General features: G+C 40.8%; 3 protein-coding genes and 1 long non-coding RNA gene across 7 annotated transcripts; all 4 read right to left on the bottom strand.

Annotated features, from left to right (window-relative positions):
- Positions 1–19,652: 19,652 nt before the first annotated feature.
- On the bottom strand, positions 19,653–36,281 carry SNRNP27 (small nuclear ribonucleoprotein U4/U6.U5 subunit 27). The gene is made up of 6 exons (XM_010593634.3): positions 36,148–36,281; positions 34,603–34,723; positions 33,882–33,994; positions 33,404–33,483; positions 26,554–26,618; positions 19,653–20,062 (listed from the first exon to the last, which is right to left on the bottom strand). Exons 1-6 carry the CDS (start codon positions 36,179–36,181, stop codon positions 20,008–20,010), a joined length of 468 nt encoding a protein of 155 aa, XP_010591936.3. The 5' UTR covers positions 36,182–36,281; the 3' UTR covers positions 19,653–20,007.
- Positions 36,282–57,753: 21,472 nt separating this feature from the next.
- On the bottom strand, positions 57,754–117,323 carry GMCL1 (germ cell-less 1, spermatogenesis associated). The gene is made up of 14 exons (XM_003413552.4): positions 116,895–117,323; positions 101,247–101,370; positions 100,399–100,495; positions 98,737–98,834; positions 96,476–96,588; positions 95,595–95,660; positions 85,383–85,467; positions 83,687–83,777; positions 82,456–82,593; positions 71,558–71,627; positions 68,567–68,642; positions 65,441–65,586; positions 64,450–64,537; positions 57,754–61,446 (listed from the first exon to the last, which is right to left on the bottom strand). Exons 1-14 carry the CDS (start codon positions 117,152–117,154, stop codon positions 61,318–61,320), a joined length of 1,581 nt encoding a protein of 526 aa, XP_003413600.1. The 5' UTR covers positions 117,155–117,323; the 3' UTR covers positions 57,754–61,317.
- Positions 112,631–116,885, bottom strand: LOC135227775 (uncharacterized). The gene is made up of 2 exons (XR_010317931.1): positions 114,180–116,885; positions 112,631–112,723 (listed from the first exon to the last, which is right to left on the bottom strand). It is a non-coding gene; the product is annotated as an uncharacterized LOC135227775 (long non-coding RNA).
- Positions 117,324–121,204: 3,881 nt separating the features above from the next.
- Positions 121,205–199,392, bottom strand: ANXA4 (annexin A4). Of its 4 annotated transcripts, none has more exons than XM_064268687.1 (13): positions 199,277–199,392; positions 159,302–159,356; positions 153,781–153,868; positions 151,575–151,669; positions 147,120–147,233; positions 145,996–146,086; positions 144,278–144,357; positions 141,656–141,712; positions 137,629–137,722; positions 129,459–129,554; positions 128,822–128,880; positions 127,344–127,466; positions 121,205–122,425 (listed from the first exon to the last, which is right to left on the bottom strand). In XM_064268687.1, exons 2-13 carry the CDS (start codon positions 159,308–159,310, stop codon positions 122,366–122,368), a joined length of 966 nt encoding a protein of 321 aa, XP_064124757.1. In that variant the 5' UTR covers positions 159,311–159,356; positions 199,277–199,392; the 3' UTR covers positions 121,205–122,365. The 4 variants fall into 4 exon arrangements, with proteins under 4 accessions (XP_064124757.1, XP_010591934.1, XP_064124758.1 ...); XM_010593632.3 differs by lacking the exon at positions 199,277–199,392 and adding an exon at positions 199,094–199,235; XM_064268688.1 differs by lacking the exon at positions 199,277–199,392 and adding an exon at positions 172,564–172,645.
- Positions 199,393–215,074: the final 15,682 nt, after the last annotated feature.

Here is a 215,074-nt window from a genome sequence, read left to right as displayed (position 1 = left end):
CTATTTTCTATTGGTGGAGCCTTCCGAAACCGCCCAACTACGATGATGTCACCTTTCTCCAGGCCCGGCGAGCCCTGAGTGGCTGGAGGTGAGAGACCTCCCTGGGTCTGGCAATGGTTTGGAGGGGCGAACCCGGGCGCTGGGCGCCGCTGACTCACCAGGCTGGTGGAGTCGGGCTCCACCCGGCCCCGCCTCGAACCTGTTGCCGGGCCTCGTCCCCGGGGAAAACTTCCGGCAGCTTGTCTGGGGTTCCCCGAGTGGAAGGCGCAGTGCGAGGCGCCTGGGCTCACAGCCCGGCTCGGGCTCGGGGCCGGGGTGCTGGGTCTGGCGGCCGCGGCCATGGAGGTGGCGGTTTCCCGAGACTTAGGTGGCCGAGGACCCCGCTGCAAATCTTCCTGACGGGAGAGCGGCGCCGGCAGCCTGGCGAGCGGCCGGTGGGTCCCTGGCCCCCGCGGCGCCACGTGGCTGTGGAGTTTGAGGGAAAAAGCCTGGCTCGGGTTAAATGCTCGCCGCCCAGCTTTTTTCTCTCCTCACAAAGCTGCGGTACACAGCACCCAAGCCTTCTCCAAAGGCAATTTTTTTTTTCTTCCGGGAAGTGATGGTATAATTAATTACTCCCTCATGCAAGTTGGTTTTAAAAAGTTCTTGTACCTACAAAATAACGTTGAACCCCGAGATTCTTTTAAATCTCTTTTTGGGTCTTTCCCTCCCTATTAATTCTAGATGAAACACTGAAGGGAATACTCCCTTTTGTGTGTTTGTGTGTGGCAGGGGCCAAACCCCTTGCTGTCCAGTCGATTCCCACTCATAGCAACCCTATAGGACAGGAGAATTGACCCCATAGGGTTCCCAAGCGGTGGCTGAACTGCTGACCTTTTGGTTAGACTTAACCACTCTGCCACCAGGGTACTAGGATGGCCAAGTGGTTAAGCATTGAACTTAACACTCAGCGGATCAATGGTGGTACCAATAATAGACACACTTAATAGGATGTTAAATGTACATAACTAAAAAGTACTATTTAAGGACTGTTCCCTAAGCTTATCAAGATTTCTAGGATGAAATCTATCTCTAGACCCAAGTTACCAGGTTAATATACTGACATCTCCAACTTAAAAAGTAGGAGTTTTTGGTAAGTTGAGAGTCCTGAAAACAGAAATCAGTAAAGCATGATCATATTTCAGAAAGCTTCTTAAAAAAGTTTATTATTGTTGCCAGTATATGATAATAGCTTACTATGTGTGAAGTGATTTACCTACATTATTTCTAATACTCAATATAACCCTATGAGTAAGATTGTGTTAATTATCAGTAAATTGCAGCTCAGAGAGGTTAAGTGAATGCTAGCCCTCCAGCAGGGGCTTCGGATCAGTTCCTTCGTTCAAACGCCTCCTGATAATTTGCATTTCTAGCAAGTTCCCTGCTGAGAATTTGCATTCCCCCCCAGATATACTGAATCAGAATCTACCTTTTAACAAATCTCCCCCCCCCCCGGTGATTCTTATGTATAACTTCTGGGGAATTTGTTAGAAATGTTCATTCTGGTTCCAAGCCCTGCAACCAGTCAGCCCCAGGGGGAACTGAACCTAAATCCCTCTCACCCAGAGCCCATGCAGCTGGTTGTACTAAAGACAAGACAGTTAAGAAACAGACAACCTGACTGAGTCACAAAACACCAACACTTAAACACTAGAGAAAGAGGAAGAAAAAGGTGAAAAGGTAATTACGATGAGAAATTTTTAACTTGTCGTTTTTAGTGGTTGACAAATCCATTACAGTTGAATAAACTCGACGGAATAAGTAGACAGATGTGTAGTAAATCACACCTCACAAAAGGGAAATACATTTTCTGGTTTTGATAGTTAACTGGATCTAAAAGCTGCCTTTTTTTATGAAAACAGTAAATAAACGCATACTGACGAAAAAAGGGTTTTCAAGAAAGCACAAAACAAAGTTGGAAATGAGTGAGAATTGAACAGTTTAAAGAGTTGTTTAACTGCATGCTTAATTGTAAAATATATTTAAAAATCAAGATGAAATGAATGCAATTCTACTCAAGTTCCAAAACTGACACTCTGATTTTCTTAACATTTTGGATTTTCTATACTTTTATATTTTTTCCCAATTTTATTATGGTCATTCAGCACATCTTTATTCTTTCTCTCTTACTCTCAACTCTTGATCTTAACCCAAGTCCTATTTCAATATTACTACCCTTCCCCTAGGAACCCTGGTGGCCCAGTAGTTAAAGCACTCGGCTGCTAACCAAATGGTCAGTGGTTTCCAAACCACCAGCCGCTCTGTGGAAGAAAGATGTGGCAGACTGCTTCTGGAAAGATTACAGCCTTGGAAAGTACAGCCAGTTCTCTCTGCCCTGTAGGGTCACTATGAGTCAGGATTGACTCAATGGCAGTGGGTTACTCTTCCCCTATGAATCCGTGGGTGGCACCCCAAGCCCACCCACAGTTGCCTTGGAAGACAGACCTAACAATCTGCTTCTGAAGCCTTGAAAACCTTATGGAGCAGTTCTACGCTGCACACATGGCATCATCATGAGTTGGAATCAACTTGAAGGCAACTAACAACCAGGGCTTCGAACTAATTCTTCCCAGTTAAGTAATGGCTGAGGAAGCTAAACTGGAATAAAACCTGATTTTTACAATTTGGGTGATCCGGAGTGATAACTGGAATGAGGGGAAAAAATGGTGGAAGCCCTGGAATGGGAGACTCGGAAGAGGCGTAGTAAGCCCTTTCAGGAGCCTGGTGCATGAGACTGGATTATTGGCAAGACTGTGGAGAGCAATGCGGCCAGCCACCATCTTTAAGCACCATCTCGGTTACCTGGTAGCAGAAGAAATGATCAACTAGCCACCAATGCCAACCAGGAATTAGTATCATGAACTTCAAAGGGTATTTGGTGCCATCTACTGGACGTGAAGCAATAAGTATAAAATATTTTAGGTTTTATACTTGAAAGATTTTAGATTTTTTTCCCTAAAATTTTACACAAATGTATATATTACAGTGGGAGCCTGGGTAGCACAGCGGTTAAGCGTCTGGCTCCTGACCAAAAGATCAGCAGTTCGAATCCATCCTTGGAAACCCTATGGGGCAGTTCTACTCTGTCCTATAGAACTGCTATTAGTTGGAATCGACTTGACTGCAATGGATGTTTTTTTTTTTTGGTTATATATAAAAATGACCAGTTGATTAAGAAAACCCAAAAGTACAAGTTTTGAAGAAAGAACTGAAGATCCTGAGAAATAAAAGTTATGACCTCCTAGCACTTAGTGCCTCAGAGGCATTACGTAAGCATTGACTGATGGGCACAACCCCCAAAATAAAAGTTGTGAATTCTAGAACATTTGAAACTGAATTTTATGACCAGAATTTTAAATAAAAAGCTGTATATATTGGCAGAAACATAGAAGATCCTGGATGGCACAAATGGCTAAGTGCTCAGCTACTAGCCAAAAAGGTCGGCTGCTTGAACACACCCAGAGACACCTCAAAAGACAGGCCTGGCGATCTGGTGTCCAAAAGTCAGCCTTGAAAACCCTAAGGAGCAGTTCTACTCTGCACACATGCGGTTATCACAGGTGGGAATATACTCAACAGCAACTAACAACAATAGCAGAAACATGGGCTGGCAAATAGCTTGTATCTTCAAGCACACATCAAGATAAACTAGTAGACTTGAGCAATACAGCGGAAAACGGGGAAGCACAAAGATATAAGATATTATGTTTGTCAGTTAATCTTCATTGCATCTCTCAGAAAGCTAAGACCCAGTTCCCTGCCTTTGAGGGGCAAAGGGTAGCATGCCAAAAGGTAAATGCCAAAGCTGAAATGAGCAGCATGTTCATTAAATGCTATAGAAATTGACAGAGATGCCTCTTCAGTGAGTACCTCAGATTGGCAGGGAAGAAAACTGTCGTATTATAATCCTTAAATGTCTAAAAAGTTAAAAAAAAAAAACCTATTAACTGATTTTTCACTTCCTGAGCACTATGACATTAAAATAAATTTTGTTTATAAGTTTTTGAGCAATTTATCTTGTTCCTCATAGTGTAAAAATCAGGACTGGAAGTTTCTGCTTCAATAACATCAGTAACCCTTCTTTGTGGTTACTTTGCAACACTCCAGTATCATTATATCTGATATCGTATTAAGTTTTAAAAATGGTGCCTTGCAAGAATTAGTCACTCCACAAATATCTGTGACTTTAAAAATAAGGCAAAGGCTAAACAAACTATGATATATCCATTCCACCAAACAGTTAAATAAAAGGAGAGGTGGCTTTACATATACTGACATGGGAAGATCTCCAGAGCACAGTACTGGTAAATAAATTTGTAAAATGATTCCTAAAGTGTGATATTGTTGTTGTGTTGTTAAATGTCATCAAGTCAGTTCTGACTCATAGCAACCTTATGTGTAACAGAACCAAACATTGCCCAGTCCTGCACAATGATATCCCTTGTTCCATGGCCTCTCTGGAATCCAGTTTGAATTTCTGTCAGTTCCCTGTCAACATATGGCTGCAGCCATTTTTGACTTATCTTCAACAAAATTTTGCTTGCATGTGATATTGATATTATTCAATAATTCTGCATACTTTTGAATCACCTTTCTTTGGAATGGGCACAAATATAGCTCTCTTCCAGTAGGTTGGCCAGGTAGTTGTCTTCCAGATTTCTTGGCATAGATGAGTTAAGTGCTTCCAGCATTGCATCTGTTTGTTGAAGCATCTCAATTAGTATTCTTTCAATTCCTGGAGCCTTGTTTTTTGCCAATGCCTTCAGTGCAGCTTGGACTTCTTCCTTCAATACCATCAGTTCTTAATCATATGCTACCTCCTGAAATGGATGAACGTTGACCAATTCTTTGTGGTACAGTAATTCTGTGTATTTCTTTCATCTTCTTTTGATGCTTCCCTGTCATTCAATTTTTTGGTTATAGAATCCTTCAATATTACAACTTGAAGCTTGAATTTTTTCTTCAATTCTTTCAGCTTGAGAAATGCTGAGCGTGTTCTTTGGATTTTCTAACTCCAGGTCTTTGTCTTGAGTCACACTTTGAAATCTTCAACTCTTTTACTTCATCATTTCTTCTGTTCACTTTTGCTACTCTACATTCAAGAGCAAGTTTCAGAGTCTCTTCTGACATCCACTTTGGTTTTTTCTTTCTTGTCTTTTTAATGACCTTTTGCTTCATGTATGATGTCCTTGATGTCATTCCACAACTGTTCTGGTCTTGGGTTATTAGTGTTCAATGAATGCATCAAATCTATTCTGAAGACGGCCTCTAAATTCAGGCAGGATATACTCAAGGTCGTATGGCTCTCGTGGACTTGTTTTAATTTTCTTCGGCTTCAGCTTGAACTTTCATATGAGCAATTGATAGTCTGTTCCGCAATCGGCCCCTGGCCTTGTTCTGACTGATGATATTGAGCTTCTCCATTGTCTCCTTCCACAGATGTAGTTGATTTGATTTCTGTGTATTCCATTTGGTTAGGTCCACATGCATAGCCATAATTTATGTTGAAAAAAGGTATTTCCGATGAATAAGTAGTTTGTCTTGCAAAATTCCATCATGTGATCTCTGGCATTGTTTCTATCACAAAGGCCATACTTTCCATACTGATCCTTCTTCTTTGTATTCCAATTTTTGCATTCCAGTCACCAATAATTATCAATGCATCTTGATTGCACGTTTGATCAGACTACATATATAAAAAGTATATTATTTGTGTAAAAAAAAACAGAAAATAAAACCCAAACTATGTGTTTTCCTCCTTTCCAATTGTGTTACATACAAACATGTATGGACAAAGGTCTGGAGGGGCACACTACAAAGTATTAACCGTGGAGAAGGGGCAATAGGACCAGAATTGTGGATGCTGGTCAAAGAGGACTTTTTGTTAGCAGCCTTTGAGTTGGCCTCCTATTTATGGTGACCCAATGCACAAAAGAACAGAATTCTGCTCAGTCTCATACCATCACCATGACTGGTTACAGATTGGACCATTTTGATGCAGAGGGTTTTCATTGGCTAATTTTCAGAAGTAGAGCGCCAAGCTTTTCTTGCTAGTCTGTCTGAGTCTGGAAGTTCCACTGAAATTTGTTTAGGATCACAGCAACACACAAGCGTCCATTGACGGACAGGTGGTGGCTATGCATGATGTGTACTGGCCGGGAATTATACCAGGGCCTCCCACATGGAAGGCAAGAATTGTTACCACTGAATCACCATTGCCCCCCACACTTAACCTTGTCATAATATATATATTTTTAATTTTACAGGAAAAATATATCCATTTTTTACTTGGTATGTAAAGGTTAAAATGAAAATTGAGGGAAATGGATGTGAAAAAAGGTTACTACAGAACTACATTCACGAATTCAACAGGTTTTTATTGAGTGTTTTCCTACATACCAGGCACTCTATGGTGGTGGGGCTACAGCTGTGAACAAAAGTCCCTGTCTCTCAGAGCTTCCTGTCTAGTGGAAGAGCCGGGCAGTAATAAATGAATATAGAGCACATCAGGCAATCTGAAGTGGTATGAAGAAAAGTAAAGCAGGGTTTGGCAAGATGTGGAGAAATTGGAACCCTCATACATTGCTGGTGGTTATGTAAAATGGTGCAGCCACTGTGGAGAACGGTTTGACGGTTCTCAAAAAGTTAAACAGTTACCATAAGATCCAATGATTCCACTCCTAGGTATATACCCAACAACCGAAATAAAAACGCAAAACCTGTATATGAATGTGCATAGCAACATTATTCATAATAGCCAAAAAGTGGAAACAACCCAAATGTCAACTGCTGAAATGGATAAAAAAAAAATGTGGTATATTCAACAACGGAATATTCTTTAGTATAAAATAAAGAGGTACTGATATGTGCTATGATGTGGCTGAATCTTGAAAACATTATACTAAGTAAAACAAACCAGATACAAAAAAAAGGCCACATATTATATGATTCCATGTATATGAAATGCATAGAACAGGCAAATCTACAGAGACAAAAAGTAGATTGGTGGTTGCCAGGGGCTGGAGGGAGGGAGGAATGGGGAGTGTCTGCTAATGGGCATGGGGTTTCTTTTGGGGGTGATGGAAATGTTCTAGAATTAGTGGCTTACATAGCTCTGTGAACATAGTAAAAACCACTGAATTGTATACTTTAAAAGCATGAATTTTACGTCTCTATTTAAAAACTATAAAAAAATAAATAAATAAAACAGGGTAAAGGACAGAGCCCCCGCGCGTCTGTCAGTTTGTCTTACTGTGGGGGCTCACGTGTTGCTGTGATGCTGGAAGCTATTCCACTGGTATTCAGATACCAGCAGGGTCACCCATTGAGAACAGGTTTAGCTGAGCTTCCAGACTACGAACGACTAGGAAGAAAGACCCAGCAGTGTACTTCTGAAAAGCATTAGCCAGTGAAAACCTTACAAATAGCAGTGGAACACTGTCTGATATAGTGCTGGAAGATGAGCCCCCCAGGTTGGCAGGCACTCAAAAGATGACTGGGGAAGAGCTGCCTCCTCAAGGTAGAGTTCACCTTAATGATGTGGATGGAGTAAAGCTTTCGGGACCTTCATTTGCTGATGTGGCACGACTCAAAATGAGAAGAAACAGCTGCAAACATCCATTAATAATCGGAACCTGGAATGTACAAAGTATGAACCTAGGAAAATTGGAAATCATCAAACATGAAATGGAACACATAAACATCGATATCCTAGGCATTAGTGAGCTGAAATGGTCTGTATTGGCCATTTTGAATCAGACAATCATATAGTCTACTATGCTCGGAGTGACAATTCGAAGAGGAATGGTGTTGCATTCATTGTCAAAAAGAACGTTTCAAGATCTATCCTGAAGTACACCGCTGTCAGTGATAGGATAATATCCATACGCCTACAAGGAAAACCAGTTAATACAACCATTATTCAAATTTACACACCAACCACTAGGGCCAAAGATGAAGAAATAGAAGATTTTTATCAGCTACTACAGTCTGAAATTGATCAAACATGCAATCAAGATGCACTGATAATTACTGGCAATTGGAATGCAAAAGTTGGAAACAAAGAAGAAGGGTCAGCAGTTGGAAAATATGGCCTTGGTGACAGAAACAATGCTGGAGATCGAATGACAGAATTTTGCAAGACCAACGACCTCTTCATTGTAAATACCTTTTTTCACCAACATAAACGGTGACTATACACATGAACCTCACCAGATGGAACACACAGGAATCAAACTGACTACATCTGTGGAAAGAAACGATAGAAAAGCTCAATATCATCAGTCAGAACAAGGCCAGGGGCCGACTGTGGAACAGACCATCAATTACTCATATGCAAGTTCAAGCTGAAACTGAAGAAAATCAGAGCAAGTCCACGAGAGCCAAAATATGACCTTGAATATATCCCACCTGAATTGAGAGACCATGCCAAGAATAGATTTGATGCATTGAACACCAGTGACTGAAGACCAGACGAGTTGTGGAATCACATCAAGGACATCATCCGTGAGGAAAGCAAGAGGTCATTGAAAAGACAGGAAAGAAAGAAAGAAAAGGCCAAGATGGATGTCAGAGGAGACTGTGAAACTTGCTCTTGACCGTTGAAGCTAAAGCAAAAGGAAGAATTGATGAAGTAAAAGAATTGAACAGAAGATTTCAAAGAGCATCTTGAGAAGACAAAGTAAAGTATTATAATGACATGTGCAAAGAGCTGGAGATAGAAAACCAAAAGGGAAGAACACGCTCGGCGTTTCTCAAGCTGAAAGAACTGAAGAAAAAATTCAAGCCTCATGTTGCAATAGTGAAGGATTCCATGGGGAAAATATTAAACGATGCAGGAAGCATCAAAAGAAGATGGAAGGAATACACAGAGTCATTATACCAAAAAGAACTAGTCGATGTTCAACCATTTCAAGAGGTGGCATATGATCAGGAACTGACAGTACTGAAAGAGGAAGTCCAAGCTGCTCCGAAAGCACTGGCAAAAACAAGGCTCCAGGAATTGATGGAATATCAATTGATGTTTCAACAAGCAGATGCAGCACTGGAGGTGCTTGCTCGTCTATGCCAAGAAATACGAAAGACAGCTTTCTGGCCAACTGACTGGAAGAGATCCATATTTATGCCTATTCCCAAGAAAGGTGATCCAACTGAATGTGGAAATGATAGAACAATATCATTAATATCACACGCAAGCAAAATTTTGCTGAAGATCATTCAAAAACAGCTGCAGCAGTATATCAACAGGGAACTGCCAGAAATTCAGGCTGGTTTCAGAAGAGGACTTGGAACCAGGGATATCATTGCTGATGTCAGGTGGATCCTGGCTGAAAGCAGAGAATACCAGAAGGATGTTTACCTGTGTTTTATTGACTATGCAAAGCCATTTGACTGTGTGGATCATAACAAACTATGGATAACATTGCAAAGAATGGGAATTCCAGAACACTTAATTATGCTCATGAGGAAACTTTACATAGATCAAGAGGCAGTTGTTCAGACAGAACAAGGTGATACTGATTGGTGTGTGTCAGGGTTGTATTTTTTCACCATACCTATTCAATCTGCATGCTTGAAGAAATAATACGAGAAGCTGGACTACATGAAGAAGAACGGGGCATCAGGATTGGAGGAAGACTCATTAACAACCCACATTATGCAGATGAAACAACCTTGCTTGCTGAAAGTACAGAGGACTTGAAGCACTTACTAGTGAAGATCAAAGACCACAGCCTTCAGTATGAATTGCACCTCAACATAAAGAAAACAAAAATCCTCATAACTGGACCAATGAGCAACATCATGATAAACAGAGAAAAGATTGAAGTTGTCAAGGATTTCATTTTACTTGGATCCACAATCAACAGCCATGGAAGCAGCAGTCAAGAAAACAAAAGACGCATTGCATTGGGTAAATCTGCTACAAAGGACCTCTTCAAAGTGTTGAAAAACAAAGATGTCACCTTGAAGACTAAGGTGAGCCTGACCCAAGCCATGGTATTTTCAATCACATCATATGCATGTGAAAGCTGGACGATGAATAAGGAAGACTGAAGAACTGACGCCTTTGAATGGTGGTGTTGGCGAAGAATATTACCATGGACTGCCAAAAGAACAAATCTGTCTTAGAAAAAGTACAACCAGAAAGCTCCTTAGGGGCAAGAATGGCGAGACTGCATCTTACATACTTTGGACTTGTTGTCAGCAGGAATCAGTCCCTGGAGAAGGACATCATGCTTGGCAGAGTACAGGGTCAGCGGAAAAGAGGAAGACCCTCAACGAGGTGGGTTGACACAATGTCTGGGAACAATGAGCTCAAGCATAACAACGATTGTAAGGATGGCTCAGGACTGGGCAGTGTTTTGTTCTGTTGTGCATAGGGTTGCTATGAGTTAGAACCGACTCGATGACACCTAACAACAACAAAGGACAGAGAGGAAAGGGGGTTTGCGCTTTTGGACTGTGTGGTCAGAATGGGCCTTGGTTTCAGTGGAGACCTGAACAAAGTAAAGGTGGTACCGTCTTTACTGTTCCTAAAGAGCAGCAAGGCGCTGGCCAGTTGGCTGAGTGCAGTGAGCAAGGGAGTGAGGCTATGGGGAGCTGGGGTCCAGACCATGTAGAGGCTTGCAGACCACAGTCAGGTCTGGACTTTGTTCTAACTCATGGACCACCACTGGAGCCAGGAGCAATGTGACCTGATGCACATTTCAAAAGGTTCACCTCTGCTGCTGGGTGGGAAATAAACCGAGCTAGCGAGAGTAGAAGGAGCGAGACCTATTAGGAGACTACAGCAACAGCTGAGGCAAGAGATGGTGGCTTAGATTAGGGTGGTAGTGGGAAAAGTAGTAGGATTCCAAATATACTTTGAGGTTAGAGCCAACAGGATTTGCAAATGAATCAGATGTGGGACATAAGATAAAGAGAGGAGTCAAGGACGACTTTAAGGATTTTGGTCTGAACAAAGGAGTAGATGGGGAGGCCATTTATTGAGAAAGGAAAACCTCAGAGAAGACCAGGCAGGGAAACGAGTTCAATTAATCATAAATGTGAGGTATCTGTTAATCTCCCGAAAATCCTGGTGGCGTAGTGGGTAAGTGCTACAGTTGCTAACCAAAAGGTTGGCAGTTCAAATCCACCAGGCGCTCCTTGGGAACTCTATGGGGCAGTTCTACCCTGTCCTACAGGATCACTAAGAGTCAGAATGGACTTGACAGCAACGGGTAGTAGGTAGACAGTAGCTCATCTCCTAGTGGCTGTTTTTGTCGTTGCCATTGATTCTGACTCACGGTCACCCCAGGTATGCAGAGTAAAACTACTCCACAGGGTTTTCAAGGCTGTGACCTTTCCAAAGCAGATCGCCAGAGCTGTCTTCTGAAGCACCTCTGGGTTAGAACCACTAACTTTTTGGATAGTAGTTGAGCACTTAACCATTTGCACCATCTAGGGACTCCTGGTGGATATACAAGCCTGGAGCTCAGTAAAATGGTCAGGCTGGGAGTATAAATTTGACAGGAATGGAGGAAGATGTTCAAAGCCTGAGGATTCATTCAAGGAGAGATGGGAGAGTCCAAGGACTGAGTCCTGGAGCACTCTATCATTTAGATACTTGAAAACAGAAGATTTGGCACAATTTATACACTCTGAGAGTGAGCAGCCTGTGAGAGCAAGAAGACAAGGATGCTTCATCTTTGTCATTCTTCCAGAATCAGAATCAGATGATCTGATGAACAGAAGTCCCTTCAAACCAAGACTTCTCTTAGGATCAGAGGTATCTTCTCTCTGGGTTTTCAAAGATTTCCTCTTCTTCTGTTTCCTCTGCTCATGGATGGTGAGCCTACTGACCTACCAGGAACTCTCATATTATTTATTTACAGAGTATGCTGCCTCCAGAGTCTCAAACAAACGCTTTGCTAACACCGCATTGATAAAAAGATAAGGCAAAAACATATAATTTGGATTGGGATATATTATTTTATCCCAGATTTATCTTCCCTTTTAAAACAACAATTGGGTCTGCTCTTCTCAGGTATGCACAAATATTGTCAGACAGTCCTGGTCATGAAGAATTTACAGATACACAGCAATTTTTTGGCAAAGAATCCAAGCAAAATAATCGAAATGCTTGGAGTAGTGACACTTGTGCAATGGGTACTTCAAGTCATGCAACTGATGTAGAATATTCAGATATTTAAGCCCTGAGGGCAAGAGGCAGCATAAATGCAGATAGTTTCCACCTTTATGGTGTAAATTTTGGCAACTTGCTCATCTCCTTTAAGCCTATTACCTCATCTGGGAAATGGTGATAATAGTACCCGCTCTATCTCATACAGATTATTTGAATCAAAGCACTGTATACACTGAACGATGCAATGCAATCATATTACTGTTTGTTATTTTCTTTACAGGGAACTAACTTGCCAAGAAGTTTTTAAACACAATAATTAGCTAAATTTTAGATGCCCTAAGGATTTAAAAATCTAGCCTAAGACAGTTGTGAAATCATGTATGTACAAAGACAGTCGTTGCAGGGCTGTTTCAAAGATGAGAAACAATGTCCATCAACAGGGAATTATTTCAAGAAATTATGGTCCATCCTACATTCGATTATAATATAGCTGTTAAAAAAGTAAGGTAATTTTATACATACTGATAAAAAACAATCTTAATATGTACTAGTAAGTGAAAAAAGGTGGCTAGATGCAGAATAGTGTATACTCCCGTTTGAATCATAAGATATATATATGTTTATATATGAAGTATCTCTAAAAGGATAAAATGAACTTGTCACTGAATATCCTCTATACTGTTTGAATTGTGTTCCAGGTTTTAGCCCTTAAATAAAAAATTAAATCTAGCCATAAAAGCCTCAAATACCAGCAAAATATGAAACAGTATGGGTAATGATTATTATTGTCAATATAAAAAAAAGCTTCCTTCAAATCAAAAAGAAAAAGCTTGAGGGGGCAGAGCCAAGATGACAAAGTAGTCAGATGCTTCCTGTGGTCCTTCTTACAACAGAGACCGGAAAAAACAAGTGAATCAATTATATATGATAATCTAGGAGCCCTGAACATCAAAGGCAAAGTTGAGGAATTGGACTGAGTGGCAGGGGGAAGGACAGATGGTCCAGAAGCAGCGAGGAACGGCCAGACCTGAGCTGGCGGGAACTCACACCCTGCAGGCCGGATCTGCTGGCACGAGTGTGATGAGGCAAGCAGTGGTATTCAGGATGCATTTTCCACATCAGGAGAGATCGAGCAGTGGAGAGTCTACTCACGCCTCCAGAACCAGTGAAAAGCGGTGTTCAATTGGTGAAAGATAAGTATATGAGTTTAACTTACCATGCGGATCAAAAAACACCCCTTTGGGAAAAACCTCTCTCCCATTTACCTGCCCTATTCCTGCTCTGCACTGGTCCAAGCTAGCTTCACAGATTGCCATGTCCCCTGGGCTGGAAATATGACCTGTCAAGTGCTCTAAGCCATTCTCCTGGCCTTGGAGAGAGAACAAATTAACAAACGGGAAAAAATAATCTGCCAGCTCCCCTAAGCCGGGAACTCAGGGCAGAAATAGCTCCTTTGCCTAGGCACAAGCATAAGGGCTCTAATGGACTTTGAATGCCTTTCACCCCTGCACAGATCTGTGTGGGCCCATGTCAACAGCAGAGGCCCTCATTAGCACAGTACAACGGTATATACCTGAAGTCAACCTCAACTGTGTCAGCTATATGGTGGAGTGGCAAGTTCGTGACATTTGACATCGCTCCACCTATTAAGCAGGGTCCTCACTTAACCACATCAGGGGCCTGAGGACTGGTGGCTCCACCCACACCACCTAGATACCAGCAACAAGGGTCCAGGGATAAGTGGTGCCTCCTAGTCCTTACGACAGCATTGCGTGCCCATTGTCTGGCTGCAAAACCCACCCACCTACGTGTCTAGGGAACAGGAACACGTTTTCCTCACAGACAGGGGCAGCTGTCAGCCCCCTGCCTTGCTCAGCACCTGACCCTCTACTACAACCAGATACCTGTGTCTACATCACTAAGGGAGAGAGCTTGCACCACACATGTGGTGACTGACTACCAGGACACCTGAGCTGAATCCATACAAGAAAAGTGAATGGACTCCTGGGCTCATATACCTAGTAACAGCTCTAAACACCTGGTGACAGGACGTTAGAGCTTCGAAGGTGCCAATAATCAAATAAGCTCACATGCGCAGCCTATTTGGGCATATCAACAAAAGAACTAGGACAGAGTAAGGAATCATAAAATAAATAAATACAAGAACTTACTGATGGCTCAGAGACAACAGTCAATATCAAATCACATAAAAAGGAAAAACCATGATGCCTTCAGCAAGCTCCCAAAACAAAAAATCAGGAAATCTTCTAGATGAAGAAAACTTCCTGGAATTACCAGAGGCAGAATACAAAAGATTAACACACAGAACTCTTCAAGCAATCAGGAAGGGGATCAGGCAAAATGCTGAACAACCCAAGGAGCACACAGACAAAGTAAAGGAGGAACTTAGGATGATTAGAGAAGAGCATAATGACAAATTTAACAGGCTGCAAGAATCCACAGAAAGACATCATACAGAAATCCAGAAGAGTATAAAATTTCATAATGAGACAACTCAATAGAAAGCCACAGGAGCAGAACTGAGGCAATGGAAGTCAGATTTAGTGAGACTGAAGGTAAAGCATTTGACACCAACATATTTGAGGAATAATCAGATAAAAGAATTAAAAAAAGAAACCCTAAGAATTTTGTGGGATTCTATCAGGAGGAATAACCTATAAGTGACTGGAGTACCGAAACAGGGAGGGATAACTCTTTTGTTGGTAGAAAACTTCCCTGATATTGAGAAAGATGAGAAGGTATCTATCCAAGATGCTCATCAAACTCCACACAAGGTAGATCCCAAAAGTCACCAAGACATTATAATTGAACTTGCCAAAACCAAAGGTAAAGGGAGAATTTTAAGAGCGGCTAAGGATAAATGACCAGTCATCTACAAAGGAGAGTCAATAAGACTAAGCTTGGACTACTCAGCAGAAACCATGCAAGCATGGCAATGGGATGACATATATAAAGCCTTGAAAGAAAAAAATTGCCAACCAGAATTACATACCCAGCAAAAATGTCTCTCAAGTAGATGGCGAAATTAAGATATTTCCAGATAAACAGAAGTTTAGGGAATTTGCAGAAACAAAACCTAAATCACAAGAAATACTAAAGGGAGTCCACCGGTGAGAAAATCAATAACATCCGATAATAGCCCAAGACTAGAACATAGGACAGAGCAACCAGATACCAACCCAGATAGAAAAATCACAAAAATAAATCGAAGCTAAAACACTGAAAACAGGGAAACAGAGATGTCATTAAGTAAAAGACGACAACATTAAAACAAAAAGGACGGCCTAAAAAATGTAGTCATAGATCTTTTATATGGAGAGGAAGTCAAGGTGATATAAAAAAATAAAAGATTGGTTTTAACTTAGAAAAATAAGAGTAAATAGCAAGGTAACCACAAAGGAAACTAACAATCCTACACTTCAAAATAAAAAACTAGAAAAACATGATGACTCAGCAAATATAAAATCAACAACAATGAAAAGGATGAAAAGAAAATACATAAAGAAAAATGACTCAGCACAGAAAATTCAGTGGAACAAAAACTGTGAACAAAAAAAAAAAGACATCGAAATGACTACACTAAACTCATACCTATCAATAATTATGCTGTATGTAAATGGACTAAATGCATTAATAAGGAGACAGAGTGGCAGAATGGATTAAAAAACATGATCTGTCTATATGCTGCCTACAAGAGACACATCTTAAAGACAAAAACAAAGACTCAAAGGATGGAAAAAAAATACATCACGCAAACAACAATCAAAAAAAGAGCAGGAGTGGCAATATTAATTTCTGACAAGACAGACTTTAAAGTAAAATCCACTACAAAAGACAAGGAAGGGCACTATATAATGATTAAAGGGTCAATACACCAGGAGGACATAACCATATTAAATACTTATACACCTGACGACAGGGCTCCAAAATACATAAAATCTAACAGCATTGAAAAGAAAGACAGGCAGCTCCACAATAATAGCAGGAGGCTTTAACACACCACTTTCGATGAAGGAGAGAACATCCAGAAAGAAGCTCAATAAAGACATGGAAGATCTAAATGCCACAATCAACCAACTTGACCTCACAGACATATACGGGACACACCACCCAACAGCAGCCAAGTATACTTTCTTTTCCAACGCACATGGAACACTCTCCAGAACAGACCACATATTAGGCCATAAAGCAAGCCTTAACAGAATCCAAAACATCTTTTCTGACAATAAAGCCATAAAAGTAGAAATCAATAACAGAAAAAGGAAAAAAAAACCATGGAAACTGAACACACCTTGTTCAAAAACTACTGAGTTGTAGAAGAAATTAAGGACAGAGTAAAGAAATTCACAGAATCAAATGAGAATGAAAACACATCCTACCAGAACTTTTGGGACACAGCGAAAGCAGGTCAATTGATAGCAATAAATGCCCACATCCAAAAAGAAGAAAGGGCCAAAATCAAAGCATTAACCCTACAACTTGAACAAATAGAGAGCAGCAAAAGAAACCCTCTGGCACCAGAGGAAAGCAAATGATAAAAATTAGAGCAGATAAAAGGACACAAACCACAATCAACAACACACAAATGCCAGAAGATAAGCTAGATAACTGGGATCTTCTAAAAATTGAACACTTATGCTCGTCAAAAGACCTCACCAAAAGAGGGAGAAGCTACAGACTGGGAAAAAATTTTTGGCTATTACGAATCAGACAAAGGTCTAATCTTTAAAATCTACAAGAAAATCTAACACTTCTACAACAAAAACCAAATAATTCAATTAAAAATGGGCAAAGGAAATGAACAGACACTTTACCAAAGAAGACATTCAAGCGGCCAACAGACGCATGAAGAAATGCTCTCGACCACTAGCCATTAAAGAAATGCAAAGCAAAACCATAATGAGATACCATCTTACCCCAGCATTGCTGGCACAAATCAGAAAAACAGGAAATAATAAATGTTGGAGAGGTTGTGGGGAGATTAGAACTCTTATGCACTGCTGGTGGGAATGCAAAATGATACAACCATTTCGGAAAATGATATGGCACTTCTTTAGAAAGCTAGAAATAGAAACACTGTATGATCCAGCAATCCCACTGCTAAGAATATATCCTAGAGAAATAAGAGTCGTCACATGAACAGACATATGCACACCCATGTTCACTGCAGCATTGTTCACAATAGTAAAAAGATGGAAACAACCTAGATGCCCATCAACAGATGAATGGATAAACAAACTAGTACATACACACAATGGAGTATTACGCAACAATAAAGGACAGCAATGAATCTGTGAAGCATCTCATAACATGGATGAATCTGAAGGGCATTATGCTGAGTGAAATAAGTCAATTACAAAAGGACAAATACTGTTTGAGACCACTACTGTAATGAAAAAGTTTATCCACAAAAAGAAACAACCTTTGATGGTTATGAGGGAGGGGAGGGTTAGGAAGGGAAAAACACTAAACAGATAATAGGTAAGTGGTAACTCTGGCGAAGGGTAAGACAGTTCACAATACTGGGGAAGCCAGCACAACCTGTACAAGGCAAGGTCATGGATGCTCCACAGATACATCCAAACTCCCTGAGGGACGGGAGCTGCTGGGCTGAGGGCTGTGGGGACCATAGTCTCGGAGAACATCTAGCTCAACTGGCATTAACGGTTTATAAAGAAAATGTTCTACATTCTACTTTGGTGAGTAGCATGTGGGGTCTTAAAAGCCTATAAGTGGACATCTAGGATACTCCACTGGCCTCACCCGTTCGGGAGCAAGGAAGAATGAAGAAAACTAAAGATACAAGAGAAAGGTTAGTCCAAAGCACTAATGGACCAAATCTACCACGCCCTCCACGAGACTGAGTCCAGTATAACTAGATGGTGCCTGGCTACCATCAATGGCAGCCCTGACAGACAGTCCCTGATGGAGTAGAAGAAAAGCGGGGTGCAGAACTCAAATTCTAGCAAAAAGACCAGACTTGATGGTCTGAGACTGGAGGGACCCCAGCAGATATGGCCCCCGGACTCTGTTATCCCAGAACTAAAACCATTCCCGAAGCCAACTCTTCAGACAAAAACTAGACCGGACTATAAGACAAAATGATACTGCTGAAGAGTGTGCTTCTTGGCTCAAGTAGACACATGAGACTAAATGGGCAGCTCCTGTTTGGAGGCAAGATGAGAAGGCAGAGGGGACAGGAGATGGCTGAATAGACACAGGAAATACAGGGTGGAGAGAAGGAGCGTGCTGTCACAGTGTAGAGAGAACAACTAGGGTCACATAAAATTGTGTATATAAGTTTTTGTATAAGAAACTGACTTGAATCGTAAACTTTCACTTAAAGCACAATTAAAAAAAAAAAAAAGCTTGCCAAAACACAAAGAGATCCAAGATTTGGACACAGCATTTCACAAAAGAAATACAAATGGCTAATACATTTTTTAAGTGTTCATCCTCCCAAGAAACTAAACAAATTAAAACCAGATACCATTATTTTAACCAGCAGATCAGAAAACTTTTTAAAAATCCTAACAGTAGTGGTGCATGTATATGAAATGAAAATGCTCATACTTTACTGGTGAGAGTCAGTTGCTACCTTTCGAGCCATATATACCAAAAGCCATAAAGCACGCACCCATTTTATCTCACTCAGCAATGCCATAGCCAAGGATTGAGCCTAAGGAAATAATGAAACAACTACAAAAAGACATGACAGGGATGACCGTTACAGGTTTAACTGTAATAGCAAGCTGTGAAAGGCAGTCCGATGTTCACCAGTACGGGATTAGTCAGTAAATGACGGTAAAACCAGGTCCTACTAAAAGCGAAATTTCCAAAGAATATTTAAGGGTATAAAAAAAAAGTTCAAAAGGTGGAGTGGCAGAATGGTTAAAAAAAAAAAAAAAAAAAGATCCAACTATATGCTGTTTACAAGACACTGAAAGTGAAAGGATGGAAAAAAATATTCCATGCAAATAATAACCAAAAGAGATCTGGGGTGGCAATCTTAATATCAGACAAAGTAGACTTCAAGACAAAATCTGTTAGAAGAGATAAAAATGGACAGTATATAGTGATAAAAGGGTCAATTCATCGAGAAGATTTAACAATCATAAAAAGATATGTACCCAACGTCGGAGAACCTAAATATATAAAGCAAACACTGATAGAACTGAAGGGAAAACTACATAGCACTACGGTAATAGCTTGCTACTTCAACGTACCATTTTCAGAATCGGACAGAACTTTGAACACTAGGCATGTATTGCTTTCATAATTGGGGGAAGACAACAAATTATATTTGGGGAGAGAAAAAAAAGCATAGAAGATTCAAAGATCCAAAGTTATATTTTTTCACTCTTTGTTTTCAAACTACTAAGAATCAAGATATTTAAATCTATTTATGAAAAAAGAAAATGTTTAGGGAGATTCTTTTACCTAGTAATAAAAATACATATCAAATACAAAAGGGTAGAAATATTGCTTTATTGGGGAAACTTACATCCAAATTATTTTTATGCTTTTTTAAAAAGTCCTACAAGTGTTCAAGGAGAAAACATATACAGCTTCCGCAGGAATAAGGAAACAAAATGGGGTTGATGACTGACCCAAATGATATTTCCTAAAAGAAAAAAAATGTAGTATTTAACCTTTCTTTTTTGAGGCAGGGCAAATGAACTACACAATTTATAAATAAGGTTTTCTTACTCTATAAGGAAGAAGAACTGAGATCCTGTTTTTGATGCATATTAAATACAAAATACAAAATCCTCTCTTTTGACCAAGATGAGGAAAAAAATCCTTCTTCACCACGTCAGTTCTCATGCAATGAAGTCCAAAGGTCTGTTGAATCCACCTTTTCGATTCATGTACTGCCTATAATGAAAAGAGGAGATTTATTATTTTAAAAAATTCTGACAACTTAACAACAAACAACCCAATCAAAACAGGGGCAAAGAACTTTAATAAATATTTCACCAAAGAGGATATTCAAATAGCCAACAAGCACATGAAAAGATGCTCAACATCATTAGCCATTAAAAAAAAAAAAAAAAAACCTAACCCACTGCTGTCAAGTCGATTCCAACTCATAGCGACCCTACAGGACAGAGTAGAACAGCCCCAGATGGTTTCCAAGGAGCAACTGGTGGATTCAGACTGCTGACCTTTTGCTTAGAAGCCACACTCTTACTCAGTTTACCACCAGGGTCCCCTTTAGCCATTAGGGAGATTCAAAACAAAACCACAAGGAGATATCACTTACCACTATTAGAACGGCAATGATTTAAAAACCAAAACAAAACAAAACACCCAACTTGGGAAATAAGAAGTGTTGGTGAAGTGTGGAGAACCTGGAACCTTCATCCACTGCTGGCTCAAATGTAAAATGGTATAGCCACTGTGGAAAACAGTCTGGCAATTCCCCAGTAAGTTGAACACAGAATTACCATATGACCCAGCAATCCCAATCCTAAGTATATACCCAGAAGGGAAGGCAGGAATGAAAACAGAAACCTGTTGGCCAATGTTCATTGCTGCACTTTTCACAATAGCCAAAAGGTGGACACAAACGAATGGACAAACAAAATGATACACACACACACACAAATGGAATATTTTGTAGCTATAATAAGAAAGTTCTGATGCATGCCACAACACAGATGAACCCTGAAAACATGCTGAGCAAAACAGGTCAGTCACCGAAGGACAAATACTGTATGACCTCACTTATATGAAATAAACAAATATATAGAAACCAAAGATCACTGACGGTTACTAGGGGTGGGAAGGAGGGAGAAAGGGGGAGTTGTTTGTTTTTTTCCTGGGGGGGGGGTGCATATCAGGTGTATGTTGATGGTGGTGAATGTTGTGAGGGGAACAGCAATGATGGTGGCACAGCATGAAAAATGTAATCAATGTCGCCGAGCTGTAAATGTGGAAGTTGTGTTGGCAAATGTTTTAATGTCTGTATTTTCTCACACACACAAAATTCTCCATTTCTCTTGGGAGTGTGATTAAAAGATTAAACCTATAAACCATCTTCAAAATGTAAAGTCTAGGATTCCCTGGGTGATATAAACAGTTAAGCGCTGGACTACTAACCGAAAGGTTGGCGGTTCAAAGCCACCCAGAGGTGCCTCAGAAGTAAGGCTTGGACATCTGCTTCCGAAAGGTCGCAGCACTGAAAACACTATGAGATACAACTATTGATCTCTACTTCTCCAGAGCAAAAGTGAAAGAAGGAAACCGAAGACTCAAAGAAGAAATGAGTCTAAAGGACGAACAGACTACACGAACCACGGCCTTATCTACCCTGAGACCAGAACTACACGGTACCTGGCTACTGACCATTCTGATCAGACAGAATGGGAGAAACATGTTGAACAAAACCTAAAAAGGCCAGACTTACTGGACCAGTTGAGACTAAAGGAACCCCCAAGACTATCTCCCTGACATACCCTTGAAACTCTGAACTAACAACACTCATGACAACACTACAGGACAGTGTAGAACTGCCCCTTGAGTTTCCAAGGAGCGGCTGGTGGATTCAAACTGCTGACCTTAAACACTGTGCCACCAGGGCTCCAAAACCACTCCCAGAGGTCACCTTTCAGCTAAATAACAGATCGGCTTATAAAATAAACAATATCACCTGTGTGTACTATGGTCCTTTAAAAAAAGCACCTATATGAAACCTAATGGTCAAGTTACCCTAAAGCAAAGAGGAGAAGGTTATGGGAGGCAGGGAAACTAGATTAATGGAAACAGACCAACCAGAGTGGAAATAATGAGAATGTTGACACATCATGAAAAATGTAACCAATTTCACTGAACAATATATACATAAACTGTTAGATGGAAATCTAATTTGCTGTGTAAACTTTCACCAAAAACACAATATCACTAAAAAAAAAAAAATTACCCTTATACCTACAAATACGACCCTGCTTAGAAGTAGGGGTCTCCTTGTCTTATGTTAATGAGGGCATACCAGTGAAGAGAGGCTCCTCAACCTAATCCCTTTTGAGCTATAAAATGAGCAGAAAAGACACAGAGACACACAGGGCGAAGGCACCATATGAAGACAGACACACAAGGCAGATGCTTCTACAAGCCCAGGGACTCCAAGGATTGCCAGCTACTAGAGACAGTGATGGTTCCCTGGTAGTATTCTCAACTTCCATGTAAGATAAGAGACCTGGGTTAAATTACCAGCCCATGCACCTCAAGCACGTCCATCAGTGGGGCTTTGGTTTTGTTATGATGCTGCATAGCTTCAGTGGAGCTAGCAGGCTAAGATAGATTAGAAAGACCTAACAATCTACTCAGGAAAATCAACCAAGAAAACCCTATGGATCACACGGTCTGATCCTGTTGTACATGGGGTCACAGGGCTGCTAACAACAAAAGAAGCTAAAATAGACAAAGACCTCCCCTAGAGCGACACCCTGAATTCAGACTTCTAAGCCTCCTGAACTGTGAGAAAATAAATTTCTGTTCTTTAAAAAAAAAGAAAACACTACACAGTGCAGTTCTACTTGGCATACAAGGGGTCACCACGAGTCAGAATCGACTCAACTGCAACTAACAACAACAAAAGTAAGAACTACTTATGGTTATTTAGTGCACACTAAAAAGAGACTATTTTGCTTTCAAAATAAGCCAAAGCCTCTCAGGTGTCTTTGAAACCCCAAAACACAAACAGCAGTAGGGACAGAAGTACACTTTTAAAATTGTTTGGAATGTAATTAATGTCACTAGATTATAGACATGAAGATGGAAGAAATGGCCAACGTTTTGTTATACGTATTTTACTACAATTGAAAAAAAAAAACTTCAAAAACTATTTGGTGAATTGTACATGTAAAAACTGAATTGGTGTATGTTCCGATATGCACATTCTCAACAACAAAAAATAAATTGCAAAAAAAAAAATGGGAAGGTTTTACAGATTTTTAAAGATTAAATTGAAAATCCATATTCATTTTGGGTAACACTAAATACCTAATTTAAGGAAATAGAAGCGTTCCAACATAGGCATATATCAAGCAAATTTGATTGCAAGGTGTAATGGTTCTTCCCAGAATACCTTATCTGAAGGTTATGTTACAAAGGACCATCGATAATGATTCTAATATCTTATCTCACATCATTCTCAAATTACATTCTCTATATTCTAAATCAATTGGAATACTAATCTTTTATCAGTGATAAGGGTGGAAGGGCAATGTTTGAACACGTTTTCACTTTTCCACTCATTAGGAATTCGGTGGGATTTTAAGTATGAATTAGTCTGTTCCAAATCTTTGGTACTAATAAAGTATATCTACATTTAGTCTACTATGCTGGGAATGACAACTTGAAGAGGAATGGTGTTGCATTCATCGCCAAAAAGAACATTTCAAGATCTATCCTGAAGTACAATGCTGTCAGTGACAGGATAACATCCATACGCTTACAACGTAGACCAGTTAATACGACTATTATTAAAATTTACGCACCAACCACTAAGGCCGAAGATGAAGAAACTGAAGATTTTTATCAGCTTCTGCAGTCTGAAATTGATTGAACATGCAACCAGGATTCATTAATAATTACTGGTGATTGGAATGCACAAGTGGGAAACAAACAAGGATCAGTAGTTGGAAAATATGGCCTTGGTGACAGAAACAATGCCAGAAATCGAATGAGAGAATTTTGCAAGACCAATGACTTCTTCACTGCAAACGCATTTTTTCACCAACATAAACGGTGACTATACACACGGACCTCACCATATGGAACACACAGGAATCAAACTGACTATATCTGTGGAAAGAAACGATGGAAAAGCTCAATATGATCAGTCAGAACAAGGCCAGGGGCCGACTGTGGAACAGACCATCAATTGCTCATATGCAAGTTCAAGCTGAAACCAAAGAAAATCAGAGCAAGTCCATGAGAGCCAAAGTATGACCTTAAGTATATCCCACCTGAATTCAGAAACCACCTCAAGAATAGATTTGACATGTTGAGCACTAATAACCGAAGACCAGAGAAGTTGTGGAATGAAATCAAGGACATCATATGTGAAGAAAGGAAAAGGTCACTGAGAAGACAGGAAAGAAAGAAAAGACCAAGATGGATGTTAGAGGAGACTCTGAAACTTGCTCTCAAAAATCAAGCAGCTAAAGCAAAAGGAAGAAATGATGAAGTAAAAGAGCTGAACAGAAGATTTCAAAGGGCGGCTCAAGAAAACAAAGTAAAATATTATAATGACGTGCAAAGAGCTGGAGATGGAAAAACACACTCAGCATTTCTCAAGCTGAAAGAACTGAAGAAAAAATTCAAACCTAGAGTTGCAATAGTGAAGGATTCTATGGGGAAAATATGAAATGACACAGGAAGCATCAAAAGATGGAAGGAATACACAGAGTCATTACACCAAAAAGAATTAGTTGACGTTCGACCATTTCAAGATGTCGCATACGATCAGGAACCGATGGTACTACATGAAGAAGTCCAAACTGCACTGAAAAAAAAAAACACTAGCAAAAAACAAGGCTCCAGGAATTGATGGAGTATCAATTGAGATGTTTCAACAAAGGCATGCGGTACTGGAAGTGCTCATTCGTCTATGCCAAGAAATTTGGAAGACAGCTACCTGGCCAACTGACTGGAAGAGATTCATATTTATACCTATTCCCAAGAAAGGTGATCCAACTGAATGTGGAAATTATAGAACAATATCATTAATATCACATGTAAGCAGAATTTTGCTAACGATCATTAAAAAGCAGCTGCAGCAGTATATCAACAGAAGACTGCCAGAAATTCAGGTCGATTTCTGAAGAGGATGTGGAACGAGGGATGTCATTGCTGATGTCAGATGGATCCTGGCTGAAAGCACAGAATACCAGAAGGATGTTTACCTGTCTTTTATTGACTATGCAAAACCATTCGACTGTGTGGATCGTAACAAATTATGGATAACACTGTGAAGACTGGGAATTCCAGAACGCTTAATTGTGCTCATGAGGAACCTGTACACAGATCAAGAGGCAGGTGTTCAGACAGAACAAGGGGATACTGACTGGTTTAAAGTCAGGAAAGGTGTGCATCAAGGTTGTATCCATTCACCGTACCTATTCAATCTGTATGCTGAGCAAATAATCTGAGAAGCTGGACTATATAAAGAAGAACGGGGCACAAGGATGGAGACAGGCTCATTAACAACCTGCGTTATGCAGATGACTCAACCTTGCTTGCTAAAAGGCAAGAGGACTTGAAGCACTTACTGATGAAGATCAAAGACCACAGCCTACAGTATGGATTAAACCTCAACAGAAAGAAAATAAAAATCCTCACAACTGGATCAATAAGCCACATCATGATAAACAGAAAAGATTGAAGTTGTCAAGGATTTTGTTTTACTTGGATCCACAATCAACATCCATGGAAGAAGTAGTCAAGAAATCAAAAGACGCATTGTACTGGGCAAATCTGCTGCAAAGGGCCTCTTTAAAGTGTTGAAACGCAAAGATGTCACCTTGATGACTAAGGTGTGCCTGACCGAAATCCATGGTATTTTCAACGGCATTATATGCATGTGAAAACGGGACAATGAATAAGGAAGACTGAAGAAGAACTGACACCTTTGAATTGTGGTGTTGGCGAAGAATACTGAATATACCATGGGCTGTCGAAAGAATGAACAACTCTGTCTTGGAAGATGTACAACCAGAATGCTCCTGACGAGACTGCATCTTACATACTCTGGACAAGTTGTCAAGAGGGATCAGTCCCTGGAGAAGGACATCATGCTTGGTAAAGTAGAGGGTCAGCAAAAAGGAGGAAGACCCTCAATGACATGGACTGACACAGCGGCTGCAACAATGGGCTCAAGTACAACAAAGATTATAAGGATAGCGCAGGACTGGGCAGTGTTTCGTTCTGTGGTACACAGGATCACTGAGTCGGAACTGACTCGGCGGCACCTAACAACAACACATTTAAAGAATGTTTATAGTTGAAATCCTTACATAATCATTCTAGGTAAATAATTCAGGAGGAATCGATTTTAAATCTACAGTTATAATAAATCAAAGCCTAAAGACTTGAGATTGTGCTGTTTTGAGGAAAGAACCATCTCATAACCCTAAAACATTTAAGTCAACTATTCTCTGTAACAGCTGAGTTCACATGTAACTTGGAAAGCAATTTTAACAGATCAGAATGCAAGCATGGAAGATAATCCTTCATTAAAATGAGAGACAGTGTGAAAACTGCTGTATTTCCTATAAACATGGTTATCCCATTATAAAATTCTTTCCCAAGTATGTAATTTATATCTTTAGTTCAAACATAATAAAGGGGGCTATGCATACCTGTACTTCCTCTTCTGAGACACATTTATGGCATAAGCATTTACAGAGCCATCCACCTTCTTCCCCTGGAGAAAAGCAATCATAAATATAAAAAACAGGAAGGATATTTTAAATAACTTAATCGGAGAGTTGGATCTTTGCAGACATGCTGCTAAATCCATTTAAGAATGAGGCTGCCCAATGAGGATGAAAGAATTTTCAAATTCCAATGATACCCAGAAACTCCCAAGTGTTAACAACTCTCTGCTCATACTTTTTTAAATTGTGATAAACACATATATAATAACACATTTGCCATGTCAATATTTTTTAGATGTACTAATTCAGGGACATGAATTACATCTATCATGTTGAGCAACCATCTCCACTTGCTCACATTTTTACAGTCACACATAAACAATTACAACATTCAAGCCAACAAACATCCGTGATCTATGTATTATGTACAAGGCATATCAGGGAGTAGGGTAACAGATGCTAACCTTTTTGCTCAAAATATTCTTTGAAATCAGATAAAAGGTATGGACATTATCTCCAGAAAAATTCACATTCCAAAAATTTAACTTATGACCTGTCATGGTTTGAACTGTGTCCCCCCAAAATATGTATCAATTTGGCTAGGCCATGATTCCCAGTGTTGTGTGATTGTCCACCATTTTGTCATCTGATGTGATTTTCTTATGTGTTGTAAATCCTACCTCTATTTTTATGAGGTTAATGAGGTGGGATTAGCGGCAGTTATATTAACGAGGTAGGACTCAATCTACAAGATTAGACTGTGTCTTAAGCCAATCTCTTGAGATATAAAAGAGAGAAAAGAACAGAAAGACCAGGGGATCTAATACCCCCAAGAAAGCAGAGCCAGGAGTTTACGTCCTTTGGGCCCAGGGCCCCTGAGCTGAAAAGCTCCTAGTCCAGGGGAAGACTGATGACAAGGAACTTCCTCCAGAGCCGACAGAGCTCTGAATTTGGACTTCTAGCCTACTAGACTGTGAGACATTAAACTTCTCTTTGTTAAAGCCACCCACTGGTGGTATGTTTGTTATAGCAGCACTAGATAACTAAAACCCTACCTGAGCACACAGCATTTTTGAGTCACGGCTAGTACAGTTGCTGTTCATTTAAGTCCCATTTCTTGCATAGGCCTTGCAATTTTGATTTTTAAACCAAGCATCCGAATATAGAATTACAGATGCTAATGGTGTCACTTAGGTATTGGCCTTTCTTAAAGTGGCTCTACCCCCTTTTCACTAATTTCTCTCCTTTTTGACCCAGCCAAGTTGACTCACTATGCCTACTTGCCTCCATGTTGTTTCTCAGGCTTGAATTGCCTTTACCCCATCCAATCTTCAGCTATCTGGTTCTTATCCATCATTTAAGGCCCAATTCAAATTATCCTGCTGCCATGAAGCGCTCTCTTCTCTAATGTTCGTAGAATGTTCACTGTGCTTTCCTCACGGTATCCTCCATTTTCTCCCCTGTATTATCACAGTGTATATAAACCATACCCACTCTGGCTGAGTTGATTCTGACTTACAGCAGCTCTACAGGACAGAACAGAACTGCCTCATAGGGTTTTTAAGGCTGTAAATCTTTATGGAAGCGGACTGCCACATCTTTCTCCTGTGGAGAAGCTGGTGGGTTCAAACTGCCAACCTTTTGGTTAGCAGCCAAGCACTGTGCCACCAGAGCTCCTATAGTGTATACTATATTTTTATGCAAATAATATACGCCTTCTATATTTGTCTGCCAACCACTCCCTTCCCCGTGAGGTATTTTTGTAAGCACAGTTATGCCAATTTTATTTTACATGTTGCTGTAAAAAAAAAAAAATCAGCATAGTGCACTTAAAAAATACCTCACAGTGGGGGGGAGGTGGGGGGAGGCAGTATTTGGCAAATAAACACAGAAGGCAAGTGTTACTTGCATAAAAATATAGTATACATGTTATTTCCCCTGTAAGACTGCAAGCTTGATAATAGGTGTTTTGGATTAAATTGTGTCCCCGCTAAATATGTGCTGGAATCCTAACCACTATACCTGTGGGTATAAATCTGTTTGGAAACAAGGTTTTCTTTGTTATGTTAATTAGACGACACTCAGTAGAGTGGGTTCTAAATCTATTCACTTTTGAGTTTAAAAAGAGTGGATTAGACAGATACACACACGGGGGAAGAAAGATGCCAGTGAGGATCGACAAGGAACCAAGAAACAGAATGCCCAGGGCTACCTCAAAAAATGAATTGATATAGCTGACGCCCTGATTTGGACTTTTAGCTTCCAAAACTGTGAGAAAATAAATTTCAGTTCTTTAAAGCCAGGCATATGTCTGAGAGTCACCTTTATATTCTCACATCCTAGGCTAGAGCAGTCATATGTGTTCAGAAAATGCTAAGTGTATGAACATCACCAGGTAACACCATGACACACACACACCTGTGGCCCCAACCTCCACTTCCCTCATTACTCATAGGGGTTTAAGGCCTAGGGCAGCACAGCCTATCTGTGCAGCGTATTTATTAGATAGCTGTGTCAGCGGACCAAAAGGATTCTGAACCACTGGCCTAAAGACATCCACAGGCAGCTACATATATGAAGTGGAACTAAAATAAATATATTTGGTCTCCTATTACGTTTCACATTTATCTTGAGGGGAAAATACTGGACAAATTACTTGAGATACATGATTTTGAACTCCCAAGGAAAAAGAGGAAGGCATGGCTTGGAAAGATTGGCTTTGGAAAAAAAGTAAATGATGTTTACCTTTTTACTAAGTCCAATTCCTAAAAGCTTACTGATCTTTGAAAACTATTTGCAGGGTTGAGTATTATTAATTCTACTCGCATTTACCTGCTGGAATGGAAAATTATCCATTCATAAACATAACCAAACTTTGAAATTTGTCTATACTCGTGTTAAAATGGAAGGTAAGATAAGCAACTACGCTGGCATATGAGAAGGTCCCACCATATACCGATGATGAAATATCATAGAACATATAGTACTGAAAAACACAAACGACCTGAGAGACTCTGTAACTGGTAGTATAGTCAAGAAAGTAACTGCGCTGGCTAAATTAACATCCTTGTAGATGTCATCAGAAAAACAAGTGACATCATCTGGTCTCACTAAACCCACTGCTGCTGAGCTGATTCCAAGTCAGTGACCCTGAGAAAGAGTGGAGCTGCCCCAAGAAAGAGCCGGGGGATTTGAACTGCTGACCTTTTGGTTAGCAGCCGAGCTCTTAGCCACTACACTCACAGGGCTCCTTGGTCTCACTGGTACTCCATAATTTTGATAGGATCTATGAATTCTAATTTCTCCCTTATAAACAAACATATTCGGCATAGACTACATTAAAAATAAAGCTGTGCCCCCAAAACTACTGCTCTGAGATAATCTTTAAACCTTAAATCATAAATATCTCCTGAAGTCTTCTTAAAACCAAACAACCATTTTGCTTAATGAGTAAAATATGCCTGTCTTAAGCATTATGTTCTTTTAAGAACTATCCACGTGGGATCAAATTGACAAGAGCAACTTGAAAGGTCAGACAGGAAGCTTAGAAGGCAGTGAGTTTATGTTAACAGGAGAGGAACAACTCAGAGAAGGCAGGTCAGAATGGCTGCACAACTGGAAGAATGTAACTGATGTTAATGAATTGTACATGAAGAAACTGTTGAACTGGTCTATGTTTTGCTGTATATTCTCAACAACAACAAAGTAAATAAATAAAAAAGTAAGGCTGCGGCCTAAGCTTTACACTGGATTCTCAGGAACTTCAAACATAACATTAAGCAACAGTAAAACTAAAAAGGACCTCCTTAAAGTGTTGAAGAGCAAAGATGTCACCCTGAAGACTAAGGTGCACCTGATCCAAGCCACGGTATTTTCAATTGCATCATATGCATGTGAAAGCTGGACAATGAATAAGGAAAATCAAAGAAGAGTTGACGCCTTTGAATTGTGTTGGTGAAAAATATTGAATATACCATGGACTGCCAAAAGAACGAATAAATTTGTCTTGGAAGAAGTACAACTAGAGTGCTCTTTGGAAGAAAGGGTGGCGAGACTGCGTCTTACATACTTTGGACATGTTGTCAGGAGGGATCAGTGCCTGGAGAAGGATATCATGCTTGGCAGAGCACAGGGTCAGCGGAAAAGGGGAAGACCCTCAACAAGGTGGATTGACACAGTGGCTGCAACAATGAGCGCCAAGCATAACAACAATTGTAAGGATCGCTCAGGACCGGGCAGTGTTTCGTTCTGTTGTGCATAGGGTCGCTACGAGTCAGAACTGACTCGACGGCACCTAACAACAACAAAACCAAAAAAAAAAAACAAACCAAGAAAATAATTCCAGTAAGTTCCCTCCCTGTTCTTCTAAAAATAATAAAATTATAGTTGCTTTGTTTACTTTGGAGATATTTTTATTTACTCAACATATACATTAACAAACTTCACACTCTTCAGAAAAGCAAATAAATATTCAAGAAAAAAAAAAGCTGATATATAAACTGCAATAGATTCCAAAAAGAGGCTCACATAACCATTTGTGAGGACAAGAGCTCATTAATTTTCCCACCTCAAAACAATCATGCCTCAGTACTCCTCTAAGGTTACATACACACTGTCACTAAAAAAAAAAAATATTGAGCCCTACACAATCACATTATTTCCAAAGAAACACAGCATGTGAGATCACCTCCACTCCATCAACAACTCAACAGAATACAAGATTAGGGAAAGTGGGTTATTTTTGACTGTGTTCTCAAATATCTCAACTTTCATTTGCAAAACTAAATGGAAAGGCTTAACGTGAGAAAGAGATTTTAAAAATACATTCTCTTTCTACACATACACACTCTCTCCTTCCGTTTCCTCTCTAAACCACCCTCTTCTTTCCTACGTCTTTTTCTCCTCCTATCTCCCCTCCTCTCGCCTCCCTCCCTATAGCCCCTCTTCTCCATCCTCCTTTCTACAATCCCTCCTTCCTCTTCCCCCTCCCTATTCTCTCTAGTACTAGGATAGCCAGCCCTCACTCTCTAATCTACCTCTCTTCTGAGCTGAGACATGTAAGTAGCTGCCCAATGCAGTCTTTATCTTCCCTCTCACAGCAGTTCCCTGTTCTGTAATTGTAATCTCTTTCCTGATTAACTGTTATCACCCAGAGTCCCCAGCCTGACACTTCAAAGTCATCCCTGAAGGCTCACTCCCACTCCCACCCCCACCACTACTAACTCTGCCTCCTAAATGGTTCTCAATATTCTGGCTCCTCCTCTCCATGCCCACTGCCCATTTCAGGCCTTCACCATCTTCTGCTTGCCTGACCAGCAGATTTCCCTGCCTCCAATTTAACTCTCTTCCATCTGTCCTCCATGCTGCCCCAGAGCCATCTTTCTAAAACACACATATAATCATGCCGTTCCCTTGCTTAAAAATCATTGCTTGCTGTCCTCAACACCTAAAGAATCAACTGTAAATTCCTTGGCTCGCCATCAAAAGCTTGCTGTGATTTGGGTCCTATCTCGATTTCTAGTTTCATCCATAGTCATTAGCCCATCAGTACCCTTTTACCAGTCACTGAATTTGAAATTCCCACAATACACTATGCTGTTTCACACATAACACATGGCCTTCTTCCCTCTACTTTAAATATCTTCCTCCTCTTTGCCTAATCACCCTACTTACCACCCTTTAAGATCTAACTCAAATATTATCCCTGGGAAGCACTTCCTGAATTCCAAAGGCAGTTCACTGCTTCTTCCTCTTGTACTCTCAAAGTTCTTCACACAGGTTGTTACTGTTTTATGCCCAAATAAACTTGTATCAATAGAAAAACTACAAATGATGTTAAAAGAATATGGAAAAATAGGCAAGTCACATGGATTCCACCAACTTTCTGTCAGTTCGTCATATGGTGGTGGTTAGTATGTCACTGTGATGCTGGAAGCTATGCTACCAGTTTTTCAAATAAAAGCAGAGTCACCCATGGTAGACAGGTTACATATGAGCTTCCATACTGAGACAGACTCGGAAGAAAGGCTTGGCAATCTACTTCTGGAAATTAGACAATAAAAATCCTATGGATTACAATAGAATACTGTCCAATATAGTGTTGAAAGATGAGTCTCCTAGGTTGAAAGGCACTGAAAATACACAGTGGCCGCAATAACAGATTCCAGCATACCAAGGATTCCGAACCGGACATTTCATTCTGTTGTACATGGGGTTGCCATGTGTCATGGATTGAACTGTGTCCCCCCAAAAATATGTATCAACTTGGTTAGGGCATGATTCCCAGTATTTTGTGGTTGTCCTCCACTTTGTAATTGTAATTTTATGTTGAGAGGATTAGGGTGGGATTGTAACACCACCCTTACTCAGGTCACCTCCCTGATCCAAGGTAAAGGGAGTTTTTCTGGGGTGTGGCCTGCACCACCTTTTCTCTCTCACGAGATAAAAGGAAAAGGACAAGCAGAGAGTTGGTGACCTCATGCCACCAAGAAAGTAGCACCAGGAGCAGAGCATGTCCTTTGGACACGAGGTCCCTGCACCTGAGAAGCTCCTTGACCATGAGAAGATTGTGGACAAGGACCTTCCTCCAGAGCCAACAGAGAGAAGGCCTTCCCCTAGTGCCGATGCCCTGAATTTGGACTTGTAACCTACTAGACTGTGAGGAAATAAATTTCTCTTTGTTAAAGCCATCCATTTGTGGTATTTCTGTTATGGCAGCACTAGATGACTAAGACACCATGAGTCAGAGCTGACTTGATAGCAACTAACAACAACAACATATGGATTAATTCAAATTGGAATGTTTAATTGGTTGTGTGTTTTACTTACTTACCTTTGTGGAATCAAAGGAGGCAAACCCCATTAACTTCATCATTTCTATTTCTTCCTCTGTTTTGCCCTCTAAGTCCTCCTCTGCAAAATATAAGTGATAATTAAAAAAAAAAAAAACTCTCCTGTTATTTTATACATGAAAGGTAACAGATGAACAGAGGAAAAAAAACCAATTAGCTAAAGACTTGAGTCTAATGAAAAAATTCCTCTTCAACTTAAACAGACTGCGACAATATCTAGTTATGAAGATGCTTCCAAAATAGAATATCGTCTTCCATGTTTTTAACTGTCCTTCCTATATTATATCAGGAGCACCACGGATAACCAGCAATCTGCTAAGGTGCAAATCTCAAAACCATACGCAATGAATACTATAAAAATCTTAATATTTAAATTACACTTTTATAATTTTATCACCTGACTGAAACTATCTAAGCAAGACTGTACTTTTCCAACAGTTACACATCTAATAACATTACCAGTAATCTGACGTTCTTTGCTCTTTGTTTCTTTTGTTTCTTTCTTTTCCTCATCTCTTCTTTCTTTCAGTCGAGAAGGCGAAGGGGATGTAGATCTATGTCGTCTTGGTGATCTAATATTTAATAACCAAAGATGTTAGAGAGAAAGATATACATGGCAGTTCTGTGCAGATCAGCAGAGATCAGCACATCAGTGGCTGAAAATAAAGGCTAAACAAAAGCTAGGCTCCAGAGAGCCAGGAGTCCATTCTCTACAGCAAAGGGAGGAGGGAGGTTCTGCCTAGGCCCTACTGATTAATAAAAATTAGAAAATACCATTTACTGCTTATTGTCACTTTCATTTGGTATAGTAAGAACTAAAAACAAAATTTTGGTTAGGCAGAAAAGGGAAACTAAAAAGTTTTTAACGATTACATATGAACACACAAAAAGCTGGCTAAATCATTATCACCAAAAATTAAAACAACTTACTATTTCTTACTATTGACTGGCTTTACATGTATTATTTCTCACTTACTTCTCAAGACAACTCTATGATATACAGAGTGTTATCAACCCCATCTTATGAAAGGGAATGTGAAGTTTAGAATAACGTGAGGTTAAGTTTCTCTCATTTCATGAAATTCAAAATTCCCTTACGAGTGGTAAAAACAAACTCAAGGGCACTGACAAGTTTCACTGGGACTTGGAGTAAAGCTTCTGGCTGATTTTCTGCAGTTACCTGGAGCGTCTTCTGTGTGGCGATCGAGAGCGGCTCCTCCTTCGATCTCTCTCCCGGGACCTAGACCTTTCTCGGCGTCTGCGTTCCCTCTCCCGGGATGTGGACCGGGACCGCCTTCGCTCTAATACGAACACATAAAGTTGCAGAGAGGAAAATCACCTCAAATATCTAGAGCTGCACCTATTCAGCAGAAATACAATGCGAGCCATTTCTAGTAATCACTTTAGGAAAGAAAAAAAAAAAGTGTAATTAATTTAACAATATATGTTATTTGACCCACTACGTCCATTTCAAGGAGCCCTGGTGGCATGGTAGCACAGTGGTTAACTACTCAGCTGCTAACCCAAAGGTTGGCAGTTCGAACCCACCAGTTGTTCCACTGGGAGATGTGGCAGTTTGCTTCCTTAAAGATTACACCCTGGGAAACCCTATGGGGCGGTTCTATTCATACTATAAGGTGGCTATGAGTCAGAACTGACTTCATGGCAATGGGTTTGGGTTTTTTATATTCATTTCAGGAGTACCAGGGTAGTGAAAATGGTTATATGCTCCACTACTAGTCAAAAGGCTGGTGGATGGAATACAACCAAAACACCTTGAAAGAATGGTCTGGCAATCCGCTTCGAAAAGGTCACATAGCCTTAAAAACCCTAGGGAGCAGTTATACTCTGTACACGTGGGTCGCTATGAGTCCTGGACGGCAACTACCACCACCATTCAACATAACTATAAGATTTCAACATATTAACAGTTAAGATTAAATACTTTTTAACATATCAATAATTAAGATTAAATACATTTCAGATGCTCAATAGCCACTTGTGGCTGGCAGCCTCATTTGACCTTTAAGAAAACCTTTATGAACTTATGGGGCTAGTCGAAGGTGTCAAAAACTAACCAGAGGCAGAACTGAGGATGTAAATTAGATCTCCAGGATTCTTTACACTGCACTGCCTTATTTGTGGGGGAAGGGGCCAGATGGCTTTAAGAGGTGAGCACCCTGGACACAAAATTCTAGATACTGATGCCCCTATTATAAACGAGGAAGAAAACACTAACCAAGCATCAAAGATGGCAGGCGCTACCACATACTGTTATGGAATATGACATTAATTCTCACATCAGATTTTTAAGATAGGTAGCCAAGAAACGGCATCGATTCCACGGCAACTGTTTCTTGTTTTGTTTTGAATATTTCCCCAATGTCTACTAGCAGAATTCGAACTCATAAAGATTGGGTGACCTGCCCACAGTCACTCAGAAATTAAGTGAAGGAATCGTGGTCTGACTCTAAATGCCTCAACCACCAATATAATAAGTTACTGTATGAGGCCGACAGAGCCAGCGAAATCCTATCTCAGAACGGAAAACGCCTTCCAACTGGAGGGTCCGGGCTAAGAGTCTAGGGCCCAGGACTTCGTTTCACCATCTAGCCTCAGTTTTTCACCTTCTTAGGAGAAAAGGGTTCGCCTCTCCGCTGCCTAATACTAAAAAAAGAAAAAACACGCACTTCTGACCGACCCTCCAAATTACTTCTGGACTCACCTCTACGCGGCGAACGGCTCCGGCTGCGACCCATTCGGAATCCTCCTACTTACACCGCCCCGGAAACTACTGTGCAAGAGCTTCCGGGTGCGCGGAAACCTCAGCTTTCTTGCGGCCGGCTGGAAAATGTAGAAATGACTCTCAAGGGTTCCGGATTTTAAAGAAGGGAAGATGTGTCTTGAGCCCGCTCAGAATTACTCGGCACCACTTTTTTTACTTGCCAGATGCCAGCACCTCCCAGCTCAGGAATTTGGGTGAGAATCAGGTCTTTGAACCGGCTCGTTCCGGTTTGAACCCTTACTAAGAATTTGCATTCTAACAAGGTCCCTGCAAAAGATATGCATTTCCACCCCCTACATATACCAAATCAGAATCCGTAGTTTAACAAGATCCTCAGGTGATTCTTACGTATAACTTCCCGGGAACTTGTTAGAAATGTAAAGACTTGAGTCTAACGAAAAAAGAATAGAGGTGTGATCTCCTTACCTCTGGCCCTCTTTCACAGTAGCTTCCTAAGTAATCTTCTGTCTCCACCGTGGCCCTTAAAATACGCCATTTGATGTTACTATGAGAAAACCCAGCCTATACTCTCCACCCTAACACAGTTCTCATTAGTTTTTTTTCTCCATTTTTCTTTCCAGTCTTAGTCTATATGTATGTTGTTGTCAGGTGCCGTCCAGTCGCTTCCGACTCATAGCGACCCCATACACAACAGAACGAAACACTGCCCGGTCCTGCGCCAATCTAAACAGTCGTTTTTATGCTTGAGCTCATTGTTGCAGCCACTGTGTCAGGCCACCTCGTTGAGGGTCTTCCTCTTTTCCGCTGTCCCTGTACTCTGCTAAGCATGATGTCCTTCTCCAGGGATTCATCCCTTCTGACAACATGTCCAAAGTATGTAAGACACAGTCTTGCCATCCTTGCTTCTAAGAAGCATTCTGGTTGTACTTCTTCTAAGACAGATTTCTTCGTTCTTTTGGCAGTCGTGGTATATTCAATGTTCTTCACGAACACCACAGTTCAAAGGCGTCAGTTCTTCTTCAGTCTTCCTTACTCATTGTCCAGCTTTCACATGCATGTGATGCGATTGAAAATACCATGGCTTGGGTAAGGCTCACCTTAGTCTTCAAGGTGACATCTTTGTTCTTCAACACTTTGAAGAGGTCCTTTGCAGCAGATTTACCCAGTGCAACACATCTTTTGATTTCTTGACTGCTGCTTCCATGGCTGTTGATTGTGGATCCAAGTAAAACGAAATCCTTGACAACTTCAATCTTTTCTCCGTTTATCATGATGTTGCTCATTGGTCCAGTTATGAGGATTTTTGTTTTCTTTATGTTGAGGTGTAACCCATACTGAAGGCTGTGGTCTTTGATCTTCATTAGTAAGTGCTTCAAGTCCTCTTCACTTTCAGCAAGCAAGGTTGTGTCATCTGCATAACACAGGTTGTTAATGAGTCTTCCTCCAATCTTGATGCCCTGTTCTTCTCCATATAGTCCAGCTTCTCATATTTGTTCAGCATACAGATTAAATGGGCATGGTGAAAGCATACAACCCTGACACACACCTTTCCTGACTTTAAACCAATCAGTATCTCCTTGTTCTGTCTGAACAACTGCCTCTTGATCTATGTAAAGGTTCCTCATGAGCACAATTAAGTGTTCTGGAATTCTCATTCTTCACAGTGTTATCCATAGTTTGTTATGATCCACACAGTCGAATGGTTTTGCATAGTCAATAAAAGACAGGTAAACATCCTTCTGGTATTCTCTGCTTTCAGCCAGGATCCATCTGACATCAGCAATGATATCCCTGGTTCCGTATCCTCTTCTGAAACCAGCCTGAATTTCTGGCAGTTCCCTGTTGATATGCTGCTGCAGCCGCTTTTGAATGATCTTCAGCAGAATTTTGCTTGTGTGTGATATTAATGATATTGTTCTATAATTTCCACATTCGGTTGGATCACCTTTCTTGGAAATAGGCATAAATATGGATCTCTTCCAATCAGTTGGCCAGGAAGCTGTCTTCCCTATTTCTTGGCATAGATGAGCGAGCACCTCCACTGCTGCATCTGTTTGTTGAAACATCTCAGTTGATATTCCATCAATTCCTGGAGCCTTGTTTTTCGCCAGTGCCTTCAGAGTAGCTTGGACTTCTTCCCTCAGTACCATCGGTTCCTGATCATATGCCACCTCTTGAAATGGTTGAATATTGACTAATTCTTTTTGGTATAATGACTCTATGTTTTCCTTCCATCTTCTTTTGATGCTTCCTGCATCATTTAATATTTTCCCCCATGGAATCCTTCACTATTGTAACTCGAGGCTTGGATTTTTTCGTCAGTTCTTTCACCTTGAGAAACGCCGAGCGTGTTCTTCCCTTTTGGTTTTCCATCTCCAGCTCTTTGCACGTGTCATTATAATACTTTATTTTGTCTTCTGAAGATGCCCTTTGAAATCTCTGTTCAGTTCTTTTACTTCATCAATTCTTCCTTTTGCTTTAGCTGCTCGACGCTCAAGAGCAAGTTTCACAGTCTCCTCTGACATCCACCTTGGTGTTTTCTTTCTTTCCTGTCTTTTCAGTGACCTCTTGCTTTCTTCATGGATGATGTCCCTGATGTCATTCTACAACTCGCCTGGTCTTTGGTCACTAGTGTTCAATGCGTCAAATCCATTCTTGACATGGTCTCTAAATTCAGGTGGGGTGTACTCAAGGTCATATTTTGGCTCTCATGGACTTGCTCTGATTTTCTTCAGTTTTAGCTTGAACTTGCACATGAGTAATTGATGGTCTGTTCCACAGTCAGCCCCTGGCCTTGTTCTGACTGATGATATTGAGCTTTTCTATCATTTCTTTCCACAGATGTAGTCAATTTGATTTCTGTGTGTTCCATCTGGTAAGGTTCATGTGTATAGTCACTGTTTATGTTGGTGAGAGAAGGTATTTGCAAGGAAGAAGTCGTTGGTCTTGCAAAATTCTATCATTCGATCTCCAGCATTGTTTCTATCACCAAGGCCATATTTTCCAACTGCTGATCCTTTTTCTTTGTTTCTAACTTTCGCATTCCAATCGCCAGTAATTATCAATGCATCTTGATTGCATGTTTGATCAATTTCAGACTGTAGCAGCTGATAAACATCTTCTATTTCTTCATCTTTGGCCCTAGTGGTTGGTGCGTAAATTTGAGTAATGGTTGTATTAACTGGTTTTCCTTGTAGGCGTATGGATATTATCCTATCACTGACAGCGGTGTACTTCAGGATAGATCTTGAAACATTCTTTTTGGTGATGAATGCAACACCATTCCTCTTCAAGTTGTCATTCCCAGCATAGTAGACTGTATGATTGTCTGATTCAAAATGGCCAATACCAGACCATTTCAGCTCACTAATGCCTAGGAGGATATCAGTGTTTATGTGTTCCATCTCATTTTTGATGATTTCCAGTTTTCCTAGGTTCACACTTTGTACATTCCAGGTTCCGATTATGAATGGATGTTTGCAGCTGTTTCTTCTCGTTTTGAGTTGTGCCACATCAACAAATGAAGGTCCCGAAAGCTTTACTCCATCCACGTCATTAAGGTGAACTCTACTTTGAGGAGGCAGCTCTTCCCCAGTCATCTTTTGAGTGCTTTCCAACCTGGGGGGCTCATCTTCCATCACTATATCAGACAATGTTCCACAGCTATTCATAAGGTTTTCACTGGCTAATGCTTTTCAGAAGTAGACTGCCGGGTCCTTCTTCCTAGTCGTTCGTGGTCTGGAAGCTCAGCTGAAACCTGTCCTCCATGGGTGACCCTGCTGGTATCTGAATACCGGTGGCATAGCTTCCAGCATCACAGCAACACACAAGCCCCCACAATACGACAAACTGACAGACATGTGGGGGGTCTATATGTATATGGTATTATGCATCAAACAAATTTTAAGTACAGCACATGCAGTTTGTATATTTTGACCTTTTCACGTAACATTCTCTCCCCTGTGAACAAGCTTTATGATGCTGCCCAGCTACTACCACTGACTGCTCTGACAGGGATCACAATAGACGGTCCCAGACAGAGCTGGAGAAAAATGTAGAACAAAATTCTAACTCACGCACACACAAAAAAGACCACACTCACTGGCCTGACAGAGACTGAAGAAACCTGGGAGTATTGACCCTGGATACCCTTATAGCTCAGTAATGAAGTCACTCCTGAAGTTTACCCTTCATCCAAAGATTAGATAGGCCCGTAAAACAAAAGAAGACTAAAAGGACACACCAGCCCAGCGGCAAGGACTAAAAGGCAGGAGGGGAGAGGAAAGCTGATAATAGGGAACCCAATGTCAAGAAGGGAGAGTGTTGACATGTTGTGGGGTTGTTAACCAATGTCATAAAAAAATATGTGTGCTGTTTAATGAGAAGTTAGTTCTGTAAAACTTCATTTAAAGTACAATTAAAAAAAGCATGGTATTTTCAATAACCTCATATGCATGTGAGAGATGAAGAATGAATAAGGAAGACTGAAGAAGAATTGATGCTTTGAATTATGATGTTGGCAAAGAATATTGAATATACCATGGGCTGCCAGAAGAATGAACAAATCTGTCTTGGAAGAAGTAGTCAGAGTACTCCTTAGAAGTGAGGACGGCAAGACTACGTTTCATGTACTTTGGACATGTTATCAGCAGGGTCCAGTATCTGGAGAAGGACATCATTGTTGGTAAAGTAGAGGGTTGGAGAAAAAGAGGAAGATCCTCTATGAGATAGATTGACACAGTGGGTACAACAATGGGTTCGAGCATAACAGAGATTGTGAAGATAGCACAGGACCAGGCAGTGTTTCATTCTGCTGTAAGTCGGAACCAGCTCTATGGCAGTGGATTTTTTGTTTTTTTGTAGAACACCTTAACTTGATCACTTGCCTCCCAATTTATCTGCCATTGTGGTTGTACATTTTAGTCCTATTTGTTTTTTATTTTAAAAAATTTTTATTGTGTGAAATACATATAACAAAATATGTGGCATTTCAAAAAATTTTATGCATACAATTCAGTGACATCAATCACATTCACCGTGTTGTGCAACGATCATCACTATCTGTTTCCAAATTTTTTCCATTACCCTTAAAAAACACTCTGTACCACTTAAGCAATATCTCCATTTCCCCCTCCCACCCCTCCCTGGTAACCACTAATAAACTGTGATTTCTATGAATTTGCCTATTCTGAGTATTTCACGTAAGTGGGATCATGGAATATTTGTCCTTTTGTATCTGCCTTATTTCACTCAACATAATGTTTTCAAGGTTCATCCATTTCACAGGATGTATCAAAACTTCACTTTTTTTTATGAATAATATTCCATTGTATTCCACATTTGTTTATCCATTCATCTCCTCCCCTCCCCTCCTCTCCTTTCCTTTTCCCTCCATCTCCTTTCTACCCTCCTGTCCCTTCCCTTTCCCTCCCCTCCCCTCCCCTGTCCTCTCCTCCTATAACTCCAGTGAGAGCATGGGTAGAAATTTTTAATTCTATCCTGCAAGTTTCTAAACTTTTCTGGATTCCATCTGTCAGTGTCTGTGAAGAAAGCTGGTCATTTGTTTATCCTTACTCCTGTGATATAGCCCTTTCGGGTTCCAACACAAAGTTGGGAAGGTTAATCAGTGTTTACCTTCACTGGCAGTCTGTTGAACTAGATTTTTGTTCTCTTATCCCCATGTGTCAATAAAAAGCTGTGTTTTGCTTCTCAGGCACCCCTCCTGGAATCAAAGGATGCCTCTATATGAAAAACAATGACACATGCTGACTTATCTGTCTGGATTTTCTTCCCCCAGATCTGGGCCCTGTAATTCACTGCCTTTGTGGTAGTTCAATGCCTTCATACATAAGCTTTTAAAAAATATTTTGTCCAGCTTTTCTCAGTGGGAGGGTTGGTCAGAATTAGTTCATCATTACTGGAAGAGGACCTCCCCTGTCCAGTGACTTTTTAATTCTGAGTTCCTATTTCTTGAAACTTTATCCATGGAAAATCAGATTGAGATTTGAATTAAAGGGTTCCTGAAGAGAGGATATATGGTGAATTAGTGGCAGAATTCTCACCTTCCATGCAGGAGATCTGGGTTTTATTCCCTGCCAATGCACCTTACGCACAGCCACCACCCATTTGTCAGTGGAGGCTTGCATGTTGCTATGATACTGAACAGGTTTCAGCAGAGCTTCCATACTAAGACAGGCTAGGAAGAAAAGCCTGGCAATCCACTTCCGAAAATCAGCCAATGAAAACCCTGTGGATCACAGTGGTCCGATCTGTTGTAAATGGAGTCACCATGAATTGGAGACTGACTCAGCAGTGGCTACCAACGGTAACAAAGAGGATATGTATTTGGTTCTGCCAGGAGCGTGGTATACCAGCAATCTGGAACACTTAATGCTTCTTGAAGTTTTTGTATCATCTGTGGTACTGGTTTTTTTTGTTTTTTTAGGTAGAGTTAACTAGACCTACAAATCCAAGTGAGGATGACTTGTGGGTACGAAGTCTCGGTGGAGATTTTCCCCTCCACCCAGCGCCAAGGAATTTTCCTTGCAGTTTCAGGAAGCTGGGTTTACTTCTATTTCGCCATTTCATTGAGGCTGTAGCTCTTGGATCTCTAACTGTTGTGGGTGAGATGAGAACTCCTATTAGATTGCTTATGCATGTTTCCTTTCCTATTTGCCATATCCAGTTTAGCTGTGAAATTAGAAGCTCAAGTTCACCAGACAAAACCTGCTGCTATCCCTCTGGTATCTCAGTTTCACTTAAGTTTTTGGCCTCTAAGTATTCCTTTCTTTCTTGCCGACTCATTGATCCATGATTTCGGTTGTATTTGATGAGAGGGCAGGACAATATATTCACTGACATTTGGCCAGAAATGCAAATTTGCTTCCATCTAAATGTTTTTTTTTTTTTTTTTTTTAACTTTATTTAAAGACCTCTTCTTAGCTTTAGCCTGGAGAGCAAATGCTGACCGAGTGTTTGTTCTGGTTCTTCCTTACAAACTTGGCATTTGTTGAAACAGATTATTATTTAGTCCAATTTTTATCTGTCTCATAATCAGTGTCACTTCCTTCTTAGTAGACTACCATTTTATGTTTTCAGTGCTGTAATTCCTGAATTTTCTCTATGTTTTCACAGACATTTAATGAAAAGTTGGGAGAGGCTACACTAGTTACCTTTGATTGGGATGGACATGAAGCTTGCTGTATATGCCTCGATCTGCTTCCTGATTTCACCCCAGGCCTGTGCCTGTTGCCTACTGTGCTGAGTCTTGCTTGGAGTTCCTCCAGGAACCCGTTGGGAATTACGATTGTAACAGCAACAGCTCTTTCTGTCTTCTGCCTCAGATTGTGCTTTATTTTGGGAGGACATACTTCTCAGTTTATACTTTACCAGTAATTTTGCCCCTAATAGCAGCAGTTACTTTCAGGTGCTGCCTGGGTGGAGGAAGATGAGGTAAGAGTGGGATTGTCCACCTCATGGAGCAGCACTCAAGAGAGAGAAAAGAATAGCTGCCTAATTCTTAGGTAGCTACTGACCTACATTGTTTAATGAGATGGTCACTACCAAATGTGGTTCTCAAGCGCTTGCAATGTGGCTAGTTCAAAGGAGATGTGTTGTAAGAGTAAATTTTAAACTAGACTTTTTTTCTCAGTTCATTTTTTTTTTTTTACATTGAATTTTTAAAATTTAGTATGAAACACTTAACCACTGGTGGTACAGTAGTTAAGTGTTTGGCTGCTAACCAAAAAGTCAGTAGTTCGAATTCACCTGCTGCTTCCTGGAAACCCTATGGGGCAATTCTACTCTGTCCTGTAGAGTCACTGTGAGTCGCATCGGCTTGAAAGCAATAGGTTTGGTTTTTTTTTTTTTTGGTTTTTAGTATGAAAGAAAAGATTATAAAATACCTCATTAATTTTAAATATTGATTATACTTTGAAATGATAATATTTTGGAAATATTGAGTTAAGTAAATATATAATTAAAATTAATTTTACTTGTTTCTTTTTACCTTTGCAAATATGGCTACTACAGAATTTTAAATTATTTATGTAGCTTCCATTATATTTCTATTGAAGCATTATAGCAACAGTGTGACAGGGAAGGTACAAAATGCCATTTGTTTTAGAACTTTCTAATGAGACAAACCTGGCATATGTTGAAAACAGGTAGATTATTATTTAGTCCAGTTTTTATCAGCCTTACAATCAGTATTACTTCCTCCTTACTAGGCTACCATTTTACGTTTTCAGTTCCGTAATTCTTGAGTTTTATCTCTGTTTTCACGGACATTTAATGAAAAGTTGGGAGAATTACACTAGTTAACTTTGATTTGGGATGGATATGAAACTTCTTTTATGTGTTTTGATCTGTAGTAGTCAATGCATAGTGGTCATTGTGTCTTCCCTATGAGTGAATATATAATACCAATGTAAATGGTTGAACGCTCTGGTCAACACATTTTGCTGTAGGATTTAGCAATGAGCTCTATGTTGACCCAGGGCGTTTTAGTGGAGTTGAGGAGTGATGGTTTTTGAAGTGGAGACAGAATTTGGAGCACTTTTTTTTTTTTTTTAAGTTTCTCAAAAATCTATACACAAATGATTTTGTGACATTGGTTGCAATTCTTGCAATGTGTCAGCACTCTCCCCCTTTCCCTTCCCACCCCAGTTCCATGTCCATTCATCCAGTTATCCTGTCCTTTCCTGCCTTTTCGTCTTTGCTTTTGGTGTTACACATTTGGTCTCTTAGACTTGCTAGAACTAAGAAGCACGTTCCTCACATGTGTATTGTTTGGTCTGTAGGCCTGTCTTATCTGTGGCTGAAATGTGGACTTCGGGAATGGCTTCCTGTTCTGGGTTAAAAGGTTGCCCAGGGGCCATAGTCTTGAGGGCTTCTCCAGTCTCTGTCAGAGCAGTAATAAGCTTGTTCTTTTTTTGTGAATTTGAATTTTGTTCTATGTTTTTCTCTCGCTGTGTCTGGGAGCCTCTATTGTGATCCCTGTCAAAGTGGTTGGTGGTGGTAGCCAGGCACCATCTAGTTTTTCTTGGCTCAGGCTGGTGGAGGCTGTGGTTCATGTGGTCCATTAGTCCTTTGGACAATTTTCCTCGTGTCTTTGATTTTCTTCATTCTCCTTTGCTCTGGATGGGATGGGACGAATAGATGTATCTTAGATGTTTGCTCACAAGCTTTTTTTTTTTTTTAATGAATGTTTATTGTGCTTTAAGTGAAAGTTTATAAATCAGGTCAGTCTCTCATACAAAAATTTACATACACCTTGCTATACACTTCTAATTGCTCTCCCTCTGATAAGATAGCATAGTACTTCTCGCTACTGTCTCTCCTCGTGTACATTTGGGTAGCTTCTGGCCACCTCTGCCCTCTCTTCTCCCCTCCAGACAGGAGATGCCAACATAGCCTCATGTGTCAATTTGATCCAAGAAGCTTGTTCTTCACCAGTCTCATTTTCCATCCCCTATTCCAGTCCAATCCCTGTCTGAAGAGTTGGCTTTGGGAATGGTTCCTGCCCTGGGGTAACAGAAGGTCTGGGGTCCATGGCCTCAGGGGTTCCTCCACTCCCAGCCTGACCATTAAGTCTGGCCTTTGCTCACAAACTTTTAAAACCCCAGATGCTACTCACCAAACTAGGATGTAGAACATTTTCTTTGTGGAATGAGCTATGTCAGTTGACCTAGATGTCCCCTAACACCATGGTCCCCAGCCCTCAGCCCCAATAACTTGGTCCCTCAAGGTGTTTGATTGTGTCTAGGAAGCTTCTGTGACTTTGCCTTGGTCAAGTTGTGCTGACTTCCCCTATATTGTGTATTGTCTTTTCTGTCACCAAAGTTAACTTGTTTACTATCTAGTTAGTGATTTCCCTTCTGTTACGGATTGAATTATGTCTTCCCAAAGATGTATGTGTCAATTTGGCTGGGCTGTGATTCCCAGTATTGTGTGGTTGTCCTCTATTTTGTGATTGTAATTTTATGTTAGAGAGGATTAGGGTGGAATCATAATTTTATGTTAAAAAGGATTAGGGTAGGATTGTAACACCTTTACCAGGTCACATCCCTCATCCAATGTAAAGGGAGTTTCCCTGGGGTGTGGCCTGCACCACCTTTTATCTGTCTCTCACGGAATTAAAGGAAAGGGAAGCTAGCAGAGAATGGGGACTTCATATCACCAAGAAAGAAGTGCCAGGAGCAGAGCTAGTCCTTTGGATCTGAGGTTCCTGCACAGAGATGCTCCCAGACCAGGGGCAGACTGATAAATCAGCAAGGACCTTCCTTCAGAGTGGACAGAGGAAAAGCCTTCCCCTGGAGCCGGTGCCCTGAATTTGGACTTCTAGCCTACTGGACTGTGAGAGGATAAACTTCTCTTTGTTAAAGTCATCCACTTGTGATATTTCTGTTATAGCAGCACTAGATGACTAAGACACCCTCCCTACTCTTCCCCTCCCTTGTAACCATCAAAGATTGTTTTATCCTGTGTGTAAACCTTTTCTTGGGTTTTTATAATAGTGTTTTCATACAATGTTTGTCCTTTTGTCATTTAGTTATTTCACTCAGCATAATGCCATCCAGATTCATCCATGTTTTGAGATGTTTCACAGATTTGCAATTGCTCTTTATTGTTGCATAGTATTCCATTGTGTATATGTACCATAATTTGTTTATCCATTCATCTATTGATGGACACTTAACGTTGTTTCCAACTTTTTGCTGTTGTGAATAATGCTGCAATGAACATGAGTGTGCCTATGTCTATTTGTGTGATGGCTCTTATTTCTCTAGGGTATATTCTTAGTGGTGGGACTGCTGGATCATATGGCATTTCTAGCTTTTTAAGGTGGCATCATATCATTTTTCATAGAGGTTGTACCATTTTACATTCCTACCAGCAGTGCAGAAGCATTTCAGTCTCATTGCAACCTCTCCACTATTTGTTAGTTTTTTTTATTAGTACTAGTATTGTTGGGGTGAGATAGTATCTCATTGTAGTTTTGATTTGCATTTCTCTACTGGTTCATGATCCTGAGCATTTCCTCATGTGTCTATTACTGTCTGACTGTTTTCTTTGGTGAAGTGCCTGTTCATATCTTTTGTCCATTTTTAATTGGATTATCTGTCTTTTTGTTGTTGAGGTATGGAAGTATTTTATAGATTTCAGAAATTAGACCCTCATTGAATATGTCGTAGCCAAAAATTTTTTCACAGTTCGTAGGTTCTCTTTTTACTCTTTTGGTGAAGTCTTTTCATGAGCATAAGTGTTTAATTTTTAGCAATTCCCAGTTATTATCTAGTTTATCTTCTGGTGTTTATGTATCATTAGTTATGGCTTGTATTCTATTTTTGACATGTATTAGGGCTCCTAGCATTGTCCCTATTTTTTCTTGCATGGTCTTTATTGTTTTAGGTTTTATATTTAGATCTCTGATCCATTTCGAGTTAGTTTTTGTGTGTGGTGTGAAGTGTGGTTACTGTTTCGTTTTTTTTACAGATGGACATTCAGTTTTGCCAACACCATTTCTTAAAAAAGACTGTCTTTTCCCCACTTAATGGACTTTGGTCCTTTGTCAAATATCAGCAGACCATAGGTGGATGGATTTACATCTGGGTTCTCAATTCTGTTCCAGCGGTCTATGTATCTGTTGTTGTACCAGTACCAGGCTCTTTTGACTACTGTGGCTATATAGTAGGTGCTGAGATAGGTAGTGTGAGGCCTCTTTGTTCTTTTTCTTCAATAATATTTCACTTATCTGGGGCCTATTTCTTTTCCATATAAAATTAGTGATTAATTTTTCCATCTCATTAAAGAATGCTGTTGGTATTTGGATTGGAATTGCATTATATCTGTAGATGGGTTTGAGCAGAATTGACATTTTCACACTGTTGAGTCTTCCTGACCATGAGCATGGTATGTTTTTGCATTTATGTAGATCTCTTTTGTGTTCTTATAGTAATGTTTTGTAGTATTCTTTGTATAGGACTTTTACATCCCTGGTTAGATTTATTCCTAAGTATTTTATCTTCTTTAGGGGCTATTAAAAATGACTCATTGCCGTCGAGTTGATTCCTACTCATAGCAACGCTGGTGGCATAGGTGGTTAAGTGCTACAGCAGCTACCAAAAGGTCGGCAGTTCATATCCACCAGGTGCTCCTTAGAAACCCTGTGGGACAGTTCTGCTCTGTCTTGTAGGGTTGCTATGAGTCAGAACTGACTTGTCGACAATGGGTTTTTGTAGTGGTTAAGTGCTACGGCTGTTAACCAAAAGATCGGTAGTTTGAATCCACCAGAAGCTCCTTGGAAACTTTATGGGGCAATTCTACTCTGTCCTATAGGGTCGCTATGAGTTGGAATCGACTTGACAGCAACAGTTTGTTTTTTTTTTTTTTTGGTTTATTATAAATTATATTGTTTTCTTGATTTCCTTTTCGAAGTTCTCTTTGTTAGGGTAGGGGAATCCAACTGATTTTTGTATGTTAATCTTATATCTTGCTACTCTGCTGAATATTTCTATTAGTTTCGGTAATTTTCTTGTGGAATCTTTGAAGTTCTCTGTATAGTATAAGAGCCCTTGTGGCACAGTGGTTAAGAGCTTGGCTGCTAACCAAAAGGTCACAGTTTTTTAATCCACTGGCTGCTCCTTGGGAACCCTATGGGGCAATTCTGTTCTGTCCCATAGGGTTACTATGAGTTGGAATTGACTCCACGGCAGGGGGTTTGGTTTTTTTTATTTTGGTTTATGTATAGTATCATATCATCTGCGAATAAGGGTAGTTTTACTTCTTCCTTTTCAATTTAGATGCCTTTTATTTCTTTTTCTTGCCTTATTGCTCTAGCTAGGACTTCCAGCACAATGTTAAGTAGGAGTGGTGATAAAGTACACCTTGTCCTGTTCTTGTTCTTAGGGGCAATGCTTTCAGCCTCTCACCATTGAGCGTGATGTTGGCTGTTGGTTTTGTATAGATCCCCTTTATTATGTCGAGGAATTTCTCTTCTATTCCAGTTTTATTGAGAGTTTTTATCAGGAATGCGTGTTAGACTTTATCATATGCCTTTTCTGTGCCAATTGAGATGATTATGTGATACTTTACTTTTTTAAAATTTATATTGTAGACTGCACTGATTGATTTTCTAATGTAGAACCATCCTTCTATACCTGGTATGAATCCCACTTGGTGTGGTATATTATTTTTTTGATATGATGCTGAATTCTATTGGCTAGAATTTTGTTGAGAATTTTTGCATCTCTATTCATGAGAGATTTGGTGTGTAGTTTTCTTTTTTTGTGGAGTCTTCGTCTGGGTTATGCTAGCTTTATAGAATGAATTTGTGAGCATTTCTTCCTTTTCTGTACTCTGAAATGGTTTAGTAATACTGGTGTGAGCTCTTCTCTGAATGTTTGGTAGAATTCTCCAGTGAAGCCGTCGGGGCCAGGGCTTTTTGTTGTTGACCTTGGGTATTTTTTTTAATCACCTCTTCAATCTCTTCTCTTGTTATGGGTCTGTTCAGATTTTCTATCTTAGTTTTTGTTAGTTTAGGTAGGTAGTGTGTTTCTAGAAATTTGTCCATTTCCTCTAAGTTCTCAAATTTGTTGAAGTACAGTTTTTCATAGTGTTCTGTTATGATCATTTTTATTTCAATTAGGTCTGTTGTAATGACCCCCACATCATTTCTTGTTTGGGTTATTTGCTTCCTCTCCTGTTTTTCTTTTGTCGGTTTGGCCAATGATTTGTCGATTTTGTTGATCTTTTCAAAGAAACAACTTTTGTTCTTGTTGATTGTTTCTATTGTTTTTCTATTCTCTATTAGATTTGTTTCTGCTCTAATCTTTATTATTTCCTTTCTTCTAGTGCATACAGACTTTCTTTGCTTCTATTTTTCTGTTTATTCAAGCTGTAGGGCTAATGTTTTGATTTTGGCCTGTTCTTTTTTGATGTGTGCGTTTTTTGCTATAAATTGACTACTGAGCACTGCCTTTGCTGTGTCCCAAACGTTTTGGTATAGTGTGTTTTCATTCTCATTTGATTCTAGTAATTTTTTTATTCCTTCTTTGATTTCTTCTATTACTCAGTGGTTTTCCAGCAAGATGTTATTCAGTTTCTGTGTATTTGATTTTTTTCCTTGCTCTTCCTGTTACTGATTTCTACTTTTATGGCATTGTGATTGGAAAGAATGCTCTGTATTATTTCAGTGTTTTGGATTTTATTAAGTGTTGCTTTGTGACCTAAAATGTGGTCTGTTCTGGAGTATGTTCCATGTGTGTTGGAAAAGAATGTGTATTTTGCTGCTGTTGGGTAGAGTGTTCTATATATGTTTATGAGGTCAAGTTCGCTGATTGTGGCCTTTAGATCTTCTGTATCTTTGTTGCATTTCATTCTAAATGTTCTGTCCTTTATCGAGAGTGGTGTGTTGAAGTCTCCTACTATTATTGTGGAACAGTCTATTTCTCTTTTCAGTGCTGTTAGTGTTTGTTTTATGTATTTTGGAGCCCTGTCGTTGGGTGTATAGATATTTATTAGGGTTATGTTTTCTTGGTAGATTGCCCCTTTAATCATTATATAATGTCCTCTCTTGTCTTTTATGGTTGGTTTTGCCTTAAAGTCTATCTTATCTAAGATTATTATTGCCACCTTTGCTCTTTTTTTGGTTACTCTTTGCTTGATATATATTTTTCCATCCTTTGATTTTTAATATATTTATGTGTTTGTGTCTAAGGGGTATCTCTTAAGACAGTATATTGATGGGTCATTTTTTTTTAATCCATTCTGCCACTCTCTGTCTTTTTGCAGGTGCATTTAAACCATTTACATACAGTGTGATTATCAATAGGTATGAGTTTATTGCTGTCATATTTTTGTGCTTTTTGTTGGTGGTGCTGACGTTTTCTTTGTTCCTCTTACTTTCCTGTGCTGAGTTCTTTTTGTTTGTGGGTTTTCTTCTTATTGTTATAGATTTTGTGTTTACTGAATCTTTATGTTTTTCTTCTTTTGTATTTTGATGAGTAGGTTTGTTGACTTTTTTTTGTGGTTACCGTGAAATTTACCCATGCCTTCCAAATTTTGAACCAGTCTTTTATTTTGAAAGTTCTATACCAACACTGTTTATTCCCCTTTTTGCTGTTTTAATGTCATCATTTACAGATTGTCATCTCTATTTTTCCTGTTTTAGGCTTTTAGCTTTGTTTTATTATTGAGACTTCTTTATCTAGGTTGATGTCTGTCTGATGCTGTCTTGTGTCCTAGATTCAGGTTGTTGTCTGATGTTCTTGGTTCTCTAGCCCAAGGACTCCCTTTAATATTTCTTGTAAGTTTGGTTCAGTTTTTACTAATTCCTTTAATTTCTGTTTATCTGGAAATGTCCTAATTTTGCCACTGTATTTGAGAGAGAGTTTTGTAGGGTATATTATTCTTGGTTGTCAGTTTCTTTCTTTCAAGGTTTTATGTATGTAATCCTACTGCCTTCTACAACCTTGTTTTTTGCTAGTGCCTTCAGTGCAGCTTAGCCCTCTTCCTTCAGCACCATTGGTTCCTGATCATATGCTACCTCTTGAAATGGTTGAATGTCGACTAATTCTTTTTGGTCTAATGACTGTGTATTCCTTCATTTTCTTTTGATGCTTCCTGCATTGTTTAATATTTTCCCCATGGAATCCTTCACTATTGCAACTCGAGGCTTGAATTTTTTCTTCAGTTCTTTCACCTTGAGAAATGTCGAGCGTGTTCTTCCCTTTTGGTTTTCTATCTCCAGCTCTTTGCACATGTCATTATAATACTTTACTTTGTCTTCTCAAGATGCTCTTTGAAATCTTCTGTTTAATTCTTTTACTTCATCAATTCTTCCTTTTGCTTTAGCTTCAACGGTCAAGAGCAAGTTTCAGAGTCTCCTCTGACATCCATCTTGGCCTTTTCTTTCTTTCTTTCCTGTCTTTTCAATGACCTCTTGCTTTCTTCATGTATGATGTCCTTGATGTCATTCCACAGCTCATCTCGTCTTCAGTCACTTGTGCTCAACGCGTCAAATCTATTCTTCAGATGGTCTCTAAATTCAGGTGGGATATACTCAAGGTCGTATTTTGGCTCTCGTGGACTTGCTCTGACTTTCTTGAGTTTCAGCCTGAACTTGTATATGAGCAATTGATGGCCTGTTCCACAGTTGGCCCCTGGCCTTGTTCTGACTGATGATATTGAGCTTTTCCATCGTCTCTGTCCACAGATGTAGTTGATTTGATTTCTGTGTGTTCAGTCTGGTGAGGTCCATGTGTATAGCCATAGTTTATGCTGGTGAAAGAAGGTATTTGCAATGAAGGAGTCGTTGGTCTTGCAAAATTCTATCATTGGATCTCCAGCATTGTTTCTATCACCAAGGCCATATTTTCCAACTACCGATCCTTCTTTGCTTCCAACTTTCACATTCCAATTGCCAGTAATTATCAATGCATCCCGATTGCATGTTTGATCAATTTCTGACTGCAGCAGGTGATAAAAATCTTGAATTTCGTCATATTTGGCCCTAGTGGTTGGTGCGTAAATTTGAATAATAGTTGTATTAACTGGTCTTCCTTGTAGGTGTATGGATATTATCCTATCATTGACAGTGTTGTACTTCAGGATAGATCTTGAAATGTTTCAACAAATGGATGCAGCCCTGGAGCTGGTTGCTCGTCTATGCCAAGAAATATGAATACAGCTTCCTGGCCAAGTGACTGGAAGAGATCTATCTATATTTATGCCTATTCCCAAGAAAGGTGATCCAACTGAATGCAGAAAATATAGAATAATATCATTAATATCATACGCAAGCAAAATTTTGTTGAAGATCCTTCAAAAATGGCTGCAGCAGTATATCAACAGGGAACTGCCAGAAATTCAGGCTGGTTTCAGAAGAGGACGTGGAACCAGGGATATCATTGCTGATGTCAGATGGATCCTGGCTGAAAGCAGAGAATACCAGAACGATGTTTACCTGTGTTTTATTGACTATGCAAAGGCATTTGACTCTGTGGATCATAACAAATTATGGATAACATTGAGTTGAATGAGAATTCCAGAACACTTAATTGTGCTCATGAGGAACCTTTACATAGATCAAGAGGCAGTTGTTCGGACAGAACAAGGGGATACTGAGTGGCTTAAAGTCAGGAAACGTGTGTGTCAGGGTTGTATTCTTTCACCATAGCTATTCAATCTGTATGCTGAGCAAATTATCCCAGAAGCTGGACATCAGGATTGGAGGAAGGCTCATTAACAACCTGCATTATGCAGATGACACAACCTTAACTGCTCAAAGTGAAAAGGACTTGAAGCACTTACTAATGAAGATCAAAGACCACAGCCTTCAGTATGGATTACACCTCAACATAAAGAAAACAAAAATCCTCACAACTGGACCAATGAGCAACATCATGATAAACACAGAAAAGACTGAAGTTGTCAAGGATTTCATTTTACGTGGATCCACAATCATCAGTCATGGAAGCAGCAGTCAAGAAATCGAATGATGCATTACATTGGGCAAATCTGCTGCAAAAGACCTCTTTAAAGTGTTGAAAAGTAAAGATGTCACCTTGAAGACTAAGGTAGACCTGACCCAAGCCATGGTATTTTCAATTGCATCATATGTATGTGAAAGCTGGACCATGAATAAGGAAGACCGAAGAAGAATTGACGCCTTTGAATTGTGGTGTTGGCGAAGAATATTGAATATACCATGGACTGCCGAAAGAATGAACAAATCTGTCTTAGAAGAAGTACAACCAGAATGCTCCTTAGAAGCAAGGATGGTGAGACTGTGTCTAATATACTTTGGACATGTTGTCAGGAGGGATCAGTCCCTGCAGAAGGACATCATGACTAGTAAAGTACAGGGTCAGTGGAAAAGAGGAAGACTCTCAGCAAGGTGGATCGACACAGTGGCTGTAGCAATGAGCTCAGGCATAACAACGATTGTAAGGATGGCGCAGGACTGGGCAGTATTTAGTTTTTTTGTGCATAGGGTCGCTATAAGTCGGAACCAACTTGACAGCACCTAACAACAACATTGCCTTTGTGCCTGCATGGTTTCTGCCAAGTGATCAGAGCTTAGTCTTATTGTTTCCCCTTCGTGTGTGACTTTTCAATTTTCTAAAGCTGTTCCCAGGATTCCTTGCCTTTGGTTTTGGAATGTGTAATTATGATATGTCTTGGTGACTTTTTTTGTGTGTCTATCCTACATGGGGTTTTTTGAGCTTCTTTGATGGTCAGCTTTTTGTCTTTCATGATATTTGGGAAGTTTTCTGCCAGCAAATCTTCAGCAATCTTTTCTGTGTTTTCCATCTTTCTCCCCGTTTTGGAACTCAGATCATGTGCAGATTTTTGCTCTTGATTGTGTTCACACAATTCTTAGGTTTTCTTCATTTTTTTTTCTCTGATTTTTCCTCAAAGTGGCATCCATGGGTTTGTCTTCAGTCTCACTGATTCTGTCTTCCATTGTTTCTGTTTTTTTCCTAAAACCTTCTATTGAGTTGTCCTTTTCTGAAATTTTATTATCTTTTGCGCTTCCAGTTGCTGTTTTTGTATGGTTTCTAATTATTTTGATGTTTTGTTCTTGTATTATTTTCCTGAATTTTTCTATTACTTGTCTGTGTTTTCTTTGCTTTTTGCTGTTTTTTTGTTGGTTTTGCCTGTGTTTTCCTAGATCTCTTTCCTAAGCTCTTGGAGAGCTCTAGATATTATTCCTTTGAATTTCATATGAGGTAGCTCCACTGCCTTGACTTCTAATGGAAGGTTATCTGATTCTTTATTTTTGTCATCTTGTTCTGCTTTTTTATGTGTTGATATTGTCTGCTCTCTCCAAGACATTATTATTTATTTATCGATTGTATGCTCATTTGTTTCATCCTGCTTTTTTGTTTTGTTTTGATATGTCAGAGTGGGTGGGCTGGGTGTGCTTTGCTGCTTGCTTATCTGTGGCATGGAGCTCTCACCACCTTGTCCGGGTGGGCAGGGCAGCAGCAGGCAGGGCAAGCGCTCTTTGCTGTACACTGGCTTGGCAAGGTGGCTGAGGGTGGACTGGGCAGGTGCTATCTGCCTCCTGATGTTGGTCGAGTGGTGTTGGAGCATTCACAGTCCCTTGTCAGATGGTCAGGAGTGTCGGACAGGGAATGGTATGAGCTTACTTCCCACCGTTCAACAGCTGGTCAAATGGCAAGAGGGGTGAGGTGGTGAGAGCCTGGTGTGTGGCAGGCTGGAGCACCAGGGATGTTCTAGCGATGGTGGCATGGCGGGGACCAGCAGGAACAAGGGGAAGGTCAGGTGTGGGGCAGAAGGGTGAGGGGTGGGAAAGTGTGTTTCTTTGGTTACTGGACTTTCTGTCTCCTTTGGGAACTCTGTGAAATTGCCTTCCCATACTCGCTGTCCAGGGTCATTGCCAGCTATGTTCCAAGATGGTGACACTGTGCCATGTTGGTGTCCTCCACTCCGTATATCTCCTTGTTCTCTGTTTTCTGTGCGTTTCTTCTTCCATTTGGTATTTAATCTAGCTCTTTATCCCTTCATTTGATGCTTAGTATTCAGGATTGATGTTTGTATCTGTTCTACTTGGTTTTTTGTCTTTGCTGCAGAAGGATGGTATGGTGCATCTGTCTAGGCCACCATGTTGGCTCTGCCTCCTGGAATACCTTTTTGAGATGCTTGGCTGATGCAGGGCAAGCTCTGCAGTGGATGGATGTAAATAGGTGACTGAAGGTTTTTTAAACATGGGAGAAACTTAAGTACATCTAAATACTGGTGGGAATGAGTCAGTATAGAGAAAAAAAGATTAAGATACAGACGCAATGGAAAATCCAAAGAAATAAATTCCCTAAAGGAACAGCCCAAATGGCTACTATTTCCATTGTCACTGAAGGGAAGTGGGAAAGGCTATGATAAAATCTGTTGCCGTCAGGTTGATTCTGACTTATAGCGACCCTATAGGATGGAGTAGAACTGCCCCATAGGGTTTCCAGGGAGTGGCTGGTGGATTCAAACTGCTGACCTTTTAGTTAGCAGCCAAACACTTAACCACTGTGCCACCATAGGATGAAACTGAGAGCCCTATAGTATGATAGCTATTTTATAAGTAAAAAAAAAAAAAGGGTGAAATAATCACTGACAATCAGGTAGACGTGGTGGGATTAGAGGCTTGGGTGCTACAGAAATGTTTGATAAAGCTCCTATGAAGAACGGGACAGAATGGACTAGGGAAACATAGGATTGCTGAGAAGGGCCAACCCAGTTGTGGCTGGAGACGATGAATTTATCTGACACCAGCCTGCACTGATGAGACATTTTCTCCTTCAGAACTCAGACAACTAGGTGTGGGCATGGTGAATGCAGGCATCTGTACTGATCCAGTGTTAGGGTTTTTCCAGGTGTACTGGGTTGAATAGTGTCCCTCCAAAATTCATGTCATCCCTGGAATCTCAGAATATGACCTTACTTGGAAATAGGGTCTTTGCCGAGAAAGGCAAGGAAAGATTCTTCCCTAGAGCCTTCAGAAAGAGCATGGCTCTGCAGACACCTTGATTTTGGACTTCTGACCTCCAGAACTGTGAATCAATTTCTTTTGTTTTAAACTACCCAGTTGTGATTTGTTACAGTGGCCCTAGGAAACACACCAGGTTAGTGCAGCAGATGAGATAGCAGAACAAGGGAAGTGAAAGTAATGGCAAAAAATGATTGAAGTATGAACCACATGCATTATTCTGGACAGCAGGAACTGGGGGAGGGACACAGGTAGGGGAAGGCAGAGGAATCAAGGGATTGTCAAAGAACAGGTCTAACTAGTGGTCAGAGGGTGGAGATGTCAGAGAAAGAATGCTTCCAGATGAGGGCAGTATCTTCAATGAGACCCCTTGAGCATAGGCTGAAGACAGCAGAGTGAAGGTGGCTGATGTGGAGGAGCCTAAGGAGTTAGATAGGTTGCCCAGGTGCTGAACATCACCCAGTGCCATAGATGTCAAAAATGAGAAATGACACAGGGGAAACGTGGCCCATAAAGCCCTTATTTCTGCTGTGGGGTTGCTAAACCCCACAGCAAACTTGGGAGCCTCCACACAGCTGAGCCTAACTGTTGTGGTTGTCCTTTTCCTAAGCAAAATCTGAGGTCTTCTAATGACTCTGGTGGGATCCCAATGGTGTTCGTCCTCATTTAAGATGTGGGATAGAAATTGGATTCTGTCAAGTGGCTCTTGGTAGATCATCCTGTATCTTCAGCACTCTTTATATGGAAGAAAATCCTCTATGCTTCTGAGGATGGCTTAAGGCTCCCTCATTTTGAAGTCCATTTTAAAGAACTTGGGGTGGTGTGGGGTGTGGCTAACACTTTTGCTCACACTTGCTTCTAATTTCCTCCCCAACCACAGAGAAATTTTCCAATATGGCATAGTGGTTAAGAGCTATGGCTGCTAACCAAAAGGTCAGCAGTTCGAATCCACCAGGCACTCCTTGGAAACCCAATGGGTTAGTCCTACTCTGTCCTGTAGGGTTGCTGTAAGTTGAAATTGACTCCATGGCAATGGTTTTTTTTTTTTTTTTTTTTGTATTTAAAACATACAGTGAAACCTGTAAGAACTGGAACTCAACGGGGCTGCCTTGTTTTCTGGGGTCTCACAAGTTTTCTGCCTTTGACAGGACTTTTCTCTCTCTCCTTTAGTGGAAAACATTTGAGTTTCCTTCTCTGACAGTTTTCCCACCTTATGCAGGTTCTGGTTTTGTGGGTTTTACCATATATATCTTACACAAGACCAACATTAACCATCTGTGATTCTCTTCAGGGAAATGTACTATTTCTAGCCTTAGATTTTATCTTTACTTGTCCTATTTCATATAAAATCACCAATCTTTGGTTTCAGAAGTATTCTACTTTATCATTACAGATGGATGCATACTGTTGGGTTGGTTGTCTCCCTAATTCGATGTAGTCAGTCATTAGTTAACAGTGATTGATGCTAGTTGAGGCTTTCTGTGCTTTATACCCCTCTACCTTGGGAAAAACATTCTCAGGTTGGGGAGGGAACTGTTCTATGCCCTCCTCCCCTGTTTTCAATGCCTCTGTTTTTAAGCAGCTGGTGATTGGGTCCATGTTGCATGAAATTATCACTCAGGCTTATCCTTTCAGATTGGTTGACAAGTCACCTGTGCTTGCCATTTGCACAAGTGACTGTTATCTTTTCTGTTTTTCACATGGGTTCATATTTAAGGGAATGTAACTTTTGACATAGTTTCAATATTAACAGTCCAATGATCTAGACCAACGCTGTCCGATAGAACTTTCTGCAATGATGGAAATATTTTATATCTGCAGTGTTCAATATGGTAGCACTTAAAATGTGGCTAGTGCAGGCTGAGGGAAGTGAATTTTCATTTATTTTTAATAGCCACAGTGACTCTTGGTAACCCTATTTTTGCATTTGATGTTGAAAACTGTTCATATGATGGTAACCTCACTGAAAAACTTGAAATGTGATAAAATGTTAGGTGCTAAACATTAGATTAAAAAAAGCTAGTGGTTACTACTATTAATTTAATCTTACATTTCAAGCCAAATCCATTTAAAAAAAAAAAAAGGTACATTCATCTCTCTTAATAATTTAGCATGACTTGTGATGGTTGTGTGTCAACGTGGCTGGGCCATGATTCTCAGTGGTTTGGCAGTTTTATAATGATGTAATCACCTACAAGATGAGATCTGATAAAATTTAATTACCTCTATGACGAGATCTGTTATGGGCAGCGAATCAGTGGAAAGGGAGTTTCCTTGGGGGTATGGCCTGTATCCAGTATATATGAACTTTCTGGCAAAGCTCGCTGGTTTTTGCTCTGCTGTGGACTCTGCCTTCGGCTCCACATCATCTGACCTCCAGTTCTTGGATTCATCAGCCTCCACAGCCCGTAAGCCAGCAGCCATCTGACCTGCTTGATCTTGGGTTCATCAGCCCCTGCAGCTACATGAGTCAGAAGTCTTCAGCCTGATGCCTGACCCACAGACTTGGAACTTTCCAGCCTCTACAACCATCCATTGTGAGCCATTTCCTTGATATAAATCTGTGTGTGTGTACGTGTACATACACGCATGCATGCATGTGCACGCGCACCACTGGTTTTGCTTCTCTAGAGAACCCAGCCTGAGGCAAGACTCTGGACCTCTTCTTTACTAATAGAAAAACAAAAATAATTTTTAATGGGGAAATACTGTTTTCTAGTCCTAGCAGTTAAAAATAAAAAGACCAAGAGAGGATATAAGTTAAGAGCTGTGCAAAAACAAAAGCTTTCATATTTGAGAGCTTGTATAATGATACTTCAAGCGGGTAATATTTAAAGTGAAAATATTCCTACGGAAAAAAGCCAAAAGTTTGCAAATACATAAAGTATTTGGTAAGAAAACAAAAGCACGTTTCTCCTATAATTGGAAATGCTAAATGACAATTATCCATTTCTCAGATGAGAACATCCCTGTTTGTGAGTTAAGAAAATAATTATCCTGTCTATGGATGACATAATCAACTTGGCCACGAAAGAACCAGTGGATAGGAACCATATGTAATTCCAATTAGGTTAGTTAATTTATATAAGTGAAATCAAATAGTTTAACTCATTCAAACCCACTGCTGTCAGTTCCGACTCATAGCGATCCTGTAGGACAGAGCAGAACTGCCCCATAGGGTTTCAAAGAGTGGCTGGTAGATTTGAACTACTGACTTTTGGTTAACAGCCAAATGCTTAACCACTGTACTACCAAGGCCCCAACTTATTAATACAGCCCTATTTTATCTTTACTCCCAATATTTGTAAAAATTATTCAAATAATTCAATTTACCATAAGTTTGGTATTTATATACAGGTTTATATATATAGGGTAAAGAACCTCTGATGCTGTGATGATAGACAATGACAGCATCTCATGAGAGATCTAACTGTAGTCAAATATAAAAATAAGAAAGCCTCTTGGTATAGCCATATCATTTTATTAGAACCATTTAAATTACAGGTCTATGGGGTAAAGTTGGAAGAGGCATTTGAAAGGTTCCTTTAACTTAATCTAAGAGGGTGAATTTGGAAAGGACAGAAGTAATTTATGGGCCTGTGGATATATTACTGGAGGAGGAAAACTATCCACAAATTCCAAAAGTTTAATTGGAAAAAAAAATCTAACTAGAAAGAAAAAAATTCTGATAATCTATTCCTCTGCGATTTTTTTGTCCATTTTGAGTTTATTTTTTCCAAAGTCTTATTTGTACAGATATATAAAAATGATTCGCATTTCTCTTCAACATACTAAAAATACACATTAGCCACAAAAAGTACTTATCCTGACTGAAAGGAAAACGAGCATGACTATTTTCAGAACAGCAGTAAACACAAGCCAACATATATAAATCATGACACGTGTGCATCTCATTTTTGAATAGAATAAGTTGTTTTTTACATTAATGCCTTATTACCCAGCTTCTATATTAGACCCTCCAACCTTATTTACATTTACTGTGAAATTTCTATCAGAATGTGTAACTCAAAAGGCACTCAATTCAGAGGTTAGAAAGTCCTGAGGTGAAGTAGGAAATAGGATTCTCAAATAAAATCTGAACATAAATAATTCTAAAGATCAGAGAATATGAAAATATTTAAAGTGTTTTAATATCTGGTACATAAATAATTCATGACCTAATAAAATTGTACAGAACATCAATGTACAAATTGAAAGAACATCTGTAACTGGCCATTCAAATGATTCGTTTAACATTCTTTGAGCCAAATAAAAATAAATTTATAGATGGATAACTGAGGTTCACTAACATTAGGTAAGGGTCAAAGTTTAAGCTAAAAATTAAGTTTGTATTTGGTTGCAGAGAAATGTGGAATTATAACAATTTTCTACTGATGCTAAATCAAAAATATGAGTCAACATCTTCATAACAAATGGTTTGAAAGATATTTTCTTGGCTTTAAAATGTTTTTTTGTATGTGCGTAGAAATGTAATGAGGGTAAGAATAGTCTTCTGTACTATCTGTTACAGTTCATAAGGCCTTTGTCATCATTAGTCTCCATAGATGTGATTATCAGTACAACCATTAAATTAAAGCTGGCCTCAAAAGTTTTCAAAGTGCTACTGGTTCCAACCGATGACATCCTTAGTGTTCTGCATTTTCTGCGTGACGATTATTTTCAGTTCTCTTTTCTGGTGATATATACAGGAAGTTGCAGCAGATATATAAAGGAAAGATCAGAAGTCTGCTGTCCAAGTTCATCACCACTTGTTCCTATAAAATAAATTCGTAGCTTTAATGCCAAGAGAACTAGATAGTAATATTTGAAAAATAAAATAAACCAAATTGTTGAACTGAGTGAACTGAAGGTGACAGATGTAATTAAGAGCTTGCATTCTGGAGTCTGAGAGCCACGGTTCAAGTCTCAAAACTCTCGCCCATAGCAATGCGACCTTGGGCAAGTCACTGACCTTGTGAACTACAGCTTCCACACTGCGAAATGGGACAAGGAAGAGTACCCACGTAATAGGATTACAGTGAAGATGAAAACAGACAGCACTCATAGAGGGCTGAGCACAGCCAGCAATATATTATGTACTCAATAATGGCAGTTATTTTTGTTACTGCAAACTTTCTGTCAATTACCTACACATCTATGAACAGATACAGTCTTCAGAAATATACACACTTCTTGGCTGGCTTCAAGTTCTAATGGCCCTCAGGCATACCAAATCATTGGGATGCAGGTGGGGAGTCATTATTACCACTGACGAGCTGGTTCCAACTTTTGTCCTAAGATTTCCCACTGTCCCTATGACCAATATTTTATTTCTTGGAATATAAGATACATTATCACATGAAAGCACTTCCAGGTTTGGTTATGTCAACACAGACAGACAGAAACCGATACTACAAGCGTTACCGTCACTCATGCAAACAACCCCGTTCCCATAACCTCACATCCCCTTTACTAGCATTTGGTGAATAGAGGAGATCCCCCAGGATAAGAGAAGTAGCACTGAAATTCACATTCCTACTTTCTGAATACCTGGATACACTGTCTGCAAAGATACGTATTAGATTCACTTTATTATATACATTTTGGAGAATATACTACTAATCATTGTTTAACCCTAGAGTTTAGACTTTACTGAGGCATGTACTCCTGCAGTAAAGTGGGACTAAAACTAGCATATCTGAGTGACTGAGGTAGGCTCAAGTGCACACAGCTTCTGGGTTGGGGACGTAGCAAGATAAACTGGGATAAAGAAGGGAGGGAATACAAATGACACACACAGACACGAAATCTCCATACAACCCCCAACAAGGAACCAAAACCCGTTGCTGTCGAGTCGATTCCAACTCATAGCGACCCTACAGGACAGTGTAGAACTGCCCTATAGAGTTTCCAGGGAGCGCCTGGTGGATTCGAACTGCCGACCTTTTGGTTAGCAGCTGCAGCACTTAACCACTATGCCACCAGGGTTTCCAAACAGGGAAAGCAGTGAACAAGGTGGATAAGATGATGGATCAGGCCAGGTGATCACCTAGGCTGATACGCCATTAACAGAGAGGAATGATGTTGAAGGAAGCATAATTGGTCTTCAGATGTTTGGGTCGCCCTGGCCTAGTAACGTCTGTATCAATAACCTGGGTGAAGGCATGTTTACTAAATTTATTGAGGATAAATGATTTGACAATACATATATCTTAAGACAAAAATCAACATTCAGTACCTGAACAAAAAAACACTCTTAGGACGATTAGTTAGTGCGAGACATTCTGGTATTTGAGTATAGTTAAGGTTGGGGTGGAGGAGGGTGACTCAGCCGGCTTTGGGAAAAGAAGCGAGCCATGTGCACATTGCTTGGGGGTGACTGGACACACCAATTCCCGAAATATTAAATTGCATTAAGCCCCACTCCCCACGCCCAAATTAAGCAGATCTAATCCTACCTTCATCAAACCTTTAACTCCCCGAGGGATCGACTTACATCTATATTTGCACTGAGTCATCTTTAGAGCAAAGCTTCACTTTCCTTATTTCACTAGGAAGTGGAAACTGTGTAGCCCATATGCATTGGCCTCAGAGAGCAACAGCACCTTCCTAGGCCTTCATTCTTTACCTTCAGACCATTATTTCTCCATCTTCATGTACAAATTCCTGACATTTATTCTATACTATACCTCTGTTGGAAACCCTGGTGATGTAGTGGTTAAGAGCTACAGCTGCTAACCAAAAGGTCAGCAGTTCGAATCCCCCAAGTGCTCCTTGGAAACCCTACAGGGCAGTTCTACTCTGTCCTATAAGGTTGCTATGAGTTGGAATCGACTCGATGGCAAGGGGTTTGGTTTTTTGGTTTATACCTCTGTTACTTCTCCACATTCTTATAGGTCTAAATTCCGGGATTCATAAATCCAACTCCCTACTAGAAATCTTCAATTCAAATTCAAACTCCCAGCTACTGGTTACTACCTATTCCTGCCTTCTGTGCCATTTACACTTTCACTCTTGTGATTTGGCTTTGACTTTTGGGGATCTGCTAGCTCCCTGTCATTAAGAAGCTCCAACAGTGGCTGAAGGACCCTTTGTAGGAATGCTGCAAAAGGGATTCTCATACAGGGTATGTGAGGTTAGAGCGTATCACTTCTAAGTTCCCCTGTAATGGTAAATTCTGAGGGGTATATTTAGTCTCTTCAGTCTGAGGAAAACTGCTAATTTCCTCTAATATTTACGTGAACGGGGGCACTGGTGGTTCAGTGGTAGAATTCTCAACTTCCACGTGGGAGACCTAGGTTCGATTCCCTCAGGCGCACCTACCACCTGTCATTGGAGGCTCATGTGTTGCTGTGATGCTGAACAGGTTTCAGTGGAACTTCCAGATGAAGACAGACTGGGAAGAAAGGCCTAGTGATCTACTACTGAAAATCATCCAGCGAAAACCCTATGGATCACAACGGTCCAATCCGCAACTGATCAGGGGGATGGTGCAGGACCCGGCAGTGTTTCGTTCCATCGTGTGTATGGTCACTGCCATGAGTCAGAAGCTTTCCTCTGCACCTCAGTCAAACTATGTTTTCTTTCTCTTTTGTCATAGTCAGTTGCTAGCGGGATGGGGTGAACATAGTATTTTCATCATTACCTTCAAAAAAATCCTCAAACCAACCTTTAAATCAAAATATCATTAATGTTAATTCTACTTAAGAATTTTCAAAAGAGGATTCAAAAGACAAATACTACAGTGGAGCAATTAACAGAAAAGTAATCAAACATACCTGGTCCTTCTCAAGTGTAAGTATTTGATATCCAGTTGTTCTACTACATATTAGTTTTCCACTACTATCAAAAGAGGCCAAACGCAATCTAGGATTAAAAAACAAAACAAAACTCAAATAAAAAATAAACATGTGAGTTTTAAACCACAGATTAATTCAAATAAGCCTTCTCTCACTTTAATAATTACTTTTTTTATCTTCCAGATTCTCTGTAAGTCTTTAAAACATCTTTCCAAGCTACAAACTAATTCTATTCGGATTTACAAGCCTGTGCTATTATAGATGCCTGAGATATAAACTTAATTTACAAATATATGACTTTTAAACAATCTGTGAAGTCCCTGGGTGGTGGAAGCAGTTAATGAACTTGGCTGTTAACTGAACGGTTGGAAGTTTGGGTCCCCCCAGAGGTACCTTGGAAGAATGGCCTGGTAATCTACTTCCAAAAAATCAGCCACTGAAAATCCCAGGGAGCAGTTTTACTCTGACACACATGGGGTTGCCAGGAATCGACATAATGGTACTTGGTTTAAATAATCTGTTCAATAAAATATCCTGCAAATTATCAGCTTACAGCATCCTCTCCAGAAAAAGACTGCCAGCTGAACTATCAGGCCAAGCTGGACATACCAAATCCTGTAGAAAGCTAAGAGTAACACCAGACATGTTCTCCTGGAAAAATACCTTGCCCTATTTCTACTCTGGACCTTTTATTTGCTAGAAATAGCAGAGGTGATAGCGTCAAGCCTAGTTATCAATCCTGTAGCATTCATATCCTAGCCTAGTCTTTCTGCCTGACATACTAGATCTTACGACTTTGATTGTTAATATATTCCATATGAAGAGACCTTACTATTTCCTAGCACCTTCACGTACACTGTATCTTACCAAAGTTCTACTAGGGTTGGTGTAAATTATCAAGATTTCATTTTGTTTTGTTTTTCTTCCCTCTGGAGTGAGAAGGAGTGGGGTGGGGGAAATCTCATCCTACCTAAATGCTATGCTCCTTCGAGGCTGTAAACTGACAGATCCGCTACATGGCTGATTCAGTGTGTTGCGTTTGAAAATGATGTATCGATTGGTGTAAGTTACAAGTAGGTCAAAGCCAAAGTTAAAACCTGTCCACCGCCAGCAGTACTAAGAAATACAAAAGAAAAAAAAAAGATTTAGTCTATATTAGCAAGTCAAATGTAAAAAGTTCATCTGAACAGTCTGTGTTTTCTTTAACTCATTCCACATAGTTCTCTCCTGGATCCCTCCTTTTTGTCAATGCCTTTCCCTTCAGACTGACCATACGGAATTATACGTCCAAGCCAGAAAAGCAGTCTTTCCGGTTATCCCTTTAGCTTCTTTCCCAGTAACACCTCTTCATCTTCCTAGTCTGTGTCGTTATCTCCCCACATTGTAATCCCATCGGATATAATATGGCTGTTCACTGCAACTCTAAGTAGGTATAGCTTAGGGAAGCAGGAGTCTAGGTGGAGGTGATAAGAGCCTATTAAAATCCACCTTGCTTTCAAAATACTCTAAAATAGTTTAAGTAATTAACCAACAGACACACAACTGGGTTATTTTAAATACTATCATATGGTTTATAAGTTTGTTTGTTTGTTTGTTTATTCTATCACCTAATAGTTACTGAGTGACTATTAGGTAAGGTGATGTACTGAAGTAAAGTTAGGACTTCAACTGTTTGGTTGACACCCTGAGTTACAACATTAATTCAACATTTAATGGATATTTATTGAGCATACATTTTGTGCCCGGCACTGCTCTAGACACTGGAGACACAGCACCAAACAAAACAATGTTTCTGCCCTCACAGGGTTTATATTCTAGCATGTGTATATGTCTGTCCGGTAGGAGAGGAGATGAGTGGTACACATGAGATGGGACGGAATAGAACAGCATAGAATGTTAGGAGAGAGCAACAGGTTAGAGGTGGGAGGCTTGCAGTTGGGGAGCCTGCTTGTTTAGATAGGTGGTCAGGGCAGGTCTCTCTGAGGAGATACTCTGAGTAGAGACCTGAGTGGACTGAAGAGGTAGAACAGGCAGCTGTCTAGGGAAAGAGTGTTTTTGACGCAGAGAACAAGTACAAAGGGCAGGAGGTAAAAACAGGCTTGACATATTTGAGGAAGAGCAAGAAGGGTTACGTGGCTGGGGCAGTGACAGAGGGGAACAGGGGTTAGAGATGAGTTTGGAAAGGCAGTTGGGGCCCAGATAATATAGGGCCCTGTAGTCCACGGTAAGGAAGAGTTTGGACTTTAACTGTGATGGGAAGCTAACAGAGGGTCTCAGGGAAGGAAGTGACATGATCCAACTTGCATTTTAAAAAGATCACTTTGGCTGATGTGTGGCAAACAGAATGCAGAGGAGCAGGAGTGAAAATAGGAAGAGCAGTAAGGAGGCTACTGCAATGGCTCAGGCAAGAGATAATGTAGCATGGACTTGGGTGGTAGGGTAGACATGCTAAGAATATACTTCGAAGAGCCTCGGGGAATTTCTTATGGACAGGAGTGGTATGAAAGGAAAGAGAGTCCAAAGTGAATCCAGAGCTTGAAGTCTATGCAGTGGATGAAAAGAGAGGCCATTTATGGATTTAAGAATACAGGGAAGGAGGAGCTTTGGGAATGAAAATCAAGAATTCAGCTTGGGACTTAAATTTGAGATGCCAAGGTTGGGGCCCTCATGGTGCTGTATTTAGGAGCTTGGCTGCTAACCAAAAGGTCTGCAGTTCAAATCTACCAGGGGTACCCTGGAAACCCTATGAGGTAGTTCTATTCTGTCCTATAGGGTCGCTGTGAGTTGGAATCAACTCAATGGCGACGGGTTTGGGTTTTTTTTGTGAGTCAGAACCAACTTGACAGCAACTGGCTTATTTTACTTTATTGGTAGCCAAGTGAAGATGCCAAGTGAGCAGCAGGATATATGAATGTGAAGCTCAGAAGAGGAACCAGAAGTGCAGATATAAATGTGGGAGTCATCAGTGTATAGATGGTATGGAAAGTCATGAGGCTACATGAGATCATTTAGGAGTGAGCATAGATAAGGAAGAAGTCCAAGAACTGAGCTCCTAGTCACACCAAACATTTATTGAGAAAGATGAGCAGGATCTAGCAAAGATTTAGGAGGAACAGCCAAGGAGGCAGAAAAAAACAGCAGAGCATGCTGTCCTGGAAGTGGAGACGATCTCTCAAGAAGGAGTTGAGTGAACAAATGTGTCACTATTGCCAACAATTTCCAGAAGAAGACTGAGCCCTGATGACTTGATTTGGCAGTGTGGAAGTCACCAGTGACAATGACACGATAGTTTCAGCAGAGTTGTGTAAGTGCTGGAGAAGATTCAAGAGAGCATCAGAAAAGAGGAAGTACAGGCAACAGATACAGACAACTCTTTTCAATGAGTTTTGCTCAAAAGAAGGATAGAGAAATGGAGTGGTAGCTAGAGGGGGATATGGGATCAAGGTATGGTTTAAGATGGGTGATGCTGCAGCATGTACACACTAAATGAGAATGACCCAGCAGAAGAGAAAAACTGATGATGCAGGAAAGGGAGGGATTAACTGTCAGAGCAAAGCGTTTCAATAGGTGAGAAGGGATGGGGTCCAGTACCAGGGGAGAGGAGGAATTAGGGTGGAAGCAGACAGCTGGTTCATTCTAACAGGAGGAAAGGCACTACACGGGGTACAGATGCAGGCAGACTGGGAGAACTGTTGGTAGGAGGATGTGCATGTTCTCCTCCTACTGCTTTTATTTTCCTAATGAAGTAGGAAGCAAGGCTACCAGGTAAGGCCTTTTGAGGAAAGAGGATATGAGGGTCACCTCAGATAACAGGAGGATAAATTCACCAGGGAGATGCAGGAGCATGACCACGCAGCACTAAAGACCTGCTGGAAGTTTTTAGTTACAACATTCAAGAGAAACCCATTGGGGTATGGTGGTTTTCTTTAGTTGCATTTACCTGTTTAGATGCAGGCATGGAGAACATGACACAGGAACTGTGTCAACAAGCTCTTTGAGGTGTGACAGGTGCTGTGATGGTTACTAGAAGTCCATTATGGGCAGACAATTTACAACAATTAGTAAGAGAATATCAAGAGTCACAACTCATACTTACTTCACCATCTTTGGCAAGCTTTCTTCCACACCTCATGCTATGTCCCTCTAGTTCTTCTTTATTGATTTCTTGAGGCCTAAAAACATGCATAAGACATGAAACCTCGTGGAAAATAAGGCAATTAGTCATTGAAAGAGAATTTTGAGTTAAAAACAGAAAAACTTGTTACTAGATTTGAAATAATTTTTTGGGGGGGGTGTAGATAAAAATTAAGAATGTCCGTTGCCTTTGCTAAACAAAAAAGATTTGAAGTCTTCCATGTTTGACCTATTGCCCCAATTTCTAGAATGCTTTTAATAGGGCTCAGCCAAACCAGAGAAGAGGGAAAAACAAAAACAATCCACACAAAAGGCTGCTCACTGGCAAAATAAAACACTCAAAAGTCTAATTGCTAAGTAAAATACATTAAAATGTTTTATTTCTATCAGGTGTATACCACCTACCATTGGTATCACCCACCATTTCATATTACTGTTTCACTGCAAGCCACTTTTCATGTGGTATAACTATAATGAAATCAATATTTAAGACAAAAGAGCTGTCAATTTTTGTCAATTAAACTTTACTTGGCCCCTTAATTTAAAAACCTTAAGCAGATAAGAGAAACAGCTATTTCAAGTTGTAATAATAAAATGACATTATCATCAGCTTGGTAATTACAAATTTGAAAGTAATGCAATGCATTCATTCCTGTATTAGTTCATTTACAGCATTTAGTAAGTGCTAATGGGACAAGTACAACAAATAGGGAAACAAGCACAATAAATAAAAGTACATGCAAATAAAACTAATAAAACCACGTCCTTGCCTTCCAAGAGCTCAGTCTAACAGGGAACTAGACATAAGCGATAATTACAACAATGTAGAGAGGGTTGTGATGTTAAGAACATGAAGAAAAGACACATTTACTGCTTGGCGCTAGAGAGGGATCATCACAGAGGGAGTAACATTTCAGCATGAATGGGGTTTGTTGGCGTGGGGCCGGGACTGAACTCTGTGCAGGGGGAAAGGTATTCCAGGCAGCAGGAACAGTAGGGAAAAAGGACGGAAGCACACAAGAATATCAAATGTACTAAGAGTTTTGTGCAGGTGGAGCATAAGATAAGCATGACAGGAGACAAAGCTGAAGGCATTTGGGGACAGACTGCTGAAGGGCCCTGTAGGCCATGCTAATAGAATGTTGCCAGGCATTTATTCTGTTACTCCTAAACTTTTCATTATGAAAATTTCCAAACATGTAGAAGTAGGGAGCCTAGTATGAGCCAAATTTTCTCACCATCTAGTTTCAATAACCTTGTTTTAGTTTTATTACCTCCACTTCTCTCCCTGCTGATTATTCTGAGGTGAATCCCAGACAGCACATCCTTTATAAATAGTTCAGTATGTATTTCTTAAAGACAGGGACTTCAAAAAAATCTTATCACGATATATATCCCACGTAAAAATAGTAAGAATTCCTTAATTATCATCAGAGATCCCTGGACATATTTAAGAGAGAAGTGACAATTATATTTCTGTTTTAGGAAGATGACGCTGTTGCTAGTGTGAAGAACCCTGAAGAAGGGACAGTATAGGACTATAAGCCAGTATCCGGGGGACAGACTGTCCTCCTCACTTTAGCAGCCCTGCAGCAGTGAGCAGATGCCCAGTGTTTGTGGAACAGACATTTCATCAGGGACAACAGAGTCATATACTCCTGAAGGCAAGGAAACCAGACACTTAATCCCAGCTCTCTCTCTCATTAACCTCAATAAGGACACTAGCCTTTATAGGTGAGGAAAATCGTGACTAATACAGAATGACATGAAAAAACCAAATATACAAAAGAGGCAAATTAGTAGGATGATTTATAGAATACTTTGTACATTATAGAAACCCTGGTGGCGTAGTGGTTAAGTGCTAAAGCTGCTAACCAAGAGGTCGGCAGTTCAAATCCACCAGGCGCTCCTTGGAAACTCTATGGGGCAGTTCTACTCTGTCCTATAGGGTCGCCATGAGTCAGAATCTACTTGACGGCAGTGGGGTTTTTTTTGTTGTTGTTGTTGGGTTGTACATTATAAAATGCTTCAAATCTGAATTCCATTAAATATTTTTGGTTTTTGATTTATTATTTCTATTTTAATAGTCTTACTGTATTTGTGCTGGATCAGTATGCTATGAACCCTTTTTGAAAAAAGATGGGGTATGAATTATAAATAAAGTAGAAACTAAAAACCTGAATAATAATTTCATAATCACTGTCATGAATTTATGTAGCACTTTCATATACTCACTGGATAAAAACTTATAACTAAGCATTATTTTTGGAAGTACTCTGGTGAATAAAAATGGGTTAAAAGAGACTGAGGGCAAAAAAATTAAACTTCTTACAGCTTCTTCCATATACTCACAAATGGATTTGTCTCTTCACCCTGCCTATTTCAAGGAGCGATTGTAAGGATAAATAAATGTGAAAGTACTTCCGTAAATGCCAAAGTACTACATATACACTCAATGGCAAGATAATTTTCTTTTGCTTAAAATGGAGAAAGTACATAAATATTTTATAGGGGGTTATGTACTTCTGGGGGAAGCATCTGTAAGCAGATGACTTTAAATTCATTTCAGACTCCAAGATCTTGAAAACCTCTTTATAACATTAATTAGAACCTGAAAATATTACCACAAATAAGAAAATTAGCTTTACTTATACATGAGTATGAAAATCATGATTTATGAAACAATATTCCACGTAATATTTAAATATGTTCAAAGAAAAATCATAACATGAGGTGAAATATAGTGTATAAATTATTCAATTTTACTAATATAGTCAATGATAACCCAAAAATGCCATTATAAGATTAAAAATTGATTACATGATCATTTCTCTACTTCAACAGCATTTGCGTTTTCAATACTGTTACTGATTTTTTAATCTAATAAATGCATTTCAGAATTCATAACAAAAAGTTTACTTAAAATAAACAACACACGATGGGATATACTTACCCCACCTCACTGTCCTGCTCTGCCCGGAGCATCGCAAACCATTGCTGTTTATACACAGAAGACAGCCATTCTAAAATTTAAAAAACAAATAAGTTAACAACATAAAGGATTTAAACATTTAAAGGTGATGGTAAAACTGTTACATTTTAAACTCAGTATAGCCATAAATAAAGCAGATAGCTTATATTTGACAAATATGCTATAACAATACGGCTCAATGATTTTTCAAGTGTTAGAAGTTATCTTGCTTTAATGCAAAGAGACCAAAGTTTCTTAGGGGTTACCAGGAGTGGGTGACAGGGAAACGGAGAGTTACTGCTTAAAGGGTACTGGGTTTCTGTTAAGAGTGAAGAAAAAAAAAATTAGAAATGGATAATGGTGATGGTTGCACAATATGGGGGATATAATTAATTTCCCTGAACTGTATACATAACAATGATTGAAATGGCAAAAAAAAAATTTTTTTTTAATTGTAATTGAGATGGTTTACAGAACAGGCTAGCGTCTCATTAAATAGTACACATATTGTTTTATGACACTGGTTAACAACCCCACAACATGTCAACACTTTCCCTTCTTGACCTCGGGTTCCCCATTATCAGCTTTCCTGTCCCCTCCTGCCTTCTCGTCCTTGCCCCTGGGCTAGTGTGCCCATTTAGTCTCATTTTGTTTTATGGGCCTGTCTAATCTTTAGGTGAAGGGTGAGCCTCAGGAGTGACATCATTACTGAGCTAAAACGGTATCCGGGGGCCATACTCTCGGGGTTTCTCCAGTCTGTCAGGCTAATAAATCTGGTCTTTTTTTGTGAGTTTGAATTTGTTCTACATTTTTCTCCTGCTCTGTCCAGGGCCCTCTATTGTGGTCCCTGTCAGAGCAGTCAGTGGTGGTAGCCGGGCACCATCTAGTTGTACTGGATTCTAAAATTTAAAAAACAAATAAGTTAACAACATAAAGGATTTAAACATTTAAAGGTGGTGGTAAAACTGTTACATTTTAAACTCAATATAGCCATAAATAAATCAGGTAGTCTAGTGGAGACTGAGATTGTTGTGGTCCATTAGTCCTTTAGACTTATCTTTCCCTTGTGTCTTTAGTTTTCTTCATTCTCCCTTGCTCCCAAAGAGGTGAGACCAGTGGAGTATCTTAGATGGCCGCTCACAGGCTTTTCAGCCCCAGACACTACTCACTCACCAAAGTAGAATGTAGAACATTTTCTTTATAAACCGTTACGTGAAATGGCAAATGTTTTGGTAAATATATTTTACTACAATTTTTTTTTTTTAAAAAAAGCTATCTTGCTTTGCCTTAAGCTGCATTTTATTTAGATTATATATATTTAAGTCATTAGTTACAATTATATTCTTGCTTTTAATAGTTTCCTTTTCACAGCTCAAATTAATTTTCATTTGTGAGAATCACACCTGAAGCAATAATATTTTCAGTTTTTAAAAAAGTTTTACCATACAACTGAATAATGGGTTGTTACTTCATTAAATTATTGAAAAATAATTAGTGTTTTGGGAAATAAAATCATCTCTAAATTTGCAGGCGAATCATGCATGCTCGAGAAATAATTTGTACACATTAGATTCTGATAACTATTATTAAAGAAATAAAGGATTTTAATTTAAATTATTCTAAATTAAATACAAATTTTACATTATAGATATTTTTCCTTTAATAATAAGCATTTTTTTCCACAAGTCTGTGTTAACTGGAATTTTAAATATTTCAGATGAAAGTACAGTTTTATCAAATATAAAAGTAGAATGAACTACTTTCCCCCATTAGCATAGGGCTAATTAATTTTTTTGCTCATTTATTCCCAACTAGAAAGGGCAGTGTCTCTATTTTTAAGTTCTTAAATGATTTTTCAAAGGTACTTAGCGATCTTTCTATACTTAAAAAATCAAAAAGCCAAACCCGTTGCCACTGAGTGGAATTCCAACACATAGTGACCTTACAGGACAGAGTAGAACTTCCCCATAGGGTTTCCAAGGCTGTAAATCTTTATGGAAGCAGATTGCCGCATTTTTCTCTCACATGGAGCAGCTGGTGGGTTTGAACCACTGACCTTTTTGTTAGCAGCTGAGTGCTTAACCACTGTACCACCAGTGCTCCTTCTCTACCTAGGGAGGGGTGAAAACCCTGAAAATCTGGGTTTTCACTTGATAAGTTTCTACTTAAGAGTATCCAGATGACTTACACTAATTTATGGTATCTTTAGAACTCTTTATAAAAATAGTTTGAGCATTTCTTTCAGAATCCCCCCAAAATAATATTCTTGTTATTACATCTGCTAAATGTCTAGGCCACAGGCAATTTATCTTCAACAGGTAAAGACTAGTAGCAAATTTTACATATGACTCAGTACACATACACATGCTATAGATCTTATTTCCGTTCTTATTTTCTTTTAAAAGCTAATCCCCATGCATTAAATTGATGTCTCAACCCACCACTGGGTTATATCCATAGCTTGAAAATTCACTGATCTAGAGGTAGGACATGACTTTTATGACTCATTTATAAAACTGGAATAAAAGGGTTACACATACATATTCTCAAATACCATTCTGACTCACAGCACGCTACAGGACAGAGTAGAACTGCCCCACAGGGTTTGCAAGGCTATAAGTCTTTATGGAAGTGGACTGCCACATCTCTCTCCCACAGAGCAGCTGTTGGGTTCGAACCACTGAGTGCTAGCATCTGAGTGCTTTAACCACTGTGCCACAGGGCTCCTTCTCATGTAAGCTATCCCATGTTTTAAAATGACTTAAAAGTTATTAAGTTTCAACAACCTTTGTATAATCTCCTTTAAAACAAAAAGCATTTTAACACATTAAAGTAATGAGTATGTATTTTTCTCTCTCCTGTCTTGCCTTAATCTACAAGAGTAAAAAGTGGAACTAGAAATCTTTTCGGTCAGTGATAGCTCAGATTCTAGAATCTACACCTCAGAAGAAGCACCTCAAAACTAAGTCAACTGAACACTAACTCAAATGCAATGTTGATAGCTGTTACAGGTGCGGGGAGGAATCTGTGGTAAAATGTTTGGAAAATATGGTATAAAAATAAGTGCAACAGGTTCTTTTTAATATAAAGTTTTTAATATGTTTATGTATAGTCATATCTCTAAAAGGCAGATATACTAGGTAGAGTTTGCCAGAATCCTTCTTGGCATAGAGGTAGTGTTCTGCAGAAAAACTCTGAAAAGGTGCCTTCGAGAAATTTCCACTGAGTGAAAATAAGTTTAAGCACTTATTTTAAATTTTATAAGAACGAAGTCCATAATAAAGACCGAAAATGGGCACTTCAAGGTGGTAGTTGTCAGTGCCACAGACCAGCAGCTGTACATCTAGTCTACAGCCGAACTGAACATAAACATATTTTCCCAAATCCTATATGGCAGAAAACACCGAGCATTTCTGAGCAGAATAACTGAGATGAGTTAAAAGAAATTTAATTATTGCCCTTGTCTTATACAAAGGATATAAGGAAGCAGACCTACAAATTCATACCATTTGCGAATCTAATGTCTTAGATTTACAAACTAAAAACAGAAAGATACTTTCTTAACTTGCCAAGTATTTTACTGTTTAAGTGAAAGGAAAAGTTATCTTCAGGTATACACATAAAAACAAATCCATATACAGCCACAAAAGCCTGTAGCAAAAAATTAAGACTATAAATTGGACTGTCATATGAAACACTTAAGGAGCCCTGGTGGCGCAACAGTTAAGGGCTTGGCTGCTAACGGAAAGGTTGGCAGTTCCAACTCACCCAACGGCTCTGCAGGAGAAAGACCTGGCGATCTGTTGCCATAAAGACTATAGCCTAGAAAGTGCTATGGGGCAGCTCTACTCTGTTACATGGGGTCACTGTGAGTCGGAATTGATTCGGTGGCACTAAACAACAACATGAAACACATAAGATGTAAATCATGAAAGTGAAGAACAAAAAGTCTATATTCAAAAATTCTTATGTGAATAAATGAGTATTTTGAACTGGGCATCCAGATATAAATCATTAATAAAAATTATGGATAAGTTTGACTCCAAGATACTCATGTTTAACAACCTAAGAGTCTAGTTCCTAAAGACAATTTTATTACACAGGTAGTCCCCGACTTACACAACAGGGTTCTGTTCTAACTATTCTGTTTTAATGTAAGTTGTATACCTCTTTTTTTTTAGGGTTCATTATTATTGTCTTTTATTATCAGTATCTTTATAAATCATAACACTGAGTATCTGTGAGTGAACATCTGAGCATAACAGCGAATTACGTACAGCCACACTACGTGTAGTATATATTACCAACAATAAGATGCACCAAAAAGAAAAAAACCCGGACAGTCCTAAGTGTGGTTCATCATAACTCGAATATGTAGTGAGTCGGAGACTACCTGTATTGAGCGATTTAAAGCTATTTTCTGAATAAAATTAATTACAGGGCTTTATATACTTCTTCATTTTAGGCAACTGATTTACAAAACTCAAACTGCTTTAACAATTATCTCACCTCAATTTACAAAAACAACACGCATAAGGTTTCCCAGTTATTACTACAACAGTAATTTCTGATATAAAATTTCAAGAACACCCATTTTCTTGGCCACAATGCAAACGAAGGGATAATACACCTACTGTACTTCCCTGTTCTCAAAAGTCAAAAAATTAAGCATATTCAAGAATGTTGACTAAAAAGTTATTGTTGAGTTTCTACAATTGGGTATTTAAACTTGAAGAGATTAAATACAGTGGAATTCTTTTAAGTAACCAGTAGGATGTAGTGAAAATATGGTACAACTTGGGGTTGCACCTGAGCTCTGCTTCTCACTAGCTGTGTGGCCCAGGGCCAAGTTATACTTCATAGAAATGGGGACAATTTGCCTTATAAATTCTTCTATAATACTACATAACAGACGTTAAATGGATAATCTGGCATATTACCTGGGCGACTGTGAAGAATCTACACGTATTTTTTACTTTTCCCTCCCTTTAAAGTTTTTATTTTAGAGGCTAGAACCAAAACTTATCTGATAACAGTAAAAGCACTATTAGGCTCTATGTAGTTGATATGCGTTGGAATACAATTTCAGTTCACATAAACATTTGCTGAGTGTCTACAACTTATCAAGGTCTATCGTATGTACTGGAGGTAAAAAGATGAAAAATATATGACCCTGGCTCCTAAGAAGCTCACGGTCCAACAAGGGTCACAGATATATTCTGTACTAAAATAATCTAGCAAGAGATGGCAATGTCTTAAACAAGGAAGTGGTAGTGGGCAGGGGAAGGAGGTAATTTTGAGAATCATCTATATATATAAAAAAAAAAAAAAAACCCAAAAATACAGGACTTAATGACTGAATATGGAGGTAAAGATTTATGAGGGGTGTAAGATGATTTCCAGGATTTTGCAGTGTGAGGCTGGGATATTAATGATGTTGATGACTGATGTAGGGAAGACAGGAAGAAACGCTGGCAGGATTTAGGGTAGAGGGGAAATGTAAGTATTGTTTTGAACAGGTGAACTGAAGCAATTTGTAGATGGCTAGCCAGCAGATGGACAGCCAAGCATGAAACAGAGGAGCGGTCAGAACTGGCATCTTTTAATAAATCTTATGAATGCAGGAGATCTCTGGGACGTTATATAGAATGAAAAGATCAATGGAGCCTAGAGCACCCTTAGGAAGTAAAGAAGAGGCCAGAGTAAGAGGAACTTATGAAAGAAAAAGAGAAAGAATGGTCAGAGATAGGAAAAGAACCAGGAGAGCGTAGCATTCCTAGACTGAAGTAGTACAGAAGAGAACTTCAAGGAAAAACTAACAGACCATGATATAAAATGCTAGAGAAGTTGAAGGAAGGCTAAGATGAGGTCACTGCATTTTACAAACAGGACAATTCTACCTTCTGCTACAGTAGTTTCAGTGAAATACTAGGGGCAAAAGAAAGACTGAAATAGGTAGAGAAATGACTGAAAAGTAAGGAGACAGAGACAGCATCTGTAGATGACTCTCCGAGGAAGGCGTCTCAGAAGGGAAAGAACAGTTACTATGGAGGACTCAGGGTCAAGGGAGGGCTATTTGTTTTTTATTTATTTATTTATAACAGAATAACAGTTTTATTGTACTTGTGTCTTTACAATTTTTATTTTTATTGTGCTTTAGATGAAGGTTTACAGAGCAAATTAGTTTCTTGTTAAACGACACACGTGTCTTGTGATACTGGTTGCCAACCCTGCAACATGTCAACACTCTCACCTTCTTAACCTGGGGTTCCCCATTTCCATTTGTCCAGCCTTCCTGTCCCCTCCTGCCTGCTTGTCCTTGCCCCTGGGCTGGTGTGCCCATTTAGTCGTGTACACATGGTTGAGATACGTGTATTATTGTTTGTTTTATGGGCCTATCTAATTTTGGCTGAAGGGTGAACCTCAGGAGTGACTTCAGTACTGAGTTAAAAGGGTGTCCGAGGGCCATACTCTCGAGGTTTCTCCAGTCTCTGTCAGACGGGTAAGCCTTTTTTTTGGTGAGTTTGAAGTTTGTTCTATCTTTTTCTCCAACTCTGTCTGGGACCCTTTATTGTGATCCCTCTCAGTGCAGTCGGTGGTGGCTGCAGGGCACCATCTAGTTGTTGTGGACTCAGTCTGTCTGCTGGAGGCTGTGGTAGTTGTGGCCTACCAGTCCTTTGGACAAATCCTGCCCTTGTGTCTTTGGTTTTCCTCATTCTCCCTTGCTCCAGATGGGGCGGGACAAGCGGATTATTTTTGATGGCCACTCATAAGCTTTTAAGACCCCAGAAGCTACTCACCAAAGCAGGATGTAGAACATTTTCTTTACAGACTATTTTATGCCAGCTGAGCTAGATGGCCCCCAAGACACGGTCCCCAGCCCTCTGCCCAGTAATTTGGTCCCTGAGGGAGTTTGGATGTGTCTATGAAGCTTCTATGACCTTGCCTTGGTCAGGCTGTGCTGACTTCCCCAGTACTGTGTACTGGCTTACCCTTCACCAAAGTTACTACTTATCTATTGTCCAGTTTGTTTTTATTTTTTTAATAAGAGAGATCTGGCTATATTTATAGGTCAAGAGGGAAAAGGCTAAAGATATAGAAGAGATACAGATTAAATGATAAAGTAAAATTCCAGAACAAACTAGAAGTGATATGATTATGAACACAGTAGAGGGCTGGCCTTGAACAGGGAAGGAGCATCTCAACTTCATGGGCAGGAGAGGAAGGACAGACAGGTGAGGAAGACTGAGAATCTGGACAGATTATTGTCTGACTACTTCACATTTATATATAAAACAGGAACAGAGTTCCCATGCTGACAGTAAGATGATTGAGTAGGAGGCTTGAACAGAGCGGCAGAGGTTTGATATAATTGCTGGAGCAAATGAAAAAAGAAGAGTAACCAAGCAAAAGTACTGTAGGCAGTGTCAAGATCCAAGCTTAGTGTTGCAATGTAAACTTGCAGTGGCACCAATACAAAAGCTGCAGAAGGCTCTGCACCAGTACTTAGCACGCCAGTGGATATAGAAACAAAGGAGGCTTTGTGAGACTGATTCAATTTTAGGATTTTGCTAAGTTTCAGGATTTTGCAAAGAGTTGAAGGCATTAGTCAGAAAGAGTGGTTCAGATGATCAGTCATGAAATCTAGGCCGGGCAAGGTAGAAAAAGTTTGAAATACTGACAGGAAATGCAGGGCTTAAATGGATTAAAAATCAAGTAATGGGAACGTAAAGGAATGAGGATATGAACATGCTATAAGGTTACATATAGCCCTAACAAGGGGTTACAACAAGGTTCGTGGTGTGTCCATAGGTGGCAAGTACCTCATGTTCAGCAAAGAAAAATGTTACTGGAGTTGAGGTCAAATAACTAAGAGGCTAGGGTATTAACTAGATTGTTTATATGGACACATTATATGACTGGACAGGGTGGAGAGGTAGATTGTAAATTAAGTGTCCAAGTCTTAAATGAATGTGGAGGAATGACTGGGGGATCAAGACAAAAAGGAGCCCCATCACAGGTAACCATGGTTTGGAAAGGACACTGAGGGGCTAGGACCATGACTCTCTGGCCTCCTAGCCCTACGTAAGCAGGGTGTGAGAGAAAAAAAGTCCTTACAGAAGGAAAATATCTCCTGGGAGAGCTAAATAAATCGAAGGAAGAAGTGGAAGATATGAATGTGTTGATCCTGATTTCAGAGCACATTAACAAAGGTTTGAGAGAAGTGCTAACATGAGAGGTCAGAGGGTGAGGGGCATCTGGGGTCTTAAAAACTTGTCAGCGGCCATCAAGATACTCCACTGGTCCCACCCCATCTAGGGCAAGGGAGAATGAAGAAAACAAAGACAAAAGGCAGAGATTAGTCCAAAGGACTAATGGGCCACAATGACCACAAGCCTCCACCAGGCTGAGCCTGGATGGTGCCTGGCTACCACCACAGACTGCTCTGACAGGGATCACAATAGAGGGTCCCAAACAGAGCCAGAGAAAAAGATAGAACAAAATTCAAATTCACCAAAAAAAAAAAGACCAGACTTACTGGTCTGACAGAAAATGGAGAAACCCCCAGAGTATGGCCCCCAGACACCCTCTTAACTCAGTACTGAAGTCACTCCTGAGGTTCACCTTTTAGCTAAAGATTAGACAGGCCTATAAAACAAACAATAATATCTGTAGCTCAACCACGTCCACAAGACTAAATGGGCACACCAGCCCAAGGTCAGGGATCAGAGGGCAGGAGGGAAAGGAAAGCTGGATAAATGGAAATGGGGAACCCAAGGTTGAGAAGGAAAGTGTTTGACATGTTGTGGGGTTGGCAATCAATGTCACAAAACAGTATGGGTATTAACTGTTTAATGAGAAACTAATGTGCTCTGTAAACCTTCATCTCAAGCACAATAAGAAAAAGAAAAGATGGTATCAAAGTAGAAGGAAGTATGACGAGAGTATGGAGTAAGACAGATTTAACGATCTGACCTAAGAGACATCTGAATCAATCACATAATAATGGGATTCAACACACAGTTGGATCCTAAAATACCAAGCTTCTGATTGGAATTAAAAATGTTTTTAAAACTTTTTACCTAAAGAATGTAAATGGATGTACTAAAACTCCCCAGACTGCTGAATGTACAACTTTGATAAGCGCTAACAACACATTTGGTACGATTTCTCAACGATGATCAATGACTTTTAGGTAAGTAATCAAAATTATTTTATTTCAAACCTAAGGCATCTTCCTACTGAGAGTATATACCAACCTAGCTCAAAAATTTGAGCTATGTGGCCCCCTTTCACCCCCTCACAAAAGGTGGAGGATGTAATTTTAATTTATACTCTGCTTTTGAAACTGTAACTTTTATTTGAATTTAAAGGAAAACCTTTTTATCCACTTATATCTTCAAGATGGTGTATTCTAAAATGACAGTGCACTAGTGTTATTTTAAGTCAGAAAAAAATAGCTGAAATCTGGCCAGAAATACAGGATCTACTTTTTCTTTTTTACACTGAATAAAATATTTCAGATACTTCAGTACTTGTACCCATTTTGCCTTCGAAATATATAAAGTTATTTGTATCACAAAACCAAAGAAACCCTTTGCTTTCGAGCTGATTTGGACTCATAGTGACTCCAAAGGACAGGGTGGAACTGCCCCATCGGGTTTCTAACGAGCGGCTGGTGGATTTGAATTGCCGACGTTTTGGTTAGCAGCTGAGCTCTTAACCACTGCGCCACCAGGGCACATCTAAATTAAACTACTTTAGAAAAGACTTTTTTTTTTCAATCTCTTTCAAAATTCCTCTTTAAAGGGCCTTGAAAGGAAGTATGATGGGAATGGATATATGTAATTGGCCTTGGCATTTAATACCACACATGGCTAGGGCCTGGTGTATAAGACATACTTAAACTATTACAGAACTGCCATATTATTGGAAATATAATCTTCAGAAAAATTGTGATTAAAAAAACCCACCCAAATATAACACGCACCCTCTCATCTTAGATAGGTCTCTAAAATTTATGCTATAAAAATGATTTATACAAAATTAATGAAAAAAATTGTCTATAAACCTACTAAAAGTGATTTTATAAAAATGCGTTACCTTCAAATATACGAGAAATGTTAAGTCTAAGTTTGCTTTCCAGTCAATACTTCTCAAAATAAAGATTTCAAGAACAATTTTAATCTCTAAACACATAAGCCTATATCAAAATTGAGGTGTCGAGAATTACAACTTTTCAGACAAATTCTCCTACTATAAATGCTTATAAATTTACAAATAAATCTTTAAACAGAAATACTATTTTCGATTTCTTATATGCATATATAGTACTAAACTGAACCGTATCCAAACACGAGATTTAATTTAGAAAATTAATTCAGTAATTGTTTCAAAAATTTAAATTATAATTAACAAAGATATTATATTTATTTCCACACAGTTTAAGACTTTAGAATGAATAAAAAAACAGACAACAAGCAAATTTAAGAAGTACTAATAGAAAAAGCAGTTATGACCTTTAAATAGTATGTCAAAAATCACTTTAAAATGTCTGGTCCAAAGTGGGATAGTGATTAATCAAATTAAAGAACATCTACACTATAGAATACCATATAGCCATAACATCCACATTATAGAATACCATATAGCTACTTAAATATTCTAGACACTATTTAATGATATGGGGAAATACCTACAGTATGTAATGTAAGCACAGAAAATAATCTATGTAGTATGATTCCACTTTGGTATGAAAACATACCTTTTTGGGATTGAGTATAATTTTTATTTTCTTTATTATTCTTTTCTATTATATATATTATTGTTATCATCAGAAAAATATTACTTAAAGTCATAATTTCTTCGTGTTCTCTTACCTGAAGGTACTAGAGCATCTTGTTCGATAATTCTTGCGGAGGCCAGATCACTAATAATATACTGTAACCTTAAATGTCTGAATACTGACACAAATGGTTTCCCTTGCTCAGTTTCAAGGAAGGCTATACCTTCAAAATCTATAAAAAATAGTTAAAAAGTCATTCTTTTCAAATGTATTATTTTATTCCAAACATTTTTTTTATGGACACACACACATACACTATGTCTATAATAATACAAATAAGCTGGTTTTAAAGTTTTAAAGGATTTAATAAACCTTAGGTTTGTGAAGGAAAACTTACGGAGATTTAGAAAAAGCCCCCAGGAAAGCACCCTCGGTCTCATTACACCGTTGCACTGGGAATTTCATTCTGAGCCTTTCTGGGGTTGGGAGCTTACAGTGAAGCAAGATGGGAAAGGAAGGCTTAAGAATGGTAGTTAGGGTTATATGGATCTCTCCAGAATTTCTTCTCCTACGAACTGAATGCTCCAGTGGAACTGTAGGGCCCAAAAGCCTCATTTCCAGGTCTTCACAAGACAGACCCTGAACATCTGACATTCCTCTAACTTATACTGTTTTTTTTTTTTTTTTTACTGTAGCTCCATATGATGAACACTAGTTAATATATTAATTCTATATTAAAACACAAAATAGGATATGAAGACATTGTAGCCACGGGTTTGCAAAGTAAAAATCTACTGCCCGCTCAACCTCTGCCCATATAAAGCCTGCAGCAGTTGATCTCAACCGATTTTAGATCAATCTCCACTGAGAACCTGATGAAAGGTATGGAAGCTCTCCCCTTGAAAAACGCACACATACATATCACATTTGCAGTCCACTTTCAGGGGGTTATTACGCAAAAGCCTGTCCACTGGCCTCCAGCCTCCATGCTAAGAGCCGTTGCCTGACAGACAGACAGCTTGTTAGGGAAAATGCAATGCTGTCAAACGAAAGACAAATTCAATCACCAATTTCTCTTGGTGAGAAAATGGGAAAACAATAGCTTGGAATCAGAGTATGGTCTCAGTTCAAAGAATAACAACAGTAGGCAAGGCATCTTTGTTATCTGGCCTCTACTTTCTCAGTGCAAATGAGGGGCTGAGTTAGATAACTGCTAAAGTTCTCTCCAGCTCTAAAATTCTCTAAGTCTATGAACAAGTCAGGACCTGAGTTAAATATATTTCATAAAATGAGAAAAAAGTTCTTACTAAAAGTTTCAGGCATACCTTTTCTCCGCTTAGAAAGCCACACATCTGTTTCAGTCAAAAGCTGTTTTAAAGATCCATTCCAAGAAGGCACAAGTTGAAGGAACATCCACTAGGTTAAAATTAAATAAGAAAAAAAAAAATTACAAGATTTCCTCATTTTATGATTTTACATTTTCAAATTGCTTCTATCTTAAAACATAATACCCAAAAGAAATAATTCCCATTTTACAAACAACTAAAAGAAAGAATGTTACATGGCTTTAAATTCATCATGGCACTAATCGTGGTCTAATAATTAGAACTTCACAAATGTGTGCTAAGGAATAAGCTCATCTCTGAAATGCACTGGTAGTGTCAAACACACTGTAGATTATATTAATAAACGGTAAAGGTTTAATATATACATTTCATTAGAAATATAAACTAACTTTATTCCGCTCACCAAATAACTCAATTTTACTATATACTTACGAGATTATAAAAGTAAGAAATTTAACTTGAGACAAAGGAGTTACATTGTCTTACTGCTGTTGAGACAGTATGCAGAGCACCTAAGAGCATGGACTTTTAAATCCTAGCCCGGCCACATACTAGTTGGGCAAATTACTTTATCTCTCTGGGCCTTCATTTTTTCATTTGTAAAATAAGCTTGGTAATATGTCCACCTCATAGGACAGTGGGAAATTTAACATGTGTAACATGCTCAGAATGAGGGTGGGCACACAGTAACCACCCTATTGACATTTACCATTACAGGAATAAAAGCAGCTACAATAGGGAAGAACGAATGCTACCAGTGGCTCAGAGATGGAAATGGGCACTCTCCCATTCCTTTAATGATTGGCTAACCCAAACAGTAAGCTGCCTTGAAGAAAAACAATGGAATCTCATCTTTACCATAAAAATAAACAAACAATCCCAATATAAACCTAGGAGTTAAGTGTCTTGCTCCGAGGTTTCACAACCGTGTTAAATGCAGACTCCATGCTGCCGACAATAAGCTAAAGGCAAAATTATGCAGTTAAGGAGCATCAGACTGGGACTCATAAAAACCTGGGTTCTGCCTCAAGCCTGTCACTTAGTAAGTTTAAGAATTGTGACTCTTATCATCTACAGACCAAGAGTAATAGCTGACTTGTCTCTTCAGAGAGTTGTAAAAAAATCAATTATGAAATGTTGAAACCCTTCAAAGGGGTGAAGTGAAACATGCCTGAAGTGCAAAAATGGTCTTTAAAACAAGAATACTAACATTTTCTAGAAAAAGCATGTATGAGAATTTTATCATAAAATCAGTAATTCTACTAAGACTCGACTTTGAAAGCATTTCTGAAAACCATATAAAACATTTAAACTGTGTAAGACTATACTTTTCACATAAAACATTTTCTGATGATGTAAACGACATAACAATAACATGGTTATTGTTAGAAAAAAAGTCTTGAAAAAAAAAAGAAAAGTATTCCTAGGATGGAAAAGTATAAAGAACAGAACTAAAATCATTCATGATATCTAATCCTAAAGATAAAAACTTTTTAACATTAGCATATTTCCTTTTATTTCTTTTAGGTTTGTAACCATTCCTCTACCACTCACTGGCCATCACCTGTTTCCCATTTTTCAGCATTATTAGCAACGCGGAGTTAATGTCTGTGCATACATCATACCGCATCAATGTGGAGTTAATGTCCGTGCATAGATCATATTACATCAATACCTTTTTAAGAGCTGTATATACATCCATCTCCACTTGCATCACAAATAAGTTAGATGAACCGATGAGCTGTTTCATGACGTTTATACTAGAAAAGATAAAGCAGCATAAAAACATGATATAAATGAACATTCAAAAACTTTAAAGGAGCAATGATACAATAATTTTACTTCCTGTTTCTGACTATTACAACAATGGATATTTTAAAAGAAACATTAAACATTTTTATATACAGACTCAGTTTTCTGCTCTGCTTTTCTTCTCATTTCAAACAGCCAACAGTGCCCTATGTTGCTATCATCTCCATTTGTTGGACAGTTAATTTTACTGCTAATTAACACTTCAGCAAACATCTAAAGGCAGTTTTTTCCCCCCATTGAGATTAATAACCCATGGTCCTTTCACAGGCATAAATGGTCACGCGATTTATGACAGAAGCTCCACTGCAATTCAATGAGGGGAAGGGTAGTCTTTTCGTTAAGTAGTGCTTAATCAGGTAGGTATGCACACAGGAAAAGGGAACAGCTTGAACCCTACCCTAACCCTATCACACAAATTAATTTGAGATGGATCAGAAACTAAATACAAAAGGTAAAATAAAAAAGATGCCAGGAAAAAAAAAACAAACATGGGAGCTTGCAAGTCTTTTGGGATATACCGAGTGGAATCGCTGGGTCATATCATAGTTCTATTTTTAGTTTTTTGAGGGACCGCCACACTGTGTGCCACAATGGCTGTACCATTTTGCATGTCCACCAGCAATGGATAAGGGTTCTAATTTCCCCACATCCTTGCCAACATTTTTTTTTTTTTTTATCTTACCCATCCTAATAGAACAAACAAAAAAATATTACCATCAAGTTGATTCCGACTCATAGTGGCCCTATGGGACAGAGTAGAGCCGCCCAATACAATTTCTAAGGAGCACCTGGTGGATTCAAACTGCCAATCTTTTGGTTAGCAGCTGTAACTCTTAACCACTAAGCCACCAAGGATAGCCATCACCTAGTGGGAGTGAAATGGTATCTCATCAGGGTTTTGATTTGCATCTCTCTGATGGCTAATGACATTGAGCATCTTTTCATGTGTTTGGTGGCCATTTAAATGTCCTCGTTGGTGAAATGTCTATTCAAGTCTCTTGAACATTTTATGACTGCGTTATTTGTTTTTTGTTGTTAAGTTGTTGAAGCTTTATATATATATTGTGGCTATCAGATTCTTGTCACGATCAATGTTCATGGAAGCAGCAGTCAAGAAATCAAATGATGTATTAGGCAAATCTGCTCCGAAAGACCTATTTTAAGTGTTAAAAAGCAAAGATGTCACTTTGAGTACTAAGGTACACCTGACCCAGGCCATAGTATTCTCAATCGCCTCATAAGCATGTGAAAGCTGGACAATGAATAAGGAAGACCAAAGAAGAATTGATGTCTTTGAATTATGGTGTTGGCAAAGAATACTGAATATACCACAGACTGGCAGAAAAACAAACAAATCTGTCTTGGAAGTACAGCCAGAAAGCTTCTTAGAAGGAGACTTGGTCTTACATACTTTGGACATGTTATTAGGAAGGCCCAGTCCTTGGAGGACATCATGCTTGGTAAAGTAGAGGGCCAGCAAAAAAGAGGAAGATGCTCAATGAGATTGACACACTGGCTGCAACAACAGGCTGACTGCGAGGATGGTGTAGGACCAAGCAGTGCTTTGTTCTGTTGTACACAGAGTTGCTGTGAGTGGGAACTAATTTGACAGCACCTAGAAGTCCAAATTCAGGGTCCTAGCTCCAAGGGAAGGCTTTCTCTCTCTGTTGGTTCTGGGTGAAGATCCTTGTCATTAATCTTTGCTTGGTCTAGGAGCTTCTCAGCACAGGGATCCCAAGCTAAGGGACACGCTCTGCTCCTGGCTCTTCTTTCTTGGTGGTGATCAGATCCCTCTCTCTCTGCTCGCTTCTCTCTCTTTTTATCTCTTCATGTTCCTAGGTATTTTATTCTCTTAGATGTGATTGTAAATGGAATTGTTTCCCCAATTTCCCCTTTTAGATTTCTTATTGCTGGTGTATAGATACCCAACTAATTTTTGTTTGTTAACACCGTACCCTGCAACTTTGCTAAATTCCTCTATTAGCACTGGAAGTTTTCTATGGACTCTTTGAAAGCAGAGATTCAAAAAGATACTTGTACACCAGTGTTCACTGCAGCACTACTCACGATAGCTAAAAGGTGGAAACAACCTAAATGCCCACTGACAGAAGAATGAATAAACAAAATCTGATACATACATACAATGGAATACCACTCAAGCCAGTAGAAGAAATGAAGTTTTGGTACATGCTACTGTATGGATGGAGCTTGAACACATGCTGAGAAAAATAAGCCAATTACAAAAGGATAAATATTGTATGACCTCACTTACATAAAAAAGAAAAAAAAAAAAGGCAAATGTATAGAGACAAAGTTTATTAGTGGTTACCAGGGGCAGGTTGTTGTTGTTAGGTGCTGTCGAGTAGATTCCGACTCATAGCGATCCCATGTACGACAGAACGGAACACTACCTGGTCCTGCACCATCCTCACAATCACTGTTATGTTCAAGCCCATTGTTGCAGCCACTGTGTCAATTTCATTTTCCTTGTACTCAAGTAAAATGAAATTCTTGATAACGTCAATATTTTCTCCATTTATCATGATGTTCTTTATTGGTCCAGCTGTGAGAATTTTTGTTTTCTTTATGTTGAGGTGCAAGCAATACTGAAGGCTATAGTCTTTGATCTTCATTAGTAAGTACCTCAAGTTCTCTTCACTTTCAGCAAGCCAGGTTGGTTCATCTGCATATCGAAGGTTGTTGATGAGTCTCCCTCCAAATCTGATGCCTCATTCTTCTTCAAGTCCAGCTTCTCAGAGTATTTGCTCAGCATATGGACTGAATAAGTATGACGAAAAGATATACACACTTTTTCTGACTTTAAACTAGAGTACCTTCTTATTCTGTTCAGACGACTGCCTCTTGGTCTAAGTACAGGTTCCATGTGAGCACAATTAAGTGTTCTGGAATTCCCATTCTTCGCAGTGTTATCTGTAATTTATCATGACCCACACAATTTAACGCTTTTGCATAGTCAATAAAACACAGGCAAACATCTTTCTGGTATTCTCTACTTTCAGCCAAGATCCATCTGACATCAGTAATGATACCTTCTTCTGAATTTGGCTTGACCTTCTGGCAGTTCCCTGTCCATATACTGCTGCAACCACTTTTGAATGATCTTCACCCAAATTTTACCTGTGTATGATATTAATGATATTGTTCGATATTTCTGCACTCTGTTGGGTCACCTTTCTTTGGAATGGGTACTAATATGGATCTAACCAGGTGGTTGGCCAGGAAGCTGTCTTCCAAATTTCTTGACATAGATGAGTGAACACTGCATCCATTTGTTGAAATATCTCAATTGGTATTCCGTCAATTCCTACAGCCTTGTTTTTTCACCATTCTCTTCAATGAAGCTTGGACTTCTTTCTTCAGTCTCATCAGTTCTTGATCATATGCTACCTCCTAAAATGGCTGAATGTTGATCAATTCTTTTTGGTACAGTGACTCTGTGTATCTCCGTCCACCATCTTTTGATGCTTCCTGCATCATTCAATATTTTCCCGGTAGAATCCTTCAATATTGCAACTCAAAGTTTGAATTTTTTCTCCAGTTCTCTCAGCTTGAGAAATGACGAGCGTGTTCTTCCCTTTTGGTTTTCTAACTCCAGGTCTTTGTACATTTCATTATAATACTTTATTTTGTCTTCTTGAGCCGCCCTTTGAAATCTTCTGTTCAGCTCTTTTACTTCCTCATCTCCTCAGTTCACTTCACCTACTTGATGTTCAGCAGCAAGTTTCAGAGTCTCTTCTGACATCCATTCTGGTCTTTTAGGGCAGGAGGGATGGGTAAAAGAAGGGTTAACGGTGGTGGAAAAATTGCATTGATTAAGGGTAGGGTTGCACAGCTGATTATTGTAAGTAATGTCAATTGTACACTTGTAGAAAGTTGAATTGGCAATGGCTAAGTGACAGATGTATTTATAACAATGACAAAAAAAAAAAAAAAGAGCAGTTGAGACTGCTAATGTACAACCAAATATCTCATGGGATCTGGTTCCTTGCTTCTGAACCTTCTATAAATAAAACCATAATATTCTTGGTCTTCCATTATTTGCTTCTTTCACTCAACAGTTTTCTCTCATCCACAATGATGCCTATAGCTGTAGGATATAGTCATGGACTGAAACACTACAAAGCAATGAAAATGAATACGTCCACATTTTGTCTCGTCTACTGTTTATGGACATTAGGGTTATTACCAGATTTTGCCGTTCCAAAAAAAAAAAAAAATTGCTGTCACCACGTGCATAAATCCTCTAGGGCAACAGTTCGTGAACTTCTGAATCTCAGTACCCCTTTATACTTTTAAAAATTATTGAGGACCCCAAAGAGCTTTTGTTTATGCGGATTATATCCATCAGTATGTATCACAGTAGAAAAGCTATCACAGGGCTTTGTTTATGGAAAAATTCCGAATAAGTGATTACATTTCTTTATTGATTATAAGATTACTATTCAGATTTGGTTTCTTACAGAACTAGTTTAAGTTGTAAGGGTATTTTTAAAGGAATTTACCCATTTCACTTATGTTTTCTAATTTACTGGTGTATTTAACACTATCTTATCTGTTTAATCTCTACTTCTACATTCCCTCCTTTATTCTGAATTGTGCTTATTTATGCCTTCCCTCTTTTTTCTTAGTATTACCGGAGGAGTTTTTTTTTTTTTAAGTCTTTTGAAAGGATCACCTTATGGCTTTACCGATCCTTTGTATTGTAAATTCTATTTAACTAATTCCTCATGTTTATTATTTTCTGAATCCAGCCCAAACTCTAGGCTTTTTGATTAAGTGAGCCAGTAAATTTCCCTTTGCTTAAACTACTTTGAGTAAGGTTTCTGTCACATGAGACATAAAAAGCCCTACTTTACTGAAGTTATCAGGTGAACCTTTTAAGAAAATGAATAGGCAACCAAACACTAAAACCAAAAGGATAGTTAAGTAAACTTTTAAAAGTTATATTTAAATGATTAAAAGAGAAAAAGTTATTACGTAAGATGCTGTCTCACATTCTAAAGTAGAAGAAATTTGCAAAAATACTAAATGGCACACAAGACTTGAAGAAGAATGACAAGATAATTTCAAAACTTCACCCGTATTTAAAAAAATCAGACTACAAATTTGCAACCACTAAAAAAATGCCCCTTTCTATCACAAGTGAATTTCCATTATCAGCTTAACAGAAAACAAAATCTACTATGTACATCACACTTCAGAAAGAAGTTTCCAGAGTAGGAAATCTGATTTAATTCTTAAAGGTTAATTCTGCTTTTCTTATGAGTGTGTCATTTATTTTAAAAGTACCCTCTATTTTTCCCTTCATCATTCATTCTAACTCCTTAAAATCTGATTTCTGCCCCAGTATTTCACTGAGACTTTTCTTGGAGATCCACTATTTAGTTAAAAATACATATATATATACACATATATAAAATAATGACAGTAGTAGCAGTTGCCTTAAATTAACTGAGTGCTTACTATGTTCCCAGAACCGTGTTAACTGCTTCACAGATATGATTTAATCGAATCCTCTAACGCACTGAATTATTATTCCTTTCTTAATAGGAATCCTTGGGTCGTATGGAAACCCCAGTGGCATAGTGGTTAAGTGCTACAGCTGCTAACCAAAAGGTGGCAGTTCAAATCCACCAGGCGCTCCTTGGAAATTCTATGGGGCAGGTCTACTCTGTCCTGTAGGGTCACTATGAGTTGGAATCGACTCAACAGCAATGGATTTGGGTTTTTTGGGTGGTGCAAACAGTTACGTGCTTAACTATTAACTGGAAGGGTGGCTGTTCGAACTCACCCAGAGGTGCCGAGGAAGACAGGTCTGTGACATTTCCGAAAGATCACAGCCTTGAAAACCCCGTGGGGTGGTTCTACTCTGTACATATGGGATTGCGCTAAGTCAAAAACTGGACAGCAACTAACAACATCCCTTTTATAGATAAGGAAACAGTCTCAGGGCAGTTAAGTACCTTGATTAGCAGTACTCATCAGGCTAGATGAACACTGACAGAATTATTATCAACTATCGCCTTTGTCTCCTTTGTATACAGTCTTCCCTGGACTACTGTGACAAAGCACTCACGATGTTTTCTACTCCCATCTGCCTCTTCTTCCCACCAGCTCTCCAGAAGCAGGAGAGCTCAAGGTTCTGGTCTAGCCTTCTTTTTTTCCCCTTCCCCCTCAGCAATTTTAAGGGTTCTAACACCACCTTCATGAAGATGATGCCCAAATTTTCTACTCCTACCCTGAGATAAACCAAACGAACTAACACATACACTCCATCCACACTCCAACTACCTCGATGTAGTTCCTATACCTGAAATGCTTCCAGCCCTTCCTTTCTACCTCAGTCAACATCTCTAAACTCTTGCCACCTGATGTGACACCTCCCTGAACCAAAAACAAAAACCAAACTTAATGCCGTTGAGTCGATTCCAACTCATAGCGACCCTATAGGACAGAGTAGAACTGCCCCACAGGGTTTCCAAGGAGTGTCTGGTGGATTTAAACTGCTGACCTTTTGGTTAGTAGTCATACCACTTAACCACTACGCCACCAGGGTTTCCAAATCTGTCTCTGCTCTGAAATCCTGCCTTGTCTCATAAGATTTCAAGCTCTGAGGTAAGATAGACTGTCTTTGGAAGTAGTGAGCTTATCTTTACACATAGGCTAAAAGAGCCTCAAGGAAATGAATGCTTTAAAACTTTCTTATTGAAAGAAAGTGTGGAATAAAAAAAAAAAATCTAATTTTTCCCAAGATAAAAAATCTCAGACTGGAAGCAATCTATCAGAAGCCAAGAATGCTTTTAATTCAGATAGTGTGCTGTGAAAGGCCCCTTTTTGTGCTGCTAAGGAAACAAATACGGAGCTTTAATCTGCTTATTAATCAAGTTAAAGCAAGATCCTAAATACGATAACTTTTAGCATGCCCTGATAAAGCGGCAGCCTTCCTCTTCTGCTTTTTCCTTTCAAAGTAAAAAAAAAAAAAAAAAGACACTTATTAACATACTAAAATAGCTGTATCGTCAATATAATCTTTAGTCTCCAAGCTTAAGAGAATTGCTTAGTCATAAAACATGTTATTACCATTAAAGAGAGTTACATCAAGAGATAAATGTTATTTTTCTTTCCTTCCTTAAAGACGTATAAAGCCAGAAAAGCTGGGGTTTTAAGATGACCACTGTGATTCATCCCCTTTTGAAAACGCTCAATGAGAAATTATAAAAAAAGAAATTAAAGTGTTTCTCATGATTTCCAAACCAAACATACTGCAGAGCTTTATTTATGACTTGACATCAGTAGGTAATGACTTTTTGTAGAAAACTGTTTCTCAAAGTTTTCTACCAAAATACCCCTCCTAAGAGCAAAGCAAAGAAAAGAGATCTAGGAGGTGGTCTAGCCATAAGTACAACAATTCTAGAAATTCTTGTGTATCATCTTAAGAATCCAAAGAAATTTGAATTCCCTCTATTTTATATGCATCCAAACATAAAAATGTTTCTCTCCTACCCACCCCCACCAAAATAAAAAACTGCAATGTTAATTCTTCGTTTTTTAATGTTCCCAGCAGAATGCCACATACCTTTGAGGACATTTATACCCTTGTCTGAGAAGCACCACTGCCAAGGAAATACAAGCCTAAAAATGACTGTAAAGCCAACTGGTTTTTAACAGTTCATTCCACCCTAGATTTCTCAGGCGCCTCCCTCACAGTTGTCTTGGACACATTACTACAAATAAGATCCTTGAGAACAGAGACCATGACATAAGCATCTCTGCATCCTTCATGGTCCCTAACAGAGGACCTATTTATACACAGTTGACATTTAGTAAACATTTGATGAAGGAAGGAATGAATGAGTAAACACCAAAAACCAAACCTACTGCTGTTGAGTAGATTCCGACTCAAAGTGACCCTATAGGACAGAGTAGAAATGCCCCACAAGGTTTCCAAGGCTGTAATCTTTTTTTTTTTTTTTAATAATTTTTATTGTGCTTTAAGTGAAAGTTTACAAATCAAGTCAGTCTCTCACATATAAACTTATATACACCTTACTACATACTCCCAATTACTCTCCCCCTAATGAGTCAACCCGTTCACTCCTTCCAGTCTCTCCTTTCGTGATCATTTTGCCGGTTTCTAACCCCCTTTACCCTCCCACCTCCCTTCCAGGCAGGAGATGCCAACATAGTTTCGAGTGTCCACATGGTGCAAGTAGCTCACTCCTCATCAGCAACTCTCTCCAACCCATTGTCCAGTCCAATCCATGTCTGACGAGTTGGCTTCGGGAATGGTTCCTGTCCGGGGCCAATAGAAGGTTTGGGGACTCTGACCGCTGGGGTCCTTCTAGTCTCAGTCAGACCATTAAGTCTAGTCCATTTATGAGAATTTGGGGTCTGCATCCCACTGTTCTCCTGCTCCCTCAGGGGTTCTCTGTTGTGTTCCCTGTCAGGGCAGTCATCGGTTGTAGCCAGGTACCATCTAGTTCTTCTGGTCTCAGGACGATGTAGTCTCTAGTTCATGTAACCCTTTCTGTCTCCTGGGCTCATAATTACCTTGTGAGCTTGGTGTTCTTCATTCTCCTTTGATCCAGGTGGGTTGAGACTCATTGATGCATCTTAGATGGCTGCTTGCTAACGTTTAGGACCCCAGACACCACACTTCAAAGTCCCACGTCTTTCTTTACCCCTTGTTGTTTGCATCTTTCTCCTCTGGTCACATTCTAGGTTTTTCACTTTTCTTCCTAAAACGGGCTGCTTAGAGCACAGGGCCCCTGGAATGGGTTTCTTCCTTATTCTGGACATTATGTTTCTCGAATATCATATACATCTTTACATTTCAAGGCTATAATCCTTATGGAAGCAGACTGCCACATCTTTCTCTCACAGAGCAGCTGGTTGGTTTGAACTGCTGACCTTTGGGTTAGCAGCTGAACACTTAACCACTGCGACACCAGGGCTTCTTGAATGACTAATATATGGACCTAATTAAAAGGTCAGCTGAATTATGAGTTTGATTTCGCTAAGCTTAGTGGAAAAAGCCCTGGTGGAGAAGTGGTTAAGAGCGCAGGCTGCTAGGACTAATGGACCACACCTACCACAGCCTTCACCAGACTGAGTTCAGTACACCGAGATGGTGCCCAGCTACCACCACTAATTGCTCCAACAGGTCTCAAAAGAGGGTCCTGGACAGAGCTGGAGAAAAATGTAGAACAAAATTCTAACTCAAAGACCAGACTTGCTGGCCTGACAGAGACTGGAGAAACCCTGAAAGCATGGACCCCGGAATTTCAGCTCAGTAATGAAGTCACTCCCGAGGTTCACCCTTCAGCCGAAGATTCGACAGGCTCATAAAACAAAACAAGACTAAAGGGGAACACCAGCCTTGGGGCAAGAACTAGAAGGCAGAAGGGGACAGGAAAGCTGGTAATAAGAAACCCAAAGTTGAGAAGGGAGAATGTTGACATGTCTTAGGGTTGTTAACCAATGTCATAAAACAGTATGTGTACTAACTGTTTAATGAGAAATTAGTCTGCTCTGTAAAACTTCATCTAAAGTACAATAAAAAAAAAAAAAGAGTACATGCTGCTAACCAAAAAGTTGGCAGTTCAAATTCACCAGCAGCTCCTTGGAAACCCTCTGGGGCAGTTCTACTCTGTCCTATAGGGTCACTATGAGTCAGAATCGACTCAGTAGCACACAAAAGCCTTGGCAAAAAGTTTAATACAATTTCTTCAAACTTCGTTTCTCAGTGATAATGGAGGGTTTTTTAAATATAACTTTTAGATTCTCTTAGTGCTCAGCAGAAGTGAGGTAACATTTAGGACTTTCCTATAGTCTCAAAACAGAAATGTCCTTTTCTATTAAAATTGGTTAAAACAGTACACATACTTTATATCAGTTACAACAGACATGTAGCATTTTTTCAGTTCAGTTCATAAATGAAGTCAAGATACCTTTCATTAAATTGCTCGCTTTTTCATAAGTAATACATTTTTGTGTTCTATAAAAATATCTTACAAATGCCAGGTAATATATGAAAACACAATATTTATAATACCTGAGTTCTCTAAGAAGTTCAACATTCTGGTGAGTCATCAAGTTGTTTAGAAGCCATTCAAGGCACCTGAAATTAAAACAAATAATTATTACATTATATATCATATATTTACAATTTATTAAATAGGACTTACAGTTAAAATAAAAACAGAATATTAATCTTGCGAGAACATGCTGAAAATTTTTAGTTTAATAACTGGAAATTTAGTATGTTTTTGTCAGCAGTTATTAAGGGACTATTCCCTTCACGTTAACAGCAGTTCTAATTAGCAAAATCTTAGTTCACATTTGTGTTAAATGGTTTATGAAGAGACTTGCATATTTCCATTACCTTCTTTAAAATCTGAATTTGAAAATGGGTACTATAATTCTTAAGAGTTAAAGAGCAAATATTGCCAGTAGTTGCACTGATACAGTGTATATCATGCCTAACCAAAAAAAAAAAAAAAAAAACACCAAACCCGTTGCCGTTGAGTTGATTGCGACTCATGATGACCCTAGAGGACAGAGTAGAACTGCCCCATAAGGTTTCTAAGGAGCGGCTGGTGGATTTGAACTGCCAAACTTCTGGTCAGCAGCCATAGCTCTTAACCACTGTGCCACCAGGGCTCCATATTATGCCTACTCTTTAAAAAACTTTCAATAGAAAATGTACAGTAAAGAGTGATCATAGTTTTTATAAGCATGTATAACCCACTCACGGTCATTACATCAAAGACAACAGTTTTGAGGAAGTTACTAATTAGTCCAAACTAAAAAGAAGCTTTTCATAGTCTCTGATCTTTTTTTTTAATTCTCTCTTTAACTATACGTTTTCTTAAGAAACCAAAGAGCCACAGTCCCACAGGTGGGATGGGAGGGAAATCAAGGAAGGCAACTCACTTTTTCTTTACAGAATCTAATCCATAGGTCCCTGCTGATGTGTAATAGCCACATACAGTTTTCACATTAATTGTTTCCTTCATTGTCTCACCACACTGCTGTATTAAACCATCCTGTAAATATAAATAAGCACTGGAAAGGCCCATTTCACATGGGAAAAATTAGCTCTGAGTATGTGCTTTTACATATTTAAAAAGTGAAAAAAAAAAAGGAAAAAGGAAGAAAAGAAAGAAAACTCATTAAGTGATAGCAAGCCTAAATTTTTTATAAGTCCAGTAAAAACACTGAAAAAAATCCAGCAAATATTCAACTAAATACTTGGAACTAGAAAATGGGAGTGGAGGAAGTTAGTAGCAATGCCTATTGCTCCTCTGACTCTTTTCTATTCTTCCCCTCTCTGGACCTTTGCACATTTCTTTAGCAGCACTCTGTCTTGCCTGTTTCTTTTTAAATTAAGAACTCTTTGCCATGGTCAGCTGACCATGTGATGGGGTAGGCAGATAAACGATATGAATCATCAGGGGTGTTTACTAAAGTTTAAAGCACCTATCAATATCTAAGAAATATACCTAAAACAAATATCTTGTTGTTTTAAACAACTTACATTAAAATTTTAATCTAAAATATTTATATAAAAGGTTTCAAATGAAATATATGGAAAGAAGGTTGTCACTTTTCACTCAAATTTCTGGAATAATATTCATCATGCAAGTATATTATTAAGTTACATAGTTAGTAAGTCATACAAATAATGCAGAAAGTAAATTTAAAACAAAATTAAAAGAACCATGGTTAGAAAATAAGGCATACTTATTGGAAATAAGTATGGAAGGGATCAAAACATTTTTAAAAATAAAGTGATCTTAGTCAAATATATTCAGCAAGCTATTACTAATACTTCAAATATATGCGTACACGAACACCACATAAATGATAGAAATAGAGCACTGACTCCATTAGCATTGTAAATTTATCTGAAAGTCACTCTAGACTCCTCTCTTTTCCTCTTAATTAACATTTGTTGTCACCAAATTTGATGGACTGTCTCTACTTAAAATCTCCGGTGACGGGGCAGTGTTTCGTTCTGCTGTACAGAGGGTCACTATGAGTTGGAGCCAACCTGACAGCACCAAACAGCGATGACATCTCTGATATCCTTTTTTTTCCTCTCCATGCTTTGTGCTACTCCCTAATTTAGACCTTCACTCGGACTACTTTGCAATAGGTTTTTGCCTCTAGTGTTATACTTATCTTTCCTTCAAGCCATCCCTCACGTTGTTCCCAGAGTATTCTGTCTAAAACATAATTCTGACTATCCCTTGATTAAAACCTTCCAAAGGTGCTTATAAGTAAAGTCGAAAGTTCTTAGCAAGATACAGAGGGACTTCCATGATTTGGCCTCTGCCTCTCTCTCTCCAATCCTTCTTATATTCTGTGCTAGAGCCATGTTCTGCTTAGATTCTCTCATCATCCGTGGTTTCACATGTCTAGGTCTTAGTGTACTGTTCCTTCTGTCTGAAATGCTCTCCCCTCACTGCTCTTCTTCTGTTGTAAGATAAATACATTTTCAACTTTCATGACTCAACCTCAAACATCACCTTCTTTCATGACACCACCAAGTTGAACTGACCACTCCCTTCTTTGTATATTCACCATATCCTACAGGATGTTTATTTTTGTATCTACAATATTGGGCAGCTCATATTTTAATTTTGGGGCACTATATTGTGTCCACACACACTATATTGTAAGGTCTTTGAAGGCAGGGACAATACCTTAATTTACCTTTGTATTTCTATGCCTTTGTTCAATAAACTTCTGTTGAACAAATCTATCATTCTACCAGTAGAATAAAATACACATATGTAGTTAATTAAGAAAAAGTTAACATAGTAGGCACTCAATGTTTTATGAATCAATGAACTAAATAAATTAGTAATCATAACCCATCTGCTTAATAATAGTTAAGTCATTAACAGAAATCTGTAAATGGACTTAGACAAATAAAGTTTTTCCACATTATAAGAATACTAAGACATGGACACAGAAATAGCTTGCATTTATGCTAGACAGGCATCGTGATCCCTCAGTTGTAATAAGTTGCTTTTGGTTAAGTATTTTAAATGATTTCTAACAAATGGCATATTTATACATTTAATTTTTATTTTAAAAATTGTAAAAAGTTATTTATTTTTGTTTTTAGAATACTTTGAAACAAAGATACGACTGTGAACCTTCCTTTCAATAAGGCATGTACTTACCAACTGCAGCATACAAGCTGCTGCCAGAATGGCAATAACTCGACTGGGCTTTATTAAGACGTCATCTCGATACAGTGAACCAAATGCAACCTGCAGAGCTGAAAGCAAAAGCTCTTATGTAGAATGAAATAACCATTATAAACATATGGTAAAACAAAACTAACAACAATGACTATCATCACACAGAAAGACAACATTTGTCTAAATCTGGTATGTCCATAAAAAGATAAAAGAAGTATCACTAATTAAAATGATTATAATGGTTACTACTGATTGATGGTGCTAATTTAACAATGTTACACATTTCTGTTTATTCTACCAAGTCTAGCTGGATTCTTCTAGCATCTAAATCTTAGTTAGTAGTCAGAGTTAAGATACCCGTGGAAAACTTTTATAATGATACCCTTGAGTAGATCAATCATTAAAGCACAAAGACCCAATGATAACCTTAGCTGTGCTGCTTCACTACTGGAGAGTGTGGTATAGCTCCTGGTTTGTCCATGCCACACAAGCCCCAGTGGTGACTCATTGAATACACAGCTCACATGTGGGCTGTGAGTAGATTCTGACTCATAGAGACCCTATATGACAGAAAAGAACTGCCCCATAGGGTTTCCTAGGCTGTCATCTTTACTGGAGCACATCACCAGGTCTTTTCTCCCTAAAAATGGCTGGTAGGTTCAAACTGCCAACCTTTCAGTTAGCAGCCGAGCTCCTTAACTCTCTAACATAGTTGTCTACACCACCCCTAGCAATGATCACAGTGAACAAATGAGATATTTACCATTCCAAATCCAGTGCATCAAATTCAAACTCTTGGTGAAGCCTCTATCACTTCTCACTGACCTGATCCTCATTACCTCTCTGATTTTAGTGCTCACTTCCATCTCCCTCTTAGGTAACTGCTGTGGTAGCCAATTTCATCTGTCACCAACACACCCACCAAGTACATTCTACCTCTGTGTCTCTACTAGACTGGCTGAACTCTCCACCTGGAATGACCTCAGACATTTATGCCCTGCCCCCACAGCCATCTAAACCTGTCCATTCTTCTCTCCACTGCCACTCTCATGCATGTTTCATGTGGTTTGCTTTGTAAATATTTTAAATTTGCTCTTTTTCTATGTGACGGGTACTAGGCTACCAATGAGAGGAACAGGAGGAGCGCTCAAATAGGAGTTAAAAGAGCTATAGTATATTCTAGAGTCACTAAACTGCTCAGAAAGCCAATGTAAGTCTCTTAAATCCTGTGGACCTCAGCCTCCTTACCTCAGCACCCTTATAGCTGTAAAACAACGTGTTTACCTGATTCATACATGTATTGTTTTCACAAAAGATATTCATATATAGGGAACAGTCAGTGAATAATTACTTACCAACCTTTCTATGTAACTAAAAAAAAGTCACACTTTTCTTCCCTCCCTCTACTATGTCCTCCATATTCCAGATATATTTACAAAGATAAACAAACAGGCTGATTAAGGCCCATATGACTAGATTAGGGATAGGTGGAACAGAATGATGGAATAAATCAATATAAAACTATCTGCTTGGGATGTTTCAATGGAGCTTTTCTTAGCCTACAAAGTAAGAAGAAACTAAAAGAATAAAGAGGTTATGTTTTTATGATTTTTGCATTATTGTAATTATGGTGTTGGTTACCTTCTATATCAATATTCTGGTCAGGAATCTCCAGTTCAATAATATTCATGCTGGATTCTTTCCAAGAACCACTGAACATACTAGAAAAGTAGCCAGACTTCAAAAAAAAAAAAAAAAAGTTAATGATTATGTAGTACCTTTTTTGTCTTCCAAATTATTTTCCCATTTCTAACTTTATGCAACTATTCTATCAAAACTTATCCATTATATTATTTCAAGAGAAAAAGAATTGCCAAATATGTCTACCCAGAAAAACCCAGTGCCGTCAAGTCAATTCCGACTCATAGCAACCCTATAGGACAGAGTAGAACTGCCCCACAGAGTTTCTAAGGAGTGCCTGGCAGATTCGAACTGCCAACCCTTTGCTTAGCAGCCATAGCACTTAACCACTACACCACCAGGGTTTCCAATATGTCTACAGAAGAAAAAAAAATTAAGGTAAGGTCACTATCAATTATTATCAAATATACTTAATCCTATCAGTTTAGTACCAACAAAGACTAAACCAATTTCTTATATTACTATCTAAACTGAATTCCTACATTATTATTTGAACCTCCTTAGCTTTTTACCTAGTTAAGACACAGATGGCAATTAAGTAAGCTTGGTTATTGCTTCCTTTAACCAGACAATTTCTAAGCCAAAGTAAAAATTTTCGTTAACAGTGTTCATCATTTCTAATACAACAGACTTTTTATCAGATTAGAGGACTTAAACAACTACTATCCATGCAAAAGATTACTGCAAAACGCGAGAAAGTACATGACTTAAAAGAGTTGAAGAGTTTTTTTTTTTTTTTTTAACATGGCTAATTCTGGTTACTCAAAAGGAAAAAATAAAACACTTACTTGACATAAATATATTTTGTGTAAGCTCCATTCTTCTCCTAGAGCACAAATCTTAATGTCACTATTTTCACCATTCAAAAACAAGGTCTGATAAATATATTTGGATGTACTTTTTAATTTTTTCCTGTTAAAAGAAATACAAGTTCCACACATGTAAAACAGTGTTTTACTGATTTTCCCATATAACTCAAAATACTCTTAATTTCTATTAGAGTCAACATATGCATTGTATAAAAGGGCGGGGTGGGGGCAGATATTTGTATTTGCTCATACATGTTAGAACAAAGGAGGAACTATTACGAGTGGTCACCTCTGGGTTGTCTAGTCACAGGAGGGCTGACAGTGGATAAATGGGGCAGCATGGGAGGGAGACCTTTCACTAAACAACTTTTTGCAATCTTTCATTTTTTAATTAAGTGAATTACCTATTCGAGAACTAAAACAATGAGTCAGTGTGGTGGCTTTTGCTTACTTCCTAATAAGGAGAGCAGCACTCCAGAGGATCTCACTACAACTGCGATAATATGCTAAACCAAAAACCCCAAACCCACTGCCATCGATTCCGACTCAATGCAGCTAAAATATGGAAAACGAGTGAAAATTTCACCTACACAAGTAATTTTTTTTTTAATTTACATTTCACCTTATTTTGGTAGCAAACCATTCTTAAAGTAGTTAAAACGTTATTTTTCATTGGACAAATGGTATGCAGTATTAGCTCTAAGGTTTCACATTTATGCTCTAGGGGGAAAGTGTCTCAAGGATCCAGCAGAATTGAGTGGTGGGACTCTGGGCATTCCACTCAGCTTCAACTAGAGCAGCACCACCTACTGGACTGCTGCTTAAGAGTTAAAGAAAGAGTTGTATTATTTTCTTTCCATGTTTGAAAATCATTGCTCAAGATGATCCAGTAAATGTGGAAAGATCCCAGGCAGAAGCTGATCAGCATCTTTTGAATTCCTGGCTAGCTCGGTCCTACTTGTTAAAAACTTTAAATCTCTTTTTAAAAATGAAATTACTGTTTCAGATGGTGTCTTGAACACCTCTTGCCAAGAGACAATAAAAATAGTCCATTCTCTTGTAGAGGACAGACTTGTGTTTGAGCCCCAACTCTACCACAGCTCAGTAACCTCATCTGAAAAAGAGAATATTAATAGTGTCTACGTTGGGTTATTGTGAGAAATGAAAACAATGTAGCTTCTAGTTCACGATAGCCTAAGGAGGACATGTTTGCTTCCCATCTCTGCCCAAATTACACTAAAAGATCAAAAGTACAAAAAGGAATAAACCCACAGCAGGAAAAAAGGTGGGCTTATCACCTGATAAGAGACTTCTATTGATCTAGAATTTAGAAAATAAATCGGAATGAAAAAGAACAGAGAAACCCATAGCCCAGAATATAATACGAAGGGCTGTGATGGAGGCTGGAGCCTATCTGCCCTTCGGAACCTTGAGGTGTGAATGGGGAAGAGGGAGAACTCAGGGACACAAAAGGCAGAAATGAGAACTGGGGCAGAAAACAGGAACTTGTTCCCCTAAAGGCTTCCTCCACTCTCTAAGACAGCCAGAGTACAGATAACCCAGGCAAAAAGATTCCAAGGCTCTTCTAGAAAGAAACAGAACTTGCCAGAAAGATCTATGGCTTTAGCATAGGTGTTGTTGCCCCAGATAAGAAGCAATCTTCATTCTGGTATTTGAGTAGTCTGTAGCCTGTCAGCTCCCAACCAATTCAACCTAAGTCGTGGTTCTCAAACTGTATGCTGAGGCTTTGAGGAGCACCACAGCCAACTCAGAGAGGCATGCGGAAAATTTTAAATGTAAAGGAAGCACAGCAATATCTTTCAGGTACCATGCAGTTTACTACTATTGAGTTGTTTGGACCTAACTATGAAATTTCTTTTGGACCTGAAGGGCCATGAAAAATATTACTAAGACACTAAAGTTTGGGAAGTTCTGCTCTAAAGCAAAGCATTCACCACACATACCTAATGAGCTAGTAGTCAGTCTTGCTACTCAAAGGAAGGCCTACTGGAATACATCTATTTATGCAATTAAACACACACACACACACAAATCAGCTACCCATTCCTAAATATAAATAGACAATCAAGGATCACCCAATGTGAGGAAAATTAGCAGCACTAAAGACCATAAAAAAGAGAAAAACCGGCCCCAGAGAAAACACATAACTCACGGAAAAGAGAATTTAAAAAGAAAAAACCATCTGATCAGAACACTCAAATATCTGAGATTATTACATTTATAAGATAAGAACAGGATGCTATGATAAAGGAATACTCAGAACGAGGATGAAAGTGCTCTTAGAGAGCAAAAACATGGTTGCTAAATTAAAAAGTTGAAAGAGGGGATGAATGGAAGTTAAGGGAATTTTCCAGAACATAAAGCAAAAAAAGAAAAGTTACAGGTGCAATCCAAGAAATCCAAAATCCAATTCAGAGACGTTCTATAAAGAGAAACCGAAGAAAACTGGGAAAAGGAAATTACGGAGAACATTTCCTAAAACTAAAGTAGTACATGAGTCTCCAGATTGTAAAGATCCACCCCAAGTGACAAGGCCACTAAAAGACTCACACTTAAGGATATTCTAGTTAAATTCTAAGATGCCAAAGAAAAACAGTCACCTAAAAAGAAAAGAAAAGATAATCAGACCAGCATCAAATTTCCCATCAGCACTGTGGACTAGAAGGCAATGAAGTAATATCATCAAAGATATTTTAGATTAGATTGATAAAGTCACAGGCTACATTTATATTTAGATAGGCACAAATTACCTCCTTTTGTACCTTTTCTTGTGAAAATGCTTGAGGTTGTAGCTCCCTAAAATGAGTGAGAAAGAAGAAAGCTATAGGCTACAGAAAACAGTGGATTCAATCCCAGGGAATGGTGAAAGTAAGTTGTAGGATAAGAGCAGACCTAGAGAACAATGAATGGATCTAGATTGGAGGATGGAGGGACCAAGGAAGGAGGCCTGGCTTAGAGGAGAAGGACTCCATGGAAGTGTGTCTGAAAAGACAGAAAAACCTGAAAGCATAACACACACCACACACTCTCAATAAAAATGCATAACAAAACAAACAGTGCTCATAACATTTATAGTCCTCACTTCTGCAACTGGTCACATGGTCACAGCTGATTATTACTACCATCTTCTATTACCCATTCCATATTCCTTTTGCCCTCAGAAAGCACCTCAGCTGGTTGTGGTTCTTTGCCTGGTAGGGTGGCCTAAACCTTCATTTCTGAAGGGTCTGGGCCATTAGCAGTCCTGCCTGAATTGAGGTGTTGTAATTTTCTATTGACTTCAATCACAAGGCATGCAAGTACTAAGAGAGGCCTTAAGGGATCTCCTGTATTCCACACATACTCTTCCTTATCTCCACTATGTGTAGCAGCAGTCTGATTTTTCCCTGGTAATCAGGATCAATCACCCAGTCAGTACAAAAACTTCCTTCATTGACTGCTGAGTTAGAGGCATGAGGAGTCCAAAGTGGGCAAGTGGCAATCTTGAACTTTTAGTTCAATGAAATCATTGTTGTGTCTCCGGGTGGACATTCTTCCCTTTGGAACTAAGACCTCTAGACCAGTAGAGCATAAAGGCACAGGGACAGGAAGGAAAAATTTTGCGAGTGGGTCACATGGGGTAATAGTGAATAGTGCTACTCCCATTTCCATCTCTTGATTCCTGGACCCACAAATCCTAGCTATGTGAGAAACAGCACCATATTAGATGCTGATTTAGAGCATATCGAGTCTCCTGGAGAACACTGCCCCAGCCCTGTAAGGTATGCCACCTAGATGGTGATATAACTGCATCTTCAAAAGACCATTCCAACTGTTCTATTGAGCCAGCTGCTTCAGGACAATGAGGAGATGGTAAGACCAGTGAATTTCATGAGCATGGGCCCACTGTTGCACTTCAATTGTTGTGAATGCTTGTGATCAGAAGCAATGCTGTGTGGGATACCACAATGGTGGATAAATTACTGGTGGTAATTTTGGCAGACATACTGCATTCAGGGGAGCCTTGGTGGTGCAGTGGTTAAGAGCTATGGCTACTAATCAAAAGGTTGGCAGTTCAAATCCACTAGCCACTCCTTGGAAACCCTATGGGGCAGTTCCACCCTGTGTATACGGTTACTATGAATCAGAATCAACTCAACGGCAACAGGTTTGGTTTTTTGGTTTTGGTTACTGCATTCAGGAAAGGTAAATCTTATTCAGAGTAAGGTTACTCTGAAAAATGCTGCCACTTCCATGATGGTTAAGTGTTCAATGTAATAAATCTGCCACCAGGTAGCTGGCTGACAACTCAAGGAAATGGTGCCATATGGGGTTTCAGTGTTGGTGTCCGCTGCTGGTGGATAGGGCACTCAGCAGTGGCTGCAGTCAAGTTGGCCGTGATGAGTGGAAGTCCATGTTGCTGAGTCCATGCATAATCTCCATCCCTATCACCACGATCACTTTGTTCAAGAATCCATTTGGCAATACCTGGAGTGGAAGCATACTCATTCATGGAGAATGAAGCTTATTGGTATCCACAAAACAGGTCATCAGATCCACTTGATTATTTAAATTCTCTGCTGAGGTAAACACGTGGCAAGCATTCACATGAGACACAAATATCTTCATGTTTATTGCCCATTCAGAGAGCTCTATCCTCATACCTTTCCCAAACTTCCTTGTCACCAATTTTCCAATCATGTTCTATCTTCTGCCCCTAAAAGAAAATTTGGCAGAACTCGCCTGCTTGCTCTGGATCCTGCACCCGGCTCATTATCACCTGGTCTCCAGCCCACCATATCACCTGCTGATCTTGTCTCAGTTCACAGCCCATGAGCCAGTGGCATACCACCATCTGACCTGGCAGTCTTGGTTTCTTCAGCCTCTGCAGCTACTGAGTTAGGAGAAGCCTCCAGCCTTACGTTTGAACCACAGACTTGAGACTTGCCAGCCTCTACAACCACGTGAGACATTTCCTTCAGATAGATCTCTCTCTCCATGCACGCGCGCGCGCACACACACACACACTTCATCGGTTTTGAATCTCTCGGACACCCAGCCTAAGACATCATGTACCGAGTGATTCTAGAGAAACAAAATCATAAGAATGAGTTTTTAAAACTGGTTGTCATGTCTGACTAGTCTTAAGGCAATGATGACTCTGCCTCCAGTAGTAAAGAGGATGCTGCTAGGGGCAATATTAATACACGAAATACCACTACCAACAGATCAAGTGTTGAGGAGATGTAATGAGGCTCTGGGAAATTTCATGTTTGACACTTCCTAGTATTTTGTCAGAATCAGAAGTATAGGAAAGCTGGTTGGTTCGTCCTACTTTCGCTATGCAAAGTGGTGAAAGAAAGATGAGCTCAGGGTTTTAAGAATCATGGCACAAGCGAAGCATAAAAGACCTCAAAGTGCCACCTGTGCACTAAAAGAAAGCCTTATTTCTTAAAGTAACAGAACTGATATTGCCAAAAACCAAACCCAGAGTCTTGTAAGAGTGGCTGAATTACAAGGCCAACTGAATTCCCAAACCTCAAATGGTATCTGAAGTTAAAGTGAGGCTAATGATTGGGAAGAAGTAGGGTCCTGAAACTTAGGATGGGGTCATATGGACAGATACTCAGGAAGCTTGGGACACTGAGCCCCTAAGTTCCACTGCCAACAGAACCAGCCCTCCCATCTGAAAAGATTACTCCATCTTTGTTTGCTAAACCACCATCCCTCGGAAAACCATTATCCTTTCCACCCTCATCTGATGAGATTAACCCAGCTGTGCCTGAAAACTCTTAAGATACAGCACCTACAGTGCCTACAGTGTTGCCTGGAGCATTGCTTCAGGTAGATACCTTACAAGACATTGCTGAATGTTCCCAGGAACTATCCACAGCACCCATTTTTGCTTCTAGCGCTCTAACTAGACTTAAGTCCCATCAAGCCTAAAAAAGTGAAATACAAATTGTGGACCAGGAGGAGGTATGCTATACTTCAAAAGAACTGCCTTACTTTTATAACACGTACAAATAGAAACCTTGGGAATATGTGTGGGAATGGCTATTAAGGGTATGGGATAATGGTGCAAGGAACATAAAGTTGGATCAGTCTGAGTTTATAGATACAGGCTCACTAAGTATAGATCCCTCATTCAATGTTTCAGCTTGAGAGGTCAGAAGAGGGCCTAATAGTTTATTTAGTTGGGTCACTGAAGCATGGATTAAGTGGTGGCCTACATTAAATCAAGTTAAAGTGTCAGACCTACCTTAGTATATGGTAGAAGAAGGTATCCAAAGGCTTTGGGAAACTGGCATGTTAGAGTGAATTTATCAGGTTAGACCCACAGACCCACACATGGAGTGCCCAGAGGACATATCTTTTACCACAACAGTGAGGAACAATTTGTGAAGAAAGCTCCAGCATTCTCAAAGACTTCTGTGATTGCTATTTTACGTAAGTCAGATTTGACAATGGGAACTACCCTAACTGAATTAAGACACCTAACTACAATGGGGCTGACTGGACCCTGTGGTGATAGGGGTCAAGTGGAGGTACTTAACAATGAAAAGGTGGGCATGGTTATTACAATGGACAACAGAGTTAAGCAGTAATCAGAACAGTCTGATTTGTATGAACTTATGGTGTTGGCTACTTAGTCATGGTGTCCCTAGGAGGGAAACAGATGGGAAATTTACTAAATATTTCCTTGATCTGTACAAGTGGAAGAATTCTAGGTCAACTGAATGGCAGCCTAACTTGAATCACCAGAATACAGTCATGATCCCTCAAATAATTCCCAGACTTGAGTCAGTTTACGGACCCACAACGCTTTGAATGATGGGGAGGCCAGGTCCCCTTGAAAAATGACGCCACTGCCCTGCCAAAAATTTATACTATTGATCCTTCTCTCAGCCTTCCTCAAAGGGATCTACAACCTTTTACAAGACTGACTGTTCACTGGGGAAAAGGAAATAATCACACTTTCCAGGGACTGCTGAACCCTGGCTCGAGACTGACACTTATTCCAGGAGACCCAAAACGTCACTGTGGCTCACCAGTCAGAGTGGGGGTGTATGGAGGTCAGGTTATTAATGGAGCCTTTGCGAGGTCCATCTCACAGTGGGTTCAATGTGTCCCTGAACCCATCCTGAAGTGATTTCCCCAGTTCCAGGATGTGTAATTGGAACAGACGTACTCAGGAACTGGCAGAACCCTTACACTGCATCCGTGACAAGTGGAATAAGAGCTATTATGTCAGGAAAAGCCAGGTGGAAGCCATCAGAACTGCCTCTACCTAGAAAATAGTAAACAAAACCAATACCACATTTCTGGAGGAATTACTGCCACCACCAAGGACTTGAAGGATGCAGAGATAGTGAGTTCCGCCACATCCCCATTCAACTCACCTATCTGCCGGTGCAAAGAACAGACGGGTCTTGGAGAATGACTGTGGATTACAGAAACTTAACCAGACGGTGACCCCCATTACAGCCGCAGTTTCATTGCCTGAACAAATTAATACATCTCCTAAACTTGGTATGCAGCTACTGATCTGACCAGTGCCTTTTTCTCGATTCTGATTTTGAAGGATCTCCAGAAGCAGTATGCCCTCAGTTGGCAAGGCCAGCAATACACCTTCACTGTCCTACCTCAGAGCTATATCAATTCTCCAAGCCTATGTCATCATTTAGTCTGCAAGGAACTTGACTGCCTTTCACTTCCACAAGACATCATACTGGTCCATAACATTGATGACATTTTGCTAATTGGACCTAGTAAGGAAGAAGTATCAATGACTCCAGACTTACTGGCAAGACATTTGCATGCTAGAGGATGGGAAACTAACCCAACAAAAATTCAGGTGCCTTCCACCTCAGTGAAGTTTCTAGGGGTCCAGTGGTGTGGGGCATGTCAAGATACTCCTTCTAAAGTGAAGAAGTTATCGCATCTGGCCCTTCCTGCAACTAAAACGGATGCACAACGTCTGGTGGGTCTCTCTGGATTATGGAGGCAACACATCCCTCATTTGAGTGTGCTACTCCGGCCTATTAAGTGACTTGAAAAGCTGCTAGTTTTGAGCGGGGTCCACAACAAGAGAAGGCTCTGCCAACAAGTTCAGGCTGCCATGCAAGCCGCTCTGCCACTTGGGCCACATGATCCAGCTGATCCAGTGGTACTTGAAGTGTCAGTGGCAGATAGAGATGCTGTTTGCAATCTTCGGCAGGCCCCTACTGGTGAATCATGGCACAGACCCTTAGGATTTTGGAGCAAAGCCCTGCTATTTTCTCCTCTTGAGAAACAGCTCTTGGCTTGTTACTGGACCTTAGTAGAAACTGAATGCCTAACCATGGGCCACCAAGTAATCATGCAGCCTGAACTGCCTATCATGAACTGGGTGTTGTCCGACCCACAGCGTCATAAAGTCGGACACAAACAGCAGCACTCCATCATTATATGGGAGTGGTTATGCAAGGTCAGGTTCGAGCAGGACCTGAAGGTACAAGCAAGTTGCATGAGTAAGTGCCTCAAATGCCCATGGTCTCCACTCCCGTAACATCACCTTCCCTCTTCCATTCTGCACCTATGGATGGCTCCATGTGGAGTTCTTTTACGACCAATTGACTGAGGAAGAGAAAACACTGGATTGCAGATGGTTCTGCATGATACGCAGGTACCACTCAAAAATCGACAGCAACAGCACTGCAGCCCCTTTCTGGGACCTCCCTGAAGGACAGTGGTGAATGAAAACCCTCCCAATAGGCAGAACTTCAAGCAGTGCACCTAGCTGTTTACTTTGCTTGGAAGGAGAAATGGCCAGATGTGCAATTGTATGCTGATTCATGGGCTGTGGCCAATGGTTTGCCTGGACGGTCAGGGACTTGACTGGAAAATTGGTGACAAGGAAGCATGTGGACAGACCTCTCTGAATGGGCCAAAGAAGTAAAGATATTTGAGTCTCATGTGAGTGTACGCCAACAGTAATCTTGGCAGAGGGACTTTAACAATTAAGTGCACAGGATGATGCCTTCTGTGGAAACCAGTCATCCTCTTTCCCCAGCCACTTGTGTCATCACCCAATGGGCTCATGAACACACTGGTCATGGTGGCAGGGATGGAGGTTATGCGTGGGCTCAGCAACACGGACTTCCACTCACTAAGGCCCACTTGGCTAGAGCCACTGTTGAGTCCCCAATCTGACAGCAATAGATACCAACACTGAGTCCCCAGCCTGGCACCATTCCTCGAGGCAATCGGCCAGCAACCTGGTGGCAGGCTGATTACACTGGCCACTTCCATCACGGAAAGGGCAGTGTTTCATTCTTATTGGGACAGACATTTACTCTGGATGTGGATTTGCCTTCTCTGCACATAATGTTTCTGACACTACTACTACCTGGGGACTGACAGAATGCCTTATCCACCATCATGGTATCTCACACAGCACTGCCTCTAATCAAGGGACTCTCTACACAGGAAGTGAACTGTAGCAATGGGCCCATGCTCATTGAATTCACTGGTCCTACCATGTTCCCCATCATCCTGAAGCAGCTAGCTTGATATAACAATGGAACGACCTTCTAAAGACACAATCATAGTGTTAGCTAGGAGGCAATACTTTACAGGGTTGGGGTAGTATTCTCCAGGAGGCTGTATATGCACTAAACCAGTGCCCATATATGGTACTGATTCTCCCAACCCCAGGACTGACACGTTCAGGAACCAAAGGGTGGAAATGGAAGTGGCATCACTCACTCACTATTACCCCTAGTGACCCACTCGCAAAATTTTTGCTTCCTGTCCCTACAACTCTATGTTCTGTGGGTCTAGAGGTCTTAGTTCCAAAGGGACAACTGCTCCCACGTGGGAACACCACACTGATTCCACTGAACTGGAAGTTAAGAATGCCACCTGACCACTTTGGGCTCCTCATGCCTCTGGATCAACAGGCAAAGAAGGGAGTTACCATACTGGCTGGTGTACGTGATCCTGATTATCGAAGGGAAATCAGATTGATATTACAGAATAGAGGTAAAGAAGAATATGTCTGGAATACAGGAAATCCTTTAGGGTGTCTCTTAGTACTACTATGCCCCGTGATTAAAGCCAATGGAAAACAAAGCAACCCAATTCTGACATGACTACTAATGCCCCAGACCCTTTAGGAATGAAGGTTTGGGTCACCCTATCAGGCAAGGAACCACAACCAGCTGAGGTACTTGCTGAGGGTAAAGGAAATACGGAATGGGTGGTGGAAGAAGATAGTTCTAAATATCAGTTACAACCATGAGACCAGCTGCAGAAATGAGGACTGTAATTGTTATGCGTATTTATTATACATGTATGTGTGTGTGTATACATATAGCAAATCTTTCTGTTTTCTTCCCTCCTTTATCCCGCCACTTATAAACTATAAGATGTAAATGAGGCTAGTGCGTTTTCGGTTGTATGCATATTAGCCATGTTAGGCTCAAGTGTGATTTTATAATTGTCTTTATTTAGAGATTATGCATGGTTTAAGACGATGTATAAACGTGCGAAGGTGACAAGGGGTAGACTATGATGGTTAATATTATGTGTCAATTTGGCTAGGCCACGATTCTCAGTATTATGTAATTATCCTCCAATTCTGTGATATGACATAATCACCTCATCAGTTGTAAAGGAAGTTTCCCTGGGGGTGAGGCCTGCACCCAATAAATGTGGACATTCTGGCAAAGTTCACTTGCTTGCTCTCAATCCTGCATCCAGCTTGTCATCATCTGACCTTCAGGTCTTGGGACTTGAGCCAGTGGCCTGCCATACTGCCTGCCAACCTTGGGATTTGTCAGCTCCTGCAGCAGGTGAGCCAGCAGCCTGCCGTCTTACCTGCCATTCTTGTTGTCATTCTCTGCAGCCTGTGAGCCAGCAGTCTGCTGTCTGACCCAGACTTGGGACTTGCTAGCCTCTATAACCATGTGAGCCGTTTCCTTGAGATAAATCAATCTCTCTTTCTCTATAGATATATATACACACACATGCACATATTATACACACACACGACTGGTCTTGCTTCTCTAGAGAATCCAGCCTAAGACAGCATTAGAATGGAGGATGGTGAGGCTTCATCTTATGTACTTTGGACATGTTATCAGGAGGGACCAGTCCCTGGAGAAGGACATTATGCTTGGCAGAGTACAGGGTCAGCAAAAAAGAGGAAGACCCTCACCAGACGGACTGACACAGTGGCTGCAACAATGGGCTCGAACACAGCAACGACTGTGAAGATGGCGCAAGACTAGGCAGTGTTTTGTTCTGTGGTACATAGGGTCACTATGAGTCGGAAACAGCTCAACAGCACCTAACAACAAAAATGATAACTACACCCACCTTGTCTTTGGCTATTGAGTGCTGCCATTTGGTTTCTGAATGCATTTAAGGATCCCAGTTTAGTGATAGCAGTTCCCACTGTAATTTCTAACCTACAGAGAAAAGTGACCACAGAGATATTTAAGAATGTTGAGGCTTCCCTCACAAATATTGTTCATGTGTCGTGGTAAGAACAGGGTAGGGGAGCAGGTCTTTCATGTTAAATCCACTCCAACATTCCAATCTTCCTAAGCGTTTGGATATCTTTATCTGCAGTAAACCACAACAGCTCTGGCATTTCAGCTTCATTTAGTACTGACTTAGCTTTTGTCTGTGTTTCAGTCAACCAACCAAATCAATTATTAGCATTCTTTCTAACCCCTGAACACTGAATCCAGAATCGCTGCTTTGCTATTGGTGTTGAGTTCAGTTCTGACTCATGGTGACCCCATGTGTGTACAGTAGAACTGTTCCATAGGGTTTTTAAGGCTGTGATCTTTTGGAAGCAGATCACTAAGCCTACTCCTAAGGCACCTCTGGGTGAGTCCAAACTGCCAACTTTTTGGCTAGGAGTTGAGCGCTTAACCATTTGCACCACCCAGTGAGCTCCTCTCAATAAATCTGGCCTGATCCAACTTTATCTTCATTCCACTATTACGTCACATCCTTAATATCCATTCCCGTACAGAGCCTCCAGATTTCTGTTGATATAAACTGGAAATACATCATGTAGTTCTTTGGGGTGCAGCACCCCTCCTTGTGGGTCCTACTTTGTACCTCACCTTTCATGGCCTGATGGTCATAGTCTGGTTATCAGCCTAGGAGCAAAGAGGGATGGTGGAGATATGTCTTAAAGAGAATCAGCAATGCTTTGCAGGGCAATGACCTCAGAGATCATTACATGTTGTTTAGACAAAGCAGGGTTAACATTCTCAGACAGGGGTAGAAGGGCTGCTTCTACTGGCAAAGAAGACTCAGCAGAATTTAGAGGTTCAATGTCCCCAGAGTCATCAGGATCTGCCTGTATGTCCCACTCCAATTTTCAAGATTCCATTCCTTCCCAATCAATGCCTCTGCTTTAATGGCAGACGCCCTGTGAGACTGGGAATTCAATTTGTGTTGTAATTTAGCCACTCAGAGGATGAGACTCTGGGTTTGGTTTTCAGCAGTCTCAGCTTTGTGGCTACAGGACACAGGCTTTCTTTCAGAGCACACATAGAAACTTTCGTATCATTCATGTGATGGTTGAGTTGGGTTTTGAAGCCCTCAGTTCGTCCTTTTCTTTCCCCTTTTCTCCAGTGCAATCAGTGGCAACCAGGCAATCTCATTATACTCATAAGTTTGAAAAATATGTCCTAAAGTATCAAATACACCATTACCGAGAACCTTGTGTTTCATATTTGATTAGGAGTATCCAATGGTGTTTTTTTGCTTATCTCTGTTACCATTATCACACCATGGACTATCAGTGCCCTCTTTATAACTGGAAATAGAATCACTAGTGCCTTTAAACCTAATCAGACTAGAGAATCAATTCCCAAAATCCCAGATTCAATTCAGAAAACTTACCTTTAAGATTTTGTTCCTCTAGAAGACTTCTCAGTATGTGCGTGTTATGTATATATATATATACACACACACACAAATATAAATCAAGAGAGAGGGATTGATTTTAAGGAACTGGCTCACATGATTGTGGGGACTGGCAAATCTGAAGTTTGCAGGGGAGGCCAGCGGGCTGTAAACTAAGGCAGGAGTTGATGTTGCAGTCTGAAGTGCAAAATCTGTAGGGCAGGCCAGGAAGCTGGAACCTCAGGAGTTGATGTTGCAGTCTTGAGTTCTATAGGGCGACCCAGCAGGCTGGAAACTCAAGCAGGATTTGATGCCGCAGTCTTGAGGTGGAATTTCCTCTCCATGAAACCTCAGTATTAGCTCTTAAGGCCGTCACTTGATTGAATAAGGCTCACCCACATTATCAAGGGTAATCTCCTTTAAAGTCAACTGATGGTTGATGTTAACAACATCTATAAAACGCATTCACAGCAGCACACAGATTTTTTTACTAAATAATTGGGTTTTATAGCCTAACCAAGTTGACACATAAGGCTGGTCATAAAGCCTCCAAGCAAGTTTTGTCTGGATTCCAGTGGACAGATTCCTGCTTGCCAGCCTCTGCCTACTGCACTTTAGCCAGCTTCTTCACCATCCAGTGGTCTACAGCCACACCCCCTCCAACATCTGAATCTCAGTTTGGAGAGAGATGGCCCTATTCCAAATTTGTTCCTTCCTTGGGGTATTCTGCCTCAGGCCTAGAAGTAGTGGCTGCTCCCTGTATCTGCTATTCCTGTATTTTTTAGAGATCTCTTTACCTCTTAGTAGTTAAACTGCTGTTGCTTATTACTGTTTATATTTTTTTCTGTTCAAATTACTGTGTGGCTTCTCTTTCAAATGGGCCTTGACTGATAGATAGTTCAATAGTTACATAAAGTATAAATGGTCTAAATACAAATTAAAATGCAGATATTGTCCTATTGGATTAAAAAAAATACGAGACCCAACTATATGCACCTATAATATACCTAAGAAGCCCTGGTGGCACAGTGGTTAAGCGTTCAGCTGCTAACCGTAAGGTCAGTGGTTTGAACCCACCAGCAAAGACGTGGCAACCTGCTTCTATAAACATTACAGCCTTCGAAACCCTATGGGGCAATTCTACTCTGTCCTATAGGGTCGCTATGAGTCGGAATCGACTCAATGGCGGTGGGTTTGTTTGTTTTTGTTTTTTGGTGTCTAATTTTTTTTTTTATACTCAAAGAAGGCATTTGGTGCCCATTGCCCATCTCTAACAAAACCACCAGGTGGGTTTGAAATGCCAAACCTTAGGCTAGTCGTTGTGCACAAAGAAGAGGCATAATATTTACTGAGTGCTTACATACCAGGCACTGTGCTGTATGCATTCTCATTTATTTGTCAAACCCTGTAAGACAGGTATTAATATCTGCATTTTATACACGAGGAAATAAAGCTATTAAGTGTAGAATATGGATGAGAACTCAGAATTTGAGCTCTTAAAAGTATGTTGTACTAACTCTCCCAAAGATTGCTCAGCAGTATTCATGATAGAGGTCCATTTTTATAAATAAATACAAACATATTTATACATAAATCTGTGAAAAATTTTATAAATCAAGCTATTAATCGTGGTTACCTATGGAAACCCCGGTGGTATACTGGCTAAGAGCTACAGCTGCTAACCAAAAGGTCACAGTTCAAATCCACCAGGTGCTCCTTGGAAACAGTATAGGGCAGTTCTACTCTGTCCTATAGGGTCGCTATGAGTCAGAATCGACTAGATGGCAACGGGTTTTTATGACTGATTGAATTATGATAGTATTTTTATCTTAAACTTTTTTTACAATAAACACGTAACATTTGCATAGCAAAATCTTTTAATGAATTACATTCTTTAGGTTTCATTTAAAAGATTACATCTATATGACTCCACTGATGATTTTTTTTTTTTTTAAACAGAGCAACCAGATCGTTTATGTGAAAATACATCCTACTTACAAACTATATTCTAGCTCACAGGTAGATATCCCATTCGTCAGTTCCTCAAATAAGGTTAAACAAGCCACGGCACAGCTTGACACATAACCATGGTCACCGACTTCAAGTATTTGAGACTTAGAAAGAAGGAAACAAATGTACACTATTGATAAACTTCACCTTCACCGTTAAGGAGCTCTCCTGTGTACGATTATTTCCCCTCCATTCACTGAGTGGACAGTAGTGGACAATACCCATCTCAAAAACTAAATTTGCATTTCTATACTATTTAAACCAACCAGACGCAAAACAACTTATATTACTGCCACCCACTCAAAGAGGACAAAGCTGTAGTAGGGAAGACCAACGAGTCTGCCGTCTCTCTAAGGTTTTATGAGACGCAAGCTCTGGCTTGGCGTTTCTGAGTCTCCTCTTGGGGCTGTAACAACACCCTGGCAAGGTCTGTGGTCTATAACCCTGGACACCAGGCGTCTCCCAGGGCGCACCCCGATCCGCCCTGGATCGGGCCGGCTTCCCAGCCTCCTGCCCGGGTGGCCCCCACGTTTACCCTGCCAAGGGCACGTCCGCTCTTTGCAGGCTGCGGAGCGCCGCACCTCCCAAGTGCACCGGGCGCTGGGTTCGTCCCCAGGCCGGGCCGCGGGAGCACGCGGCGGCGGCGCACCGAGGCCCAACAGGTGCGGGCGCGGGCCAGTGTGGGCGCGTACCCCCCGGTACCTTCGAGGGGTGTTGAGGAGCCGCTGCTGCTCGTCCCCTTCCTCCTCATCCTCGTCCGTCTCGGAGTCGGGGTGACAGTAGCAGAAGGCCCCGCTGCTCCGCTTGCGCTTGAGGCTGCCCGGGCAGTAACAGAAGCCGTGGCCGGGTGCGTCGCCGCCTGTCCTGGGCCCACCGGCCGAGCCCACCGCCCCGGAACTCGGCTCCGGCTGGGCTCGGGTTCGCTCCCGGTGGCGCAGCACTCGGCTGCTCAGCGAGCCCATGGGCGACGGCTCCCCGGGACTTCAGGGAGCACACCTCAGGGAGCCCAGCGGAGAGGGTCTCTCGCCATGGTCAGGCCCCGCCGGCCTGCACACAGCTCGGATGCTCACACAGCCACCGTCTCACGCGCAGCCCCAACCGTCGCAGCGGACGATACCGCCTCCATCCTCCGCCCCGCCCGCAGCGTCTCGCCGCGCCGCGCGCCTGGACCGCAGGACCTCGCCCCCTCGCTTTCGCAACAAAGCGCGGATCGTAAGGCGCATGCGCGCGGCGAGCCTCCGGAAGAGGCGGGGAGAAGCGAGTTTGCGCGGCGGGTGGAGCCTGCGCAGAAGGGGACGTGGGCGGTAGGTGGGACACGTGTGCGCCGGGTGGTTTCTGGCTGCGGTCCGCCAGTACCTCGCGCTTCCTTTACTTTTGGGGGTAGACTCGACGGTTAACCGTAGCTCCCAGACGCTCTTAGTGTTGGCAAGACCGGAAGTTCCAGGTCATTCATTATTTCGGCAGAGGTTCCTTGAGTTCCAGCTGTTTACCGGGCTCTGTGCTAGGCGAGGAGCAAAGAGACCGTGCTATCTGGGCTTCTCCTAGGGGTAGTTCACCACGTGCAGGGGTCCCGCCCTGCGGGGTTGGGGGCATGGCTTCCTCGGGGAGGAGGACGTGGAGTGAGAATACGGGAGGCGGAGGGCTGCGTTTCTTCAACATTAACTCTCTGATTGATGTTCTTAAAGATGAAGGGAACCCGTTGGGTTACCTTCCCTCCCCAGCGGAAGGGGGACGTCTGAACAAGGTCTAGTACCGCAACTGTCAGGACTTAATGTGCTTTCAGGCGTCTTGTAAAGTTTTTACAGGCGTCGGTCTGGAATATTTTTTGTCTTTGCTATGAACTCTGAGCCACTTGCACTCCCTGACTCCTACTTTTTAAATAAGGTATTTATGATGAAATATTTCAAATTTGTTGTTGGCTGCCCTCAGAGCCCTAGTGGTGCAGTGGCTAAGAGCTAGGCTGGTAACCAAAAATGTTTGCAGTTCCAATCCACTAGCCCCTCCTTGGATATCCTGTAGGGCAGTTCTGCTCTGTTCTATAGGGTCGCTATGAGTTGGAATCGAGTGTCAGCAAGGGGTCTTGTGGGTTTGGTAGCTGCCCTGGACGTTGTTCAGACCCATGACTTTATGTATAACAATGAAAAGTTGCCTGGTCCTGCACCATCTCAGGATTGTTGGCATGTTTGAGCCCGTTGTTGTGGCTGGTGTGTCAATCCATCTCATTGAGGGTTTCCCTCATTTTCACTGACCCTCTGCTTTACCAACCGCGATGTCCTTTTCTAATTTGTTTTCCCTGATAATGTGTCCGTCCTTCACCACCCTCGCTTCTAAGGAGTATTCTGGTTGTATTTCTTCTAGGACTGATCTACTCGTTCTTCCAGCAGTCCACAGTATATTTGATATATATATATATTTTAATTTTTATTGTGCTTTAAGTGAAAGTTTAGAAGTCAAGTCAGTCTCTCACACAAAAACTTATGTACACCTTGCTACATACTCCCAATTGCTCTCCCCCTAATGAGAAAGCCCGCTCCCTCCTTCCACTCTTTTCCTGTCCATTTCACCAGCTTCTAACCCCCTCTTACCCTCTCATCTTCCCTCCAGGGAGGAGATGCCAACATAGTCTCAAGTGTCCACCTGATCCAAGAAGCTTCAATATTCTTAAGAAATGTGAAAAACACCTATGTACCCACTACCTTACTTGAAATTTTAAGTTATACTTGCTTTGGATCATTTTTAAAAACAATTTAGCTCTAAGAAGCCTCCTCTTTACCCCCTCTCCCTTTCATTCTGCCTCCCTCCCTCACCAGTGGTGACCACTATCCCTGTGATGTATATGTCATTATTCCCATGCATTTTTTTCCTTCCGTTACCTATACGCATACTCACAATATTTCATTTCGTACATTTAGATGTATAACTAAATGAAACCCTACCATACCTATCATCCAGCACCTTTCTCCTCAAAATTACACTGTTGCAACTTATCCATAAATTTCTAGTTCATTTTCACTTATTGTTGTCACTAACCAGCAATTTGTTTTTCCATTCCCCTACTGAGGGATATAGTTGTTTCTACTTTAATGCTTTTACAGAGCAGCAATGACCAAAAGATCCACCAAGTAGATCCCTAGAAGTGGATTCCCTGGGAACTTTTCAACTTTATTAGCTATTAACAATTTGCTGTTTGAAATGATTGTACCAGTTTACACTCCCATCAGCAGAAAGTGCCCGCAGAATCAGCTTTAAAGTCTGCCAAGATCACAGTCTGGGGGGCTCAATAGACTGGAGTCTGATTCATAGCCAAGTAATGTCAACAGCACTAGTTGGGCTGAGCGGGGCAAGGGGTGCAGAGCACTGGCTGCACTGGGATCAGCCTGCACATCCAGAATTTGTCAGCAGAAAGGATGTGCAAGTGTTTCCCATGGAGCAGATGTGGACCACCATGAGACAGCCGGCATGGGATCATCTTAGATCCTGTCCAAGAGGCCTGGGTGGTTGGGCAAACAGACCTCAGCGCAGAGAAGCTAAAAGTATCACCGAATTCCTAAAGGCTGGAAAAGGATAAGTGACCAACTAGAAGAGAACTACATTTGCGCCGCCAAAGGAACTGCAAGTGAGTGGTTCTCCAGTGATGGGATTGACCAAGGAACCCATGAGAGTGCCCACAGAATCAGGTTTAAAGTCTGCCAAGGTGACAGATCCTCTACCACCACAGTAATGGCAGTCAGGTAAGAACTTTCCTGCTTGTCTTTACTCTCCTCCCTCCCCTGCTGCACCCCTGAGAGGGAGGCTAGCAGGGGAAGGAGGTATGGGAGGAAGCCCAGGTGGCTAAAGAAAATAAGCTGTGTTCCTTTGCCCAAAAGCCAGGTTCCTGCTGGCAGTAGGACAGGGCTGAATGAGGGAAAAAACCTCAACTATACATTAAGTTTGAAATTTTGACTAGACGTATCATGGAAATGGCACTGGATAGTAGAACTTTTAAAACCTAAGAGTAACCGGAAAAGTCATGACTCTGCCTGAATTTTCATTTAGGGACAGGAGAACTAGGCCCACTGAATACATGTAAATGGCAGGAGAGAAAAAGAAAGTTGCTTCATAATTATATCCCGTAAGTCATGCTTGTTCAAGACAGGTAACAAACAGGGTGGCTTTATCCTTCCTTCTACAAAGCTGTCAGTAAAAAATGCAATCTCTAAAAATTCTGCCTAAATCATATATAGTTTTAAAGGTAAAATTTCTACCAAAAAATGCATAATGCTTCCCAAGGGAAATAAAGCTGATTTGGAGATGCCACATTCTTCTGGGTAGGTATCTACACGGCAGAGCCATTTCCTGTAATTAACTGGAATGACTAAGTATTCCCATTAATAGCTTTCACCAATAGCTCAAGCACTCATAATAGGCAAGTAGCACCAAATTAAAAAGCAAATCCTAATACGGTATTTTATCCTTCAAAATACAATAGAATCATACCAACCCCATGCGTGTCAGAGTATAACTGTGCTCCAGAGGGTTTTCAATGGCTGCTTTTTCTGAAGTAGATCACCAAGCCTTTCTTCCAAGGTGCCTCTGGGCTCAAACCTCCAACCTATAGACTAGCGATGAGTTCGTTAACTCTACCACCCACGGACTTCTCAAAATCAGTAGGAATTACACAATAAATGAAGAAGGCAAATATCTAATATAAATGTTCCACTTAGAAGAACAGAAAGCATTCCTCGTTTCCCGGGAATAAGTTAAACATTTTATATCATTTGAGTAGTGTTTGGCGTATGTAAACATTAGTTTATAGCAGTGGATGCACATGAGACTAAAATACGTTATTTCTTCTCATATTGTCATTCCTAATAAAATCCAAAAAACCCAAACGCATCGCCATCAAGTTGATTTTCCAACTCATAGTGACCCTACTGAAAGTGAGTAATACAAGCCCTTCAAAAACACCTCCTTTCAGGGTCCAGGATGAAAAGAACTCAGAAGTGGAAAAGTCAGTCAGAAAAAGAATATACTTCATTTTAAAACACCACCTTTTATTAAAATTATTTTTCCATGTTGTATACAACTTTTCAATTAAATCCAAATATACCTGCAGAATGATTCTAGAGTTGAGAGGCACAGTGCAATAGCAAATTACTACAAATCATTGAAATATAAAAAGACTTTAAAAGTTATTTTTAGCACAAAAAGTTTCTTTTAAGTGAAACTGAATTCAAAGCATTATACCATTACCAGAATACATAGTTCTACAATTTTTTTCCATTGGTCTTCAAACTGGATTAAGGCAGTAACCGTAATATTGTGGAATGTTCAACATTCATGTCTGGTAAACAGACATATACAACTACATTTAGAATTTGTTCAGACAAGTTGGTGATTTTGGTATATATCAACCTGGACAGAGTAAGTGATCTTAACATAAGATGTGATGGGAGAAGTCTCCCATGCCAAACTTTGTAACAGTCAACTAATGCTATGGACGAAACCTAAACAAAGGATATTTGTGGATGATTTAAATCTATGTCTATGTAAAACAGCAAACTAGACGGGTATTCTTACTGCTCTCAATTTCAAATCAATAAGTTACTAAACCAAAAACCACACCCAGTCCCGTCGAGTCGAGTCCGGCTCATAGCGACCCTATAGAACAGAGTAGAACTGCCCCATAGAGTTTCCAAGGAGCGCCTGGCGGATTTGAACTGCCAACCCTTTGGTTAGCAGCCACAGCACTTAACCACTATGCCACCAGGGTTTCCCAAGAAGTTACTAGCACACAAAAAATAGGATTAGGGCAGAAAAGTGATTTTAGAAAAGTTTTCTAGTCCTCTAATAGTTTTTCACCAAACAAAACCTGAAATAATTCAATATATTCCAATTTCTCTGAACCATAACCAAGGAAGAAATTTGTTAAAAGCATGGAGTACATGTTTATTTCTAATTTTAAATTTCCTTTCAGGTTTTATAAGCTTTGAAATGCAAGTGCAGCTTTAAAGCATCAAAATGACTAATTATAGATGAATAATAATATAGACAGTCTAGATCCTAGGAGGCAACTGTAGGCGTTTTAATTGGAAATAAGCATTCTGAGATAATGCTAATAGCAGTGTAGAAAAATGAAGTTACAAAAAAATTTGAAAGCTTTGGGGATCCTCCCATCCTTCATGGGTTTTATTTTAATCATCTCCTCCACAGAGAACTAGCAGCACCTTCCTGTAGTCTCCAGATGTGTCACCCTGGGGGCAAGGGAAGCAAAATTACAGTCAGATAAATGAGTCTTAAAGTGGAATATGCAGCTTCAAGTCACCTAAGTTAATTTTTTCAAGCTTCTCTGGATTCTTCTCAGTTTTTTTTTTTTTAAATAACGTTTGTTATTTTTTATTAAAAAAGCAATACTAGTTCAACATAGAAAATAAAGATATAAAAGAACAGAAAAATCACCCATAATTCCACCATCTAGAGATAACTAGGCAATCCTGGTGGCACAGTGGTTAAGCGCTCAGCTGCTGAGAGGTTGGCAGTTCAAACTCACCAGCAGCTCCTAGTGAGAAAGATATAGCAGTCTGTTTCGGTAAAGATTTATGGCCCTGGAAAACCTGTGGGGCAGTTCTTCTCTGTCCCGTAGGGTCGCTATGAGTTGAAATTGACTCGACAGCAAGGGTTTTTTTTTTTTTAGAATTTACTATTCTTAACATTTTGGTGTGTGCATATACTTCCAGTCTTTGTTCTATGCGTATAGACACCTATGTGATAATGGGACTGTAGTATTCTGTATTCTACATGTGAGTTGTACAATTAACTTTACACAAAGAATCTGGTCTTTATTCCCAGTTCCTGGGAGGTAACTTACAAACCTTTGGAATTTCCCCAGTGATTGGAGTCTTTGTTATTCATGGAGGAGCTCCAGGTCACAGGAGGTTATGCTAATGAGGGAGTCAGGTTGGGTGGGGAGATGGCCATGCCAGAAAGACTCACTCTCTGTTACCACCCTGACACCAAGGAGGAAAGGTGACTAGTGACTGAGTTAAATCATATGGGGAATGATTCAGTCAATCGTTTGTTTTCTGAAACCCTAATAAAAACTCTGAAACAGCAGTCAAGAAATTAAACGACTCATTCCATTGGGCAAATCTGCTACAAAAGACCTTTTTAAAGTGTTAAAAAGCAAAGGTGTCACCTTGAAGACTAAGGTGCACCTGACCCAAGCCATGGTGTTTTCAATTGCTTCATATGCATGTAAAAGGTGAACAATGAATAAAGAAGACCAAAGAAGAATTGATGCTTTTGAATTATGGTGTTGGTGAAGAATATTGAATACACAATGGACTGCCAAAAGAACAAACAAATCTGTCTTGGAAGAAGTACAGCCAGAATGCTCCTTAGAAGCAAGGATGGTGAGACTATCTATGTCTCACATACTTTGGACATGTTATCAGAAGGGATCAGTCCCTGGAGAAGGACATCATGCTTGGTAAAGTAGAGGGTTAGCGAAAAAGAGGAAGACCCTCAACAAGATGGATCGACACAGTGGCTGCAAAAATGGGCTCAAGCATAAAAATGATTGTGAGGATGGCGCAGGACCGGACAGTGTTTCGTTCTGTTGTACACAGGGTTGCTATGAGTCAGAACTAACTCCACGGCACCTAACAACAACAATAAAAATTCTGGACACTGAAGCTCAAGTGAGCTTTCTGGTTGGTGAAAGACAACGATGCACAAGAGAGTAATGCCTCTTTGGGACACAAAAGCTTTGATTGACTTAAGATACAACCTAATCTTGTAGATTGATTTCTGCCTCAATAACGTAACTGCCTCTAATCCTACCTCACTGACATCATAGAGGTAGGATTTACAACACATAGAAAGATCACATCAGATGACAAAATGGGGGACAATCATACCATACTGGGAATCATGGACTAGCCAAGTTGACACACATTTTGGGGGGACACAATTCAATCTATGACAGCATCCTTTATAATAAAACTGTATTCGGAAGTATAGAGCTTTCCTGAGTTCTGTGAGTCATTCTAGCAAATTACAGTACCCAAGGGGGTAATGGGAACACCTGAATTTATAGCCAGCAGATCAGAAATAAAGGTATCCTGGGGACCCCCAAACTTGTAACTGGTATCTGAAGTCTTAGGCATCCTGGGAAGTCTGCCCTACTGTACCCCTTAACTCGTGAGATCTGACCTAGCTCTGGGTAGTTGGGGTCAGAAGAAGTGCTGCTTTCCCAGCTGGTATTAGAGAGGACATTTAGAGTTTATGTTAGAAAGACACACAGACAATGTACTGCTTTTTTTACCTAACAACATAGCCTTAATATTTCCCTATTTTACTAAATATTCTTTTACAACATCATTCTTTAATGGTTAAAAAATATTCCATTGTACATAGGTAAAATGATTTATTTGATCCACCCCCAACATTGTTGGATATTTATGTTGGTTCCAATTTTTCACTATTATAAACCCTGCTATTAATCATATTAACATTCAGTTCCTGTGCATATTCTTGATGATTCATTTGGAATGAATTTTTTCTAAGATGGGAATTAGTGGATTGATGATTCACGTATTTTCTTAAGCCTTTTGATACAGGTTGCCAGGTAGCCTTCCAGAAAAGTTCTGTAATTTCTATAAAGAAATTGTTATGGTCTAATAAATCAGTTTTGTAAATACTTCACTGGCACTAGAAAAGATGGACTCTCTGCCTATAGGGTTCAAAATTTAATATCCTTATCTATTGAAGTCAATCTTAATATATTCTTGTTTATACTTTGCATCATTGATCTGCCAAAGAATAAGAAGAATGTGTGAAAGTCTTTCATTAGCATAGTATTTCCATCAATGTCTTCTTCTGGATCTTCAAATTTTTATTTATTTATTTGAATACAATACTGTCTGGCACCTAAAGTTTCATAAAAATTAATCTTTGTTGTGAATTGTTGCCTTTACTAATATAAAGTGCTCTACTTCCTCCTATTTAATGCTTTTTCTCCACGAATTGTATAATCTCTGCTTTGTTTTTTTGTATTTGTTGAATTTTCCTTTGCCTGGTCTTTTTCTTTATGCTTCTTAGATGTCACTGTATTTTAGGTGTTTCTCATAAATAGCATGAAGTTGGATTTTATATTTTTACCTAACCTGAAAGCTTATTTATTTGTATTACTATAACATGTTTTTGGTCATTTGTCATTATATAATTTTTTCCTATGATTTACATATTTATGCATCTATTCTGCTTCTTTTGCCAGTTACTGTTAAATGTGCCATGTATTCTTTATTTTTGTTTTTTCAGTGGTATGTGTGTGTGTGTTTCCAAAACATTTATAAATGTTGAAAATGTTTATAGTGATGTTTTCCCAAACCAATCAATGTATTTGTATCCCATCATTTTAGTGTCTGTGTAGTAGTCCAGTGTATGGATTTTTCCATAATTTATTTCAGTTATCCCCTATTGGTTAATGTAAATATATAATTATATAAGATGTACTTATACATCATAGTATATACTGTACATATGGTATATATGAAGTAATACATAAATACAAATAATACAAAGTAAATCATATAAGTAATGCTATGATGAAAATATAAGAGCTAGTGTAGTTTTATTACTTTCCCTAAAGAAATTCCTAGATATATAAATAAAAAACCAAAACTCAGTGCCAGTATATAAATAGCTATGTGAAACATACAGTTTTTGTCCTCAAACACTTATTGCCAAATTACCGCCCCCCCCGAAAGGTACAACCAGTTTACAGTTCCTCCATAAAAAATGATAAGTTTTCCCAAACTTTTTCCAGTGCTGGTTATGATCTCTTTAAACTCTGCCAAAGTATTGGATGAAAAATGATAATTTGTTTTTGTTTGAAATTCTTTGGCTATTACTGAGGTGGAACATTATATATTTATTGGTCATTTGTGTTTTAACTTCTGCAAAATGCAAGTTTAATATCCTTTGGCCAGTTTTCTCTTTGGGTGTTTCTTTTTTTCTTAATAATTTGCAAAAGCTCTTGATACAAGAATATTAAGGCTATTAATCCAATTATATATATTACAAATACATTTTCCCATAACTGCATTTATGGTCAACCTTGAATCTTACAAATTGTTTTATTTAGCTATATTTCAGCCCTGCAAAATGAAGTTTCCTTATAGGCTGTACAGAAATGGAAATAAGTTCCTGAATGTCTTGTAGACATAGTAACAAAATTTCTGGCTAATAGTTATACCTTTCCAAGCCAGGTGTAGTATTCGGAAAAATTATTTTATACATCGAATCCTTACTTGAAGTTTGTTGTGCAGACAACTCCAGCTTCTAGGGAAATTGGACTAGGCCTCATGTTCATGAGGACTTTCTGGCTTCCTCAAGAAGCAAAAGCCCAGGAATGAGGGGTTTTGAAGGATATAACTTACTTCTCGCCACTCACATGCCATATTAGGACTCCAAGAAATATGGTGCCAGCTTGGTGGTTGTTGGGAAACCCCGGTGGTGTAGTGGTTAAGTGCTACAGCTGCTAACCAAGAGGTCGGCAGTTCGAATCCACCAGGTACTCCTTGGAAACTCTTTCGGGCATTTCTACTCTGTCCTATAGGGTCGCTATGAGTTGGAATCGACTCGACAGCAGTGGGTTTGGTTTGTTTTTTTTTGGTGGTTGTTAGGTGCCCTTGAGTCGCTTCCGACTCATAGATACCCTACGTACAACAGAATGAAACACTACCAGGTAAAGAACAGCAATCCAGGATAACTACAACACTTTCCCATATTCCCAGCCAACTGGGCTGGCCCTGAATAAGGTTGTGGAAGACTGATTCAGTTGTCTATCTTTCACTGGAATCAGGTAGATAAGGAAATTGTGCTCTCAAAAGGATTCATTAAAATGGAACCTTTCTCTGTTGGTGGTCAACAGGTCAACATGAAATAATTACTGTATTTAGAAGGCAAACATTTCCAGCTTCTACTTGTAAAGATTTAAACATCTGTATGAAAGGAGAAAGACTAGAAATATCTGAATTAGAATAACATCTTTAAAGGGAATGATATATGCCAAGAAGGAAGGGACAAGTCGTCTCTAAATGCCTAGGTGAGAGCCCTGTCCTTTCATCAGTGCTTCCCCTGGGCCAAGGCAAGGCTTCCATGACCTACCTTGATGAAGGAGTACAGAGACTGTCCATAGAGCCTCTTGAAGTTGGCCCGGATGTCCAGCATATCAATCTCTGCTCGAGAAACCATGACTCTGATGAGGGTGTCATCATCGGTGCCCAAGCCCTAAGGAAAAAAACAAGATCCCCACATATCAAAGCCTGCCTGGTTTTCACATGGTGCTTTTCTTTAATCTGTCAAGACAAGACTATGTGTGACTCTCCTGACAATGTCCTTTGTCTGCTCTGCAACCTTGGAGGCCTGTGGAACATAGTATTCGAGGCTCTCCACAACTTACCTTTCTAACATTCTATGTTGTGACCAGAGGAGACTGCTCTCTGTCATTCTAGAAACAGAGTCTGTGCTGTCCAGCCTGCCTGCCTTGCCCAGTGATTCCCAGTGATGCCTCCCCCTGGAATGTCATCCTTCTCTCCCCAAATTTATCATCCCTTCCCTTCCCACCATGTAAAATTCTCCAGTGTAAAAATGTCTTTAAGGTCCTGCTCAAATATACCAACCTCTTTTTTTTTGTTTAATAATATCGTTTTTGGTGAAAGTTTACAAAGCAAGATAGGTTCCCATTTGGCAATTTCTACATAAATTGTTCAATGATATTAGCTGCATTTTTCACAATGTGTCAACATTCTCTTTAATTGTGTTCTGGTTGTTTGGTTTTCAAATATACCAACCTCTTAATATATCTTTTCTGATCCTCCCCATAAAAAACACAAATACTGGAGGAAAAAAAAAAAAAGCCATCTCCACTGTGTTCCTATAATACTTGGATCTCCAATTATAGCCTTACATTCTATTTGTTACTATTGGTGTTCTGCACACACCTGCCTTCCCTATAAGGCTAGAAGTTCTTTGAGGTCAGGGACTACATTTTCCTCTTTCCCACACATCCCGTTGGAGCCCTAGTATTCCAGTGGTTAAGAGCTGTGGCTGCTGACCAGAAGGTTGGCAGTTCAAATCTACCAGCCATTCCTCGGAAACCCTATGGGGCAGTTCCACTCTGTCCTATAGGGTTGCTATGAGTCGGAATTAACTCGATGGCAGCAGGTTTGGGTTTTTTTCGTCTGTCTCCCATGGTTCCCAGCACAGACTACAATGCTTGGTTAGGAGTATGGACTCTGGAGCTAGGCTACCAGGGTTTGAATCCCTGCTCTATTACTTCCTCTCTGAGGACCTTGGACAAATCATATAGCCCTCTATGCCTCAGTTTCTTCATCCGTAGAATGAGAGATAATAATACCTGCCCCGTAAGGCTGCTGTGGGCATAAAATTAATCTATACATATACAACATTGAGAAGAGTGACCTGCATACTGTAAGTACTCAGTGAATATCACCTAGTGTTATCACTGCAGGCATTCAGTGAGTATTTGATGAATTAAAGAACTCAGGTTGAAGTTGGAGGACAGAGTGGATGGACACAAGAGAGGCCACAGCCATGCAGATGCTAAACATACGGCCATTTACCTTCATAGATTTATAAAGCCTTTCAGCAAAATATGCGGGTTTGTTCCTCATGCACTTGACTGTCAAGAGAAAAAAGAGAAAAGATTACAGATAAAACTTAAGAGAAAAGGGAAGTGGTGGTTGTTGCCTTTGCTTCTGTAAGGCATCTAGTATCTCTTGATTACTTTGCTGGAGATATTTTCACCAGTGTTTCATGAACACAGGCTACGCTGAAGGCACAGATGGAAAGTCCCTTCAATTTATCCTGAAGTTCCTGGAGAAGTAATTAATAGTGGCAGAGAAATCAAGCAAAGGGAAGCATACAGCTTCAAAATGATGATTACTTTCTTTACCATATGAGATAGTTCCTAGTTCTAACCATTTACAGACTTGCAAGATGGAGCTATTATAGGATTATCTTTCCTATACACTGAAACATAAAGGCACATTGAATAAAAACGTATAAAGCCAAGTAGTACCATAGCAATCAGGTTATATATACGATTTCTTGTTTAAAATTCTGGAGTACATCATGAGTGATTTAAACAATTTTCATCCCTGAAAAAAAAAAAAAATCCACCTCTCCATGACAACAAACTGATAACAAAGAAAGTCTCTAGACATTTGTTTCTACGCTCCCCGCCCCCAGCCAGCTCACCTATAGCCAGCAAAGCTTCTTCAAAGCTACCAGATGTTTCAGATTTAATACTCTCTTCAATATTCTTCTGTGATATCCGTTTGTATTCATCGAACACTATGAACAATAACAAAATGGCATTATAAACAACAAGGAAGTACAGAGGAAGCTGACATTTACGGGGAGGGTGAGCATCTTTTAACTAGACTACACTATTTATTCATTGGCATATTTTAAGAGGAAATTAATTAGGCATGTGGGTGGGAATCCAAAAGGGCTATGGAGCAGTGAAAGAAGCAACACTGATCTTATGGATCTTGGAGGACATCAAGCAAGTCCCTTCCTTTACCTGAGACCTTGTTTTCCACACATAAAATGGAGATGACCTCTGGAGAGATTTGCTTTCTTTTTCTCATCGTTTCGTTAATAAGCAGAATGTGAGTTTTTGTAATCCTGGCCTTGGCCATCACCTGTGTGTTCATCTTCCTTTGGACTCATCAAAATGAGAGCAATTCAACCCCTCCAAAAACTGACTCACACTTGACAACACCTGGTTGCATCTTTTAATAGGCTTTATTTATTTATTTTTTTGCTTCCTTGTCAAGTATTTTTTAATGTGACGAATATGTTTTCCTTTCTTGCTGCCTCCTTTTGGAGCCTTTTTGGAGTGTATATCTTGTTTTGTTTTGCCATTTTTGGAGTGCTGTCTTCATTCTCCATCAATGGGATTCTCACAGGGCTGTCAGTCAAGGGACACCCCGCCCCCCAACATACACCATAACCTCTATCAAACAAGTGGGTAGCTCATGCGGTCAGGACCAGTTACACTTTCCCTCCTAGGAAGTTTTTAACTGAGCAGACCATGGAGATGGTCAAAAGCACTGAGTCATCCTATGACAGTGTCCAAGGTGTTTCTTTAACCTCAGTGAACATGAGAATAGTCTGGGAAACCTGTTAACATTCCTGGGTCCTACTCCCAGAGATTCTGATTCAGCTAGTCTGAAGTAGGGGTTCAGGGATCAGCATTTTAAATAAGAAGACCAGACTTTGGAAAACTTTGCCTTGGGAAAAAAAAACCCCAAAGGACCATGGTCTCGAGGAACACCTAGGTCAATTGGCATAATGGTTTATAAAGAAAATGTTCTTTATCCTATATTCTACTTTGGTGAGTGCATCTGGGGTCTTAAAAACTTGTGAGTGGCCATCTAAGATACTCCACTGGTCTTACCCCTTTGGGAGCAAGGGAGAATGAAGAAAACTAAAGACACAAGGGAAAGATTAGTCCAAAGGACTAAGGGACCACAACTACCACAGCCTCCACCAGACCGAGTCCAGCATAACTAGATGGTACCCAGTTACCACCACTGACTGCTCTGACAGGGATCACAATAGAGGGTCCTGGAGAGGGCTAGAGATACATGTAGAAAAAAAGTCTAACTCACAAAAAAGGACCAGACTTACTGGCCTGACAGAGACTGGAGAAACCCCGAGAATATGGCCTTGGACACCCTTTTAGCTCAGTAATAAAGTCACTCCTGAGGTTCACCCTTCAGCCAAAGATTAGACAGGCCCATAAAACAAAACAAAAGGAGCACACCAGCCCAGGGGGCAAGGACTAGAAGGCAGGAGGTGACAGGAAAGCTGGGGATAGGGAACCAAAGGTCAAGAAGGGAGAGTGTTGACATGTCATGGGGTTGGGAACCAATGTCACAAAATAATATGTGTACTAATGGTTTAATGAGAAGCTAATTTATTCTGTAAACCTTCATCTAAAGTACGATCATTAAAAAAAAAAAGAAAACCCATGAGTCCTTCCCACTAAGATCCTCAGAACTACCTTGCTTTCTGTTCTTCCCGCAGTTGTTCAGTTATCCCTTCAATACTATGTTGTTAGGTGCCATCCAGTTGCTTCCGACTGATAGCAACCCTGTGTACAACAAAACAAAACATTGCTCGGTCCTGTGCTTTCCTCACAATCGTTGTTATGCTTGAGACCACTGTTGCAGCCACTGTGTCAATCCACCTCGTTGAGGGTCTTCCTCTTTTTCGCTGACCCTCTACCTTACTAAGCATGATGTCCTTCTCCAGGGACTGATTCCTCCTGATAATATGTTCAAAATATGTGAGGTGAAGTCTCACCATCCTCGCTTCCAAGGAGCACTCTGGCTATACTTCTTCCAAGACAGATTTGTTCATTCTTCTGGCACTCCACGGTATATTCAATATTCTTTGCCAACACCATAATTCAAAGGCATCAATTCTTCTTTGGTCTTCCTTACCCATTGTCCAGCTTTCACGTGCATATGAGGCAAGAGAAAACACCCTGGCTTGGGTCAGGTGCACCTTAGTCCTCAAAGTGACATCTTTGCTTTTGAACACTTAAAAGAAGTCTTTTGCAGCAGATTTGCCCAATGCAATATGTTGTTTGATTTCTTGACTGCTGCTTCCATGGGCGTTGATTGTGGATCCAGGTAAAATGAAATCCTTGACAACTTCAATATTTTCTCCATTAATCATGATGTTGCTTATTGTTCCAGCTGTGAGGATTTTTCTTTTCTTTATGTTGAGGTGTAATCCATCCTGAAGGCTGTAGTCTTTGATCTTCATCAGTAAGTGCTTCAAGCCCTCTTCACTTTCAGCAAGCAAGGTTGTGTCATCTGCATATTGCAGGTGGTTAAGGAGTCTTCCCCCAATCCTGTTGCCACGATCTTCCTCAGACACTCCAGCTTCTTGGATTATTTGCTCATAGTATTTCCATTTCAACACCCTCACCAGTATTTTCCATTCTATATTATTTCTTTTCTTTTTTAATTTATTTTATTGTGCTTTAGGTAGAAGCTTACAGCTTAAGTTAATTTCTTGTTCAAAAATTTATACACATATTGTTTTGTGACATTGGCTGCAATCCCCACAATGTGACAGCTCGCTCTCCCTTTCCTCCCCGGGTTCCCTGTGCATTTCCTCTTTCCTTACTTAGTTGGAGTTCATGTGTGCTGCTTAGAATCAAACAGTGTGTGTTGCTTGAAATCAAAGAACCCGAACCCACACGTTTTGTAAGACTCAGTTTTCTCCTCTGTAAAATTGGGGAAAATAATGACTACTCCTTGAGATATTGCAAGAAGCCATGCTTATAATACGGTTAGCATTGCACCTGAAAGATAGGAAAGTACTAACCAAAACCTTAGCTATTGTGGGCCTTCATTATTATTTTTGATTGGAAGGAAAACTATGGAGTTTTCTTTATCCAAATAGTTACTAAAAGATTTGCTTCCTGTGACTTACAAATATTTTATAACTGCCCAACTGCTGACTTTCTCCCAGAAATGAAAATTGTTACAAATGCATTTGCACCCAGTTGGCTTCTGAGAATCTGCAGTTCTACGAAAATGCCACCAGAGGGAGATTTGTAAGGCAAGGGAAGGCACTGGAATAAGGAGCTGAGAGTCAGAAGTGGGTGCATCGGACGGAAAAAATAAAAAAAAAATCAAACTTGTCACAGTTGAGTCGATTGTGACTCACAGTAACCCTGCAGGACAGAGTAGAACTAACCCACAGTGTTTCCAAGGCTATAAGTCTTTACAGAAGCAGACTGCCACATCTCTCTCCCGCTGAGCAGCTGGTGGGTTTGAACTGCCAACTTTTTGGTTGGCAGCCAAGTGCTTAACCACTGTGCCACCAAAACCCATTGCTGTCGAGTTGATTCGGACTCATAGCAACCCTGCAGGACAGAGTAGGACTGCCCTATACGGTTTCTAAGAAGCAGCTGGTGGATTTGAACTGCCAGCCTTTTGGTTAGCAGCCAAACCCTTAACCACTGTACCACCAGGGCTCCACTGTACCAACAGGGACCCTCATTTGACGGTAGGCCATGATATTTATTAACAGGAGTAATCGCCTATTTCTTGTCAGTATGGAGTATCTGAAATAACTTCAACTTCAAAATGTGTTATACTTTTCAATCACTTTGTTTGCAGTTTAGCAAATTTACTCCTCTCAAGTTCCCCACAAGCTTTGTAAACTCTATGTGTATGACTGTAAGGCCCTGCTGTGTTTATAAAATTATGATGTAGCATAAACACCTAAATAGCTTAAATAAGAAATGAAATATCTTATTAAACCCTTATTGTTGTTTACAAGAAGGAAATCTGACAACAAATATTCTGCAATTGTATAGTATCTTTCCCCCAAAGAAACTAAAAGCTCATTACAAAGATTAGAATTATCAGAAGCAATTTAGAAACATCACATGTAGGAAATAAAATGTGAAACTACTCAGTATTCATCATACATAGCATATCACCTAAGAAATCACTTCTATTAGTGTTATAGTTTGATTGTTACTGTTGTTAGGTGCCGTCAAGTCGGCTCATAGTGACTCTATATACAACAGAATGAAACATTGCCTAGTCCTGCGCCATCCTCACAATCGTTGCTATGATTGAGCCTATCCTTGGAGCCACTCTGTCAATCCAGCTTGGATGTTAATCAAGAATAAATGTCAACCAACAGTTCTATTTTATTGCTTGCTGGTGTACTGAATCTTTTCTTACATAACTGAATTAGAATGAAGGTCTTGGGGTTACTTTAGAGAAAGGACTATCAAGGTTGGTTTTCTAGAATCAAGAATGCCAAACTTCTATGAATACATTGTATATTTGCTAGTTATTCATAATTAGTGTTCAGAAATTGGCCCTCATGCACATCGTTGTGTTCACACATTTCCAAGGTAAGACATCTAAGACGATTCAGTACAATCGGCTTTCTATACCGAGTGAAGGGGAAAGTTGTTAGGTGCTGTTGAGTAGGTTCTGACTCATAGCAACCCTATATGCAACAGAACAAAACACTGCCTGGTCCTGCAACACCCCCACAATTGTTGCTATGCTTGAGCCCATTCTTGTAGCCACTGTGTCAGTCCATCTCGTTGAAGGTCTTCCTCTTTTTCGATCACCCTCTACCAAGCATGATGTCTTTCTCCAGGGACTGATCTCTCCTGACAACATGTCCAACGCATGTGAGACACAGTCTCGTTATCCTTGCTTCCAAGGAGCATTCTGGTTGTACTTCTTCCGAGACAGATTTGTTTGTTCTTTTGGCAGTCCATGGTATATTCAATATTCTTCGCCAACACCACTGTTCAAAGGTGTCAGTTCTTCTTTGGTCTTCCTCGTTCATTGTCCAGCCTTGGCATGCGTATAAGGCGACTGAAAACACCATGGCTTGGGTCCTTGGAGCCACTCTGTCAATCCAGCTTGGATGTTAATCAAGAATAAATGTCAACCAACAGTTCTATTTTATTGCTTGCTGGTGTACTGAATCTTTTCTTACATAACTGAATTAGAAGTAAAGGTGCACCTTAGTCTTCAAGGTGGCATCTTTACTTTCTAAAACTTCAAAGAGATCTCTTGCAGCAGATTTGCCCAATGCAGTGTGTCTTTTGATTTCCTGACTGCTGCTTCCACGGGTGTTGGTTGTGGATCCAAGAAAAATAAAATCCTTGACAACCTCAGTTTTTTCTCCATTCATCATGATGCTGCTTATTGGTCCAGTTGTGAGGATTTTTGTTTTATGTTAAAAAAAAAAAAAAAAAAATTTTGTTTTTTTTTATGTTGAGATGTAATCCACACTGAAGGCTGTGGTCTTTGATCTTCATCAATAAGTGCTCCAAGTCCTCTTCACTTTGAGCAAGCAAGGTTGTGTCATCTGCATATTGCAGGTGGTTAATGAGTCTTCCTCCAATTCTGATGCCCCGTTCTTCATATAGTTCAGCTCCTCGGATAATTTACTCAGTATACAGATTGAATAGTTATGGTGAAAGGATACAACCATGATGCACACCTTTCCTGACTTTAAACCATGCAGTATCCCCTTGTTCTGCCTCTTGATCCACGTGTTCCAGAACTCCCATTCTCTGCAATGTTATCCATAATTTGTTATGATCCACACAGTCAAATGCCTTAGCATAGTCAATAAAACACAGGTAAACATCTTTCTGGTATTCTCTGCTTTCAGCCGGGATCCACCTGACATCAGCAATGATATCCCTGGTTCTGTGTCCTCTTCTGAAACCAGCTTGAATTTCTGGCAGTTCCCTGTTGATACACTGCTGCAGCCGCTTTTGAATGATTATCAGCAAAATTTTGCTTGCGTGTGATATTAATGATATTGTCTAATAACTTCCACATTCAGTTGGATCACCTTTCTTGGAAATAGGCATAAATATGGGTCTCTTCCAGTCGGTCAGCCAGGTAGCTGTCTTCCAAATTTCTTGGCATAGACAAGTGAACACTTCCAACGCTGCATCTGTTTGTTGAAACATCTCAACTGGTATTCTGTCAATTCCTGCAGCCTTGTTTTTCACCAATGCCTTCAGTACAGCTTGGACTTCTTCCTTCGGTACCATCAGTTCCTGATCATATGTTACCTCCTGAAATGGTTGAACATCAACCAATTCTTTTTGGTATAGTGACTCTATGTATTCCCCTTCCATCTTCTTTTGATGGTTCCTGCATCATTTAATATTTTCCCCATAGAATCCTTCAGTATTGCAACTTGAGGCTTGAATTTTTTCCTCAGTTCTTTCAGCTTGAGAAATGCTGAGCATGTTCTTCCCCTTTGGTTTTCTATCTCCAGGTCTTTGCACACATCATCATAATACTTTGTCTTCTCGAGCTGCCCTTTGAAATCGTCTGTTCAGCTCTTTTACTTCATCATTTTTTCCTTTTGCTTTAGCTACTCGACGTTCAAGAACAAGTTTCAGAGCCTCTTCTGACATCCATTTAGGTCTTTTCTTCCTATCCTGTATTTTTAATGACCTCTTGCCTTCTTCACGTATAATGTCCTTGATGTCGTTCCACAACTCGTCTGGTCTTCAGTCATTAGTGTTCAACGTGTCACATCTATTCTTTGGATGGTCTCTAAATTCAGTTGGAATATACTCAAGGTCGCATTTTGGCTCTCGTGGACTTGTTCTAATTTTCTTCAGTTTCAACTTGAACTTGCATATGAGTAATTGATGGTCTGATCCGCAGTCTGCCCCTGGCCTTGTTCTGACTGATGATGTTGAGTTTTTCATCTCTTTCCACAGATGTAGTTGATTTGATTCCTGTGTATCCCACTTGGTGAGGTCCACGTGTATAGCTGCTGTTTATGTTGGTGAAAAAAGGTATTTGCAATGAAGAACTCACTGGTCTTGCAAAATTCAATCATGCGATCTCCGGCATTGTTTCTATTACCAAGGCCATATTTTCCAACTACTGATCATTTCTTCTTTGTCTCCAACTTTCACATTCCAGTCACCAGTAATTATCAGTGGATCCTGACTGCATGTTTGATCAATTTCAGACTACAGAAGTTGGTAAAAATCTTCAATCTCTTCATCTTTGACCTTAGTGGTTGGTGTGTAAATTTGAATAATTGTCATATTAACTGGTATTCCTTGTAGGCATATGGCTATTATTCTATCACTGATAGAGCTGTACTTCTGCATTGATCATGATATGTTCTTTCTGACGATGAATGCAACGTCATTCCTCTTCAACTTGTCATTCCCAGCATAGTAGACCATATAACTGTCCAATTCAAAATGACCAATACCAATCCATTTCAGGTCACTAATGTCTGGGATATCGATCTTTATGGGTTCCATTTCATTTTTGACAATTTCCAATTTTCCTAGATTCATACTTCATACATTCCAGGTTCCCATTATTAATGGATGTTTGCAGCTGTCGTGCCACATCAGCAAATGAAGGTCCCGAAAGCTTGACTCCATCCACATCATTAAGGTGACTCTACTTTGAGGAGGCAGCTCTCCCCCAGTTGTATTTTGAGTGCTTTCCAACCTGAGGGGCTCATCTTGTGGCACTAAATCAGACAGTGTTCCACTGCTATTCATAAGGTTTTCACTGGCTAATGCTTTTCAGAAGTAGACCACTGGGTCTTTCTTTCTAGTCTTAGTCTGGGAAAAAAAAAAAAATGACTCAGCTGAAATCTGCCCACCATGGGTGACCCTGCTGGCATTTGAACACTGGTGACATAGCTTCCAGCATCACAGCAACGCACAAGCCCCCACAGTAAGACAAACTGACAGAAACATAGGGGGGAAGGGGAAAGGGTTATCAATTAATTCGTGCAACACGGTTTCCACTATCTTTCAAGCAGGTTCTCTGGGAAGAGGCAAGTGCCTTACCATGCAACAGATGATTTCGATTCCGGGAACAGAGAACAGTTAAAAATTTCACCTCATCTGTACCCCATTTCTTTTCTCCAGCCTCGTACAGTGCCTAAAGCGAAACAAAGCACAAGGTTAAAACACCACGGAGGATGTGCCAAGACATAGGGAGGTATTCCAGAATGTCAAAGAGCTAAGTTGGCTTAGTTTTGTTTTGTTGGTGATGGGGTAGAAGTAGTATTGGTAATGAGTGGAAATGACTCAGGATTTTCCCTTAGGCACAAGACTATAAAAAGGGTCAGGGCAAACACCAGCAGCTCTCTACATGCAGACTACATGGTTCTATCTCAAGAGCTAAAAGGAATACTCTAGACTTGGACTGTCCCATGCAGCAGCCACCAACCACATGTGGCTATTTAAATTTTAATTAAATTTAATTTAATGTGGGTAAAGAACCAACTTTCAGTCAGTCACAGAATGACACTTTTGTAAAACACCATTAAAAATGTCCTTGAATAGAGCAATTTTTTTAATAATGGGTAGAAATATCTTTTACGTTAATTTGGTTTTTTTAATAACTAGTAAGTTTGGACATTTTTTAGGTGCCACTTCAAATTTTTTCTTTTCTGAGTTGCCTGTTAATGTTCATTGTCCTTTAAAAAAAGGGGGGGGGGGGATTCTTATTCTTTATTTATAAAACCTCTTTATATATTATTTTTATACATAAGGTGAAACTTTTTCCATTTTATCATTTGACCTTTACTTTTGCTTAAACAATTTGTATATTTTTATATGTACCAAACTAGCAGTCATTTTCCTGTGTGGTTCCTGCCTTTTGTGTCATGCAGCCAAAGTCCTTTCCCAACCCAACATTTAAGTAAATATTTAACTATACATTATTATAGTACATTTATGACTTCATTTATTTACATTTAAATTTTCAGTCTATTTGGAATTCATTATGATGCTAGCTAAAACAACTAGGGATCTAACTTAATTCTTTCCCAAATGGTTAGCCAATTGTCCCAACTCCACTAAGTAATCTGTCCTCCCCCCTCCGCCCAACTGATGGTTTGAAATGCTACCTGTATATTCTCACATACACTTGATTATGCCCCTATGCTTTCTAGTCATTCCATTGATTGCTCTCTGTTCTTGTACCAGGACCACATGCTTTAAATTATTTCACCTTTATTATACATCTAAATATAAAATTAGAGCAAGTTTGTCCATATCTTTCTTGTCATGATTCTAATCTCCAGGGTCTTTCCTCTACATTCTTCCTCCTTTTCCATCTGTCCTTCTGAATTCTGGAGATGGTTGCTTTGTACAACAATGATTCCATTTTCTGGAATGTCATTTTGGATCATTCCTGCTTCTAAATGACCTCAAAATTTTGTTTTTCTTTGTTTCATTTAAGGACATTTGTCCCCAACTCATCTAGCTCTTTTTTTAATTTCTGCTTGACCGTTTTCATTTCTCATTGCCATCTTTCTTAGCACTTAATTAAAACCAGTTTTCCTATTATTCAGGGTCTACAGATATTTGAATCTGTTTGTGTTCCCTACAGTGTGGCTACGTTTGCCCCCTTTATGCCAGTTTTTTCACAGCATTTTGAATTCAGGATTTGTTGATTTTCGTCCCTAAATGATGAGCAGTCTATCCAGACCTCAGTTTTTCTCAGAACAAGTAAGTGGATTCTTCCTGGGATCTCCTCGCTTTTCATTTCGATGAATTTCAAGCAGGAGCCCTTGCTGCTGGTTCAATCCCAAAGGGCAACCTGTTCTTTCCTGCATGATCCATAGTGGTTCATACTGAATGGGACCAACCCTTCCCTATGTTTGTATAGTGGCTGAGAATACATGGTCTAGATCCATATTGTTTGGGTTCAAATTCAAGTTCTGCCATTTATTACCTGTGTTCTCTGAGTAGTTTTTTCCTATTTGCATGAATGAAGCCACTGTGCCTGCTTCTAGCTAGGCGTGCTCAGCCACCTTCTGGGGATAGAACAGAACTGCCCCACAGGGTTTCTAAGGCTGTAATCTTTATGGAGCAGACTGCCACACCTTTCTCCCATGGAAATTCTGTACACTTCCTGTTATTTTAGTGCAAGTGTCATCCCAAGAATAGACAAAATTGGAATTGTTAGATAATAGCCTATATTGTAAAATCTCTACCTTTTATAAAAAATTACTCCCTAATTCCCCCTGGCCTGATTAGTCCTTTCATTTCAAACTCATTCACTTTCCTAGATCAAACCTAGCCATAATACCCAAACACTGGAAATACTACCCCTGATGCTGATGCAAGCTAAGGAGTAAAGAAAGACAAGATTTTCCCACCAGCCTACCCTGGAGGACCTTAAATCTTGGATGGAGTTCTGAAATTTTCTGCCTCTTGGGTTAGACTTGGAAGATCCAGAAAAACCCTATTCTGAGCTTTACTGTCCAGCTTCCCCAGCTGAAACTTGTTTGGAAGCACCTTCTCACCTGGTTACTTCCCAAGGAAAACTTGTTCCTTAACTTAAAAAAAAAAAACCACGTAGCCATCAAGTCAATTCTGACTCACTTTGACACTATAGGATGGAGTAGGTCTGCTCCACAGGGCTTCCAAGGAGTGGCTGGTGGATTCGAACTGCCGACCTTTTGGTTAGCAGCTGAGCTCTTAACCACTGCGCCTCCAGGGCTCCTTTGCTCCTTAAAGAGCCCCAAGATACTTGTTGGTTGATTGGATGATTTTTAAAAATCAGACAGACCTGGATTCAAAGATCTCAGTTCTTCCAGCTATGAAATCTTGGGCAAGTTATTTAAATCTGTCCATCAGTTTCCTAATCTATAAAACAGGAGTAATAATTTCTACTTCACAGATTTATTATAAGGAATAAATGAGATGATCTCTGTAAAACAGTAACACATTGCCTGGCATGTAGTAAACCCATGCCCCCACCCCCCCCCCCACAAAAAAATGAGAGTGGATATGTTTCAGAGATAAGTTCCTCACCAACTCTTCATTTAATCTGAGATTCACCTGGGCTTCAGAGGTTCTTTCCAGCATGCCCAATAATGCTCTTCTTGAGGCAGCTAAAATTTACATAAACATCTGAGAGCTCCAATATTTTCAATACCTTCTCCTGCCACAGCCTTTCAGATTGAAGGCAACTTCCTGTCTCTCCTGTATGGGATGGGACTCCCTGAGTTCTCAGAGCTCTTACCACACACATACCCGTCTACCTTCTAATGAAAGCAACAGGTTCTTCCCTGCATAATCCATAATATGCTTCATACTTCACATACTGAATGGGACCAACCCTTCCCCATGTTTGTATGTTGGTTAAGAATACAGTGTCTAGATCCAAATTGCTCAGGTTCAAATCCCAGTTCTGCCATTTATTATTATTGAGCAAGGGACTTCACTTCTCTGAGCCTCGATAAAGTGGGGATAGTAACATCTACCTCACAGGGTTATTGCAAGGATTCAATGACATAATTCACATAAAGAGCTCAGAACAGTATTTGGTGCCTCGTAAGCAGCCACCTCTTTTTAGCTATTATTATTAGTGTTATCTGGCTATAGCTGATTAGGCCAGGGACTGGTGCCAGGGCAAACCATCAATGGGCTGCGTATCAAAAAAGCAAACATCTGTTGGGATTTGATATTAATTTTACCCAACCATGCCAAGATGTCTTACATAGGTCCAACCAGATGTTCTCTTTGGGGAAGTAAAAATACAAGGAGAACAGGCAAAGGAAGGTCCCAACACCTCCAAGTGATTCTGAAGAAACTCCGTGGTTCAGACACACCATGGGGCAGACACACCACGGTCCCAATGCTGAGAAACCTGGAACCCAGCAGTGCTTTTATAGCTCATGAGGTGATGTCCAGTGCCACTGTTCCACCCCAGGAATCTCTGCAAGAAACCTCGATCATAAAGATCACCTGTAGGAATTTTTTTTCCATAACATATTCCAGTCTGATCAATGCACACTGAAATATAAGAGGGCAAAAGAGAAGAAAACTGGAGGAAAGAAGTTAGAGTTCTACCAACCTGGGCATCTTGTCTCATGAGATTATCATCCAGATAATTTCCTTCATCCCTGCCACCCTGAGGACGAGAAAAACAAACCAAGGAGAATGAGGGTGTATCCAGGAAGATTTGGGGGCACTGCTGAGAGAGAATGTCTGGGCACCCAAGGACATAGTAATCAGGCAGAATGCCCCAAAGGGCTGGGCTTCAGACTTCGGGAGGCAGGAAAGATGTCCTATGAATGTGCCTGCACTAATACCGTGGCTCTGACCTGTACCTAGGGAACATCACTCACCAGAGGGCCAGGCATGTGCTTCCTAACAGCTGCAAGGCTGTCTGCCAGCAGGAGGGGAAGGAAAAGGAATGCTGCCTACTGATGGCTCCTCCTCAACTATCCTTCTCCCACCCCACTCTTGACTCATGCCTTCTTCACTGTCAAATCTACGTTGACCAACTTCTACCACAAGGGGGCTGAGAACAAAGGAAACGGTTGCTGTCCAGTGGATTCCAGCTCATAGCGACCCTGTAGGACATAGCAGAGCTGCCTCATAGGGTTTCCAAGGCTGTAAATCTTTACAGAAGCAGACAGCTACATCTTTCGCCTGCAAGAGCGGCTGGTGGGTTCAGACCACCAACCTTTCGGTTAGCAGCCAAGCACTTTACCACTGTGCCACCAGGGCTCCACTGACAACAGGAAGGTCATGAGAATCTGGGGTCGACAGCGGGGCTTGAGGAGCACATGAAAATACCCCTATTCCTTCCTAACACCAGCTCACAGTAGAACAGGGCTGGAGCCTCAGAGGAATGCTAGTGAGTAACAAAAGGGGCTACTTTTCTCTGGTTTGTCAGACTGTTTACTGCTGTGCATGGCTCAGCAGGGTGGTAAGTATGGAGGGAAAAGTAAACACAGGCAGGAAATAAGAACAGGCAGGAATTACTGAGTAGAACCAAAAACGAAACCCAGCGCCGTCGAGTCAATTCCGACTCATAGCGACCCTATAGGACAGGGTAGAACTGCCCCATAGAGTTTCCAAGGAGCGCCTGGCGGATTTGAACTGCTGACCCTTTGGTTAGCAGCCACAGCACTTAACCACTACACCACCAGGGTTTCCTTACTGAGTAGAAAGGAGACAAAAGCAAGAAAGGAGTTGGAGATGATTACCATGGTTGTACTTCGGGTGTTGGAAAGACAGAACAATATTAACAGAAACAGACAAGTCAGAAGAAGAGCTGGTTTGGGGGGAAAATGAGTTCAGGTTTAGGACTGATTTGAGGTGATGGTGTAACAGCCATAAAGCCCTAGGGAACATCTAAAAACCATTGAGAAACGAGAGTCTGCCACTCAGCAGGGTGGTCAAGGAAAAAGATAAAATTGGGAAGCCATGTGAACTATCTCAAGTAACCACCTTCCCTTTTCTGGTACCTCTGTTCCCACCCTAGCCCGTTCCTGCTGATTTCCTACCTCGTCTCCCAGCCTCTGGTTTTGACCCACTCCAATTCATCCTACAGGTCATTAAATTAGTCTTATGAAAATGCAGTTCCAGTCACATCACTCTACTGCTCCAAGACTTTCAGTGGCTCCCTGTTGTTGTCGTGTGCCGTCTAGTTGATTTCAACTCACAGCGACCCTATAGGACAGAGTAGAACTGCCTCGTAGGGTTTTCTAGGCTGAAATCTTTACAAGAGCAGATCACTAGTCTTTTCTCCTGTGGAAAGGCTGGTGACAAAAGGGGCTACTTTTGACCTTTTGGTTAGCAGCCAAATGCTTAACTATTACCCCACCAGAGCTCCTTCAGTGGGTCCCTAAAAAGCCAAAACCAAACCCACTGCCATGAAATCGATGCCGACTCACAGCGACCCTTATAGGACTGGGCAGAACTGCCCCAAGGAGCACCTGGTAGATTCAAGCTAGGGACCTTTCAGTTAACAGCTATAGCACTTAACCACTATGCCACCAGGGTTTCCTTGAATCCCAATTCATTCTTCCACCTTACTCCTAGAGTTACCTAGCCTGCCTGTATCAATTGTTCCCTGAACACACCCTGTGTTTTCTGTCTCCTGCTTTGCTTTCCTGTTCATCCTGCCTGGAAAGCAGTCACCCACATCTCCTGAAATCCTAGTGACCCTCCAAGTCCTCAATGAACCAGCATCTGTAGCAACCCTCCAAGGCCTCTGTGAACAGCATCTCTGCCATAAAGCCTTTCCTTGTTTCTTCAACCAAAATCTCTCCGTGAGCCTTCCTTTTACCATGTGGCTCTCCTTTGGTGCTTATTGTTTTCATGCCTTTGTTATAGCAATTATGTACTGATATATTCCCTTAGGACAACATAAACTCTTAAAGCACAGCACCCACCTCTTTATCTTCTCCATAACTCTCAATGCACCAAGTGAGGGGGCACATACCCTGTATTAAGTATTTGTAAATATTTCTTGAATTCAATTTGAACAAATGGGCATACATAACTGGCCAGAGTTTCTGAGGGAGCAATGTGAGAAAAGAACAATAGGCTCAAGAATAAGTCCCTGGGGAATGTTCACATTTGGGGCTGAAGGGATGAGAAAGGCTGCAAAGGGGATGGAGAGTGGGCATCTCAATAACCCCTCCCTCTCCCTCAGAAACAGCCAACAGAGGACACGACTCACGGCTGACAGAGACACAAGCACTCGCTGGAACATGAATGACGTGTCAGAGCAAATATCATCCTCAAGGCTCCGTCCATATTCTAAAGCAAGAGAGAATAATTAGCTACATCAAATAAAGAGTCCTGCCCCAAGCTCGTGCCACGCCTTTAGGGTGCCCTGACCTCTCCAAGGTCAGCCTGTTCGCTGAAGTAGCTCATCACAAGCTTTTTAACTCCATACACACACAGCCAGTTACTAGTTGTCATCAAGTCAGCTCCGACTCATGGCGACCCCATGTGTGTCAGAGAAGAACGGTGCTGCACAGGGTTTTCAACGGGTGTACTCGAACCACCAACCTTTCGGTTAGCAGCCGAGCGCATTAACTGTACCACCCAGGAACTCCATACACAGTTTTTCAAAAATTAAACTCTGGCAAATGGTCAAATTAATCTTATCATTATAGGGGAAACAAGACGCTGCTATTCCTTAGAATGGGTATCCAGAAGGCTGGGTTACTCCCGCAGTGGTACTCTTCTCTCTGTGGTTCTGACTGGTCTGTTCTGAGGGGTCTGTCCTGGGCATGGCTTCCGGGGACGCAGAGAACAGCAGCTGCTGAGCAGCTGCCAGTGGGTCACGGGTGCAAAGGCAACCAGGGTGGAGTTTCTAAACCATGTTTGTGCTCTCGAGCACAAATCTGAGTGTGTGCCTTCTCCGCCAGAGGTTCTGAGAGCTCAAGCCCTTCACAGCCTTCAGGAGAGAAAACCGGAACTCAGCAGATGTGAGGGTATGGTGCTAAGACATACACCAAACTCCTAAGGTTTAGAATCTCCTGTTCAGAAGACTTGCCAAAAATTTTTTACTGCTTTTTCCTTCTACAAAAGCAGCAATGTTAACTATAGAAAACTCGGGGCGGGGGGAGGGGACTACTACAACCTAATCATCCAGAAATAGTCATTGATAACATTTTGGTGACTGTCCTTTGATTTTTCTTCATGTACACATATTATTTTCTTAAAGAATGGGATCATAACATACTATTTTATGATTTGCTTTTTCACTTATTTGAGCACCCTGCACATTGTAATGTGATTTAGTAATATTCTTCAATACGAGTTGTAATGTCTACATAATAGTTTATTGTGTGGGTATACCTTGTTTAGCCAATCTGCTACTACTGGACATTTTTTGTAAACAACACTGAATAAACACTGGGATAAAAACCTTTGCGCATGTTTTTATTGTATTCTTAGGGGAAGAAGGTATGCATATTTCAAAGGCTCCCAAACATATTGTCCTCTGGAGATTTTTAAGGGGGGAGTAAATGGCTATTGAATTGAGATGGCTAGAGGTACACAGTCCAGTCTGAAGGTAAGGAATTAGGCCAGACAGCCCTTCCCGGCCATTCTTTGGAGTGCTAAGATTTGCTGGTGCCAACACTTTTAAGCAAGCACCTTTTATTATTATTATTATTATAAAGATCAACTTTCCAATGTTCAGGGTAATTAAACACTGTACTAGGTAGCCTAAGTAGAGTGGCGTTTTCCCCTGAGAAGTCTCAAGAAACAGGCAGACAGTAATTTGCCTAGACAGGTATCTGCCTTGAAGCAAGGGCTGGAACCGAGGCCCCCTCATGGTCAATATTTCCCTAGGAGTCCAATTGGTGGATGACCACCCACTGGTAGTCCCTAGTCCTCAAATCTCAGGGGCACCTCTGGCAGGGCCACAATGATGTTACATACGCCGCTTGTAGAGCTCGTTGATGCGCCGGATCTCCTCAGTGGACCGGGAGGCCAGGATCTCAATCAGGCAGCCCTCGTCTGTGCCGGCTCCCTAAACGCGAAACACAGAGGAGAGAGCCTTATGAGCCAGTTTACAGAGTTGCGCCCGACACCGAAGGAACACAACGACGCATCTGCAGAAAATAAAGGCAGCCCGCTGGGTTCTAGCAAGTGGGATTTGCTAACTTTTATGGCCCCACCTCAAATCCAATGTGTTTATCAAAATCATTATCAGTAATAAGCATTTATAGACTGTTTACTATGTGTGGGTTATTGTGCCATGTTAGGCACAGTTTCTGCTCTCTCTGGGTTTAACCTTTCCTTGACCTCCCCTGTTCGCTTCCTCTGAAAGGCAAAATCTTCCGGCAAAGGCTTTGTTACCTGTTTGCTTTTCCAGAGCCCAGCCTAGAACCTCCTACAAGGGTGAGTATTTACTGATGTGGTTGAGGAAGGGAATTGTACTTGGATTTCTTACTTGGTCATTAAAAATCAGCAGACCTTGGGCTAGGGCACAATGGGCTGGTCATCTAAGGAGGCTAAGAATCTTTTTTTGCCAGTTCTAAGCCTACAGCGGAAACTCTGGTGGTGCTGTGGTTAAGACCTATGGCTGTTAACCAAAAGGTCGGCAGTTCAAATCCACCAGGTGCTCCTTGGAAACCCTTCGGGACAGTTCTATTCTATCCTATAAGGAATCGACTCAATGACAATGGGTTTTGTTTTGTTTTGTTTTGTTTTAAGCCTTCAGCAGACCTGGGGGCCCCCAAGATGTCAGTCATAAAATCCCGTATCTCAAAATTAGCTAATATGACAAGAGACTTTTTGGAACTGCACCAAAAGCAAGCTCTAATAACTCCTTACTGAAACGCAGGAGAGAGCAAACGATTTCACAGCTTTTTAGAAATTGACTTGTTAAATTACAATCGCCACAGCGTAATGTAGTGTTTCCAAACTGTCATAAATGAAGGAAAGTCTTTCTCCTATAGCTTATCCTTGCGCCTCTGAGAAGGCCTTTGTCACAGTTTATCAAGGAAGCGTGTTGGCTGTCCGCACGGCAGCACTGAGGGCATGACAGCAGATGCACACACCTTCATGGCCTGTCTCAGCTCCTGCACATCGTACAGCACAGTGGGCGTCATCATCCCCACGATCACCCGCTCAAAGTTGCCACTCAGTTCCGACTTCAAGTCGTCTATCAGGTCCTGCAACACAAGGAGACTGCAGCTCCAGTTAACTGGGAAAACCAGCACTAAACACGTGGCTGTTGAGTCGATTCCGACTCATGGTGACCCCACTTCTGACAGAGCAGAACTGCTCCATAGGGGTTTCTTGGTCGTGATCTTTACGGAAGCAGACTGCTAGATGCAATAGCTTAACCATGCTCAAAGTGTGGTCCACAGACGCCTAGGGTCCCTGTGACTCAGGGGATCTGTGAGGTCAGAATTATTTTCATAATAATACATACAATACCACAACATTATTTGCCTTTTCACTGTCATTCTCTCATGACAGTATAGAGGTGTTTTCCAAAGACCGCTTGACATATGAAAAGGTTATTAAAATACTCCCCCTTTTTTAACGACATATTCTATGTGAGGCCAGATTTTCTTCATAACCTCAACTAAAACAACACAGCTCAACAAATTAAATGCAGAGGCAGATATGATAATCCAGCTGTCTTCTATTGAGTCAGACATTAAAAAGATTGGCAAAAATTGAAAAACAATGCCAATCTTTCCACTAATTTTTTTTTGTTTTGTAATATATAGTTGTTTTTCATAAATGTTTTATTTATATTAATATGTAATCGGTGTATTTTTTTAAATAAATTTGAAAATACATATTTTTAAATGTTCTCAGTTTTAATTTCTAACATGGTAAATATCAATAGATGCAACCCATGAAAGCAAAGTTCTTTGGGGTCCTCGATAATTAAAGAGTGTAAAGGGATCATGAAAATAAAAATTTACAGAAGTTGACTTAAACGTATTTGTTTCACTTAACAATATGTCCTGAATATCTTTCCAGGTCAATAATCACCCAAAACATTTTTAACTGCTGCAGAGTAATTCTATAGCTGTGATGCAACATAATTTCTTAATCAGCATCCCGCCAAAATAAGAGTTGGAATCCTATACCTGTGGATGTAATTCCATTAGGGAATAGAGTTTTTTGTTTTTGTTTTTTTTCAAAGGTTGTTGTTGTTAGTTGCAATCGAGTTGATTCTGAATCATGACGACCCCATGTGTGCACCATAGACTGCTCCATAGAGTTTTTAAGGCTGACCCCTCCAGAAGCAGACCCTGAGGCCTGTCTTCTGAGGTGCCTCTAGGTGGGTTGGAACCATCAACCTTTTGGCTGCACTCAACTGTTTGCACCACCCAGGGACCTTTGTTATGTCAGTGAGGCCATATCAGCGTAGGGTGTGGCCTAAACCTAATGGCTTCTGAGTTATAAAAAGAGCAGATTAAGCACAGAGGTAAGCAAGCACAAAGTGGGGAAGACAGACACCATGTGACCATGTGAGGATCCGCAAGGAGCCAAGGAACACCTGGGAAGGAATCAACAGGGCCCTGACCTGATTTGGATTTTTAGCTTCCAGAACTGTGAGAAAATAAATTTCTGTTCTTTAAAGCCACCCACTTGTGGTATCTGTGTTACAGAAGCAACAGCTGACTACGATAAGATAGTACCCTATGTCTATTTTTCTACTGTGAATAAGGCATTTAATTGTAATCATTATGATCTTTTTTCTTAAGGCTCAGTTCCTAAAAGGAAATGTAATTACTTGAACAAAGAACCACATTCTAAAGATATTTATTCATATTTCCTTCTAGAACTAGATAACTGGACTATTGTAGGAAGACCAGCCATTCTGTAAATGGGCCAGTTCTTATCTGGATTAGCCCATATTCCATAACATATTTCATTGTTGCCTCCACTGGGACATTTGTATGGCTAGCTTTCTCCTTCAGAGCCTGTCCGACCAGCTGGCCCAGGTGCTCTGCAAACCACAGTCTGAAGTTAACAGCTACCCTTTGTTGAGCACTGTGTTCCAGGTCCTGTGCTACTGCTTTGCAGCTGTTTTTCCTAATCTTCATAATAATGTTATAAAGTTGATATTATCTTCATTTTACAGGTCAGAGAGTTAAAAACCTGCTACAATCAACCAACGAACAAGCCAAGTTGCTAATTCAAATCTGGATCTCTGATTCTCACAAACCTGATCCTACAACACTGTATTTCTATCTGGTTTGCATTTTGATGTTACTTCTATACATACTGAATGACTGAATGAATAAACAAGTTAGTACTCAGTCAATCTGCTAATGTTGGCTATCTTAAAAACTGCCATCATGGTGCCCGGCCACAACCGATGACTGCCCTGACAGGGAGCAGGAGATCAGTGGGATGCAGACCCCAAATTCTCATAAAAAGACAAGACTTAATGGTCTGAGACTAGAAGAATCCCAGCGGTCATGTTCCCCAAACCTTCTGTTGGCCCAGGACAGAAACCATTCCCAAAGACAACTCATCAGACATGGATTGGACTGGACAATGGGTTGGAAAGAGATGCTGATGCGGAGTGAGCTACTTGGATCAGGCGGACACTTGGGACTATGTTGGCATCTCCTGTCTGGAGGGGAGATGGGAGGGTAGAGAGTGTTAGAAACTGGCAAAACGGTCATGAAAGGAGAGACTGGAAGGAGGGAGCGGGCGGACTCATTACGGGGAAGAGTACATGGGAGTATGTAGTAAAGTATATAGAAGTTTATATATGAGAGACTGACTTGATTTGTAAACTTTCACTTAAAGCACAATAAAAATTATTAAAAAAGAAAAAAACTGCCATCAGATTAACTTAGTTCTGGAGCTGAATATCAACCCCGACTATATATGGCAAAACATCACGTTTGAACTTGTTAAAAATTTCTTTGGAGATAGAGAAGAGTTTACCATGCCCAGAAGATACAGAGAGCAATTCTGGTGGGAGGAATTCTACTCCCTACTGGGGTGTCCAGTTAAGGTTTGCATGAGATTTCCCTGGGTGGCGCAAATGGTTATGTGCTCGACCCACCCAGAGGCACCTCATAGGACAGGCCTTGTGATCTCCTTCCAAAGGGTCACAGCCTCGAAAACCCTTTGGAGCAGTTCTACTCTGCACTCGTGGAGGACTTGATGGCCAACTAACAACAAAGGCTTTGGGTAACAGCTGAGCCTGCCCTCCCCTACCAGCAGTTTAATGCTAACCTTTGAGAAACAGCCTCAGGTCTGGCTAGCCAGTAAGTATCTCCAGTTCATCAAGTTCTTATGCACTGAGACCTGAAGATACTCATTGGCAATATTTCCACAATAGAAAAGGTCCTTGCTAATCACACAGATGGGCTTTCAGTGATGTGGGGAAGATTGGGTAAAGTGACACTGGTAAATAGTCTTTCACCATGGAGACTACAAGAGTGTCCTAAGAAGTATGGGATTCAAACTGAAAGGGGAAAACATGACGAGTGTTGAATGCATAAACTACTAAATACACACATATACCCAAATACGTAAAACTCCAGACTAGAATTTGAGGAGGTGCACCTCAGTTAAGGATCACCAAAGGATATATGCTACAAATGGGTGTATGTGGAAGAGATGGAATAGACTCTTAATTGGTATAAGTGCTTGTTTAAAACTAGATTTAAATAGTTTGGTAAGTGGCCTGAAAAGAAGGCATAGTGCAAAGCTATAGAGACAGTGAAAAGATTAGTGGTTGCCAGGGGTTCAGAGGGTGAGGAAGGGATGAATAAGTGGAGCTCGGGGCATTTTTGGGGCAGTGAATCTATTCTGTATGTTACTGTAATGGTGGACACATGACATTAAGCATTTGTCAAAACCCACAGAACTGTACAACACAGAGTGAACCTTAACACAAGTAGGAACTTCAGTTAATAATAATGTAGTAATACTGGTTCATGAATCCCATGAACCGCATGTCGGTACTGTCACGGCTGGATCTATCACAGCAGAAGCAGGTGGAAAGACACAAGGAAACTCATACAAGATGCTAATGGAGAAGCAATGTCGAGGCGGAGAGGCACAGGGGAACCTAAAGCCTCTCTGCAAAATAAATTCTATCAGAAAAAGAAGACAGTAAGGAAAAAGAAGCCACCATGGTGACCTGAAAAGAAACCATTGTCCCCCACCCCCAACTATCAGGGTCTGGGAGGCAATGCTAGAAGCTCAGCCCTTGCCTGTGCTTGCACTGCTCAAAACAGTGACGGTTGAGCCCATACAACAACCAAATCATTACGAGGACGTGGAAGAGGAGAGCCTAAATTTAGCCTTGAGGCTTATGAGGAAAAAAAAGCTTCCTCAAATTCATTCTGACTGAATGTAACGGAGGAAACACGCCAACCTGTTCAAGTTGTTTTTCAAAAACTTCTTTAAACAAGGCAAGGGATCTGTCTTTAAAAGCACAGGGCCACTTCAGGAATCTAGGTCAGGTGGCCCGACAAGTCCCTTGTCAACCAAACAGTATAGGAGAGCCTGCGGCCTACCCTGCCGATGCTGGACTTGTAGGCCGTCCTGATTTCCTGGCGCTGGGCAGTGTTGCGGTAGGCCAGGACATTAATAATGCCATCTTCATCAGTGCCTGGGGAGCAGAGCAGAGACAGTGAGTGTGACTGAGACAGGAATAAGAAAGTGGGTTCCTCTTCAGTCATTGGAATAACCCAAACCCAAGCTCTTATTTTGAGAGTTCAAATACCATGTGGTCCACTTTCTGAATTATGGCATTCTTGCTATATCCCAACAAATTAGGATAAACCTGAAAAACATCATTGGCTCAGTACGTTTTGCATTTTATTTATGAGAATGAGTTCTGCTCAGAAGTGGGCAGCAGGATAGCATGGTGGCCTGAGCTCCATCCAGCTCTCGGGTCAGACTGCTTGGAATGGAGTCCTGACCCTAACACTGCTCTGAGACCTTGGGCAAGTTACCTACCCTCCCTAAATCTCAGCTTTCTCATCAGTAAAAAACAGCCTGCTATCAGGATGCAAAGAGATAATCCATGCATCTGGCATTGTGCCTGACACATAGCAGAGCTTAATAAATGTTTGCTGTTATTGTTATAAGGAGCTCTTGGTGGCGCAGTGGTTAAAGCATTAGGCTGCTAACTGAAAGGTCAGTGGTTTGAACCCACCAGTTGCTCCTCAGGAGAAAGATGTGGCAATCTGCTTCCATAAAGATTTACAGCCTCAGAAACCCTGTGGGGCAGTTCTACTCTGTTCTATAGGGTCGCTGTGAGTCAGAGTCAACTCGACAGCAGAGGGTTTTTTTTGGTTATTGTTATTGTTGTTGTTGTTAGTAGCCCTCCAAAAAACCAAACTCATTGCCACTGAGTTGATGCCAACTCATAGTGACCCAATAAGACAGAGCAGAACTGCCCCATAGGGTTTCCAAGGAGCAGCTGATGGATTTGAACTGCTGACCTTTTGGTTAGCAGCTAGATGCTTAACCACTGCACCACCAGGGTTCCTTAAGTAGCACTAAAAAAAAAAAAAAAAAATCCAAACCCACTGCCGTTGAGTTGATTCCGATTCATAGTGACCTTATAGGGCACAGTAGAACTGCCCCATAGAGTTTCCAGGGAGCACCTGGTGGATTGAAACTGCCGACCTCTTGGTTAGCGGTCGAAGCTCTTACTATGCCACCAGGGTTTCCTTAGTAGCACCAAAAATAAGTAAAATGAACTCTTTTTAGATAGGAAGACTGAAGAATAAGGTCTCATAATTGCTTTTTATTTATGAATTTTTAAAAATTGTACTTCAGATGAAAGTTTACAGAGCAAACCAGCTTCTCATTAAACAATCATAGTCAAGTGTTTTTGCCCAAATCTCAGGGAGATTCTAAATAAAAGCAATGAACTAAGGGTAACTCTCTGGCCAAAAGCCTACTCAGGCCAGCTTCTAGAGGCTGAGACTAGGCCTGGGCAGCCCGCAGAACACCCCACATTACTGTGCCCATCCAGCATGAGGCCTTAGTTCTCAGGGGAGCTAACTGGTGAGCAGTGCCTTGGAAGAGAACCCTTCTGGTCACGTACACACAGTCGTCTCACATGAAGTCCCACTTACTGTGTGTTGGTACTATCACAGCAGCAGCAAGAAAAGGGACACAAGGGAGAGAAGGTATAGACTCAGAGCTGGCAGGCCTGAGTTTGAGACCAGCTCTGCTGAGTATGAGCTTGGTTCCATTTTACGAGACATTTTCAGAGTTACTTAACATTTCTGGGTCTCAGTTTCTACATCTGTAAAATGAGGCTAAGATAACAATCGTGACAGCTGCTTTCACTACATCACAGGGCTGCTGTATATATCCAATGAGATAATGTGGGTAGAAGCGCTTTGTAAACATACTAACTAGAAAACACACACATTTCTAAAGTGTTATATATAGATTCATAATTTTATCACTCAAAATAACTGGGGAAACTCAGAATGAGTGCATTAAGTACAAAATTTTGTAGTATACAGTTAATACCCTCCTATCCAATCTGTATTTCACTATCCAATCTGTATTCCACTGTGTTTTCTTAAAGTGAGACCAAACGCTTATGGCCAGTAGACAGGGTATGTCTTAAATCTGTGACTCCGTGGGCAATCCTCCCTCCACTTCACCGCTTCTGTGGTAAATTACAAACCTGTGTGAATCTTTGCCTGTACAACGCACACACCAGGGAGGAGTCGCTTCCAGTGAGACACTTACCGAACCCTTTCATGGCCTTCCTCAGGCTCTGGGCATCTTCCATGGCATTGAATCCTGATGCAGCTTTGATGGTGCCTCCTTTGCTTTCCTGAGCACACAGAGAGTAATGTGACTGAGAGGCAGCACCTTACCAACAAGAGGCACCTTTCACTGTTCAGCGAACATTTGCTGAGCGCCAGACACTGTTCTAGGGAGGATGGCAGTGAACCTGAGAGAGGCTCCTGCTCCCATGGAGCTAATGTTCTATTCAGAGGGAGGGAGACAGTAAACAAGCCAACAAATTAATATTCTAGAAAGTGTCCTGGGGTGAGAAGTGTGGTGAAGCAGATAGAGGTCCTGGAGGGACTGCTCTGAAGAGTGACATTTAGGGAGAGATCTGAACAACGTGAATGAGCTGACCATGCAAACATCTGGGGGAAGAGTGTCCCAGGCAGAGGCAACAGCTATTGAAAAGGCCCTGAGGCTAGAAGAAGCTTCTGCGTGATGAGAGGGACCCAAGGTCAGTGGGCTCAAGCGTGGTGGGCAAGGAGGCAAGTGGTAAGAGAAGTTACAGCACCACCTATCCAATAATCTTGCCCCCCAAATAAAAGGAAAAACTCAAACCTGAATTTGATCAAGCCTCTAGAGCCAAACAGCAGTTAACAGGAAATAGAAGGGAGAGAAAAAGGTTAAGCCACGCCACAGAGTTGCAATCGGAAAATCCAGACTGAGAAACACCACTGGACAAATGATCTAGTTTCTTCAACTAGAAAGAGAGAGAAGGAGGGAAACTGCAGCTTCAAACAGATTTAAAAGGCATATCAATAATCACAATATATGAATCTTATTTGGATCCTGAGTCAAACGGGGGGGAAAAAAGGGAAAATAATGACATTTATCAGACAATTGTAAATTGGAACACTAACTTGATTGATATTTGATGACATTAAGAAATTATTAACTTTTTTTTAGGTGTGATAATGGCATTATACATTTTTTTAACTGACGTAAAATTCATGTAACATAAAATTAACCATTAGCCATTTTAAAGTGTTAACGTGTTACAATTCAGTGATATCTGGTACATTCACAGTGTTGCACAACTATCTAGTTCCAAGACATTTCCATCACCCCAAAAGGAAACTCTGTACCCATTAGGAGTCACTCCCGCATCCCCCTCCCCTCAGCCCCTGGCGGCCACTAGTCAGCTTTCTGTCTTCATGAATTTGCCTATTCTGGATGATTCGTATAAAACGTAGTCATACAATGTATGACCTTTTGTGTCTGGCTTCTTTCACTTAGCATAATGTTTCCATGGTTTCTCCACGTTGCAGCAGGTACAAGTACTTCCTTCCTTCTTCTGGCCACATAATATTCCATTGTATGGATATATCGCATTTGTTTATCCACTCACCTATCAATGGACATTTGGGTTGTTTCTACCTTTTGGCTATTGTGAATAGTGCTACTGTAAGCATTCATATGTAAGTGTCTGTTTGAATACTTGTTTTCAATTCTTTTGGGTATACACCTCGGAGCAGAATTACTGGCTCATATGATAATTCCATGTTTAACTTTCTGAGGAACCACCAAACTGGTTTTCACAGCAGCTGTATCATTTCACTGTCAGCAATATATGAGGGTTCCAATTTCTCTACATCCTTGTTTTATCTTTAATATTGAGAGTCTTTATCTTTAATATTGAAATAGTTTACAAATGAAATGATGTCTGGAATTTGCTTCAAAATGACACAGGGAGAGGAAAGTAAGGGGAGATAAAGAAGAAACAAGATTGACCACGAGTTAATAATTATTGATAGGTACAATAAAGTTCCTTATAATATCCTCTACTTTTGTATGTAGAGGTGATAAAAGTTAAAAAAGGAAAGGCAATCAGAGAGGTGGGTCTTCATGAAGGAGATGTGGTGGGCCACAGTGAGAGGCAATACAGTTTAGCAGGAAGGAGCACAGGCATTGAAGTGGGATAGACTGCGCTGTGATCTTGACTTCACCTTTTCTAGCTGAGTGGCCTGGGGGAAGTTTCATTTTTCTCACTATTTCACATTATTGGGAATAATAATACCAACCCACGGCATTATTGTAATAATGAAGGAGAAAGAGAGAGAGGCAAGAGAGACAGACAGATAATCAGTCCCTGGGTGGTACAAACAGTTAAGTGTTCAACTACTAGCTGAAAGGAGCACTGCTGGCACAGGGCGGCAGTTAAATCCACCAGGTGCTCCTTGGAAACCCTACGGGGCAGCTCTACTCTGTCTTACGGGGTTGCTATGAGTTGGAATTAACTAGACGGCAACTGGTTTGGTTTTTTATTATATATTTCACTTAGCACAGAACCCAGCAAACAGTAAACACTCAAACTTGGTGGCTATCATTACTCTTAAATATGACTTCGATAACATCTCCATAGTAAATATAACAGCAAGGTTCTAACGTCTTTTTCTTATAATGGCCCTCCATGCAAGCCTGTGGGGTAATGCCAAAGGAAAATCTAGAATAGGCTATTTGTATAAGATGGTAAAAACAATGTAATATATATTTAAAGCTCTCTGAGGATTTAATTTAATCCAAGAATGTAATCTGGGCCACTTAAAGAATGGAGAATTTTTACACCTTCAGGGCCATTCTCTACCAACCAGATTTGAGCTCTATGAGCCAGTCCAGTTCGCCTTTGACCTTTTAGGTCCACTGTGGCCCACATGAAGCCCAATCAAAGGCCTCAGGCACAAGAGTTGTAGGCCTCACCTGATGAAAGGCAACACTTTCCTGTCCTGAATATGGTCAGCGTCCAGCACTCTGTCATCATTTAGCCCCTCTATACACAAGACAGTGTATAGAAAATAAAAATCTATGACATCAATTTTCTTTGGCATTTTACTTTTTTTACTATATGTTCATTTCCTCAAATTTGGTGATTTGCTGTTGAAATTCCAACATTGCTTAACTCAGCCCTTGGCGCTACTACCATGAAACACCTTTCTGAGTCAATCAGCTTCACAAGGGTCTTTTGCAAATAAGTACTGAAATTTTTTTTGGACGGTGCTCAAACACTGAGTTTGACTTTAAAAGCAAATTGCATTGCTGTGGGGTATGTAGTATGGGATTAAAATTAATATCCAACAAGATAAATCAATAAAGAGCTTTGCAGGAGTGGTTCAGTTTATCACTTAGCATTCTTAGTGACTCTCTTTCCTGGAAAAAGATAAGCTCAAAATATTTGTTCTCTTTTAGCCCTGAAGCATCTGTATTGATCTGTATAATTTCAGGGTACAATGTGCCATTATCTGCCTGGGAAGGCAGAGGATTGCATTCCAGGAGGGCATCTGTGAGAGCAGGCTCAGGAACAGGAAGGATGTAGGGAAGACACACAAAAAATAATAGCTGGAACGTGGTGCTGTATCACAATTAATGAAATACTATCCAGTCACTAAAATAATCATGAAGATGATAAACATCAAAAATATTGAGATACAATAATCAGCAGTAAAAAGGAACAAAGGAAAATACTACTACTATGTACAGCAACATGGATGAATTTTAAAAAATATAATGCTTAACAAAAGAAGCTAGATACAAAAAAAGGACATGTGTCTGATTCCATTTACAGTGCGTTCTAGAACAGGCAAAACTAACCTGTGGTGATAACAATCGAACAGTGGTTGGTCGCATTTCAGAGGTAGACGGGGAGCAGGGTAGGGACTGACCAGAAAAGGGCATAAGCAAACTTTCTGGAGTGATGAAATGTTATCTTGATAGGACAGTAGGTTACACAGGTAAACGCATTTGTCAAAACTCATCTAAGTAAGCTTATGAACTGTGCATTGCACCACACGTAAATTATACCTTCATAAAGAAAAAATTTTCATACTTGGTTATGGTGGCTTTTAAAACATGTTTTTCTTTCAGAAATGTATCATGTGCTCATTGCAGAGAACTTGGAAAATTAAAAAAAAAAATTGAGAAAATAAAAACTTTTGTATCCTGCATCTTTCATTCATCATTCTATTTTAAACATTTCCTATACTAAGTAAAAAAAGTAGAACACAAAATTTTTATGCTCATTACTAGTATTTGGAAATCATTATATATATGAGTAGGGTCTAAAAGAAAATGATACAAAATAGTTGGGAATTACAATATGGTGACTGTATTGCAAGGTCTTCCCTTCCTTTAAAAAATGTCCTTTATCTGTCCAATAAATAACAGTCATGCTGGTAAAACAGGTTCTAAGAGGAAAGACGAGAGCAATTGAGGCAATTTTCCTAGAGCAGAAAGCATACCTGCGGGTAACCTGGTTCAGTCTTCACACATAGGAAGACTTCGAATTTCTTGAAAATAGGAAGTATGTTCCATTAATCTTTGAGTGCCCACAGCCTATGTCTGGCACAAAATAGGGACCATATGCATTTCTAATTATATGTTTTCCATGTCCCCAGGGATATTCAACCAAGAAGGAATGGATTTTAAACGAAAGCATGAGAGATTTCAGGCAGACAGAAGTCTCTGTCAGGGTTGATGAAGAAAATTGTACAATGTCTACTTTAAATTTTTTTAAGAGACTGTAACTATTTGCCCAAGGTAGTTTACACAACCATCTTTCTCAAGGAAGGTGGCTAGAGCTGGCAGGATTTCCAGTTCCTCCCCAGGTATAAAAAACCCTGCTGGCATAGTGGTGAAGTGCTACAGCTGCTAACCAAAAGGTCAGCAGTTCAAATCCACCAGGCACTCCTTAGAAACTCTATGGGGCAGTTCTACTCTGTCCCATCGGGTTGCTATGAGTCAGAATTGACTTGATGGCAAAGGGTTTTGTTTGGTTTTTCTCCAGGTATAAATTTCTACTTCTATTATTCCTTCCCAGAACACCAGGGATCGGAATCACCTCCCTCCTCTAAAACCTCATTTAGGTGAGAGAAGGAGAGCAGATGGCTGGCCTCAGGCAGAGCCATATTTGCAGGTAAGAAACTTAACTTCCACCTCAGCACGGAATTTTACAGTAGTCTCAAGGGGGTCCGATTCCCTGCCTGTCTCAAAGATCAGATAACGAAGCTTGAAGGAGTCAGATCACAGCCAGCTGAAAGCAGGAAGCAGAGGGCAAGCCCTTATCGCTAAAAAACACCCTTCTTAATGAGGCTGAAAAGACAGAGCTCCACCAAAATGTTCACAGCAGTCAACCCCAGGTGGTACAATCCATGGGGTTTTTAGTGTTGCCCTTTTAATTTACCCAAGTTTTCTACAATGAACATGTAGTGCTTCTCAGAGAAAACTATAACTTGTTTCTAACATTCTCAGGATGTTAGAAGGATTCACAGGATTCTCTCTTTGAATTAAGTTTCAGGATCAAGTTACTCATCACCCCTGAAAGACTAAAAAATGACACTAAAAAAAAGAAAGAAACTGCCTTTTCATTTCCTCCCTCTCCCCCTGCTGAGCAAACAACCCGTTGTTTAAACCCACCATCCCTGGGTACACATCCTGTACCTGCCTGGGGCTACCACCAGGTAGGGCGAGGCACTCTACAACTTACCATGGCCATGACTCTATGTCAGGATCAGAGTTCAGTCACCCAAGCAGGAATTCCTCTGTGAAAAAAGCAGAGAGAGAGGAAATTACTGTGATAAAGGAAAAAGCACTGAAATCATTAATCATGATCACTTGTAATTAAACCATGAGGAAGTGATGCCCTTCTTCACGAAAAGGCCAGGTATTTATTAACCAAAGGTACAAGAAACAGGTTAATAACTGTAAAAACTGTTAGAACTGGGGACTTTAGCATATCGGCAAAATACTTTCTTAGCTGCTCTTCTGTTTGAAGACAACACACTACAGGAACGATTTCTATCGCTTTGTTAAGATGAAGTAACATTACTTGTACTCAAGGCAAACACAGATCCTGAACTGTATATTATAGGGGATCATAAGAGGTGCCTCACTGGAAAGAAGAGATAGTCCAACCGCATCAGGAAAAAGTACCACATGCAAACTTACACTCTGAGGGAGCGTGGGAGCGCGGGAGCTGCCTCTTCCATGTAAGCTGCAGCCTTACACATTCAACTTTGCCCTCAGTTCTCCTCAGCACCCTCCTTCATCAAGAATGTGCGAATCGTCACACATTTAGTCAGTCATTCAGAATGCAAGAAATGTCTTCATTGGAGTCAAGGAATTTGGGGGGAATTCACATGATATACAAGCAGGCCCCTGAGGGGCAGGCTCACTGCCTTCCTTTCCTCCCCCAAAAAAAAAAAAATTTTTTTTTTTTTTTTTAAGTCATATGCACAAGGCTCCTTTTCTAAGCATTTAGCTAGATCCTTGCTACTTGAAGAATGGTCCTAGAAACAGAAGCCGGGGTATCACCTGGGAGCTTGTCAGAAATGCAGAATTTCAGGCCCCACCTCAGACCTATGGCCACAATCTGCATTTTAAGACAATTTCCAAGATATTTGGTTGCACAGAAGTTTGAAAAACACTAGCCTAGACAACCCTGCCAAGCAGCACTTTTAAATTATTAATTATTCCCCCAGAATAACTAAATCCTACTTAACTCACTTTATTAACACCTGAGCCATGTTTGGCCACTGTAAAAATGGTGTGGTGGGGAGGCTCTGACCTCCTCTACCTTCCACCTTCACAAGGGGGAAGGAGAATCACGATCAACAGCCCAAGCCTGATCTCCTATGAGGTGGAGGCCAGACATGCCTCCACCTTCCAACCTTTTTACCAATTCTGACACCAACCATCCCTCCCTGGGCACTCTCTACTTCCCTGCTGGGTTCGGTAATTTGTTGCAGTGGCTGCACAGGACTCACAAACAACACTCACAAGACTACGGGGTTCACTGGGGAAATAACAGGTTACAATTCAGGTTCAGGAGCGGTCAGGATACAGTTCTTCAACCAAGACAGCCTCTTCTTAGCCCTGCCATCAGGCACACCTCTCTCTGGCCTCTGGGCCCCTCGGCCTAGCCTCTGCCCTGCTTGGGCAAGTGTTACAAAGCTCTTTTAGCTCTGCTGATAGGTGCCCAAAGGCACTCCACTCCACCAGCAAGCCTTGTACCCAAAGCTCCATGGGCCAGGAAGCCCACTGCAAACGTTTCCTGCTGGTCCCCTGATTCTGCTGCCGCCATCTCTCACCGACTCCGGTGTTACAGCTCTCCCTCTCTGTCCTGGTTCTGCTGCCTCTCTCTGTTTTCCATGTTACTGCTTCTCTCTCTGTCTCTCTGTCCCTCTCTCCTAGTCTCCATTTAAGCCTAGTGGGATGGCAAAACTGACCAATCCTCTCATTAGGGTTTCATATACCTTATTTACATGGTTCCACCCCACAAGAGTGTCATGCACCTTATTTACATTATTATCAAGCTATCTAATCCCCTTGGTGGGCCACAAGCCCACCATGTGCATAGTCCCACCCAATCATTTCGTAGCAGTTACAAAGACTATGCCTAAAAGGCCCATATTAAGTAATTCACTGTACCGCCCGACTCTTCTAGCCATTGGCCCTTCCCTACTTGAAGGATTAACTTCCCCCTCCCTATCATTTTACCAGTCTAAAACAGTCATGAACAATTACTCCTTCAGTAGGGCAAAGCCTCCTAAGGGTGAGTTACTCAGGTATCAGCCATTCATGTCTGTTCCAAGTGTCTATCTGATCTGGTCACGTTCTCAAATTGTTTGTTTCATCTTCACCCATTGTGGCCTCTTATAAAATTTAACTGACAGATTATTCCCCTTGCTCTGAGCCTCACAAAATATCAGCACAGAAAAATCTTTAAGAGATTTTAGGTTCGTCTACAACTTTTTTTTTTTTTTTTTTTTACTGTACTCCACACCAGCAGGGCCTCTCCCTAGTCCCCTCTTTTACAGTTACAGCTTCTACAATTACAGTTTTTATGATCACAATTAACCCTGTTAACAATCAACCCTCACAACTGAATCATATCATCGTATCAGCATCTTCCCCCACCCTCTCTTCCCCAGACACATCAGGAAAAGAGGAAACCATTCAGTGGGGGTTCCCTCTTGCCGCCTCCTTTTGAGTGTAAGCACATCCATGAAAATGTGTAAGCCAGCCACTTCATGCCTTTATCTCTCCCTATTTATTTATTTTATATGGCCAATGTTTAAATTGCCCACTCCTAACACAAGCACGTTTCTCAATCTGACGAATCTTCTGTTTTGCTTGAAACTCTGAGCATCTGCATCCATAAGCAAAGTCCAGTCCAGAGCAAGCCCTCAAACTGCAGCAATCTACACCAGCTCACGGTGTCAAACATTCTTCTCTTCATTCGATCAGGTTCTGGGCAGCTCATTCCTAGCCCTCTGTGGGCTAGGTTAGTAGGAACCAGCCATAGATAGGTTCAGGAGTCCACATACCTCCTGGCACTTCAGACCAGCCAGCCCCTTCTCTCTCTCTCTCCCTCATCCCTAGCCCCCAAGGTCTAGGTCAATGGGCACCACCCATAGACTCAGGAGTCCACATACTTCCTGGCACTTTAGGCCTGCCAGCCCTTCCTGTCTCATTTTCATGCCTAGGCCCTGTGGACTTGGTCAATGAGTACCAATGGAACATGTCCAAATTCAGCTCCTCTCTTCACTGCTGCACCTCCCCCACTTCCACTCATTGAGTGGACCCAGGTGGTCACCACAAGGGAGCATACCAGGCTGTCTATGTCCAATTCTGGAAGGGGGTTCTTGCCCAAAGGCAAACTGCTTGCCTGAAATTCAAAAAGCAAAAGTCATTTTTTTCCCTGCAGGTCCATTCTTCAAATGCAAATCTCCTACTCTCAGCAGTTCTGGGTGGGTTTGCATGTCTTTTCAAATACAAATTTCCTGACTGGGTTAGGGAAGGACTTAGGGATACGCAGGGCTACTGCATTGAAATGAGCAGTTTGTGTTTCTTTCAGGCAAATCCTAGTTCCTCTTTTAGCATATCCAATCAAGTATTGGCTGAAGGCTGAGTTACAGGATCTCTGTAATCTATAACAGCCGATGTTCATTTCTATCATACATTTAGGTCTGTTTTACAACACTAGGTAGGAGAAACATTCACTATCCATTGTATATTTGAGTAAACACATAACCCTATTTAAAAATATTTCAGTTTCATCTTCTCCACCCCTTGACTATCTTCACATTCACAGGCATGTAGCCTTGGACCTCTAGCTGGGTGGAACCAGTAGACCCTGGCCTCCTATCAATCATCTTATTTAACCAGCCTGGCTTTTGCCCCAGGCCACTCCAGATGCTGCTTTTCTCCTCTCAGCTCTAGCATAACATCTCTTGCTTTCCTTTCAGCCACTACAAGTGACAACAACCAAAGTAACCATCTAAGAATCAGAAGTCTCACTTCCCATACCCGTTTGTTCTTTCTCTTACAAAGTCCCGTGCTTCCATGACCTGGGACCACTGCAACAAATTCCACTTCTGACTTCGACTGTAAAATTGCGTGGCAGAGGAGGCATCTGACCTCCTCTAACTTCACAAGGGGGATGGAAAACTAAGATCAACAGCCCAAAGCTGATTCCTAAAGGTGGAGGTCAGGCATGCCAATCTTTTCACCAATTCTGACAACAATCATCCTTCCCAGGGCATTCTCTACTTCTCTGCTGGGTTCAATGATTTGTTGCAATGGCCACAGAGAACTCACAGACAATACTCATGATTATGGGGTTTATTAGGGAAGTAACAGTTTGCAATTCAGGTTAATGAGTGGTCATAGTTCTTCCATTAGGACAGCATCTTCTCAGCCATGCCTGCAGGCATATCTCTCACTGGCCTCTTTGCCCCTCAGCCTGGCCTCTGCCCTCCTCGGACAAGTGTTACAAAGCTCTTTTAGTTCTGCTGATAAGTGTCCAAAGGCACCCACTTCTCCACAAGCCTTGTGCCTGAAGGTGCTCAGCTTTCACCCTCCGTGAGCTGGGAAGTCCACAGCGCCATCCCCTGATGGTCTCTTGCTTCTGATGCCTCTGCCCCATTGTTTCTCTGCCACTACATCTCGTCGCCTCTCTCTGTCTTCGGTGTTACAGCTCTCTCTCTCTGTCCTGGTTCTGCTGCCATTCTCTGACTTTTGTTACTGCTCCGCTCTCTTTCCTTCTTTGTCTCCCTTTAAGCCTAGTGGGATGGCAAAACTGACCAATACTCTCATTAGGGTTGCATATGCTTTGTTTGCATGGTCTCACCCCCACAAAGAACACTTAATTGTGTTCATGAGGAACCTGTACATAGACCAACAGGCAGTCGTTTAAAAAGTACAAGAGGATACTGGGTGGTTTAAAGTAAGGAAAGGTGTCCATCAGGATTGTTTCCTTTCACCACAATTATTCAACCTGTATGTTGAGCAAATGATTTGAGAAGCTGAACTACGTGAAGAAGAACACAGCATTAGGATTGGAGGAAGACTCATTAATAACCTGTGATATGCAGATGACACAACCTTGCTTGCTGAAAGTGAAGAGGACTTGGAGCACTTACTGATGAAGATCAAAGACCACGGCCTTCAGTATGGATTACACCTCAACATAAAGAAAACAAAAACACTCACAACTGGATCAATAAGCAATATCATGATAAATGGAGAAAATACTGAAGTTGTCAAGGTTTTCATTTTACTTGGATCCGCAATCAACAGCCATGGAAGCAGCAGTCAAGAAATCAAATGACTATTACACTGGGCAAATCTGCTGCATAAGACCTCCTTAAGTGCTGAAAAGCAAAGACGTCACTTTAAGGACTAAGGTGCACCTGACCTAAGCCATGGTGCTTTCAGTTGCCTCATATGCATGTGAAAGCCGACACTGAATAAGGAAGACCAAAGAAGAATTGATGCCTTTGAATTGTGGTATTGGTGAAGAATACTGAATATGCCATGGGCTGCTGGAAGAACAAAAAAATCTGTCTTGGAAGAAGTACTGCCAGTATGTATGCTCCTCAGAAGCAAGGATGGAGAGACTTCATCTCACATACTTTGGACATGTTATCAAGAGAGACCAGTCCCTGGAGAAGGACATCATGCTTCGTAGAGAAGAGGGTCAGGGAAAAAGAGGAAGACCCTCAAAGAGATGGATTGATACAGTGGCTACAACAATGGGCTCAAGCATAACAATGATTGTCAGCGTAGTACAGGATCAGGCGGTGTTTCGTTCTGTTGTGTACAGGGTTGCTATGAGTAGGAACCAACTGAAAGACACCTAACAACAACCCCCACAAAAGTGCCATGCACCTTATTTACATTATTAGCAAGCTATTCAATACCCTTCGTGGGCTATGAGCACCTCATTTGCATAGTCCCACACAATCATTTGGTGGGAGTTACGAAGACTACGGCTAGAAGGGCCATATTAAGTAGTTCACTATGCTGCAGTCACATTTACGTTCCATCCTGCAGCTCTCCTCAGGTCAAGCTCCATTTTTCCCTCATTTCCCAGCATTCACTGCAGATTTAACTCACCTTACCAGTAAAAAAACTGGTTGCTTTTGAGTCAGTTCCAACTCATGGTGACCCCATGAGTGTCAGAGTAGAACTGTGCTCCACAGGGTTTTCAACGGATGATTTTTTTTAAAGGAGATCTCCAGGCCATTCTTCTGAGGTGCCTCAGGATGAACTCAGACCTCCAAACTTGGCTAGCAACCATGTGTGTTAACCATTTGTACCACCCAGGAACCCCACCTCATATCTCAGAGGGGTTCAATCCTTTCCTAAGAGAATGCCCACTGGTTGTGGGGCACAGTCTGAGCAAAGGTACAGAGGTGAGAACAAGCAGTGGTTCAGGGATAACAAGAAGATGAGTCTGCTAGAGTAAAGGGCTCGCTCCAGGGAAAGCTTGTAGGTAAGGCTGGAAAAGCAGGTGGGGAACAGACAGGCAGAGGCAAAGACCTGCATAGGCTGTGGCACCTGGAATAGGATATACATGAGAGTTATTCTGAAGGAAGACTTTATTGGACGTGGTGAGCCATGGACCATATTTATACATTCAATCATCAGACACTCAGGTGCTGTTATAGTTGACCGAGATAATACAATGAATAAGACAAAAAAACCTGCCTTCAAGGAGCTTACAGTCTACCAGGAGAGGGAGACAACAAATAAATAAATAAGACAGTTTCAGATATCAATAAGATGAAAGTGCAAAAAGATAATGGCATAGACGATTGATTGGTAAGCAACAGCTCATGGACCAAATCCTGTTTTTGTATGGCCTAGATAGAGCCTGGGTGGTGCAAGAGGTCTGTGATGGGCTGCTAACCTAAACGTTGGTGTTTTCAATCTACCCAGTGGTTTCATGGAAGAAAAGGCCAGGTGATCTGCTTCTGTAAAGATTAGAGCTGAGAAAACCCTCTGGAGAAGTTCTACCCTGTCATGCATGAGTTCGGGGTCGACTTGATGGTGGCTAACAACAATAAGCTAGGAATGGTTTTTACATTTCAAATGGCTGACAAAAAATAGAAAGCATATTTCATGACACATGAGAATTACATGAAATTCAAATTTCAGTGTCTATAGATAAAAGTTTTATTGGAGCACAGCCACACATATTTGTTTATATATTGTCTACGGATGCCTTCACACTACAATAGCAGAATTGGGTAGCTGTGACAGAAACATATGGCCATATGAAAATATTTACTACCTACCCCTTCACAGAAAAAGTATGCTGACCCATGGTATAGAGGATGACATAATGAGGTTACTAGAGAGGAGCTGGCCTGAATAGGGTGACGAGGGAAGGCATCTCAAAGGAGATGACGTTTGTGCTGAATGAGGAGAAGGGGCCAACCATTCAAAGGTCTGGAGGAGAAAGGTTTCAGGCATAGGGAGCAGTTAGTGCAAAGGTCCTGAGGCAGAAATGAACTTACTGTGCTTGAGGGATGGAAAAAGGCAATGCAAACAAGCATGAGAATGGCATGATATGAGGTTGGCGTAGAGCCAGGGCCATCTGCAGGGGGTAGCAAAGGGTATTTTTTTTCTCATGTGCCCACACTGTACTCAGGGAGGTCATAAGCAAGGCTTTTTTCAGACTTTGATGGGCCCTGGGCACTCCTTCATCTGGAGGCCCTGTTGCATACCATATGAATTACAAAAATGTACCCATATCCTTCATTAAGTATAATTTATATGTGAGTTGAATTGAATTGCTGCCGACTGGTTGGCAAACCTGTGGCACAGCTTCCATGTAGTTTTTAAACAAGTGACAATGAAAGAAGGGAAATCCTCCAAAGAAGCCAGCTTTTAACATGAGCATTTCCACTCCTTCTTACTATGCCAAGAAGTAGAAAGACTGCTTGAGCAAAGCCTTCTGGAAATACTGAAAGTCATTACTCAATGAGCTAGAAATATTTTACCAAAGAAAAAAAAAATGCATAATACTTGAACACTGGGTTCTTTTAGCCAGACAAATTATTTTGAAACTTGGACAGCACACAACGAATATTTATTTGCTAGTACTAAACGACATTCTAAACAGATTATAAAAATGAACGCAGAAGTGGTGTTCCTTGATCCTTTCGTTAGATATTTGATGATGTGCGTAAAGTGAATCCATGTAAATGCTTATCAGCACAGTGCCTGGCACCTAACCGAAAAAACTTAAACTAGTTGCTGTTGTAGGATAACAACTTTCAACAAAGCCTTCGGCAACAAAGAAATTTTTATTGTGACATATCAGAAAACAAAAATGGGAAATTGGCTGCAGGTGCTCAGGCTATAAATAGACCAATAACCAAAGAAGTATAATCTATAAGTGCTTTTTATATAATTTTGATAGGTGCTGACTCATCACAACTAAGGGTCTTTCAACATGCTCTTTACAATCACGGAAACACATACCTATGAGTAAATTACTTACAGACTATGACTGCTTAAAGTAAAGATGAAGAACTAAAATCACGATTGGGTGACCTTTTCTTGTTTTTCTTTTCTAATAATTTGGTCTCTTGGCTCAGGGATCCTGGGTCTGTCATATGATGGTTATTTTTTGTTATGTAGGCTATGTGTGATATTGGGTGGATCTTTAACTCATTTCCTGGGGTCAACTGTTGTTTAGTTTTGGTATACACGTCCACAATCCACTGAGCCAGTTAGAGCACTCTGTTGTACCGTTTGATGTACTTTTTTATTGTTTGACGTTCTATAAAAAAAAAAAAAAACAGGTTGGCCTTTTGCGGTTATGGCCTGCTGTGGTTAGGTTAAACCCTTTATCATTGCCATCAGGCCGATTCCAACTCATGGAGATCCCATGTGTGTCAGAGTAGAGCTGTGCTCCATAGGATTTTCAAAGGCTATGGCCTTTGGAAATAGATAACCAGGCCTTTCTTCCAAGGCACCTCTGGATGGATTCAAACCTCCAACCTTTTGGTTACAAGCTGAACACTTAACCATTTGTGCTACCCAGGGACTCCTGCCTGGAACCTAGTAAGGTCTTAATAACCGTTGGCAAGGAGCAGAAGGAGAGGAAGGGAGGGGGAGGAGCTGCACCACCGCCCCCCTCAATACAGAACTGCTATAGGCCTCTTATTAGCTGCACAAAATGATCAGCCCCCAAAGGGATGAAATGCCCTCCTCCCAATGCTCCACCTGTAAGAGCTCTTCCCCTTCATCCTCCCTCCCACACTGTCCACCCGCCCTGTCCACCTGCAGTGCCACGCTCTATGTAGATCCTCGGCCGGAAAGGCTTTTCTGCCCCAGCTTCCTTGATTCATTTGTTGTTTCTCTCTGAAGGCCTTCTTACAATTCCATAAACTATGTCCCAAACCACTAATTTAGAATGAAATGACCAAGTTCCCAATGACTCAGACTTTCTGTTGGGGTTTTAAAAGTTCTTTTGCTGTTCACGGGTGGGACAAAATACTTACCAACTCTGTGCCTCAGCTTTTACAACTGTAAAGTGCAAAAGCACTCAGGTCTGGGGTGGATCAAATGACTCTAACACCATCAGGACTCTCCAATATTGAAAGAGAAAGGCTGGAGGGCCAATATGGTAACGATGTCTTAAAGAACTGAAGAGTTATACCTATGTACATACACAAAAAAAAACAGTGCCGTCGAGTCAATTCGAAGGCTGTAATTTTTTTTAACAACATCAGAACTCTACAACTAGGGCTCTTGACGTTTTTGAGACACTGCTTTAGAACAACTGAAAGAAAGCTCGGAACTAAGCATATGAGACCTATGCCAACAGCAGTTACATACGGGAAGAAGAAGTTATAAACAAGTTCAGCTCGTCTCAGGTATGGTTAGATAAATCCATGGAAAGAATTTCCAATGGATAAAGAAAGACTGGAAATGTCAATAACATAACCCTAATGTTTTCCGGTTAAATGTCCAGAAGGAGAATTATTGCACTCGCCCACAAATTGCCCTATTATGCCACTGCTAGAAATTTTTTGATAAGCCAGGTGCTGGATCAAATATAAAGTTTCTTATGTCCTATGGCAGACTTTTTATGGCAGACTGCAGGCATGTGAAACAAGAACTTTTGATTTCAAGTAATATTCTGGTAGACCATATATAGAGACAGAGCCCTTGTGGCACAACAGTTAAGCGCTTGGCTGCTAAGTGAAAGGTTGGCCATTTGAACCCACGCAGTGGCTCCTGAAAGGATTACAGCCTAGGGAGTAGTTCTATTCTGTTACATTGGGTCAAAATCAACTCAAGGGCACCCAACAACAGCCAAACAACATATATGGAGGCAGCCGTGTGGGGAGCTCCTCTTCAGTCATACAGAAGTTGGAAAGCAGGGAAATCAGATTTTCCCCTGAATGTTAGACTAGTAAAATCAGCAAATATCCATCAAAACAAATACATGCAAAGTCATCTCAGTGAGAAAGAATGGTTCCGGGCTGAAGCAGGCTTCTGGAGAGGTATTAACATATTTAAAGAAAAACTGTCTATCAGCAATGCAATTGCCACACAAAACCAGCAGGGAGGCTTACTTTGAGATAGTCATCAAAGCTCTGTCCTTAGGAAAGTGTGGCTTGGCCCCACCATCCAAAGGTCCAACCAAACCCATTGCCTTCGAGTTGATTCTGACTCCAAAGGACCCTACAGGACAGAGTAGAACTGCCCCATAGGGTTTCCAAGGAGCACCTGGTGGATTCAAACTGCCGACCTTTTGGTTAGCAGCTGAGCTCTTAACTACTGCGTCACCAGGGCTCTAGGTATTTCCCTGCTATGAAGATGAATGTTATCCACCCAATACCCTTTTTTCTGATTCTGTGGTTGCCAAGCAAACTTTGGACTAGAGTTTGGCTTCCCCCGTGGACCTAACTACAATGTACTAGAGCAGGAGGATTTTTGTCTAAGTAACAATTATATTACTCAATGTTAATAGATAAATTAGCTGTGCCTGTTTATGCAGTGAGCTTGATGAACCTGTCCGTGAGAGTTGAGCCCTGTTATGATTTCAATTGTGTTCTCTAAAAGATATATTGAAGTGCTAATCCCTGGTCCCTACGAACATGACCTTGTTTGGAAATAGGGTTCCTGAAGATGCTATCACTTAACATGAGGTCATACTGGAGTAGGGTGAGTTCTACTTCATCTAAGTGCCCTTAAAAAAGAGAAGAGTCACACAGAGACAGACAGGGAAGATAGCCATGTGCCAATGCATCCATGAGCCAAGGAACGACTGAGGCTACCAGAAGCTGGAGAGACAAGAAAGGATCTTCCTAGAGCCTTCAGAGAGAATATACCCCTGTTCACACCCTGATCTCAGACTCCTAGACTCCAGAACTGTGAGGCAATAAATGTCTGTTGTTTAAAGCCACCTCCTTTGTAGTATTTTGATATGGCAGCTCTAAGAAGCTAATACAAACCCCTTCTGGTAGGCTGATGAATAAGATTCCTCTGGGCCTGCTGGATGCTTCACTGTGGTAGACTCACTCCAGCAAATGGATGCTCCCACCATGTGTTTGTCAGTTTGTTGTACTGTTGTGGCTTGCGTGTTGCTGTGATGTTGGAAACTATGCCACTGGTATTTCAAATACCAGCAGAGGCACCTATGGTGGACAGGTTTCAGAAGAGCTTCCAGGCTAAGACAGACTAGGAAGAAGGACCCGGTAGTATACTTCCGAAAAAAACAGGCCAGTAAAAACCTCATGAATTCAAAAATGGTTGCAGCGGTACATTGACTGGGAACTGTCAGAAATTCAAGCCAGATTCAGAAGAGGACAAGGAATGAGGGATATCATTGCTGATGTCAGACAGATCTTGGCTGAAAGCAGAGAATACCCGAAAGATGACTATGCAAAGGCTTTCGACTGTGTGGATCATAAAAAGTGATGGATAACATTGCGAAGAATGGGGATTCCAGAACATTTAATTGTGCTCATGAGGAACCTGTGCATAGACCAAGAGGCAGTCATTTGAACAAAATGAGAGGATACTATGTGGTTTAAAATCACGAAAGGCGTCTGTCAGGTTCACCATACCTATTCAATCTGTATGCTGAGCAAATAATCCAGGAAGTCGGACTATATGAAGAAGAACATGGCATGAAGATTGGAGGAAGGCTCATCAACACCCCGCAATATGCAGATGACACAACCTTGCTGGCTGAAAGCGAAGAGGACTTCAAACACTTACTGATGAAGATCAAAGACTACAGAGCCTTCAGTATGGATTACACCTCAACATAAAGAAAACAAAAATTCTCACAACTAGACCATTAAGCAACATCATGATAAGTGGAGGAAAAATTGAAGTCGTCAAGGATTTCATTTTCCCTGGATTCACAATCAGCACCCATGGAAGCAGCAGTCAAGAAATCAAACAACGCATTGCACTGGGAAAATCTGCTGCAAAAGACCTCTTTAAAGTGTCCAAAAGCAAAGATGCCACTTTAAGGACTAAGATGCGTCTGATTCAAGCCATGGTATTTTGAATCACCTCATATACACGTCAAAACTGGACAACGAATAAGGAAGACCAAAGAAGAATTGATGCTTTTGAATTATGGTGTTGGAGAAGAACATTGAATATCCCCATGAACTGCCAGAAGAACGAACAAGTCTGACTTGGAAGAAATATGGCCAGAGTACTCCTCAGAAGTGAGGATAACAAGGCTTAGTCTCACGAACTCTGGACATGTTATCAGGAGGGACCAGTCCCTGGAGAAGGACACAGGGCTTGATAAGGTACAGGGCAGTGAAAACGAGGAAGACCCTCGATGAGAGGGACTGACACAGTGGCTGCAACAATGGGCTCAAGCATAGAAAGGAGAACACAGGACCAGCCGTGTTTATTTCTGTTGTACACAGGGTCGCTGTGAGTAGGAACCAACTTGACAGCACCTAAAAACAACAAGGAATGCTCTCCTTGAGACCCCAGCTTACTGGGCAGCCTCCATTCAGCTGTGTAACACTGGAAAGTCCCATATCCCAGGACAGGTATCCCGAACGCTCATTACCAAGGGATCTGCTGTCCTTGTGGCACATTCTTATTGAATCTCCTCCCAGAAGATCCCATGTGAGTGAGTCACACACCCTTTTTCTCTGGGACCGGGTTTCATTTTACATCCCACAAGAGCGACAAATTCAAACTTCTGGCCTGTGGATTTGTGGTGGGTGTGACTGGACCCCACCCAAACACTAAAGGCTTTCAAAACTGTTCATGAAATAGAAAAATGAACACAAGTCTGTCTTCTTGGAACTTAGATCCTTCTAAAGGTAAAGGAAGTTTTGTTTTACTGGTGGGATTTGAGTTGTAAGCAACATTTTCAAAAATTTATTCAAAGGCAAAGTGTGTAGCCAAATGTAGAAGAAAAAAACCAAATGAGTGTAGTTAAATTTAGAAACCTACCTACTAAACTATTCCAACTCAGCACCTGGTGAGTAACTGATCGACAGTCTTTTGTCCAAATTTTAGCCACTTATTCAGAGCACTGTGAGAGACAATGATAATAATTTCAATCTATAAGTAATTCAAAAACAGGTATTTTACATATAATTTAAAACATCCCACTCCTCTATTCTTCCCACATCAAGCAAAGTCTATCAACGTTTTTACTCTACTTCAATGACTCCTTTGTCCAAAAGGCAGCGTTTACTAAATACTCCTCCACTGGATAGATCTTAATTAATCTATCCAATAACTTTGGTAGTCACAATTATTATCGCCACAAGTTAAAAAAAAAAAAGGTTCAGAAAGGTTAAGTAATTTGCCTGATGTCATTCAGTTAGCCTGTGGTCAGAACCACGTAAAACACTCAGTTTGTCAGATTTGATATTAACCAGCTGGATAATATAATAATAAAAGTTGATTGTGTTAAATTCTATATTGTATTAAGAGATAGGATTAAATGTCTACATTTTACAAAAAATAAAAAGACAGTAGAGGTGGGCTGAATGATTGTCGGGAGAACTGGTTGGGTCCTGCACTCTTAATTCAATCCTTCCCTTACAAAATGTCTTTCTACTTCACAGAATACCTCAGTTTCCCCAGGCACAAGCTTCAAGTAAGGCAAAAAATCGAAGCATTTGCTAATGCATTTTATAAATGTGTACTTTGTTTCTCTGGGTAGTGTATTCAGCTTGCATTGTCCAGGGCTTCAGGCTTTCCTAAATTGTTTTCTTTCATCTGAACAGATCCTGGTACCACCCGTGGACTGGAGGCCTTTAGAATTCTGGTTGGCTAGGGTGTTTTTGTTTGAACTATTCTGCCTTTTAATTGCAGACAAACTAGATTCCCCTTCTCTTAGGCCAGTGACCACAGAAACAAGATGTTGATAGACCGGTAACACTGATTATTGCTCACCATCATGGGACTGATATGACAGTTTAGCTGATGCTTCATGTTCATTAGTTTATTCATTCTTCCATTCAATAAATATCTGAGTGCAGCTAACAGATACATGAGAAAATGGTCTCGATCATTAGCCATTAGAGAAATGCAAATGAAAACTATGATGAGATTCCATCTCACTCCAACAAGGCTGGCATTAATCCAAAAAACACAAAATAATAAATGTTGGAGAGGCTGCGGAGAGATTGGAACTCTTATACACTGCTGGTGGGAATGTAAAATGGTACAACCACTTTGGAAATCTATCTGGCGTTTTCTTAAAAAGTTAGAAATAGAACTACCATACAACCCAGAAATCTCACTCCTCGGAATATACCCTAGAGAAATAAGAGCCTTCACACGAACAGATATATGCACACCCATGTTTACTGCAGCTCTGTTTACAATAGCAAAAAGATGGAAGCAACCAAGGTGTCCATCAACGGATGAATGGGTAAATAAATTGTGGTATATTCACACAATGGAATACTACGCATCGATAAAGAACAGTGACGAATCTCTGAAACATTTCGTAACATGGAGGAACCTGGAAGGCATTATGCTGAGTGAAATTAGTCAGAGGCAAAAGGACAAATATTGTATAAGACCACTATTACAAGATCTTGAGAAATAGTATAAACTGAGAAGAACACATACTTTTGTGGTTACAAGGGGGGGAGGGAGGGAGGGTGGGAGAGGGTTATTTACTGATTAGTTAGTAGATAAGAACTACTTTAGGTGAAGGGAAGGACAATACTCAATACACGGAAGGTCAGCTCAACTGGACTGGACCAAAAGCAAAGAAGTTTCCGGGATAAATTGAATGCGTCAAAGATCAGCAGAGCAAGGGCGGGGGTTTGGGGACTATGGCTTAAGGGGACTTCTAAATCAATTGGTAAAATAATTCTATTATGAAAACATTCTGCATCCCACTTTGAAATGTGCGTCTGGGGTCTTAAATGCTAACAAGCGGCCACCTAAGATGCACCAATTGGTCTCAACCCACCTGGAGCAAAGGAGAATGAAGAACACCAAGGGCACAAGGCGATTATGAGCCCAAGAGACAGAAAGGGCCACGTGAACCAGAGACCTACATCATCCTGAGACCAGAAGAACTAGATGGTGCCCGGCCACAACTGATGACTACCCTGGCAGGGAGCACAACAGAGAACCCCTAAGGGAGCAGGAGATCAGTGGGATGCAGACCCCAAATTCTCATAAAAAGACCAGACTTAATGGTCTGACTGAGACTAGAGGAATCCTGGTGGTCATGGTCCCCAAACCTTCTGTTGGCCCAGGACAGGAACCATTCCCGAAGACAACTCATCAGGCATGGAAGGGACTGGACAATGGGTTGGAGAGAGATGCTGACGAAGAGTGAGCTACTTGTATCAGGTGGACACTTGAGACTGTGTTGGCAGCTCCTGTCTGGAGGGGAGATAGGAGGGTAGAGAGGGTTAGAAACTGGCAAAATTGTCACGAAAGAAGAGACTGGAAGGAGGGAGCGGGCTGACTCATTAGGGGGAGAGTAAGTGGGAGTATGGAGTAAGGTGTATATAAGCTTATACGTGACAGACTGACGTGATTTGTAAACGTTCACTTAAGCTCAATAAAAATTATTAAAAATAAATAAATATCTGAGTGCCTGCCCCATGCCAAGCACTGTTCTCAGTGCTAAAGGACACACTGTAATTTCTACCTTCATATTTTATCTTTCATACAGAAAATTATCCCTATACCTTGTCTGTTCAAGAATAGCCTATCATTAAAGAAAATCCTAGAGGTTGTTGATGATAAGTTGGCTGACCTTCCTGCCCATTCCAAAGACTCTTTCTACAGCCTTTGTGAATGTTATTTCCCAGCTTCTGGTCATCCTCCTGTGGTCATCGGGCTCATTTCACTGCTAAGCGAATCTAAGCATCAGGAAAGCTAACTTTGTATTCCTTGTTCTGTTCTTTGCAGCTACAGAGATTTTATTTTCAAATAAATATTTATTGACCCCAAAATTGTATTGAGCCAGCCCTGGTGGTGTAGTGGTTAAGAGCTTGTCTGCTCACCAAAAGGTCGGCAGTTCAAACCCAACAGCTGCTCCTTGGAAACCCTATGGGGCAGTTCTACCCTATCCTATAGGGTTGCTATGAGTCAGAATCAACTCAATGGCAATGGTTTTGGGGTCCTGGAGGTGCAGTGGTTAAGCGTTTGGCTTCAAACCAGAAGGTCGGCAGTTCGAATTCACCAGCCACTCCTTGGAAACCCTGTGAGGCAGTTCTACTCTATCCTATACGATTGCTATTAGTGGACTCGACTTGACAGCAACAGGGTTAAATTGTATTGAAAGCCTAGGTACTTTATCAATAATATATATCATTTTGCCTTCTCACTGTCCAGTGATAGTTTATTTCAGAGAAGTTAAGAATAGTGCCCAAGGCCACCAGTAGGTAGTAAGAGCTGTGTTTTCACCAAATGCATGTGTTGTGTCCATGTGTCTATAACTATACATAAAGGTGGATGACAATTCTAGAAGCTTTAGAATAATCATGGAATAAAAACTTTAAATTGTCACATTTCTTGCTGAGCCAAACACTTTCTTGTTCTTCATATCCTTAACAACCTGGATACAACAAAACGAAACAATCAAAAAATACTCCTCTCCTAGACTTAATACGGCCGTACTTTGACTGGCAGACAGAGAGCTCCTAGTCAAAAGTGTTTAATGCGAGGATATTGGCCATTTGAAGAGAAGAGCACATTTCTAACTCTTATGCATCCCTGCCCAAGTTCAACAATATAGCCTTTCTGATGGGAGAACAACACAATATGGTTCTGTAATAACACCTCTTTGAGCAGATACATGGCCATGCCCAGCTGAGAAGGTTGTAAGAATTCCATCCAGGCACATTCTTTGCTTTCCTCCCATAACAAATTCCAATGACCTGTGTTTAGAGAGGTCCTGGCTGATCCAACCATAATATTAAATATGCAAAGTACAGACTGCTTAAGAGACTGACTGATGTGTCACACTCTCTGAGATAGTCTAAGTTCACTGTCAAATGAATTTAGGAATAATGACTCATTTGGCTATATTTATTCTAGCTATGGCAATTTTACAACTCTCCACCAGTAGGGAGTGAAAGAAGGAACGCCATAAATAGCTCTTCTAGCTTTTGCTGTGAACTGAAAGCCTACGATGGTCTGACAGCTATGACCCTGTTTTCTCAAGTCCTACATGGCAGTTACTTATGCTATAGGAGGCATTGGCCCACCAGACTTAAAACACAACTATTCTTTTCATCACCCAGGGCTGATTTTTCCCTGCTTCAGACTGACATGTCAAGCCAACCATAGTTAAGAGAGCAATTCCACGGCTAGATGTAAGTACACAAAGAAAGCGTGAGTAGCAATTGAGACCCTAGAAAGGGCTCATTTCTGCCAGCCTTTCATTTGTCAAGGTAGAGAAGACTTTAGCGAGCACCCAGACCACCCCTCTCTGGGTTTGTTCCGCTAGCGGGTGCACCACAACACTGCTCTCCACAGCTTATCCTTTTAGCTGTAGCCCACATTCAGGAAAGCCAAAGCAATCAGGGAAAAGAACAGTTAGAAAATGTTCGCTATCTGAATTCAGGATTGACTGTTGTTGTTAGTTGCCTTCAAAGGCTACAAGAATCAAGACAATGCTGTTTTGGTGTAAATACAGACAAACAGATCAATGGAACAAACTAAAAAGTACAGAAATAGACCCACACATACATGGCCAATTGCTTTTCAACCTATAAAGACAGGAAAGTCTTTTTATCAATCCAATCCAATAAAGACAGGAAAGTCTTTTTATTAAATGTTGCTGGAATAACTGAATATCTGTATTAAAAAAATGAACCTCAGCCCTTTTCTTACTCCATACACACACAACAAATTAATTTGAGATGGATCACAGACCTAAATATAAAACCCAGAACCATAAAATTCCTAGAAGAAAACACAGAAGAATACATCTTCTACCTTGAGGCAGGCCAGGGTTTCTTAGAACACAAAAAAAGTACTAATGATAAAAGAAAAAAATGATAAATAAGATTTAATAAAAAAATAAATGTTTAACAAAAGACACCATTAACAAAATGAGCAAAAAGGCCACAGATGAGAGAAAAATATTCACAGCACATATATCTGACAAAGGACTTGAATCTAGAATATATAAAGAACTATAAGTCACAACAAAAAATGAACAATGCTGTTTTTTTAATGGGCAAAACATTTAAATGGATACCTCACAAGAGATATATGAATAGCCAACGAGCACATAAACAGGTGCTCATCATTGCTTACCCAGTAAATGCAAATTAAAACCTTAATGAGATACCATTTCATACCCACTAAAATGGTTATGATGAGGGATAAAAACTGACATCATTACATGTTAGGAGGATGTAGACAACTGGGACTTTCAAACGCTGCACGTGGAAGTTTAAAATGGCATTAACAACTTTAGAGAATTTATGCCAGCTTCTAATAAAGTTACGCATACATCTACCCTTTGACCGAACGATTCTACACCTAGCTATTTACCCAAGATAAATGAAAACACGTGTCCAAGAACGTTCATAGCAGCCCTACTCATAACAGTCCCATACTGGAACAACTCAAACATCCCTCAACAGATAAATGGATAAACAAACTAGTGTATTCATACATGGAATGCTACAGTGACTACATGAATGAATCAAAAACATTCTGAGTGAAATAAGCCAAAGTATTTATGTGAAATTCTAGAACAACCAAAGCTAATATATTGTAATAAGAAGTACGAAGTGATGGCCTAGGGCCAAGGAGTGGGAGATATGGAGCCGATACTGACTACAGAGAGCCAGGAGGGAACCTTAGGGACTGATGGAAATGTTCCTTATCTTGATTGAAGGAGTGGTACCTAGGTGTATATGTTTGTCAAAACTCATGGAACTAAATTGTGCGTTTTACTGTATGTAAATTACATCTCAATAAAATAATGTACATAGCCTAAAAGGCCAAGGTCTCAGCTGTGTAGGCTGACAGTGTCTCCAGGGAAAGTACGCTACTGTTACCCTTTAGTTAGCAATATCCGCTCTCAAGCAAAATCCAACTCAGTGGAATCCAAAGAGCCACACGGTTTTTGCACAGCATCATGGGTAAAGTTATGTGTCTTTAGGTATAGTAATTATTTAAAGAGAAAACCTCTCCACCCTGGTTAACCTTTGCCACAGTGTTACATCCTATTTCCTGATCCATTCTCATAGTACGAGGGTCATTTTTATTTTGGAATCAAAGGCTCTCAAGGAAATATGAAAGGTCACTTAAGTTACATGTTCCTCTTTCGGAAACACCACAGTAAACTATTCTAGGGGAGTAAGAATCTAACACTGGAACCCCAACAAGTTGATCACAAGCTGCGCTACTGGCACTGATTTTCAGTTCTTATCTGTTCTATCACCAAGATTCTCAGGTGTCCATCTGCACTTGAGCCACTCCTTTGCCCTCCTTGGAGATCACAAGCTAAACAGCTGCCATCGAGTCGACTCTGATTCATGGTGACCCCATATTGTGTCAGGAGTCGAACTATGCTCCGTAGAGTTTTCAAACAGCTGATTTTTCAGAAGTAGATAATCCAAGACACCTCTGGGTGGACTCAAACCTCCAACCTTTCAGTTAGCAGCTGAGCACATTAACTGTTTACACCACCCAGGACCCAATCAGCTACGGGCCCTGTAACCCAAGACCCAACCTTTAAGGTTGATCAGTACTGTTGGTATCTTCTCTTGCCTCAGCAATCATACAAAGAGCACATCATCAGAAACAAGAACACTGAATCTAGCATATGATCTTTCCCACAGAATCTTCCCCAGAGAAATCAAAATTCAGTGCATCTTTCTAGAGAAAGGAGCGCTGGTGGTGTAGTGGTTAAGACCTCGGCTGCTAACCAAAACGTCGGCCGTTCAAATCAACCAGCTGCTCCTTGGAAACTCTATGGGGTAGTTCTACTCTTTCCTATAGGGTTGCTATGAGTCAGAATGGACTCGACGGCAACAGGTTTGATAGCAACCAGTTCTCTATATAATCCTTGTGAGGCAGGAAGGGAATAGACAGACTGGATCCAAATGGGAAACTAAAGTACAAGAGGGGAGGGATTTGCAGTGAGTCAGGCTTCCAGTTGTCCTGCTACTTTTTATTTGCCTGTAGATAGGAATACAGGTCCTATGTAGCCAGTCCTTTCCCTCTGGCTCTAAAGGCACACCACCACCACCTCTGTTTGCCCAGGAGGGAAGAAAACTCTCCTTCGAGGAGAACAGGAAAAGCAGCTAAGCCTTCCCCCACTCTCTCTCACTGGCGCAATCTAGGAGATCGAGAAGTGAACAGAGAATGAGCACTGCTCTCTTGAAGTCTTTTATTCTGACGCCTCCCATGTTCTGCAAATGTACAAGTTCTAGCTGTGTGGGCAACACCCCCTTCCCCGGGATCAGTCACTCCCCTCCTGGGCAAGGGAGGGGCTCTGCTCCCAAATCTTTCCAGAAATCAAGCCAAGTCTGGCAGAAAGACATAAAACCAGAACTGTCAAAATTCTCCCACAGTGGATTTTTTTTCTTTGAATTTATTTATTGTGCTTTAGGTGAAAGTTCACAAATCAAGTCAGTCTCTCATACAAAAAGCCATACACGCCCCGCCATGCACTCCCAGCTGCTCTCCCCTTAATGAGACAGCACATTCCTCCTCTCCACCCTATATTCCCCATGTCCATTCAACCAGCTCCTGTCCCCCTCTTCCTTCTCATCTCGCCATCAGACAGAAGTCACCCACGTAGTGTCATGTGTCTACTTGAGCCACGAAGTTCACTCCTCACCAGCTTCATTGTCTATCTTATAGTCCAGGCCAATCCCTGTCTGTAGAGCTAGTTTCGGGAATGGTTCCAATCTTGCGCTGTCAAAGGGCCCAGGGACCGTGACTGTCAGGGTCCCTCTGGTCTCAGTCAGACCATTAAGTCTGGTCTTTTTATGAGAATTTAAGACCTGCATCTCACCGTTCTTCTGCTCTATCAGGGATTCTATGTTGTGTTCTCTGTCAGGGCAGTTATTGGTGGTAGCTGGGCACCATCTAGTTCTTCCGGTCTCAGGCTGATCGAGTCTCTGGTTTATGTGGCCCTTTCCATCTCTTGGGCTCATATTTACCTTGTCTTTGGTGTTCTTTATTCTCCTTTGCTCCAGGAGGGCTGAGGCCAATTGATGCATCTTAGATGGCCGCTTGCTAGTGTTTAAGACCTCAGATGCCTCTCACCAAAGTGGAATGCAGAACATTTTCTTAACACATTTTGTTATGCCAATTGACCTAGATGTCCCCTGAAACTATGGTCCCCAGACCCCCATCGCTGCTAGTCTGGCCTTTGAAGCGTTTGGTTGTATTCAGGAAACTTCTTTGCTTTTGGTTTAGTCCAGTTATACTGACTATCCTGTGTTACGTGTTGCCCTTCCCTTCACCTAAAAAAATTTTTGTCTACTATCTAGTTAGTGAATATCCCTCTCCCTCCCTCCCCGCCCTCGTAACCATCAAAGAATATTTTCTTCTGTGATTAAACTTTATCTAGAGTTTTTATAATAGCGGTCTCATACAATATTTGTCCTTTTACAACTGACTAATTTCACTCAGCACAATGCCTTCCAGATTCCTCCATGTTATGAAATGTTTCACAGATTCATCGTTGTTCTTAATTGTTGTGTAGTATTCCATTGTGTGAACATACCATTATTTATCCATTCATCCGTTGATGGGCACCTTGGTTACGTTCATATTTTTGCTATTGTAAACAGTGCTGCATCAACATAGGTGTGCATATATCTAGTCATGCGAAGACTCATTTCTTTAGGGTATATTCCAAGGAGTGGAATTGCTGGGTCATATGGTAGTTCCATTTCTAGCTTTTTAAGGAAGCATCAACTTGATTTCCAAAGTGGTTGTACCATTTTACATTCCCACCAGCAGTGTATAAGTTTCCAGTCTCTCCACAACCTCTCCAACATTTATTCTCTTGTGTTTTTTGGATTAATGCCAGCCTTGTTGGAGGGAGATGGAATCTCACTGTAGTTTTGATTTGCATTTCTCTAATGGCTAATGATCGTGAGCATTTCCTCACATATCTATCAGCAGCCTGAATGTCTTCTTTGATAAAGTGCCTGTTTATACCTTTTGCCCATTTTTTAATTGGGTTATTTGTTTTTTTGTTGTTGAGTTTTTGCAGTATCATGTAGATTTTAGAGATGAGACACTAATTGGAAATGTCAAAGCTAAAAACTCTTTCCCAATCTGTAGGTAATCTTTTTACTCTTTTGGTGAAGTCTTTGAATGAGCACAGGTGTCTGATTTTTAGGAGCTCCCAGTTATCTAATTTCTCTTCCGGTGTTTGTACATTGTTAGTAATGTTTTGTATATTGTTTATGCCACCCACAGTGGACTTCTGACTCAAATTGGGAAACTGCTATTTCTGAGATGCAGCCTCTCCCACTTTTTCATTAAAAACCTCAGAAAGCCATGAAAGAAAAAGGAAGAAACTCAAGAAAAAAAAAAAAACCTAAAACTGGCATGTGATAATGTCAGAAGCTGAGAAGAACTGAAATTAGCTTAAGGCACATAGAGCTGATGGGTGTATGTATGGCCTGGGGGTGGGGGGAGGCAGGTAGGGAGATGGGTCACACCTCCCACCAGCTCTGTAGGACATGGAAATCCATCCAGAAAACCTCACCCTACTCCCCCTAAGATAAGGTGCTGGGAAGTGGCCCTGTTGTTGTTAGGTGCTGTCAAGTTGATCTGGACTCATAGGGACCCCATGTGGCAGAGCAGAGCCGCCCCACAGGGTTTCTTGAGTGTAAACCTTACAGAAGCAGATCACCAGGTCTTTCTCTCACTGGGTGGATTCTTACTGCCAACCTCCTGGTTAGCAGCTGAGCTCTTAACTGTTGCACCACCAGGGCTCCTTAATTACTGGCCCTTCTCACCCACAAGGTGCCCCGGTGGCACGGTGGTTAAACGCTTCATTACTAACCCACCAGCCACTCCATGGGAGAAAGTTGTGGCAGTCGGCTTCCATACTCTGTCCCATAGGGTCACTATGAGTTGGAACTTGACTCCACAGCAATGCTTTGGGTTTTTGGTTACTCACCCCCAAACTAGCCAAGAAGGGGTAGGATGGAAACCGTGGTTGATAGACTATTCAGTGAAAGGTGGTCAGTGGGAAGAACCCTGACAGAAATGCATGCAGGGAGGTATATTTTGTAAATGCTACTTTAGTTCAGATAACCAGGCACTGACAGGGTAGGGAAAAATGCCACCTCAGAGAGACAGAGGGGAATGAACAAAAAACCAGCCAAAAGCTGGGAATTAGACCAGGCACAGTACAAACAACCTTCTCTCCAGCTGTAAAGCTGACTCCAACACCAAGAGCTGCAGAGGGTGGAATGAAGGGCGTTCAGACACTGTCTTTTGGCAAACACGGTCTCTATACCCTCCCCGGAAGATGTGTCTGCTAAGCACTTGAAATGGGACCATGCAATTGCAGAACCGAATTTTAAATTCTGTTTCATTTTGATTAATTTCAATTTAAACACTAAAGCAGTGTCAAATCTTTTTCAATTACACACAACTTTATTGTTTTGGTAGATATATTTCATTTTAGCGCACAAGTCAGAAATATTGTGTCTTTTCCAGCCATTTTAGAGCGCATCGCTAAAGTAGCCGGTGCCATGAGATTCCTTCACCTTCCACGACGCTGTTCTACACACTGACGCAACATTTTAATGCGTCTGATTGAATACGTTCTACAGACAGCATGAGTTACAGTGCTATCTGTGTACTATGTAAAGTACAATTTGTAACTACATTTAAATACTTCTTTTATTTATAACATAATTAAATTAGTTTCTAGTTAAAAAAAATAAGTATGGACATAAATTTAAAACAAAGGCATGCTACTGGTGTAGCAACGAGTAGACAGGGAGAAGCATTACGACTGACACAGTAAAGGAAAAGAGACTGAAATGACATAAAACCAAAAACCAAAACCAAACCCACTGCTCTCAAGTCGATTTTGACCCCTAGCAACCCCGCAGGACAGAGGAGAACTTACCCATAGGGTTTGCAAGGCTGTAAATTTTTATGGAAGCAGACTGCCACATCTTTCCCTAAGGAGCAGCTGGTGGGTTCTGATCGCCAACCTTTCAGTTAGTGGCCGAGCGCTTAACCACTGCACCACCAGGGCTCGAAATGACATAAGAATTAGTGCATTTACTAACTTAGATGTGGTTTAAAATGGATAGGATTTTTGCTTCAAAGTCAAATTAATTCTAAAAGAGATGAGCTAGTTTTTTCCCGTGTAGATAGGAATATCAATGGAAAATAATTTGGGGGGTGCTTGATGAGTTTTTTTTTTTTTTTTTTGATGAGTTACTGAAAAACTTTTGTATGTATGGAATAATTTGGGTATGTGAATCTACTTTTTCAGCTGTACAGTTTATAAAATCTAAATAGACATCAGGTCTTTCCCACAAAAATTTAGCATTCAAATTCGGAGGTGGCGTCAGCGTAAAATATATATCAGATTTCTAAGACTTAGTATGAAAAGACTGTCATATATCTCATTAATAAATTTTTATATTGATTACACGTTGAAATGGTAATATTTTTAATACATTGTATAAAAACCCAAAAAACCAAACCCGTTGTCATGGAGTCGATTCCAACTCAGAGCAACCCTACAAGACAAAGTAGAACTGCCCCATAGAGTTTCCAAGGAGCAGCTGATAGATTCAAACTGCTGACCTTTTGGTTAGCAACCGAGCTCTTAACCTCTGTGCCACCAGGGCTCCACATGGTATAAAATAACCTATATTATTAAAATTAATTTCCCCTGTCTCTTTTTACTTTTAAAAAAAAAATGTTACTACAAGATAACTCAAACTTGTATTTGTGGCTCTCTTCATATTTCTTTGGAAACCCTGGTGGTGGGTTTCCAAACTCTGTGGGACAGCTCTACTCTGTCCTGTAGGGTCGCTATGAGTTGGAATCGACTCGAGTGCAATGGGGTTTTATATTTCTTTTGGATAGCTCTGATCTAGACATATCTCAACTCGTTTAACAGTCATTACTATAGCTAATGTTGACTGAAGAAGCCCTGGTAGTGCAATGGTTAAGCACCTGACTACTAACCAAAAGGACGGTGTTTTGAACCCACCAGAAAGTGGCTCCAGGGGAGAAAAGACCTGGTGATCTGGTCCCATAAATATTAGAGCTTAGGAAACCCGACAGGGTAGTTCTACTCTGTCCTACAGTCGGAATGGACTTGACTGCACACAACGATGTTGAGTGACCACTTATTATGAGTCATTCTATATACCTCACGTGATGACCGGGTCATCTCCTTTAAACCTCGCATACACCAAAACCCCACTTCTTTTATCTTTCTTAGTGCCTTCACTTCTCATTTGTTCAAAAATAAAAGAAAAAAGAAAACACAACCTGGGCCTATGACAAGATGCTGGAGAACAAGGGGAAGGAAACTAAACCCCAGAATACTTAAAGGAAGAGCCTGTCCTTGAAAACAAGCCGCTGACTGGTTCAGAAGAAACATTCAGGACATTCTCAGTATCTGGCAGAACAACATAGCATTCCAAACAGGAGGAGAAAAATGACTAGCATAGTGACACCAATAAATCTTTTGAAACTCAAGATTTTGGCTTAAATATTCCTTGCTCAGCAGATCAAGGCCAAGATTGATTTTCTATGATCATTCTCTCCCCCTCCCCCTCCATCTGATCAAGTGACAAGAGATTTTAGATTTTCAAAACACATACGTGTATTTAAAAGGGCTTACCAAATCATATCTAAACATCATTCTTTCCACTACTCTTTGGTTTCAGCTAACTAGTTTTTTCATAAAAATAAAAGCCTTCAGCAAGAATTCTTTTAATATAAATACAGAGGCTATCTGCAGGGACCATAAGAAAGGTAATACCTGTACTAACTCTTCAAGGAACCACAGAAAAGGTACAACAGAAAATACTGATTAGGCTTTTAAAATAACCTTTATTTTTAAATTTGACAGATAATAAATGTACATGGCAAAAAAATTATCATTTGGTTTTTATTTCTGTTTTGGCAACCTCAGGATTTTATGGTGCCAGCAATGAAGTACATATAGATCCTGGACAGCTAATACTGATTTTGTCATTATTAATCTTCTCCTTCCCTCCAGCTGTTGTTATTTATGTTGCCTGCATCATCTGACAAACTTGTTTTCCAAACCCGCTGAATGTGGGTGGAGGTAGAATTTTCCCACTGCAAGGCTCAGAATTATGAATCTTACCATTGCTTATACATGGAAAAGGTCAACTTTCATAGAATGTTAGAGACTGCAAGGCCCTTAGCAATCACTGACTTCACCCCTTCCTTTTATTCTGTGAAGTATTAAATCAACTTTAAACACTGAAAAAGACATTTTCAAACAATGTCAACTTACTATCTACTTTCATCTTGTTTGTTCCAGTCTTCTAACACAGCTGTCATCAGAGTGGGCATATAATTTTGTGGTCTACTAATGTTTCCACATTCTACACAATCACATTTACCATTTTACTGAATTCGTTCTCCTCCATCATACTGACACATTACAATTTATTCCGTTTCCCTAGCGCTGGTTGTTCAGGTTTTTAATACCATGACTAAAATCTTGATAATTAGCTTTGTGGATATTTTTTTCTTCATCTTTTTGACCTATTACTTGTGACAGCTGATAATTACGAAAACTTCCAGCTGTCCTCTAGATTTCCAAGGCTATCCAAAGCCCAGCCAGCCTTAGGCCTGTCTACCTGCCTGCCTTTCTCCCTCTCTTGCGCCTTCTTTTTTTTTTTCCTTCCTTCCAACTTATTATTCAGATGTAAAATTGCACCTTATTATTGTTTGTTTTTTTAAAAATGAGTAGTAGGAATATTAAATCTTTCCTTCTTTCTTTTTTCTCCACTTGTATCCTTCTTTGAAAATTGTTTGCATTTTTGCCTGCTTTTAGGATCTTGCAGCCCTAGTGATGCAGCGGTTAAGAGCTTGGTGGCTAACCAAAACGGCAGCAGTTCAATTCACCAGCCAGTCCTTGGAAACCCTATGAGGCAGTTCTACTCTGTCTTACAGGGTCGCTATGAGTAGGAATCCACTCCACGGCGATGGGTATATATATTTGTATATATACAAACACACATACATACATATATATTATGCATATATTACAAAACTGAATACTTTATATCTAAAATTTATTATAACTATTCTCCAATTTAATATTCCCCTTTTAGTTTTGTACGGCCAAAATTTGGAAGGCAAATTTTAAATCATACCTAGCCATCTTTTCCTTTATTCTGCTTTTATTACTTCAAGTTAGAAAAGTCTCTCTTTTTGGTGATAGATGTTGAGCTGGGAGATGAGTAACTACATGGGGGTGCATTTTGTTATTCTCTCACTCAGGTGTATATACGATGTCCATAATAAATACTTCTTCTAAAAAGAATCTCTTTCCCATGGTTAGAATAACTACTTATTTTATTTCTACTAGTTTTTCTCCCACCCCTTTCATTCTAGTTGAGGAAACTCTTGCCCATGAAGTTATAATAACTTGCTTATTACATTATTACTCATCTTCTTTCCCCCCCACTAAACTTAACCACAACTTCTTCTTTTTTAGGCATGACAACCAGGCCCAAAGGCAGGCCTATTTGGAAACGGCGGAATTCATTAAAGAAATCTGGGCTGGTAAATCCCCAGTGACTGGTGCTCTATTCCTACAAACCTACACCGATCTCCCTATAGGATATTGTAAGACCAATGATGTGATGATAAACTTAACAACCTGTTCTCTAATTTCTTTGGTGTAAATATTTCCACTATGACTGATTTCAAGTAAACAGTATGATATAACTGAGCTTGGAGTTGGGAACAGATGAGTACCAGAAGTCCCTGGGTAGTACAAACAGTTAACGTACTCAGCTACTAACTGAAAGGTCAGAGGTTCAACAGAGATGTCTCAGAAGAAAGGCCTGGTTATCTACTTCTAAAAAATCATCTATTGAAAACCCTATGGTGCACAGTTCTACTCTGACACGCAACGGGGTCGCCATGAGTCAAAATCAACTGGATGGTAGCTGGTAGTCTTAGCACTCCATTATATAACATTTCCACCGCAGAGCTATAACAAACATAAATAGCCTCAAGAGCACAGATAATAGTAAAAGGTAGTAAAATAATTACGAAGCAATTTAATATAATTTATCTATAAGTATTTATATTCAATATGGAGCCCTGGTGGCACAGAGGTGAACAGCTTGGCTGCTAACCAAAAGTTCAGCAGTTCGAATCCAAGCACTCCTTGGAAACCTTATGGGGCAGTTCCACCCTGCCTTACAGGGTCACTATAGCAATGGGCTTGGTTTTTGGTTTGGTAGTACCCAGACACTCATGTGTGACCCGAAGGGAGGGTGTGCAGCCCCAGAGGGATCTGGCACTCCACCTTCTCACTTCCAAGGAATCAAAACAAACCTAAATAAATAAATAAATAAAAACCCGTTGCCCTCAAGTCAATTCTGACTCATAACGACCCTGTAGGACAGAGGAGCACTACCCCATAGGGTTTCCAAGGAGCGGCTGGTGGATTCAAATTGCTGACCTTTTGGTTAGCACTGAGCTCTTAACCACTTCACCACCAGGGCTTCCGAGGGAACCAGCCCAGCTACGTATTTGCCCCAGGGCTTACAGCCACATTGACACGGCCAGACCTGGATCCCAGAGGGAAACCAGAGTGCAGCCCCAGGAAGGGACCCACAGCTGCTTTACTAAAAACCATAAAAGATACCTGGAAAGGAGAGAAAGTGCTATGTACACAATTAAACCTCATTGTGTTACTTTTTTTCCTGATAAACACAGACTAGTATTTGTGAACACAGATCGTGGTAGCTGCTCTAGAACAGTGGTTCTGAAAGTGAGGTTTTCCAATCAGCTGCATCACCATCACACTGGGAAGCTGGGCCAATCCCAGACCTACAGGTGATTCAAGGAGACCTGGTGGTCATATAGTTACAGCACTTGGTTGCTAACCGAAAGGTCAGCAGTCGGAAGCCACTAGCAGCTCCACAGGAGAAAAACCTAGCAATCTGCTCCTGTAAGGAGTACAGCCTAGGAAACCCTATGGGGAAGTTGTATTCTATCCTACAGGGTTGCTATGAGTCAAAATTGACTCAAGGGCACACAACAACAACAACCAGGTGACTCTGATGTACTCTGAAGTTTGAGATCATCCACTCTAGGGTAAAGGTCCCTGGTGCAAATGGTTAGCGCTCAGCTACTAACCAAAAGGTTGGCGGTTCAAATCCACCCAGCAGCACCATGGAATAAAGGTCTGGCGATCTACTGCTGTACAATTACAGCCATTGAAAACCCAGTGGCGCACAGTTCTATTCTGAAACACAAGGACAACCGGTTTGGTTTTTGGTTTTATTCTAGGATAATGAATCTAGATCCCAGTCCTCAGATCCCTAAAAGGTCCCCAAACCACCTCATGTGCACTTCATAAGTGTAGTTTCCCATTCAACATTTTACATCAATATAAGTGAATGGGAGAAAAAAGGAGAAATTATTGCATTAATGGGAGAGAGGTTATAACATTAAAAAAAATCTGCGTAAGCATGACTCAGGAAATGTCAGTGTGCCAAGGATTATTTAAGCAGTAGGGTTCTCAACACCACCCACTGCAAACACGCATTACTCCAGGCAGGCCTAATCTATGTTACTTTATGATTATCAGTAAAAATCCACATTAGATTTTCTTTCCACACGTGTGTGTTGGCAGAGGCTGTATTGAGATCACTCTGCACCGGCTGGAGGCAGCAGTCTGGGAACGCAGAACAAGAGTGAGGTTCAGCCCCTGCTCTGCCCTGTGCTCAGGCTGCTAACCAAAAGGTCGGCAGTTCGAATCCAACAGCCGCTCCTTGGAAACCCTATGGAGCAGTTCTACTCTGTCGCACAGGATCACTATGAGTCGGAATCAACTCAACGGCAATGGGTTTGGTTTGGGTATGAGAGCTAGTTTCTTCTAGCATAATATAGGGATAGTAATGGCTACTGCAAAGGATTTCTGCAAAGATTGGCAATGTCAAGAGCCACTCTCACTACACCCTCCTTGCTAGTTAAGAGAACTTCCTTTCCGTTTGATTTCAATCGGATCCTAACAAATATAGGCTGTAAAATATCTAGGAAAATTTCTCAAACTTTATTGTCATTAGTTGCCGTGGAGTCAGCCCAGAACTCCAACTTATGAAGACCTGAAGCACAACAGAACTAAATGTTGCCAGTCCTGCATCACCTTGGTCACTGCTGGTGTGTTTGAGTCCATCATTGTGGCTACTGTGTAGTGCCTCCCAACCGAAAGGACTCATCTTTCAGCACTATGTCAGACAATATTCCGTTGTGAACCATACAGTTTTCACTGGCTAATTTTCGGAAGCAGACTGTCAGGCCTTTCTTCCTTGTCTGTCTTAGTCTGGAAGCTACGCTGAAACCCGTCCAACATGCTGTGCTGGTATTTGTAATACGGGTGGCATAGCTTTCAGTATCATAGCAACATGCAAGCCATCACAGTATGACCAACTGACAGATGGGTGGTGGTCTCAAACTTAATTGTGCAAAAATAATAACAATAATAATCACCCAGGGAGTGTTTAGAAATACAGATTTTTAGGACTCTGGGCTCTAGAGCTTGAGTCAGCAGGTCTTAGATGGGACCCAGAGACCACTAGTATCACAGTATCCTTTTTTATTCTTAGCACACCCTAGTCCAGGATCCAATTCTCATGCAGGTCGTCTTCAGACCCCAGTTCTAAAAAATGCTCCCGTGTGTGTGTGTGTTTGCCCATGTGCACACACACTGGACACATTTATAGACTTACTTAAATATTTATTTTGCTTCTATCATGTACTAGGCATAGTGGGAGGCACAAAGATGGAGGAGAGACGATCTGGCTCTCAAGGAGCATGTAGCCTAGCAGGAGAAACAAAACAGGTATATGCTTAATCGAACGACAAGGCAGTGTGTGGTAAGTATTCCCAGAGCTGCAGGATGAAGGCAGACGACAGACTAAGTCCCCCGAGAGACTCAAGGAGCTGGGCTTTGACATGGGCTTTGAATGACAGGTGGGATTTCAATAGGGAAGGAGTTTTTCAGGCAGAGAGAACAGTAAAAATAAAGCTTTCGCTATGATTATGAATGGTCAGGCTGATTTGGAAAAGTCCTTTGTTTGGAGCTGGGCTGGTGTTTAATGACATCATGAAGGCAGCAGTGGGAGACGAAAGCTGGAAAGAGAATTTTCACAAAATGGATCATTTTATGGCAGACCAGGCTTGGAGGCTGGACTAAATTTTCCAGGCTATGGGGAATTGTACAGTCATTCAGGAAACTTATAGCGAGCACCCACTATGTGCTTGGCACTGTGCTAGGCCAGCGGATGGGGCTTCATGGTCCTTGCCTTCAGAGGAGCTTGACACTGAATGGAGTCAGACACAATATGGTGGGAACATTTTTGTGACGGCCAAAGTGCAGAGTTAGGCGCATTTAACCAAAAAAACCAAACTCGTTCCCGTTGAGTCGATTCCGACTCACAGTAACCCTACAGGACAGAGAAAAACTGCCCCATAGGGTTTCCAAGGAGCAGCTGGTGGATTGGAACTGCCGACCTTTTTTTTTTTTTTTTAAATAATTTTTATTGTGCTTTAAGTGAAAGTTTACAAATCAAGTCAGTCTCTCACACAAAAACCCATATACACCTTGCTACACACTCCCAATTACTCTCCCCCCTAATGAGACAGCCAGCTCTCTCCCTCCACTCTCTTTTTTCATGTCCATTTCGCCAGCTTCTAACCCCCTCCACCCTCTCATCTCCCCTCCAGGCAGGAGATGCCAACATAGTCTCAAGTGTCCACCTGATACAAGTAGCTCACTCCTTACCAGCATCCCTCTCCAACCCATTGTCCAGTCCAATCCATGTCTGAAGAGTTGGCTTCGGGAATGGTTCCTGCCCTGGGTCAACAGAAGGTCTGGGGGCCATGACCACTGGGGTCCTTCCAGTCTAAGTCAGACCATTAAGTCTGGTCTTTTTATGAGAATTTGGGGTCTGCATCCCACTGCTCTCCTGCTCCCTCAGGGGTTCTCTGTTATGTTCCCTGTCAGGGCAGTCATCGGTTGTAGCCAGGCACCATCTAGTTCTTCTGGTCTCAGGATGATGTAGTCTCTGGTTCACGTGGCCCTTTCTGTCTCTTGGGCTCATAATCGCCTTGTGCCCTTGGTGTTCTTCATTTTGCTTTGATCCAGGTGGGTTGAGACCAATTAGATAGCTGCTTGCTAGCATTTAAGACCCCAGACGCCACTCTTCAAAGTGGGATGCAGAATGTTTTCTTAATAGATTTTATTATGCCAATTGACTTAGATGTCCCCTGAAACCATGGTCCCCAGACCCCTGCCCCTGCTACGCTGGCCTTCGAAGCATTCAGGAACTGCCAACCTTTTGGTTAGCAGCCATAGCACTTAACCACTATGCCACCAGGGTTTCCAGGAGCACTTAGGAGGGGCCCTAATCCAGTGGTTCAGGAAGGAGACTACGTCCAAGCTGAAGCTAGAAGGTCCTTCAAGAGTTGGCCAGGTTCAGGGCAGGGAAGCAGGGCGTCTTGTTTCTCCAAGGCTAAACCTCTGCCTAGCACCCAGCTCTCATCCATTTTATTCAAAAACATTAAGTAACAGTGCCATACACTGAGGTAGATGCCAAAGTATGGGATTCCTGTACCTCCTAGGACCTGTCCCCCAGTACAGACCTGACCTGGCTCCCAGAGACCTACAGAACAGCCTTAGTTCCTGACAGCACTCCAGCTCTGCCCTCTGGGACTCGTCCTGCTCCTCCAGTGTGCCATGTCTTGCTTTCTCATCTCCCTGCCTGTGATAAGCCCTTCTTCTCCTACCCTACCCTCAAGGTAAAGGTGTCCCCTCCAGGAAGCCTTCAATGACCATCCAGAATGGAGGTAGGTGCCCCTCCTTTGTTAGTCCATAGCAGTATGTGATAGTGTAGCCAATCGCCCTTCATAACGTCCTGTGATTTTTGATTTGTTGATTTACTGGGGATGTGTGTGTTTCATCCTTGAATTCCTAGTGCTAGTCACACTGTAAAATTAAATGAACCTTTGTCCATGTGGCAGGAATCACTGACATCACAGCCATTCCCAACCCTATGGAGCATAGCTCTATTCTGAAACACATGGAGTTGCCATGAGTCAGAACTGATTCAACAGCAACTGGTTTGAGTTTTGTTGTTGTTTACTGACATCCTACCTAGCTGGTGGTGCAGTGGTTAAGAGCTCAGCTGCTAACCAAAAGGCTGGCAGTTTGAATCCACCAGTTGCTCCTTGGAAACCCTATGGGGCAGTTCTACCCCATACCATAGGATTGCTATGAGTTGGAATTGACTCGACGGCAACAAGTTTGAGTTTCTTGGTTTACCTAGCTCCAGAAGACCCTCCCCTCAAGATGCAGAGCTGTCTCCCCTTCCTTTAGATCCTGCTCTGAGTCTTTCTCCCATAGGAATGAGCTACCAGAATCATGATGCAGCACACTGTCTTGGCTTAATCTCCATTTCTCATGCCTCACCAACAGCTGGGACCCCCTAGAATGACCCAGGTCAACATCAAGTTCATTTTGGACAAGTGGTTTGGATATAGACTGCACCTCTTCCTCTCTGAAAGAGTCCAGCCCCATGGTCAGCTTAATCTCCCAGTACTGCCTATTCTGGCTGATTCCCCACGTTTAACCCATTATACAGTATAACAAGAAGCCTTGGTGGTGCAATGGTTTGGCGCTTGGCTGCTAACTGAAAAGTTACAGCGGTTCGGACACACCCAGCGTCTCCATGGGAGAGAGATCTGGCGATCTGTTTCCATAAAGATTACATCCAAGAAAGCCCTTTGAGGCAGTTCTACTCTGTCACATGGGGTTGCTTTGAGTCAGAATCAACTCAATGGTACACAACAACAACATACAATATAACAGAGTGGTAGAACACGACATGCAGAATCAGACTGCCAAGTTCAAATCCTGACTCTACTACTTGCTGGTATGCAACCTTGAGCAAATTATTTAACTCCTTTGTACCTCAGTTTCCTTATTTATACAATGGAGATGATAATAATAACACCCACTCATATGGGTGAAAATTACATGCCAGGCGCTTGGCATAGCCAGGCTCATGATTATTTAATACCTGCGGCACGGAGGTTCTAGCACGCAGAGAAGCAGAGCCCTCATAAACTAAGCCACGGCTGGGGTGATGAATGGGATCCAGGCCCCTCAGCGCCCATGACCTGCTATCACTGCTAGAACTTTCTTAGATAAAGGGCCCTGCCCCAGCAGGTCTATCTAGTTGACAGGTCCTGACTTATCCCGCCTACTTCCACTGTCTGCTTCTGCAGCTAAAGTAACGCTGGAATCAATCAGACCATTTAACAGAGCTTTCCCCACCATCTAATTCAACGCTCCTTACGTTCTTTTGGAGCTCTGATGGCACAATGGTTAAGAGCTCGGCTGCTAACCAAAATGATGGCAGTCTGAATCCACCAGCCACTCCTTGGAAACCCTATACGGCAGTTCTACTCTCTCCTATAGGGTTCCTATGAGTCGGAATTAACTCGATGGCAACAGGTTTGGTTTTCTGATTTGGTTACATTCTTTTTGGAACAAGCTGAGGTATGCCAATGAATAAATACCCCAACTGAAATGTGTGGCAAGAATGAGCAGCTGCTATCTCATCTCATTAGAAGCAGAAGCAAAACTACACCTGTTAACTCTTTATATGCAAATAAGAAACTATATGATCATATACTAATTTTAAGGTTGGAGGATTTGATAATTATACATTCCTCATTTCTATCTTATTTTCTCTCTTGACAAGCAATTTAAATGAGCGTGTGGCTATCTGCAGCTCTCTATTTAAAAAATTAATAGATAATAAAACAGACATGATAAAAATTCAAATAGTACAAAAACATACATAATGATAAATCTGTAAGACGTTACCCCACGCCCCCCAAAACAACCACTGCTATAATTTTTCTGTGTAGCCTTCCAGAAGTATTTCATGTATAAATAAGCATATAAAAATATATACATAGCCTCTATCATTTTTATATACATAAATGATAGCATATCATGCAAAGTTTTTTTAAAAAAACAATTTATCTCAAATATGATTCAGTATCAGTTCCTAGGAATCTGCACCATTTTTTCACAGCTGCGTAATATTGCGTTTCATGGATGAATCGACTGGACAGTAACAGGCTGCTGGTAGATATTTAGGTTCCTTCTAATGTTTTGCTACTATAAGCAAGGCTGCAATGTACACACCCTTGTAAACATCTACACCCACATCCAAGTGTATCTACAGGATAAACACCTAGAATTGAAATTGCTGAAACAAAGGGAAATGCATTTTATAAAAACTGTGATCAGCGCTGCCAAATTTCAGGACTCCTAACACGGTGTCTATGTTGTTCCTTGGTATCTATGATTGGGTTTGGGGGGTGTCTGTGAACCCCTTGAAACTACATGAAACCATAACATGTATGTTGTTTATTTAATTTTGAAAGACGATCCATAGCTGTAATCAGATTCTCAAAAAAGTCTGTGATTCTAACAAGGGTGAGGACCACTGAGTTCAATAAGTATCAAAAAAGCAGCAAAAATAGAAGCTGAAGCTAAGCAGGTCCCAGAAAATGCCTGCCTAGGGAAGATGCTGAAGACTGATTACACCACCAGGCTTCTATCTATAAAGGACCTCCTTCAAGGCAGACGGCTGAATTACAAGAAATTCAGGAGAATTTGTTCCTGAGTAAACACAAGGTCCCTCCAAGTTAGCTTTTGGTAATAATTTAATATATTACCTTTCCAGCAGAGTGAGTGAGCTAACTCAGAGGGATGAAGACACGGTGACTGAGCAAGAGGCCTTTCTGATGACTTGACAAAGGCCCGCTCAGGGTGCCTGCCACTGGGTTCCATGTCACACTGCTCATGCTCTGTGTTGTCTCTAGGCCTTAACGGTTCCGGGGGGAAATGGAAGGTCTTTTCCATAGTCGTCTGCGGTCTGGACATCAGCTGCAATTTACCCCTGCTGCTGACTGCTGGTATAACAGTCACTCTGGTTTGTGTGTCAAGCCCTCTGGACCAAGAAGCAGTACGGTAATTCATTGGTCTCAAACAACTTGAAACGTTAAAAAGAATTCTTCAAAGGTGGTGTTTCAGGTTCCCATAGCAAAAGCTCTCAGTCCTGTTCAGACACAACCAAACACTAACAAGTAACTCCCGATAAAACCAAGAGCAGGCCTTAGATAGAAATCCTAAATCCCTAGGGAAATTAATCTTAATGTAGTAATCCATTTCAGTTTCAATTCAGTTAAAAAAACAAATTAAAAAAACTTTAGCAGGGCTCCCTATTGGTCTATAGATGTTAAGCACTGTAAAATTATGAGGTGTGTTATGGATTGAATTGTGTCCCTCAAAAATATCTGTCAATTTGGCTGGGTCATGATTCCCTTTTATGATTGTATGATTGTCTACCATTTTATCGCCTGATGTGACTTCCCTAGGTGTTGTAAATCCCATCACTATGATGTAATAAAATGGATTATTGGCAGTTACATTGATGAGGTCTATAAGATTAAAAAAAAGATAGCGTCTTAAGCCAATCTCTTTTGAGATATAAAAGAGAGAAGTGAGCAGAGAGACAAGGGACCTCATATTGCCAAGAAAGTAGCCCCGGGAGCAGAGCGCTTCCTTTGGACCTGAAGTTCCTCCACTGAGATGCTCCCAGACCAAGGGAAGACTTCAGAGACATCACAAGCACCTTCCTTCAAAGCCAACAGAGAAAGAAAGCTTTCCCCTGGAGCCGGCGCTCTGAAATCAGACTTCCAGCCTACTGGACTATGAGAGAATAAACTTCCCTTTGTTAAAGCCATCCACTTGTGGTATATCTATTATAGCAGCACTAGATGACTAAGACAAGGTGAGTTTGAGCCAGCTAAATATGCATGTTCCTGGGTCCCCCTCCAGTCACACAATATCAGAATTTGGGGGGATGAGGCAAAAATTTGCATTTTGGACATGCAGGGGGGATTCTGATGCATCCTGAAGTTTGGGAGCTATGGGCTTAGAAGTGATCTTAGTATAACTTTCTACCCGTCACAGCCAGCCTCTTTCTAGACACCTCTTGCGAGAGAGCTCTCGAAGACTCCAAGGCCACATCAAAAGCCACTTCCTTAAATTCAATAAGAACCCACGATCCAAAAATCTCCTACCCAATGTGTCTAGCTCTCCCCACCGAAGCCATACAGAGTGAATTTATTTCTCTGTCCACATGCCAAGCCCCTCAAGAATTTAGGGTTCCAATGAGTCGGAATCGACTCGACGGCAAGGGGTACCATGTGCCACTACACCCACTGTAGTATTCTCTTTCCCATCTAAATAGCTCCAGTTCGTTTAACCACATCTCACGTGTCAGTGTTTCATCTACCTGCTTAGGCTGAGGCTTGATAAGATCAAAGTTGAAGGGGAAAAGAAAAACATTTGATCAAGATTTAGTTAATCAGCTGGTAAGCACAAATCTAAACCCCAAGGCCCTATGAACCAAGCACTGATGGGGCCACAGTAGAGCAGCGAGGATAAGAGTACGGGCTTTAGCACCAAGCATTTGGATTTGAGCCTCAGTTTATACATGATCTGACCTTGACAAATGACCACAGCTTGGGCCTTGGGTTCCTCATCTGCAAAACAAGGTTAACAATGCTGCCTCAGGTTGAAGTGAGAATGACCGTTATCAGAAGTTCCTTCAGGGAGGACACTGCACTACTTATCAAACTGGTGTCCACAAGTAGCCCTAATTGCAGTGAAAACAAATCCTCAAGGGCTAGGTTTAAGCCAAACTGCAAAAATTCTTTGCAGTTTCTGGTTTTATGTTAAAAAGGTATACAAATTTTAGATTCAGCGCCAAAATGTATCTGTGATAGTTTTAATACAGAGGTATCGTTATCTTCAACAATTTCGGCAAAACTGACACCCAGGAAAATGCTCCCTTGTTTCAGGTCCTCCCTGGCACACTGCCTACCATCCCCAGGGCCTCTGTGGGAGAAGAGCAGGCTTAGTCTACAAGCTCCTTAGGTGAGCAAGATCAGAAAAACAAATGAGTGGCTGGACATAAGCAAAGGAACGCTAGCTACGTGACATGAGTCTGGGGATGACCAGGAGGCTCACCTTCCAAATGCCGAGGCTGGTGTGGCCCAATTTTTCTGTGTACCTTACTCTGTAAATTGCTTTCAGAGAAAAATTCTCCCTAGTGAAAAGCAACAACATTTAGGAGGGAAAATTCATAGATGCCCTTGATCCAGTAAGGGTGTGTGTATCCTCAGATTAATAGAAATCCGACCTGAGCTGAATGCCCGGGATCCAGCCTTGGCCAGATCCGGCTCTGGAAAGTAAGCAGGTCTCACTCAGCCACAGGGTGGGGTCCTCTTTCCTGCCCCCTTCCTCTCCTGTTTTTCACCTCTCTATTGTCTAAGAATTCCCTGGCTACTTTTAAGAACTAGTGCTTGGCTATCAACAGAGTAACTTGCAATGTCAGGGGACGTGGGAGTCCTGGAATTGATGGCCCTTGGAATGGATAATTTGGAGGAGGGGGCCCTATCCATCCTTCCTACTGTCAGCTCCAGGGGGCACACGTCCTTTCAGTTCTCCATTTTTCTTGAAAGGCGTGGGTTACTCAGAACTCAAAATGTTCAAAACAACTCACAGGAGATTTGCATCAACTTGGGCAACACTTAAAGCCAGGCAGACGGTTGAAAAGCAATAGCCTCTTGGGCTCCAAAGCCTCCAGCTGGTCAAAGCCATGACCAAAGAGCCAGAGTCCGGGGCCTCCCAACAAAGAAAGATTCTCACGTGCCAGGCACTGTTACAGGTATCAGATACGTGAGGAAAGACAGGGGAAAGAAACTAGGAAAAATGGGTAGAGTTTTTTAAAAGGAGGAAAGAAGGAATTAAAAAGTAAAACTTAGACGTTAGCCTGCGGCAGATCCAGAGAGAATACGAATTGAATCTTTTCTTTTTAATGTCCGAGCCCAGCACGCTGTGTGGTACATGTGCATAAATAACTGCGGTGGGCCCTAACTGGGCATATAAAGTGCTCTCGACACCTTTCTGGCTGCCACCTGTGGGTACAGGCCGTGTTTGTCCCCCCCTTGCCCACTAGCAGCGCGTCCCGGGCCCAATGTGGACGCCCCAATCCCGCCCGCAAGTCCGCGGGGCGATCGGGCCGCGCTGGGCAACCCCTCCTGGGCGCGGCGCTGGGCTGGACATCTCCGCGACGCGCTCTCGGGCCGCGGCATCCCGTCTCCAAGCCCAGACCACCCCCACCCCCGGCCGGCCACCCCTTACCGCTCGGTGCCGAAAGGGGCTGAACTCGTCCTCTGAGGCCGAGGAGGTCACACCCTTGTCAGGGCCGGGCAACGGGTCTTATCCCCGCCGGACCCGCCCCACTTCGGGGTGGAGACTGAGCCCGAGTTCCTGGTTGTCCCTCTGCTCACGGGACCGGAAAATCCCTCCCAGGCCGAAGCGCACCTGGAGCCTCGGACGCCGAGTGCGCGCCTGGCGCGGTGGGAGCGCGGCCTCGCCTCCGGGCGTGGGTCTGGAGCTGACGGCGGCCACTTCCCCGTGCGGGCTCCTCGTCCCGTTCTCCTTCCCGGGCCGCCCAGCACCTTTTCCCCGCACGGAGTCGAGGAAGTTTGACTTTTGGGTGTTCGGTGCCTGGGCGCCCCACACCGTCCACCGGCCGCGCACGCGCGGCCTGCCCCGCTCCTCGCCAACCGGCCGCGCCCAGCTCAGCCTGGGGCTGGTGTGTCGCGGTAAATCAAAGCTTCTTTCCTGGGAAACCGCGGTGTCTGTCTCGCCCGTAGGCTCACGGCGGAAAAGTGGAGAGCGAAATCACAATGGCACATTTCATTTCACTCTTTCACATTAAAACAAACATTCCAAAAAGTTTCTAGCAGTTCCACATCAGAAGGAAAGAGACTTTTCTTATGTGCCCAGCAGGCGGAGGAAATCTTTGGGAAGGAGAGGTAGGAGCTAACCCGGATCTTCTCTCTCTCTCTTCACCTATAAACCAGTATGATTTAGCACTTGTCGGGAGTCCCTGGTGGCACGAACAGTTAAGCACTGGACTACTAGCCTAGTCTAAAGTTTGGCGGTTCGAACCCATCCAGAGGCGCGTAGAAGAAAGGCCTTTCCATCTGTTTCCAAAAGGTCACAGTCTTGAAAATGCTATGGAGCGGTTCTACTTTGCACACATGGTTATGGTCATGAGACCCAATGACTTAGGGCGACTAACAACAATACTGGTGCGTAGCTCCCCCTTTCTGCGTTAGTGCAGCGCGCGCCCTTAGTAATACGAATACAGTCTGTATCTGCTTCCTCTACCCGGGGCAAGCTCCTTGAGGGTACGGACTGGGTCTGGGTTACTTTTGCACCCGCGCCGATTACAGTTGCAGGCGCATAGTAGGTGCTCAGGGAAGGCTTGCAGAACGAGTCCATTGAGTCTACAAGCAAATTCCAATTTTATTTAACAAAGGATAGGTAGCTTTTGAGAGTGTGTTTGCTGTCCAACAGACCAAATTCGAAGTGGCTATTTGCCCCCTTAAAACCGGAGTGGTAGCATTAAATTATTCCATTAAGATGTAGCTAAAGGAGGTGGTTTAGCATGGTTTAGAAACATAGTTTTAGGATCAGACCGATTTGCATTCAAGATCTTTTATGTTTCAGCTTGGGCAAATAACTTAAAAGTTTCTCTGGGCCTCAGTTTATGAACTGACTTTGAAGAAACAAAATTCAAAGGGCAAGCAATAGAATAAAATGAAATAAGCATAATTCATTTCCTCAAAGAAATGAGAAACTTTTTTATCCCTTAAAAATAACAAAAACACTAAAAAAAAAAAATACAAGTTAGAGAATATAGCAGAGGCTGTTGGCACCCTGCTGACCCTCTCCCCAACTAGTCCCTTCTCCTGAGAAAGGCCCTCAGATGAAGTTGGGGAGAGAACAGCCAGAGGCTAACATTTATAGTACACAAACAAAACTAGTTGTCCTTGAGTCAGTTCTGACTCATCGTGACCCCATGTACATCACAGTAGAACTGTGCTCCGTAGGGTTTTCAGTAGCCGATTTTTCAGACATAGATAACCAAGCCTTTCTTCTGGGGCACCTCTGGCACCTCTGGGAGGATTCAAACCTTTTGGTTAGCAGCTGAGCATTTACAAATAGCCAGGACTAAATTTGTAGGTCCTTCATACTCCAGAGCTCCTGTGGGATCAGACTGAGGCTAAACTTCAGCAGAAACCACATCTTGGCTCGGCTTCTTCCCCTGCACACTCCTACTTCCCTCATTTACTTAACAGGTTTCTCCTGAGAACACTCGCTCACTGAGACACTTGCTCAGGCTCCTGCTTCTGGGGAACACGATCTAAGGGTATTTTAAAAATTAATGTAATGGTTGAAATGAAAGACTCGAAGGAGCCTTTAAAGATAGCAGAATGAACCTATAAATTCACCTCAGTTCCCTCTAGAAATCCCATTAAGCAATAGCAGATTTTTTTTAAATATCTTGCAAGGACAAGGGAAAAAGAGAGGGGAAAATAACAAAATGTTGGAACCCAGAAAGCAGATGGACAGGTGATAACTGACTAGAAGACCCGAGAAAGCTAACTCCTAAGCCAGGAGTAGAGAAAGCGGAGAAGCAATGTGATTTGGCTGTAGAACTCCCCAAGATACGCAGGAATTTGCCGTAACGGGTACTTCTGAAAATGGGTTTATAGGTAAGACTGGGAATAGGAGGATTTGTTGTAAGTCTTTACAGAAACAGTCAGGCTCCTAGATTCCCTCCCCAACACTGCACAGCTGCCACTGCCCCCTCCTACTCCAGCAGGAGATGCAGGCGTAATCTCTAGACAGGATACAGAGATCTCTGGAATGGGGGTCACCAGGTGTAGTCAAGGCAGTCTGGCTTCTAAGACTGCCTGGCAACTTACCCCAAAACTCAATGACTTAAAACAGTACCCATTTTATTATACCTCACTATTTTTGGGCAGGGCTCAGCTGGACAATTCTTCTGTCTCATATAGGGTATTCAGCGGGCACATGGGCTAGTCTGGAGGCTTCAGTCACATGTCTGGGAACATGGCAGGGAAGCCTGGGAGGCTGGTCTCAGCTGGCATGGTCTAGTCAACCAGAGCACCTCTATGTTCCCTCTCCAGCATGGCAGTCTTGGGGTAGGTAGTCAGATTTCCTACACAGAGGCTCAAGGCTCCCAGAAAGAAGATTCCAAGAGGCCCAAGCGGAAGCTACTAGGCTACTAGGCTTCTTACGGTCTAGGTCTGGAAACCCCTGAGCATTACTTCTGCCACATTCTGTAAGTCACGCAAGTCACTAAGGCCAGCCCAGATTCTAGGGAAGGGGAATTAGGTGCCATCCCTGAATGGGAGGTGTAGCAAATAATTTGTCTGTAATCTACCACACAAGGCTGGAGGAACTGTCCTGGAACTGAAGAGCCACATGAAACTTAACATGAATTTTGAGCTGTTCAGTATTCTCCCTCCACTTGGCTCCCCGAACACTGGTAGCCAGGATTATACTTGCTCGAATGGGGAGTTTGGAATACTTTTTTCTGGGGAATCTGAGAGGAAAGACCTAAAGATGTTGTCATCAGTTACTCAACAATAGAGCCCTGGTGGCGTAGTGGTTAATTACTACAGCTGCTAACCAAAAGGTCAGCAGTCCAAATCCGCCAGGCACTCCTTGGAAACTCTATGGGGCAGTTCTACTCTGTCTTGTAGGGTCGCTATGAGTCGGAACTGACTCCATGGCAACAGGTTTGAGAGCCCAGCTGGGACACCCCTTTAGTGAATTCACAGTTGTCAAGCCCTACCCACTTCAGACACACAGAGCTTCCAGCTAGGATTTTAGATTTCATTATTAGAACTGCCAGACAAAATATAGGATGCTCAGTTAAATTTGAATTTCAGATAAACAACAAATTGGTTTTTTTTACTAAAATATGAAATGCTTACATACTAGAAGTATATTCTAAATATTGCGTGGGACATGCTTATACTAAAAACATTATTTGTCATTTATTTAAATTCACAGTTAAGTGGATATCCCATTTTTCTTGTTTTGTTTTGCTAAATATGGCAACTCTACTCATTCTTCAATAAGAGCAAAACAGCCAAAGGTCATTGGAATTTAAGAGGAGAATCTGACATGAAAAATAGAACCCAAAACATATAACAGGAAAAAGGAGACTTGGGAAGAAACAATCTCTATGGGAAGATGAAAACCCTGCAAGATCTATTATTGGTCTCTTCTGAGAAATGAGTTGTTACAGCCATAAAAATAAAATAAAAACCCATTGCTGTCAAGTCGATTCCGACTCGTAGCAACCCTATAGGACAGAGTAGAACTGACCCACAGGGTTTCCAGGGAGCAGCTGGTGGATTCAAACTGCTGACCTTTTGGTTAGCAGCCAAGGGCTCAACCACTGTACCACCAGGGCCCCTAAAAATAGAATAGGATACTATAAAAAAGAATACTCAGAGAACCAAAAAGGGCTCTTTTAAGTTAAAAATATGATAGCAAAAACCAAAAAACTCAGTAAAGTTGTAGGAAGATAAAGTTGAGGAAATATCCCAGAAAGTATACGCAAAAGGGAAAAAGGTAAGAAAGGATTAGGAAATCAGAAAACCAACTCAAGGGGTCTGAGAAACAGAGGGGAAGAAATCAATTAAATAATTCAATTATATTCTTTTAGAACCAAAGGACATGTGTTTCCAGATTGAAAGTGCGTGCTGAGCCCTCACAATGGACAAAAACGGAATCACACCAAGACACATCATGACAAAATTTCGGAAGACCAAGGACAAAGACAAGATCCCACACACATCCAGAGAGAAAACTGAGATTTCACACAAAAGATCAATAATTAAAATGGCAGGAGAAAAGTGGGATGCAGACCCCAAATTCTAGTAAAAAGACCAGACTTAGTGGTCTGACTGAGACTGGACGGAACCCCAGAGGTCATGTTCCCTGGACTCTTTGTTAGCCCAAAACTAAAACCATTCCTGAAGCCAACTCTTCAAAGATTAGACTGTACTGTTAAACAGAAAATAATACTGGTGAGGAGTGTGCTTCTTAACTCAAGTAGACACATGAGACTATGTGGGCAGCTCCTGTCTGGAGGAAAGATGAGAAGGCAGAGGGGGATAGGAGCTGGTTGAATGGACACAGGAAATACAGAGTAGAGAGAAGGAGTGTGCCGTCACATTGTAGGGAGAGCAACTAGGATTACATAACAATACGTTTATGTTTTTGTATGAGAAACAGACTTGAATTGTAAACATTGGCTAAAAGCATAATAAAAAAAAGAATTAAAATGGCATCAGAAATGCAGTCCTATTACATGCTACAACATGGATGAAATGTGAAAATATTATGCTGAGTGAAAATAAGTCAGTTACAAAGGGGCAAATATTATATAATTCCACTTATATGAAATATCTAGGCTAGGCAAGCGTGTAGAGACCAAAGTTTATTAGTGGTTGCCGGGGGCAGATAAGAGACAAGGGACAAGAGGGTCCCTTGTTAAGGATGATAGAAAATTTGAAATGGATAAAGCCAATGATTGAACAGCATGATAACTAATGTCAATGAATTGCACATGTGAAAAATGTTTACAAGGTAAGTGATTTGTTACATATATATTTGCCACAATTAAAAAAAAAAAGACATCACATTTCTTAGCAGCAACAATTGAAACTGGAAGACAATAAAATAATGCCTTCATGATTCTGAAGGAAGATTATTTCCAACACAGATTCCCATACTCATCCAAACTGTCAGTCAAGGATGGGGGTAGAAGAAAGATATCTTCAGACACGCAAGGTCTCAAACAATTCATCTTTCTGTACCATTTCTTAAGAAGCTTTTAAATGATGTGCTCCAGCAAAACAAAGAAGCAAAGGAAGAAGGTTAAAAAAAGAAAGTGGATACCAGAATGGACAACTGGAAAATTGAATAGTGGGGAAGGTGGTTAGTTAACGCTATCTCATTGCCCTTGAGTAATCCCGACTCACAGTAACCCTACAGGACAGAGCAGAGCTGCCCCACAGTGTTTCATAGGCCGTAATCTTAATGGAAACAGATGGCCACAACTTTCTACATCAGAGTGGCTGGTGAGTTTGAACCACCGACCTTTTGGTTAGCAGCCAAGGGTTTAACCATTGCTCTACCAGGGCATACCTCTAATTACATTAATTGTATGTAAAATGTGCCCCAATTAAAAAAAGAAAAGACTCAAAATGATCAATAGCTATTGGTTGCCTCAAATCAGAATTTATTAAGCCAACATCTCATTATGTTATCAATAAGGCTTCCTAGTGGCATAATGGTTAAGAGTTCGGCTGCTAACCTAAAGGTCAGCAGTTCCAATCCACCAGCCGCTTCTTGGAAACCCTATGGTGCAGCTGCTATGAGTCGGAATTGACCCTACGGCAACAGGTTAACAGGTCAGTGTTTCTCACGGGTGTCAGTGTGCTGAATTCCTTGTGGTTTGGCCTGTGTCTCCAGGGTTTAAACATCAGCAGACTGAAACAGAATTGGTGAAGGAGACCCTCAAGAAAAGAAGAGGTTCTACGTGATCTTGATGACCACTAGGAAACTGTGAGCTGTTCCATTTGCTACAATTGCATGACAGGACGACAAAGTACTCAAAATCACATAATAAAGATGCTGGATTAAACTAAACTGCTTTTCACTCACATGACCCCTGAGTCCCAACTTTCTCGCTTCTCCAGTTCAGTCGTCAGAGGTCTCTTTCCAAGGAGCTCTGGTGGCGCGGTGGTTAATTAAGTACTCAGTTGCTAACTAAAAGGTCAGCGGTTCAAATTTACCAGCCGCTCCATGAGAGAAAGGTATGGCAGTCTACTTCTGAAAAAATTACAGCTTTGGAGATCCTCTGGGGCAGTTCTTTGTCCTATAGGGTCGCTATGAGTCAGAATACCCTGGAAGGCAATGGGTTATTATTTATTTATTTTTAGTCCTTTTCCGGTATCTGGGTGAGGTTGCCATCTAGTGGCAGAAGAGGTAATCACACGGCCAAGAGAGGGATGAAAGACTAAACTCACCTTACTTTGCCTTCGTGGAGAACTCAGACGTCTCTTGGCAGAAGGTAATTCTCCACCTACGCATTTCCAGTGGTGGGTTAGTCACCCATCAACATCTAGAAAGGATCCTCTGAAAAGATGTTTTGAAGCTCAAGAGAATGAAGGAGCTCCTTTGAAGGAACACTCAGGTGACTCTCTGGCACTGCCCTCTCCCCTGGCCAGGGAGGCAAAATGATGACAGCAGAGAGCACAGGGCTGCAGTTAGCCCATACTCACTGATGCATCCAACACCCATCTGCCGGTTTGTCATACTGTGGTGCCTTGTGTGTTGCTGTGATGCTGGAAGCTATGCCACCAGTATTTCAAATTTCAGCAAGTCCACGGTGGGCAGGTTTCAGTGGAGCTTCCAGATTAAGACAGACTAGGAAGAAAGGCCTGGTGACATGCTCCTGAAAATTAGCCAGTGAAAACCTTATGGATCACAACAGAGTACTGTCCAACTCACTTGCTTTGGACACATCATCAGGAGAGATCATTCACAGAAGGAGGACATCATGTTTGGTGAAGTAGAGGGCCAGGAAGGGTGAGGGAGACCCCCAGTGAGATAGACTGGCACAATAATTGCTGTGTAGGACTTGAACATACTGGCAATTGTAAGGATGACACAAGGCTGGGCAACCTTTTGTTCTGTTGTACATAAGGTCGCTATGAGTCGGAGTCAACTCAATGACAGCTATCTGTCTGTCTCACTGATGCATTTGTGCCAAATAGAAAAAGGTACCTTTCAACTGGGTGCATGGCTTTGGTGAGTGGAGTGCAGACTGGATTTCAGTCCCCCTCTGCCTCTCTGTCAGGAGCTCTTGTGCAGTGAACAACCTGTACAACCATAGACTGCAGCCCTGGTACAGCAATAGTACCTTCTCCTGGCACCTCAAATGCCCACCAAAAAAACCCAAACCCATTGCCATTGAGTCGATTACTACTCATAGCAACCTGTAGGACAGAGTAGAATTGCCCCATAGAGTTTCCAAGGAGTGGCTGGTGGATTTGAGCTGCCGACTTTTTGATTAGCAGCCATAGCTCACCGTAGCTCTTAACCACTGCTGCCACCAGGGCTCCCAAATGCCCACAGCAAGCACTAATACCTAAAAGATGGCTTGGTGGAGGAGGAAGGGCACCCTTATTTGTATCTTGAAGGTGCTTGGGCAGCTATTGTTATGCACGAATTTCAGTTTTCTTTTCAATAGGTACTATCAATTGTATCTTTCTTAGGTGTTGAAGGCCTCATTGCAGATGAAATGGAGAAAGATTGGGGCCTTCTAGCGTAGTGTCTTTAGGAAAGTAGCATCACATTGTTTTGTCATGAAAGTCTACCGCATGGAATGGAACAAATCTAAAAGTTATAGGTAAAAGAGCTTAGGAAAATTTTCACTTTTAAATCCATGAACACCACTTTGGAAAACAGCTTGGCGGTTCCTCAAAGATTGAAATATGGAATTACCATATGATCCAGCAATTCCACTCCTAGGTATATACCGTGAAAGCAGGGAGTCACACAGATACTTACTTGTACGCCAATAGTCACAGCAGCATTATTCACAATAGCAAAAAGGTGGAAGCAACGCAAGTATCCATCCACACATGAATGGATAAACAAAATGTGGCTTATACACACAATAGAATATTATTCAGTTACAAAAAGGGCTGACGTTCTGATACATGCTACACATGGGAGAGCCTTGAAAACATGCTAAGTGAAATAAGTCAGACACAAAAGGAGAAATATCAGATGATTCCAGTTACAGGAAATATCCAGAAAAGGCAAATGCATGGAGACAGAAAGTAGATTATAGGTTACCAGGGGCTAGGGGGCTGGACTGGGGGAATGGGAAATTACTGCTTAATGGGTACAGAGTTTCCGTTTGGGGTGAGGAAAAAGTTTTGGAAATAAATACTAATTGTCAATGTAAGGAGCCCTGGTGGCACAGTGGTTAAGTGCTCAGCTGCTAACCAAAAAGTCAGCAGTTTGAATCCACTAGCTGCTCCTTGGAAACCCTATGGGGCAGTTTGTAGTTGGAATCCACTTGACAGCAGTTTTGGTCAGTGTAATTAATGCCACTGAATTGTACACTTAAAAATATTATATATGTAAACATAAATAAAAAATAATATAGTCCACAGACCAACAGAAGAAGCATTGAACGAAGACAGTGAAGATGTTTATTCATTCAGCAAATGTTTCTTAAGCACTCTGTTTGACACACTGGGCTAGGAGGAGGGTATAATGGAGACTAGAAGAAGAGTCCCTCTGTGGGGCAGCCCCTCTCTTCCCCTACCTCTGTGCCCTACTCTTCCGTGTTCACAGTTCAAAAGGCACGTCTTTAATGAGCCTACTTTCGTCTACAGTTAGGAGTTCCTTTATAGTATTACCGCAATTGTGCAGGTCAGAGCTACCTGCCGCAGATAGCCAGTTCCTAAGACAGGGGTGGGGTGAGTAGCAAGAGCTTTAATGTGTATCCATACACAAGAGACAGAGGGGAATGATCACCTCCAAAGCCTGCTTCCTCCAAATGGAGACTGGCTCAAATATTTATAGGGCAAAATCACCGGTTTCAGGAACTTGTGGAATGCCATTCTCTTCTGGGGTAGTTCCGGTGATCATGGTCCCAAGGTATCATCTCATCTGCCCAGAGGGTGACTGGTTTCCTGGGGTGATTTTGGCAGTCATAAGACTTTCTTAGATCATATCATTTGTTTTTACAGTCTGAAAAGGACATTAGTCATTGGTAAAAATTCAACAAGGAAAAAGGAACTGAGCAGTCAAGAATAAGTTTAGAAGAAAGACAAATGGCTTAGGTCCTGTTCATGTCACCGCTGAGCAGCCTGTTCCAATCCCCCCTTTTTGTTGTGAGTTTCCCAATCTTGGGAAACAGGGCATTGAGTCTCTCTAGCTGCTTCCTGTCGGATGGGGGCATAGAGGCCTGAAGGTTAGAGGAGTGGAACTCTACTGTTGTCTGAGCTAAACTATTATATCTCTCTTGTATCTTTATTGGCCCTTTATTGGGCTGTTGTCTCTCCTCTTGATGGGAGATGGGTTGAAATCCCTGATCAACCATCATTTGGAGCTGGAACTTTTGAATCCCTTGAAATGACTCTACCTTTCGGGGAGAAGGCACCAACTCATTAAGGCATACACCAAGACACATAAGCTTGTCTAGAAAGAGGAACAATGCAAGCAAAGGTTAAAATAAAAATTAATCAAAGAGCTAAAGCAAAAAAATTCTTAATACCCCTATAGCACTTATTTTTATGATACTTATTTACCAGTCTTTATCTCTTGAACAGCCACTTAAGTCCTTTAACTGGCTCACATATTCAAAAAGGCAAAAGTGGGAAGCAGACAAGCACGTTGCTAGATCCATGTCTGTCCAAACCCAAGGAATATTATAGAACAAGCAAGAATGGGAAAATGGATAAGCATGTTGCCACAGCCATGTCTGTCTGAGTCCTAAGAATATTAAAAAAAAAAAAAAGAATATATTACAGAGTACAAAATGGGCAAAAACGTTGAAAGTTTCACCTTTATCACACATTGGCTAGAAATTGTGATCTTACATTTTGAATTGCTTTTCTTAGCAATCATTGGTACAGGTTTCAGTAACTGACAGTCAGGAGGGTCTTTATTGGTCCAACAAATTTTCTATTCACTAAATGCTAATAGAAAAAGATAAGAGTAGGAAGTCTTTCGTTTTCTGGCTTATGTGAAAAGTTCTCTATACCTCAGGGCCCAGCTGATGTGTCCTTGCGGGTCCTTGTGAGCCCACCTCCAGCTGGGTCACATTTTCTGCGTTCAGGGACAGGGAATAATGTCTTAAATCATTCTTTGTTTTTTGATTGGAGATTGGAGATAACACAACGATGATCAATTCCTGGACTTAGCTCAGCTCCTAGATGGTGGCCATTGCAGGCTCTTTAAACTCACAGTGCTGGTTTTCCACGGGATACCATCCAGTTCTTCACCAGGATCTTAAGTAAAGCAAAGTTCTCATCAATTGCAGACTCAATGTACATCAACATTTTAACCTGACGCTTTGCTTTTGTCTTTTATGCAGACTAAGAATATTACTATTCCTTGCAATGATATAGCTCATGTACTTATTCTTGATGGTAACCAACCAAATAAATCTACAAACTACACTTTCTTGGGCTAATAAAAAAAATCTCAAGTCTATTTTATTATTTCATGGCACCCCGGCTTAATGAGGTCAGAGATTGCTGTTGTGTTTCCATCCCTCTAGCAATTTCATCTGTTATTAGTCCCATGGTAATTGATAACTTTCTTAAAAGATTTTACTAATTCAACTATACTATGAGTAGGAATTAAATCTACCAACCATACCCTGAGTGTTGGACCAATGAGATTTCTTCTGACTCTCCTTTTATAATGGGTAACAAATTAACATTTATCTTTCTAGAATTTACTAATGTCATTACTATGAATATTTAAAGGTAATCTTAAGACTCTCAAAGTGCATTGTCCATGTATTCGCCAGTAATCTAAACAAGAGATTGCCCATGTAAATTCACTATCAGTTCTAAAGTGATCATCTAAATTAGTTTAGTTGAAACTACCACACAAAAAGCATATATCCATAAAGCACACAAATTTTGTCTAGAGAAAACAGAAGGTATAGAAAAATTTACACGTGACAAACAAGCTTCTATTAAGGAATACATGATTAGCAAGATAATGCAGGATGGGCTTCTCCTGTTGGATGTCTCCAGTTAATCTGTCTAAAACATGCTAAGTGTTTTTCCCAAGGGCAAGCTGCCCCTCCTTGGTTTACCTATTAACAGTCATGGGTCACTTTCTCAGAAGCAGGAGTGGAACCTAAGACAAATTGGAGTCTGAGCCATGAAGTCGATCTCTTCTGAGAACCTGGTTTCTTTAAAATACATCATTTTCTGTATAGCAAGAGGGTGAGAGTTTGATTACAGACATTAGACAGGTATTTCATACAGCACTGTCTTGAAGACTAATTAAACCGATTACTGATTTTTACCCTAAACATAACTATTTACAAATCTTTGGAGTCAGTTTCTCAAAACAGGTTGAATTCTTTTTTTAAAAAATATCACAATGCCCAGGACAAAATAGTCTTGCTAGTTCATCTGGACAACTGTTTGACTCAAAGTGGCTTCAGGAACCAGTTTTTCCTCAAAGCTCAAGGTTCAAAAGGACACCCAAAGGCGATGGCCTCTGTAGGTTGTCCCAACCTCTGTGAATTACAACTCTTTTATGGTTCCCTCTTTTGGATCATGATCTTATTATAGAATCTTTGATCAAAAATGTTCAATAAATGGTAATTGGGTATTCAACCAGTGCCGTTGAGTTGATTCCGACTCAGTGACCCTATAGGACAGGGTAGAACTGCCCCATAGAATTGGGTACTATCTAGTTTTTAAGATCTCAGGCACCATATAGCAAATCAGAAGGTAAAATAGAAACACTAACAAATAATGTTAGGCCATTGTCTGAAATAACCAATGAGATCATGACTGTAAGGTCTTTGAACCAAGAAGACAAATCTCATGAAGTGTTTGTTTACGCATAAATAGCATCAGTAACTGCTTTTCATGTGCCTCAGCAGCAACTATATTCTGTAAAACCTAAGGTTGCATATTAATATAAACACAGCAACATTTATCTACTAAGGCACAAACTATTCCTTGAGAGAACTAATAGGAAATCTAATGCTATTCTAGTTTGTAAAATCATAGTTCAAATTTTAGACGCTTTTCTGGTTATGATATTTATAACTTTGTTAAGTTTGTCAACAGGAACTTCTAATTCAAGAGTTACAATATCTAAACCCACTAGTTAGATAATTTAGAAGAGGAAAATGGTTTCTTATATCTAGAAAGTAAGACCTTAAAGCATTTCTTATTTCCAGAAAGAAAGACTTAAAAAGAATCAGCAATATTTTTACATAAAACCCATAGTATCATTTCATTTACTCAGTCTTATGTAGTTAATTTCTGTTCCAAATGACTCTGGATTGACTGCAGTCTATGAACCCATCAGCATCTGCATAGGAGTTTTGGAAATCTTGGTTGAATCTAGTCATGGTCCCTTTCATAAGTCCAATATAGTCCATCTTTTTTTGCTGAGATATTCTGGTCAAATGTTTTCGGATAATCAGCAAGCTGAAAACTTATCTGCAGATGACAAAACTTAACATGGCCATAATTAATTTATAAACATAACTCTTAATAGTGAAAGACCGGATAGAAATTAATTACAAGCGTAATGTAAAGGCCAAATAAAATCAGTTAAAAAAACTTTAGGTAAAAATATTTCTAAATATAACCAAGACAGATAGGGTTAACTGTGCTGGCAGAACAAAAGAGCTGTTAAAAGGTTACCATTTAGAAGTTGGGTAAATAGGAACCACACCCTGTCAACATGAGATAAGGTTGAAACAACCTGGTGAATTACTATTTCCTTAGTGTTTTTCTAGTCCCTTCCCCCTTTACAGTGTCTTCATGTGGAGAAGAACAAAGTGTGACTGTTGTTTAACCTTCTTTGGCCCTGTGAAGATGGTGACGTAGTGTGAAGATCAGTGTGCTTGAGCTATATCCCATAATAAGTGATGCCAAGGGCTGCCAAGAGGACTCCATCTTGAATATCAGCGGGTTCCATCTTGGATTCCAGATGCATGAGCAACCTAATTAACATGCACCGCCATTCTGAGAAGTACCTGCCCCTTGAAAGAAGCCCACTAAATACTCATTACTCTGTATTCTCCAACGAACCCATATAAGCCCTAGCCTTGCTTCCCTTCAAGTCAGCCTTTTGGAAGAGGCTTAGTCCCCTGCTGACTCCTTTTGCTTGACTCAAGCAAAATAAAGCTTGCTGAAGATGAAGTTTGTCTTTTGAGGGTATTCTTCCTCGGGAAAAGACAAGGACCTTTTGTGTCAGATTAGCAATTGGGAACATGACCATTAACTGTATTTTAAAGGGCTTCACATATAATGCATAATAGTCTTGACTAAGAATATACCAAGATTATCAAGTCTCTAAATACCTGAATAGTAATTAAAGAAAAACTTCATAGGTAAATGATGTGAATTCCTCAATTAAACCATTGGCTTTGATAGTGTTAGATTCAAAAAATAAAGTTTTAACCCAAATTCCTCAATTAAGCCATTGGCTTTGATAGTGTTAGATTCAAAAAATAAAGTTTTAACCAAGTTAGCAATAAAGAAATAATAAAATTGTGATATAGTATTATGAATTTCCTGTATAATGTTAGGCAAAAACATAAGAGGAAATATTAACGTGAATTTTAACCAAATCAAGAATCAGGCACTTCTCTTGATTTTAACAACATGTATAATTTATAATATGCTAAATAATTTTTTTTTAGCACTTTCCCTTTATAGAATTTTTTTTTGTGGCTTTCTATTAAGTTTCAAAGTTGTCAGGAGTTTCCTAAGTTACCGTGAAACAAAACTGAAGTTACTTAACCAAAGATCCTTAAGTAAAAAAAACCTTACCTTGTTTGTTTGTTTTTTTTTTTTTTCTAAAGCCTCGGGCCTTGGTTTTCAACTTAAGAATCCTATTCTAATGAGAGATCAAACCTTTGTCTTTGAGGCACATTACGCAAAGACTAGATTAATTTTTTAACTCAGTAACCAAAGAAAATTTTATTTTAACAGTGAGAAACCCAATTTTTTATATTTGTTATTTAACATTAAAGCTCTTAAAAATATCATCAATTAAACTATTAAACTTCAGTCAGACAGATAAAACTTCTGACCATTATCAAATAAATGTCTTTTTTTTCCCAATAAAAGTCTTAAACATTCTTTGTTGCATATCTCTTATAGTACATCTCTTTAAATGGTAAAAATGAACGCACTCATTAGCAGACCCAAATATATATATATATATATATTTGTCTTCTTACAGTTCTCCTACAATAGAGAGAAATTGTTTACAGTTTATGATTGGGATCCACCCAATTTCTGATAACTATAGTAAAACAGCAATTTTCCTTATCTCTTGTCTTAAAAGGGTTTCCTCCTAGTTGGAAAGAGCTTTCGAAAGCTTCCCTGGAACTACACAACCTTGGAGACTAGGGCTGGGGGCTGAGAAGGCCTGATCTTGCTCTGCCCTACCTACCTTTTAACTCATGGTAGAAGACAAAATTAAGTTATTCTAATTCATTTATATATGTTTAAGTCGATCTAGATGTTTTTGAAAGGCAAAAGATAATTAATTTCTTTCCCTTTTTCTGTACTGGAACTGTTTTACTTTAAGACAAAATTACGTTTTTTCTTTAAATGAAACACATTTCATATACTATCTAGCTTAAGTGACTTAGAAAGGTTTTGCTTCTAAGATTGACATACAGAACATAAAAATCTTGGTGTACTCTTCAAATACACTGATTTGTATAAGTTTCCCTAAGTTGTTACTAAAAATCTGAATCTTAAGACAGACACAAGAGGCAGCTTTTCTGGACTAGGAAAGAATTGAGGTTCTAAGACAGCCTTAAAAAAACCAACAGTTGTGAGCCATAGCCTCTAACCTGATACCAAACAGAAACTTAGATACAATGCTCTAGACCAGAAACAAGCTCTTAGAACATAAAGATCACATAAACTCATTGGACAATACCACACAAAACAAGGATATGAAGATTCTAGTTTCTTAAAGTGTTTATAGCATTTTTTGGTAAGATCAACTCAATTCTCTCAGGATTTCTGGAATTCCTATCCTACGGCTCCAACCTGCCTGGAGACACCACTCCAAGCTAGCCTGTGCGCAGTAAACTTCCTTAGACCAGAATAGTTCTTGAATCTGGTCGGGGTTGGGTGGAGGGGTATACAAGTAAAGGCTGCGATGACAACATTACAAGGATTCGGGGGTACAAGCACACATGAATAGACATACAAAGAAGGATTAGACTAACAAAAGACTAACAGACAAGGGCGACAGAGGTTAATCTCGACAGCCTCAACACCCCAGATGGCCAAAAGGTGTGACAGGGGTGATCTTGACAGCCTCAACCTCCCAGACTTCCCTGTTCCAATTGCTGCCACACCAACCTTCCAACTCTAGTGTTCCCCGGAGTCCCTCTCTGAGGCCCTACTCACCGAGTCGGTCATCCAGGGTGCCACTCGCCCCAGAAACCGAGGGCTA

This window comes from Loxodonta africana, chromosome 15 (genome assembly GCF_030014295.1).
Source record: "Loxodonta africana isolate mLoxAfr1 chromosome 15, mLoxAfr1.hap2, whole genome shotgun sequence".
Taxonomy (NCBI): Eukaryota; Metazoa; Chordata; class Mammalia; order Proboscidea; family Elephantidae; genus Loxodonta; species Loxodonta africana.
The sequence above is the reverse complement of the archived record's forward strand: the minus strand, read 5'-3'. Positions and strand labels throughout refer to the sequence as shown.

Coding starts and splice junctions, on each gene's coding strand:
- SNRNP27 (XM_010593634.3), bottom strand. CDS start 36,181: ATGGGTCGCAGCCGGAGCCGTTCGCCGCGTAGAG. Junction 34,724..36,147: donor GAGCCGTTCGCCGCGTAGAG/GTGAGTCCAGAA, acceptor TGTTCGTATTAG/AGCGAAGGCGGTCCCGGTCC. Junction 33,995..34,602: donor CCACACAGAAGACGCTCCAG/GTAACTGCAGAA, acceptor ATTAAATATTAG/ATCACCAAGACGACATAGAT.
- GMCL1 (XM_003413552.4), bottom strand. CDS start 117,154: ATGGGCTCGCTGAGCAGCCGAGTGCTGCGCCACCGGGAGCGAACCCGA. Junction 98,835..100,398: donor CCAGAATATTGATATAGAAG/GTAACCAACACC, acceptor TTTTGCTTTCAG/CTCTGCAGGTTGCATTTGGT. Junction 65,587..68,566: donor AGCTTGCCAAAGATGGTGAA/GTAAGTATGAGT, acceptor TGTATTTCTTAG/TACTGCTGGCGGTGGACAGG.
- ANXA4 (XM_064268687.1), bottom strand. Junction 147,234..151,574: donor ACAAGTCCAGCATCGGCAGG/GTAGGCCGCAGG, acceptor CTTGTGTTGCAG/GACCTGATAGACGACTTGAA. Junction 137,723..141,655: donor TCATGAGACAAGATGCCCAG/GTTGGTAGAACT, acceptor GTTTCGCTTTAG/GCACTGTACGAGGCTGGAGA.